Genomic DNA, 288298 nt, shown 5'->3' on the forward strand with positions numbered 1-288298 from the left:
AGAAGGCTCGACATGTTTTGATAATAATATTCATACTTTTGGCACACCTCAAAAATTCTGTATTCAGAAATAGATCTTCTTTGCGCGGCGGCGGCGGCGATTTCTTTTCACAATTGTAGCTTGATGATGATGGTTGATGTTTTTTTTTTGGTATAATATGCAAAGGTCACCAATTCGAGATCGATCTTTTTTTTAAATGAAATTCTGAATTCAGAATTAGATTGAAGAAAAATTTACTTACTTGTTCTCCTTACTTACTTGCTTATTCAATTTTTTTTTACTTTTTTTTATGAATGATGAAAATTCCATTGAGACTTGTTTTGTGCTATAAAAAAATACTTCTAAAGAAACGGAATTCCCTTTTTACTCCGCAAAAAAAGAACCATAACCAACATCAACATAATGTGCTATTATTATGGCATATTGAATAACTCTATCACTCCTCAAAATAAAAACGAATATTCTGCCATCCGCGAAAAATACGACCGCGATAAAATGTGACAGCAAACAACATTGTTTTCTCCATTCTTTCGCTCTCTCCGTGGCGCGATGTTTGTTATGTTTTCGCCACAACATGACGATATGATGTACGACGCGAGGTTCAATTCCCACATGAGTGACTGACTGAAAAACGTGTTTTTTTTCATTCGCTGCTCGGCGGCGACGGTAGTCAACTGAAATTGGAGAGAACGAAACGCAAAGAGAGCGAATATATGAATAGGGTGCAGCCGTCGTCATCAAAAACCAGCCAGCCTGCATAATTTTATTATTTTTCATTTTTTTCCATCCATTGTCCATGGAAAAGTTGTGTCGAGAGCTATGTCGGTATCGGGCGGCGGTCGGTTCTTCGTTAGAATTTTATTTACGCAATGCATACTAATTATATTTTAATCATTTGTTATTCATTATTATTATTATTACTTGTTTGTTGTTGTTGCTGTTCGCTCACGACTTGAAACTGTTACGTACCTATACATGAAAATCTGAATGAAAATTCTCTTTGTTCCGACGTGCGTACTTTTTTTCCATTTTCTACTTGAATGTTCTGTGACGGATGTGGAAATAAAAGTTATGCCTCATTGTTATGGGAAACTAATCGATGACGGTGGTCGATGCTTCGAAAACCTTCCTTTTCTATTTGTGATGAATCATCAAACACAGCGCGCGGTGTCTAGACAAATTTGTCTCTTAATATGATGGCGTCCCTGTCAATCACATTTTTTTTGTCTAACGAACGAATCTAGTTAAAAGCGCGGCGCGCTGGAAATGTCATTAAGTCAAGACAAAAACACTTACAATTCATGTCTAACGAAAATTACGAAGAAAGACAAATAAATTCACGGACAGTATTTAATGAATGAACGAACTAATTAACATTAACGGGTTCGTTCGATGTTTTGTTTACAAATTTTTTAGGTTTGTTCGATGTGCTGATGTTATTAAGTTGGTTATATGCAAAGGTCACCAATTCGTGATCGATCTTAAAGGACTTTTAGAGCCGTTTTTGGTAAATGCTTGGTTTGAATTAATTGAAATAAGTTTGATTTTTGAAATTTTTTAGGTTCGTTCGATGTGCTGATGTGATGAAGTTGTTTATATGCAAAGGTCACCAATTCGTGATCGATCTTAAAGGACTTTTGAAGCCCTTTTTAGTAAATGCTTGGTTTGAATTAATTGAAATAAGTTGATTCAAAGTTCAATATACTTACCTGAATAGTTTTGAGGTCCAAGTTCTTCATGTTAATCCGCCATTGCTTATTGTGAAATCGCCATTTTTACCTATAATAATAAAATAGAGAGAAAAAGTCAATAAGTTTCACGAAGGTACTTACCAATTGGTAGGAAGAGCGATGAATATAATCATTAAGTATGTACGGTACAATAATGACATAATAATTTAATTGAATTAATGGGGCGGAAAGAAAACTGTTAATCAATTTTATGGACTTTTTGATAATAATTGAACATAAAATATTTGGGGCCATGGGCTAATGTTTATGATAAATTTTTCGAATTTGTTAAAATTTGTTTCGAATTAATTTGCAGTAATTAATCCACATCATTCGTGTCAAGGTCGGTGCATTTTTCGATCATCAATCTGTGAAAATTTTTGAACGAAACGTAAACAAAATTTTTTGACGATTTGTTTACCAATTCGTGTTTTTTAGCACAAAATACAACAACAAAAAAACAAGAATTTACTTTTTTTTAGCATTTTGCTTGAATGCTAAAGTAATTAAATGTAAAGTTATTATCTCCTCTTTACATATTTAAAGGTTTGTTCGACACGCGAACGCAAAGTGTCATATAGAGTGCGGTCAATAAAAGAGACTGATTTACGACAAGAACACCAACAATATGTTATTCTGGCATGCAGTTGCTGTATACGAGACGTGATGATGGAAAAATGGTCGTTCAAGTAACCAAAACATTTTTCCAATCCGCACAGTGTTACTTTGATGAGAATTATGTACTTGACAGATTATTTACAGTCAATTTTTTTATTTAGTCTATTTTTTACGATTTTTTAGCGAGTTCATTAAATAAGTAGCGTGTATTTTAGAAATTCGAGAGAGAAAGAGAGAGAAACTGAAAGAGAGTCATCGACATCAACATCTTAACAAGAAATTAAGAAAAATAAAAATTAAACACATATGATCCGGCTATTTATAACATGACGAACTAACAACATCATTCGTGGTAGTTAGAATGCCGCTGCCGCCGCCGCATTTCTATTCTTACGCTCGCTCTCGATACACTCGCTCGTCTAATAAGTAAAGTGTTTGTTTGTTCGTGCTACTCGTGCTGCTTCACTTCGCCAGAAAATTTTTTATTTTATATTTTAATGTTTTTTTACTCTCTTTATTTTTTTTTCTTTTTTGTATGATATTTTAAATGTCTATAAATAAAAAGACAGCAAGAAAGTGGGTACTTTTCATGAAATATGCCGCAAGTTTCGTGGCAATTACGGCGAATGATGAATGAGCGTGGATCGCTGGATAACATTTGTCAAACGAACGAAGCTTTTGTGATTGATCTGATGGAATTTTCGAACGAAGCTTTGTTGAGAAAAATTTCAATTCGAAAGGATTCGTTCGAAAATACCATCAGATCGATCAGGTTAGGTTTGTTCGTTTAAAAAATTTAAAAGAAGCTTCGTTCGATAACTAAAGAAACTTGTATCTGAGCTGCGTTCGTTCGTTTAAATTAATTCAAAAGATCGTTTGAGTTTCGTTCGTTCGGAAAATTTCAAAGATTTTTAAGCGAAGATTTGTTTGAGAAAATTTTAAAATGAAGTTAAGCTTAAAATTCTTCGAAATTTATCAAACGAACGAAACTCATACGATCTTTTTAATTAATTTAAAACGAATGAACGAAGCTCAGATTCAAATTTTAAATTTTCGAACAAAGCTTCTTTCAAAATTTTTTAACGAACGAACCTTATGTGATCGATCTGTAGGCTTTTCGAACGAATCCTTATTTAAATTTTTTTTCAATAAAGCTTCGTTCGAAAATTTCATCAGATCAATTACAAAAGCTTCGTTCGATGAGTTTCTTCAGTTCTCGATCAAAGTTGTTTATGAAATTTTTCAAACGAACGAAACTAAAATTTTTAATATTTTCGAACGAATCTTAAATTATTTTTTTTTCAAAATTATGAAAAATGAGTTTTAATGACATTAATCAAACGAACGAAGCTCATATTTGAGTTTTGGAACATTTTTTGTTAAAAAATAAAAAAAAACTTAAAAATATGCTAAAATCAATTCCAAAAACTTCAACGAACACAGAGAAAATACCAAAAATTGACCAAAGAAATTTTAAAACTCACGTACGAAAAATTTCGTACATACGCGACGAATGAAAAAAAAACAAACAAAAAATAGCTAAAAACATCAAGTCTCGCAATGAGCAAGAAAAAATTTATGGTGCCGCATGGCAATGCAGTGACAAAGAATTTCATATAACCAAAAAGCGAAAGAAGAAAAAAAAATGATAAAATACAACACAACTCAATATTTATAATGAACGTGATATGGCTTGCATTGGCTCATTTTTTGTTATTTATATTATTTCGTGTGCGAGTGTGTTAGAGAGCGAGAAAGAGGAAAATCTAATTATTCAAGGAGCGTCGTCGGTCGGCATCGTCAGAAAAGTGTGCCAATAGTGATCGATAGCGGAGACAAATTTTAGTTTTTTTTTTGGGACAAAAATTAATGAGAAAAAGTCATGTGGGACCTTGATACGCTACTCGGAACGAAAAAATTTTCCTCGTTTATTTGTTTGTTTGATTGACACGGAAAGAGTTGCCATTCATCATGAAAAAAAAAGAATGTGAGGCAAAACATATTTTTATAAATATTCTTTGTAGCCAAAAATAAGTTTTTTTTTCGATGCAGCAGCGCCTCGTCCCACGACAATCGACAGACTGTTGCAACAAAAATGCACTTTGCGTAGGCGGCGCGGACCCAGATGTAATTTGTTCGCCGCGAATTTTTCTCATTTTTTTTGGCAACGTTCGTCGTAATAATTATAGATTGATCAGCAATTTTATTTAATCATCGCACAACGACGCGGCGGCGTAAATTTAGTTGTAAAACATTCAAAACTGTTATTGATTCGGAGCAGCGCGTGAATTAATGATCATGCGAAATCAAATAATTCTCAAACAAAATTACTTGCTGCCTTTTAACAACAACTCAATGACATCAAAAGTAAAAATATGGAGAACAATTTGCATATTTCGGGTACCTCTGTAACGTGAAATTCGTACAACTGGCGACGAGGAATGCACGTCATCATGGCCTTACGAGTGGAATCGCAGTACATGAAATGTCAGTCATTCACAGAACAAAAAATAAAATAAAAAAAAAATCGAGAAATCCTTACTAACACACATTCGGCAGTAAATTTAATAAAAATAAATAACGGTTCGTGTAAATGAGAAAATGGGCGTTTGTGAACAAAAAAAGAGGCAAAAAGAGGTGAATGGGAGTGTGTTAGCGCATTTCGACGAGTCATGAGGCGGATTTAATGGTTTTGCGGACATATTTGACCTTTTTATAAATATTTATTTAGGATCAAATGACAGAATTTCAATAAAAAAAAATATTTTATTGGAATTTTTGTCACAAAAAAAAAATAAATAAAAAATTTTAGTAATTTTTGTTTAAAATGAAATCGATTTTAAATTAATTTTTTTAAATTTAATTTTTAAATTAATTTTTTTTTTATTTAATTTTTAAATTAATTTTTTTTTTAATTTTTTAATAAAATAAATTTCTTTAATAATTTCGATTTAATTTCAAAAACTTTGAAAATAATTTTTAAATATCGAAAATTAAGCAATTAGGTATTTCATAAATTAATTGAAAAAATTAAATAATTTTATTTTATTTATTTTAATTTAATAAAATTTAATTATTTTACCAAATTTTTGTTTGAGGTTTAATAAACTTTATTAAAAATCTTAAGTTATTCTTTTTCTAAAAATTTTTATTTTATTTTTTCTTAATTTTATTAAAAATTTTATTTTACATTTGGCAAATTTTTAACGAATTCGTGAAAAATTGAATTTCTGTGTAAAGTTATTCAAAAATTATTTTTTGGTAAATTTATTAATTTTCATAAAAAAATCTGATCACTTAAAATTATTGATTTAAATAAAAAATTTTATTTAAAATTAAATTTAATTTAAAAAAATTTAATTTAAAAAAAATTGTTAATATTTTTTTTTATTTAAAAACTAAAATTTTTATTTTAATTTTTTTATCCTTTAAAAAATCTTTATAGAACTTTTTAAATGAAATTTCATCTAAAATAAACCGAATTATTTTTTTTTCAAAAATTACAATTTTTTTCATAAATCTTAAATTTTTTCATAAATCTTAAATTTTTTCATAAATTAATTTAATAAATTAAATAATTTTTATTTTTTAACAACTTTTTGTTTGAGGCTTAACAAAATTATTTAAAAATCTAAAATTTTCTTTTCTAAAAATTTTATTAAAAAAAATTTTTTGGCAAATTTTTAACAAATTCTTGTGAAAAATTGATTTCATTTGTTTCAAATGTGAACTGTTTTCAATAAAAAAAAAAATTTAATATTTTTTTTTTAAAATAATATTAAAATATATTAATTTTTAATAAAATTTTACGGTAAAATCCATAAACATGAATTAAAATTTTTAACATTTTTGTGTCAAAAAACTAAAAAAAAAAATTTTTATCTTCTAAAGAAATATAAAAGTCCTTTTTAAAAAAATTTCATCTCAAATGAACCAAAAATTGAATTATTTTTTTAATTTTGGTGACACAAATTACTTTTTCATTGCCTTTATCTTCACACTTTTTTAAAAAAATTCCCTATTTTCACTCATCAATTATCGCAAATCTAATTAAATGTGGTCAAAAAATGTCAGGAATGCGCAAAAATCGTAAAAATACCAAAGACTCGAATTGACCAAGAAAGAACGTCGTTGTTGTTGTTGTTTGTTTGTCGGTTAACCTACATCGCGCGATATCCGTTTACTTAAAATTTGTGAATATGACACACTTTGCCCCATAATGATTTTCTTCGTCGTCGTCGTTGTTGTTGTAGCGCTCGATGTTGGTAATTAGTAATTTTTTTTTGTCATTCGAACGTTCTACATCAGCGCCGCGTGCTTTTGCGATGACGAGCGACACAAAAAGAGACAAAAACAAGTAATAACGCGATGCTTTGAAATGCATAAATTCCGTTTCATTTACAATTTCCTTTCCAGCATTTTCCTTCGCGCGCGCAATATTTGTGCCACGTGAGGATTTATGACACCTCACTGTCTCTCCGCACGTCGCTGCTGACTAAAAATAGCGTTGCATTGCCTCGTTTTCTTCGGTATTTTATGATTATTATTGCTCTTGTCGTCATCCTGCAATTTTATAACTCGGTGAGTCGGTGTGTTGGTCGGTCGACAATCCTTCAAAACGAATAAAAAACAAGTGCTTTTTTTACGTGAAAAAAGTCTCTCTACGGTCGTGTGTCATGTTATGTAAATGCGATGACGATGTCGGAGTCGACTTGTGGAGGATGATGAAGTTTATGAAAAATTTTGTAAAAAAAAAATAGAGTTGAATGGAAAATTTGAGCGGATTTTGATTTTAAAGTTAAAATTTTCATTAATTTTTAAATTATTTTAATTTTTTTAAAATTTTTTTAAATTTTTTTGCATTTAACTTTAAAATTTATTTTTTTTTTTTCCTTTAAAAAATTATTTTTTTTTACTTAAAAAAAAAAAAAAAAAAAAAAAAAAATTCCTATAAAAGCCAAAAATTATTTTAAATAATTTATTTCCTTAATTCAAAAAAAATTATTGATTTTTTTTGTATTTTTCTTGGATTAAAATTTAATAAAAATTAAAAAAAAAATAAAAATTTAACTTCCTGATTTTCTTTCTTATTTTTTATTTCTGAATATTTTTTTAAATATTTTTAAAACTTTTTAAAAATTTTCTTTTAGTTTTTTTTATTTTTTAGTTTATTTTCTCAAATTATTTTTAATTTATAATTTTTTGTAGAATTTTTATAAAATTTCCTTCAGTTTTCTCGAATTTTCTTTGAGTTTTCATATTTTTTTAATTTTTTCTTATTTCTTGAATTTTCTCAAAAATCATCAGATTTTTTTTTTTCAATTTTTCACAAATTTTCTTTATTTTTTTGAACAATAAAAACTACTGACAGACAAAAATTTTCCATTAAAACAAAATTTTTAAAGAAAAAAATAAAAAAAATATAAACAGTAAATTTTCTTTCTACAAACACTTCAAAACTCCTTCCGTTTTGCGTATTTTTCAATATTTTACGACATTTAAAGTCTTTTACTCACCAAAAAATTTTTTTCTTGATGTCGAGAGATATTCCTTCGATCATCATGACGCGAGGCATTTTCGGTTCATTTCAATTTTTGAGCTGCTGCTACACGAATCAAATAAATAATAGTAATAGAAAGCAGCAGTCACACAAAAATACAACAACAACAGCAAACAACAAGAAAAAGAAATGTCGAAAAAAAAAGAAAAAGCAGCAACAAAAAAAATAAATAAATAGTTTCAGTTTCACTTGGCCCACATTTTCTTGGATGAATGTCGGATTTTCTAACTCAAAATTATTATATTATGGTTTATTTGTACATGTATAACACGTAACACCGTTCATTATACGGCAAATTGGTATGTCAGGCCAGAAAACTGAATTTTTTATTGCTTTTTATGTTCCATTTAAAGAATTTTAAAATAAATTTGATTTTTTTGTTGGAGTTTTTTTTTGTTTTTTTTTCTGACGACGACGATGATTGAAAGAGAAAAACAAGACATTTGATCGATTTTTTTGTGTTAATTTAGTGTCAAAACTGGTTTTTGGTGCTAATTCAAGAAAAATTTTCCAAAAATTATCTTGGAGCTCGTCATGTTCTCGATGATAAGAAAAAGATAATGAAGTGACTTATTTGTCAAAAAAAAAAAAAAAAAAAAAAATAGAAAAGAGAAGAAAAATTGATGTACACGTGTAGCTCATTTCAGCACGTCGCGTCGTATAGGGAATGCGTATGTGTGGCGAAAATGTGACAAAAATAGCAAATAAAAACCACATTATGTCTTCTTGTTGAATGTCTTATTGTGTTTTCGGTAATAAAGACTTGTGTTCTTGGAATTGGAGAAAGGCATTAGATGGAGACAGTTAGAAAAGTTTTTTATGAAGATTTTTTTGTTGACTACCAGGCGGCTCCATTTTATGCTTTTGAGTGAAATTTTCTTGGATTTTCTCAATTTTCCAAAGTTTTTCATGAATTTTTACAATTTTATTTAATTTAAAAAGAAATCAGCTTGAAAAGTTTTTAAAATTTTCTTAAATATTTACGTTAAAACGTTTTTACGTTAAAACGTAAACTTTTTTTTGATTTTATAGATTTTTCACATTTTCTAACAAGTTTTCTGAATTGTTCTCAGTTTTTTGGAAATTTTTCACAGATTTTTTTTTTGTTTAAATTAAATTATTAAAAATAATTAATTGGATAATTACCTAATTAAAATTAATTTTTAAGATTTTTTTTATCATTTCTTGAATTTTCTTTTTTTCCATAATTTTTTCTTCAGTTCATTAAATTTTGTAGAATTTTTTTTAAACTTTTTTTTTTACTTTTTAAAAATATTTCCATTAATTTTCTGAATTTTGTTTAATTTTGATAAAAAATTTTATGCAATAATCTTTAAAATTTTTCTTTAGATTTTTAATTAAAAAAAAAATATAAATCAAATTTTAAAAAAATTATTAATTTAAATTTAAAAAAAATAATTAATTTAAATTTAAAAAAAATAATTAAAATTTAAAAAATAATTTCATCTTAAAAAAAAATTATTTAAATTAAAAAAAAAAATATTTAAATTAAAAAAAAAAATATTTATTTTTTTTAAAAATTGTTTTAATTAAAAAAAATTTATTAAATTTAATTTTCGTAATAAAAATTTAATTTAATTTTATTTTAATAGAAAAATAATATATATTTAAATTATTTTTTTTTTATAAAAATTAAAAATAACTCAAGCTCACATTTAAAACAAAAAAAGCCTCCTATCTACTTTTCGCCTCTCTTTTCACGCTTCTCCTATCTCCGAAACATTATCAATGTTATGTTTTAGTAATAACAGCAAGTGATTAAACTTTATTTTATCGTTCATTGTGTTGCTACCTTTTATCCTTGTCGTTTTCTTACTCATTGTTGTCTACCACGAAGACGTCAACCTGAAAAAAAAAATGTAAAAATAAAATGAAGCGACAACATCAAGAGAAACGCTTTTTAAGGATGTGTGAAACCGTTTATTGTAAATTCCTTGCGAGATGTAAATTTTTAACGATTTTTATCGATTTTACGTGAAAAGAAATTTTTCTCACCAACAATTTGCGACTTTATTGTTCTTTCTTGACATAATACATTTTTTTAACCGTAAATTAAGCTTTTAACAATTCTTTTTTTTGTTTCTTTACAGGAATTTATTTTTTCTGCAGTATTCTCGAGGAATGGATTCATACAAAGGATTAAGAAGAAAAAAAATAAATTGTGATAAAAATTAACACAGAAAATTGTAAAAAATGATTCTAAAGTGAACGAAAAGACAAGAAAGCGCCTTTTCTTCTTCTTTTATCATTAATTATCATAATTAGTAATTTTTGTGCAATAGTTGCTCGGCGTAAAAAAAAATGTTGAATAAATAGAAATAAGGATAAAATAGGATAAATTGCTTAATTAGTGGCTTTTAAAATAATTAATAATAAAAAAAATAAAAAAATCTAAAAGAGAGACCAAGAAAGTGTTGAAAATGCCTAGAAATTTGCCTTGCTTGAAAAAATAATTTTTTATAATTTTCGTGCCCAATGCAATAATTTTTTACAACAACAACAACGCAAAATGGATCAATTTAGTGCCCGAAAAATTTAAAACGCAAAAATAATAAAAAAAAAACGCATAAAGTGAAACAACGCAAAAAAAAATCTAATTTTTTCATTAATCATTTGATGGTTTTTCCCTTTTTTCGTTTGGCGACGAGAAATCAACGAAAATGCCGGTTCGTCGAGGACATGTTGCGCCAAGAGCGACACTAATTGAAACGATAATCAGGAAGTTTGATACACACAGTAAGTACTTTGTGCGATTTTATTTATTTTTTTTTCTTTGCGGATTTCTGTTGAAATGAGTTGAAATGGCGAAAAAAAGCATAAAAATAAAAATGGACATGGGCAATAACGGATGTGCGCTTTTTATGTGTGTGTGTGTGTTTGTGTGAATGTATAATGAAATTGGTGATAGGATAATAAATTGAGTGGATCTGCAAACAAAATGTAATTGATATTTTCCGGCGATGAAGGGTGAATCAACAAAAGCTCGGTTAGAGTTGAGTGAATGAAAAAAAAAATGTAGAAATTTGTGTTGAGAGTATTTCAAGGATGTTAAGTTGTTCAGATGAAATAAAAGAAAAATAAATTAAATTCAAATCAATTTAAAATTTAATAAAATTTATTTTGAAGAGAAAAAATGTTTAAACTAATAAATAAAATTAATTATTTAATTAAATGGAATTTTATTATTTTTATAAAATATTTTAGTAAATTTATATTAAAATTTTTCATTATTTAAATTTTTAAGACATTTAAATTATTTTTTTATCTAATTGAATTGATTAATTAATCCAATTATTTATCAAATTTATTTATTTATTTTTCTTTTTTAAAACGTTCCAAATTCAAAATTAAATATTAAAATATTAAAAATATTGACTAAAATATAAAATAATTAATTAAAATAATTAAAGATAAAATTAATTTTTTTAATTGAATTTTTTAGTTAAAATAAATTAAAATATTTATTAAAATAATTTTTTTTTCAATTATTTTATTAATTATTTTTTTAATTTGTTTTCTTAAATTATTTTTTTTAAATTCTTTTAATTGTAAAATATTTTTTTTATTTACAAAATATTTTTTTCACATTCTTAAAATTAATTTTTTTAATTTAATTTTTTAGTTAAAATAAATTAAAATAATAAAATATTTAATTAAAATAGTTTTTTTTCAATTGTTTAATCAATTTATAATTTAATAATTGTAATTTGATATTTTTTAAAATAAATAATTATTTTTAACTAATTTATTATTTTTATTTATTAATTTAATAAATTAATTTATTATTCAATATATTTTTTAAACAAATTAATTTAATAATTAATTTATTATTTTAAACAATTTCCAAAAATGAATCTTTTAAATAAAAATTTAAAATTTTTAATAATATTTTTTCTTTATAATTTTTTTTTCTAATTATTTGTAAACGTTTCAAAAATAGAATTTAATACATATTTTTTAAATTTCTCAATTATTTTTATTTTTTGAAAATTATTTTTTTTTAATTTAAATTAATTTCTCAACTTTTTAATTATTTTTTTAATTTAATTCATTTAAATAAATTATACCTACGCTTGTTTATTAATTTTTGTTTTTTAAATTGATTTAAATAATTCAATAAATTTATTTAATTAATTAATTGCGTAAATTATTTTTATTTATTTTTAATATATTTAATTTTATAAATTATTCAATTAAAAAAAATATTTATTTTATCAAATTTTTAAAAATGTCTTAAAAATAAATTTTACAAGTCATGTTACATGATGTAAAATTATTTTAATCGAATCAACAATTTCACTGCAACTTTTTAAAATAAATCGACTTTTAATTGTCACTTCCACTCCTTTTTTTCTTCTCTAATTGTATCTTTAATGCTTTTCAAGATTATCCAGCTTTTTTTTTCAACAAAAATAAAAAATATTCACTTGACACACGAATTTACAAGAAAAAAAAGGAAATAAAACTCAAATTGTCCTAAATTACAGTAATAAAGGGACAAACACAAGCTCACACATTCACTTTTTTCAACAACACAATTTAGTACACGGAAATTACCAACAATTATTTAATTACTTGATTCTGTCGCAAAATTACTCGCACCAGTTAAAGCCAAGCACTTGAGAGGAAAATATTTTTTAAAATCACGCGATATGTGACGCAAAAATTCTTCCGTTTTTTTTTTCATGAAAATTTATCTTTTTTTGTCGCGTTGAAAATCTCCCAAGAAAACTTTTAAAGCTGCTGCGAATTTAGTTCAAATATGTGACCAGATTGTCTTTTTCATAATTTTTTTTTTTTTGCATTTCTTCTTTAAAGATAAGAAAAAAAACCGGCAACAGACAATTGTCGTTTATCGGCGAAGAGAAAAAACGGAAATTTAGTCCTTCCATAATAAAAATAAAATGAAAACCGCACAAAACGAGTCTCTCGGTACGGCAAAACGGGAAAATTTTATTCACAAATACCTGAACGAAAAAAAAAGCGAATGAAAAAAAAAATCGGTAGTGGAATATATTTTAATGCGACAAAATAATCGATATCTCTGGCACGAAGTAGTTTTTTTTTTCTTCATGCTTTTATCCACAAAAAAGCTCGTGCACGTGGTTCTATGTACTTTTTCGTATATCGCGCGCGCGGCAGTAATGAGACTACGAGCGTGGACAACGATAAATATGATGAAGAACGAACGAAAATAAAAAAAAATCACAGTAGGCAGCAAAAAATGGCCATATGCGACTCATTTAGTCAATTATAAAGTTTATTATTGTTCAAGTGAGCGAGAAAGAGACAAGAGGAAAATTAAGGAGATAATTGTTACGGTAAACGCTTCAAGTGGCGATTTAAAGTATGAAGTGAATTCACCTCAAAAATGCTTTAAAAGAGGAAAAACAAACAAGAAATTTCGCTGGAAATAAATTTTAATCATAATAATTTGCACAAAAATAAAACTTTTCTTCAAAACTACTTTTCTTGCGTCTTTTTTGTTATAAACAGTAATACTTTATTATTATTTTTGATTGCATTTTATTATAAAACATCATAAAACAACGGCAAAAAGGAACAGCGAGAGAAACAAAACAGCCGCGTTTCAATTGCATAATAATAATATTCATTATTATTGCATTCAATTTTATTCAATTTTGCATCTAAGCGAAATTTATTGAATGTTTTTTTTTGTTTTGCAAAATAGCATTTTTTATCGTTCAATTTTTTATTAGTTTAATTTTTTTTCAGAAAGTTTATTTTTTTAATAATAAAATTAAAATAAAAATAATAATTATAAATAATTAAATAATAAAATAATTAATTTAAAATAAAAAGAATTTTTTGTCAGTTTAAAGTTTTTATTAAAATATTTTTTTTTTATTAAAATGAAATTTTTTTAAAAATAATATTATTTTCTGTCAAATTCATAAATTTTTTCAGAAAATTAAAAAAAAAATAAATAATTAATAAAATTATAAATTAATATTTACATTAATTAAAAATTTTAAAAATAACATGGTCTAAATGTAAATAAATAATAAATAATTAATTCCTTAATTTTATAAAAATTAAATATTTATTTAATTTTTAAATTAATATTTTTTTTTTGTAATTAAAAATTAATTTTAAAAATAAAAATATTATTAAATAATTATCAAATAAAAAAATAAGTATTTATTTAAAATAATTTTTTTAAATAAAATTTCAAATTAAAAAAATAAATAAATAAATTTTGTTCATGTATTTTTTAAATAGTCAATGAAATTCGAAGAGAAAAAAATATATGTTATAATTTTTTTCTTGAACATCTGTTTGAAAAATAACTTTTCGATTTTTTTCTAAATAATATTTTTAATTTTTTTTTAATTCTTTAAATTAAATTTCAAAATTTATTTGTGCACATTACTTATCACCCTTCCAACAGCTGGACCGATAATTCAGCCGAAAATTTATTGAATTTTAAATGAATTTACAAGTGAATTTCTGGATAAATTCAAACAAACGACATATTGGACTCCATTCAATAATCGTTTTTTTTTTATTAAATGATTTTTGGCACGGAAATTGATTTTAAAATACATTAAGCGGTCACTTTTTTTTAACAAAGATTTATGATGACCGAGGAACTTTTACTCACTTTTCCGGAGATTTACACAAATTTCGCAACAATAAAAATCTGATTGAAGTCTGAATCGCACGAGAAATTTTTATTAATTTATGAATGAAATGAAAAAAAATATTTCGCAGCAGCAGCGACTAATAAATTTTTTATGTTGTAATTTTATCTCGTTCGTCATATCACATACGATGAGAACAACGACGACGTCGAAAAAAAAGCATTCGGCGCACATTCATACATTATTTTAATAAATACGATTATTTTTCATCAGAACGGAATAATTTTTCATATCCTGTGCATTTATTCCGTTCACTTTCCTCCTCACCTGCAATCGGAGAAGACTGAAATAATGAAATAAAAACAGAGATAAAAGCCGTATTAAAGGCAATAAAATTTTGATTTGTTGACTTTTTCTGGCTATGTCGTCCCAGTTTGTTGCTTCGTCGAACAATGGAAGGAGGATTGATTTTAATATTTTAAAGTTATTGCACAAGCCATATACACTCGGCATGACACACTGATTAAATATGTTTATTTACTTGCCATGAACGATGAACTCGAAACTCAAGCCAAAAATAACAACAATAACAAATGAATGATGATCAAAACACAGAAAACGTGAAAAAGTTTGTAGACCTGAATTTGATACTTTGACTACTCGCTACTCTCTGCTACTCGCACGAGTACGAGGGTGTCATGTCATGAGTCATGACACAATAAAAGCTGTGTTTTTCGGGTAAATGCCATGAGTAAATTGTGACGATTTGCAGAGGGAGTTCAGGTTTTTGGATAGTTTTGAGACGTTGAATGGATTTAAAAGTTCTTTAAAAAGGTCACGTGACTTCAGAGATCATCTGAAGATCTTCTCAAGGTCATTTAAAAATTTTTAAGCTTCGTGAAGCTCTTCTGTTGAGTCACGTGACTTCAAAGAACTATTTAAGAACTTTTGAAACTCATTTTGGTATTCTGAAGTCTTACGAAGTTTCTCTATTGAAGTCACGTGACTTCAGAGATCATCTGAAGAACTTCTCAAGGTCATTTAAAAATTTTTAAGCTTCGTGAAGCTCTTCTGTTGAGCTGACTTCAAACTATTTAAGAACTTTTGAAACTCATTTTGGTATTCTGCAGTCTTACGAAGAATCTTTCTTGGGTCACGTGACTTCAGAGATCATCTGAAGAGCTTCTCAAGGTCATTTAAAAATTTTTAAGCTTCATGAAGCTCTTCTGTTGAGTCACGTGACTTCAAAGAACTATTTAAGAACTTTTGAAACTCATTTTGGTATTCTGAAGTCTTACGAAGTTTCTCAATGGAGTCACGTGACTTTAGAGATCATCTGATGAGCTTCTTAAGGTCATTTAAGAATTTTTTAGCTTCGTGAAGGTCTTCTGTTGAGTCACGTGACTTCAAAGAACTATTTAAGAGCTTTTGAAACTCACTTTGGTATCCTGAAGTCTTACGAAGTATCTTTCTTGGGTCACGTGACTTTAGAAATCATCTGAAGAGCATTTCAAGGTCATTTAAAAATTTTTAAGCTTCATAAAGTTCTTCAAATGAGTCACGTGACTTCTTAGATCCTTTTAAAACTCTTGTAAAACGAAAAACTGGTCACTCTACAAACCCAAACACGAAAAAAATGAAAAACAATTTCGCATGCATCATCAAATAAACAGCAAAAAACTTTCTCAACTACATACCTACACTCCCATTTTATCATATCAGAGGCAAGCTTACATTGAAATCCATTTATTGTCTGTGTAGCTACTTGTATGTGTAGAATTGATGATGATACGTCCTGTGCATTTTCCGTGCACGACATCAAAATATGTTGTTTACTTCGGCAGGATCGTACAAACCCAAAAAAAAATATAAAATTAAATTGAAAATTTTAAAGGTATAAACTGCTTCCTTTCGAGGTTATATTATAATATTATTTTATAGTTTTGTGTTTGAGTAAATATTCGCACACACAAACAAACTTTCTACTCCATTATCTGGCATTCAGCGACGACAACGACGAGGACAACGGAGGCAGGCAACGTGTTCGTTATTGATTGTCGTCGTCATTTATGTCATCATCATTGTTCTCGTCGAATTTAATCTTGGCAAACGTGAAATTATGGATCAAATAACATGAAAAATAAATGACGTAATCTCGTTCCTTTTTCGTGCAATCTTTAAATATAAAGTGCATCTTTTTATGATGAAGACATGAATAAATAAGCAGAAAAATGAGAGAATGATAGCGTAATTTTGTTGTTCATTGTAGGATTTCTTTTATGAGTTTGTCTGTCGTCTCGTTGTTGTTGTTGTAAATGTAAAAAAAGGTTCGTAGATGAAAATTCCTACAAAGTGGCGAACGAGGAAAGTAATGTTGAAGCACCATTATTGCTGAAAAATGATCCGTGGCAACGAACGCGATGGAATTCAATAAAATTAAAAATGACATTAATTTTAATTTGTGTCAGAATGGACGTGAGTGTTTTTTAAACGGTGCATTTTTATGGATTTGAGTGATTTTAGTTGTTTCTTCGTAAATTTTAAACTTTTTGATACTTTGGAGCAAATTTAAAATTTAAATTGCCTAAAATTTGCATTAAAATCGTACAAAAATTCTTTTTATTTAATTTATTTAAAAAAAAAAAAGACAAACCAGTTTTTTTTTAATTTTTTCCCGTTAGAAGATTTTTTTTTCATCAAAAGAATCATCAAAAAATTTCTTTATTCGTAAAAGAGCTATTAGTGAGACAAGATGGCAAAAAAAATATTTCTTTATAAAATTCTTAATTTATTAATTTTATTTTTTCAAGTGACCAAAGGACAAATTCCAACCTATAACTGCTTTGAATTTGATGACGAAACCTGCATTTTAAAAAATGTTCAAAGAAACATCTCTGAAAAAAATTTTCACATTTTATGGAATTCGGAGATAGAAAACGTGAAACATTTTTGGTTCGAAAATTCATCGATTGAAGTACTAACAAACGATATTTGTGAAACTTTTCCTAATTTAGAGACTTTTGGAGTTCATGAGACTGGAATTTCTATTGTAGAAGAAAATTCTTTAGAAAAATGTCAAAATCTTAAAGAAATCTCAATTGATGACAATAATTTGAAAAGCATTCCAATTAAAGTTCTTTCACAAAATAAAAACTTGGAATTTGTTTCTTTCAAAGGAAATAAATTATCAGAAATTGATCAAAATTTGTTCATTGCAAATTCAAAAATTCACACGATAATTTTATCAAATAATAGTTTGACAGATGTCAATTTTCTCAAAGGCATGAAAAATTTGAAGTTCGTATTTTTGGAGAGCAATAATTTGAGTGACGTCAATGTTGAGGAGTTGATTAAAGAAAATAAGGATTTGATGATTTTGGATTTAAATGAAAATAATTTTAGCAGTAAACGTGAAGAAATTATCAAAAAATTGCTGAACGAAACAGGAGTTTTTGTGGATCTTGAGAGTTGGAAAAAAACAAAAGGATATTTATGAAAAATGTTAACTTAAATTTAATTAAGTTTAGTTAATTTTGTACTGAAATTTTGAATAACTTTAAACTTAGAAAAAAATATTAAAGAAAACTTTTAAAAATTATTATTTTTTTTATTTTTCAACTTGAAAAAAAAATCAAAAATAATTTCCTGTAAGATCTGAAAAATAATAAAAAAAAATAAAAATGAAAAAATATTTTATTCTGAAAGGAAAAAAATAATTCATACCAATCAATCTGAAGATTTTTTTTTGTAGAATTAGAAGCAAGTTATTTGAAATTTTAATATTTTTAACCGTTATTGAAATATTTTGCGTTAATTTTAATCTAAAAATTTGCATAAAATTTGACCCAATGCATATTTTAAAAATTTGACCCAATGCATATTTTAAAAATTTGACCCAATGCATATTTTAAAAATTTGACCCAATGCATATTTTAAAAATTTGACCTAATGCATATTTTAAAAATTTGACCCAATGCATATTTTAAAAATTTGACCCAATGCATATTTTAAAAATTTGACCCAATGCATATTTTAAAAATTTGACCCAATGCATATTCTAAAAATTTGACCTAATGCATATTTTAAAAATTTGACCCAATGCATATTTTAAAAATTTGACCCAATGCATATTTTAAAAATTTGACCCAATGCATATTCTAAAAATTTGACCTAATGCATATTTTAAAAATTTGACCCAATGCATATTCTAAAAATTTGACCCAATGCATATTCTAAAAATTTGCATATTTTAAAAATTTGACCCAATGCACATCTTTCTATAAATTTTGTTTCGTGTCCTAACAAAAAAAAAATCAATTTTTCACACATTTCACAAAAAAAAAATCTAAAAAATCCCATCAATTGACTGCCATAAAATCACTCCATCAATTAGTGCTTGAAATTGCCTCAGATCCCAAGAGTTTTTTGCTGACTCGTCAAAACTTTATATTCTCTGTTGACGAAAATTAATTCCTCACATAAAAGTTATGATTATTTTGTCCTCTCCTCTAACCCAGAAACCAATATGAAAATTCCTCTTCCTCTCATTCTCTCTGCTAAAAAACCCATTTTCATACCCGAGTCGACAGCCGTCCATTCTGCTGATTGTACTCCATGTCCTGTTGTTTTGTAGAAATTTAATGTCGTCGTTGATCCCACAGAGAAATAATAATGTTCATTAAAATTTTACGAGTATTGCCACGTTGTTGCGTCGTCGTCGTTGGTTGTCGGTCACACACTGCGAGAACGTTTTTAGGTTAATATTTCGTACAATAACTGCACTTACGGAGTGGCAACAACTAGCAATCAAAATAACGATCGCTTTTTATTTATCAGTGTTTTTTGTGGGAGCAAGACTTCCTAAATAAACATCGGAAAAGTGTAAAGCTCCGAAGATTAAGGGTTCTTTTGTGACGTTGCCAAGGAAATTTTTAATCAATTAAATTTAATTTAATTTTTTATAAAAAAATTGCTAGAGAAATCTCAAAGGACGTTTTTTTCCGTGTTGCTCATTGCGACTCATCACGAGATCCCCATGACAGGCGTTTTAATCAGATAATTGTAACACGTCATTTAGTTTTATTTTATTGCTGATCGCTTAACATTCGTCGCACATAAATCGCCCTCAAGACCCGAGTAAAATTGAATTTTATTTGCGGAACAAAGGTTCGTTCGCTTACTTTGCGCCTTAATTGGAGGATGAACATCCGTTTTTGCAACGGTGCAAAACGTTTGCGGTGAAAGTGATGAAAATGTGAGATAAGGTCAGGAGTGTTTTGCACGGAAATGCGGTACGTTTCGTTTTTAATGAAGTGCGATGATACCTTTTACAAATAGCTGCAGATAATCAAAAATTTTTGAAGATTTTTTTTTTGTTTTTTTTCCTCTGAAAATTGTGAAAAATTATAATTTTTTGATAAAAATTAATTCTAAAATAAAATTTAAAGAAAATATCAACGAAAATAACTTTTTGATTTTTTTTTAGATTTTTGCCCCATTTTAAAAGTCAAAAAATGCAATGGGGCAAAAAAATGTTAAAAATCTCATCAAAAATAACCGAAAATGACTTTTTTTGGTCTCTTTTTATTACTTTTAAAGAAATTTTCATAAAAAAAAATTAATTTTTTATTTTGAGTCATTTTTGTACCGAAAATCATATTTGAACGTTAATTTTCTTCTCTAAAAATATTTTTCATTAAATTACAAAATTTATTTTTCAAATTGTTTTATAATTTACTTTTTTATGAATTTTTTTTTTAATTAAATTTTTAATTTGAAATAATATTAAAAAAAATAACAAAAAAACCGAAAAATTTTAAAAAAATGTTAAAAATTGGTTACTTTATATAAAAAAAAACATGTCAAAAAATTTTTAATTTTTTTATTTGCCTTTTTTATTTTCAGCCTTATATATTAAGAAAAAAAAAAAATAAAAACTTAAAAAATAAAACGAATGTTAAAAATTTGGAATACATTTTATTGAAACTATTATTGTTTTTAAATTAAAAAACTAAAAAATAAATTAAATCAAAAAAAATAAATAAATAAATGAAATTTTTTTTAGACGAAAACAATCTTTTCAAAAAATTTCGAAAATAATTTTTTGATAATTGCTTTACGTTTACTGTCAATCTTATTTCCCAATAGGTACACTACTAAAATATCCTCATTTTGTTCAATCAAGTCCTCAAAATTGACATCACTCAAATAATAAATTGCAGACTTTGAACTAATTTTTTTTCCATCTTATCTCACTGAAGGCTTTTGAACGAATGAAGATTTTTTTCATGATTCTTTTAGTTAAAAAAAAAATTTAATAATGGAAAAAAAATTCAAAAAAAAAAAAAAAACTGGTTTGTCTTTGACTTTTATAAAAATTAATTGACTAAAATGACTTTTTTACGATTTTGATGCATTTTATCACCACACAAAACACTTCGTTACAACCATTCTACATATCCGCAAAATATCCACACAAAAAAAAAAACAATTACTGACAAGCAAACACACGAGAAATATTTTTTATTGAGGTCAAGTGCCTCAGACTTTCATAATCCGCTGCGTTAACGTGCAAAAATTTCACACATATTGTTGAGTGCGAGCAACAATCGACGACTAACTCTTTAACTCTCTCACTAATAAAAGGTGTTAATGTGCTTTCCTTTCATTTTGCTTCACTTCACCTCATCATAGCGAACACACATGTTGGTGAGGCTCAACAACGATAATGACGGGGTATTAGTGAAGTAAGGCAAAGCAATAATAAAATTATCCACGTCGACGTTGAACGAAGAAGATTTTATCGGCATTTGTTTTGAATTATGCTAACTAATGTGTGTGTTCCGCACCGAATTCCAAACTTTTCTTGCAGTTTTCCTTTGTTTTGAGGACGAGTTCTAAGTAAGAAAAAAAAAGTTTTAAAAGTTTTTGTGAAGTTAACAATTTAATCGTATTTGAGAAATTTATAAAACTTTTCGTGGAGTTTTTTTTTATTTTTACAAAATTTTTAAAATCAAAAATAAATAATTTTAAAACAACAAAATAAATAATAAATCAATTAATTTTATAATCATTAAAATAATTATTTTTTTAATTAGTTTGAATTGAAAAAAAACTATTGAAAAAAAATTCAAAAAATTTGTTAAGAAAAATAAAATATTAATTAAGGAAGGATCAAATCAAAATATTTTAATTTTTTTTATTTAATTTAAATAAAAATTTTGAATTAAAAAAAATTAAAATTAAAATAAATAATTGGTACCTAATTCATTATTTTTCAAATTAAAATTTTATTTATAAAATTATTTTTTTAATTCAATAATTATTATTTTTAATAGAATTTTAAATTTATAATGAATAATTTTTTTTTTAAACGTTCATAAATATTTTTTGAAAATAATAAAAAATAATTATATAAAAATTTATTGAAAAATTTTTAATACCTAATTTTGACTTATAAATAAATTAAATTATAAATTTTGTACCTATTATTTTTTTAATATTTTTTTGTACTTTGAATTATTTAAATTTGAATTTTATTTTTTTTTTTAATTTCGTAAATATTAATTTTTCTTGATTTTATATATATTTTTTTTTTATTTTCCGAAATTTTTAATTTTCATAAATTTTCCAAAAATTTAAGTTATTTAAGTTATTTTTTTAAGTTATTTTTAAGATTTTTATTTTTTATTAAAATTACGTGAATTTCCTTCATTTTCCTAATTTCTAAAAAAAATCAATTTTTTCCATTTATTTAAAAAAAAACAAATTTTTCATGAATTTTCCGAGATTTTCATGCAAAATTCAACAAAAAGGACAAATTATCGCATTTTTTCTTGAAAAACTTGTCGAAATGCGTTAAAAATAATGTCAAAGTAACACACATTCATATGTGAAAGTAAACCATTTCCCCTTTTTTTTTTGCTGCTGCTTTTCTGTTTATTATTATATTAACCAACAACAAACAGACACGTGAAACCGCGCGAAGCAAAAAAAAAAAACTGAGACGTAACGTAATATTTATGTTAAACAATCATGCAACACATTGCGGTCGTAAAAATGTTCCGTTGTCGTGTTTCAAAAGACAATTTTCGCGGTTTCCCAAGGATGGATCGCATTCTGTGATTGCATGATCTGCGTCTCTTATTGTTTTTTCTTTATTACAAGTTCTCAAGCAATCATCAATAAATCTCACGCCACGTCGTGTCTTACACGTGTTCGATGATGTCTTAATAATCGGGTTCATTCATCGGGGGGAAGGAAAATATAAACCAAGGAGGAAATCAATATTAATGGCGATGACATGAGAGGAAAATGTCTCCTTTGCTTTTATTGAAATGTCTTTTGAAATGAAAATAAAAATAATAACGAGTGTGTTTCATATTTTTGTGCTCGTTAAAGAAAAAAAAGTTCAATTCGAGCGGAGCAAATGTGAACTTGTGTGCAAGGAATTACACAACCACCAACATCATCATCAAGTTTAAGTACTTTCGGTGAATCATAAAATGTTTTGCAAAAGAAATTTTTTGCGAATACAAAAAAATTAGAAAAAAATATGAAAAAAATGTAGAAGAAAGACGTATTAAATGCACGTCACGACCAGACTGTACTGCAGTAGATGAGACTTTTTTTTATGCAATTAGGAAAATTATTAGAAAAGGTCAAGGCACAAGATTTTCTTTTTTCGTGTATCATTTGAACAAAAAAATTGAGTGTGTCAATATTTTTTTTTATTAATTTTACGAATAGTTTTCAATTATTAAAAAAAAATAATTTAAAATCGAATCAAAGTAAGGTCATTAAATTAATTTTTTATCAGTATTTAATAAAAAAAAATATTTATTTATTAACAGTAGATATTTAAAGTAATAGGTAAAAAATTTTATTATTTAAATATTTTTAAAAAAATAAAAAAAAATTTAAAATAAATTAATTTTATTTAATTTATAAAAAAATATTAATACCGATTTTTTATTAATTTTATTTAATTTTTTTTATTTTAAATTTTTTAAAATATTTTTTTAAATTTTTTTTTATTTATTTATTTTATTAATTATTTTATATTTTTTTAAAAATAAAATCATTTTTTTTAATTTATAAAATTATTTTATTTTTATTTCATTTTTTTTTTTTTCAAATTTATCGAAAATAAATAAATTTAATTTAATTTATAAAAAAATAATAAGAGCCTTTTTTTATTAATTTAATTTAAATTATTTTTATTTTAAATTTTTAAAATATTTGTTTAATTATTTTTTATTTATTTTTTTATTTTTTATTTATTTTATTAATATTTTTTTTAATAATAAAATTATTTTTTTAATTTATTTATTTTCTTTATTAAATTTTTTTAACTCTAAAATTAATTTTGCAGCAAATTTTCATGACAAATTTTTCTTTAAAATAGAAAAAATGTCAACGCCAGGTACTTTTTACTAATGACTTCTTAATAACTTTGATTTTTTTTTGTTCATGATAAAAAAAAAAGTACATCAAGGATCAAGGTGTGAACGTCCTTCCAACGCAACTCTCCTCACATGAAAAATCACAACCAACCGCAACACAGAAAAAAAGATGAAAATCATGTCCTTAAAACATTTTATTAATAGAAACATGACACTAATTGTGATCAATTGACCGTTATTTTGCCGTAAAACGAACTTTCTCGAATGTACAAACAAACAATTTATCGATTACTACAACAAACGTACAACTTTTTTTTTATTCTAGTTGTTGTTGTTATTCTTGTTTGTTCCCGCTGTAAACGCTTTTCAACACACACAAAATATTTAACTTGATTTATTTATTGCTGGCTAAGCTCGGAATATTTTTTTTCCACGGCGATGTTTGAAAAAAAAAATATTCACGTGAGTTTACGAGCTTGGACGATTATGAAAGTAATTTATTTGCTCATGGGCGAGCAGTGAGTGAGTGAATGAATGAACGGTGAACGGATAAAACGATGGAAATGTCAAACGAGGGGAAGACAGGTCTTTTAAACGCGTAATAATGATAAATGATGGCGAGTGACAGAGTCAATTGTGGATAATTGTGACGTTAAATCAAGGAATTGACCTAAAAATTATTTTATTCCTTGATTTTTTAGTCAAACAACATTAAGTTTATTTTTTTGATTTATTTTTTAATTTTCAAAAATTATAATTTTTTTTATGAATGCCTATTTTATTTTTTTTAACATTGAAAAAAATTTAACATTAAAAATTCTTTTATTTTTTTATTTTAATTACATTAAATTAATTAATGAATTTTATTTGATTACATTTCTATTTTTTTTTTTAATTTTTGAATATTTTTTAATTTTATTGACTTTTGTATAGATTTTTTGATAAGAAATCGAATTTTTATTTTTTTTTTTAATTTTTTCATGATATTCTCAAGTTATTTTTTTTTATCAAAATAATAACTTTTGGTCAAAAAATTTTTTTTTTCAATTGAAAATGACATTTTAAAGAAGAAGTTTTTTTTAATCTTTATTACATAAAATTCTGATATAAAAATTCCAAAATAAATTAATTAAAAAAAAAATTTAAAATTCCATAAAAAAAAACGGTCAATTTTGATGAAAAACTTTTTTTTTCTCAAATTTTTATTTTTTCGACTTCTGAAGTTTCTTTGATTTATTTTTTTTTAATTTTTAAGGCTTAAAATTAAAAAAAAAATTAAAAATTTATTTTTTTTTAATTTCTTATTTTAATTAATTAAAAATTTATTTTTATGAATATTTAATTATTTAAATTATTTATTTTATTTAATTATTAATTATTTATTAAAAAAAATATTTATTTTTGAACTTTTAATATTTTTTTTAAACATTTGACTTTTTTTTCACAAATCTTTATTTCCTTCCACACTTTCCTACACAAAAACATTAAAACTTCAACACCCAACTCTACTTTTTGTGAGATTCGACGGTGCTGTGAGTGTCGGAAACGTTCTCAACTTCTGCAGTTCCGCCATCGTTGATAATTCCAGTATATACGAATGTTGTTCTTGTATTTTTCGAATTAACCGCGATCGTTCAATCATGAATTCCATCCTTTCTTGACTCGATTTGTGCTCTACTTCAATAAATTCGACATTTCGCTTGAGTCCTTGTTCAGCAATATCCAAATTGATATCCTGAATCCGCTTATCCAGTTTCTTATTTTCACGTCTTTTGGCGTTAATCGCCTCTTGTACGCCTTTCACAAGCAAAACCACGTGGTTAAGCATTTTTTCCTGCGATGCGATGGTATTTTTGATATCTGCCTCGACTGCGGATTCGTCTAAATTTTGTGTCCATCCGCGTTCTTTGCGTTTCAGCCACATTTGCACCTCTTTCGTGATTTTGCACTTGTCAATTACTTGCACAAAGTCTTTCATGTCACGAACTGTCAAACGGAGAACTTTGTGTTCCCATTCCTTGATGATTATTTTGCGTCGAAACACGGCGGCGTTCATCATGGCGACAAGTTTTTTCTGTCCCGCCTTCTGAATGACCTCGTTCAAGTCGTAAATGTCCTGTTTGTGGATCAAAATGCAATCTTTGAAGTCACTCAACTTTCCGGCGAGACCAATTTCGATCTGTCCGCGTTTCATTATGAGCTGCAACTGTCGATTCATGGCTTCTTTTTGCTTGGCTTCGAGTAAATTCTCGAGTTTTGTCTCCAACGCAGCCAAATAATTCCGTTTGTGGTGCATTTCACGACTGAAAGCGTTCGCCGTGGTATCCGCTTCGGCAAGTTGCAAGCCATAAGCCTTCAGTTTGAACTCACTTTCGATCTTGGCACGTCGCATGCGACACAAAATCTGCCATACGTTGGCGTCGATGCCCGTGGCGCCCGTAAAAGTGTCCATTTGATCGAGCAATCGCATGTAATCGACACATTCGATGGGCAACAGAAGGGCTCCTTGCTCAAAAGTCTTCTTCGAGACGATTCTTTTCGCCAAATCGAGCAAAATTGGCACTGTGGCCCATGCACGGATCTGATATTTGGGTCGCCGACGGAAAATTTTGTACGATGGGTCGACAACTGCAAGCGGGGCGACTTCGGCGAAATTTGCTTTGAATTGTTTGTCCATCTGTTTGTCCTTGTAGTTCAAAGTTTCGTAATTATTTTTGAATTCTGTGATTTTTTCTTGAATTTCTGAGAAAGTATCTCCCAAATATTGCAGTTGATTTCGAATATTTTCGATTTCTTGACGAATCGCCGCTTCTTGACGATCAAAACAGATCCGTTGATAACTAAAATTCAAAATTTTTAAGAGACGAAGCTCCTCGGCATTGATGCACGAGTCAATTTGCAACTTTAAAAGTTGTAATTTTGCGACTTTGTAATTAAAATTTGTAATTCTCTCTTTTAAAAGTATTTTCAAACGAGCTTTTTCCTCGATCAGCATTTCCTTGTATTGATCTCGTTCCACTAAATTTTGTTTGACACGCTTGTGATAGTCTCGCACGGCTTCCAAGTCTTGCTCGTCGTACTCGCGCGAGTCTTTTTCCATCATGCACGCAGGTTTCCACACGGGTTTCTTGATTTCGTCTTCCCAGCGGTGCTCCAAGACGCCATCCATCATGGCAATGAGAGCGCGATCACGGAAATCGTCGGCCATCATTTCTTGGCGCAAGCGTTCCTTCTCGACAGCGAGTGCATCGAGGATTTTTTGTTTGCTCGGGGAGATGTAGGGCATGACACCGACTTCGTCGTCTTCAACCTGTGACAGAAAAATTGAATTTTAATGAATTTTTTGAAATTTTAATGAAATTTTTTCAAATAAAAACCTTAATAATGGTGTCTGGTTGTTCAGATGGAAAGAAAATTGGATCGTCAATTGGTTCGCCGATTTTGAATTCTTCGTTTTTGAGTTCGGCAAGTTGTTTTAGCTCGTTGCGGATGTGTCTTAAGCGACGATTTGTTACAGAAACGGAGTCCATTTCGTCCTCTTTTGTTAATTGGAGATCGTTGAATAGTTTGTTGAAGTAGTTTCGTAGACGAAGGATGTCGTGCTGTGAAAAAAAAATAAAATATTTAAAGAAATTAAGAAAAAAAATATTAAAATAAAATTTAAAAAAAAAATAAATGCATTAAGTTAGTTAATTTAAGTTCAACGTATTTTTAAATATTTTTTTCAGAATTTTTTAAATTAAAAAAAAATTAAATATTTTTTTTTTCATTTTATTGTTGCTTAATTTGAACTCAATTTAATTTTTTTTTTTATAATTTAAATAATTAATTTTTTTTTAAAATATATTTTGGGATTTTTTGGGGATTTTTTTTTTAAATAAATTTATTTTTTTTTATTTTTCTTATTTTAGGTAATTCTATATTTTTTTTATATTTTGAGGTATTGACTTTGATTTTAATTATTTTTATAATTGATATTTTTCCTTCTTAAATATTTTAAAATTAATATTTTTTTTAAATTTAATTTATTTTTTACTTTAGGTAATTTATTTTTTTTTTTAAATAAATTTAATTATTTTTAATTTTTTTAAAAATTTAATTATTTAAAAATTAATTAATTTAATTTTTTAAACTTATTTTTTTTTTAACTTTTAATTTTTTAAAATGTTTAAAAAAAATCATCAATACTTACATTCGCAAAAATCTGCGACAAATGAATTTGCGTCAACGACACAATATTCATTTGCTGATAACGCAATTTCATGGGATTAATGTAATGAAAACTGCGAGTTCCTGTCAGTGAAAGTACCGTTTCCGGGCAATTTTCTTCGTAATTTGCTACTAAATCTGGTTCTCGTGACAAAAGCATCTCAAGTTGACTAAAAAATTTATTTTAAAATATTAAAAAAATTATTTTAATTTTTTTTTTGTGAGTAACTTACTTCGCTGGAATCGGAATCCATGGCAGAAATTCATCTTTGCAACTCGCCATTACTTCCAACTTTCGCCATAACAGAGCATTATCGAACGCCGCGTTCTTTTTCTGCTTATCCACGATGACTAAGGGAAAATTATCAACATTAACTTTCGTAAAAATTCCCCGAATTTGACATCCTTTGATTTCCATCGACTCCCAGAATTGTTTTACGATCGCTTCATTCACTTTTGTTTGGGCTTCAATGAACGCATCCATTGATTCTTCTTCTAATTCGCGATTTTGTGCTGCTTCTTCTGCTTTAATTTTCGTCCATTCATTTGCAATGTTGAAAACGTCAAGTTCAATTCGCTCAGCGACCGGCATTCGTTCGTTGTTGTCAATTAATTCCTTGAGTTTGGTTCGCAACGCGTAAAATTCATCCAAAATTGCGTTTTTTTCGCCACGATTGAGCTCCTCTTCTTTTTCCAAGAAACGAAGTTTACGGATGTCGAGCCAACGTTTATCCGCCAATTCGTTTAAAAGAACAAATCCTTCCGTGGTGTCTTTGGAATGTTGTTTGCGCCATTCTTGGTTCTCTTTTGTGACGGAATCCTCGAATTTGTTGTCTTTTGGTTCTTTGTTGAGCTTGGTGCAGACCATAACCCCGGAATATCCAAGGGTGAGAGCGTATTGACCGAATTTGTCGACACAAGCAAGTTGGATGCCGCCAAAGAAGCGATTGTGAAGTTGAAGAATAAGTTGAGCGTTGTCACTGACCTGTGAAAAAAAAAATGGAAAAATTTAAAAAAATAAAAAAAAAAAATTTTCTTATTTTTTAATAAAAAAAAATAATTAATTTTTTTCTTAATTAATTAATTAAATAAATAAAATAATAATTTAAATAAAAATTGGAAAATATTTAAAAAATTTAAATATTATTATTTTTTGTAAAATTATTTATTTTTTAATTTTTTTGTAATTTTTGCTAAATTATTTTAATTAAATAAAAATTAAATCTTTAATTGAAGCTTCAAAAGTTTAAAAAAATTATTTTTATTAATTTTTTTTATTAAGTATTATTAATTTTTTAATTTTTCTAACATTTTCTGATTTTTAATTTAAAATATTTTTTTTTATTTAAAAAATTTTATTTTATTCATCTAAATTTTTATTTTCAAATATAATATTCAAATTTATTTTAATTAATTAATTATTTATTAAAATTTAATTGAAATTCTTGAAATTCTACGAATTTTGAAAAAATTTAAGATTTTTATAATTTTTTTAACAAAATTTTCTGAAAATCTCGAAAAAAGTTTTAATAAAATATTTTTAAACATCAAAAAAATTATTGTTATTTTTAAAATAAATCGCAAAATTAAAAAAAAAAATCAAAAAATCATTAAGAAAAAAATCAAAACTCACCGCTATTGAATAAACATGCAATTTCCCATCGACACCATAGACAACGGTATGTTGCAAATCTCCCTTTATCGCCATTTGTTTGCACAAAATCCCAATTTTGACAGTTTTCAGCACAATCACATCATTTATGACAATCCTCAGGATATGAATTTCCTTCGACATGTACTCAATTCCGTAAAATTCGTGTTCGGAATCGTAAATTGGCGACACGCTGACGTACTTTTTGGGCAATTTCATCAAATTTTGCGAATAAATTTCCGTTTGATCGTACGACGATGAGATCAGAAGCATTGAATCCGATGCCAGAACCGAAATTTCTGGTTCGAGAATCAAAGTCATGAGAGTTAGCTCGACATTATTGACCAAAAAATTAATTTCCTGCAAAGTTTGGTCTGTCGGAAAATGTTGAACGACGTCGATCATGTGCCCGATTGTCAATTTCAGGATGTAAATATTATTGGCAGCATCTAAAACAGCGAAAAAGGATCCTTCCGAGTGAAATGCGATTTCTTTGATTTTTTCGTGTGATAAAAAATATTTTGTTTCAACAGCGGGTTGAAATACGTCAATAACGTTGATGAGATGCAAAATCCCCGAAGAATCGCCTAAAATTAGGTAACTCAATGTTGGATGTTCCTTAAAACAACCGCCATCTTCCAACGTGACACTTGAAATTTTCTCGCCGGTTCGTAATTTCCACACATGAAGCATCCGACGAGCATTCACAGTCACCACAAAATCCTCCAAAGGCTTCAGGAAGCAACAAAAAATGATTTCTTGCGAATATTCTTTGACACAGACGAAATTTGCCGTTTCTTCGTGCACTTGAATTGTGTAAATCTCGCCTTGAAAAGTCGTTCCAACAATTAAATCCTTCTTGCTGTTGTACGAGAGTCCAATAAATGCTCCGAATTCCTCGTATTTCCACTGTTCGACCCAATTTCCCTTGATTTTTTTGAAATATTTCAAGACGCCATCCGGTCCGGAGACGATAACGCCGCCGCTGTAACTCACAATTGCAGGCGGGAATAATTTTGGAGCTGCTTCGTCCCATTTGAGGGTAATGTTGCATTGGCCTGAAGCGCCGTACACGTGAAAAACGTTTCCGTGTGACGTAATGAGATATAAAGTGCCGTCAATGCCAAAGGTGTAGTTGATGGGCGTTTCGTGGGCAAGTGACTCGATGTTTATGCGACGTTCGATGAGTTTGCAGAGTTTCACGGTGCCATGTAACTCCCACAAGATTAAGTTGCTGCGTAATGGGGATAGTTGACACACTGTTGGGGGAAGGGTTGTTCCGCAACTGAAAGGAAAAAAAATGTTTTAAGAGGAAATTTTAGATTTTTTTATAAAATATTTTTTTTGGACTAAATTAAAAATTTTTTGATTAATATTAAATTTTTTTAAGAGAAAATAAATTTATTTTAATTTTATGAGCGACGATTTTTTTAAATAAAAATATTTTAATTCATTTTTTTTTAACATTTTACAAATTTTTAGTAAAAATTTAGAACAAAATTCTTGTAAGAATTTTTTTTTTTTAATTTTTTCTTTAATTTAATTTTATTTAATTTTTTTTTAAATATTTTTAAAAAATTTTTTCACTAATTTTTTAAAAATATAAATGAAAAGATCTTCTTAATTTTAAGTTCTTTTTTAATTATGAATATTTATTTTATTTTTTTTGCACCTTCTATGATGTCAATTTTAAATTTATTTTATTCTTATAAAATTTTATAATTTTATTTTTTTTTAATTCAAATTTTTAGAAACCTTAAATTTTTCCAATTTTTCTTCTAAATTATAATTTTTTTAAAATAATTTATTTATTTTTAACAATTGATTTCAAATTTTTAATTTATTTTATTTTAATAAAAATTTAAATTTTATTATAATTTTTTTAGATTTTAATTTTAAAAAATTTTCAATAAACAAAAAATTAGATTTTTTAAAAGATTTTTCACTATAATTTTATAAATTTTTATTATTTATTAATTAATTTTTTTTTTTTTTTTTAATTTTTTAAATTAACTTTCAGTAAAATATCAAATTTTTATTTTTTTATTATTTAAAAATTATTTTTACTAAAATCTAGAATATTTTAGGAAATTTTATTAATTTTTACGCAATTTTATTGATCAAAACTTAAAAAAAAAATATAAAAATAAATTTCTTACCCGATAACTTGAACAGTATTCCTCTGATGAGTCTTTTTCTCAACGAGCATTTCCTGCGATCGCCAATACCAAACTTGAATATTGTAATTTGGAGAGTCCTTCAATGCTATTAAATGCTCAGTCTCAGAAAAACAGATCGCTTTGTATAACGCTTCATCCTCTAAAATAAAAATTTCAAATAAAAAATCTCTTAATTTAAAAAAAAAATCCACTTACGCTTCAAAATAGAAATTTTCCCAAACTCTGGATACGAAACGACAAAAATCCTCGGTGTAGGACGCGTTTCCGCAAATGCAAACAGCGGAAAAACTGGATGTCCTGCAACACAAGCGACACCATCTCCGTTCTCTTCGTTGTCAGCCGAATAAATGCTTTCGTGTTTCGTTTCGTAATTCACGAGCAAAATATGTTGATCAGCTCCGAATGCGATGACATCTTCGCCGACAAAATTTATCGAGGATAAGGAGACGAGTTTTATCCAACTAGAAGGAAATTTAAAAGATTTTAATGATTTTTTAGGAAAAAAATTAAAAATACTCACGAAGGCTCCGGTAAAGCTGGTTTTGGCTTGGTTGGAGTCAGAGCTCGTAATTTCTTGATTTTACTTTCCATCTTGAAGTTTTTAAACTAAAAAATGCGTCGCAAAAGTTGTTTGTTACAAATCAACAAGACTCAAGTTCGTTGCTAAGGAGCGTTAACTACGGGTTTGCACTTGTTGAGTTACTTTGATGGAATTTTATTTACATATTTTTGTTTGGTAAAAAAATATAAATATTCAAATTTTGACATTTGACAGCTGTCAAAAAAAATTTTTTTTTTTTTCAAAATATCAATTTTTTAGCAAAAATTTAGTAAAAATATTGATATTTCATTAAAAATTATAAAAATAATTTTAATTGACATTCATTTTGCTTTCAAATTGAAATTTGAGTAAAAATTTTGACATCTGTCAATTTGACAGTTATGAAATTTTTTCTTGAAATGTCAATTTTTAGTTATAAAAGCCCTTTAAACGGGACATTTTAAATGAAATTTTAAAAATTATTAAAAATAAAAATTTAATTGAATAATTTTGACATTTTAAGTGACAGCTGTCAAATTTTTTTAAATCAAAATTACGATTTTTTAAACAATTTTTAAGAAAATTTGTAACTTTTTTATTCAAAATGTAACTTTTAACTATAAAATTATTCAAAAATTCAAAAAAGCCTGTAAAAAAATTAAAATTTAATACCAAATTTATAAAATCTGAATTTTCCCTTAGGGTCGTGTCTATTAGGGATTGCTATAAAAACTCATCTCTACTGTTAGCTGGGAGACATGGCGTCATATTTCTATCTAAATGCAGTAAAAATGAACTTTAAAATCTACTTTTTGTCATAAAAAACATAAAATTTGTTGATTTTCACACAAAAGTTACGAAATTGACCTACTGATCAAAGCAACACCGAGAGTAAAATCGATTTTCGTGACTTTTGTCCTTTTTACGATTTCATTTTATCGTCGAGATGTGTGTTAAATTCATTGAAGCTCGATGCAGCATCTGTTAAAATTGAAGTGTGGGTTAAAGTTTTCATCTGTGTCAACATTTCAAGATGGTTTTGCAGCAATTTTTGTTGTTGTTTCTTGCATTTCCCAACATTGCCCAATGCAATGGCAAGAAGCATTAAACCGAACAAACAAGACTTTTAATTGCAAATAATTGAAGAAATATTGAAAATTTGATATTTTCTTCGTTACTTGGGCATCGTTCTCTCTTGCTGAAACAAAGAAATTTTATCCTTACATGACCTGACATGGCAAATGACAAAACATTGTAGTCGCTCTGTCTGCCACACAAATTACACAACTTTTTGTTTCCACAAAATATTTTCAAGCCAAAAATCATCAATCAAGGATTTTGTCGATGGCCTGTATTTTACAACAAATTTAATTATTTACCTGCATGTCCTGCCCTGCTTTGCATCTCGTGTCCTGCTTCGACATGCCACGCACGTTCATCAATTTTATCTGCGGAAAGATACTCTTTTAATTGATTAATTGTCGGGATATCCATTTTAATTATTATAAATGAATTAAATTTTGATTATCATCCGTTCGTCTGTTATTTTGAGCGGGCAATTGTGGCACATGGACTGTAATAAATGGTCATCAGCACACACACACACGAGTCTCCCTTTTCATTAATATTTTATGCGGTTTTGATGATGCACAAAGTGCTTTTTTATTGATGAAGGACGTTGAAGTTTAAAATTTGGAATGCGAGGAATTTTTTTTTATGTGAACGATGAAAAAGTTTTAAAGAAAAAGTTAATAAAAAATTTATCTTGTTGAAGAATTTTAACAAGGAATTTTAATTTGATGAAGAATTTTGGTTGAAAATTGATTTTTTAAAAATTTGTTTCAGTTCTTCTCATATTTTTTAATTTTTAATTAATTTAAATAATTAATTTAAATTACTTATTTAATTTTAAAATTAATTTTCTTAATTTAACCATTTTTGTCAAATCTTTTTTGATTTAGTTTTGCTCTTGATTTAGTTTTCAAATCAAAGCTATGTCAAAGGAAAAAAATTTTTTCAGTTTCAATTTTTTGGCAGTTTTGAGTTATAAAATGATTAAAAATGATAATTTAGAGCCCTCTGACAAATTTTTATCCATTTGGAGCAAGATTTGACAAAAATTGCTTTGACACAGTTTTTGACACAGTTTTTTTTGCTCTTGATTTAGTTTTCAAATCAAAACTATGTCAAAGAAAAATTTTTTTTTCAGTTTCAATTTTTTGGCAGTTTTGAGTTATAAAATGATTAAAAATGATAAATTAAAGCCCTCTGACAAATTTTTATCCATTTGGAGCAAGATTTGACAAAAATTGCTTTGACACAGTTTTTGACACAGTTTTTTTTTGCTCTTGATTTAGTTTTCAAATCAAAACTATGTCAAAGAAAAAATTTTTTTTTCAGTTTCAATTTTTTTGCAGTTTTGAGTTATAAAATGATTAAAAATGATAAATTAGAGCCCTCTGACAAATTTTTATCTATTTGGAGCAAGATTTGACAAAAATTGCTTTGACACAGTTTTTGACACAGTTTTTTTGCTCTTGATTTAGTTTTCAAATCAAAACTATGTCAAAGAAAATTTTTTTTTCAGTTTCAATTTTTTGGCAGTTTTGAGTTATAAAATGATTAAAAATGATAATTTAGAGCCCTCTGACAAATTTTTATCCATTTGGAGCAAGATTTGACAAAAATGGCTTTGACACAGTTTTTTTGCTCTTGATTTAGTTTTCAAATCAAAACTATGTCAAAGAAAAATTTTTTTTTCAGTTTCAATTTTTTGGCAGTTTTGAGTTATAAAATGATTAAAAATGATAATTTAGAGCCCTCTGACAAATTTTATCCATTTGGAGCAAGATTTGACAAAAATTGCTTTGACACAGTTTTTGACAGTTTTTTTGCTCTTGATTTAGTTTTCAAATCAAAACTATGTCAAAGAAAATTTTTTTTTCAGTTTCAAATTTTTGGCAGTTTTGAGTTGCAAAATGATTAAAAATGATAATTTATATCTATCTGACAAATATTTATACATTTTTAGCATAATTTGTCAAAAATTGCTTTGACAGAGTTTTTGACACAGTTTTTTTGCTCTTGATTTAGTTTTCAAATCAAAACTATGTCAAAGAAAATTTTTTTTTTCAGTTTCAATTTTTTTGCAGTTTTGAGTTATAAAATGATTAAAAATGATAATTTAGAGCCCTCTGACAAATTTTTATCCATTTGGAGCAAGATTTGACAAAAATTGCTTTGACACAGTTTTTGACATAGTTTTTTTTTGCTCTTGATTTAGTTTTCAAATCAAAACTATGTCAAAGAAAATTTTTTTTTCAGTTTCAATTTTTTGGCAGATTTGAGTTATAAAATGATTAAAAATGATAATTTAGAGCCCTCTGACAAATTTTTATCCATTTGGAGCAAGATTTGACAAAAATTGCTTTGACACAGTTTTTGACACAGTTTTTGACATAGTTTTTTTTTGCTCTTGATTTAGTTTTCAAATCAAAACTATGTCAAAGAAAAAATTTTTTTTCAGTTTCAATTTTTTGGCAGATTTGAGTTATAAAATGATTAAAAATGATAATTTAGAGCCCTCTGACAAATTTTTATCCATTTGGAGCAAGATTTGACAAAAATTGCTTTGACACAGTTTTTGACACAGTTTTTTTGCTCTTGATTTAGTTTTCAAATCAAAACTATGTCAAAGAAAAATTTTTTTTTCAGTTTCAATTTTTTGGCAGATTTGAGTTATAAAATGATTAAAAATGATAATTTAGAGCCCTCTGACAAATTTTTATCAATTTGGAGCAAGATTTGACAAAAATTGCTTTGACACAGTTTTTGACACAGTTTTTTTGCTCTTGATTTAGTTTTCAAAACAAAACTATGTCAAAGAAAATTTTTTTTTCAGTTTCAATTTTTTGGCAGTTTTGAGTTATAAAATGATTAAAAATGATAAATTAGAGCCCTCTGACAAATTTTTATCCATTTGGAGCAAGATTTGACAAAAATTGCTTTGACACAGTTTTTGACACAGTTTTTTTGCTCTTGATTTAGTTTTCAAATCAAAACTATGTCAAAGAAAATTTTTTTTTCAGTTTCAATTTTTTGGCAGATTTGAGTTATAAAATGATTAAAAATGATAAATTAGAGCCCTCTGACAAATTTTTATCCATTTGGAGCAAGATTTGACAAAAATTGCTTTGACACAGTTTTTGACACAGTTTTTGACACAGTTTTTTTGCTCTTGATTTAGTTTTCAAATCAAAACTATGTTAAAGAAAAATTTTTTTTCAGTTTCAATTTTTTGGCAGATTTGAGTTATAAAATGATTAAAAATGATAATTTAGAGCCCTCTGACAAATTTTTATCCATTTGGAGCAAGATTTGACAAAAATTGCTTTGATTTTTGACACAGTTTTTTTGCTCTTGAAAAATCAAAACTATGTCAAAAAAAAATTTTTTTTTCAGTTTCAATTTTTTGGCAGTTTTGAGTTAAAAATGATGAAAAATGATAAATTAGAGCCTTCTGATAAATAAATAAATAATTTAAATTAAAATTATATTTATGAGAATTTAAAAAAACACCAAAATCGAAGAGATTAATTATTTTTTTTATAATTTTTTTTTATGAATTTTTAATTAAAAGTTGGACGATTTTCTATCAAAAGCTCTTAAATGACTAAAAAAATCAATATTTCAATAAAAAAAATTATTTTCCAATCAACTTTTACATCAAGATTCAAAAAAAAAACAACAAACTATAATAAGTGAAAATGTACACAAATCCGATACACTTTCCAGATATCCAGCCAAACAAGTGAACAAGCAACGTCAACGACAAAGTTTAATTCTTTTATCCATCACTTCGTTTACTTTTCATCAGAAGGAACGAACACAGCAAAAATTCTGCTGCACTGATCTTAAACAAACAACTTCGTCGTAAAACTTTCATCGTCTTCACTTTGATTATTTTAAAGCATATTTTCTGGTCTTTCGTTCGTTCGTCTTGTCAGAGAAAAGTCAAACAAGCGACGACGACGACGACCAGAGAAAAAGTGACTGAGCGCAGTAATTTGTTTGTTTATCCTTTTAATTTGATTTTTATTAGTCTCTTTTGTTGCTTTTCTCTGCGGGCATGACACGTCAAAGATGCACAAATAAATAAATTCCTCGTCCTTCTCCCACGAGAGAGGAACGAAATCGCATCTAAGCATTTTTGTTATCGCAGAATCTGTCACACTTTTTGGGTTCCGAATGTTTTCATGCAACTATCTAAATATTTGATGAGGCCAGAGATTGCCTTTTGCGATTAATGTTGCTGTGGCAGAGAGAAAAAAATAGTTTAAGAGCACATGGAAATTATGCTGCAGTTAATTTAAAAGGGTCTGGGGAGCGATATTGTTGATTAAGAGCATTTTCTGTGTGTGCGCACGTGGCACGAAGAGAGAAAGAGGATTTAAGTCCCAAAAATTTATAAAGTGTCCAGTTTTAAGTGCTGGTTATTTATTGTTTTAAAGCGTTGCACGAGAAATAAAACGAAACAAGCTGAAAAATATTGAAAATGGAGACGATTGGTTGCCCAAGCAGAAATGTCGCCTGTGTTCGATTGCACAAAATCTCGTCTACCGAGCTAAAAATGCAACTTTTTAATAGAAAATGTCAAATAATTTATTTTTTTTTGCCACACAATTTTCTTAGATGTCTTATTATTATTTTTACAACAATGTCTGGTTGCTGCATTGTTCAGATTCCTGAGGAATGTATCGTCTTCTTCTTGAGTTAACGAAAAAAAAAGAATTTTAGAAGAATGAAGAAGAAGATGTGTTAGAGCAGCTGATGTAAAATACAAAGTAAAAATAAAATAATTAAAGCACATTTTTTTTAAATTTTTGTTCTTATTGCTAAATAAGAAAAAATCTTATTGCTAAAAAATTTTTTGAAAAATTTTTTTTTCAGTTTCACTTAAATTAAAAATGATAAATTTTCTCTGTCCCTCTGACAAATTTTTATTTTAAAGGGTAAGATTTGACAAAAATTGCTTTGACAAAACTTTTTTTTCGACAAGTTTTTTTGCTCTTGATTTAGTTTTCAAATTTTTTTTTTTTCAGTTTCAATTTTTTGGCAGTTTTGAGTTATAAAATGATTAAAAATGATAAATTAAAGCCCTCTGACAAATTTTTATCCATTTGGAGCAAGATTTGACAAAAATTGCTTTGACACAGTTTTTGACACAGTTTTTTTGCTCTTGATTTAGTTTTCAAATCAAATCAAAGAAAAATTTTGTTTCAGTTTCAATTTTTTGGCAGTTTTGAGTTATAAAATGATTAAAAATGATAATTTAGAGCCCTCTGAAAATTTTTATCCATTTGGAGCAAGATTTGACAAAAATTGCTTTGACACAGTTTTTGACACAGTTTTTTTGCTCTTGATTTAGTTTTCAAATCAAAACTATGTCAAAGAAAAATTTTTTTTTTCAGTTTCAATTTTTTGGCAGTTTTGAGTTATAAAATAATTAAAAATGATAAATTAGAGCCTATCTGATAAATAAATAAATAATTTAAATTAAAATTATGTGAATTTAAAAAAAAAACAAAATCGAAGAGATTAATTATTTTTTTTAATAATTTTTTTTATGAACTTTTAATTAAAAGTTTAACGATTTTCCATCAAAAGCTCTTAAATGACTAAAAAAAATCAATATTTCAATAAAAAAAAATATTTTCCAATCAACTTTTACATCAAGATTCAAAAAAAAAAAACAACAAACTATAATAAGTGAAAATGTACACAAATCCGATACACTTTCCAGATATCCAGCCAAACAAGTGAACAAGCAACGTCAACGACAAAGTTTAATTCTTTTATCCATCACTTCGTTTACTTTTCATCAGAAGGAACGAACACAGCAAAAATTCTGCTGCACTGATCTTAAACAAACAACTTCGTCGTAAAACTTTCATCGTCTTCACTTTGATTATTTTAAAGCATATTTTCTGGTCTTTCGTTCGTTCGTCTTGTCTCGAAAATTCAAACAAGCGACGACGACCAGAGAAAAAGTGACTGAGCGCAGTAATTTGTTTGTTTATCCTTTTAATTTGATTTTTATTAGTCTCTTTTGTTGCTTTTCTCTGCGGGCATGACACGTCAAAGATGCACAAATAAATAAATTCCTCGTCCTTCTCCCACGAGAGAGGAACGAAATCGCATCTAAGCATTTTTGTTATCGCAGAATCTGTCACACTTTTTGGGTTCCGAATGTTTTCATGCAACTATCTAAATATTTGATGAGGCCAGAGATTGCCTTTTGCGATTAATGTTGCTGTGGCAGAGAGAAAAAAAATAGTTTAAGAGCACATGGAAATTATGCTGCAGTTAATTTAAAAGGGTCTGGGGAGCGATATTGTTGATTAAGAGCATTTTCTGTGTGTGCGCACGTGGCACGAAGAGAAAGAGGAATTTAAGTCCCAAAAATTTATAAAGTGTCCAGTTTTAAGTGCTGGTTATTTATTGTTTTAAAGCGTTGCACGAGAAATAAAACGAAACAAGCTGAAAAATATTGAAAATGGAGACGATTGGTTGCCCAAGCAGAAATGTTGCCTGTGTTCGATTGCACAAAATCTCGTCTACCGAGCTAAAAATGCAACTTTTTAATAGAAAATGTCAAATAATTTATTTTTTTTTGCCACAAAATTTTCTTAGATGTCTTATTATTATTTTTACAACAATGTCTGGTTGCTGCATTGTTCAGATTCCTGAGGAATGTATCGTCTTCTTCTTAACGAAACGAGTTAACAAAAAAAAATTAGAAGAATGAAGAAGAAGATGTGTTAGAGCAGCTGATGTAAAATACAAAGTAAAAGTAAAATAATTAAAGCACATTTTTTTAAATTTTGTTCTTATTGCTATTTTAATTTTTTTTTTAATTTTATTATTTTTTTAATTTTTTTTTTGTTTTATTAATTTAATTAATTTTTTTTTATTTAATTAATTTTATTAATTTTTTTTTCTGAACCTTTTTAATTTTTTTTTTTTGATAAATTTTAAGAATTTTTCAACTTACATAAGCTTTAAAATTTTTACCATTTTTTCTAAAGGTTAATTTTTTTTTATAATTTATTTTTAAATTTCCTCAAATTTAAATTTAAAGAGATTTAAAAAAAATATTTTTAATTTTTATTTTTTTCGAATTTTCCTAATTTTTTTTGTGTATTAAATTTTTTTTTTAAATATTTTTTTCTTCTACTTTCCTTTCTTTTCAATTTTTTCCATTTTTTTTTTATTTTTAATTTTTTTTCTTAATTTTTCATTAATTTAATTAATTCTAACGTAATTAAATTAATTAATTTTTTTATTTAAAAAGCTTTAAAAAAATAAATATTTTTTTTTAATTTAATTTTTTTTTTTATTTTCCGAATTTTTTTTTTTTTTCTGAAACTCGTTTTAGCTATTTTTTTTTAATTTTTTAATAATTTTTCATTGATAAAGAATTTTTATTTTTAAATTAAACAGACAATTTTTAACAAAAAAAATCGCTTTTCTTAAATTTCTTTTGAATGTCTTAAAACCCCGAAGAAAATGTTCTTTAAACTAACGAAGACACATTTTTGGTCTTTTGTGTCGACAAGACTTTGATGTAATCTTTGTTAAGTTATAGCGCTATAAAAATGTTGAAAAGCCGGATTTATTACAAGGCAACATCATAAATGGAAAATTCTGAAATTTTTTATCTAAATACACAAAATTTAATTTTTTTTTAAAGAGACTTTATTTACATAAACCGCAATATTTTTTTTTGTTGAATTTTTTCATTTGAGTTAATCATGAATTTATTCAAACATGAGTTTTTTTTTTTAAATAACATTTATTTACGTGTTTGCTTCTGTCACGTTCAACGTTTGGATGCATTTCAACTAATTTTTCTATCAATAAATTGAGTCATTTCTGCTCTCGTTCGATAAATAAAATGCGATTCCATCACGTTTTGATGTCCAAATGACGAAATTTTACGATTTTTTTTTCGCATGAAATTCTTTCACACTACTCAAACATTATTTAAATATTTTATCAACGGCACTGTATCAATATGCATTCATTGCAAAACGACAACAAACGACCGACAGACCAAACTACTGCATTGCCTTTTGGTGCACTATCATTCATTTTCTCTGTGTGGCACTTTTAAATGTAGTATCGTCGACTCGTATCGCATCGTGCTTTATTTTCATTTCATAAATTGTTTTGTCTATTTACACACACACACACAGAGGAGCAACAAAAAAAAAGTAGCACGAAAAACTCCCAACCCAAAATAAATGACGAAAAAAATGAAATAAAAAAATTGCATTACGACCACCGAGTAGTTGAGTAGTGTGTGATGGCCACAAAATAAGCATATTATTTTTCGAAAAACTCGAAAATAATGTTGTGTCTTTGTAAATATTTCCTTTTTTTTGCTTTGATGGACGACGACCGACATGGATAAAATTCATGTTCTGCAGTAATCTTTTTGATGATTATATGAATCAATTTTTTTTCCTTTTTAAAAGGTCTCATTGTTCCACACAAAAGGTCGAAAAAAGTTTCATTCATGGTTGAATTCGTGAGAACAATCGTCAATTTCGGTATAAAAGCCCGAAATAAATTGAAATCAAATCAGTTTAAGACCTAAAAATGAACTTTAAAGTAATCTTGACTTTTGCTCTTGTGGCTCTCTTTGCCCTCTTCGGCGCCAGTAACGCTGCAGATGCCGCTGGACCTGATGATATGTGTGTCGGTAAGGACAATGGTCATATCTACAAAAGCACGTGCAACGATTGTGTCTGCAACGGAGGAAAATCCTTCTGTACCATCAAGGATTGCGACGAAAAAGAAACCGTCAAAAAAGAATCAAGTCCATAGAAATGGAAAAAACAAAAATCTTTCGGGTTTTCCGTAAATAAATAAATGCAAAAGTAAATTTTTCTCTTTGTCATGTACTTTTGCTGCCCAATGACCAAGTAATTTTGGGTGTTCAATCATTTCAGAGGTACCTACTGCTTTTAAGAGCTGTGTGTGGTTATCGCGTTTTTAATGAAAAGTGCCATAAAATAAAGGCAAGAAAAAAAAGTTATGAAAACAATCGCGCCCCGTACATAAACTATCAGAATCAGACGTCGTATTAAAGTCAAAAGGTAAATGAATGCGTGATTTAACTATTTTTTTCCTGTTTTACTTTCGATATGTACGCGCTTGTTAATACACAAACCGCCCGTTTGTAGTTGATGTTATTATTGCTGAAGTAGTTTTTTGAATGGGACGAAGAACTTTGCTCATTAATTTTTTCCTTTTTTTTCTGTGTGTAGAGGTATTTATTTACATTTTTGCTGGTTCGAGAATTGGGGGGTTAGGAAAGTTACAGGTTTCTTACATATGATTAAAACTGATATGAGAGAACTTAATTTTTTTTTCTAAAATACATTTTAGCTAAGAAGCAGATGTTGAATTCGAGGGGTTTGTACTGCTAAGTCAAATCCAAAAAATCCATAGAAAATCTAATAAAATCCATCAAAATAAACAAAAACTAATTAAAATCCTAAAAAATCCATCGAAATCCATAAAAATCAAAAAAAATAATCCACTAAATCCAAAAATAAATTATCAATTTATTTATAATCAATTTACGCAGATTTTAACCTTTTGAAACGATTTTTTCAAATTTTATATTAAAATTAAAATTTTTAATTAAAAATTAACATTTATTTATCATTCTAAATCCGACATTTCAGACATAAGTCCGCTGTCATTATTTTCACATGTTTCTTCATTATGAGCTTCAACGATGCCTCTTTCCTGATTTTTTTCTGCATTTTGGAATATGCGAACGTAAATTGGCATACTTGAATGTACCGAAATCCCCATTTGCATTACGAGTAGAACTTAAGGCACGAAATTCCGAACAATAGGGACATTTATATAATGATTCTACTTGGTATTTTTTTATAATAGACATATTACAGGTTATAAAATTAAATTTTTCAGTATATCCATGAGAAAATTAAATTCTTTAAATTTTTGAGCTTCACCTTAATGACGCTTGATTTGTTGAAAAAAAAGAGCTTGATGATGTTATAATTATGTGAACAGTACTTTTATCGACGGCGAGATTGTTAATAGGTTCATGATTAATTGACTTAAATGAAAAGAAAATGAGGTAGATCGACAATAGTCAATAGTCATAATTTTGTTAATTGTTCTGGTTTTTTCAGTACTTTATCAGGTCATCTGTTTCAATTTATATAGCTTTAGTAAAAGTGTTCTTTAATCGTGTGATGATTCTTCTAATAGCTGGTCACTCATTTACCCAAGACTCAAGTTTCGTTATTACCTTCGACAATTGATGATATTTTCCTTCATTATTTGTCGGATTGATTTCTTATTTTAGGGTTTTTATGCAATACTTTCAAAATTATTGATGCTTATCATAATTCTAAGGTTTAGTTAGTCTTAAAAGACTTTGTTTTGATCTCTTTACTATTAGATGGATTTTTTGCAATTATTTCTTCTGAAGGATTTTGACTTCAATAGTTTGAGAAATAAAATAAAAACTATTGATCAGCATTCTGAAAATATTTTTACTTTATAATTTTCATTAAAACTTTATACAAAATAAAAAAAAACTTACCTTCTTTTTTCGATGAAATCCTTTTTCCACATAACTTTCCAACTCCCCCATCTCACCTTTATTGTAGTAAACTCTATAATAAAAAATAATAATAATAATCATATAGCTATCGTCTCTGTTCAGACACAACTAATTTGTTGTGTTTTCATTCTTACCTACTTAGTCCACGAACTACACAAAAATTTTCTTTTTTCGTACCGCGATAATTATTACTCGAACGCATACTTGGCCCATATTTTTTCGTCGTTTTTTTTATAAATAATGCGGATATAATTTTAATGCCTCGCTACGTCTGAAATTATGAAAAATAGTTTTTAAAATAATAATTTTTTATGTAAACAATTTTGCTCGTTCAAGGGTTTGTTGCGTTCGGGTTGAAATAATTGATAAAAAAAAAAGTTTTTTTTTTGTTTAGTTACTTAAAGTATATGAATAACGACATTTCCGTGATTCGAATGATTATTGCCCCTCAAAAAAAATTTTTTTTTTTCGGGCATTGTTAAAATTCCGTATTGTTGTTGCTTTTTATAGTTAATTTTTTTTGGTCGACAATAATAATTTTAATAATAATAATCGTGTTTCATGTGCGGTTGTTACTCACCTTAGCTAAGTGTATGCAAACTTTTACTCCTTTCGACGTGTGTGTTTTTGTGTGAACAAGACAAATATGTGTTGAGTTTCTCGAAAACTAATACGAAAATTGGTAGGAAATGAATGTTGACGCCGCTTCTGGTTGCGATAATTGTTGTTTTTTCCTCGAAAAAAGGGGGAAATTGTTTGAAAAATTTTTTAAGCGTAATCAAATTAATAGTTCTTTGCGACACAATACTTACTTTTATGACCAAATTTGTGATTTTTTGTGATAATCCCTCGTTGACTCGAAAGTAGGTTGAAATTTCTCGCGACTTTTAACATTTTTTTTTTGTTTTATTTTTTCTGACGATAAATCAATGTGCGAGAGACACATAGTAAAATACCATTCACACCATTAATTTTATTTGCTTTTTAATGCAATCTATCACATTCTTGGATTTTTTCTTTATTTCTTTCTGCTTTCGTTCGTAGTATGTCTCTCGAATAAATGTGCAATAATTTAAAATGCAAGAATTTGCATAAATTTATAGCTTTCTAACAATTCGAGACATGAAGAAAAGTTTTCTTCAAGTGCCGGTTTTGTGAAGTGACATGAGTGACTTTTGAGCCAATTTTCCACTCAAAATTCAAATTTATGAGATTTTTTGAGAAATTTCGATCCGTCATTCCATCACGTTTATTAATTTTTCTGTCTATCCATCAAAACAAAAGTTTTGCGAAGAAAACTTCCACATGGATATTTTTCTGCGAAAACTTTTGTCGGATATCAGTTTTTGGCGCCAAGCCAACCATAATTTGATAGACTTTTCTAAATTTCTAATATTTTTTCCGTTTTTCTTTTTGGTTCAAAAAACAGATAAGAGACGAAATTTTGTTCCGAAGACCTGTTTTTTTTTTGCGAAGGTTCTAATAAATTTTACTTAATGATCACACGAAAAAACCCAAAGACGAAAAAAAAAGTAATAAATGAATAAATAATTAAAATTGCACATAACTAATTTTTCTTGGCACCAGATGATGTGTGCAATAAGTACCGACACATACGGATGCGATAGATTAGCGATAGGGCAATAAATAAAGTGACGACGACGGTGATGAATTTGATTATGAGCCGTGAATTAGCGTGATTTTCGATCGTTTTTCGCGTAATGGGCAAGCAGCTTTCCGACGAACGTAAGTTAAAGAAAACAGATAGAGGACAAGGTTGTTGATTGATCTTCGACCTTAGCGATCTTTTTTTATAATTTTAATTATGTAGTTTTAATTTTTCTTGTGCGCCTCGGTTTATAGAGTATAGTCAACAAGAGGGTTTGTGTTGATTTTCTATTAAAATAATAAAAAAAAATTTAATAAAATTATGAGATGCGAAGAAAAACGAGTTTTATGAGTAATGTGATGAAAGAGTGAGTAATGTAGATGGCTCGACAGCATCTTTTGACGCGAATAAATGTCAAGGTTGATTTTTCTTTTATTTTTTCTTGGCTCCTTAATAATGACCGGAAATTTTTCAAAATTTCATTTAAAAGTTATTTGCTTTTAATTTAATTGAAAAAAAAAACTATAAAAATTCAATTTAAATTTTTAAGTATAAAATTTTGTTAAAAAAAATAAACTTATAAAAAAATAAATAAAATTAATTTATTTTAATTAAAAAAATAAATGATAAAATTAGAAAATAAACTTAAAAATATTAATTTAAAATTTTGAAAATTAAAAAATATAAATTATTTATTTTAAAAATTATTTAACATTGATAAATATATTTTTTAATTCATTTAAGAATATTTTTTTAATTAAATTTTATTTATTTTATTTAATTAAAAATAAATAAAAATTAAATTTATTAAATTTAAATAGTTTTCAACAAAAATTATTTTTTTTTATTTTTTAAAATTATTTATTAAAATTTTTAAGTTTATTTGTCTAATTTTTTAATTTCTTTTAATTAAAATGAATTAATTTTATTTATTTTTTTTTATAAATTTATTATTTTTTAACGAAACTTTAGGTATATTTAAAAATTTTAAATTAAATTTTTATAGTTTTTTTTCTTACTGTTTTATTTTTAATTATTTTTATATTATTTTTTTTTTATAATTATTATGTAAACATATGAACTTTTGGATTTAATTTAAATTTTCTTCATTTTGAATTTGAATTATTTTTTTTTTAAATGATTCAATAGAGTTAAAAATTTCGCTTTAAATTTTTGCTCTATTCTAAATATTTTTTCTCGATTTTCTTCAACAATAAATCTACTAACTTGTCAACTTCTTTTTCTTTTTATTTTCAGATCGGAGCTTTGTTGTAGCAAATGCACAATCAGAATCATGTCACATCATCTTTTGTTCAGACGGTTTCTGTAAAATGACTGGGTAAGAATATTTTTTCCTTCATTCCGAACAACTTTAGAATTTTCGGATATTTTTCTGCAGTTTCACTCGTGCAGAAGTGATGCAACGCTCTGCCGTCACAGAATTTTTACATGGCCAAATGACGTCCAGTAGCGTAATTAGTTCAATTAGGGAAGCTTTAACTAGTGGTTTAGAGAAACATTTTGAAGTTTTATACTACAGAAAAAACGGTAAGTGATCAATTTTCAATATTTCTCCATATACATATTTCCCCCTAAAAAATGCGATAAATTGTGAAAAAAAAATGTGTCGACATTGCATCGAATGCACTAAATTGAAATGAATACGAAGACGAGGTTAGAATGTCGTATCATGTTAAATTACACGAAAAAAGCGCAATAATTTGTAATAAAATACGTGACCTATACCACTAAATAACATCCAACATCGTCATTATTGTATTATTATTATGATTATCGTGACACACACATTACATTTATTATTACATTATTATTATTGTGACAACAGTATCACACTAACTTTCGCGCGCGCCCGTATGTCAATAAAGCAGCAAAAAGAAATGAATAATGGAAAAATGAAGCGCGCGCAAATAAATTGAAATTATGGATATTTTATGTGAGTTCTATAGATGTGATTCTAACTATAAATTTTGTAGGTGAATAGATTATCCGGGTGGATTACTTTTAACGGATTTATCCTTTTTATTTTAAAAGCGTTATGTGATCCTTATTGCATTTATTCGATAAACGTCAATGCAAATTTTGCTATATTGAGTAATGATGTCAAAAATGGATTATGCAATTTTAGATCTCGAGTACTCGTTCAAAAAATTCACGAATTTTAGAAATTTTTCGAAAAGATCAAATTTATATTTTTTTAGAAAACAATTTTTATTTTTAAATATTTCCTTGAATTCTTTTAACCACTTAAAAAAATTTAAACTTGTGAAATTTATTAACAATTTCAACAAAGACTCCAAAATTTCAATTTAGAAAGTTTTTCATTTATTTAAAAAAAATTATAAATATTAAACTTAAATTTAAATTTATAAATAAAAAATTTTAAATATTAAAAAATTTCCAAAAATTAAATATTTTGTAAGAAAATTAAAAAAAAAATTCAAAGTAAGAAAATTGAAAAAAATATTTCTTTTAATTTAACGAATTTTTTAAAAATTCTTTTGCTTTTTATATATTTTCTTAACATTTGCTAAAATATTATTTTTATTTATTGATAAAATTGAAAAATTTTCTGCAATTTTTAAGTTTTTGCTTTAATTCAATTACTTTAAGTCTTATAATTTTCGAAAAAAATTTATTAGATCGGTTTTTTTTTGAACATTGATCAAAAAATTTAACGAAATTTCGTCAAAAATTCAAAAATATATTTTAAAAAATTTGAAAACAATTTTTTGTTATATCAAATTTATACAATTCCAGTTAATTTTTGATATTTAATCAATTTCTAAAAGATCTTATTTAGATCAAAATTTAGTCAGTCGATCAGTTGATTTTTCAAGTATTCATTTTTGACATCACTACTTACCCAGCAAACATGTGAGACGATCGAAATTGATAAAAACTCGCCAACTGCTAATTCAATAACAACATTTTGAGTATTCGAATTAGCATTTGGCGAATTTATTTATCAATTTCATTCGTCTCGTGTCCTAATGCGCATCAAATTGTGTGTCAACACTACACAGCGTTCGTATGTCTGTAGAAATCGTACAAAAAATACTGAAGAAGGAAAAATAACAAAGAATCGTCCACGGAAACAGTGAAAAAGTAACAATCGAGCGAAAAACAACAACGCAAAACCGTTCCAGTGGATTTTTTGTGCAATAAAAAAATTGAAAATCTCTCCTGAAAAGCAGAAATTTTGGATTTTCAACGAAATTTCGCAACAAGTTGGAACTCTCATCTCAGCTGACTTTGAAAAACAATCGAACAAAGTACATAAATAGAAATCTCGCATGAGCTAATATCATCTTTTCGCGCATCAATTCAAGGTTTGTCCTTGTGAAAAATTAAAAATCAACGATTGCGCGAATACGTCGCCGTACCGAGCTTGAAATGAACAAAATTCCGGATCCAACGAGAGTTTATCAGCCAACAACAACGATGCTCGATAACGATGACGACGAAAACTCCCTTTGCGAGAGTGAGTCAGATGCTGCAAATGCGGGCGCCACGAGACCCCCATACGAAAGCACGCGATTCGAATCGGGATTTTCGAGTGCGGGTACGTTTCAAGCATCGTCGACACACAGCGAGGACAAGATGCGACGTCGCCTGCAATTTTTCTTCATGAATCCCATCGAAAAGTGGAAGGCACGACGAAAGTTTCCGTACAAGTTTTTTGTGCAGGTAAGTGATTTTTTTGATTGCTTTATTTAAAAAATTCTCTCTCTTTCGAGTGTCAATTAACCCTTCATGGTGTATGCGGGAGGTCCTTTGTCGCTCTGAGGCGCCATGTAAGCTTGAGGAGCAAACATGCAATGAAGAGGACATTGTCCGGGCGATCCGCGTTCTCCGCGAGGACCTGGAGGTCCGGGATCTCCGCGTTGACCGTCTTTTCCGGGAAATCCGACGCCATCTTCGCCACGAGGTCCTGGGCTTCCATCTCTTCCGGGTTTGCCGGGAGTTCCGATGCCATCTTGACCACGATCTCCTTTTTCTCCTTGACGTCCTGGAGGTCCAGGAGGGCCCTTGAAAGATAAAATTTGTAGAAAAGTTGCGATTTTTGAGGGAATTTGAACTTACTTCAGGTCCTTGCATGCCTGGATATCCGTTTTCGCCTCTGAAATTATCAAAAAATGGGAAAAAGTTGATAAAATTATTTTTAAAAAATTCAATTTTTTTTATCTAATTTTTTGAGAAAATTTTTAAAAACGACTTTTTGATATTTTAATCTAAAATGTTATAATTTGTTTAATTTTTGGTACAATTTTGAACTAAAAAAAATTAAAAGATAAGAAAAAATTATTTTTCTATTTTTTTTTTTATGAGAAATTATCAAATATTTTTGAAAATCAAAAAAATAAAAAATTAAATCAGTTTAAAGTCAATATTTTTTACTTTTTCAAATTTTTAGATGAAAATTGGTTAAAATATTTAAATTAAAAAAAAATAATTTTAATTATTTATTAAGTAAAATATTAAGTAGATTTTGAAAAAATTTCTTCTAAAAAATTGAATATTTTCGTTTATCAATTTTTTTAAATTTATGAAGTTTTAAATTAATTTTTATAAAATTTAATATTTTTCACTAAAAATTTCAAAAAGTGAAATTATTTAATTTCTCAATTGATTTTATCGAAAATTTTTAGTTTTTTTTTTCAAATATTCATCTTTTATGAAAATTATCAAAAAATTAATAAAAATGAAATCGAAAATATTTTCATGAATTAAGTCAACAATAATTACAAAAATTAATTAAAAAATCATTACCTTGGTCCTTCTGGTCCTGGCAATCCTTGTTCTCCGCGAGGTCCAGGCTAAAAAAAAATAAAAATTCAAAATTTTCTTCAAATTTTATCATAAAAATCATTTTCTCACTTTTCCCGGAGGACCTGGAGGTCCGCTTCCTCGTTCATATTGCAACGCCAACATCTCATCGCGCACAACTCCGAGACAAATATTGCGAATATCCGCATCTGACATTTCTCCAGGTCTTCCAGGAGGCCCGCGAAATCCTCTTTCTCCCGGAGGTCCTTGAATGCCATTCATTCCGGGTTGTCCTCGTTCTCCTTCAGGTCCTCTTTCTCCTGGTTCGCCAGGATTACCTGGAAGTCCTGGAGCTCCATCTTTTCCATCATTGCCGTCTCTTCCGGGAGGTCCCATTGGTCCGGGATATCCTCGAGGACCTGGCGCTGATTCGACACTTACGTATTCGCGAGCGCCTTCGTGAACAACTTTACCCGGAGGCCCTGGAGGACCAATTGGACTGAAAATTTAAAGAAAAAATTTAGAAATCTTGATGGAAAATGATTTAAATTCATACCCTGGAAGTCCTTGAAGACCTGGAATACCAGGAGCTCCTCTTTCGCCTTTTTGTCCTAAAGATCCTGCCCCGCCAAAGCCCTGAAAATGAACTTAAATGAAAATTTGATCGATTTTGAGGTTAGAAATTCTTACAGGTTCTCCTTTTTCACCCTTTTTGCCATCTAAACCGGGCAATCCAATAACTCCTTGATCGCCTTTTTCTCCTTTCGCTGTGAAACTTGCTCCTGGTTGTCCGGGAACGCCACGTGGTCCCTTTTGAGGTTATGTTTGTGATCAATTTTGAGGTTAGAATCATAAAAATCTCAACTTACGGGTTTTCCGCGTGCTCCTGGAAGTCCTGTTGGTCCAATTAATCCTCGAGGTCCTGCAGGTCCTGGCATTCCCTGAATTTTAAACAAATTTCAATTGAAATTCTAAAAAAATTTCGAAATTTTCTCACATCTGTTCCATTATATCCGGGAGGTCCTCTTGGGCAAACGATATCGCACGTTGGTTGAGGTCCCTGAGCACTCGGCAAATTAGGACTAACTCCCGCAACTTCATACTGAGGCAATTCATCGCACGTTTCCTTCGTTGGTTTCGTTGGATCGCAACTCAAAACCATCCATTGAAGATCGACATGAGGCGATTCTGCGTGCAAAACGTGCTCTTCAGCAAATCTCGCTACAGAAACATATCCACTCGAAGTATCAAAATATCCTCTTGCCTCCAATTCAGCGTCGTACGTTCCATCCAAATATCGCACAGGTTGACAATCGACCCAAAGTGAGGCTTTTTCATGCGTTACGCCGAGCATAACTTTGTGCCAACGTTGATCGAAGAGTTCGCGATGCTCGAATTCAATGACTTGCAAATGCCCGTCGACTTGCGGCAAAGAAACTTCCAACGTCGAATGCGCTGGATTGAGTTTCACGTACATTTGAGACTCTTCGTAGGAGTTACTCAAATGGAAAAGGTACCATGGGTCTTGGGTTTCTTCGTGACTGCGATAAGTGCACTCGAAACTGAATTGATGAGGGATTCCTTGGGGGAAGGCTTCGTAACTGTGACTGTTGAAAGAGAAAATTTCATTGAAATTCTTCAAAAATTAAAATTTTTAAATATTTATTACGAAAATTTATTGAAAAACTACTAATTATGTTCAAAAATTAAAATTTAACTTCCAATTAGAGAAAATTTTTAGAAATGTCAATTCAAAAATTGACAGTTAAAAAATTTGAAAATCGCTTTGTTGCTAATTCAAACAAACTTAAAACTGAAACTCATGAAAAATTTTTAATTTTTGCATAAAATTCGAAAGAAAAACTGAAGCAAAGAAAAATTTTTGAAACGTCAACTTAAAAATTGACAGTTAAAAAATTTGAAATTCGCTTTTCTGCTAATTCAAACTTTCAAAAGAGTTTAAATTTATGAAAAATTAGGCTTTTACACTAAAAATTTTTGAAAAAATGAAATTTTTTAACTTTTGACAGAAAATTTTTTAAATGTCAATTCAAAAATTGACCGTTAAAAAAATTTAAAAATAATTTTTACAAGATTCTGTTGACTTTTGCTCAAAAATATCAATTTTCCTTTAATATTTCTCAAAAAATCTTTTAAAAAATAACTTACATCGTCAAATTACTCTCCCGTCTCAAACTGTAAGCAGTTTGAAGCATATCTGAGCCCTGAACTCGCTCAACAGACTCGTACAAAATTTCCGATTGATCGAGACGAAACTCACGAATCAAGTCAAAAGTATTTAAATCTGCGTCTCCAGGACGCCATTTTCCACAAGGACCGTGCTCGTACTCGTATTCAAGTTGTTCTAAAATTAAATTTTAATTAATATTTTTTTATTAAAAAAAAAATTACTTACGAGCTAACAGCAATCTGTAAGTCATACAGATTAAGACAAAAGTCAAGCAACTGAAAAAAAAATTTTTTAATAAAAATTTAAAAAATTTTTTAAAAATTTAATTTTTACTCACAATTTCGCCATTTTTCGTTAAAATGGATTAAAATTTGAGTTTTAAGTGAATTTTTAATTAAGGGCCCTTTTTCGATTCACTCACTCACTGAATTTTCTCATAAAAATTTTATTATTTTTTTTAAATTTTTCTTTAAAATTCACTGAATTTTTACATCTTCTTTCCTTCAAGAGGAAGAAAAAGTCAAAAAATCACAAAAAACTCTAAATTTTTAATTTTTATCCAATTTTAAGCCTTTTATTTGTATGTCTAATCCAAATGAAACTTCAGCACCGACTGATTTTTAGACAAAATTTAATCTAACTCGTTATATTAGACGAAAAACTTAGTGAAGCAAAAAAAAAAAGTTGATTTAAAAAACAAACAGTCCAAATTTTTTTAAGTTGAGGCGTTTCATAGAAAAATTTTGATCATTTTCGGGTTTATTGTCTCCAGAATTTCTTTACTTAAACGAATTTCGTGAGTAAAATGCAATCACGTGACTTCCAAAATAATTTTTGGAGATGAGTGATTTCAAATTGGGACAAAAATCTGTTAAAGTAATTAAAAATTTTGTCTTTCATTGATTAGGCAAGTTGATGTTTATTGCAAAAGAGTCGTTCTCGCGACATACTTTCCGTTGGAATTTCTGTGGGTTTGACACTCGAAAAAAATTTTCATAATTTTTTTTCCATTTTTTAACATTTTTTCCATTTCAGGTGATCAAAATTATTCTCGTGACGATGCAATTGTGTCTTTTTGCCCATTCGCGTTACAAGCACGTCAACTACACATGGGACAACAAAGTGACTTTTTCGCACATTTTCCTTCGTGGTTGGGATCCGCAGATGGAAGTTGCTGCATATCCGCCCGAAACGGGTCCCCTTTCCGTCTACGTGATTGATGATTTTTACAAAACGATCGATTTTGCGCTCGTTGGTTACTCAAACTTGTCACAAGCTATCGGGCCGTATTCCTATCCGAACGAGAATAATACCGCAGAACCCATTAAAATGTGCATTTATCGGTACAAAGAAGGCACGATTTTTGGATTTAACGAGAGTTATATCTTCAATCCGGAAATTGATGGACTTTGTGTGGAATTGCACTCGAATGTGACGAAAATAGGATCTAAACAGTGGTTTATTGATCACGATATTCAGATTGATTTTTCGGCTTTTGTCAAGGCAACGCTGGATTTTAGCGTGAAAACGATCAATTTTAAGGCGGCAGGACCGATTGCGCCTCCCGATTGCTACAGATTTGACATTCAAATTCTGTTTGACAATTCGGATCACGATGGGCAGGTTATATTGACGCTCGATGCGGAGCCGATACGATTGAATTGTAAAGGTGAGTTGGTAAAGTCTCTGAGATGAGTTTTGGAGTGATTTTAATGGATAAAAATTTAATTTTTTGCTTAGTGATTTTGATGGATAAAAATTTAATTTTTTGCTTGAAACTCAATTTTTTGAGGAATTTTCATTAAAAATAATTTTAAAAGAGCTTTTTTATTCAAAAATTTTAAAATTTTTGTAAATTTTTTACAATTTTTGGTTTAAATATCGCTTTTTATATAAAAAAATTAAATTTTAACAATTTTTTTTTCCAAAATTTAATTTAAATTTAAGTTTTTGAAACTCAAAATTCACTTAATTAAATTTTGGAAAATATTTTTGTTAAAATTTATAAAAAGTTTTATACAAAACGCTTGAATTATCGAAAAATTGTGAAAAATTAAAAGTTTAAAATTTTTGAATAAAAATTATTTCTTACCAAAATTCCTCCAAAATTATTTCTGAAAAAAAAAAAACTTTTTCATAAAAATTTTAATTTTCTATGAAATTCATGGTATTTTTGTGTTAATTTTGATCATTTTCCTTGATTTAAATAAAAAAAAAAATAATTTTTTGAGAAATTATTATTTTTAAACAATTTAGTGCTAATTTTTAACTAAAAAAATTTGAAAACTTAAATTTTTATCTCAAAAATTAAATTCAGGCAAAATTACATATAAAATTAATTAAATATTTTTTAAAATAATTTATAAAAAATTAAATTAAAAAAATAATTTAAATTAATTAATTAATTAACAATTTTATCATAAATTTTTAAATTAATTTTTCAATAAAATAATTTAATAAAAATTATTTAATTAGTTTGATATAAAATTTTGTAAAAGAACGAATTAATTTTTTTTATTCAATTTGATTTTTTTAGATCAAATATTCGATAAAATAAATAAATTTTTTTTCTTTCAAAATTACTCATTTTAGACTCAAAAACCTCAAAATAAGCAAAAATTTTAATAAAAATTTTTCATTTTAGGTGACGTCGAATACTTCCGTCATTCCGTAATCGATGCCGCTCTCCGAAGTATTCTCAACTTTTTCGTCATCATCATCTGCTGTCTCAGTTTTGGCTTGTGCGCGCGTGCCTTATATCGCGCCCAACTCCTCCGCATCGACACGCAATCCTTCTTTGTGAACCATTTCGGGCAAGAGTTGTCTTGGGATGGCAAAATGGAGTTTTTAAACGTTTGGTACATCATGATTTGCGTCAATGACGTCCTTCTGATTTTGGGATCTGCCCTAAAAGAGGAGATTGAACGTTCTCACTTCACATCCAACGAATGGAATAATTGCTCGTTGTTACTCGGAATCGGAAATTTACTCGTTTGGTTTGGCGTCTTGCGATATTTGGGCTTCTTCAAGACCTACAACGTCGTAATTTTGACACTAAAACGTGCCGCGCCCAAAATTAGTCGCTTTTTGTTGTGCGCTTTGTTAATTTATGCCGGATTCACGTTCTGCGGATGGCTAATTTTGGGTCCGTATCACATTAAATTCCGTTCGTTGTCGACCACGAGTGAATGTCTCTTCGCGCTGATCAATGGCGACGACATGTTTGCCACTTTTACCATCATGTCGGACAAATCGACGACTCTTTGGTGGTTTTGTCGCATTTATTTGTACACTTTTATCTCGTTGTACATTTATGTCGTGCTGTCACTCTTCATTTCCGTCATTATGGATGCCTATGACACGATTAAGAAATATTACGCCGAAGGATTCCCGCTGACAGACCTGAAACAGTTTATGGGACGCATGGATGAGGCGGATTTTACTTCGGGCATTTTCCGCTCGGAGGAAAGTGACGAGGATGCGGTGCACCGAACACTCAAGCGGATTTGTTGCTGTTGCATGGATAGACCGGCGACGTCGCAGGGAACGACAGTTGGAGGTTACGAGACGCTCAACCAGAAAGCCAGTGAACGAAGAACGGGCGGAAGTGCGAGAATTGAAGAGTAAAGAAAAAAATATTTTTTTAATGATAGGAACGATCGAAAAAATTGAAGACTGTGTTAAATTTTAATTAATGCGCAAGAAGAAAGAACATATTTAGTGAAGGACAATACGTAACTTTTAGATTAGAGAAAAAAAAAATTAAAGAAAAAAATATTAGATAAGAATTTTAGAATTAGAAATGTACAAATCAGGAAAAAAACAAGCGTTACCAAAATAACATTCACAGAAAAAAATTCCTTTATAAAAAAAATTAAAGCAAAAAATGAGAGATTGGATGATTTTTTTAAAGAAAATTTTAATTTTATGAGAAAAAAGTTGAAAATTTGTCAAAAATTAATGAAAAATTTTAGATTTTTAAAATTTTCTGTAAAAATTTAATTTTTTTCTCATATTTTCGAAATTATTTTATTGATAAAAGAACAAAAATTATCAAAATTTTGTTTTTTAAAGGAAATTTGTTTTTTTATTTCGAAAAAAACTTTTTTTCAAAATGAAATTTGACTTTATGAAAAATTTTATAGTTTTTTTGTGATAAATCAAAATTTTATGGTATCTACATTGAGATTTTATAAAAATTATTAATTTTTATCACATTTTAAGAAAAACTGCATAAAAAATATTTTTTAAATAGAAAAATCACAATTATTTCATCAAATTTAAATCTTACACGAAAATATTAAAAAAAATTGCCCAGAATTTCTAAATTTATATTCAAAAATTGTGCTAAAAATAATTTTTAAATAATTTTGAGATAAATTTTCAACTTTTTTCTCCACATTAACGAACAAATATTCAAAAAATGCCATAAAAAATATTAAATTTCTTCAAAAAATCATCCAGTCTCTCATTTCATCCCAAAAAATGTTCAAAAATCCGCATCCTTATCACGTTTCTCCAACTTTTCATGCCAGATACGCGAATAATCTGAAGCAAAACGCACCAATACTCACCCCGTTTCATCAAATTTTGCACATTTTCAGGTTATTTTTGAAGATATTGATAAAGACTCGTGAACCAAAGGATATTTTTTCTTAAAATAATACAGAAATATTTGTTGCCAAGTGTTATTAAGCCAGATAATTAATAAAAATTGTACACCGCAGACTTGTGAAAATAGAAAAAAATATAAAAAAAATATTTTTTTTTAGTTTTAGATTTAAAAAGAGCAATTAGAGATATTTTTCATATACAATTTATGTTTAAAAAGGAGCTAAATAAAATTAATAATTAATTAATTAAATAAAATAATAATAAATAAAAAAATTAAAAATTTATTAAACATCTTTTAATTAATTTTAAATTGAAAATTTATCAAAAAATATTTTAAATTAATTTTTAATTTTTAAATATAATTTTTTTTTTTTTTATTAATTTTTTTAAAAATAATTTTAAATAATTAATTTTTAATTTTTAATTTAATTATTTTTTAATTTATTATTTATTTGAATTAATTTTTTTAATTAATTTTTAATTAAATTTATATTTAAATATTTTTTTAAAATTAAATTTTTATAATTTTTTTTTTTAATTTAAATTTTTTTAAAATATTTTTTTCATTTATTTTAATTTTTATTTTAATAATTTTTAGATTAATTCAAAAAATTGATAAAAAATTCTATATTAAATTCTCATACATTCATTATTTAGAAAAAAAAAAATTTGAGATAATAATTCAGACGTTGACGTGTTTTAACCAGTATCGAAGTGTAAATACGTACCTGAGATGTTTGCGAACGGAATGTCGCAGTGAAACTTTAAACAAGATTAAATTGGACAACAATAGAGTAGCTCATGACGTTTGGACTTTCAATGGTAAATGATAAGCGGGAGAGTGGAACAGTGTCTCAAAACACAAAAATTAAAACTTTATTCAAAAAAAAAAAATTTTTTTTTTTCACTTTTTGACCAAACTCATCAATTTCGTGACATTTTTCATCAATTCTTGCATTTGCGCGTGCATTTCTTGAACTTTTCCCAAGGCATCGGGAATTTTTCGTCTCAGCAAAAGTTCTCTGTCGTACTGCTCATTGGACAAACATTTATGCCCGCGAAAAATTGCGGGAACGAATGTCCTGCCACGCTCGCGATCAACTCCGATGTAAAAAATAATTTTCTTTTCCGAGAACAAATGAACGATTTTTCGCATGTGACTACATTTGATGTCCGTATCTTCGATATTGACAGCTGTGAGTTGCGGCAAAAAGTCACTCAAGCCTTCGACATCCAAATCCATCAGCGGATTGCTATTCAGCGTGATTTTATACAAACTTTTGGTGTCCCGGAAGGCTTCTGTGGGGATACTAACCAAATTATTGTTCGACAAATAAAGTTCCTTGAGACCAACGAGGCCTTTGAAAAGCTCCACGGGAATTTCATCCAACTCGTTATCGTGCATTTCGATAATTTCCAGCAACGGATTTTGGTTGAAAGTATTTGGAGCGAGTTTTTTGAGGTTATTTCCCGAAAGACGGATCGTGGTGAGACTTTTGCAAGGCACGAGAGCGTTTTCTTCAACTGCTTCGAGCATGAGATGATTCGCGTTAAAACTTTCCATATTCGGGAATTGTTCGCACATTTCGGTGCTCAAATTCCTGCCCGTGTAAGATTTGATGGCGATCGCTAAAACGGAAGATGCATTCGTTTTGTCGCCCTCCAAGATCTCCACGAGGAACGTGTTGTCGCGAATTTCCAAAATTTCGCTTACGGGATAGATCGCCTGCAGTGCCGGCAAAATGTTCAAGAGAATTATGAGAAATATGCGTCGCATATTGTCCGCTTAGGAAGCACGTTTAGTTCGTACAAAAGTAGAAAAAATACTGAAATCATCACGTTCATCAGATATGCTGGTCGCTGGTCAATGAATTCTGTCTTAGCTTTTGTTGTTGTGACTTTTTTTTTTCTCCGTTTGAAGATTGAAGCTTTTGTTCGGATTTACTCTTGAATTTATTTATATTTGTCATTGTTTACATTTTATCGCATTAGGGAGGAATATGAACACATTTTTATTCTAATTTCTGAAGCATTTCAATTTAAAACTGAAAAAAAATTGAAAATCGCCATTTGCTAATTCAATTCAAATAAATTTCCAAATTTGATATAAAATGTTGAAGATTTTTAAGATTTTGAACATTTAAATTGAAAAATTTTAGAAACAATATCATTTTAAAATTTGAAATTAATTTAAAATTCTAAGAATATCAAAAAATTAAAAATTTGTTGAAATTTGAGAATTGCCTTTGGCTAATTCAAATTAAAATATTTGACAATTCTTTTTTTTATAATTTTTTATTTTTTTTAATAAGGAATTTTAATTTGTGAAATTATGAGAAATTATTTTTTCAGTTTCTAAAAATTATAAATTATTTGAAATTCAAAAAAAAAATTCAAAATTTTGAAAATATGCTTTAAAATTATTTAAAAAAAAAGTCGAATTTTCATAAAAATTAAAATAATTTTTTTTCAAATTTTAACTTTTCTGAACTTTTAGAAATAATACTAACATTTTTTTGAATTAAAAAAACTTAAATTTTTTCAAAATATTTGAAAATACTTTCGAGAAGAACATTTAAAATTATGCAATAAAATCTATTAAATTCATTCCTTTTAAAATTTCAGGCGCAAAATTTTTATGCTCGGAAATAATTGCACCAATCCAAGCTGATGACGTCTCACTTTTTATCATCAACTTTGAAGATCTTTCATTTCCTGAAACGCCAGATGACTCGGAGCCAAAATTAACGAGATGTAAGTTCAAAACGCCATCTAGCGGCAAATTTTTCATCAAATCCATTTTTCAGTCGGTAAAGCACGTGCCAGCTTCCGTCAATCGTTTCGTTTCGGCAGCATGAACATCCGCGATCGTGGATTACGCTTAGCGGGCTATCTCACGCCGCCATCGGACATCACGCAAGAAGATGACGATGGTACGCATGCAGCGGCGCTCGCTGCGGGCGCAATCGCAATCGCGGGAGCTGGCGGCGGCGCAAGCAGTAGTCTCAACACCATCGAAACGGGCGGCATCGCAGGCAGCATCAAAGGGACCAATAACAATCAACGATGCGTTGCGGGTGGCGCGCTCAAAGTCGATAAACCACCGTGGGCTCAGTTGTCGGCGCCCGCGCTCACAAGTACACCCGAAAACCTCGAAAAAGACTACAGTAACACGGCGAGCACGTATGTCACGGACGAGATTCGCTTGAATGTGCCAACGGCACCGATAAAGGTAAGTTTTTTGCTTGAGAAAATTCTGTCAACGCCATCTAGCGTGAAAATTTTGAGAACTTTTCATTTTTCGTTTCTAAGAAAAAAACACTACTAAAACAGCAAAGCCAGGATCACACGAGAGAAGAAAGACAACAAACGCCCGAACAACGAGCCGCCAACCAGAAAAAGGCTGCCGAGACATTTGCTCAAACGAAAAGTATGGACTTTGATGGGAAAAGTAAGTAAAGCTTGCAAATGGCGCCATTTTATTTTAATTTTTTGAAAAGTTGATGAATTTGGTTTAGTGCGGTTAATGGTTAAAGGTTTTCTATTTTTTGTAACTTGTTTGAAGTAATTGGAATAGTAACACGAACTTTTTTTGTTGTAAACCTTTTTGCCAACTGTTTTTCAAAATTTCCCTCATTTTTCTTTAATTCAATTTATTTCCGAACAAACCCCTGATCATAATTTTGTTTTCGCAGAATCCTCAATTTCTTGCGTGGAAGATATTATTCTTGAAGAAATTAAGCGTAAACAGAAGCGAAGACGTAAATAAATTAATAAGTTTTTCGTTTTTCTTCCTTTAATAGAAAAATTTAAAATTCTCTTAGAGAAATCTTAGGACTAACAAAAAATTAAAAACAACAAATTTAGAGACTGAAAGTGTTTTAGGCACATTTGCAAGATTTGTCGAGATAAATAATTAAAAGATGTCAAGTAGATTTATAATTTTTAAATATTTGAAAGGACACTTACACATTTTTTCCCAAAAAAAAAAGTAGAATTTCATAGATTAACAGAAGAAAAATAGTTTTTTAGGTTAGAATTTTTTGTTTACATGATTTTACATGAAAATCGCCCTCTACCGGGAATTTCGGTGAACTTCAATCTTTTTAAAAATCCTTAACGTTCGAGCTTCTTAATAACAATTTCTTTAACGTTCATTCCAAAAATTTTTATAAAGCGCCATCTATTGACTGAAAATTCTAAACTGCTGCCATCTCTTGATAAATTTTTAAATTAACAAAATTTCTTATAATTTTTTTTTAGTTCTTGATAAATACCTAAAAAAAAATACCACTAAATTAAATTCAAATCACGAAACTGAAAAACATTGGCAACACAAAATCCGTAAAATTCCACACACTCACACAAAAATATTTTATATAATTTTCCATTTGATTCGATTTTTTTTTTCGTTGTTGTTGTTATTGCTCTGGTTGATGTTTTAAAACAAAAAATAAACATTATTAGTTTTTGATTGGTGTTAATTGGATTGTTGTTGGAGAGTTCGTTCCGTTTCGTAAACATATATAAAAAATTGTTGTTGTTGTTATTTTTATTTATTTTTGCTCGTATCGCTCAAAAAACAAGTAAAATAATAAATAATAAACAAATAATTAAATTAATATGCATCCAAAATTAAACAAAAAATTTTTCTTGTCTATTAAAATTTTTTATTTATTTTTTTTTATTAATTAAAAATTAATATTAAATTAATTAAAAATTAAAAAAAAATAATTAAATTTAAAAAAATTGTTGATGTTCGATGTTGTTCATGTTATTTGTTTCGTATGTACTTTTTTCCTTTCTCTCTCTCTCTTTTTTGTTTATTTTCATGTAAAATCTCTGTAAAACTCGATCCTGTAACGATCACATATAACATCTACGTAAAATTCCCCATTCACCATTAAAAAAAATCACACACAAAAAAAAATATTTTAAATTTGAATGTTTTTATTTTTTGTCCCGATTCAATTCAAAAAAAAATATATATAAAAAAAATTATTGTGTAGTAGATCCCGAAGAGCGTATGTTAATCCATAATAATATCCATACAAATTATGAAAGTACGTGGTCGAAAAATTGTCGAGGCGTTCTTGAGAAGCGAGCACACACCATTGATGATTTTATGAAAGGTAAAGAATTTTTTTATTATTTTATTTAAATTTATTTTTTATTTTTTTTTTTTTTTTGTAAAAAAAAAGAAAATTGTAAAAAAAAATTTTTGTAAATATTTGTGTGATTTTTTGAGAGTTGTTGTGATTTGTTGCGGATTGGTGCTTGATGGTAAGGAATTGCATGGTTTGAATCCAGATTTACCATAATTTGCACTAAAAATAATTTTTCCCAAAAAAAGACATAAAAAATTCAAACAAGAATTTTCTCAAGATTTTCTTCTTACCATTCACCAAAAAAAAAAACAATTCAACAAAACACGACAACATTTTATCACACAAAGGACACATTTTCCATCCAGTAAGTATCGAAATTCAAAATTATTGAAAAAAAAAATCAATGAACGGAGCAAAAAAAGCTCAAACAGGTAGGTGCCATTATTTATTACTGAACTGCTGTTTGCTTGGCGAACAATAGCCACAAAGTGGTTTGACAGCAACGTAAAGAGAGAAAGAGCAGCAAACGACAAATTGATTGCTATGCAAGCGAGATTGCTGTTTGTCGCTCTGTGAGTTGAAAAAGAGAAGAATTTAGCTTTGGAGGTACTGAATTATATTGAAGTTTGATAGAAATTTTTTTTTTTCGAAAAAATTAAAAATTGAGAGAAAAAAAATCTAAAAAATTTAAAAAAAAATAGAAATAAGAAAAAATTTTTAAAATTAATGAAATTTTAATCAAACAAAAATCTACTTTTATTAAATGTGTTGTCTTATTTTTTTTTTCATATAAAATTTCATTTTAAAAATTAAAATAATAATAAAATTGTGAGTTTTGAACTTAATTTAACGAAAATTTTGCTCATTACTTAAATAAATTTAATTAAAATTTTTATTAAATTTCAAAAAATTAAAAAAATGTCATAATTTTAATTTAATTTAGTTTTCAAATCAAAACTATGTCAAAGAAAAAATTTTTTTTTCAGTTTCAATTTTTTGTCAGTTTTGAGTTATAAAATGATTAAAAATGATAAATTAGAGCTCTCTGACAAATTTTTATCCATTTGGAGCAAGATTTGACAAAAATGGCTTTGACACAGTTTTTGACACAGTTTTTTGATTTGGTTTTGCTCTTGATTTAGTTTTCAAATCAAAACTATGTCAAAGAAAAAATTTTTTTTCAGTTTCAATTTTTTGTCAGTTTTGAGTTATAAAATGATTAAAAATGATAAATTAGAGCTCTCTGACAAATTTTTATCCATTTGGAGCAAGATTTGACAAAAATGGCTTTGACACAGTTTTTTGATTTGGTTTTGCTCTGTATAAAAAAAATGAATTTAGTTTAAAGAAATATAATAAATAATCAATTTTATTTTTTACAATTTTAATTTTTTTTAAAATAATAATTTTTTTATTAAAATATTAAATATTAAAAAGAAAAAATAAATTAAAAAAATTTCTTGATGAAAAGTGTGAAAAGTTAACTATAAAAATTTAAATTTAATCTCTCAATAAGAAAATTTCATCTCTTTTCGACTCACAGAGCACTAAACTGCCTCATAGGAAAAAGAGAAACGAATTGAAATGATAGAATTATCATAGAAGCTTGTTGCTTGCATCAACGACTCTTTTCTACCGCAAGCAAAATTCAAACATGCAATTTACATGGCAGTAATTAATTGAACTCTCTCTCTCGCTTTGATTTGTCAATAACTAATTTTGACATAAATTGTCATATATACTTTCCCATGAAAGTTAATGCTCTGCTTGCTGAAACTGATGGCAAATATAATTGGAAGAATAATTATAAATTCAGTCATGAGTCGAAAATTGCCGAGGAAGTGCAATTAAAAAAATTAGATGAAAATTGTCAGGGACGTGCTTGCTTAAAATTTTTTAATTTTTTTTCCTAAAATTTTTTTAGAACCAAAAAAAAATAGAAAATAAAAAAAAACGTAAGTACGCTTCATTCCCTATTAGTGAAAAATCCCTTCACGTCGCTCCCCTTCGACACAAAAAAAACACATTCACTCACATGTTGTGACAAATAATTGCATGTTGCACCGTTTATTGACATCTAATTTATAAAATGAACCTGATCGCTTACGGTGTTAATTATATCGCACCTTCTGCATGTTGTTTGCACCTCTATTTTGCATGACGACTAAAAATCACAAACACACAGGAGTCGCTCGATTTTTTTTTCTTTTTTTTTTAGAGAAATGCGAGTAGATTTTTTTTCGAAAAAAAAATGAACAAAAAAAAAATGTTTATAAAAATCACAAAAATGGGTTAGAAACGTTCTAGACGGTAGTAGAAATCTACCCAATTTTTTTAGAGGAAATTTTGATCAGTAGGATTTTTTTTATGATTTAAAAAAAAAATTAAAAAATTGCGATTTTTTTCTATTTTTTTTCTTGACGTAGGTTCTTCCGCTCATCAAGCACGCAAATACTTCCCAAACGTATCGTCCGAAAGCGATTTGCAGCGATACAAAACAATTACGTTCCGCAAACAGCCAAGTAACGAGACACGCACGAGCTCGACAGTTTCGAACCAGCCATCAGATTCCAATAAGACAAAAGTGAGTAGATTTTATGTTATTTTTTGGTTGATGGGAGTTAATATTTTATTTAAATTGGATATTGGATAAGAAAAAAAATTTTAAATTAAAAAAAAATAATTTTGACAAAAAAAAAGGAAAATTTGTGGAAATTCAAGGAAAAGTCATGGAAAATTCGAAAAATTTTCCTGAATTTTCCAATTTTTTTTAGGTTTTTAATATTTTTACAATAATTTTATTTTTTTTTACTACGAAATGTAAAAAAAAAGTTGAAAAAGTCGTGAAAACTCAAGGAAAATTCGTGGAAATTTAAGAAAAACTCATGGAAATTTTCCTGAATTTCCCAAATTTTTTAGAAGTTTTTAACAATATTTTTTATTTTTTGACAAGCAAACTTAAAAAAGTTGGAAAATTTACGAAAACTCAAGGGAAATTCTCGCGAGTTTTCCGATTTTTCCTTGAGTTTTCCGATTTTTCCTTGAGTTTTCCGACTTTTTCACAAATTTTTCATAATAATTGTTTTTTTTTTATTTTTTATATTTTTTACAACTTTATAAATTCAAATTTTGAACGTTTTTTTGTCAAAATTATTTTTTTTATTTCAATTAAAATTTACAAAAAAAATTTTTGTTTAAATTACGTGACTAACTCACCTCCCTCCAATAAATTTTCGTCATTTCTTTCACATTCTTGGGACATGGTTTCTAACATTTATTCCTTCCACTTTCCTTTCGCATCATTCAAATCATTCCAAAAACCAAAAAAATCCAGGACAATGGATCCGCCAAATTTTTTCAAGGGACCCGACCAACTTCCAACATGGGCGAAAAAGTTGCTCAGGTAAGTACAGTTTTTCATGTTTTTTCCTCTATTTTTTTTATTAAAAATTTAATCATCGACTGAATGAATTATTGAACAAATACGAGTTCAAATCTATTTTGTGCCGAAAACCACTTGAAATTACCTCAATGGAGCTTAAAATAAATCAAAATCCAATTGAAAATAAAATAAATGAATGGAAATTCAAAAACAAAATAAAATATAAAATTAATAGGCGGTCGATAATAATTGTTCGTGATTTGTGTGTCGTATACGTGTGCAAAAATACAAACAAACTTTTGAAACCAATAATTTCCGATCGCAACCACTGTTCGTCGTTACACCGCACATTTCTGTGTATTTGTGTGTGGTTTTTGGGGTTTTCGAATGCAATTTTGTTGAGATTTGCAGCAATTTTTTTTGTCTGGTTCTTGCCAAAAAACGACATTGACCTTCTCGTTCTTCCAAAATCGTCTCAGCAATTTTATGTCTTTATAACTTTTTTGTGTGTCAAATATTTTTCTAACACGTAAAACTTACGAAACAATGCTAATTTATGTATACAAGGAAAAAATACTCTTTAAGTACGCAAATACCGTGATTGCCCTTTCTTGTATGTAGCTGTCTTGTCTTGAGGATTAGAAGGAAAAAGGAAAAATAAATGAAAATTGTTGTCAAATTGAATTATTTGAGCGTATTTTCATAAAATTTTAGTAAATTTTTGACGGAATTTTTAAAATATAAGAAAAAATAAGAAAAACTTAAAGAAAATTCGGGAAATTCAAGGAAAATTTTATGAATTTCCCGAAGATTTTCTTAAAACTAAAGTTCTTTATAATTAAAACTCTTTTAATAAAAAATTAAGCTTATTAAGTTATATTAAAATAGTTTCTTGCTTAATATTTTTTTTTAATTTTCCAAGAATTTTCCAAACTTTTCCGAATTTTCCACAATTTTCAAAATGTTTCGATTTATTTTTAAATTATAAAAACTTCTCTTAAGAAATAATTGAAAAAAAAAATTGAAAAATTGCGAAAATTGTGGAAAACGTCAGAAAAATTGTAAAAATTTTCCAAGAATTTCCCAAGCTTTTCCGAATTTTCCAAAATTTTCATAATAATTTTTCAATTTATTTTTTTTTTCAATTATCAAATTTTTCTTCAAAAAAAAATTGAAAATTGATATAATTGAAAATAAAAAATTACGAAAATTGTGGAAAATTCGGAAAAGCTTGGGAAATTCTTGAAAAATAAAAAAAAACTTTTTGAGCAAGAAATTTTTTAAAAATAAATTAAAAGCTCATTTTCTGAAGAATTTTGAATTTTTCATCATAGAAAACTTTTATTTTAGAAAAATTGAGGGAAATTCAAAAAACTTTTCTCGATTTTCCCGAGTTTTCAATTTTTTTTTTAATTTTTAATCAGACATTCTTAGCAAAAAAATTGAATTTTTTCAACTCATCGAAATGCAGCAGAAAAAAACTTGACTTTAAAAAGAAAATTTCCATCGCAAAAATTTTCCTCAACATATTTTTCAACGTCCATCGTGCCCTTCTGCCACATCCTTTCGCCAAACGCTTCATTCTTTCGACACACACAGACCACAGCTATTATTATTAGCAAGCATTATAATTTCACTCGATTCTCTATTATTCTATTTGCGATATCCAAACCGTTGTTCGTTGTTCACCTGTTCTTGTGTACACGGTTTGTGCATTGAAATAAAAAAAAATATTCACAGGGCCATCATCATCATTTACCAAACAGCAACATTGTTTCGTCGTCGTCGCTATTGTAGCTGGCTAACAAAAATAATTTTCAAACTTTAGTTTTCAGTCGTCGTTCGTTCATTCAAGCGCAAAGCGTGGCAATTCACAAATTTCGTTCTTTCTTTGTGTTATTTTTTATGTAATAACCAACAAAAATATATAATAATAAATAATAATAAACACGAAATAAGTTACAAAGTTAAAAAGCAATCAAAGTAGAACCAAAAAATAACAAAAAAAAAATATTCGAGTGTTGAGTGAGAGACGACTGACTGCCGCGATCTTGACTTACTTTCATCGCGGCGCTACACTAAAGTAATAAACAGCTTTGGATGGATAACAATAAAAATAATGGATGCATATCGCATGTGACTTAACCAAATGTCAGTGCGTGCTAAAATGATTAATAGCTCAATTCCTCCAACTTTGCTGTTTTTCAAGGGCACTCCTTCTTTCTTCCGCCGTTGACCGATTGTGCAAAAAAAGAAAATTCGGGTCAAAAAAAAAATCAATGAAAAAATATTAAATATTATGTCAATAAAAAAAAATTAATGAAAAAAGTGACAAATAAAAAAAAATAAAAATAAATCCAGTGATTGGTCGTTAAATACTTTCAACTATTAAATACCATAAAAAATAAAAAAAATATAATAAAATGAAAAATTTGTGACATTTTTGCTGTAATCGCAATGTAACGTTGAAAAAAAAGGATTTTGTCAATAATATTTTATTTTATCAATAAAAGTTAAAAATAATTTCATTTTTTTGTCTATCGAGAAATTGTGATTGAATTTTTTGCAGTTGATCGAAAGCATTCAAATAAATAAATAAAGAAGTGTATCGGTTAATAATAATCATAACGGTTCGTGCATTGTATGTTCAAGTCATTCATCAAATACTTGAAAAACATGTTTTTATCGAAAGTGAATTTATTCGTTGATTTCAGTTCAAAAGATTAATAAATAATAATGAGATAGAAAAAATTCAAATAAATTTTATAAAAAATTATTTTTGAATTATTTTATTTTTTTTAAATTTAAACAATAAAAATAAGAATTTAAAATTAAAAAAAAAAATAAAATAAATTAAATTAAATTAAATTTAATAAAAATGAATTAAAATTAATTTTTAATTAAAAATAAATAAATAATTAAATTTTTATTTAAAAAAAATTATTTTGGTTTCAACCAAAATAATTTTTTTTTTTACAAAATATATATTTTTAATTTAAAAAATTTAAAACAATTAATTTAAATATTTGAATAAAAACATTATATTAACATTTTTTAATTTAAAAAATAAATTTTAATAAAAAAAAATAAAATTTTTAATTTAAATTTTAAAAAAAAATTATAATTTAATTTATTTATTAAAAAAAAATAAATTTATCATTAATAAATTTATAAAAAAATTAATTATTAATTTATTTAAAAAAATTAAATTTAATTATTTGATGTTAAAAAAAATAATTTTATAAATAAATTTAACTTAATTCGATTTGAAATTGGATAAAAGAAATTATTTAATTTTTCAAATATTTAGATATTTTAAAATTTTTCTTGACAAATTCTTTGTTCGAAAATTTTTTTATTCAAATGACCTTTAAATCATCTTTTGCATCGTCAAGTCAATTAATGATGCTCAATAAAATTAAGTTTAATCGATTGCAAGCGTAAAAAATCGCTTATTGAAGCATTAAATTACTTTGAACTTGAAATCAATGAACAACTTCTCACAAAAAATAAAAAATTTCAATCAAAACTTCAAATTGTAGATAAGAAAAGTTCTGCAAGCCAAACAAAAAAAAGTGAATTGAGAAAATGCTTGCCCAGTAGAGTTGCATTAGATGAAAAACGGCACAAAACGCTCCGTGTTCCGTTTCGTAAAAAGTGTCTTCCTTTCACCATTTTTGATCCCGTTAACATGGCTGCTGTCTAAGCCACTGATGATCCGCAACGCTCGCACCAACAAAATCTCCGACTTGCACAACAAACCGCTGTACCAATTGGCATCCGTTGAGCGGGGCGACTACGAAGCGGAGGAAGCAGCGCCATTGCAGGAAACGTCCTCCTTCATGGTTGGCAGCAGTAGCAACAACAATCGGGAATCGCAACGCGAACAGTTGCCCACGTTGTTGCTGCGCCCAAGTGTGTTACGAAGCTACAACGATGAGGAAAAAAACGCACCGGCACAAGGCAACGTCGTGATACCGATGACAATGAATCTGATGAGCGAACGAACGGAGAACGTGGAACAACAATCGGCGCCCGCAAGTGCAACGAAAAAGAAGAAAAAGTCACCAGTGAGTATTTTTTTTTTGCTGCTTTGATCGATTTTTTACTTTCTTTCTTTACTTGAATGAATTATTGAACGACGAAATGTCTTCTTTTTTTTCGGTATTTTTTCACGTAACCTTGTGCCTCATTTACATAAAAGTCAAGGAATCTTCACTACTGACCTAGAGCACCTTTTCCCTTTTCATCGAATGAACGACGACGTCATAAAAACACTCGCGCCAATAATAGCTCTGTGCCGTATCTTACAGGAAATCGTAGTTTTTATGAGTAATTTGCATGGAAAGTGCTCACAGTGCTCTCAAAATAATCTTTTAAAGAAATTTTACTAAAAAAATTAGCTGGTATCCTTACCGCTAGACAATATGGGAAATTAAACATGAAAAACCTCGCTCCTCACCGTACTTTTGTACAAACACGCGTCTTGGCAGGTGGCAATATGACATTAATCCTCTACCTGACCGTAACCACCTCATTCAAAAAAATGCTTCATAATGATAGAATCATTATCAAGCTCGCTGCACGACTTGTATCAAAAGAAACCAATCTGGTCTGGTAGCAGAGGTCTTATCATGACTTGCTATAAAATTCTCTTTGAACACGTTTTAAATGAAAACTATCTTCTTCTTCGTCTTCTTCACACAATATAATAATTGACCAACTATCAGGAAGAAAACCGAAAAATGTTAGCAACATAATAGAAGAAAAACATAATAATAACAAGAGAACCACAATAAAGCCACTGAAATTAAATAATGGGCCAAGAATAGCAAGCCATAAGCAAATGAAAGTCCATTTATTTGCCATATTTTTACGTTTAGAGTTGAACAATGTATTACATTCCGCTATTGATTTTCTATTCGTGCAGCAAGTCGTTTAGAAATGGATATTTTTTTTCTTTTTGTTTATTTTTTCAATATCTTAAAATTGTGTTTAAAAAAAAGAATGGGAAGAATGGAAAAAAACTAATTTGTAACCGATTTGCTATAAAAGAAAAATTTTTTAAAGGGTTTCTTCCATTGAAATTTTTGTATTGTAAAAAATGAAAAAATTGTTGATTTTTATAGAGATTGATGTTGAGATAAAAATTTAACTTTAAATAAAAAATTATTTTTTTAAGCCTAAAATTCATTTAATTTTTTTTTATTATTTTTTTTTTAATTTTATAAAATTATTTTATTACTTTTTAACATTAAAAATGTTCAAAATTAAAAAATAATTTTTTTTTTGGCTTTAATAATAATAAAAAAAATAAAATTAAAAAAAAAATGAAAGTTTTTAAAACTTATAAATTTTGAGCTTTGTTTTTTTTTAACAAAATTCTTGAAATTGATTAATTAATAATAAATAATTAATAAATTAAAATTTAAATAAAATTAAATGAATTCTTTAAATAAAATTATTTGAAGGTTTTAATTTTAGTTAGAAGTTTTTAAAATTTAAATTAAAATCTCAACATTGATCTCTAAAAAAATTAATATCTATAAAAATTTAAATTATAAAAAAAAGAATTTAAATTTTTGAAATTCATAAAGGTTAAAGAAACTTAATTTTTGTCAAAACTGACATTAGACGGATATAAATTAACAGAATAAAATTTTTATCAACCTTGAACCTGTCATAATTTTGACAGATGACAGTTTGATCGATTTTTGTCAAAATTTTTAATTTTAAAGGTCACAAATTCAAAAATATTTATTTTTTAACATTGAAAAAATGTTTCACATCTTCTTTAAGTTAACTGAAAAATTAAGAAAAAATTTTTATTTAAAATAAAAATACTTGAAAAAATAGTTCGAGAAAAGTAAATAAAATCCATTTATTTTTTCCGCTTCATGATATTTCTATTTATTAACTTTTATTTATTTTACACTTTCCTACAAACGATACAACTATTTTTTTCCGTTTTTTTTTTTATAAAGCAAAAAACCTCGTAAAACTCCCGCCTTCTCGTTATAAATGCTGGTCAAGAACGTTCGCTAATAAAATGGCAATTATGTATTCCACTTTAATAAAACACATTGCGCGGTGCTGTAATAGGAAAATTATGCTGCTACACAGTTTTCAACACTTTTTTGCAAGTAAACAAAAAATTAAAAGAAAGAAAAATTCTCATTATTTAAATGGCTGGAAAATTTGTTGGGCAGAAAAAGTAGCAAGCAAGGGTTTTAATGCTGAAGCGTGGAAGTGTCTTGTCTCCTCCTCGTCGTCTCTCCTTTGCATAAATGAATAACTTAACTTTTTTTTAAGAGACCGAGAAATGGGTTTATGCTGCGTTGTTGTCACATGTCGTATATGTGTCTGACAATTGTACATGACAAGGCAAAGAGTTTCTGGGGAAAAAAGGAAAACATAAAAATTCAATGTCAAAGTCACTTTTTATACTGAAAATTTTAATTTTTTTGCGCATTTTAATTTTTTAAAGGAAAAATGCGCTTTTATGGTCACGTGGTTAAAATAAATCTCGAATAATTCAAAATTTAAAAAAAAATTCAAGTTCATGAATTTAAGAACAAGGCGTCTCCACAGCTTAACCAAACATATATTTGCACTGTACTGCATCCAAGTAAACCACAAACGTGACAACGACGCAAACGACATGACTTTACATCATTTTAATAGTCTAACCAGAAATAAATTTCATGTTTCTCATTGGAAATGCAATTAAAGAGTGTGTAAGTGTCTTATTTATTGTTATTAGGTCATTATTCTGTCCTCTGTTCTGGTCGGATGTCGTCTTGTAACAACACCTGTCGTCGTCTTCTCACAATTTTCGTTGCAAGATGGACCGATAAGGAACGAAAAACAAACATTTTTTGCTCTCTTGTTCGTTCATGCGATGTTCTTCGAGTATCTCTGTGATGTAACATTTCTAGGTGAACTACATAAATAAAAAAAGGTATTACAACAACAAAAAGTATAAAATAAAAGGGAGTGCCGTTTGTGCTATTTTCTCATATTTTTAGTTCTTGTGTTGTGTATTTTCGTTGCTCATTGTTCTACGATATACGGGCACGAAAATACATTCAACTTACCAACTTCAGTTTCATTCAACTTCTTTCTTTTGTGGTACGTGCTTGCGATAACAGACGTCCTCGTTGTAGATGGGGGAGATGAAAATGTAAAAATTTTGAGTGACTTTGTGAGTGCCACAGCTGATTTTTCACATGAACAACTTTTGTATGGCGTGGTTGAGTTATGAACATGGAAGAATAATGTTTGTTTGAAGAGAGGATTTTGTTTGAATTATGTTAAAATGTTGCATCTTTTTTTTTAAATTAAAAAAAAAAACAAAAAATAATAAAATTTAACTAAAAATTAGCTGGTATCCTTACCACTTGACAATATGGGAAAATTAAAATTAATTAAATTTTATTATATTTATATTTTATATTTATATTTATATTTATATTTATATTTATATTTATATTTATATTTATATTTATATTTATATTTATATTTATATTTATATTTATATTTATATTTATATTTATATTTATATTTATATTTATATTTATATTTATATTTATATTTATATTTATATTTATATTTATATTTATATTTATATTTATATTTATATTTATATTTATATTTATATTTATATTTATATTTATATTTATATTTATATTTATATTTATATTTATATTTATATTTATATTTATATTTATATTTATATTTATATTTATATTTATATTTATATTTATATTTATATTTATATTTATATTTATATTTATATTTATATTTATATTTATATTTATATTTATATTTATATTTATATTTATATTTATATTTATATTTATATTTATATTTATATTTATATTTATATTTATATTTATATTTATATTTATATTTATATTTATATTTATATTTATATTTATATTTATATTTATATTTATATTTATATTTATATTTATATTTATATTTATATTTATATTTATATTTATATTTATATTTATATTTATATTTATATTTATATTTATATTTATATTTATATTTATATTTATATTTATATTTATATTTATATTTATATTTATATTTATATTTATATTTATATTTATATTTATATTTATATTTATATTTATATTTATATTTATATTTATATTTATATTTATATTTATATTTATATTTATATTTATATTTATATTTATATTTATATTTATATTTATATTTTTATTAATTTTCATCTTAAAAAATTTACAACATTGTTGCAAAAATAATTTTTCTCTCGAAGCCCAATCCAAGCATTTCCTCCAAGTCTCGATTAACACGAAGCCATTTGATAATAAAATTGAACGCGACACTTGAATGCGATTCTCAGAGAGCAACCAAGTGAGATCCTTATTTTCATACAATGTAATTTCCCCATCAACAAAGTTTTCCGAATAGTAATCGAGTAACATCCGCCAGTATGTTTAGCTCTGTGATTCGGTAAAGACGTGTCTCCTCTCCTTCTCGCAACTTGTTACTCTACAAAAAAAAAAGTTTTCTATTAAAGACAAAAAAAAAAAAATTAAAACAAAGAAAAGCAGAAAAAAAAGTGTTATTAAAAAATTCTTCTTTCGTTCTGAATTTCAAGCAGCCAACCGGTTTGTGTCGTTCGTTATCTGTCTCTTGTCCTTTTTTCCATCGACTGCGTTGCTGTTGTAACCGCCACTAATTGCGCGATTTTTTCCGTTATTCAAATAAAAAGGAAATTTTATCGGCATCGATGACGTCGTTGCACGAAGAAAAAAGCAAATAAAACCGAAATTATAATGATAATAACAGGAAAGAAAAACAAGAACACAACACGCCGTATGATTGACCCATGACATTATTTCTCTTCGGTACTTGTGAAGTAGCACAAACAACGAGAGATACATATAAAAATACTCGTAAAACAATGAGCAAGTCGCGTCGTAATTAAGTACGAATTAAGTGAATGACTCTCGAGTTAAACGCATATTAAATGAACTTACCAACGTAATTGAGGTGAAATGAAATTACAATAATTTTTTTTTCGATTTTTTTCTGCGTTACATAAGCGAAGGACGTAACCTTTTTGTTCCCTCAATTTTTTTTAGGGAAAATTAATGAAAAATAAATAAATATAATTTACGCCAAAAAAAAAACTGACAATCAACGAAGAACGAGCAAAAATCGCTAATAATACAATCACAACGTTGACAACTGACTCAGCAAAAGAAACAAATAATCCATCAAAAAGGAAGATAACAACGAATTTTGTATCGCGGTGATGAGACAAAAAATCCATCAGTGAGGGAAAAACGTGAAAAAAGTTCAATGAAAGAAAGAAAAAATTCTCATAAATAAGAGAAAAGAATGAAATATCAAGATGGTCTCATTTCTTATGCGAAGCTGGTGTAAAAAAGCGAAAAAATAATTTTTAAATAAAGAAGCAACGAAGAAAAAAAAGTAACCACGAAGAAAATCAAATCAAAGAAGTGAATCAAATCACGATTTGTATGAGTGAAGAATTATTATTAAATACAAAAAAAGAAAATTTTTCTATGAAAAAGTGAGAGAGAAAGAAAAAAGAAGTTTTCCAATTTATATACCGCCAGCAAAGTTTATATTAAGATAAAAGAAAAACCGCAAGATTAGTTCTTTGCATTACTTGAAACAAAGAAAAAGGAGTTGTTACCTACCAGTGATAATACAAAAAAGTGAACAGAACAGATTTTCTAGGATTTTGAGTTTGGTTTGGTTTTTAAAAGGAAATGTAGGTAAAACAAAATATTTTTTTTAAATATTTAAAGTTTGGAATTCAAATTAATGCACTTTACGAACGTCTTGTTGCGGAAAAATTTAAAGATGAAGATTTTAAAGCGCCATCTGTTGGATAAAAAAAATTTAAAATGATTTTTTGTTTAATTTTGGTAAAAACTGGAATTCAGTGCACCTTTTGTGTCTTCTGTGAAGTAAAAGTGTCGATGAGTTAGAAATTTTGAGTATTAAAAAATTTTATAAAGCGCCATCTATTGAATAATTTTCATGAATTTGACTTTTTGTATGTAATTTTCTCTGAAGATTTTAAAAGTTTATTGAGAGTAATTAAAAGAAAGTTAATGTTAATTTTTTTGTGAATAAATTTCATTAATTTTTCGTAAAAATTTTATTTAAAAGTGCCATCTGTTGAGTAATTTTTGTAAAAATTTTATATTAAGTAAATCTGAAGATTTTGCTATAAAGCAAAATTTTAAATTAAAAGTCAAACTTTGACTTTAAAAAGCCTTAAAAATAAATATAAAGCGGCATCTATTGTAATTTTTATTCATGTTTCTCTAAATTAAAAAGAAAACTTATTTTTTTTTAGAAAAAAAAATATAATTTTGCCTTCTATTAATTAATTTTCAATTTTTAAGTTAATTTAATAAATTGTTTAATTAAAGCTCCATCTGTCGTCCGTAAAATAAATTTCCCATTACTCATCAAATTACCCAAAACTGCTCCATATTATGTCATTTATCACATAAAATATTCAATAAAACACCGAAAAAACTCATTGTGACACAAACTAAATAAACAACAATATATCGGCATGTAACTGAATAAAATAAACATGACAAAAAACGCAAAAAATATGCCATCACTCTCTTCGTTTTCAACAAAATACGAACCGAAAAAAAAATTCCAAATCAATTCCAACTACAAATCGAACGACAATCAAAATCGATTGGCTCCCAGAAACACAAGGCAAATTGCCGTTTCTCTGTTTTTCTGTCATGATTTCAGTCTGTGCAAACATAGTATTGAATATCGCTCGAAAAAAAAAAATATATATTTATTAATAATGTGTAAAAAGACGCCGCTTCGTGTTTCCTTAGTTCAGACGTACAACCTTTTGTTTGTAGCTCCGATAAAAAAAAAATAATACAAGAAATTGCTCCGAAAATTATTGTTATTATTAATGCTGGCTTCGGTACCAATACAAATCGACTTGATTTCGACGCCATCTATATTATTAGCGTACATGAGGGCGTGATTGTTAACGGTGTGTGAGGAAAAGGGGACAAAATAAGCATAAATGGCACAAATCGATTTTATTTATGATTTTTTTTTTATACCGCATTTATTTTCGTTAGTTTCTTCAACTACTACAGAGATTCCATTATTATTATTATTTTAATGCTTTTCTTTTTTTTTGTATTTTAACATTAATTCTTTCGTCGTTCGTTTGCTTCGAATTTTCGTCTCACAAAATGAGTCATAAAAAAAATCCACGTAGTAAAAAAAATCCATTTGAATATTCATTTTTGGTTAATTTTTTGCGTTTCTGTCTCACTGACGACGACGCGCGAAATCCACAAACTACTCCAGCTTTAATCCATGCGTAATTGTCAAAATATTCAAATGAGTCTGGAATTTATTTCTTTTTTATGTGCGCCCGAAAGTTAATTTTTTTTTTCGGACTTTGTAATTAAGACATCAACACGTCACAACCGATTTTTCGAACAATTTTTTCGGAGGAAATAATTTTATTAAAAAGACATTTCCTGTGGGAGTTTGTCACAGACCGCGTCGCTCTTGAATTCGCATAAAATGAACGGAAAAGAGTAAATTTCATTCATTTCCGATTTTTTTTTTTGTTGATATTTTGCCTTGTTTGGTTATTATTTTTATTGTTTTGGAGCTCAATTTCATTGAAATAATAAAAAAAAGTAAAAAAAAATACGAGATAAAAAGACAGAGAAACTTTTTTTTAGCAGTTCCGAGCCAATTTCAATGATTTATGCGCGATAAAAAGTTAAAACAACACTGAAAAAAATTATGTGCATTAGTGAAAGGTATGTGGCATTCGGGGCGAAATAAAAAAAAAATTAAAAATTTATTTAAAAATAAAAAATTAATTTTTTTTCATTTTTTTTTTAATTCATTAAATAAATTAAAATGATTGCTTATTAAATAAATTAAATTAAAAAATAAATTTTAATTAATTAAAAAAAAATTCTCAAATATAAATCATTCTAAAAATTTAATAAAAAAAATAAAAATGTAAAAAAGCTAAATTTTAGAACATTTTTGTTCAAATTTAGGCTTGAAATAATAAGGCCTAACTTTGTAAGCTTAAACTCGAAAATATTTCTCGTTACTTTTATTTTCTTCAGCATCACTCAAGGAATAATTAACGAAAAAACTAACAAGTTTGGAGAATTCTTAACCGAAGTTAGCTTCATTTTAGTTTTATTAACTCACAAAAATCAAGAAAATCATAAACAAGTTCGTTTTCTCAGTCACACCCCTGATTGGCAGTAAAGAAACATGAAAAATAAAAATAATGAAATGAAAATGAATTCATTACCAAAATAAGCTGCTACACACGAAAAAAGAAACTACAAAACTTATAAAATATTCAATGAAAATTAATCCAGAGAACAACTTAAAATAATATAAAAACTTTACTTTTTTATGTTTGCTGAGTTGGAATAATTGCAATTATTGCAGTTTTTAAATGAAAATGAAATTTTTTTTGCTCTCTGGGACAACAACGCATAAACTTTGGACATGAATCAAATGGCGATTATGTAGTTTTGTAACTTTTTCATGTCAAGGTCCATATAAATGGTAATTTGATCCCTTTTTAAAAATGCTCTTGAAAAAAATCTCTCCGCTCAAGCGGAACCAGAAAACACACATCCTAACAAGGATGCTGAGAAATGAAATAAAAAAAAAATTGTAGAAAAACGAGAGAAATCGAAAACCAAAGTTGTTCGTACTTGATTTATTTATCGCATCATTTCATGCTCTTTGCTTATTTTGGGAATCCTTTTTATGTGTTTTTTTCCATAGAGATAGACAGAGACGCACAAAAACAGACAAATTTAGATTTATTTCGGAGATTTCGTCGTCAACAATGACGAACATCGAGCAAACACAAGTGTTAGTCGATAAGTGTGTTCGTCGTCAGATTTTATCTGAGGTACGGAAATAAATTAAGTGACGTATTTCAGCTTTATTTGTGGATACAAAAAGTATAAAAGGATGTGATAATTTGTACATTTTTCGGGGTTATTGACGTACATCTTCCGTATATATAGGTACATGAAGAAAGTCTTGACAGCTACAAACTATCCATTAAATTAACATTTAATTGGCGGTAATTGATTAAAAAAATCCATTTACGAGCCATTTTCATTATTTTTAGTGAAGGCATTTGAAAATGAATGCAGTGAAAAATAAAAGCGAGAAAAGACAATTATTTCTCATTAGTTTCATATATGAGTAGAGTAGAGTAAAATAGAGAACGGGAATGAAGAACGATAAAAAAAATTTTAAAAGAATTCTCGGATGATGAGAAAAACGTTCATTAAAGCACTTTTTGATTAATTTAATGAAAAAAGGTAGGAATGAAGTTGGCAGATTAAAAAATTATACGGAATTAAAATTGAGTAAGTTTAATGGGAAAGTATTTGTTTAAGGTTTCGTTGGAAACATGCTGAACCTGAAATAAAATTTTATATGCTTGGTTTGGATTAATTGGAATAGATTTAAAATAACTTTAATAAAGTTAATGATCCTTCTATTGTTGGATCTTGAAGGTCTGAAAAGAGAAAAAAATTAAAAAAAAATATTTTTAGCAAATTTTAGTCTTCATAGAATACGGCCTAAATTTAAAATTTCAAACGTTAAAGTCTTACTTGATATTTTTATTTATTTTAAGATATTTTAAGGAGTAAGTTTTGAAAAAACTGAAAAGATTAAGGTTTTAAAATTCTAATAGAATCCTTCTAGTTGGATCTTTCTGAAAAAGAAAAAAATTAAAAAAAAATATTTTTAGCAAATTTTAGTTTTCACAAAATGTGGCCTAAGTTTAAAATTTTAAACGTTGAAGTCTTACCTGATATTTTTATTTATTTTAGGATAACTTTAGGAGTTAGTTTTGAAAAAACTGAGAAGTTTTTAGCTTTTTTAAGCAAAGTTAGCTCCTTTTAGGTTTTAGGCTTCATTTTAATAAAAAAATTAAAATTCAAACTTTTAATTGCCTTTTTTTTAAATTAATTGAAAGTTTAAACTTTTAAACATGAAAATTTTCTTTTAATTTATTTTTACTTACCCAATTTCCACGCAATTAGATAGACATCAAAGCACTTCAAATCGCAATAAAACTCTCGAACATTCGTCGTCGTCCGTAAATGTGTGTCAGCGCTGTGTTTGTCAAGCATGCATAATGCAAAAACATGTTTGATTAACTTAATTGAAAAGTTCAATCACGAAAGGATTTGTGCGCACATAAACTTTTTATTGCCCATTTGTTTGTTTTAGAGTCATTTTTTGCGTGCCACACATATATTTCTCGCCATATCAATAGCTTGACCCATTCATTGATCATAATGAGTCGCCATCACGTTGCACTAACTTGACTACTTGACACTTCCATTAAAAAATAAAAATTTTAATCTACTTTAATCCATCCCAATTTGCCGAATCAAAGCTGCCAAAAAGCCAAAATAAATGAAATGGATGGCAAGTAAATCAGGTCATTTTGGGCTCCATTCCATTGTTTTCGCGCGCGCGGTAACAATATCCGTGACGTGACTTCGATCGCCCAAACACACAAGAAATGAATTTAAATGAGTGATAAATCAAATTTTTTGGCATCCCTTCAAAAGTCATTAGACTTTAATTCCATTTAATTTGGTTTTCTTGCGAGTTGAGTGTATTGCTCGCTCAGTTGACGTCATTCCGGGTATTATTGTCATTCATTATTTGATGGTGCTTTGCATGCAAAAAGGTCATACCTCACTGATTGCTGATGCGAATTTCGTAACTTCGTGATTTTCCGAAATAAGGCAATAAAATAAATAAATAAATAAATGGACAATGGGAAAGTTTTTTTTTTTTCGCGCAAAGGGGGTTGGAAGGCTTAAATCTGCCATAAATACATAAAAAAAAAGATTCAAATCTCGACTCCCCTTTTTTCTTTTCGCAAGGTGTATTATTATTATTATTAGACCTTCTTGCACGATACACGGCGTCGGTCGGTTGGTTTAGTCGTCATCATTCCGAGAGTTGTGTTGTTATTTTTCTTCTATTGTGCCATATATTTTTTTTTTTCTTCTTCTCCTCTCTCTTGTATTTTATTAGTAAAATTATTCCGTATCACCATTTTACGACCATTTAGATTATTATTATGTATTTATTCCCTGGCTTATGGATCGTGGACTACGACGTAAAGTTGGCACGCGCTGCGAACCAAGTAACGCTCGGTGTGTGGCGAAAGAAAAAACGTCTCAGATATAGGTTATGGCAGCTCGTAGATTTAGAAGAAAAAGAAACGTGATTCAATGTGGCGCTGTTCCTTTCGATGAATATGATTTTTTTTTTTCATTGCAGTTTAAGAGGTTTTTGAGCAAGAAAAAAAGCTCTTTGGAAATTTTTTGAGGTCTTTTGACTTTTCATTTCAGTTTAATTATTTTTTTATCTCCAAAAGAATATTTTCATATAAACGTTCGGACTTGTTCAGGGTCCACGATGGTTTAGAAAAAAGGTTGTGCTAATTTATTTGAGCTATTTCAAAAAATTTTATTTATCTACTTAACTTCACTTAATAAGTTCGTTTTCAAATTTTTATTAAACAATTTTTTTCTATCAATTTTTTTTCTGAATATAAGCCTTTGAATTGATTTTTTTTTTCAATATTAATGTTTCTCACAATATAAACCGTAACCTTATAAAATAATAAAAAAAAAATCGATTTTTGATTAATTTTTTATCAGATAAGTAAAGCTTTGCTTTCAATATTTTATACGTTAATCTAGAAAATTTTTTCCTGAATTTTAGTTTTTAAGAAATGAAGTTTTAAAAAAGTGGCCTAACTTTCAAATCATGAACCGAAAATTGATTCTTGTTAGTTTTATTTTTATTAGCATTAAAACAGCTATAAGCTGTGAAAAAACTGATAAGTTTGGAGTTATGTAAGTTCAAGTTAGCTCCGTTTAGATTTTTAGCAAAATTAAAAAAATAAAAAAAAAATCATTAATTTTTAGACTTTTAGAATATCAAAGTTTTGGAAGATTTGACAAAGTCTGTAGCTTATGGTTAAAAAAAATTGCTCAAAAATTTTTGAAAATTTTTCGTGTCGTATAAAAATAAATTTAAATTAATTAATGATTAAATTAATTAAATTAATTTAAATTAAATTAATTAAATAAATTGAAAAAAAAATAAATTTAATTTGAATTTATTTTGAGATAATATTGAATATATATTTAATATAAAAAATCCAAAAAAATTTTTAAATTCTAAAATTAAATTAAAATTAAAAAAAATAATTAAATTAAAATTTAAAAAAAAAATAAATTAAAGTTGAAAATTCATAAAAATATGAAAAAAATGACCGAAAAATTAAAAAAAAATTGAAAAAAATTCCAAAAATAAAAAAGCACTTTCGTTACTCACCTCCATTAATTTTCCCCTCGAAATTGCCTTGTTTGTTATGAGCCTTCTTCGTTTCTTGGCATCGCATCGCTCGCCTTTTGCACAGCGTGTTTTTTTCCTCTTCCTTCCTCTTATTGTCATGTCGTGTCGGGAGTTGCTTTTTATGGTGGTTTGTGAATTTAATCGCCTTAATGGCGGTGTGATGATAAAAAGAAAGCGCAGAAAAAAATGTGAATTCACGGCAATTCCGTGCTTGACCCCGGTAAAAGTCCCGCACCAATTAAGCCGCCATGTGACAAATTTTAATTAAACTTCATAACCATTTTCTCAGAAAAAAAAATAACTTGAACGAACGCAAAATGTATCACATTACATAACTGCCATGTTTTTATGGAAAATTATTTCATTTAATTCACCATTACACGTGTGTGTCTGTGTGTGTGTCACATGACATCGTCAGACCGTTACATGTCGTTTTTTCCCTCGTTGCATTGACAACGAACGTAAAAAACGTGGTCGTGTTGTCAGTAAATAAATTTCCCAACATTTTTTTTCGTTTTCGGGAAAAAAATTTCGTTTGCCAATTTTGCACTTAGCTAATTTTGATGCCGATATTAACACATCAAATTAATGACAGACAGGCGTGCGGTGCATGGATGTGCATTTTATTTATTTACAACTCGCCCGCACGATAAAAACAACGGAAAAACAACAGCCGAGCAATGAACATGTCAGACAATCAATGATGATCGACTGATGCCTTCAATTAATTCAATTTGCAATCTCATTAGTGCCGCGTTTCGGCAGTTTTTGTTGCATGCCGATTTTGTGATGGACAACCAGCATAATGGAGTGGCTGGCGGCAAGAACATGCTTTTAGTTTGACAGTTTTTTTTGTTGTGTCTTTTAATTATTCCGATAAGACGCTTAAAGTTTGCGAACGATGAACAGTTATCGGCAAAAAACACGCAGAACGGAGCAAAAGAGAAGAGAATGCTGTTTAAATAAATTGAAATTGTTTACATAACTCTATCAACGTGGAAAATTGTAATCCGTCGTCTTTTGCCTCGTCTGTGGATGATTTTATGGAACAATTTGATGGAATATTGAGTAAATATAGGAAACGTTGAAAAGACTAACTTTATAAAAGCATTTTGAGAACGTTTATTTTTGTAAAAGCGGAGAAAAGGTGAAACTGATACTTTTTAATTGAGGTTGGAAAATTTTGTCTTTGAAGCTTTTCAAACTTTCATTCATGCAAAGGATAAACTAAGGGATAAACAAAATTCAAAAGGAATCCAGGATTTATTCAGATACATACCTAGAAACATGTCTTTAAATCCCAAATTTCGAAAATTTAACTTAAAGGCAAACTTTTCAATTTTTTTCTAACTAACTTAACTTTTTTCTTTGAATTTAAGGCTTTTAAGTCAATTAAATGCAATAAAAATTATGAAATTTTTATTTTTTTGAACAAATTTCATAATTTGACTTAAAATTCTTAAGTTCGAAAAAAAAATAAGGCCTTTGATTTCTTAAGTTTAAGTAAAAATATCTTAAGTCAAGTTAAAGTTTAATTTACGAACATAAAAAAAATTATTGAAAAGGTACTTATTGACTTATTCTTAAGTTTTATCTTAAGTCAAAAAAAAAAACTTAAGTCAAAAAATTCTTTTACTTTTACCCAAGTTTAATTTCTATGAGTTCTTAAAGCTTAAGTTCAAGTCATTAGAAGGACTCTAACTTAAACTTTAAAGACTCTTAGAACTAAAACTTGGGTAAAAGTAAAAGAATTTTTTGACTTAAAAGATTTTTTTTGACTTAAGATAAAACTTAAGAATAAGTCAATAAGTACCTTTTCAATCATATTTTGAGAAAAATTCACAAACTATATATAATTTAAAAAAAATTAAAAAATTAAGTTTTTTAAAATTTTACTTAAGTCAACTTTAAGTGACCTTTACTTAAGGTTAAGTCAAAATTTGAATAGTCAAAAAAAACTTAAAGTTTTTCCTGAATTGAAAGTCAAAATTAAGTTGACTTTTGACTTAAAAATAAGTCAAAATTAAAAGCTTAATTTTTCCAAAACTTTCAACTTTTTCATGAAAAATTGTTTGAAATTCAAAAAAATTAAGTTTTTTTTTTAAATTTTACTTAAGTCAAAAATTTTAAGTCTTAATAGACTTAAGTCAAAATCAAAAATAAGCTTAATTTTTTTCCAAAAAACAAATTAATTTTAACTTTTACTTAAAGCCAGGGTCGAAAAAACTTTTTTGATTTAAAGTTAAACAATTTGACTTTTGACTAATAAAGTTTTAAGTTTGAAGTCAATTAAAAGACTTAATTTCAGTTGACTTAATTCAAAAATTTTTCTTTTTTTGAAAAATTGTTTTTTTTCCAAAAATTTGAGCAAAAAAATCAATTGAAAAAATAAAGTTTTTAATTTTGACTTAATAGACTTAAAATTTTGTCTTAAGCTCAAAGAATTAAGCTTAATTAGCTTTTACTATTTACTTTGAAGTCAAAAGTCTAACTTAATTTTGACTTTTACTTAAGCAAAACCTTTGAGTTTTTTTTTGACTTAAAGTATTTCCGACTCTGCTTTAAATAATTCATTCCAACTTTCAAAAGAATGAAAATTCCTCGACGCAGCAAATAGTTGAGATTTTCTTTGTTACATCATTGCCTCTTGTAACATCTCCTTGCCTCCGATAAAAAATCCTCCTCACGAACTCCGGATCATGTCTCCTATCCATGACTCGCAATTCAATCGTGCCACGACAAAAAACAATTTCTTTTCCATGTTCATTGCTCGTGAAATGTTGTTCCAGACTGGCAGCAGCAGCAAAGAACACGACAAGGTAAAAAATATTCCGAACATTCATTCATCGTTCCATCATTTCATTATGTGAATCAATAAACAGTTTTCTTTTTCGTATTCAATATTCATTGTCGTCGTCGTTGTCGTTGTCGATACGATGATACGAAACCACAGAAGAAAGAACCAATATTTTATGCATAATCGATTTCTTGCATGTGAAATTATTATCTGTCTAATAGATATCGGTGGCAAACTGTCTCGACTCATGTCAAAAACAGATCGAACTTTTTTTTCTTTTTGTGGGACACAAAAAAAGGGAATTTCTTGCTCCATCATGTGTGGCAACATTAGAGAAACTTTTTGCGAAATGGACCATTGCAAATGCCATCTATCGTGTATATGGGGCCCGAGCTGTTACGTGCGTTGCATATTTAATGGCGTTTATTGAAAAAACACATATTTCCATATAGCTTTCAAATGCCGTATCCGGGCTTACCTCCATTCGTCTATAAGATTAATCGAATCTGTTTCATTTCAATCCTGACTTTAATATTTTTCATGCGAAACGTTTCCATTTTTCCGATTTATTAAAAACAGCTGATACCAGAAAATATTTTCCTCGGATGACGAAACGAAAAATGTTTTGTAACGCGCAATAAAAACAATTGCTGACAAAAACTATCAAGAAAAGATAAATTGAACTGCATTTTCAGTACTTTTTTTCTTTCTTCTACCTAACGTATTTTGGGGTGTAGAAAAAAAAGACGAAGAAACAAGCAGCCAAGAAAGAACACAAGTATCGATAACGTAAAAAAATGCTAAAAGTGTCTTTGCCTCCTCTTTTTTCGTCTTTTGTTTCAATTCGTTAGTTGTGGAGTTAGACGACAACAAATTCACAGACTTTGTGTCTTCGTCTCTTCAATAGACACGGAGTGCTCGGTTCGTTCGAGCAAATATTTTTCTTGTAGTATTTAAAATTTATTTTTATTTGTACAACGGATTTATTTATGTATCCGTCGTCGACTGCCAAGAAAGTCCCGAAGCAAGTTCTTGCATGAAAATGTCACTTAATGAACAAAGAACTTCAAATACAGAGAGAGTAGAAGAGGATAAGAGACTTTAATTGGTATTAAATTGATCGTTTGGACAGTCGAAAAAGTTAGTCGTTTATCGGCTTTTGTCATCGCAACTCATAAGATTTTTCCTTTTGCTTGAAAATTGATTAATTTTATTCATTAAAATTTTTATACTAAAAATTTCGTTCAAAAATCTATCATTGGAGGATTTTTTATTCATAGATAATAACGAAAAATTTGTTAAACGTCAATTTAAAAAAAAATCCAAAAATTTGAGAATCGCTTCTTTGCTAATTCAAACTAAAAAAATGTTAAAAAGTGACGAAAGTCAAAAATTTCTTAATATTTGATAGATTGAACTCAAAAAAATTGTAAATGTCAATTCAAAAAATTACCGTTAAAAAATTTGAAAATCGCTTCTTTGCTAATTCAAACTAAAAAAGTTTAAAAATTAAAAAAAAAACAATAATTTCTTAATTTTTGATGAATTGAATTCAAAAAATTTGTAAATTCCAATCCAAAAATTAATCGTTAAAAATTTGAAAATCGCTTTTTTGCTAATTCAAACTAAAAAAAATTCAAGAAAAATGAATAATCTCTTAATTTTTGTTAAAAAAATTCAAAAAATTTGTAAATGTCAATTCAAAACAATTTGAAAATCGCTTCCTTGCTGATTCAAACTTAAAAAAAATTGAAAAACTTACCTTTTGATCGTAAATTTCATCAATTTTCCGTTCATCGAGCATCATGAAAGGTGTGTCTATGCATGTCCTTGACATGCTAAGAAATAGGTATTGTCCTATTAATGACCATCCGCTACTTAATTCTTCTTATTGACAGAAAAAAATGGCCTAAACCACAAATAACAAGAAAGAAATCCAAACAACAACAAAAAAAAAAAATAATCGATTATCACACAAACCAACAGAAGCGGCTTTGTATGTTGTGTTGTTTATTCAACGCGTGACAACAATTTATTTGAAGAAACGATGATTAGAGCGATTTATGGTCGTAACGTCATCATCGATGTAATTTATGAACGTTTTGCGTTGAAAATCTGTTCGATGTCTCAAGAGGATGTTTTTTTTTGCTGAACCATCATTAAAATAAACACCGCCAAACTTTTCTCATAATTAATAAAAATGTTTGCCTTTTTTATTTTTTGCGAACCAAAAGGGTTCACTAACGATATAATGAGGCTTGTTTTGTTTAAAAACATTAAAGGAACAAGAAGGAGGAGAACAAAAAATTGAATGAAATGACAGAACATGGAAAAAAACAAAGTTCAAACAAATAAAAATAATTCCTTTTTTGACTTTAATTCGAAATGAAAGTTTTTCATAATGTTATACAAAATATCAACAGAATAGAAGCCAAAATATTTTGTAGAGAAGGAGAGCTAAATAAACTTAAAAAGTTGTTCTTTCTTTTTTTTCAGCTGTGGTTATGTTTCTTCGGTTTTAAAGTTGAAAATATGATTTTTTTTTTTTTTTGATTGAGATTTGTTCTCAGAGTTAAAAATTTAAATCTTTTTCAACAAAATCTAACAAACAAGTTTAATTTTGAAATTAATAAAAGCTAACATTTAAAAACCTAGAGCTGAAAACAAAAAACTAAGAGCTAAATGTTAAAAACTGAACTTTATGAATTCAAAATTTAAAACTAAAAAGTGAGAATTAAAATCTAACAAGTTAGAGCTGAAAACTAAAAACTGAAAACTAAAGCTACCAAAAGTAAAATCTAAAAGTTGTGGCCTAAATAACGGAAATTAAAAGCTGAAGCCCAAGTAATGAAAACTTAATGCTTAAAACTAAGAGCTAACAACTAAAAACTAACAGTTCAAACTTTAGAAACTATATCTGACAGGCTAAACGATAAAACCTGAAGATTGAGAACTAGAAACTGAAAACTAAGAATTGAAGAGATACCTGGATGAGTTTTGGGCCTTGCAAGGATTTCAACTGTTCGGCTAACGTTTTCAATTTGTAACTTTTAAATGGGATTCTGTATGTTAAAAAAAGCAAGAGCTGAAAGAACTGAAAGCTCTAAACTAAGATAACTAAAAACTTTGGCCTAAATTACAAAAATCAAAAGCTGAGGCCTAAATAGTAAAAACTAAACCTTTTGAGCTAAAACTGAAAGCTAAAAAACAAAATCTAAAAGCATAAAACTAAAAATTTAGAGCTGAAATCTGAAGACTTAGAGCTAAAAACTAAAAGCTCAAAGCTTAGAATTAAAAACTGAAAACTAAAATATCGAAACTAAGAATTATAAACTAAGACTGAAACTTCAAACTGAAAACTAAGATAATAAAATAGAGAGCTAAAAATTGAAAAGTTAAGCCCATTAAATTTCTTGAAAACTAAATATTGATATCCTTATCAAAAACTTTATTGAAAAGACCTTCAGACGTGCCATTAATCTCCCAATCATAAAACTGAAATGTGTCACGGCGACTTTCTCCGTTATAGTATTTTTTATTGCTCTCTCGTTTTCTTTTTTTTTTCTATTATACTTCTTTTACAAGCGCAATCAACTAAAAAAACAAACTAACAAACTTTTCCTGTTATGTTCCTTGTTCCATTTCTCGCATAAATTGAGTTTTGACACTTTTCTACCACTTGTTTGTTTTTCGTCTTTTCTTTTCCTAAAATTGGGTTAAAAACTTTGTTTAAAAAAATTCAAACCAGTCGCTTCCACGTGGCGATGGCTCCTCAATGGCACGTTTTTAGTAATCGTCGCACGTTGAAAAAACAAAAGAAAAACTGTGCCTCAAGAGCTTTTAATTAATTTAATGAACGGTTAAACTCGAACAAAATAATCGAGCGCCTTTTTCACTTTCACTTTTATTTTGTTTTATTGTTGTTGGCTTGTTTTCGCTTTCGAAAATATAATAATAAAGTCACAACACAAAGGAACAACAGCGTAATTGTCTTGTAGGCAAGCATTTAACGACAAAACACGCTAACAACTTCATAATAATGACAGAGAAAATTTTTTACAATAAACAAGAAATTATTTTGATGTCAATTAAGTTTTTTTTTTGTTCCATCGCGACTTTTAATTGTTCGATTTTCCTAAAGGAAATTTTTTTTTAGTAAAACAAAATGATGACTTGTGAAAAAAGATCGATTTAAAGCAGATTTATTCATGGAAAAATGTAATTCTAGACAAAAAACATTTAAATAACGAACCAAAAAAAAAAATTCTATCGATTTTTCTATAAAAAAAAAAACTTTTTCGCTTTACTACATTACTTTTTGAAGGCGAAACGAGCGACGCCGCGACTGACTGATGATATTTCGACAGACAAATAAACTTTTCTGTCTAATTTTCAATCAATCATCAGGTCGTATCAGGTCAATTCAAGGCTCCCACTGACGGAAATTCATTAAATTAAAATGAAAAAAAAAAAATCTACAAAAAAAATCACTTAAACCACTCAGTTCACTCCCAACTTTTTTTTCTTCATTTTCTTTTTTTTTTATCGTGACATGTAAATTTTTTGCTAAGCTCATTGCGTGTGCTTTCAATATATTTTTTTTTGTGGCGTTCGAACAACCCCTTGAAAGTAATCCTCTGAAAGTGTATCGAAAACTAGTTAAGTTTAGACATTTTCTTTTATTGCTCTTTGTAAATATTTTACGCCGATAAAGTTGTAACACGAAAAATATCTCACGACATCTTAGGTTTTTTTTTGTTGAATGACAAAATTTTCGTGAAAATGAAGAGATAAGAGATGTTTTTTTACGTGAAATATTTTCGTATTTTATATGAGTTTTATTTAATAAAAATTTTGTATTTTTTTTTTTGAAAAGAAATATTTTTTTCAATTAAAAAAAAATACAGAAATTTATAGAAAAAAATTATTTTTTTTAATTAAATAAATAAATTAATTTAAATAAAATAAAATTATAGAAAAAAATTTAATTCAATGAAAAAATAAATTGAATTTTTTTTTAAATATTTAATAAATAAAATTATAGAAAAAAATTTAATTTAATGAAAAAATAAATAAAAAAAATTAATTAAAATTTTTATAGAAATTATTTGAAAATTTTTAAAATAAAAAAAAAACAAAAATTATTTGGAAGTCAAATTAATAAATAAAAATTAATATTATAAATTAATTTAATTTAATTAAATAATTATTTATTTATTTTTGAATTTTTTTTATTAATTAAATTTATTTAATTAAATTTATTTAATAAATAAAAATTATATTATAAATCAAATTAATTAGTTAAACGAATTAAAAAAACTAATTAAATAAATATTTTTATTTTTTTAATTTTTTTCATTTAAAAATTTACTTTAATAATATTTTTTTATTTATTTAATTTAATTAAAAATAAATTTAATTAATAATTAAATTAAATAAATTTTATAAATAAATAAAAAAAAATTTTTATTAAAAAATATTGCAAAATAAAGAAAATTTTAACTTCATTAAAAATTCAAAATAAAAAAAAAAATAAAAAATGCCGACAGACAAAAAAAAACTCCTTTTAAATAAAAAATTATCAAAAAGATCTCTTGGGACAGTTAATGAACCCCTCAGGAAACGAAAAACCATCGTGTATCTCAATATCTCGTCTCTCATCATTTTCGATGAAAATTTACCTTCGAGTCCTTCCCTTATCTAAATATAAATATATAAGAGGGGACTTATTATCACATTAAAATTTAACCAGAAGTCCGTCTGTTTTTTCTCGTTTTGGCATTTCTGGCTTTTCAGCTGAAAATTGTAACATGCGTCGACGATGTAAAGTAGAACAACCTTGCCATTTGTACCAGTTTTGGGTTTTTCTGTGTTTTCTGTGTGACTGACTGACGAGGAGTGATGACGATTATATTTTTGCCAAAATAAAAAAAAAAGAAAAACAGGCAGCACACGCAAATTTTACCGTATTTAATTTTCTCGGGGCTTCTGTGTTTTTGGCATCGGAGGCGTGTACGACGTACGTGAGTTAATCTGAATATTTTAATGTTTTATGTGAGTGTGTGTGTGAGCGACAATGACGAAAAACGACGACGACGACGATAATATTATTATATTATATTTCTGCCTATTATTATATTGTATTAGGCCAAAAATGTTTCGTAGCAGAGACGAGAGTAATAACGAACGAACTGCATGCAATATTAAGTTGTAGATTTAACTCAAAAAGGTTTTTTTTTCGGACATTTTTTGCTAAAATACGAGGCAAAAGCACGCCATCGAGCACGTCTTGTGTCTATTTAAAGCATTTACGAATACTTTCCGGGTTTTCCTTATTTTTGCTAAAATCTCGAATGGGTTACAAAAATTTTCTTCTCATGAAAAATTTAAGATTTCTGCAAATTAAATTTAAAAAAAAAATTCAAATTAAACCCTTGAGCTGTTATCGTTAAAACTTTTCCCAAAACTTCAATTTTCTTCTTTAAGAGAACGAAAAAAAATTAATCGAAAACTTTAAATTACTTTTCACTTTTGGAGTGTGTCTGCAAATTCTTAGTAAATCAGCTGTTAACTACTTTACTTTGCTTCAAGATGATGATGAAGATGAGAAAAAAACAAATTTAACTCAATTTCATGGTTTCATATCTCATCCATCACAGCTACCATCTTTTTTTATAGATACAAATCTTTATCAAGACATCTTCCATTAAAAATCTCGTGAAACAGACAAGAAGCAGTAAAAAAGAATGAAAGAAAGAAAATTTTTACTAGAAATACTCATTTAATATTCCTCCCCTTTGTTATGACATTATTAACCCTAAATTGCTGCTTTAACAGTCAGACGATGACTTTCGGCATTGTGTACTCTCTATTTAGCTCTCGTACTATCGTTTTCGCCATCTATCTATCGTTTTGTTGTAAATGGCATGAGTTATTGCCGAAAAAGTAGATCACGTCTCAATAATATCAAATTTTGGATTTTGCTTCTTTTGGAAGATGTTTTTATAGAGTAGTAGATGATAAATGATGTAACGGGAGATAAAGTTTTTAATATTTTTACGTTTCAATGAAGGAACAGGAAGCAGGTGAAAGATAAAATTGGAAATGAGTTTCTGATAAAGTTTTATCTTTAAGACATTTTTTCTTAAAGTTTTTTATAAGATTTGTTAATTTTTGAATTATTTTTAAAATATGGTTTACTTTTCGGATATTCTTCGAAGAATTTACAAACTTTCGAATCAACTTCGAATAATTTACAAATTTTCGAATTAACTTTAAATAATTTTCAAATTTTCGAATTATCTTCGAATAATTTACAAATTTTCGAATTATGTTCGAATAATTTACAAATTTTCGAATTATGTTCGAATAATTTACAAATTTTCGAATTGACTTCGAATATTTACAAATTTTCGAATTAACTTCGAATAATTTACAAATTTTCGAATTAACTAATTTTACAAATTTTCGAATTAACTTCGAATAATTTACAAATTTTCGAATTAACTTCGAATAATTTACAAATTTTCGAATTAACTTCGAATAATTTACAAATTTTCGAATTAACTTCGAATAATTTACAAATTTTCGAATTGACTTCGAATAATTTACAAATTTTCGAATTAACTTCGAATAATTTACAAATTTTCGAATTGACTTCGAATAATTTACAAATTTTCGAATTAACTTCGAATAATTTACAAATTTTCGAATTAACTTTGAATAATTTACAAATTTTCGAATTAACTTTGAAAAATTTACAAATTTTTGAATTAACTTCGAATAATTCAGAAATTTTCGAATTGATTTAGAATAATTTACAAATTTTCGAATTAACTTCGAAAAATTTAAAAATTTTCGAACTATTAAATTAACTTCGAAAGATTTTCGAAACTTTATTCAAAACGAACAAAATCAAACAATCTGCATTGATTTTCAATAATAATTGAAAACAAAAACACCTCCATTGTACATACCAAACAAAAAAAAATCATAGAACGATAATTTTTCCCCCATTTAAAACCCATTGAAAAAAAACTTTTAACCCAATTTCTATTCCATGCATAAATTTCCTCCTGTTCTTTCTCTGTTCAGTTCATCCTTGTTGCTATTCTCGCTGCTGCTGTTGCTACCCATTAAAGCAGGAAATGAAACATAACACACAAAAAAGGATTATCACTTAAACATCCTCATTTTCAGCACAACACAAAATAACCAACTATATGGTCTTGCTGGCTGTTTAAACATTAACAATTGAAAAGGTGACGATTATTCGAATGAACGCGCTTGTTTGCTAATTTTTTTCTAAAGTCACAGAAAAAACTCTTGCGACAAAAGAAAAAAAAGATTAAAGAGGAATTTCCTGCTCTACAAAAAAAAAAAAGAAAAATAGAAAAACGAAGAAATAGTTCGGGCTGCATGTTGTTTTGTGGTCTCTGGCATTGATAGCACATTTTGTCGATATGTGTGTGTAAAAAAAATACAAAAAAAAAACAAAGAAAAAAAAAATTCTTGCAGAAAAACGTGAATTTATGTATTCAATGCAAATAATTTATTATTATCATTATGCACTTTTTTTTTCTTCTCCTCCAATGTGACTCGTTGCAGGTCCTCGAACGTGCAGTCAAGTTACAATTTCGATCTAGACATTTTTTTTCAAATCTCGATTTTGTGTCATTGAGTCAGTCAAGTTGGTCGATTTCGAAATTGTTTACTATGTTGAGTTGAATTAGAAGGGTAAATAAAATATAAAATGAAAAATAAATAAATGCATGAGTAAAATGACATTAGGAGTGGATTAGCGTGTGTTTAAAAAAATTAAAAAAAAATTATTAAAAAAAATTTATTTAATTTTAATTTTATTTTTGAATTTTTGGATGATTTTCGAAAATTTTATTATTTTTTTACATTATTAATTGAAATAAATCTTCGTCAATTAAATAAAAAAATTTCGAAATTAATTACGAATTTTCGAAATTAATTACGAACTTTCGAAATTATTTACGAATTTTCGAAATTATTTACTAATTTTCGAAAATTTTTAAATATTGAATTAAATAATTTAACTGATAAAATATTTTAAAATCAATTTTCGATTTTAAACTTTTATGAATTAAATTTATAAATTCAATATTTAACAATTTTCGAAAATTCGTAATTAATTTCGAAAATTTTTTATTTTGTTGACGAATATTTTTTTTTTCGAAAATTTAATAACATCTTTCTTCAACCAAAATTAAATTAAAAAAATTAATTAAATTAAATTTGAAATTCGAATTTATATTTTCGAAAAAAAGTACAAATTTTCGAAAATTCGAAATTAAATTCGAATTTGAAGAAAAATTTTTGTTAAAAATACTTAAATGACTTAAAATAATTTTAAATAAAAAATCTTTAAAAATGACAAAATTTTTGAAATTCATCAACCAAATCGAAATTTTCAATCCACACGAACACAAAAATAATGTTCTTGTATTGCAGTGGCAGTCAGCTAGTCACAACATTGACTGCATTATTCAACCATTCTCAACCCATTTATTATTATTATCGTCCTGTTTTCTCTCTACCTCTACAGAGCACACCGGCTACACAGAACTTTTTTTTACTCGATCATTATTTTAATGATGTGTCTAGCTAAGCACATTGTTGGCCTATCGCTGCTATCGACGGTCGACGGCTTTCTCGCTCGATATCACAACGATTTTCTATTGCCTCATTTTTATAATTTTTTTTTTATTTCAGCATTGGAATTGTAAATTTATGTCATTTGTGTCAATGCTGCAATTTCCATTCAAATTTAGATTTAATTTGAAAAATCGAGTCACACAGCAGTCAATGGTCCCTCTCGAAAGGTTTCGCTCTATATTTATTTACTGCCAAGTAAGCACGAGAGAGAAAAACACTCTAGAATTCAATTTTCTTCCGTGTGTTGTTTGTATCCGGATGTAGAGCAGCTACGAGTGACATGTGGTGAAAGCATACGAGGCAAAAAAAAAGAAAGAAAAATCGACAAGTCTCGTGTAAAAATAGAATAAAATAGCGTGGTTAAAGTGAAATTGAATGAAATTTTGTGAATTTTTTAAAGCCTTATTAACATTTGTGTGCAAGGAACCACAAAAGAAAAGCTTCTTATTTTTCCTATCGTGTCTTGTCTCGTTGCTTGGAGAACAAAAGGTGCATTATTTTTTGAGGAAAATATCTAAAGGAAAACTTTTTGTGGCTTTTAAGGCGATTTTCTATACAAAAAAAAATATTTTTTAAAGAAAAATATTATTTTAAAAATTTGAATCAGCAAAAAGGCGATTTACAAATTTTAACTGACATTTTTTTAAACAGAAATTTAAAAATTTTTGATAAAATTGAGATCATCTTAAGAATTTATAAATATTTTTAACAAAATTTCATAAATTTATTAATTTGAATTAGCAGAAAGGCGATTTACAAATTTTCAACTGTGATTTTTTGAAATTAACATTAACAAATTTTTGATAAAATTATTATTATTTTAACACATTATGAATATTTTTTGAATAAAATTTCATAATTGTTCACTTGAATTAGCAGAAAAGCGATTTGCAAATTTTTTAACTGTCATTTTTCATGATTTTTCATGCGCAAAACTCAAGTTTTTATCCAACATTACCTTAAAATTTCTTTAAAAATTTTCAAGTTTTATGAATGAATCGTAGAAAAAATGAAAACTCATAGAAAATTTATGAAAGTAATCAATTTAGAAGTAAAAAATGTTGTGTCATAAACTCTCTCTCCCGCACGTGTTTTCGCTTCATTTCCTTTTATTGCAAAACATGACATGAAAAAAATTTTTTTTTTATTTTTTTAATAAAAATTGTGATTGACGCGTCATTTTCGCTCAACGACAAGACTTCAAAAGTGCATTAATTTGAATTTAATTTTCTTCAGAATCCATAAAAATCTTAAATTTTCTTCCAGATGTCGCCATTTCTAATACAAACTTTTTCAATTCTACGCCTTAATGAGGCAAAACTGAACTAAAAATCGATTTTCGTAAGTTTTGTAAGAAAATCATCTTAATTGTGCAGCCAAATGCCGACTCGAACAAAAGATGCATGAAATGTGCATCTCTCCGGTGTTCAAATTGAGAAATTCTACGAAAAATAATGTCCGACCTTAGTTTGCGCTCGAATTCGTGCATTGAGTTATCGGAAATCCGTAAATTAGACAAGCTCTTGAAGCAATGTGAATCGGTGAGTCAGGAGGACATTTCGTACGAGACGGAGCAGTTTCAGTTGAATGATTATTTGGAGCACAAACGAAAGTACTCGTCGACGGGATTGCTGAGTAAACTAACGAATGGCAAAAAGATGCATCATCGGCTTTATTTGAAGGACATGGATCGTGCTGGGAGCGGAGAAAAAACGGAAATGGGCAGCGGGTGTCCCAATTCTCTAGATATTTTTGCGACAAATGTGGCGCCTGCCGCGAAAGAAAGTGCCATCGATACAGCGCCATCTACGAAGGAGAAGAAAAAAGTTTGCTTGGCTGACAGCAAAGACACGCAAAGTTGCTCAAACCTAAACCCGTCAAAGGCTCAATCCGCGAAGCGACATCAACTTCACAAAGGTAACAATTTTTCGGCAAGTCATGAGGATGACCATCCCTTTGATGTGGCTGCCTTGACGAAACGCATTAACCAAAAACACGACAAAGGCAAGACACGGCGAAAAGTTCACACAGAACCTCCAGGGGGCGCGACAAGCAATCAAATCCCAAACTCATTAATCGCCTTCACGAACGATTCTACAACGACCTCGTCGTCGCATCCCTTTGCCATTAACACCTCCGACAGCTTCAGTCATACCATCAATCCATCATCGACAACCACAACCTCCAAGTATCACAACAAATCCCTGTCTGAGGATCGCGATAGTGACTGGACCTCGCATCGACACACCGACGACGATCTCGAATTCCGCAAAATCACGATTAACGAACTTCCGAGTCAGATCTTCAATGTGAGTAATGTGAAGCTGGCGCCATCTGGATCGAATACGATGCGAAGTTTCGACACAAAATCCGAACGTTCGGAAAAGTCGATGATGTCGGGCGGGAATAGCTGTAAATCGCGTTCGAAATTTTCGCCGACGTTTTTGTCGCGGAAAATGTCGCATGCGGGAAAATTGGCGCAAGAAAGCCATGATGGAACAGCGAGGGAAAGTTTACTGCCCGCAAAGTTGGATATCAAGATACGGGAACCAGTTGAAACAGTAAGTTTAAGTTTTGTTGAACTTTTTTTTCCTTTTTGAATGATTTGCGAAAGATTTGAACTTTTATTTCCCGCAATTAAACACTTGAAGTGTTTCGAGGGGAAAAATTGACGGAAGTGGATTTTTCTTCATCTTTACTTTTTTCTTCTTCTTCGTCTTTTATGTGAGATCAAACGTGCTGTAATTTATTCACTTGCATTTGAAAATTTGCTTTTAAACGTCTTCGTGCATTCAACTGGTTGCGAAAAATGTCACTTGACCTTTGAATGGGCATTTCCATTAAATATTTTGACATTTCTATGACAGTTAAGAAATTCGCGCATTTTCAAAATTAAAATTGAGTCATTTTGATTTAAATTCAATTATAATTTAATTTTTAATGACTTGAAATTAATTAAAAATGATAAAAAAATTAAAGATTGAAATTTCATTAAAATTTGTTGAGCTGTCAAAAGTGACAGGTGTCAAATTTTTGTCAAAAACCCTTTTTAAATAATTTTTTGGTACTAAATAGACAAAATTTTGTTTAAAAAATAAAATAAAGTAGCCTTAAATGACTTAAAATATGGAAATTTATCAAAAATTTCACAACTGTCAAAATGACAGCTGTCATAATTTACGTTCAAATTTCATTATTTGGTCAGTATTGAAGCTCAAAAGTAATAATTTTAAATTAAAGTGATCAAAAACTTCTTCATGTACTCACATACGAAAGATTATCGAAAAATTTGTCAATCTGTCAAAGTGACAGGTGTCAAAATTTTCTTTAAAAACTTAAATTTTGTGGGTTTTGAGGCTGAAGTATCAAAATTTTGTCTAAATATGGTAAGAAAATTTTTAGATGGACTCAGAATTTGGAACTTTTTTAAAAATTATCTAACTGTCAAAATTGACAGATGTCAAAATTTTGTTAAATACTCCATTTAAAAATATTTAATATGAAAAATTTTCCATTTCAGAGCAAAATCTGCTACTTTAGCCGAAAAAATTTGTTTTTTTCATCCAAAATTTGAATTCTTTCATCTGTCAATTTACTTTAATCCATTTACATGCGTCAAAAATAAATTTCCATTGAAGTTCCGTGTAAAATTTTCTGCCTTGTTCCTCTTTTCGTTGCCAATTACTCGTCTCACATCACATTAAAATCAAAGTAAATTTCCAAATCACAACGACCTCGTTGAATATTTTAACATTTCTCATATTTACAACTTCAACTTATTCAAAAGTAACAAAACGTGTGAAAGAAGAAAACCTCGTTGATTAGCATTTTCTCCGACTCGAATTTCTATTTAACACAACGCAAGAAAAAGTATCAGACATTAAATTAAATCCTTAACAAGTAAACACAAAAAAGTCTTTAGAGACTTTGCACCTCATTCACGAACAAGATTTCCGAGAATTTCTCAGATTTCAAAAATTGTTAAGATAAAGTACCAATAAAACTTGTAATTATTTTGTGCATAATTAATGATTCATTTGACATGTTTAAAGGTGTATAAGTTGCTGCTGCTACTGCATGAAAAAGCTTCTTTTTGTGTTCGAAATGTGTGTTTGCTCAGCTTGGTAGGCAGAAAATTAAACAAAATGTACGAAATGAATGTGTAATGATAAAATTTTGTGTGAGTGATTGCCTGGGGTGGCAAAATTGAATGAATAAATGAGGGAAGGAACTCATTTTCTTGTGAGAGAAAAATTGGAGAGAGAGGAGAGGAAAATCAGGATAAGATGAAAAATCGAGAGCAAAATGGTGAAAAATGGATTTTAAAAAATATTCGTTGAATTGAAAGGAAATTCAGAAAATAAAATTTAAAAAAAAATAATTTTAATAATTAAATTAATAAAATAATAAAAAAAAATTAATTTTTTTAAATTAATAAAAATTAAATTAAATAAATAAATTAAATATTAATTAAAATAAATGAAAAAAAAGTTGTTTTTTTGATCAAAATTTATTATCTTAAAAAATTGAATTTAAATTGAAAAAAAAAATTTTAAATTATTTTTAAAATAAATTGACAAAATTAATAATTTAAAAAAATAAGTTTTAAATTAATTAAATTTAAAAAAAATTATTAAATAAAATTATTTTAAAATAATTAAAATTATTATTTAAAAAAATTATTAAAAATTTAAAAAAAAATTAAATTCTAAAATTTTAAATTTAATTTTTGAAAATATTTTTTATTAAATAATTAAATTATTTTTTTTTATTTTAATAAAATTTTATCTTAAATATTAAAAAAATTTTTTTTTCTGAACAAATTCATCTCTCTTATTCATAAACAAAATTTCATCAAAAGAGAGCGAAATTTTCCTTCGTGTTGAATTTCCTCAACTTTCTCACCAAACACTCAAAACTGAGTTCCTCCTTTCTCTCTCAGAAGCAAAAATTCTACCTGCGCCCAAATTCATGTGCCGTTATTAACTAACAAAACGGCATTAAATCCTCTAGAATCAGACTAATGTCTAAATAAAGTCCAAACCGAGTAAGAACCGAGGGACGACGAAAAACGAAGGAAGGAGCACAAAAAAAGTGTGTTGCTAAATCACATGTTTTACGAGTCTCATGAGAAATGTAAAATAAACTGGGTATGAAGTTGTTGTTGTTGTTCGTGCGATGAAAAAACCCCACGTGATGGTAATGTATAGTTGGTAATTGTTCCATGTAAATTAGTTTTAGCCGATTTTTGTGGGTGCGTTCCGAGGCAATCTGTTACAATGCAATTCAGTGTGTGGATTGATTAAAAAGGTGAAATTGATTTTTTCTTTCTTTGGTAATTTTTTTTTCTTTCGTGGTTTTGATGAAAAAAAGGTCTCGTGGGAAGAAGAAAAAATTGTAATAAAGGAAAAGGTGTGAAAATTTTCTTGAAATTGAGAATTTAAGCGTATTTTGAGAAAATAAAATAAAAATTAATAAAAAAAATTAAAATTAATTAAAAATAAATAATTTAAAAATAATTAAAAAAAATAAGTTAAATAAAATAAATAAATTAATTAATATAAAAATTTTCATAATTAATTAAAATATTTATTTTATTTTTGAATAATTTTTAAATATTTTTTTTTTATTAAATTTAAAAAAAATTACAAAAATTTAATTAAGGAAATTAAAAAAATAAAAATTAAATTAATTATTTTGAGTTTTTAATTATTAATAAATTAGTTAAAATTAATTTTTATAAATATTTTTTTTCTGAAAAAAAATTAATTAATTAATTTAATTTAATTTAATTTTAAATTAATTTAATTAATTTAATTTAATTTAAAATAATTAATGTAAATTAATTTTTTAATTTAAATTTTTAATTTAATTAAATCAAAGACAGACTTTTCTCCTCTCAAATTATTTGAAATGCCCTTAAAAAATCAAGATTCGGAATAAAATATTCATAAACACCCTCTCAAAGCAAACATTTACCAAAAGTTCTGTGATCGTCGTCCTGATACCCATTCAATTTCGCACTAATAATGATGTTAAGATTTTATTAGGATCCTTTCGCACGCAAAATTTCCTAGAGTTGGTGAACGTGAATGGGAACCGTAACAGATGAAAGTCTTTTGAATGATCGATAAACTTAACGAAAAGCTTTTATGTTTACTCTACGATACGTGGCTGGCTCCGTATAGAAAAATGTGTTGACGCCGGTTCATTGTTCAAACTAAAACATGTGAATATGAGGAGTAAATTGCTTGCTATCGCTTTAAATTTAAATATTCATGAAAATGGCTTTGTTAGTGTTGAATGTTGATGTTGTGGTGGTAAATTGAATCACATACAAAGGAAAAATGGGGAAGGCAAGAAGGCACAAACGTAGAAAACTATCAAGGACAATTAGGCGCAGACAGTCAGTCGCAATCGTTTTGTTGGATTTGTTTGTTCGTTCCGGTTTGTTGTCGGCAAAGTTGGAGGCAGAAAATTTTCTTTGCTTTTATAAAAAACAAAAATTTATAACCTCGACATAAGAAAATTTCTGGGAAAAATTTTGAAGTACATTTCAAGGCCAAAATATCGAAAAATTGCTTAAAGTTTAAAGTAAAAAAAAACTTTTTGGAGCAAAATAATTAAATTTAAATTTTTAATACGGAATTCGCCTTTACAAAGAAAAAAATCAAAAAATAATTAATAAATAAATTTTAAAAAATAAAAAATAAAAAAAAATAAAAAAAATAAAAAAATAAAATAAATAAAAAAATAAAATAAATAAAAAAAATAAAATAAATAAAAAAATAAAATAAATAAAAAAAATTAAAAAAAAATAAAATAAATAAAAAAAATTAAAAAAATAAAAAAAAATAAATTTTTTTAAATAAAAAAAAAATTAACAAAAAGTTAAAAATAAATTTAAATAAATTTTATTTTTATTTAAATTAAAGGATTAAAGCATAAATTAAAATAAATAAATTTTTAACTATTTTTATAAAAAAAAATTACTGAAAAAATATTTTTTAGTGAAAAAAAAAAATAAAATTAAATTTTTTTCTCATAAAAATTCCAACGTGCGATCCACAAGTCGCCAAATCCCTCATAAAACATACATTTAAACAACTGCCGACATTTTTTTTTCTGCCACACTCCGGAAATCGTAAACTAATAGCCGACAAACTTTTTATTTCATTCATACTCTCAAACTTTTCCCCATAAACTACTTAAATCGAACAAAAAAGCGAAATAAATGAATATTTAATACTTTTTTTTTGTTCGTTACCAAGAACAACCGCTGACCAGACAACAAACCAATGAAAATTTGATGTGAGAAAATTCGTACATAAAAAAATGTGTTAATCACATTTACACGAACTTTTTGCGCCTCACATATTAAAAAAAATAGAAAAAAAAACCAAACAAGGAAGGAAGACGAGCCGAAAAATGACTCAGACTAACACTCGAACGATGATGCCATTTTATGTGAAAGCGACAGTCGTTTTCTTCGTTATTTATTGTTTTTACATCCTGTTTATCGTTGTGCGGAATATGATGCGCTAGTAGAGGAGCTCGCACCACAAAAACAGCACAAAAATGAGAAATTATTGCGAGATAAATCATGTTGGAAGCGATAAGGAAAAATATTGTTGCTCCGAGTCGTGTGTTTGTTTTGTGGCATCCAAAAAAAAAAAACCAAATAAAAAAATGGAAAAATTATGCGGAAACAGATGCAGATAGAGGAAGGTCAAGTCATGTTTTTTTTTTTTAATTTCTCGGAGGAAAGAGAAAGTTAATTTTTTATTTTAGAATTTTTTTTAGAGGAATAAATAAAGTAATTTTGTGAAAATTGAAGAGAATTTTCCGTTTTTTGATATGTAACTTAATAAGCAAAAAACGGACATAAATAACGGAAGAAAATACTTTTAATGAGAGATAAGGATCTTTCGACGACGACGATGAAGACTAATTTTATGATTGCAAGTATTTTTACGAGTCGTTTTCCGTTTAAGACGTAATTTTATAAGCAATTGGCTTAGTTGGCAATTAGTCATTAAGTGATTTATGCAGCATTAAACACATCGTTGAGTAAAGGGTAGGAAAGGAAAATTTTACAAAAGTTTGAAGTTTGTCAACTTTTCGAATTTGTCAAGCTTTCGAATTTGTCAAGTTTTCGAGTTCGACAAGAGTTCAAAATTTTCAAGCTTTCGAAATTAACAACTCGAACTCTTGTCAAGCTTTCGAAATTGTCAAAATTTTGAATTTGTCAAGCTTTTAAATTTGACAAAAGTTCGAATTTGTCAAGAGCTCGACTTTGTCAAAGTCTCGAATTTGACAAACTCAAACTCTTGTTAAGCTTTCGAAATTAACAAACTCGAACTCTTGTCAAGCTTTCGAAATTGTCAAAATTTTGAATTTGTCAAGCTTTTGAATTTAACAAAAGATTGAGTTTGTCAAACTTTCGAATTTGCTAAGCTTTCAAATTTGACAAAAGTTCGAATTTGTCAAGAGCTCGACTTTGTCAAAGTCTCGAATTTGACAAAAGCTCGACTTTGTCAAAGTTTCGAATTTGACAAACTCGAAGTCTTGTCAAGCTTTCGAATTTGACAAGAGCTCGACTTTGTCAAACTTTCGAATTTGACAAGAGCTCGAATTTGTCAAAGTTTCGAATTTGACAAGAACTTGACTTTGTCAAAGTTTTTAATTTGAAAAGACCTCGAGTTTGTCCAACTTTCGAATTTGACAAGAGCTCGACTTTGTCAAAGTTTCGAATTTGACAAGAGTTCGAGTTTTAAAAAAATCTTGACCTACCCCTTTCGCTTCCATACAATCACACACAGAAATTAGTGGCAACAACTGGTTAGTAAATAGTACTCTGCTGTTGATATAATCACTCACACTCGTTCCTGCTTAATGATTTATTTGATCGCAGAATTAAATATCTCGATTTTTTATTCAATTTAACTTTTTTTTTGTTGTGTGATCCATTTTCAATCATCAATAAACAATTTTTTCCATCATTTGAGCTCAGATCACGTTTCAACATGCGGCGCTATGCTCTCAATCAATCATTAATCATGAAAAAATCGCATAAATTGCGAAGTGAAATATTATTTTTCTCATTTTTTTCGTATCCTCCATACATGTGAATAGAGAGAAAATCATAAAACCGGACGATAAAATACCGAAGGATGATTATCGTCGAGGATTATTGCCTATCATGTCCTGTCTTCTTCGCTGTCAGTGTCTTCAAAACTGACCTATATACGAGTTAAGGATTTTTTTGAGTTATATTTCAAAAAATTACCGAGAAATGAACTTAGGTTAGTCCATTTTTGGGTTTTTTTGTGAAGACACGTAAATTTTAACTTAATAAATAAATGAAACGTGTTCGAATGATAAAATGGTTTGGCCTAAGAGATAAAAATTTTGAACTTTTTGATTTTAATTGACTTTGTGGGCATTCAGAAACCTTTTTAATTATCTGCGAAATGAATTAATTCTCACCCTAAGTCGTTTTCATATTGTTTTTCATCGCATTTTCCAAGTCAGAAACGCGAAGGCAGCGAAAAACTTTTTGATCAGAGCAACAATAAACATTTTCCGTGCTGTAAGCCGCAAACAATTGTGTACATTTTCGGACGAAAAGTTGCAGGCAAAAAAGGGAACAAAGATACCGAGGAATGGCAAAACAAAGTAACACAGAAACTTTGTATGTCTCTATATAGCCGACATTAAAATCCGTTTGTATCCTTTTCACGTACACAACACAAAAAACTTGACGAAAGTCTCTGAGTAGTGGTGAAAAACGGAGAAATTCACCACTACGGACACGCATATCCTGCGTCGTAGCGAAAAATCACACAAAACTCGCTCAATTTTGTATTTTTGCCTCAGTAAAATATTGAATTTGTCGCAGTCAAGTGCGAAAAATCCTCTTTTATATATATTATTAGTACATAGACACACACAGACATATTATATATAACATACAGTGAGAGATTCAGAGACAAAAAGTTTAAAAGAAAAATCTGCAAAATTGTTAAATTATGACTAAAAAACCTGCTTAAACACCTTCAAAATTGCATACAATCATTAAATTTTACGCATTAATTGTTACCACTCGTAAATATTTGTTAATAAATGTTTAATATATACATTAAGAAGAAAACGAAGAAAAAAAAGTTGGAAATCTATTTGTGTCTACTAATAATGTATTACATACGTACACCATATAACATATAGAAATCTACTACTATAAGGAGGAAAATATTGCTTTTTTGCAACTTATACATATATAAACATACAACATATATAATATATTATATAAAGATATATTTTGTGATACTACAATCAACATTACTGCGACTACAAAAAAAAGTTAAGAAAAAAAAAGAGGAAAGAATGTAACGGAAAAATTTTTGCGAAGAAAAAAGAAATATCAAAATATTTGTGAAATGTTATAATAAAGAAAAAGATATATATATTAAAAAATAATAATAATAAAATTAAAAAGACTTTTTACATATACATGTGAAATTCTTGTGATTTTGTGTAGCTCCTTTATACATAATAATAATATAATATACATAATAAAAATAAATAAAAAAAAAGTATTCGTCGTTTATAGAAGTGAAGCTTTTTTCATTATTATATCAATATCAAAATAATAATAATAAATAATAATTATTATAAAAATAATTAAAAGTTTTAAGTGAGTTGGATCGATATGATCATTATCATATATTTTGTTAAAAAAAAATATTGAACATACATGTTTTTTAAATTAATAATTATTATAATAATAATGATATCCATTAATTATAAAATTTAAAATATATAAATAATAAAATTATGATTATTAATCAAAAATTAAAAATAAATACATACATATATAAAAATATTAGTTTAATAATTAATTATATATTTTTTTTCATATCATTTATTATTAAAATTAAAAAAATAATAATAATTAATGATAATAATTAAATAAATATTGTTTATTTTGTAATAATAATTAATCATATATAAAAATTTTAATATCATTAATTATTATTATTTTTTTTAATTTTTAATAATTTATGAAAAAAAATATTATTAATTATTAACATATTTTTAATAATGTATTTAAATATTAATCATAATTATTAAAAAATATAATTAATATTTTTTATGTATATTTTTTTAAATTTTTGATTAAAAATCATAATGTTATTATTATATTATTAATTATAAATAATAAACATGTATGTTTAACAAACTTTTACAACGTGGATAATTATAAAATGTGAAAAATAGCGATTTTATCAAAAAAAAAAAAATTTTTTGTTAAACAAATATTAAAAGAAAATGATAGAAAAAAATTGGCAATATATGAAATAAAAATTTTTAACATCTGTTCTAATATTGATTTGTATGTTTTCCATACATGCGAAAAAAAACCTGAACTAATAAAATAAAATATCATGAATGTCACGTACTTTTTATCCGTTTCCAAATTTGAATTCTTATGCGGCATCACATTTGATTGTCAAAAGATTAATTTTTGTTTGAATTAAATTTCCAATTGTTTTTCACTCCTTTGTGTATTTTTAAAAAATAAATGTTCAATATCGAATCAATACGAAAAAGAGAGTGAAATCCTAGTTCAAACAATAAAATTTTAAACAATGCGAAAATAATGTCATCAAAGGAAGCTCTTGAGGGGCTTTTTTTATTGTTCTCGATCAAAATCAATTTTATTCAACTTTATTAATATTTAATATTAAAAGCTGATTATTTTTTTTTATTTCAATTATTTTCAATCTAAAAATATCTTTTTTTTAATAAATTCAATGGAAAAAAAAAATAAAAAAATGAAATTACGAGAACTGCAATTCATTCTTCCAATTTTATTTTCATTAAATTATTTTTATTTGTACAAGCGTCTGAAGAGGTAAATGATAGAAAAAGGAAATGTCACTCAACTTTTGTGCCATCGTCGTGCATTTGAACAAAAAGAAAAAAAATAACGGAATGAAATGAAAGAGGAAACCACTTTAAAATGAGATACAAACCGACCAACGACGCCATTTTAATTGTATAAATTTTCCCATTCAAGAGTCGCATCGTATAATAATAAATGACTGCACAAAAAAAGTTTTGTGTGTAAAATGCCGCCCGAGTACTGAAAAAAAGGATGAATGAGTCTGACGTCTACTTTTACATGATAAAAGCGACACAAAATCGATAAAAGTGATTTTTTTGTGTGTCGAAATCACTTTTTTTTTCTTTGTTGTTTGTTATTTAAAGCTTAAAAATAGATCTTTTGTGCTCATCTTCAGCTGCTTTTGTCGCATTTTAATGAAAAAATGCGAAAATATGATGAAAAATTCGTTTTTTGTGGTTGGTTTCAGATTGAAAAATAATGGAAAATTTCATAAAATATTTCAGAATTAATTAGACTAATTTAAATAAAATAAAAAAATTAAAATAAATTAAATAAAATATTAAAAATATTTAAAAAAAATCCAAAATTAATTAAAAAATTAAATTAAATTAAAAAAAAAAAGTAGAAAACTAAAATTTTGCGAAACCAATAAAAGTTTACAAAAATTTATTTTTTTACTTTAAAAAATATTTAAAATTTATTTTAATTAATTAAATTATGTTAAATTTATTTAATTATGTTAAATTTAAAAAAATATGAAATTTTTCATTTTTAATTAATTAAATTAATTTTTCCAATTAAAAAATGGCAAAAGTTACATTGAAGCACAAAAAAATAATATTTCCGGAATTAAAAACAAAAAAAAAACTAGTAAAAACATAAAAATGCAGTAAAGTTGGTTATTTCATTCCGGAACCCTTTTCTATTCTTTAAAAAAATTCGTCGGATGATAAATAACCAACATTTTTAATGAGAAAATAACAACAAAGGATAAATCTCTCTTGTCCTCTTGGCATTAGATGCATTTTTTATCGTCCGAAGATAAGACGATGCAAAACAAGGCGACAACAAGTCTAGAGAGCAATTTTAATGAATTTATTATTATTCAAGATTTCCCTCTTGTACACATGCTTGATCCCCATAATCGAAAGTAAGCAAACTTGAAAACATGCACAAACATTTTCGTTCAAGTAAATTTTGTGATTAAACAATTTTGCGATGGAATTTCGATGAATTTTTAATTAATTTATATTTTTCCCCGTATATTTCTCGATTACACCAGAAATTGAGAAGGTAATTATTTTACCGAACGCGTGTCAATAATTTGCCACTTATGGAACGTAATTTTGTCACGTGAGGAGACGTCTGGCTTGTGGCAACAAGCGATTGGGCGAGTCAATGGAGCGCGTAATACATAATTACATGACAAGACATCGTGGCACCATCGCTGAAAAAAAAATATTGAAAAAAAAATAAATCAATGAAAATCGACCCGAAACCAGTTCCTTTCGTTTTCGCTCTCACTCACTCTCATGCGGTTAATAGATTGTAATACATAACTTTCCATTACTTTCTAGCTAATAAAATTATTAATAATACGTGTCGCTTCGTGAATCGTGTGTAGAGATATATTAACTGAACTCAACAAGAATGTTCAGCAATAACAACAACAAAAAAGGTCGAGCATTAGATTACTTATTTAAAAAAAAAAGTATATGGCGTGCCGACAGAAATTTTATGATTTTAAAGGCGTTTCTTTTGGGAAGTTTTGATTCCATATAAAGAGGTTGGGTCTGTCTGAAAGGATTTTTTTAATTGATTAATAATTATGTGATTTATAATTCAATGAGAAATTTCACTTTTCTAAAAAAAAATCCGATAGAGGGCGTTATTTTATTTTTAAATAATTGTAGATGGCGCTTTAGAAGTTAAATTTGAATTTTTTTTGAACAAATTTTAAATAAATAATAAAACTTAAGTATCCTACAGACCAAAAATTAATAAAAAAACTAATTTATTTAATTTTTTTTATAAAAACGACGCTAGATGGCGTTGATGAAAATTAGAATTTTTCATAAACTCAATAGAGAAGAAATTTTCAAATATTTTATGCTATTAATTTTTGCCTTTTGTTCCATGCTTTAAAAAATTTGAGAATTTTTATTTTTTTAAAAAATTCCATAAAAAAAAGAAAATATTCAACAGCGCCATCTGTTGACTATTTTTTTTAAAATGTCAAATTTTGTGGATTTTTTTTAACTTTTCAATCGATAAAAAAATACGAATTTAAAAAAAAAGATTTAAGAAAAATTTCAAAAACTTCAATTTCAAATTATAAAGCGCCATCTATGTAAAAAAATTAAAAATGCCATCTAGCGGAGAAAATTTTAATTCTTTAAAAAAATAAAGCTTTTTAATGTTAAAATCACTCGAAAATGCGCTTTTAAAACTCACTTCTGATAATTTTTTGCAATCCAAATTTGCCGTTACTTAGCGTGAGCGTCACACCATGCCTAACAAAGTTTCTGCTTTAATGAAATGAGTGCGCGCCATCGAGCCTCCATCCACTCCGCTCGTTTTGTGTCGCACAAAGCAAAGTCAGGCAATCAACATAATTGCACGAACGATGTTTATGTTTTAAAAGCCGCATCGCCCGCTAAGTATGCAAGGTCTCGTTGTTATTTTGCTGCCTCTTTTTTCATTTTATTGGATAAGCAGAGTTATGAGTGTTCGCCAGAACAGAAATTTATCGGGAGAGATCATGTGTTTTGTGCGGTTTCTCGACACACAAATGCGTCGACATGCTTTTAACATTAAAATTTCTTGTTTTTCTTTTCATTTTAATGAGTTGTTGTTGTTCAGTGGTCGACTTAAAAAAAAATTGTTAAAACACAAATAATTGTCAGTTCAAATGAATTTCTAACGAGTTTTTATCATGCACGTCAATTAAGTGCACTTTTTGTTGTTTTTTACCGACATTTTAATGCTCCCATGAGAACAAAAAAATATGAAAAATGAGATTTCTGTGACAATTTAATACGACGAAGGGGATTAAAATGACACTCGGAATTTGTTATTAACACCCTTTTACTGCACAAAACTATTTTATTCATCAACAGCTTCGAGGAAATGACATTATTTAATGAATTTGTGGGAAATTCTTGTTGAAGCGTTTATAACGAGTTCAGTGAATGTGGAATTTGTCACTTAATGACAAGTATTTCGAAGAAATTTTCCTTGACAGAATGCATTTAAGTTACATTTTATGCAACTTCTTAAAATAATGTTGACAGAGAAAATGACAGATTTTAAATTATTTAGTTGAAACTTATTTTGTAGAATTAAAAAAAAAATAAAAAATTTGGTAAAATGTTAAATTTTTTAATTTTATTACAAATGTCAAAATTTTGACACTGACAGATGTCAAAATAAATTTTGAAATAAAAATTTTAGAAATCGCAGAGACATTTTTTAAGTCTAAAAGTAAAAAGTTTCAAAAAATCAATTAAAAAATGAGAAAATTTTAATTTAAATTAATGAAAAAATAACTTTCAAAATTTGACAGTTGACAGCTGTCAAAATTTTTAATAAATTAATATTTTTCATACTTTAAAAATGCCAAATTATGAACTAAAAACTTAAAAATAAATTTCTGAAAAAAAAAATAAATTGACAGCTGTCAAAACTTTTAAACTGTCAAAAAATTTTAAAAATTAATTTAAAAAAAAATGACAGTTAAAAAGTCGATTTTCAAAAAAAAAAAAATAAATATAAAAAATAAAATAAAATTTAAAAAAATCATTGAAAAAGCAATTCTCAAAAGATTTCCTGACAAAAACTTCAAAGAAATAAATTTTAAAGTGCTTTCTTAAATCATCATCTGCCAACACTTTCTAATGTAACACATGTCTCCTTCCTCAAAATATTTGCTCTTATTTCACAGTAAGAGCTTTCAAGCTAAATCCGATTAGTTATACCAACAAACCCATTCAAAAAAATTTCCATTTGCCAAGCAATTTTCCCCGTATCTGCATCTACAAGAGTCGAAAGTAAATCACGAAATAAATCAAACTCTGCCACATTCAATTCCGCCATTCAAGTTCTCTGCTTACAAACTTAATTGCTCATTGCATTTCTCCATCTAACGCTGAATAATTCAAAAGGCAATCAACATTCCTTCTTCGTCGTCATCACGAACCTTCAAAATTTTCCCGATCGATCTTGTTTCAGAGAAAATAACAAGGCTGACATGACATTTAATTAACTTTATGTTGTTCCCATTTTGACGGCGCAACATGCGGTTAAATTGTGGTTTTTTTTGTCACTTTTTTTAACTTTAATTAATATTTTTTTTTCTCATTTCTGTAAATATTTAATCAAAAAATGCACTTTTATTTGCCACTTGAGCAGGATATTGCATTCAAAATCCGATTTTCGCTTACATAATGCAAAAATTCGCTTGGAAATTGTCCAACAAAAGAAAATTACTTGACGCTAGTTTTACTTCCTGAATAAAATTTCTAAGAAAAAAGGAAGAAAAAACTTATTTTGGCCACAGTTTCCCAATAAAAGTTGAATTTTTGGCTCTCTTTAGCACTTAGGCGCACAATAAATTGCATTAAAAATAATGTCGCCATCATCATCGACTAGCTCAATGGTCAAAATTGATGTAAATGTCCTATAAAATAAATTTCAATATTGATTTTTTCTTGTTTGGGAACAGCGACACGCGAACAAAACGAGTAAATGAAGTGCATTATCTCGAGTAATTATGATCAACATATGTAGATTTAGTAGAGTGACATGTTTAAAATAAATAAATTGGAAAATAATTGGAGGGATGTGAGTGTTATAAAGTTTAATTTGAATTTCCGCGTTAATTTGTTTGGGTTTATGGAAGGTCACGTACTTGATTGATGATTAACAGAAAATTGTGAGATCAAAAATTGATAAAAGTGCCCTCTGTGATTTATTTTCTAATTTCTCAAAGCGTTGTAAAAATAAAAAAGCGCCCTCTAGCGTATATTTTCTTTAAACATGAAGAATTTTTTTTCCTTTGTACTCTATCAAAAAATTTCTAAGAACAAAAATTTTCTTCAAAAGCTTTTCAAAAACATTTAATAGCCTGAAAAGCAACTTAAACATATCAAAAGTCATTTATGAACGCCCTCTGGTGACATTTCCTTTTCTTAATTAAAAATTTGTACCTCTGAAATGAATTAAAATAATATCTTTAAATGGATCCATTTTGGGAACGTAGAACAATAAAACGCCCTCTAGCTTAATTTTTTTTGATGAATGAAAACTCCATGCAAAATATTTTTTTTTAACTATTGAAAGCATAAAACTTTTAATAATGTGGTGAGAACTAAAAGTATTTTTTATGATAAATAATTCCGTATTTTATTTTTGTTTTATGAATTGTTTGACTTCAAAAGCCACAAAGTGCACTTTTTGTTTAATTTAATTTATTTTTGTATCCAGAAAAGTTTCTTCAAAGGCAAAAAATATTTCATGGTTTAAGGAAGTTTTTTAGTAAACAAAAAAAATGTTTGAACGCCCTCTGGTGACAATTTATTCTAAAATGATATATGACTTTAAGCCCTATTTATGAATTTGATGGTATATTTTTTGTAAAAAATCAAATTGATCTTGAATAATTAATTAAAAATAATTTAAAGCGCCATCTAGGAGTTTTTTTACAAACAAAGCGCCATCTACTGAAAATTTCTCAAATTTCAAAAAAAAATAATTTAAAATTAACTATATCGAAGCAAGACCATCATCATTTCCACTTTGTGGTTTTCATCGCTCGTTAGCTAAAATTTATCGTTTTTAAAATCAAATTCAATTCCCATTTAATTGTTCGACAAAAACCAAACCAACATCGCTGCCGGCTATAAAAACGGCAATTTAATCGACAAAATACACAAAAACAAAATAAAAATAAAATGTTGCATGGAAAAAAAATAAAAACACACTAATAATAATTACAGAAAGTGACTCGATAAATAAATAACTGAAAACCATATTTCTTGACTGGATATGTACAAACAAAAGTTGCACAAACACTCGCCGCAAACATAAATATTGAATACATAAAAATCTGAACCAAAACCAATTGCTTGCCGTAGACTATAAATATCGTCAATATTGGCAGAATGTACTCGAAACAATAATAACAGCAACAACAACAAAAATTGACGACGACGACACAAAACGCAAGGAAGAAGCTAAAAAAAATAATTCATTGATTAAATATATTTATTTTGTGTATGGAAGGTACACAAAAGGGGTTGTTGTCGCAGAGACTCAATGATGACGACACTACTGGAGAAAATTTGAAATTGAATTAAATTTTTTTTTTTTTTTTTTGAAATTGAACTCGATAAATTCCATTATTATTGTTATATCGTTTTTTGTTTGTTCAGTTCCTGCTATAAAATTTATTTTATTTATTGTATTCAATTATGCCAACAACTAGAATAATAAGCAAGAACAACGCAAGAAGAAGCCCATGTTGAAAAGAGAACTTAACTACGATCCAACTTTGGATTGAACCATTTTTACGTGACTGACTCTATTTTGATGAAATGCGAATAAAATGCAGTTACGAGATATATTTTTATAAAAAATTCATTTTTTGTAGCCTGTGAATCGAAAATGGGTGATTTTTAACTTATTTTTAAGTAAAATTAAAAAAAACAAAAATTTTTAATTTAACAAAAAAAATTAAAGATGGCGCTTCTTATTATATTTGAAAAAAAAAATATAGAGGGCGCTTTGAAATTTCGAAGAAACAAATTAAAATTAAATTATTTTCCTTTTGTTATTTAAAATAAAAATAAATATTAAAAATTATTAAAGATTTACTGAAAGATTTTAGAGATGAATAAAATCTTTACTTTCACTTTTAAAGCTTAAAATTTTAAAGAAAAAAAAATTGGCAACAGAGGGCGTTCAAAAATTAAAAAAAATTAAAATTAAATTATAAATTACTTTTTAAATTAAATATAAATTATTTAAAATTATTTAATATTTACTAAAAAATTTTAGAGATAAAAAAAATTTACTTAAACTTCAAAGCTTCAATTTTAATCGAAAAAACAAAAAAAATGCCAACAGAGGGCGCTTTAAAAATTTGAATTAATTAAAATTAATTAAAAATTACTTTTTAAAATAAAAATAATTATTTTTAAATAATTTGAGGTTCACTAAAAGATTTTCGAGATGCTTAAAATCTTTAATAAAAACTTTGAAGCTACACATTTTAATTAAAAAGAAAAACTGCCAACAGAGGGCGCTCAAAAATTTGTTTTAAATCTAAAATTAACTGATTTATTTAAATTTCATGTTATAAAAACCCCTCAAGAGACCAAAATTAGTCATAAAAGTGTTGAATTCACCCCTTTTTCAATTCCCCTGGCACCATCGCATCTCGCCTGTGAATGAATTGAATTCCAATTTTCTGTGCCTATTCATGCATCCAAGAAATTTGCTACTTTTTGTATAAAAATGAAGCGAGAAATTTATCCTTAGGGAAATTTCGCACAACAAGCTCCGCTAAATTGGATAAATTTGTAAAATTTGTTTTAAAAAAATGTAAAAAAAAATTGTATAATACGACATAACGAAGCGTGAAAACATTTTAAAGCTGACATGAACAAAAACAGATAAATAAATGATAAAATCGCAACTTTTCACATTTTATTGCCATTCCACAAAAAAAAAATAATATTATTTTTAATGAAAAAATCGAAAAACTAATTTTTGTGCCTCCACAGGGAACGCACTTTAATTTGCCATTCAGCTTCAGGCTACTGTACTGCAAAACAAAATAAAAATCAAAAGTGCAAAAACAAAAAAAAAGTTCGCACACAAAAATAGTGATAAAAAACGGATAAAATGTTAATAAAACTAAGCCAACCAAGTCACAGAGTTGAGTGAAATACGAACCGAAAAAAACATGAGTTTAACATTAAAGTTGACATCCTTTCGTACTTTCGCTACATTCACATTCACGTCACCGACCACGGAAAAGTATTGCAGCGAAAGTGACATCAGATAATCAATTTAACGTTGCGAGTTTAACTGAACTGGACTGAAAAACAGACGAAAATTTAAACGTATCAGTGTGCTATAAATATTTAAAAAAAAATATCTTAGAGTGCTGTCAATTTATTAGCTATAGATGTTGTTCGAGTAAATTTGCTCCCAAATTTTTTTACAAAAAAAAAATTAATCAATGTCTGACGAGTGAGACTGAAAAATTTTACGTAGATGAGAACTCAAAAAACTTGTGAAAAACTTAGATGAGATATCACGAAGACTCGTTCACCATGAGAAAATCCTCGTCCCGATCTTCGTCGCAGCAGGATCAAAGTCAGAGTATCCCATTGATTGTCACGACAAATGAGACAGGCACGAAACCGAGCTCCTCCACAGCGAACAGTCTCGATTCGGCGTTCAAGACAAAGTCTTGTCGGAGTTTCGGGGGCGGAGTTGGAGGGAGTCGGCAGCAGTCCAAATTGAATGCGGATCACAGGAACAAATCGGTGCCGCATAATTTGCAGGTTTGTGAGATCTCTTCAATGAGATTCGTTTTTTTTACTTGAGGAATGTGTTTCAATGTGTTCTTTGAGCTTTAAGGAGTTTTTTGTTAAGTAAAATATGGAGATGAAAAGAGTGAAGGTTCTACTCTTGACCTAATTTCTATCAAAAAAAATTCCATTAGTAAATTTATGCCCTATGGGCGAAAAACGGTTAATCTGATCTTTTAAGGGATTAATCTGATCCCCTTTCGAGTTACTCATCCGCAGACCCAAAAATTTGAATCTTTCAAGAGATCATTTTGATCCCTTTAAGAGGTCAATATGAATCCTTAAGAGATCAATATGAATCCTTAAGAGGTCAATTTGATCCCTTCAAGAGGTCAATTTGATCCCTTCAAGAGGTCAATTTGATACCTCCAGGAGGTCAATTTAATCTCTTAAGGGATCATATTGACCTCTTGAGGGATCAAATTGACCTCTAAGAAGATTCAATTTTTGGGTCTACGAATGACAAATTCGGAAGGGGATTAGGTTCATTCCTTAAGGGATCGGATTAAATCCTTAAGGGAGCATATTGATCCCTTAAGGGTTTCAATAATCCCCTTTAAGGGATCAATTTGACTCCTGAGGGGTCAACCTGATCCCTTAAGGGATCAATCTGACCCGTTTTTCGCCCATAGGGTGTCTTCTTGCTTCATAAAGAACTTTTGTTTATCGCCTTTTTCACTATTAAAAAACCCTTTTTATGAGGCAAGTACTCGGAAAATTGTTTGAAAAACCAATTGACTCACTATACTATTCGAATAGTAGTTTCGTGTTACATGAGAGAACACCTTCGCTCTGCTACGTCTCCTGTTTCCTTAATTTATGAACTTCGCAACCAAAACGTATATAATGCAACTTATCATTAGAGTAAAAAAAAAATTTACCGTAGAAAGTTCATTTTATACCGTAAACTTTTGTATAAAGTGGTTCAATGCTATGCTGTGTTCCAGTTCTTTGTTCCTTCTTCTCTCTCTAATTATTATAAATGTACGTTGCGAATGAGAATGTTAATTAGACATGTTCCTTTATTTTCACGTTCTATTTTCGTTGTTGCGGTATGTATAAAATTTAGATGCAATTGACAGAAACACACCCTGTCTAGTTTGTTTTTTTTTCACAGCAGGAAATAAACTTTAAGCGATTCAAACTTTCTTTTAAAAGTTTTTTAAAATTTCTTTTTATGACAGACGATGTATAAGTATGTAGTTCGTGTTATTCGCACAATCCAAAATGAGATCGTCCAAATATTTATCGACATCATCAGATGAAAATTCAGAGCACACTCGAAGAAAAAAAATTTTTTTTTTCGCTCAAATTACGTGCTTGAGACTCGGTTTCAGGTGCATTTTCATGAAAATTTTTCAATTATTTGTGTCGCTCGGTGTCGCTGTGGGACTCGTTGTTTCCGTACTTTGATGATGTGCATTTTGGGTTCATTTTATGCTACACGGGGAACATATTTTGCACTCGTTACTTTTGTAAAATATTTACATTTTACGCTCTTTCGACTAAAAGTAATTTGTATGAAAATGTGTATGTTGTTTGTCTGGCAGTGAATGCATAAATATTGCATATCGGCGCACATTAACGAAAAGAGCTTAGCAGCCAGCAATGATTCTAATATAGAAAAAAAATAATTGCAAGGGCTTTTCATAATTTTTACGTTGTTTATGCATCATGCGATGTATGACCTGTGGTTTTTTTACATTTAAATGCATTTCAGAGAGATTAAAAAAAATTTTTGAAAAATCTGTCTGTCTGAGAGATTAAATAAAAATTTTTGTAAATAAGTTTCAGGGTATTAAAGTAAACTCTTTGCTTCACGTCAAGTAAATCTGTGTCATTTAGTATGATCTCCAAATTAATATTCGTGAGAAAAATTGAACTGGATGCCTTTCTGGAAGTGTTCTTATCATGAAATTAACTTTCTTGGATATCTTCTTTGTTACTAGATCCGCATGTATTTTGAAGTAAAATTTCTTATCAACTCTTTCAAGTAAGAAAAAGTCACTTTTTGGGTTATTTTGGCTAATAATAAGTTTAAATGCTTGGTTTGGATTAATATGTAACATTTATAACTAAATTTTTATGAAAAGTTTCATAAAAATTAGTCTTCCTGAAAAAAAAAATTATTTTAAAAATTTTATTTAAAAATTTATTTTAAAAATTTATTTAAAAATTTATTTTAAAAATTTATTTAAAAATTTATTTAAAAATTTATTTAAAAATTTAAAAATTTATTTAAAAATTTATTTAAAAATTTATTTTGAAAATTTATTTAAAAATTTATTTAAAAATTTATTTTAAAAATTTATTTTAAAAATTTATTTAAAAATTTATTTTAAAAATTTATTTAAAAAATTTATTTAAAAATTTAATTAAAAAACTTACCTAATCCAATTTTCCAAAAAATGCATTGAAGTCCTTCGTTCCGCCATGCCTTTCCTTTCTCATTTTTATCGCATTTGTACTCCTCGACCGTCAATTAATCCCTTTTCAAGTCATGCAATTGTGTGTGCAGCTGTTTGTAAAAAAAACGATAAAAAACAGGACGTGCAGTTTTTCTCTATGCTATGCGCGGAAGCAATTAAAACACTTTTGCAAAAGTTGGCTTGTAAAAGTGTGTTAAGGTTTTTTCGCTTTAAAAACAAGATTTAAAGTCAATTTAAAGTAAAAATTTTCATGACACAAAATAAAAAATTGAAATTCACGAACCACAAAATAAAATTGTCATATTATTGAAATTCAACGCGTGTTCGATGTCAACGATCCTTCTTTGATATATTTATTCGAACGTCCTTGTCTCATCTTTATTGCTTTTTATTTTATCATAATGCTGATGATGATGATGATCAGATCATGTTACCACAAAAACATGAAGACGGATTAAAGTTTAGCCCAATTTTTATTTTTTTTTCTTCCTTGTATGTTTTTTTATCTTCAATTCTCTTTTTTTGCTTGTTTGTTGTTTGTCTTTTGGTATTCAGGTGTGTGTCAACCGTAATTGCTGCGTCTGCTGTATTTTTGTCAATTATTGTTCTTAGTACCGAACGAACGATAAATAAATTGTTGTCGAGTGATTTGAATACATTAAATTAGGTGAAGAGGAGAAAAAATCGATTTTTGTATTTATTTAGATAACGGAAGGTGGAGTTGTAAATAATTTTTTTTTGCCGGATGTTTATTTGAATTGAGATTTTATGTAGGTTGTATAGATTTTTATTTTTTAATGTCAATTTTAATTACCTGTGATAATGAGCTTATTTGTAAATAAATCCGGATATGCAAAAATTGCCCTTCGATAAATTAATTAATCTAAAAAAAATAATTAAAAATTTAATTTATTTTAAAAATTCTTTTTATTATAAAGTTTAAAAAGTAAATTTGGTAAAAATTTGATTTAATAATAAATTAATTTATTAAAAAAAATAAAATATTAAAAAAAATAATTTTTAAAAATTATAAATGTAGAAAAAATTATTATTAATATTAAAAAAATTAAAAATTTTAATTTAAATTTAAAATTATTATTTATTTAATTTTAAAAGGTTTTAATTAAGCTTTAAAAAATAAATTTGGTAAAATTTATAAAATAAAATTTAATTTAATAAAATAAATTAATTAATTAAAAAACAAAATATTAAAAATAATTTTTAAAAATTACCAATGTAGAAAAAATTATTATTAAAAAAATCAAAATTTAAATTTAAAATTATTATTTATTTAATTTAAAAAAAAATTAAAAAATTAATTAAGGTTTAAAAAATAAATTTGGTAAAATTTATAAAATAAAATTTAATTTAATAAAATAAATTAATTAATTAAAAAAACAAAATATTAAAAATAATTTTTAAAAATTACCAATGTAGAAAAAATTATTATTAAAAAAAATTAAAAACTTAAATTTAAAATAATTATTTATTTAATTTTATAAAAAATAATTTAAAAAACTAAATTTAATTAATTAAAAATAAATAAATAAAAATTAAAAAATATTTTAAAAAATTAAATTTAAAGAAATTTTTTTTTAAATTAAATTAAATTTCTTTACCTGCTTCTCAGCTCTTCAAACAAAAATTTTAACACTAAAACTCAATAAACTAACAAAATTTCTTTAAAACTGGGTTCCTAATTTGATTTGAATAAATTTTGCCACAAAAATCATGTGACTTTCACCAAAAGTGGTTTCTTTGATTAAAACTTTAAATTTTTAAAGAAAACATGTCGCTATCCTTTTTTCAAAAATGAAAGAAAATTCACTTCATGCATCTTTTATCAACGACATCTATCCTGCTTGTCTCTTCCTTGACAACCGCCGCAAGAGAAACGACCAACTATCTTTCCACAACTTTCTTGTGAAAACACGATAAATTATGATAATTAATTGGAAATACAATATTCAGCCGTTCATGGAGAGAATATTTCTCGGAATAATCCAATTCAATACTTCTTTCTACAACTTTTATCTGTAAATGCTCAGATTGAATGGATGTCCTTCAATGTCCTCTCAACTTCATTAAAACTTCTGTTTTATCATCGTCTCTAGTTTTTCTTTTTTTTTTGTTCTCATATTCAATCCTTTCTTCGAAGCCACCGCGCATAAAATAATTTTTTTTATGAGAAAATCGTAAAAAAAAATCATTCATCCGCATTTTGATTAGTTCAGGATCGGATTTAATTCCCGGCAGAAACAAATATTCTTGGGCGCGCAAAACGTGCATCTCATAAAAAAATTTATTCATCATAAAGGCATCAGATTTCGCGACAATCGTCGACACGAAGACTTGTCGTAAAATCGATTTGCCGAAAACATCTTCATTCATTCAATTACTACATTTTTTTTTTTGCGAGACACTCGAATGTGAAGTGACACTTTTACTCACTTATTCATGACAAAAAGTGCTCGTGATGAGCGAAAATTGAATTAAATTGCAAGCTAAACAAAAAACGGAGGAAAATCTTAATATTTTTATTGGATAAGGACCTTTGGTACCTTTTTTTTTGTACGAAATGGCAATAAAATGATCAGATTTCAAAAAAAGTGGAGACGTCTGGCAGTTTGTAAAACAAAACTAATCGAATCTTTGCCAAAAATACCGAAAAAAGGTGAGAGATACCTCTTAAATATTTAAATTAGGTCAACAAATTGAGTAGCAGATGTCAAAATGCTCAATCAAAAAAGACGAAAATTGACGCCAAAAACTTTAAGATAATGCGACCCGGATACCTTGCGAGTAAAAATTTGTTGCTAACTCGTGTGGATTGGGTAGAATGTGCATGAGATCATCAAAAATTAATAAAATATGAGGAATTGTGACGACTAACGACGACGAGTAACAGCACGTCAATAAAATATTCAGTTATGCCGTTATTTTCGTAATCATCCTCGTGAATTAACGAACATTTCCCCCCAATTTTTTTGACATATTTTTTCCGGCAAACAAAGGGGCTGTTTGAAGACTTTTTTTTAAATGATGCGAAAAAAAAATTCGTTGAAACAATTTAAAGGTAACTGATAAAATATTGATCTGTTTTATGCTACAGATGTGAAATTTTCTGTTTGGGAGTAACCTTATACCGCTGCATAGAATGAGGATAAGTCGAAGGACGAGTTTATACGACGACGACGACATATAAATAAACAAACAGACAGACCGAGACGTAATACGTTTTGTGTTTCAGTGTCATTTTCGGTCTTTTATATGTTTATTTGGATGTCGTACAAAATACGTGGCACAACTCGCTTTTTATGACTTATGAGAATAATAAACGAATCGTCGGTTTGAATGAGGTTCGTCAGTGTTTCGGAAAAAATAAAAACGATGAGAATTTTTTTTCTCCGTGACACTTGATGGGGTGACGAATTGGATCGGAGGAATTTTCGGAAGGGAAAAGGGTAGTCTTGAAGAAAATTTTAATGGAGCAATAAAATAATAGAACATGGGTCCTAATATGTATAATGATCAGTTAGATGAATAGATATGATGATGAGGCATCAACACAGACTCCAATGAAGCGATAAAGAGGCTGTTTTTGGTATAAATTAGTTGATAAAAAGTCAATTCAAAGCTTTTTGAAAGGAAATTTTCTTAAACTCAAAATTTTCTCAGGCTAAAAGCTTAATTTTATGAACAAATTTAATGACTTTATGTGAAGTTTTAAGTTCTGTGCCTTTGTAGAGTCCCTTTAAAAGTTTATAAAATTATGTATGTAACTTAAGTATAGTCACAATAAAACATTATTGTATTGTATTAAGTTTTAAATATATGAAGTACTTAAAAAATTCACAAATTATATAAGGAGCTTAATTTTTGTTCACTAACGAGTTCTTCTTTCATTTAAAACTTTAAGTTTACTGTGGAGAATTTTGTTTTACAGAAGGAACGAAACGCCTAAGTTTCAGAGGAACTTAAAAATTTACCTTTTACTTAAAGCAAATTTAATAGAAAAAAAAGATTCTTGTAATCGTTTTTCTGAGTCTAAAATTCTAAGTACTTAAAAAATATTCACAAATTACATAAGAAGCTTAGTTTTTGTTCACTAACGAGTTCTTCTTTCATGCAAAACTTTAAGTCTGTTGTGAAGAATTTTGTTTAACAGAAGGAACGGAACGCCTAACTTTCTTCTACGAACTTAAGAATTTCTACCTTCATACTTACTTGAACTGAAATTCTCAAGTTCGTAGAAAAAAAATCTTAGGCGTCTCGTTCCTTCTGCAACACGAAATACTTCAAAACAGGCCTAAACCTTTTCTTGAAAGCTACTCAATTTTGTCGCTTCTAAACCATTATTTTACTTACTTTACTTTACGCCTTGTTTCTTATCCGAAGATTCGAGACTGTCCTCATGTTGAGCAAAAGCGGTCCACGAATTGTCGCCATCTGGTTCGTCGATTCGCAAGGTCTTTCAGATCCCATAGGTTAGTGATTTCTTCTTCTGAACCATTAAGATTCATTTAAATCTTTTTTTGGAGTATCGTTCTTAGCCAATATAAAATTGGCCCAAAGTTTTTTGCCAATTAATAGTTTTGGCTTTCGTAGTATGACCTCTTTAAATTTTTCAATGGTTTCAAATTACATAAAGTTTCCTATTTTTGGCTTTGAAACTTAAACTTCTGACTCAAAATATTCAAAACTAACTTTTAAATAAAGAAGTTTAAAATTTCTTACCAATTTTTAAGGAACCATTTTTATACATCATCAAGTTTCCAACTAACATCATCTGCAAAAGATGGGTCTTTCAAAATAAGTACTTTCAGATATGTTTTTCTGAAAAGAAAGGCCGAGAAGAAAAATTGAATTCCTGTTAAAAAAAATTAAATTTCAAACTTACCATTTTCTTCTCAGAAGAAAGAAGTTATAAAACAATTGTTTTTGAAGAAAAAGAGATTCCGTAAAAACTTTTAACAATGTTCGCTTCAACGAATTTCAATCAACTTGTATTTTGCTTGTTACGCACTCAATTATCCTGTCTGCAAAACAATAAAGAACCCTCTTATGCAAAAAAAAAAAACAAGGAAGCTCTTTGCAAAATGGCATTTGTAGCAAAGAAGAGACATAAACGTGTCACATGTTCCGCAATCTGTCTGTGATGTAAATATTTTGTGAGACAAGACAAGAAATTAATAATGTTTTTAATTTGTCTTTGCATCTTGAGTGTGCACCAGCTTGAGTGTTTCTGCAAGTACTTAAAGAATTTAAATTAGAAATTTATTGCTTTCTTGTCGAAACATTTTATTACGTCGTTACTTGCCATGAAAGTTTGAGTAGTTTTTTTTTATAATGAAATTTTTCCCATGGAAAAAAAAAGTTCAACCAATTCACAACAAAACTTTTCCGTAAAGTTCGTAAATCCCTTTTGCATGTGGCCAACGATTAAAATTGTCGACGAAAATAACGAATTTAATCCTTCGTTCACGTTGCTCGACTTGTGCTTAGAATTGTAGCTTAAATAAAAACGAAACAATTAATTTTTAACCAGGCGTTTCCATCGCAAGTAAACAAGCAAAAGTTTCTCACCTTTCACACACTTTTACTCTCTCTCCAAAGTTTTGAGTTCCAACATCTTTGCGCGATGTAACAATTAGGCAGTCAACTATATGAAATTTCATCGAGATAATTACGATGATAATTAGCTGAAATTCGAGCGATGCACAAGATTCATTTCACAAGACTTTTACCTAATGGAAAACGTAATTTATGAAAACTTTTTCCATAATGCAAGGAATTTTTAATCATTTTAATGTTTCTTAACTGAAACAACTTTTGCACAAGACATTTTTCCATAGAAATAGTTTTTTTTATCTAATTAAAAAAAAAATGAAACATAAGGAAAACTAACTTTTAAAAGAAGACGCTTAGTTTTAACAAAAAGGCATCTTTCAGCTAAATTAATTAATTGATGAATCTAAAAAGACAAGAAAGTGTCAGGATGTCAAGAAAAAAAACGATTCAATTTTCTTTTATATTCTGCAAGAAGGCAGAGTGCATCTTCGAAATGAATTTTCAATTGTTGCACTTTGAAAACTGACAGATGGAAACATTTCTTCTTGTTTTTCTTGTTTCCGAAAGGAAAATAAAGAGAATGAAAAATGTATTGAAAAGAATTTCCTGAGAAAAAGAAATTCCTTTGATACATATCTCTTGCATTTCTGGTTGGTTTTATTGAAACGCAATATAGTTAGACATTTTTTATGACGGCTGAGTGAAAATTGAGACTGTCTATATTTTTTTTCTCGTGAAAAAGTAACAAAGAAACTTTCCAGTCGAACGAATAATGATGAAACAGAAAAATTTATCAATGAAGAAAATTTTTTTCTGAGAAAAAAATGTTTGTTATTGAGTTTCGAAAGTTTTGATTTTCGTTCATCTATGAAATTAGTTAAAAAGTTTGTTAAGCAACAAGTTGTGATTTAGCTTTTTGAGCTTTTATTAAATTTCTCAAAAGTGTAAAATCTGCTCTTCCTGTATCTAATAACTTCCTATGTTTGTCAATGCAGCTCATGTGTGGTTTCCAAGTAATTTATCAAGGAAATCCCACGCAAACGTTTCAACTAAAAGCATCAAAGGATTGCATGAAATTGTATTAAAACCAATAGAAGTGCTTTCTATTGATGCAATTATTTTGTGAATTTCTTGTTTGAAATCCCTTTAAAGCTTGTTTTGGTTTGTCACGTAATTCAATGGAATAGACAGGTGACAATATTGAGGCAAATATTTTGATTTAGAGTTACTTTACTTTACTTTACGCCTTGTCTCTCATCCGAAGATTCGAAAATGTCCTCATATTGAGCAAAGATGGTTCACGAATTGTCACTAACTGGTTCTTCGATATACTCTTTTTTTTAATAGTTATTTTTTTTTATTAAGCGTTCATTGATTTGGTTCACAAACTTATCGGGATAGTTTTAGCTTTGGGTTTCAGCAATGGCATCATTGTGTCAGCCGTGCCACTTCAGTATATGATTCTCAAGAAGTGGCACAGCTGACACATTTGTTTCAATTTTTCAATTTTCTTCAGTTTTATAGATATTGAGCAAATTTTGAACTCTATTAGATCGTAGCTTTCGAAAAACTGAAAAAAAAATTTGACTAAAACTTGACTTTAAGTTAAGAAGTTATTTGAAAATCAAAAAATTTTTGACTTCAACTTTAGTTTAAGAATAAGTCAATCAGATTTTAAAAAAATTGGTTCAATATGAAAATATTGTAAATCAAGTTTTTTTTTACTTAAGTAAAAACTTTAGCTCCATTAGTTTTGACTTAAAAGTTCTCAGTTTTAAATAGTTTTGAGTCAGTTTCACTCTTTGGCTTATGGGTTTGACAAGATCACTTCAGTATTTGATTTCGAAGAATATCTTCTGCTTTTTAGCTCCATCATAGTTCTGCCGTTCTAAATCTGTCTTTGTATAAAAATCACTCGGGCTTTTGTTAAGGAATTTTTTCTTCATTTCGAGAATAACTCAAACTCAGTGGCAAATTTACAGGTAGGCTAATAAGGCTGAAGCTTTAGGCTTCGAGCATTCTGTAGAACAAAATTCTTTAAAATAGACTCCAAAATTAAGGGAAAAAGCCCGAAGATCCGCAAATGCTCAAACTGTTAAATTTTAGCTTTGATCATCAAGCAAAATTTTCTGAATTCAAAAGTTACTGAAAATGTTTGTTCCTGCCTGGAAAGAAATACTTTACCAAAAGTTCAATCAATCAATTTATAAACCTAAAAACCAAAAGTTAAACTTATAAAAAAAAAGTTCATAAAACTTACCAATATAAACTTTGATTGCTCATTCATTTTTATAACCTAATTTCCGATTTTCATATTGTTATAAAATTTAAAATGTTCCACAGAAGTGAGACAATGCCTCTCAAAAATCATTTCTGTTGAAAAGTGTGCTATGACAACTAATTCTACTTACATGCTAAACCATCAACATGTGTCTTTTACAAATCATCAGAATAGTTTCAATGATTCATTTTAATTAAGAGTGCCATAGAAATGGTCGTGAAACAAGAGGAGCATAATCTCCTCTCCTTTGTGTCTCGTTTATCCGAAACAATTCTAGTATTTTCACAATGAAAATTGGGTTTTAATGGAACACCCACTGATTTAATGTCGGTTACTTGGAGACTTAATGGCATCGAGAACAAGATAATTACTTTCTGATTCTTTCTTTGCACGTGGCTTGTTTTGATTTTTGGTTGTCCATTTCGCGGAAATCAATTTTTCAAATAATTTTCCAAAAATATGTCTTTGATATAATTAGGCCCTTTTTCCTGAAAATTAACAAAAAAAAAATGTAAATTAGTGAAATAATTTCCCCAATCATCATCAGCATCATTTGTCGGTCTTAATTAACAAAATTCCAAAAATACACAAAAAAAATCTGTGAAGAGACCAAACCAAAATTCGTCACTGTTTATCGACTAAATACCTCAAATAAACAATTTTTGTCCTCTCTCGCTCTTTTGCTGCGACTTATGTACTTACTGCTAAGTGATAAAAATGGTTTTGCATCAGCGGCAGTGATACGATACGACAACAGCTTGTATTGACATTTTCTTCTGTCTTTCCTTCTTTCACTGTTTTTCGTCCTAAGGTAAGCGATAGTAATTCAAATATTTGGGCATCGTTGTCCCCGTTGCCAGCTAGCAACATGATTCATCCATCATGCAATCTCTCTGTGGAAATTGTTACTATTTACTCTTGTACCTTGTGCACGGAGCTTTTCTTAACGAAACTTTCCATTTTTGCGAGAGAGAGAAAATCTCAGCGAGAGGCCAATTTGGTGCGCATGCGATTTGCGTCGTCATCCCCGGTGTTCTTTCTTTTCCGTTCAGAGAAGTACGACGACGACGACTGTGGCGCTGTGTGAATGAACTTACAAACGAATAACAACCTAAAAGAAAAACAAAAACAATAAATCCTGGGTGGCAAATGTAGCAAATGTCTTCGAAAAAAAAATTGGAGTTGGCGAATACATTTGCAGCAAATGCAAGATGCAAGCATGTTGTTACCGCATTTGAAGACATAATTTGGTATAATACAAGAATTGATGTTCGTCTGATACAAATTCTAAGCTTAAAATGCTCAAAATATGCTTAGAAAATTTTTACAATGTGCATTGGGGCAAAAATCTAAAATTCGCTATGGGTCAAAATCACAAGTTAAGCAAATGGATGAATTTTTAAATAAATTTTTGTGTGAAATTTCACCTAAATATTGACTGAAACTTTTCAAAATGTTCATTGAGGCGAAAATCTAAAATTTTTTTTTATATTTTTGTTTAAAAATTTAAATAAATGTCGATTGAAACTTTTTCAAATGTTCATTGGGGCAAAAATTTAAAACAAATTGAATCAAAACCAAGTCATAACTTTCAAAATGTTCATTGGGCTAAAATTTGAAATACTTTATGAGCTAAAAGTATTAAAAATTTGCATTAGGGCAAATTTTGAAAATTAGGGTTGAATCGAAAATATTCATGTATACAAAAAGTCACGTGGTTAACATTTTTTAAAAGCTATAAAAAATGTACAAAATTATAAACTTTAAGGAAATTTATTAGGTTAACATTTAAAAATGTGCATTGGGATAAACATTTAAAATAAATATTAAGACAAAAGTTCAAAATATACACTGGATAAAAAATTCATGGTCACGTGGTTAAAATTTTGAAATCCTTTCGTTTTTTGTAAACGACAACTTTCTGTATAAAAATTTTTTTCTATTCTGTACTTACATTCCAATACTGACTCCTTTGCACGAAATGCACTTTAATGTCCCCTGCTTCGATTTTTTTGTGTTCTCTATGTACTTATGACCCGAATCATGAACTGGAATGCAGCTGTTGAACCATTTTCCCTAAAAAAAAGAAAAAAAAAAGTAAAAAAAAATTCAATGAAAAAAAACCTTCCACAGGGACAAGAAAAATGGTCGAGTGTACGTTTGAGTTCCGACTCTAACAAAAATTCCACACAAAAAGTCGAGAATCACGTGACAACACACTCAACCGTCAATCTAAATGGGCTCGTGACGAAAACAGCAATCGAATCGACAGCTAATATCGGAAAAGAGGTAAACACAAAAAAAGTCCTTCTTGACATGAAACGAACGAACGACGACGCCGCTGCCCGGATTTGTTCAATAATTCATTCAAATCATTCAAAAAGGAAAAAAATATAATAATTAACTGTCAATATTTTTCCATTTCTCTTGATTTTTCTCCTTATTTTAACTAACTTCTTCTCTAGTGTAAATAAAAATGGTGTTAGATTTTGCATTTGAAGAGAAACACGTGACTTAATTTGTTTGCTTTTTCGCAGGTATTATCACTTGGTGCCGATGTACTACCCGAATACAAATTACAAAGTCCGCGCATTCATAAATGGACAATTTTACATTATTCGCCTTTCAAAGCAGTCTGGGACTGGATCATATTGATATTGGTCATGTATACAGCAATATTTACACCGTATGTGGCTGCATTTTTATTAAATGAACCAGATTATACTAAGAAAAGTAGATCAAAATATGCAGATGATCCAATTGTGATAATCGATTTAATAGGTAAGTGCGCCCTCTATCTCAAAAAATACTGAACTAAATACATTTGTTTACAAAACAAACAAACATAACCTCAAATTTTTTTGAAAAAATAATATTTTTGTGTGAAAATATTTACTCAAACAACAAATGTTATTTTATTTTCTCTAGTGGACGTTACATTTGTGATAGATATTTTAATAAATTTTCGTACAACATTTGTAAATGGCCAGGACGAAGTAGTTTCTCATCCTGGGCGAATAGCTGTACATTATTTAAGTGGATGGTTTTTAATAGATTTAGTTGCGGCAATACCGTTCGATTTATTATTAGTGGGAAGTAATACAGACGAGGTATTTGTATGTTCATGTTTTTGTGTTAAACCTTCGAAACAAGGATAAACTATTTACTAAACAACAAAAGTCTATTTTTTATTGTGACATGACGCAATGATAATAGAGCCTTCTGCTGCAATTTGCATTTGTTTTTCCTGTAATAATAGACTGTTGGTTTTCGAGCTTTTAGAAAATTATTGCGTCATGTAGTTTATGCTTTCTCTCTCTCTCTCTAATTTTTTTTTCTCTGTCTATTTGTAAAAAATTATTTTTTTAACATTTCCAAAAATTTTATGTTGTTATAATTTTCGATGTTAGTATCCTATATCTCAAAGTAAATGATTCGTCGTAACGTTTGTAGTCTAAATGTTGTAACTTTTTCTTTAATTAATTTAAAATAATTATTTAAACATGAAAAAATATTGGCGCGCCCTATCGGAAATTTTTTGAACTAAAACGAAATTTGTATTTATTTTTTTTTTAAATTTAAACTTTAAAGGTAATTTTAGATTCAAATTTAGATAAAAAAAAAAAAAGCTCGTTATTACTGAATGAGAGAGCTTTTGAATAGAATATTAGAAAAAAAAATAGAAATCTGATCAGATCTACTCAATGTCTTCTTCCTTTGTTATTCTAGGTACGGATAAACACATTTGAGGCCGATGTAAATTCTCTTTAAAATTTAATCAATAATTTCTATTTATTTATTAGCATTCCTGAAAAAAAAACAATTTTCTCAAGTATTTAATATTAGAAAATTGTAGTTAGATTAGATTTTAGTTATTTTCTCCTTTTTCTCGGAATTTTTAATTATAAAAGGCTCCCCCTGGCGGATATTTTTAGAAAAAAATATAAATTTTCCCCCCAAATAGAATTTTGGTCGTTCAAATGCGTCGCTTACAACTATTTTTTCCTATTTCATGTTTCTCTATGTTTTTGATTTTATTTTCAAATGTTTTTTTATAAACGAAGAAAGTAGTATGGAATATTTGAAACAAACATTTTTTTTTATTTTTTGCAATTGCAGCTCAACTTGGACAAAGATGAGGTACATATATTACTTTTTCACAAAGAAACAAAGGAGAAACATTTTTCCTAGTTTTTTATAAATTATTAATTAATCCATCTTGGGGCTCTACATTTTTTTTAGAGATTTTAGATGTTCAATATTTATTAACTTTTCATTCTTTTTCACAATAACGTCGATGTAATTAATACAAATTTAATGTTTAGTTAGATTTTTTTAGATATTTAGAGATCATTTATCTGCGCGCCCCCTAGCGGAAAAGAACTTTACAAAAAACTGAACTAATTCGATATTTTTACTTTTTTTTTCTTCAACATGACAATCCCCAACGTACGTTACGCTAGACAACAACCCTCATTGGATTGCTTAAAACAGCACGCCTTCTTCGTTTGGTGCGAGTCGCCCGTAAAATTGACCGCTATTCCGAATACGGTGCCGCTGTTTTAGTTCTATTAATGGCTACGTTTGCCCTAATAGCGCATTGGCTAGCGTGTATCTGGTAAGAAAATTGACAAAACAATTGGTTTTGGTTCAAAATGCAAAATTTTTAGACCAACACAAAAAAAATTACAATTGACTTGACTTTACAGGTATGCGATTGGTAATGCGGAGCACTTAATTTTAAAGAATAAAGTGGGGTGGCTAGACCATTTGGCTGCCGAAATGGAAGAACCATATACCTTCGTGAACAATACCGTGCTAAATGGACCGTCGATAAAGGTATTTATAGGACCGGATAATGAGAGTGATGCAAAATTTCGTTTTTTTCTTTAATTTTTTCTTCGTAGAATTTTTTTTTTTTTTGAAAATAGACCTCACACGTTTTTTGAAAATTATTTGTATCAAATTCAAAATCGATTAAAATTAAATATTATTCGTCACTTATCTCAAAAAAATCATTTTTAAGAGATTTTTTTGAAAAAGGACGAATAATATTCGAATAAAATCAAAAATTATTCGTCGTTTATTTCAAAAAAATTTTTTTTTGAAAAACGACGAATAATATTTGATTCTAAAAAATTCCAAAAATACGTGAGAGGTCTATTTAGAGTTTTTTCTTTAAAAAGTGACATCTAGAGATGAGCCCCTTTTTAAAGCAAAGTTTTTCCCACCGCCAGAGGTCGCTGTTTTGACTGTTTTTGTAGGAAAAGCTTTGTTTAAAAAGATTTTTTCTTATTTTTAATTAATTTTTTTAATAGTTGCACGAATTTTTGGATTTCTTCAACTTTTTTCCGTTAGTCTGTTCGAAGCTCATCTTGCTGATTTTGCATCATTCCCATTCGCCGCTGCTGTACTTTATTTTTATTAGACGTGTCCATTTACGATAAAACTAAAACTTGTCTCTCTCTCTCTCTTTTCCGCATAAATTTGTTTTTCCTGAATTTAGTCACGCTACGTAACAGCTCTTTATTTTACATTCACGTCGTTGACTTCGGTGGGCTTTGGCAATGTGGCGCCAACGACGGATGCTGAAAAGATTTTTACGATTTGTGTCATGTTGGTGGGATGTAAGTCAAAATTTCTTTACTTTTTCGATTTTTTTTTATGATCTTGTTTGTTGTTTGTTGTTGTTGTTGTTCTTTTGGCGATTAGAGAGCCAATTTGAAGGTTTTTTTTTCTTCGCGAAGGGTTTTAACACTTTTTCTTATGACTTTAGCTCTCATGTACGCCAGTATCTTCGGTAATGTATCGGCGATCATTCAACGACTGTATTCCGGTACGACGCGATATCACACGCAAATGCTCCGTGTGAGGGAATTCATTAGATTTCATCAAGTAAGTGACGTTGCCCGAAAAACCCCCGTAGAAATTTTGTACTAAAAATCGCTTTTTAGATTCCGAATCCGCTGCGGCAACGTCTCGAGGAATATTTCCAGCATGCCTGGACCTACACGAACGGCATCGACATGAATTCAGTATTAAAGGGATTTCCAGAGTGCTTGCAGGCGGACATCTGTTTACATCTTAACCGTAATTTATTGTCTAATTGTGCTGCATTCGATGGTGCGAGTCCGGGTTGTCTGAGGTTCGTATGATTTTTTTTCCTTGTAAACATGTCTCTAATGTGCTTTCAAATACAAAACAGGGCACTGTCGTTAAAATTTAAGACAACTCATGCACCACCTGGCGACACGCTCGTGCACAAGGGCGACGTATTAACACATCTTTATTTTATCGCACGTGGCTCCATTGAAATTGTTCGTGATGATGTTGTGATGGCAATTTTAGGTAAGATTTTTTTTTTCGATGAAATTCGAAAGTTTTTTTATTTAATTAAATTTTTGCAGGCAAAGATGACATTTTTGGCGAAAATCCATGCGTCCATTCGACGCTCGGCAAATCAAATAGCAATGTGCGAGCGTTAACCTATTGTGATCTACATAAAATACATCGAGACGACTTGCTAGACGTACTTGATTTATTTCCAGAGTTTTATGAAAGTTTTGTTAATGGGCTTGAAATCACCTACAATATGCGTGATGTAAGTATTTTTGGTTAAAAAATTAACATACAAAAACATTTTCGTACTAAAAATGAGTTTTTAGAAAATTTTCTGTACTAAAAATTAATTTACAGAAGAATTTCTGTACTAAAAATGAATTTTTAGAAGAATTTCTGTACTAAAAATGAATTTTCAGAAGAAATTCTGTACTAAATATGAATTTTCAGAAGAATTTCTGTACTAAAAATGAATTTTCAGAAGAATTTTGCACTAAAAATCAATTTTTAGAAGAACTTCTGTACTAAAAATGAATTTCAGAAGAATTTCTGTACTAAAAATCAATTTTTAGAAGAATTTCTGTACTAAAAATGAATTTTTAGAAGAATTTCTGTACTAAAAATGAATTTTCAGAAGAATTTCTGTACTAAAAATGAATTTTCAGAAGAATTTCTGTACTAAAAATGAATTTTCAGAAGAACTTCTGTACTAAAAATGAATTTTCAGAAGAATTTCTGTACTAAAAATGAATTTTTAGAAAAACTTCTGTACTAAAAATGAATTTTTAGAAAATTTTCTGTACTAAAAATGAATTTTTAGAAGAATTTTTGTACTAAAAATTAACAAAAATTCATTTTGAGAAAATTTTCTGTACTAAAAATTAATTTTCATAAAACTTTCTGTACTAAAATTGAATTTTTAGAAGAACTTCTGTACTAAAAATGAATTTTCAGAAAAATTTCTGTACTAAAAATGAATTTTTAGAAGAACTTCTGTATTAAAAATAAATTTTCAGAAGAATTTTTGTACTAAAAACAATTTTTAGAAGAACTTCTGTACTAAAAATGAATTTTCAGAAGAACTTATGTACTAAAAATTAATTTTCATAAAATTTTCTGTACTAAAAATGAATTTTTAGAAGAATTTTTGTACTAAAATTTAACAAAAATTCATTTTGAAAAAATTTTCTGTACTAAAAATGAATTTTTACAAGAATTTCTGTACTAAAAATGAACAAAAATTAATTTTAAGAAAGTTTTGCGTACTAAAATTCAACAAAAATCAAATTTATAAATATTTTTCATCAAATTTCAAACAAAAACTTTCTTCAAAAGAAATCTCAATTTCATCATCAAAGTCCCCAAGTTAAATCACCCAACAAATCTCGTTCATCGTCTTCTTTTCACAAAAGTCACTTGATACCATTAATATTGCTTACGGCACCCTTAATTGACATGTTTTGACAGCTCTTACGACGAGCTTTACTCGCATGAATGTAAAACTAATAATAACGTAATTAATACAACTTTATTTCGTTTTTTTTCGCAAAGGAGGAGCAAGCTGGCGTAGAATTAAGACATAGATATATGCGAAGTTACTCAAAGGAGAAAGACATCGATAGTGATACGAGGTCATTTGATCGTAAAATGTAAGTTTTATGGCAATTTCGATACATCTTTTACATGTTTTTGTGTTTGAACTCACTACTTTTTCACACACAAGAGTTTTCTTCTTTATTTTTATGTCTTTTGTAACACACACAAAAATTCACTCAAACAAAAAAAAATATTTCTAACTAAGAATCGAAATTTATATGTGACTAATTCGAAAAATTGTAAAAAATATTTGGTGTCTGTCCTTCTATGTTGTTTTCTTTTTCTTTCTGTACAGAAAAAAAATTAACTCAAAATTAAAATAAATTTCGATTTTTTTTTCTTTTTTTCTTCCCCGAACAACATTCGACCAACAAAACACAATTTCAAAAAAAAAAAAAAAAAACATTACAAAACATTTCAAAAAACAGTCAAGACGCTGCAAAATCCCTTCTTAACAATTACAGTTGCAGCTTAAATCGATCGAAACCGCCACCAACGAAATGTGATAATGCGCTGCCGAACGACAAATGTTCCATCGGGCAAATTAGTGAGACGCTAGACTTTGGTGACGATCGAAAATTCTCGATATCAGGTAAGTTTTTTGTCCTAAAATAGGAAAAAAAAATTTTTGAAAAATATTTTTTAACTTCTGGAGTTGAGTGAGTTATCATCCTAAAGTAATTAATTAATGAACTGTAGAATTTTATTTTTTGAACTGTAGATAACTACAACTTCAGGATTTTTACCATTTTATTAGAGTTTATTGCATTTTCCTTCTTCTATAACACTTTTCACTGAAAAATATACAAAATTGGCAAATTATCTCCCGTTTTTTGAATTTTTTATGAAAAACAAAAATTTTATGATTTCCCAATCAAAATATTTGAAAAAGGTGTCTTTGGCACAATTTGCTGTAAATAACTGCTGAAAATTGAAAAATGAGGTTTAGTGAGAATTAATTTTTGGTTTAACTGTCACTTTTTGAATTGACATTTTCTTGACAGTTATAAAATTTTCTTCAATTTTTGATTTTTTTTAAATTTTTAAAACAAAAATTTAAAAGATTTTGATAGAAAATGAAAATTTGGATAACCACGTGACCTATTTTCGAAAAAATTTCTTACTCAATGTTGAATTCAAAGGGATTTGTTTGAAAAATTAATTAATTAAGTCTTCAAAATATGTCACGTGGTTTTTCAAAAATTTTTCAAGAGATTTATTAAAGTTTCCAACATTATTTTTGAAAAATAACCACGTGGGTAGATTTAACTAAATTTTTTCTTTAAATCTTATTTTTTTTAAATTTTTTAACAGAAATCATAAAGATTTCAGTTTAAAAATCAAAATTAAATTTGAAAAAACCACGTGACCAATTTTTGAAGAATCACGTGATTATTTGTGAAAACTTCGAGATTTCTTTTGAAGACTTTTGATTTTATTCATTGAAAATTATTAAAATATTTTTCAAAATAAATTTCTTAAATTTTCACAAATATTTTATTCGTTTTTTAAAAAATAGGTCACGTGGTTAAATTTAACAAAATATTTTTCTTGTAAAAATTTCAACTAAAAAAGCAATTTTTGTTAATTTTTTCATTAAAAAAAAATTTTTAAATAATTTTTTAAAAAAATCTCACTAAACCTCAATAAAAAAATGTATCAAGAAACGAATTTTCCAATATCGACGATGCTTACCATCCATCATTTGTACAATTAATTTGCTTCACTTTTCATTGTCCATTACTCGATAACTTAAAGAAAGGAACAATTTTAACCTGATTTCTGTATAAAATAATTAAATTGTATCAAATGACCATCATACAGGAATGATATCACACGTTAAACGCAGTATACCAGATTTACGATCATTCAAACATCAACCACTTGAAAATCAATGTGGTAAGACATCTTTTCGTTTTTTTTTTCGTATGATTTTTTTCATATTTTTTGTCACCTACTTTTAAAAAATTTTCTTTTTCTGAAAAAAAATACTTCTTTGTCGTTTTTTGCATGAGTTTCTCCCCAAATCGATCATTTTTTTGGCATGAAAATTTTTTTCGAATACTCACTTCATCGAAAATTTTGAAAAAACTTGCACAAAATGTGGTTTGTAAAATAAAATTTTGTTTTTTGCTCGTTGTTGTATGTGAATGTCAGAAAAAAATTGATTTTTGTGGATTTTTGTTAATTTTTTTTTTTTTGTCGCGTTCACAGATAGTCCCAAAAGTACCCACAAACATTCGCCGAGCGAACCGAATTTCCAAGCGCCTCCGCCGCCGCCGCTTTCGTCATCGTTGCTGCCACAAAAGGAAACCATTACGTTAAGTGCCGACGGGAAAAAGTCCTGCAAGTGCGCGGGAACGTCACAAGGAGCGGCAGCGACAGCAACGAGTATTCTCACGGGCGTGAGTAGTACGGGAGCAAAGTCGAAGCTGCATGCGAAGGGAGATGAGGGAGCAACGGGAGGCGATACTGTTACGTGTCGACATTGTTCTGGTGCCGTAGATATTAGGTAAGATTTTTAAAATTTTTATGATTTTTTTTTTGTTTTTTTTCATGAAGTTTTTGGATTTTTTTTTACAAATTTCTCTTATTTTTTTTTTTTAATTTAATTTGAATTGTTTTTTAAATTTATTTTAAATTTTTCTTAAAATTTTTTTCAATTTATAAACAAATTTTTTTTCCTTGTAAAAATCGCGAAATTTCCTACTTTTCTGTTAATTTTTTAAATTTATAATTAAAATTTCTTTTAAAAAATAATTATTTTTTTTAATAACACTAACTACTTTTAATTTATTGAATTTGAAATTAATTTAAATTATTATTAATTAATTAAAATTAAATAATTTTTGAAATTTGATTTTAAATTATATTTGACTTATTTTTTTTTTATTTTATTTAAATTTAATTTAATTTTAATTTCATTTTTATTTTTAATATTTTTTTAAAATTAAAATTAAATTAATTTTAAATTTTGTTTAACTTAATTTTATTTATTATTTTTAAACATTTATTTTTTTTTTATATTTTTAATTTTATTTAAATTTTTTTTTATTAAATTAAATTTTATTTAAATTTTTATTTTTTTTTAATTAAATTAAAAATTAAGAAAAATTAAATTATCAAAATGTTTTTAAATTTAATTTTTATGTCATTTATAAAATTATTTAATTTTTTATCGTGGTCAAAGTTTGAAGTTCATGAAGGAACATTTTTTTTTTAAACGAAATTTAATTAATTCGCGTAAACTTGACGCGTGGGAGTCAGTGTACATGCAAAACTCACCGCACCCACTTATGAACCGCGAACCGCAACCAATTCTATCTTATCTTTTTGGTCTAACTGACCTACTGATAAGATAGCTCTCTCTTTCTTCAGTCTTTCGATACTCGCACCTGAAGATGGACGTGAAAAGAATTTAAAAACGAAGTTTTAAATTTTTTAAGAATTTCTTTAAATATTTTATGAATTTTTCTTTTTTTAAATATTTTTTCGTGTTTGCCTTAGAATTTTCGATTTTTTTTTAATTTACGATTTTTTAAAATTTTAATTAATTTTTTTCAGAATTTCTCTAAATTTTCTTCAAAATGCTTATCGAAAAATCTAAAAAAAAAATTTTAATTTTTTTAAACATTTTTTTAGTTCATTCACAACGCAGTTAAGTCACTTGACCAATCGATTAGATCACCTAGAGCACAATCTGCGGAAAGATATGCGCACGATCCTGGATATTCTGCATCAGCAGCAGCAACAACAGTTGCTCCATTTCCAGCCGGGCACAAAAGTGACGCCGCTCCAGCCCGTCAGCAGTAGTAGTGTGACGACGCAACAAACGCAGCAACAACAAACGCTCCAGCCCCCAGTCAAATCATCATATCAACCGTCCGACAGTGAAATGTCCTTCGAGATGGCAGCTGCAGCAGGAACGAGCCGAAACGTGCATCGATCCGCATCGCAACCCGAAACGGCAAACGAGAAGGGCTTGCTGCGTGCCAGCAAATTCACCTCGTTCAACCAAACGCTCGACGATAGCGCCGCCGCTGCTTCGGGTGCTGCTGCTTCTGCTGCCGCCGCCGCCACGGAAAGCTGGAACATTTGCGCCCCAATTGCAAAACTCGAGTCTTTGGATGAAATCGACCAAGTATGATTATTATTAGTAGCCTTAGTATTATTTACGGAAAAAACTGTTCATCGACTGTCTAGTGTGTTCAAATATTTTGCTTAAAAGAAATATTAGAGTTAAGATGAAAGCCGCCAGAAACGCGTAAAAACTAGGAGACAGACAAAAAACGCACGAAAAATACAATAATTTTAACGTTTATCTTTAAAGACAATTTTTTCTGATTTTTTAAATTTTCAATCCGTATGAAAAACCTTGTTTCAGGACAGAAAGCATTCCAAAAGAGTCCAAAATTGTTAACGTAGTTCGATTAGTAGTGTTGAGAAGGAGTGAAGAACGTTTTAATTTTATTTTTAAATTTATTTGTGTGTTAATTATTAATTAATTAAATAATTATTATTAAAAAATAAATTAGAAAAATCACTGCAGTTGCTATAAAATAGCGCCAAGAACTAAAAAGGCATCAATTATCAGAATTATTATTATTCTAGAGTTAAAAAAAAATAATACTGCGATCAAGAAAGACATTAAAAAATAATATTAAAAAAATAAAATAAATTTCATAGGAGAACAATAACATCAGTGAAAAAAAAATTTCACCTAAAAAAATAAATAAAAATTAAAAAAAAAAACAGAAAAATAGGCTTAGATGTAAAAAAAATTGTTATGAAAAATTTTATATTTTTTAAAAAATAATTAAATTAAAAAAAATAATAATTAGGGATTAAAGTTGAATTAAATAAAAAAAATTATAATTACAATTATTAATTAATTAATTAAAAAAAAAACAAAAGAAACCCGAAGAGAAAAAGCGTCAGAAAGAGCAATAAGTGTAAACAAGCGATAAAAGCCTTATTTTCTCATTAATTTCCACCAAAATAATTAAATTAAAATAAAAATTAATTTCACCTTTTTCAATTTTTCACATCTACTGTAAAAAATCTAGACTTAAAACGTGTTTCCGTCTATCAGAATTGCTTAAAAAAATTAAAAAAAAATAACGAACAATAAAAAAGCCAATACATGAATTTAGAAAAAAAAGAACAAAAGAGCTGCCCTGCCATCGCTCTTCATTATTGCTGTACTCATATTTAAAAAAAAACATACATGTGTAAAAAAGTTTTATTACTAACGTCCGCTTCATTATTATTAACAAGAAAAAAAAATAAATAAACTAAAGGAAACTATAAGCTTTGTACAAAAATAAATTTATAAAGATAAAAGTTTGGGGAAACTTGTAGAGAAAATTTCTTTTGAATTTTTGTTTTTTTTTTCGGTTTTGTATGATGACGAGTTTTTGTAAGAATTTACATTTTTCCTAAAATTTTTTTTTTTTTTTTTTTAATAAATTTCATAAATTTATTTTTTTAATAATTATTATAATTAATTATTCATGAATTATTATAAAAAAAATACAAATATTATTTTATATGAAAATTTTTAAATTTTTTTTATATTTTAACCTCGATTTTAGCTAAAATTAATTTGTTCGTTAAATTAAATTTTTTAAATAAAAAAAATAAAATTTTCAATAATTTTTTTTTGGAAAAATTAAAAAAATTAAAAAGAACATTTAGAAAATTTAGAAAATTAAAAAAATTAAAAAAAAAAAATCAGAAAAATATTTAAAAAATTTTAATATTATTGTTTAAAAAAATTAAATATTTAAAATTATTTATTTTTTTAAATTTATTAAAAAAATTATTAAAAATAAAAAAAAAATGAAAATTCTTACAAAAATTCATCCTTTCGAAAAAAAACTGTAAAAAAATAATTTTTAACGAAAAAAACCTGAACCAAAAAAAACACACACAAAGAGTTTCACATTTTAACAACAAGCTTTTTCTAAGACATTTTCGCGATTTTCTATATCCGTCGGTCGTAACTTTTGGGTAGAAACAGGAAAAAAGTCACTTTTTTAATAGAAAAAAATTAGATAGTTCGATCGTACCTAAATTTAAAAAAAAAAATTATTTTAATTCATGTTTGAGCGATTTTTTTCTAGTTCACGAAGAATAGATTTCTGATAGATCATCATCATGGGAGCATGCAGTGTTTAGCTTTTAATCCCTGTCCATTCTCAAAAAAAAAAATTATAAAAAAAAAATCAGCTATAATTAATCCCCTTCGCTTCGGCGACGCTGTTATTGTTAAAAAAAAAACATACGAATTATTGTTATATAAATTATCTCCTTAATGTTGACCAATTTTTCTACATATCGCTATAATTAAATTATAAACGTTTAATTACAACAACAACAACAAATAATTATAACCACAAAACACAAAAACACACACACGAAAAAAAATTCCTAATAAAAAAATTAATTTTTAAAAATTAATTGACGCACTAATTTTTAAGAAAAACCTTTTAATGCTTATGATGGTTTAGCTTCACCACAAAAAAAAAGTTAAAATAAAATTAAATCGCAATAAAAATTAAGCAGAAACTGCTCAAAAAAAATTATTATCAATTAATTAAAATTATTAATTAATTATTGTTCGAGAAAAAATCCTTGTTAAGCTTAGTTTTATAAATAAAAAAAAAATTTCCTCTCGTTATAAATTCATATCAAATCCCCTGTCCTATTAAGCCACTGCATAAGAAAAAAATCGCATAAAAAAGACACACAAATAAAATTTGTAAATACTCAAAAAAAAAAAGATGCCGATTGCCTAAAATAATAAAAAAAAAGAAAAAAAAATTGAAGAACACAGACACACAATATCAATCTACATAAACATAAAAAAAAACAAAAAAAAATATTAAATTGCAACTCAAACATAAAAATAAAGTAAAAAAAATATTATTATTAATAAATTTACAAGCAAAAAGAAATGAAGAAAAAAAAATGTGAAAAATTAGCTAAAATTGAATAAAAATGATAATTTAAAAAATTATTATAATAATAATATTAAAACAAAAATGTGAAAAATTAGCTAAAATTGAATAAAAATGATAATTTAAAAAATTATTATAATAATAATATTAAAACATTATTAAAATAATAAAAATTTAAAGAAAAAAAAGATTTTTCTTTTATTTTAGAAGACCCGTGAATCCTTGAATTTTTCTCCGTTGTCTTAAAAGAGATACAACCTTCGAGTGATTTTTTCTTGAGTGATCGAAAATTGCAAGAAGAAGAAGAAAATTGCGTTTGATTGAACTGTCATCTCTAATTTATCATTTTTAATCATTTTTTAACTCAAAACTGCAAAAAAATTGAAACTGAAAAAAAAATTTTTCTTTGACATAGTTTTGATTTGAAAACTAAATCAAGAGCAAAAAAACTGTGTCAAAAACTGTGTCAAAGCAATTTTTGTCAAATCTTGCTCCAAATGGATAAAAACTTGTCAAAGGGCTCTAATTTATCATTTTTAATCATTTTTTAACTCAAAACTGCAAAAAATTGAAACTGAAAAAAAAATTTTTCTTTGACATAGTTTTGATTTGAAAACTAAATCAAGAGCAAAACTATATCAAGAACTGTGTCAAAGCAATTTTTGTCAAATCTTGCTCCAAATGGATAAAAACTTGTCAAAGGGCTCTAATTTATCATTTTTAATCATTTTACAACTCAAAACTGCCAAAAAATTGAAACTGAAAAAAAAAATTTTCTTTGACATAGTTTTGATTTGAAAACTAAATCAAGAACAAAAAAACTGTGTCAAAAACTGTGTCAAAGCCATTTTTGTCAAATCTTGCTCCAAATGGATAAAAATTTATTAGGGGGCTCTAATTTATCATTTTTAATCATTTTACAACTCAAAACTGCCAAAAAATTGAAACTGAAAAAAAAATTTTTCTTTGACATAGTTTTGATTTGAAAACTAAATCAAGAGCAAAAAAACTGTGTCAAAAACTGTGTCAAAGCAATTTTTGTCAAATCTTGCTCCGAATGGATAAAAATTTGTCAGAGGGCTCTAATTTACCATTTTTAATCATTTTATAACTCAAAACTGCCTCAAAAATTATTTAAGGAATTTTCAAAAATATATTTTTGGGACAAAAAATTAAAAAAAAAAAATTGGAGCAGCCTATTACTAAAAAAATAAATTTTTATCAATATTTTTAAAATTTTATTTTTTTAAATTTTTCAACAATTTTTTTTAACAAATCAAATTTTTAGATCTTTACAGTCCATGATCAGCTCTAATCTTCGTGGCAGCTTTCTCCGCAATCATCATCGTTGCTGCTGCGGTATGTCCCGAAATCGAATATCTAATAACAGATCCATCGGCAACTCGCAAATTCGAGAATCCCTTGACCTTGAGATCTTGCGTAACTACTGTCGTTGGATCGCCCGTTGCTGGTCCCATGCGACACGTGCCAACCATGTGATACATCGACGTAGCCAAATATTTGAACGCGCATTTCCAGTACTCATCAGAATCGGGCACCTCAGCATTGCATTCGGCAATATTGAGATGATACAATTGCGGCGCGAACTTTTTCATGGCATTCGAGTTGAAAATACTTTGAGCATGTCGAATGCAACCCAAAAGAATTTCCGCGTCATTCGGATGTGACAACATATTTGGATGGATTTTGGGTGCACTGAAGGGATTGTTGTCACGAATTGTCATGTATCCAACGGATTCGGGATGCAGAACCATGCAAGCGGTCGACATCGTGTCATTCGTCATGGAATTCAAGAGACCAAAGATTTCCGAGAAGTAAGGATCGGAGATTCGGTGATTTTTTCGTTGATAAAGACCGCCATCCGTGGCATATGAAGCGGCAGTGAACATCATTTCGTAATCGGGAACGCCCGTGGGTTGCTCCGAGTTATGTACACGACCAAATCCAACGAGTTCGATGCCATTGGGCATGGAATTTGCAGTGCCTCCGGAGATAAGCCAACCCAAAGTGTTGAGAACGGACCCGATAAAGTCGATATCTTTGCCCGTGGTGTTCGTGGTATAAGTTGGGGCGAGAATACTAACGTGATCGCTCATGTATTGACCGACAGGCAAGTCAGCAACGAGGGGAATTGAGTGTGTGGCGAGTGTCGCAGCAGGTCCAATACCGCTCAACATCAAAATTTGGGGGGAATTTATGACGCCGGCACAGACGATGACTTCTTTCACCGCTGGGGCACGATACAAAATGCCTCCTTTTTGGAAAAGAACCTCCGTAGCTCTCATTGTGGCGACATTTGTGACAATTTTCGTGACATGCGACTCATAAGTGATATTAAAGTTCGAACGAGAAGCCGCTCTTTCGGTAATATATTCAATTCCGGCATTTTCGCGCTTTCCTCTGTCCGTGGTTGCCTGCAAATGCGAAATGGCATGTCCCAAATTGACGTTCAAGGCATTGTAATCTACATGTGTCATGCCAAGGGATTGGGCTCCAGCAAGAAAAGCTGTTCCCAGCTCCGTGCGGAAACGTGGAAATTCAGTCATCATGGGACCCGAAGTACCATGAGCTGATCCAGTAATCACTCCGCCGCTTCCTCCGGCAGAACTGTATTGCTCGTGTTTCTTGAAATTGTCCAAAATTGAGGTATAGGTCCAGTCAGTCAAGCCATCAGCAACATATTTATCGAAATCAGCCTTCAAACCGCGCACGTGCATCATGGCGTTAATTTGTGTCGAGCCGCCGAGACCTTTTCCGCGGGGATATGCACATTTTTGGTCTTGCATAGCGAGACAGGTATTTGGCTCAACTTCATTTGTGTATGGGAACAAGTAGGTATTGTCGTCTTGGAGCATCACAGAAGCCAATGGGATGTCGGATAGGGCTTTTTTGGTGCTGACGCCAGCTTCGATTAAGAGAACTTTTTGCGATGTTACCTCGGATAAACTGAAAAAAAAAAGAAAATTTATTAAAAATTAAAAAATTTTTTTAAAAGAAGTAAAAATTTACCGAGAAGCGATGATGCTTCCAGCAGCTCCTGCTCCGACAACGACAAAGTCCCATGATGCACCGGTTGGATGGAGATAATTTGTTGGAGTTTGAGCATTGATGCCTAAAAATATAAAATAAAAAAATGTTAAATATTAAACTTTTTTAAATTTAAAATAATAATAAATAAATAATTTAAAAAAATTAAATAAATAAGTGAAAAATAATTTTTAATTTAAATAAATAATTTTTAAATAAATTTTAATAAAATTAAGAAATTTAAAAAAAATTAATTTAATTATTTTTATAATTCAATTTTATAAAAAAAAATCCAAAATCAACTTCAGAATCATAATATTCTAAATTTTTTTGAAAAAAAAATTTAAGGTAATTTATATTTAAAAACAAAAAAAAAATACAGTCGAAAAACAAAAATCTATTTTTTTATTTCAATTGAACAAAAATATTTCAAATATATTCTAAAATATTTTTTTAAATTTTTATGTGATTTGAAGTCAGAAATTTTCATAAATAATTTTTATTTATTTATTTTATAGAGAAATAAAAAATTTCTCTTGAAATAAATATTTAAAAAATTAAAAAAAATTATTTAAAAAAAATATTTATTAATTAAGCTTTAAATTAATTAAAATTTAAAAATAAATTTTAATAAAATTTTAAATTAATTATATTAAAATATTTAAATATAAAAAATATTTTAATATAATTTTTATTAAAAAAAAACTTACCAACAACCAACAGCGCTAATAAGCCACAAAATTTCATTTTATTTTATTTTTTTTTATCACTTTTCACTTTTTAATATTTTTTCACTTAATTCACTTCAATTCAGTTTTACTGTAAAGTTTAGAGGCTTGGCCCCAACTGATATCTCACATCTAAAATCTTCTATTTTATATCATTATTTTTGATGTTTTTAGCCTTTTAGACAAACACAAAAAAGCTGTGTAATTGCTAATATTTTTTTTTATCTTTATTGCCATTTTTAGACGTTGCTAAGACGGAAAAGCTCTCGAATACCAGCTAATACCCGCTGTTTAAACATGTCAAAAAATGTCAAATAAATTTTTTTGATAAAAGTAAAAAATATTTAATTTTCAAACAGCTGAATAAAGAAATGAAAATAGAAGAAAAAAAAATAACATGAAGCATTATTTCCTACATCGTAATTTTTTTTTTTTTTTTTGATGAATTTTTTTATCATATCAAGGTTTTTAATGCATGTTTTGACTGTCAAATTATGATAATTGTATGTTTTAAGTTCATTGACCTGAACTGAGATAAAATAAAAAAAAATTATTTTTAATTTTTATATAAAATTTTTAAAATAAATGTTAATTTTTAAAATTAGAATTTAAAAAAAATAAATATTTTTTGAATTTTTTTTCAAATTTAAGATTTTCAAACATTTTTTTAAGATTAAACTTACAAAATTTTTCACGAAATAAATAATAAAAAAAATTCATTACAAAAAAATTGAAATTAAAAAATTAAAATCTTTAAGTGGTCACAATTTTAAGATGAAAAATTGTAAAAAAATTAATTTTGTGACTTTTTAAGAATAAAATTTTTGAAATTTTGATAAAAAAAAATTTTTTAATAAAAAAAAAATTAAAAAAAAATATATATTTAAATTTTACAATAAAAAAATTATTTATTAAAGTAAAATTTTGATTACAAAATAAATTATTTTTAGAAATTTTTTAAAATTTTCCATAAAATTTTGACCTTGTCGAACAAACCCAAGTATAAACTTTTTGACTTTCAGGAAAAACCAATATTTTTCACTCGAAAATAATCTAAAAACGTTTCGACAATTGTGTAAACACGCCTAAAATGAAATCAAATAAAAAACATTCTAAAACACTTTTTTTCACTAAAAAATTCTTTAATATTTTATTTTTTTTTGCTGACAATTTTTTTGTGATAATTATAATTATTCATTAATATTATTACATTTTAATTTCATATATTTTAGTTAAATTATGCATTAAATCAATCTCTTTAATTTCTAGTCCTTCACGCAAAGTTTTTAAGCCCCTTTTTCTCTGTTTATTTAGTTTTTTTTCCTGTTGAGAGACAAAAATGAAAGAAAAAAGAATCCTGTCCTACGAAAAAGTTGAAAAGCTGTACATATGTCTTGATAATGTGAAGTTTTAAAGCAATTTTGATAGAAAGAGGGCTTCTTGTTGAAGATATAGTACGATAGAAGTGTTAAAGTTAAGAGTTGTGGTCTTCCGCAATGAATCATCGTTCTTCCAAGATGCAAGTTTCTTGCGGATAAAGTTTGAGCTCCTTCAGGCTTTTCGTGACATCCATTCCGGTGAGCTAAAAAAAATTAATTTTAGAGTTTTTAAGGGAAAAAATTAAATTTGATGTAATTACTTCACGCTTTGGAAAAGTGCAAATAAGTTTGTATTCGTCAACTGGAAATCCTTTGGAGGTAACGTAATTCAAAAGTGTCTGAAAACAAAAATTAAATAAATTAATTATATTAATTTAAGAAATTATTTATTTTATTGAAAATTTAAACAAGTTAAAATTAATTTATTAATCAAAAAAAAAAAAAATAAATAAATAAATTAATTCTCTAAAACATTCGAAAAAAAATATTTTTTCTTAAATAAAATTTAAAATAATATTTTAAAACTTTTTCATTTTAAAATTAATTTAATTAAATTTAAATTAAAATAGATAATTTAAAAAAAAAAATTTTTAAAGCTCAAATTCTTTTAAAAAAAAATTAATAAAAAAATTTTAAAAAATTTTTAATTAATTTCTTTTAAAGAAATTAATAATTTTTCTTAAAGAATTAATTTCAATTTTTAAATTATTAATTTAAATAAATAAAATTAAATTTATTTAAAAAATTTAAAACTCACCTGTAACGTATCTGTCGCCAAGAAGCGCCTCTCAATCATGCCATCTGTCGTGCGGATGCGAATTTTCGTGATTTCCGGTCCGGAAAGTTGTTCAGGCTCTGGCGGCAATGCACGTTCCGCTTCTTGTCGCACCGACTCCTTTCTGGCAAGTATTTCTGCGCGTTCAGATTCGAGGCGCGAACGTTCCGTCGCCATCATAAGTTCTTTTTGCTTGCGTGCCTCTTCCTTGGCACGATCTGCTGAGAGGGATTCTTGATATGCTTCGTCTTGTTCCATCTTGACGCGTTCCCGTTCAAGGCGTTCGTCCTCTTCGCGAATTTCGATGCGCATTTGTTCGGCATAACTTTCACGTGCTTCGATTAGGGAGCTGTAGAGGTCGTCGAGACCAATGTTTCCTATGGAAAAGTAGAAAAAATTGTATTAAAAATGTTTTTTGGGAGATTTTTCGAAATTTTTGTAATTTTTCTTAAATTTTAATCGAATTATTGAATTTCTTTCGTGGTTTTCTTTGAATTTCTTAAGAATTTTTTACAATTTCAGAAAATTTTCTTAAAATTTATATGAGATTTTCTCGAGTTTCCGTGATTTTTCATAAATTTTTCCGAATTTTTTAATTTATTTTCGATTTTTTTTTTGTTTTCTTCATATTTTTCCGAATTTTTTTTTCGAATTTGTTTAAAATTTTTAAAATTATTTTTAATTTTTTTTTAAATTTTTCTAAATTTGTTATTTTTTTCGAAAGTTTTATGATTTTTTAGCATTATTCTTTTAATTTTTTAGAAACTCTTCAAAATTGTTTAAAAATTTACCAAAAAATTCAAAAGTTTTTTTCAATATTTCGAAACTCACTAAATTTTGATGATTTTTTCTGTACCTCTGATGAACATTTTGAATAACTTTTGAAAAATTTTTTCAAATTTGTTTAAAATTTCCAAAAATTTCTTCGATTTTTCATTTTTTAAACTCTAATGAAAATTTTTTAAAAATTTTACAAAATTTTCTTCAAAAGATTTTAAAATTTTCCATAATTTCTGGATTATTTCGATGATTTTTAAGAAAATTTCTCGATTTTTTAGATTTTTAATTACTTTTTGAGGTAAAAAACGAATCTTACCATGTATCACAGAGAAAATTTCGCACTGGCTTCTGTTTTTCGCAACTAACAATATCGTTGGCATATGTTCTGTGGGAATGCTACGGACCGTACTTGCCGCCGCCTGGTTTACACAAATCGAAATCGATGTGAGGAATAAGTTTTTGTTATGTTCATTTGTCAAATCCCATCCGTACACGACAAAATTATCGAGGAACATCGTAACGATGGATTCGTGTCCCAAAAGTTGCCCGCAAAAGACATTCGTAAGTACGCTTCCGTCGTGATGTAAGTAAATTGCGAGTAATTTGCGCTAAAAAAATTTTTTAATGAAATTTTAGTTAAAAAAAAATGAATTTCTCAAGTCTTACCTCTCTCGCAGATTTTTGACAGGCCTCTTTAACAGCTTCCTCGAGACTTCCTTGGAAGAAAACTGGATGCTGGATCCCGTAACGCTCCTCATAGTTCTGTATAAATTCCATACAGCCCACAGTTTCATCGTCAACTTTATCAGGAATCAAATTTTTCAAGCGATTCCGACTACTTGTCACTGTATCCGTGAAAATGTCGTCGTCAAAGCCCTCGGCATCCTCAAATTCCTCACTTTCCGAGTCAATTTCCACGACATTTCCGCCCGTGGTGTTGTGAGAGCTTCCGGATTCGTTTCTCACGTCACGCGTCGACTCGAGTGTAAAGTTATGTTCGATGCCGATGCCCGTGTCAGCGAGTATCATTGAGTTTGAGACACCATTTGGCCAGCCAATCCACTTTTGGTGACGCACTTGGATATCTGTGACGGTATAAACGTCTGTTTTGACCGCCAAAATTGTTTGGTTCCCGTGAAATTTGAGTTGTTTAAGCTCGCCCGTGGCTTTAATTGTGATGTTGAGCGTGTAGATTTGGTTTTCGGGACGTGTTCCGTTGTTCAAGCCATTACTAAAATACGAAAAATTAAAAAAATTAACATTTTTCAACATTTAAACACAAAAAACTCTTACCTCATATCACTTAAAAACCCTTCGCCAGACAAATCTGTCAAAATAACATCAGTTTGCTTCTCCAAATGAAGTGTTTTTAACACGGTATTCGATTTTTGGGCATTGCGTTGCACGTTATCTGCCCATCCCTTCAACGCTTGACGGCAAACTTGAACTCCGGTTGCGGTTTGCACTTCATTTTTGAGATCTGCGATCGTGCGAGTGTTGGAAATGGGAATTTTATAGACTCTCCCGTTGAAGTGAACGTTAAAAGTGATTTCCTGCGTTTCCTGATCCTCCAAATTTTTCGTCTCGCCGTTGCCGAAGGACGTTGAAGTGCCTCGCGAGGTAGATGGACCTATAAATTTTCAAAAAAAATTAGTGAAAAATTGTTAAAAAATTCGAAAAAAGGGACAAAAACGACAAAAAGCGGATGTGATGGGAACAAAAAAGCGAAAAATAACGAAAAACATTCTAAACTAGGATTGAGAGTACCTCCAGCTGCCAGAGACTCAAAGAGCGTTCCTACTGAAGACGCATTGTTGCTTGCTGACGCTGGACTAAAATCGAAGAAATTTCCGTACTCGTAATTCGTCGAATACGGTTCAAATGCGAAATCTTCGCAAAATCCAAAAAAATTAATTTTTCACACAAAAAATTGAAAAATTTTTTTTTTTACCTGCACCAAATGCACTAAAAGCGGATGCTGCATTGTTAAACAACGTCGCTGGATTTGTCGGGTGTCTGTAGGGCGAGGATGGAGCTGTGATCAAAACGTCGCCCGCTCCGGAATTTCCGCTCTGTTCGAGATCCATGGGTATCGGTGCGGGCATCTGAGGCGGCGGAGGAACATCTTGTGAGCCCAATACGTTATTAACAGCCGTCTAAAAAAAAATTTTTTTTAAAAATGATTTCAAAATTTCTCGAAAAAATGACTCACCAATAAATCCCAATCATTTTCCTCCAAGTGATAAATGGCCACAGCGACGTCGTCGATAGCTGTGATGCTCTGAAAAAGAAAAACCAACAAAAAAAATTACAAACTCTGTCAAGACAAGCACGCTTTGTACGCGGAAAAAAAAAGAAAATCTCTTGTGACGACACGGAAACAAAGGAAATTACGACTCATGAAATTCCAAACAAGCGAAAGAAAGAAGAAAAAAAGTACGAGACCACGCGCAAGAAACGCGCTGCAACTCACTTACCTGAAAATTCGCCAAAATCTCTTCGCGATTTTCCGACATTTTCACGTCAAGTTTTTGTCGCCGTAAACTTTCTCGAATCGATGCAAATTTGCGATTTTGTCTGTCGTTCTGCAAGATTCTGGATCCAACAAATTAATTTCGATTGAAATGACATTTCGAGTTTCGGAATTCGCGAGGCTCGTGACGACTTTCAGATGAAATCCATAGTGACGCGAGTGACGAAAATGAGACGTACAGCGTATAAATCGTGCAGTCTGTGTAAAAAAACTGCCATTTTGAACATGAACAGATGTTTTGTTTAAATGAAAATTTTTTTTTTTTGAAATTTTTTTCATTTTTCATCAATTTCCTCTTTAATTATTGTAATATTTTTGTTCCGAAACCTTCTAATAGTTAAACTTAAAATATTAAAAAAAATCAACAGAGATTTTTGAAGCCAAACTTGAGATATTTCGTTACAAAGTTTGTATGGATCTCGAATTTCAATTTCAGAAATTAAAATTCTCAATTTCATGAAGTTCATTAACTTTTCAAATTCAAACACTTTTTTAAAAAAAATGAGATCTCAAATTGTAATTTTAAAAAAAATCACAAACCTTAAATAAAAGAAAGTCCTAAATCAAGTCGCTGTAAAATTAATGAAGACAAGAACAAAAAAAAATAAAAAAGCATGAAAATGAATACTAGTTTTAGTGAAAATTTAACTTTTTTAATTTTATTCTTGAATTTCGCTAATATTTTTAAAAAGTTTTATTTTTACAAACTTCAATAGTTTCTAAAACATTTTATTGATTTTTGGAATGTTTTTTTTTTTGAATTTATCATTTTTAATAATTTTATAACTCAAAACTGCCAAAAAAATTGAAACTGAAAAAAAAAATTTTCTTTGACATAGTTTTGATTTGAAAACTAAATCAAGAGCAAAACTGTGTCAAAAACTATGTCAAAAACTGTGTCACAGCAATTTTTGTCAAATCTTGCTCCAAATGGATAAAAATTTGTCAGAGGGCTCTAATTTATCATTTTTAATCATTTTACAACTCAAAACTGCCAAAAAATTGAAACTGAAAAAAAATTTTTTCTTTGACATAGTTTTGATTTGAAAACTAAATCAAGAGCAAAACTGTGTCAAAAACTATGTCAAAAACTGTGTCAAAGCTATTTTTGTCAAATCTGTAAATTAGAGCCCTCTGACAAATTTTTATCCATTTGGAACATTTTGGAATTTTTGCCAAATGGATAAAAATTTGTCAGAGGGCTCTAATTTATCATTTTTAATCATTTTACAACTCAAAACTGCCAAAAAATTGAAACTGAAAAAAAAAATTTTCTTTGACATAGTTTTGATTTGAAAACTAAATCAAGAGCAAAACTGTGTCAAAAACTATGTCAAAGCTATTTTTGTCAAATCTTGCTCCAAATGGATAAAAATTTGTCAGAGGGCTCTAATTTATCATTTTTAATCATTTTACAACTCAAAACTGCCAAAAAATTGAAACTGAAAAAAAAAATTTTCTTTGACATAGTTTTGATTTGAAAACTAAATCAAGAGCAAAACTGTGTCAAAAACTATGTCAAAGCTATTTTTGTCAAATCTTGCTCCAAATGGATAAACATTTGTCAGAGGGCTCTAATTTATCATTTTTAATCATTTTACAACTCAAAACTGCCAAAAAATTGAAACTGAAAAAAAAATTTTTCTTTGACATAGTTTTGATTTGAAAACTAAATCAAGAGCAAAACTGTGTCAAAAACTATGTCAAAAACTGTGTCAAAGCTATTTTTGTCAAATCTTGCTCCAAATGGATAAAAATTTGTCAGAGGGCTCTAATTTATCATTTTTAATCATTTTACAACTCAAAACTGCAAAAAAATTGAAACTGAAAAAAAAAAATTCTTTGACATAGTTATGATTTGAAAACTAAATCAAGAGCAAAAAAACTGTGTCAAAAACTGTGTCAAAGCAATTTTTGTCAAATCTTGCTTCAAATGGATAAAAATTTGTCAGAGGGCTCTAATTTATCATTTTTAATTATTTTATAACTCAAAACTGCAAAAAAATTGAAACTGAAAAAAAAAAATTCTTTGACATAGTTATGATTTGAAAACTAAATCAAGAGCAAAAAAACTGTGTCAAAAACTGTGTCAAAGCAATTTTTGTCAAATCTTGCTTCAAATGGATAAAAATTTGTCAGAGGGCTCTAATTTATCATTTTTAATTATTTTACAACTCAAAACTGCCAAAATATTGAAACTGAAAAAAATTTTTTTCTTTGACATAGTTTTGATTTGAAAACTAAATCAAGAGCAAAACTAAATCAAAAACTGTGTCAAAGCCATTTTTGTCAAATCTTGCTCCAAATGGATAAAAATTTTGTCAGAGGGCTCTAATTTATCATTTTTAATCATTTTATAACTCAAAACTGCAAAAAAATTGAAACTGAAAAAAAAAAATTCTTTGACATAGTTATGATTTGAAAACTAAATCAAGAGCAAAAAAACTGTGTCAAAAACTGTGTCAAAGCAATTTTTGTCAAATCTTGCTTCAAATGGATAAAAATTTGTCAGAGGGCTCTAATTTATCATTTTTAATTATTTTATAACTCAAAACTGCAAAAAATTGAAACTGAAAAAAAAAAATTTCTTTGACATAGTTTTGTTTTAAAAACTAAATCAAGAGCAAAAAAACTGTGTCAAAAACTGTGTCAAAGCAATTTTTGTCAAATCTTGCTTCAAATGGATAAAAATTTGTCAGAGGGCTCTAATTTATCATTTTTAATTATTTTATAACTCAAAACTGCAAAAAAATTGAAACTGAAAAAAAAAAAATTCTTTGACATAGTTATGATTTGAAAACTAAATCAAGAGCAAAAAAACTGTGTCAAAAACTGTGTCAAAGCAATTTTTGTCAAATCTTGCTTCAAATGGATAAAAATTTGTCAGAGGGCTCTAATTTATCATTTTTAATTATTTTATAACTCAAAACTGCAAAAAAATTGAAACTGAAAAAAAAAAAATTCTTTGACATAGTTATGATTTGAAAACTAAATCAAGAGCAAAAAAACTGTGTCAAAAACTGTGTCAAAGCAATTTTTGTCAAATCTTGCTTCAAATGGATAAAAATTTGTCAGAGGGCTCTAATTTATCATTTTTAATTATTTTATAACTCAAAACTGCAAAAAAATTGAAACTGAAAAAAAAAAAATTCTTTGACATAGTTATGATTTGAAAACTAAATCAAGAGCAAAAAAACTGTGTCAAAAACTGTGTCAAAGCAATTTTTGTCAAATCTTGCTTCAAATGGATAAAAATTTGTCAGAGGGCTCTAATTTATCATTTTTAATCATTTTATAACTCAAAACTGCAAAAAAATTGAAACTGAAAAAAATTTTTTTCTTTGACATAGTTTTGTTTTGAAAACTAAATCAAGAGCAAAAAAACTATGTCAAAAACTGTGTCAAAGCAATTTTTGTCAAATCTTGCTCTAAATGGATAAATATTTGTCAGAGGGCTCTAATTTATCATTTTTAATCATTTTATAACTCAAAACTGCAAAAAAATTGAAACTGAAAAAACTTTTTTCCTTTGACATAGTTTTGATTTTAAAGGTTTTTCGTTTTTCAGCCATAACTTCCCAAAGGATTACAGTAGATTCAAAAGTAAGGGCTTGTTGGAAAGGTCTTGGCAAGAGCTACAAATCATGGAAGAAAATTTTTTGACTTTTCTCGGAAAATGTCGGAAAATTTTTGAAAAATAGTTTTCACGGTAAGGGGTAAGGGGGGATACTCGGAGTGTCCAGTGGTGTCCATATACTCAAAAGAAAGGTCTTTTTACGTACTATAAGATGGCATATTTAGATTTTCAAAATTTGGAGGTCCCTCGAACAATTTTTTCCAAATTTCTATGATTTTTAGGCCATTTTTCACCAAAAATTGAGTTTTCCGGCTATATCTTAGAAAATATTCGTTTGAGAGCATATGTTTCATAGAGAAAAGTAATGTACACGAGACAACTAACATTTTAGGAGAAAAAAAAAATTTCAAAATTTTCCCCCCCAAAAATTTTCGAAAAATTTTTGAAATTTTTTTTTCACCCATATGATTTGTCGTCTCGTGTACATTACTTTTCTCCACAAAACATAAAAAATTGTTCGAGCAATTTTTGTCAAATCTTGCTTAAATGGATAAAAATATTGTCAGAGGGCCTAATTTATAAAAAATTTTCATGTCTTTTAGGCTCAAGGATTTTTAGGCCATTTTTCACCAAAAATTGTTTTCCGGCTATGGAAAATATTCGTTTGAAATTTTTTTAGGAGAAAAAAAAAATTTCAAAATTTTCCCCCCCAAAAATTTTCGAAAAATTTTTGAAATTTTTTTTTCAATTTATCATTTTTAATCATTTTATAACTCAAAAACTGTAAAAATGGCCTAAAAATTGTTCGAGGGACCTCCAAATTTTGAAAATCTAAATATGCAGTCTTATAGTACGTAAAAAGATCTTTCTTTTGAGTATCCGAGTATCGTCAAAAAATTTTCTTCCATGATTTGTAGCTCTTGCCAAGACCTTTCCAACAAGCCCTTACTTTTGAATCTACTGTAATCCTTTGGGAAGTTATGGCTGAAAAACGAAAAACCTTTATTTCCCCCCCACGCCCGATAGGGGGGGAAATCTGAAAATCCAAAAACGCAAAAGTTCTTATTTTTTATAGGTCTTTCATCCCCCAATGTTTCATTGAAATCGGAAGACATGATTTCTGGACTCGGTCGTTTCAATATGGAATTCGTCACATAGTTTTGATTTGAAAACTAAATCAAGAGCAAAAAAACTGTGTCAAAAACTGTGTCAAAGCAATTTTTGTCAAATCTTGCTCCAAATGGATAAAAATTTGTCAGAGGGCTCCAATTTATCATTTTTAATCATTTTATAACTCAAAACTGCCAAAAAATTGAAACTGAAAAAAATTTTTTCCTTTGACATAGTTTTGATTTGAAAACTAAATCAAGAGCAAAAAAACTGTGTCAAAAACTGTGTCAAAGCAATTTTTGTCAAATCTTGCTTCAAATGGATAAAAATTTGTCAGAGGGCTCTAATTTATCATTTTTAATCATTTTATAACTCAAAACTGCAAAAAAATTGAAACTGAAAAAATTTTTTTCCTTTGACATAGTTTTGATTTGAAAACTAAATCAAGAGCAAAAAAACTGTGTCAAAAACTGTGTCAAAGCAATTTTTGTCAAATCTTGCTTCAAATTAAAAATTTGTCAGAGGGCTCTAATTTATCATTTTTAATCATTTTATAACTCAAAACTGCAAAAAAATTGAAACTGAAAAAATTTTTTTCCTTTGACATAGTTTTGATTTGAAAACTAAATCAAGAAGCTTCAAATGGATAAAAATTTGTCAGAGGGCTCTAATTTATCATTTTTAATTATTTTACAACTCAAAACTGCCAAAATATTGAAACTGAAAAAAAAATTTTTCTTTGACATAGTTTTGATTTGAAAACCAAATCAAGAGCAAAACTAAATCAAAAACTGTGTCAAAAACAATGTCAAAGCTATTTTTGTCAAATCTTGCTCCAAATGGATAAAAATTTGTCAGAGGGCTCTAATTTATCATTTTTAATCATTTTATAACTCAAAACTGCAAAAAAATTGAAACTGAAAAAATTTTTTTCCTTTGACATAGTTTTGATTTGAAAACTAAATCAAGAGCAAAAAAACTGTGTCAAAAACTGTGTCAAAGCAATTTTTGTCAAATCTTGCTTCAAATGGATAAAAATTTGTCAGAGGGCTCTAATTTATCATTTTTAATCATTTTATAACTGAAAACTGCAAAAAAATTGAAACTGAAAAAATTTTTTTCCTACAAAAAAGAAAAAGAAAACTACATCAAGAGCAAAACTAAACCAAAAACTGTGTCAAAGCAATTTTTGTCAAATCTTGCTCCAAATGGATAAAAATTTGTCACAGGGCTCTAATTTATCATTTTTAATCATTTTATAACTCAAAACTGTACATTGTACATATTGTAATTTGTATTAAATTTGGAGACTCAAAAAAAATTAAACTGTATCTATGAATAAAATCATTTTAATTTATTTATCTTTTTAAACTTCTATGGTAAGGGTAGACCAACTTTCAAATAACTAAAATTATTAGAATTCATAAATAACTAGAATTCATTCAAAAGTTCATATAACTTTTTCACGGATATTTTGCAATAAGATTTTGAATAGCTTTAGAGAATCCCGTTAGAGACAAGTGAAAGTATGTTACGCCTGTATTGCAACCTGTTAAAGTAGTTCCATGATTCAATCCATAGACTCTTTCGTATTTCTTATCAAACAATCCCCCACCTATCACGGTATCATCACAATATGTGTTCTTCGTTTCAGTGGTGCAAATTGTATCGGTATATCCTTTAGCTTTTGCCGGATCTGTAATAGCAACGCATTTGTCGCTGGATCTAACTTTTGTTGCGTACTGTACGAGACCCAAGTTCTCTGTTGTCTTTTGGTAGCCAACGATTTGCATAGACATTCCTTCTGTTGCTTTGGTCGGTGCAATTGAACATTTTTTATATGTTCCATCTCTAAGTAATGGATCCACTGCTTGGTTTAGTTTAAGCAAAGCCATATCGTTCTGTACAAGAGTCGATGCGTCTTTTGAACCGCCAATATATTTCTCGTTCACGATTATTTTATCCACTTGTACGGTTTTTGAGCTGCTAATAATTTGACCATTTATTTCGCAGGCTGTTACGGTAGCAGAACTCGCCACTTTTGCTCCATTGGTTACACATTGAGCTGCAGTAACGACGTGTCGCGGACCAACCACTGCAAAATTTATTTTTCTTTACAACAGCTGAGACGAATTTTCAGACAGAAAAAATCTTACTGACTCCGGTGCATTCTTTTGTAGATTTTACCAAAACAACGCATGCTACTTTGATAGTTGAAGTAGCAGAAGTAATAGGTGTTCCGTAAGGAGGACCTTGAGCTCGTACCAACGCGGGAATAATCCAAAAAATGGCAAGGAATAACTTCATTCTGATCCGTCGCTGAATGATTTACTGTCGCGACAAATTTGTGTCAGCTGCTTTATATACGGTTTTAGTGTCATGTAACTTGAAATGTTTGAGCATTTTTGAGCGTTCGAGACGTTTTGCGAGGTATAACATTTTTTTACAAGTTTTTTTTTCACATAAACGTGATTAATACAACAAATACACATTTTTAAAATTCTTTTTTTTTATGAATAAAATTAAGGATGTTACATATCAACTTTAACTTTAAAAAAAATCAAATTTTCGAAAAAAAAAGAATTTCGAATTTTTTTGTCGAATTTCGAAAGAAAAAAGTTCAAAAGAATTTTTTTTCAAAATATCCAAATTTATGCAGGGTCACAAAAAAGTATTTGACTTTTTTTTACTAAAAAATTTTAATTACTTACTTTTATTATATTTATATTACTAAGGCGAATAAATTTAATATTTTCATTTTTTGTCCCATGAGGATTTTTACGAGGGGGGGGGGAAATAAAAAAATAAATATTTTTGAATTTTTTATTTTTAATTTTTAACGTTTTTAGACGTTAAACGATGATTCTAAACATTTATATAATTCTAGATAATATAATTTTAAAATTTAAACTTAAAAGTAAAGAAAAATCAAACAAAATCTCCACAAAATAAAATTTTTTGAAAAAAGTAAATTTGGTCACGTGACTTTCAAAAATTTTTTTTCAATATTTCAAAAGAAAATTTCTTAATTAAGCGAATTTCTTTGGTTTTTTGTATAATTTTTCCATAACCATTACTTTTTAATGATTTTTTAATATAAAAATTCCAAAAAGTGTCAAAAATATTTGTATTTTATATTTAATTTTTATTTTTCCCTCTGAATTTTTTCGACAAAATCGGAGGGGGGGGTGACGAAAAATGGATATATTAAATTTATTCGCCTAATATTGAATCTTTCTTCTTTAAAAATATTGTCAAAAAAAATTTTTTACTTAAATACATTGAGATCAATTTTAAATTATCGAAACTCAATGTACAACAATTAAAAAATTGATAATGATCAAAAATTGTTTAAATTTTGTTATTTTGAGTGAAAAAGTATTTCAAACCAACAAATTTTTTTTATCTTCCTTATTCTGAAAAAAAAAAATTTCGGAAAAAAAGTTCAAAATAAATTTGGAGCAGACTAAAAGCAAAAGATTGATTTTCGACGAATCAGTCTCAAAAAAAATTCAAATAAAACGTTCAGTTTTTTTAAGTTCAGTAGTTCAAAGTTTATCATTTAACAATAATATTGAAATTTGCATTTTTAAAAGGTTTTTTAATTTTTTTTTTTTGTTTGTTTTTTATTTATTTGGACAAATTTATCATTAATATTTATAATTGAATATGAATTTTTCTTTAAAAAATACTTTTTATGAAGTTTTTTTTAACTTTTTAGGTTCTAACTAATTCAAAGATACCAAAATGGCGTATTAATTTTGATGAAATTGCCATATCGAACGACGTGCATTCAAGGTTATTATTTCGTCTGAAGGGCTACCCACGAGGCGAGTCCGGGCAACGACAGTGCATAATATGTGACGCCTGCATTGCAGACAATATAAGTCGTGCCAATATTAATTCCGTAGACAACAGTTCTTTTGGTATCAAACATTCCGCCGCCTATTACGGAATCTGCACAAAATGTGTTTTTTGTATCACTTGTACACAATGTATCAACATATCCATCTCTTTTCTGAGGATCTGTAAGAGATTTGCACACGGCATTGGTTCTTATTTTTGTTGAGTATTCTACGAGACCCAAAGTCTTTGCTGCCGCATTTACAATTTGATTGCCAATTATCAACACTGAGGTGCCTTCTGCTACTTTGGTCGGTGAAATTTTGCATTGTTTAAATGTTCCATCTGTAAATAATGGGTCCACTTCTACGTTCAACTTAAGACAGGCAATATCGTATTTAATACGTTTCGAAATGTCCTTAGCACCTCCTTGGTACTTGAAATGCACGGTTATTTTGTCAACTTTTACGGTTTTTGAATTAGAAGTGATTTGTCCATTTGCATCGACGGATGTTACAGTGGCAGATGCTGCTACTTTGGCACCTTCTGTTACACATTGAGCTGGAGTTACGACGTGTCGAGGACTAATCACTGTGAATTTTTTTCTGTTTTTATATAAAAACTTCAAATTTTTTAGATACAGAAAACTTACTGACTCCGCTGCATTCTTTTGTAGATCTAACTAACTTGACTAACTTCATTTTTATCCGTATTTGAATGTTTAACTGTCGCGATAAATTTATTTCATCTGCTTCATAACTTTAAATGTTTGGGCATTTTTGTGCGTTTGAGCCGTTTTACGATGCATAATATTTCGTTACATTTTTTTTTTTCTTTACATAAACGTGATTAATAGAAGAAACTTGCATTTTTTACCTTTTTTAATGAATGAATAGAATTCAGGATGTTACACACATTAATTCGACTTTTTTGTTCGAAAATTAAAACAAATTTTATTAAGTTCGAATTTCGAAATATAGTCGTTCAAATAGATTGCAAAGAAAAGTTTTAATTTTGAATGAAAAATTAAATCAATGAATATAAATAAAAATTTAGCTTAACTTGTTGACAAAAAAAACTTTTGTTGGTTCTAGTTTAATTGTAGCATAAAATTCTGTTCAAAGCTTAATTTTTTTATCCTAAAAAAACAAAAACATTTGGACAAAAGAAAATAACAAAACAGATATTTTTTAAAAATTTATTTAATTTTATTTGGACAGTTTCATTAATTACACATGATTTTTGTTATAGAAAAAAATATTTTTTAAAAGTATTTTTGTTAACGAAACTCTCAAAATATGCCTTATTTCATTTTAGATAACTTTAAGTCAAACTTTTTCCAGATTGCAAATCCCATTGTCTCGAACAAACTACTCACGAAACAGTGTTTTTCATGAAGGGATAAATTTCTTCAACATCATTTCAGAACTAAAACGCATCAACAGCAACAAAACGCAAATACAGACAATGGGACACTGATCTGAGGAATGAATTTGATTTTAATTTGAATTTGAGTATGAATTTAAGTTAATTTTAAAATTTTATGACCTCTATTATAAAACTAAAATAAGTATTAATTTCATCGATAACAGTAATAGCTGAAGGGTTAATTTTACTACACTCAGAAAAATTTAATGGTAATCTACCATGATTAAATGGCCCAGCATTAAAAACCGCCTTTCTAAGTGTTTATTCATAGTAGCCCAGCTATTATCAATGCTGAGGGACCATTCACTATCAGCTGCCCAACATACTAGTAGTGCTAGTCCAACATAGATTAAGGGCTGGAGCAACTACTAATCATGGTACACCAGCTACATGCATACAATGCTGATCTACCATTAGTAAGGGGTAAGCCAACTCTTATTAATGGTACATCAGCATTAATAGTAGCTGACACAAGCACATTTAATGGAAAATAGCCATTACTGAAAAAATTGACGAGGCAGTTGGGGAGGTCCTTATTTTGAAGAAAAAAAATTTTGAAGAGATATTTTGAAGAAGTTCATGTTCTGAGCTCAAATTATAGTTCAAAAATTGATTTTTTCAATGTCCGAATATTTTCTTACTGAATTTCAAAAAATTTGCATTAGCATTAACTAACAACATTTCAAGTAATGGTAAATCTCCACTACGCATTCTGGGTGTAAGAGAAAAAATGAATAAATAAAATTTTTAAGGATAAGCTTTTATTTGCCTGTCAATCCACGCAGCGAATCCCGGCAAATTCAGTCCAAAATATGTGGTGCCTGAATTACAGAGAATATAAGTCGTTCCAAGATTAATTCCATAAACAACGCTTTTTTGGGTATCAAACATTCCGCCGCCTATTACGGAATCCGGACAATATAGGTTTTTTGTTTCACTAGTGCATAATGTATCGCAATATCCATTTTTTTTTCCAGGATCTGTAATAGATTTGCAAATGTTGCTAGTTCTTATTTTTGTTGAGTACTCTACGAGACCCAAAGTCTTTGCTGCCGCATTTACAATTTGATTGCCAATTATCAACACTGAGGTGCCGTCTTCCGCTTTGGTCGGTGAAATTTTACATTTTTTGAATGTTCCATCTGTAAATAATGGATTCACTTCTGTGTTCAACTTTAGGAAGGCAATATCGTTTTTAATTTTTATCGAAGCTTCCTTAGCACCTCCTGCATAACTATCATGCACGACTATTTTGTCTACTTTTACGGTTTTTGAATTAGAAGTGATTTGTCCATTAGCATCGACGGATGTTACAGTGGCAGATGCTGCTACTTTGGCACCTTGGCTTACACATTGAGCTGCAGTTACGACGTGTCGAGGACCAACCACTGTCAAATTACTTAAATTTTTTACAAAAACTTCAAATTTTCAGATACAGAAAACTTACTGACTCCGCTGCATTCTTTTGTAGATTTAACTAGAACGAGGCATCCTAACTTCGCAACTTCAGTACTATCAGTAATAGGTGTTCCATAAGGAGGATCTTGAGCTTGAGCAACTATAGCAGGAATAATCCAAAAAATTATTAGGAATAACTTCATTTTGATCCGTCTCTGAAGTTTTACTGTCGCGATAAATGTATTTCATCTGCTTTATATACGATTTTAGCGACATGTAACTTCAAATGTTTGAGCATTTTTGTGCGTTCGAGACGTTTTTTGATATGTATGTTTTGTTTTAATTTTTTTTTTTTTTGGTAAAAACGTGATTGATAGAACAAGCATTCATTGTAGCTTATTTTTTTTATGAATGAATAGAATGATGTTATGAACTTTCGTGCATTTTAATCATATTGTTCTTGAATGAAATTGTCTTGAATTTCGAAAAATGCAATATTAACCTTTTCGCTGACGACACGCTTATATGAGTTGTAGCAAACGATGTGAATAAAATTTATTCAAAAAATGCTAAATGTCTCGAAATCGAAAGCGCTTATCATGGGGAGCGACCAATATGCAAGTGACAACATCACAATAGTAAATCAAGTAAAGTATTTGGGCATAATTATCGACGAAAAATTGAACTTTAAGAGCACTACAAGTCTAGTTTTAAAGATAATAGCGAAAGAGCATCATTTGGACCTCATTTGGACTATTGCAGTTAAATTCTTTTGGGCAACCCCACAGAAATAAATGAGCTACAATGTGGACAAAATCGTGCGCTTAGAATCATCACAAACTCTCCATTTCTTACTACTTCTCGTGTTATCAATGCAACGTACTGAGTGTCAAACAACGAGTAAATTTAGTATTTACAATGTGTTACTGACTATTTACAAAATAAGGAATGGCTTGTTACTACAATATGAATTTTTAAGTTGGGCAAATATGGCGAGAAAAATCCAAAAAGTCGCGGTAAAAATTTTTCTTCTTCTTCGGTTTTTTTATAATTTTTTGTTTTTATTCTATTTTATTTTAAAATAGAATTTATATCAAATTTCTTCACAACTATCGTCTGTGACTTCGTTTTTGTTCTCGACCCGATTCCGAACTTGAACTCATTGAAGAACTTGATCTCCGTTTAGACTTTTTTGACTTCTTTTTCTTGTGTTTTTCGCCTCTTGTGTCTTCTTTCCTTCGTTTTTCCTCTCTTGATCGACTTCTCCGTCTTTTTTCTTCACGTGAGCGGCTTCTTCGTCTCTTTTCATCACGTGAACGACTTCGAGAACGTCTTTTTACACGTTTTTCCTCTACCGAACGACTTCTCGAGTGGTTTCTTCTGCGCTTATCATCTCGCGAACGACTAACTGATCGTTTTCGGTCTCTGCGATCGTCTCGCGAACGACTTCTGCGTTCACGACGCTCACGAAAACTTCGATCTCTTTGATTTCTGTCTTCATAATTACGATTTCTGTAATCGTTTCTTCGATTGTCACGTCTTTCTGGGCTTTTTCTGTACCGATTTCGTTCACGTGAGCGACTTCTGTCTCTTTTTTCGAAGGATTTTTGATTTTTTGGTCCTTTTTTCGGCTCGTCTTCCTTTATTGTCCAGCGTCCTTTGCCTTTCCATTGAATTTTTGACACACTTTGGGAGAAATCCACGTGAATTCGACGATCGTCGATAAGAACATTGTCCATTTTGAAATATGCTTCTTCGCAGCTTTTCTTGTCTTCGAATTCTATGAAGGCATATTGAAGGGAATCGCCTGTTACGCGATCTCTGATGACTTCAGCATTCACAATTTTGCCGAAACGCGAAAAAATGATCGTTAAATCGTCGTCTGTGGTAACAGGGTTCAATTTGCAGACAAAAAGGACATTTTCGGGCGGTGCCATATCCGCATCCGGCAAATCTCCGACAATTTCGAGGATTGTAGCGCGTGCTTTTGCCTCCTTTTCAGCAATCATCTCATTAATTTCTTGTTCCGTTTTGCCTTCGGTGTCGTCAATCTCTTCATCGGCTGCAATTCGTCCTCCCGCTAGTCTCGCAGGTGTTGGCGAAGGGCTTCTCGATGGCTCTCGAAAGCCTCGGGGATCGTTAAAGGGATCATCGAGTACGACGGTGTGCGTTATGCGGATATCTTTGTACGGGCGCCCATTAGAATCGCAAATAGCTTCATTTAGTTTCGCCAAAACTTCATGTCCTTCCGTTACTTCGCCGATAACGCAGTGAATGCCGTCGAGCGAGAGCAAATCTGCGCCCAGAGTGAAGAAAAATTGCGATCCGATGAGTCCTTCGCCGGCACCAACCATTGAAAGTAAGCCAGGTTCGGTGTGACGAATCTTTGGCACCGTTTCAGCTTCGAAATATCTTTTGTGAACGCCTTCGAGGACGCCAAAAATGGATTCTCCGCCATCTCCTTTGCCTGTTGGGTCGCCTGTTTGTGCTATAAACTGCTCTTGAATCGTGTGGAATAAATTGTAGTTGTAGTATTTCAAGCGGCAGAGCTTTAAGAAGTTCAAACAGGCCCGTGGGCGCTCTTTCAGGAACAAATCGACGGTAATATCACCGATTGTTGTCTCAATTACCACCGACATTGCTTTTTACGTTAATTTTTAACTAAAATCACTCAAAAATGCTTGAAAACTTGAGCTCAGAACATTTTCCCGGAACAATTTAAACGTAAACAAACGTTAAACGTCAAAACTGACATTTGAAAATGTTGTTTGTTTTTAAGACTGCTGCACTGCAATTCCATATTTTAGACTGTTTTCGATAATTTATGACTGAAAAATGGATGAACTTTGCATCCGACATAAGCTGGAAACGCTATTGAAGGTTTATGACATCTTCAAGTGGATCGTCGATGCCTATGTTTTGGTAAAAAATCATTAATTTCGTGAAAAATTTCATTAAAACTTACCTTTTTTGTAGGATTTTTTGGTTTGTGATTACTGGAATTGCCTTCCTTCGTCATTCAAAGCCTTAGAAGATGTCTCGTTGTACGAGGATTTAGTTTCAACCCTCCTTTCCCCCGTGAAAATTGATAGAAAATGCATTTTACCACTCTCGCTGCTGGCTGTGAAGAAGCTCGACGAAGCCTTTTGTCTTTCCAGAGCTCCGTGTGACCCAAAATCCTCCTCTGATGACAAAAAATGCTTGAATGAAAAGATAAAAACGGAGTTGGAGAAGAGAATTAAGCCGAAAAAGTTGCATGAAATACAAAAAATGGTTAAAATCTGTGATGAAAGCTTACCTGTGAGAACAATTATTGACTTTGGCTCCGGCTTAGGACATTTATCGCGACATTTGCAGTACAAATTGGGAATTGACATGACTTGCATAGAGCAAAATTGCGCTTTAACAGCTGAAGCACGCAAAATTGACGAGAATCTTGAACGAAAATTCCGGAAAAATGTTCAAAAAGATCCGCCAGCGAGAATTTTTCACATGGAAAAGTGCTTAAAAAACGAAAATGACTTTCAAGATGTTCTCATGACAATCAAAAATAATTTTAATCCTTTGCCAAAACTTGAATTAGGTCTTATTGGGCTTCATCCGTGTGGAGATCTTGCCGTTTTGCTGTTAAAATCCTTCTTGCAATCGAAAGAAGTGAAATTTTTGAACATTGTTGGTTGTTGCTACATGAAACTCACAACAGAAGCAACATATCTCATGGAAGGCAGAGCACCCAAAAGCTACTTCAGTTATCCTTTGAGCCAATTTTTAACAAATTTAGGCAGAAATCGATACAACTTGAGTTATGAAGCCCTTGAATCAGCAACTCACGCCAAGGAAAAGTACCTCAACGATATCAAAAAACCACAAAAAACTGAATTTTTTAAAATAAATTCATATCGAGCGACAATTGAAACGCTCATTGTGAAATATTTCCCCGAAAAACGTCATTCTGGGTTGAAAAACGTGCGCTATGAAGAAAATTTAACGTTTAAAGAGTATTGCAAGAAGGCTTTAAGTGGCTCAGATATTAAAATTCCTCAAGAAGACGTTGAATCAGAAGAAATTTCGAAATATTTGAAGGAATGGAAGAGAGTTGTAATTTTCTATCTCTTGCGACTTGTCCTTTCACCGTTCATTGAAAGCATTTTGTTGTACGATAGAATGCTTTTTTTAATGGAAAATGGATGCAAATGCGAATTGAGGCCTGTTTTTGATCCCCTAATATCGCCACGATGTCATGTAATGAGTGCAATAAAAAATTTTTGACCTGACTGATGAAAGCAACGAATTTATCAACGACTTTCATGTGAATTTTGTTGAGAAATAAAATTTAAAAAATGTTGAAAATTTAAAAAATTTTTAAACATCAAATTTTGTAAATTTTTTATAACACAGAATTAATTTTTTTTAAATTCGAGCGAATTTTTCGACACATTAAGTTTTATTTTTCGAAATTCAGGCTTTAAATAATATTTTTCGAAAATTTGAATTCGAATTTTTTGTTTTTCGAAGTTATTAAACATCTTTGAAAATGTAATTTTTTGAAATATAATTTTTTTGTTTTGAAAACTTTAATTTTCGAAATTCACTGCGAGAAATTTTCTTTCGAAATTTACTTTTCTTGTAATTTTAGAAGCTCAAATTCAAATTTAATTAAAGTTTAAAGAAAATTGGAAAAAAATTTTGAAGTTCGACTTTCGTTTAAATTTTTTCGAAAATTTAAGATTTGATAATTTTTATCCGCAAATTTTCGAAGTTAAACCTCAGTAAAAACTTTGAATTTGTAAAATTCTTTTTTTTTTTCTTCAAAATAATTTTTTTATAATTCTCTCAAATTCAAATAAAATTAAAAGTTTAAAGAAAATATTCGAAAATTTGTAATTTTTTCGAACTAAATTTTCGAAGTTCGAATTTCGTTAAAAAATTTTCGAAAATTTGAGATTTGATCATTTGAAAACAAATTTTAATTTAAAAAAAATTTTTATATTCAAAGGTTTGAGAAATTTTCTTTCGAAGATTAGTTTTTTTCTTTAAAATACTTTTTTTTATAGTTTTAAGTAGAAGCGCAAATTTAAATAAAATAAAATTAAATTAAATAAAAATAAAATTTAAAATAAAGAGAAATTTCGAAAATTTGTAGTTTTTTCGAACTAAATTTTCGAAGTTCGAAATTAGTAAATTTTTTTTTTTTTTGAAAATTTTAGATTGTTTTTTTACTCTTTCTTTGAACTTAGATATTTTTCAAAATATAACAATTAAATTAAATTTTCGAAAATCTTACTTGTGTTCGAAAATTTTATTTTATTTTCGAAAATAATTTTATACGAAAATTAAAAAAAAACTTTCAAAAAATTTCTTTCTAATTAAATTTATTCATCTAGTTTTGCTTTTAAATTTTTTTTCACTTTGCATCTTGTTCCATTTTCTCCTGCGCCTCGAGAGCCAATTTCCTCTTTGCCTTGCCCACGAGCACGGCATTCTTAAACAATTTACAGTACAATTCAATGGCAGCTGGCGAGTCATCATTTCCCGGCACCGGATACGTGATCAAATTCGGATTGCAATTCGTATCCACAATTCCTATCGTCGGAATATTCATCTTTGCCGAGTCCCGAACTGCCGTGTGTTGCGCCAGCACATCGTTCAACGTGTTAAAAAAGACACACAAATCCGGCAATCGCGTCACCGCCTTAAACTGCACATCAGAATTCGTAAAGGCTCCGCCGCGCCAATATCTGGTATGAGCATATTCGCCGCACTCGAGAGCCATTTTCTCAACCATGTGTCCCGTTTGCGGGTTTCTATTGAAAAAGACAATTATACCGCCACGAAAAGCAATGTGCGCCGTAATATTCAGCGCTTCACGTAAATGTCTCGCTGTTTGATCCAAATCGAAAATCAAGTGACCCAAACGTGATCCGAAGAGATATGGGCGCATCCGATCGTCGAGCGAACCTTCTTTGTGCCCGTAATGAACGCGAGCATTGAACAAGTCGCGCACCGTGAATGTGTTGTAAACGTTAAAATAGTCGGGAACTTGCAACGAGGGATCTTCATCTTCGTCAACAATTACTTTGGGCAGCTGTGTTGGTTGGGGTTTCGCTTCTGAGAGAGTTGACTGACTTCGAATTGTCATGAAGGAACGAATTCCCGAACGAAATGCTAAAAAAAATGAATTTTTTCGGTAAGGCTTTGATAGAAAAATTATAAAAAATGATAAAAACTTACAAAATCTGGAAAGAAACATCATGAAAAATGGGCAACTCTTCTTATTTCGACCTTAAAATTAATTTTTCGTGAAAAAGCAAAACCTCAAAAATGTAGAAGAAAATTATAAACACACTTCTTTGACAGTTCTTTGTCCATTTTCAGCTGTCAAAATCGGGGTTTCGTATTTTCGGTACAAAAATCTTCCGGTTTTAATTAATTTTTAATTTTTCTTTAATATTTTTTAATGAAAAAATTAATTTTTTAAAGTTTTTCTTTGAAAAAATTCAAGAAAAATTCAGAAATTTTAATTAAAATTAAAAATTCTTTTAAAAAAATTTATTTTTTTTATCAAAAATTAAGAAAAATTAATTTCAAACCGTTCATTTTTGAAATCGGCATCATTCCGTACCCCAACTTCCTTTGGTGTGACGTGTTGGATAGCGAATCAGTGTTGTGTTGTCATAAAAATTCCTCGTCTTTGCGTATTTTAAGTGGCAGACAAGGCAAAAAATCACCGAATTTCGGCCCCATTTTGACGGAAATCCACGCAGCAAGTGACCCCAAAACCGCAACAAAATGAATATTTTCCGATTAGCTGGCGACTTGTCGCATTTACTCGCCGTAATTATTCTCCTACTGAAAATATGGAAGACTCGATCGTGTGCAGGTAAACCGGCGGCTCAATTTTTGCCATTTTCTCGTGAAAAAAGCTAAAAAAATTTCCGCATTTTAGGCATCTCCGGAAAGTCCCAAATCTTGTTTGCCATTACATATATTGCGCGGTACCTGGATCTCGTTACGACCTTTGTGAGTTTGTACAACACGGTGATGAAGATGATTTTCATTTCTGCATCGTTGGCGACTTTGTACTTGATGTACGTCAAATTCCGGGCAACTTATGACTCGAATCACGACTCGTTCCGCATCGAATTTCTCCTGATTCCGTGTGCGTTGCTCGCGCTTGTCATCAATCACGAGTTTACGGTGCTAGAAGTGAGTAAAAAAAAATTTTTTTCTTAAAAAAAATTTAAAAAATTAATTTTTCATATCTTTAGGTGATGTGGACTTTCTCAATTTATTTGGAATCGGTTGCTATTCTTCCACAACTCTTCATGGTTAGCAAGACGGGCGAAGCGGAAAGTATTACAAGTCATTATTTGTTCGCTCTTGGCTCCTACAGAGCTCTTTACATCCTCAACTGGGTAAAAAAATTAAATTTTTCTCAAAAAATCATCAAAATTAACCCGAAAACTCCTTTTAGATCTACCGTTATGCCGTTGAGGGACACCATGACTTTATCGCCATTGTCGCTGGCATCGTTCAAACCATCTTGTATTGTGACTTTTTCTATTTGTACATTACAAAAGGTACGAATTTGTTTAATTTCCGTGAATTTTTTTAATAAAAATTTTATTTTTCAGTCTTGAAAGGCAAAAAACTGCAATTGCCCGCTTAAACACGGATCTGAAGCTACCAAACAACACACAAAAAATTAAAAAATGCGGCCTCCCGATAGTTTTTCAGAACCCGTACTTTCAATTTTCTCGATCAAAGAGTATTTTTTTCACTTATTTCACTTCAATTCCAAATAAAATAGCATAAAAAACGATACAAAGGTTACTAATGTGCATTTTTTGTGTTTACACATACATTATTTAAATTAAAAAAAAAAAATTAAAATTACATAAGAGAAGAGACAACAATAGAAGAGGAACGACAAACAATCATCATCATTGAGACCATATAAATTTATATAACTTTCTTATCAATACAATTTTTTTTTTATTTCTGTGTTTGAAGAAAAAAAAATCGTAGATTCAATATTTTAATTTGCGATAAAAAAAAAATTAAGAGATCTCAAGGTGTTTCAGCTTCAGACCTTGGCCTCCGAAAAAATTCTTTCTGAAACTATTCCAAAGTTATATTCTATTTTATTCTAAATTTATTATTTTTTTCTAATCAAAATTTTTATATTTTTCGCTATTTTTACTATCAAAAATTAAAATTAATTAAAATAATTTTTGAAATGTATTTAAATAAAAAATAATTATTAAAAAATTTTTTGAAAAATTTCATCTTATAAAATGAAACAAAAAAAAAGTAATTAAATAATAATAAACTGTAATTTAGAAATAAATTAAAAAAGCATAAATAAAGATAAAATATCAAAAAAATTGATGAGTTTTTTTTATTATTTTTTTTTAATTTAAAATTTTTCATAAATAATTTAGCTAATGTTCGCTGAAATTTGATTAAAATTTAATTTTTAAAAATTTAATTGAATTTATTTTTATTTTAAATTTTTTGTTGAATTTATATGTGATTATTTTATGATTATAAAAATTTTTATGTAGGTATGTCTTAATTTTTTGACATCTAAAAAAAATATTTTTATAACTTTTTCAATTAAATTTTTTATTCTTTAAAATTATTTTTTTTTTCATAAAAAAAGTTTATTTATTTTGCAAAAAAAAAAATTTAATCAATTGAAAATTATTTTTTTTTTTATAAAAAAAATTATTTTTCTTAAAAAATGTTTAAAAATAATTAAATATTTTTTTTTACTTTTCAAACAATGAAACTTTTAATTTTTTTTTATGAAGAATATTAAAAGACAACTTTTTGTATTTTTTTATTTAAATTTTTTTTTTAATAAATTTAATTTTTAATTTATTTTTTTTAATAAATAAAAAAAAATTATTTAAAAAATATTAAATTTAATTAACATTTAAAAAAATAAAATTTATAAAAATATTAAAATTTATAAAAAAAAAATAAAATTTATTAAAAAAAATATTTTGCCGATAGCAGTCAAAACTTTAATTAAAAAAAAATTAAAAATTTTCATATTCTTGAAAATATGCAAAAAAAAAAAAATTTTAATCAATTGAAAATTTAAGTTGAAGTTAAATTTTTGTAAATTTTCTTACCTTTTTACATGTTTAATGTTTAAAAAAAATTAAAATCAAAAATTTTTCCAACATTTCAATATAAATAATTTATTAGTACAAAAAAAATTTCCAACAATTTCATGGAATGTTTTTAACTTTTTTTCAACAAAAACCCACCAAATCTCTTAAAAACCTATTTTTTTTTGTCGAAGGTAACGATTGAAGACTTTTCAACAACAACTTTTTACGCTTGATAAGTACTCGCAGAGACATTTCCGCCTTGCCCGGTCCAATTGGTATGCACAAATTTGCCCTCCTTGCCCAACAATTCGTACGTATGAGCTCCAAAGTAATCTCGCTGCGCTTGCAACAAATTCGCCGGCAATCTTGCTGCACGATATCCATCATAAAATGCCAAAGCACACGACATCGCAGGCACTGGAATGCCCCACAAAACGGCATGCGAAACAACTTGCCGCCAGGATTCCTGATTTTTCGTCACTGCCTGCTTGAAAAAGTCATCGAGCAACAAATTCGACAAATTCGGGTTACGCACAAAGGCGTCTTTGATGTTTCCGAGAAAAACGGACCGAATGATGCATCCGCCGCGCCACATGAGAGCAATTCCGCCGTAATTCAAGCTCCATTTGTTCTCTTTGGCAGCTTCGCGCATCAACATGAAGCCCTGAGCGTAAGAGACAATTTTGGCGCAATAGAGAGCGTTTTTGATGTGATTCAGGAATTCGGCTTTGTTGGCGACAGTTGCGGCGCGAGAAGGTCCCGAGAGTTTTCCGCTGGCCAAAACACGTTCGTCTTTCAAGGCGGAGAGACAACGACTGAAAACCGCTTCGCCAATTAGAGTAACGGGAACGCCGTAATGCAAGGCGGAGATTGCAGTCCATTTTCCGGTTCCTTTTTGTCCGGCAGTGTCACGAATGCGTTCGAGAAGGTAACCTTCGCCGTCTTTGTACTTTAAGATGTCTTTTGTGATTTCGATGAGGAACGAGTCGAGTTCGCCTTTGTTCCATTCTTCGAACGTTTTGGACATTTCGTCTTGGGACATTCCCATTGCCTGAAAATATTTTGAAATAAAAATTGATTTTTTGACAAAAACTGCTAAAAACAAAATTCTACATTAAAAAAATTTTTGAAAAAAAAAATTAAATTATTTATTCAAATGAATTTTTAAATTAATTAATTTAAAATAAATTTGGTAATAAATGGAAATTAAAAGAAAAGAAAATAAATTGAAATGAAATAAAAATTTTTAAAAATTAAAAATAAATAAAAATAATTTAAAAAAATTCTTTTTAATAAAATAAAAATTTTTAAAAGTTTAAAAAAATTAAAAATAATTTTAAAAAATAAATTCTTTTAAATAAAATGCAAATTTTAAAAAATTAAATATAATTAAAAAAATAATTCTTTGAAAAAAAAAAATTTTTAAAAATTAGGTAGGTATTTAAAAAATTAAAAAATAGGTAATTTGAATGACAAATAAAAAAATTAAGTAAAATATTTAAATATAAATGCATGAATTTCAAAAATTATTTTCAAAAATTTTCAAAAAATATTTAATCAATTTTTTTTCTTTCAAACTTTAATTTGATTTAATTTAAAAATTTATTTCTTTTTTTTTATTTTGAATTTTTCAAAAAAGATTTTCTTAATTTTATGTAGCTTTTTAGAAAAATCATTTAGAAAAACTTAATAATTTTTTTAAATTTAATTAATTTTTTTTATTAAATAATTTTTTTATTATTTTTTTAATTAATTATCTTTTAACCAAAATTAATTTTTAAATTTAATTTTTATCATTATTTTTTTTTTTTTAATTATTTTATTTTTTTTTTTATTTTAAAAATCCATTATTTTTACTAATTTAATAATTTTTTTTTTTAATTTAATTAATTTTTTTTATTATTTTAGTATTTTTTAAAAATTATTTTATCTTTGAACCAATTTTTAAATTTAATTTTTTTTATTATTTTTTTTACATTTTTTTTTTAATTATTTTAATTTTTTTTTACTTCAAAATTCATTCTTTTTATAAATTTTATATTTTTGTACTTCAAATTTCAGTAAAAAAAACTCACCTGCATCAAATGATACGCCTCACAAATCAACTGCATATCTCCGTACTCAATTCCATTGTGAACCATTTTCACAAAATGTCCCGCGCCTCCTTCGCCAACCCATTCACAGCACGGTTCATTCCCACTTTTGGCGCAAATCGATTGGAAAATGTCTTTAATCAAGGGCCACGCTTCCTTATGACCTCCTGGCATCAACGAGGGACCATAACGAGCGCCTTCTTCGCCTCCGCTCACGCCACTTCCGACGAAATAAATTCCCTTTTTCGCCAATTCCGCGCAACGACGATCCGTATCCTGATATTCGGAGTTGCCGCCGTCGATGATGACGTCGCCCGGCGCAAGAAGCGGCACAAGTTGCGCGATAAAGTCATCAACGGCACTTCCAGCTACCGGAAATTAAACGAAAAAAAAAATGTTAATAACGTGAATTAGTGCAATGTCACGTCATGTTAACGCATTGCATTCATATCTTATCTTACGGGAGACCTTGATTTCTTTCTCTCGCTACGTAGCATTGTGAAGTGAAATCATTAAAAGTAACTCGCCCGACGTCTGTTAAGTAATTTATTGCGTCACGAATGATTTTTTTTGTTCCAAAGGCTCGATTTCTATCGATAGAGACGTGAATCAACACGTGACGTGACGTATTTATGCGCAAAAAGTGCTTTGTTGTGATTTTTTTGTCGTAATTTGTTCCTTGAAGTCCAAAATTCATTCAAGTTTCGAACGAATTTCACAAAAAAAAAATTTTTTTTTGCACCAAATCTCGCCAAAAACGTAAAAAAAAATCACAATCACTAAATTTTGTTCTAAATTATTATCAATTCCTACGTGAAATCGAGCACCGTGCGTGAATAAATTGCGCTGCTGACCTTTACTTGACAATGATTTCGATTCTCAATGCACACAATCGCACGACTTATTAATATTTTTTTTAGTAAATTACCTTTCACTAACATCATGACCTTTCGAGGCACCTTTAATTTATCCACCATGTCTTTCAATGAAGTCGCTCCGATGATATTTGTGCCTTTCGCTTCGTTCGCCAAGAAATTGTGGACCTACAAAAATTTCACTTTTTATTTTTTTTATTAATTTTTTTGATGTTTTTTTTTACCTTATCCACAGTGCGGTTATAAGCGCAAACCTTGAAGCCCTTGGAATCCATGTTAAGAATCAAGTTTTGACCCATGACGGCCAAACCAATCAAGGCGATATCGGCTTTGCTGTGATTTAAGAAATTTTTAGCGGAAGTTTTAGGGATTTAGAAAGGAAAATACTTACTCGGACATTGTTGCAAGAGTAAATTTGTGCGGTGCGATTAAATGTTTTGACTTAACAATGCAAGTGTTCGCGAATAACTGGAGTAGTTTTGACATTGTAGACGTAAATTCATCGTATGATCAACAATCATTTTTTTTGTCGCATTTAAAAATTTATTTTTGAAAAATGCGTTTTTAGCAGTTTTGATGTCTGTCCAATATTGTTAATTAATTTTTTTTTTTTTTTGAAAATTTGTATAATTTTTTAAAATATTGTTCAAAAAGTCGAAAATTATTAAAATTTTCAATTCAGAAAAAAATTAAAAAATTTTTAAAAAATCATGAGAAATTTGAAATAAAAATAAAAAAAATCCAAAGAGCAAATTTATTCCAAATAAATTATTTAAATTCAAAAAAATCAAAAAATAAATTAATTAATTTATAAGCATGAAAATTTTGAAAAAAAATTATTTTAAAATGCTACAAAAATGTTAAAATTCTTACAAATTTTAAAATTATTTTGAAATAATAACTAAAAAATATTTTTTTTTTAAATTAATTATAATGCGCTAAAATCAATTCACGACAACTTTTTATATTTTTTTTTATCAATGTATGAATGTTTGCATGTATTGGAAGTAAATAAATCGTAAAAATAGGAGAAACAAGTAGTAGATGGTAGTGAGAGATATTGAGAGTGAATTAGTAGAAAGAGAGTCGGATTAATAATATTGCAAAAAAATATTTATTTTGAGAGCAAATATTAAAGTTTCTGTTGTTTTATGTTCAAAAATTGCTAAAAAAAAATAAAAATATTTTCATTACAAAATTTTACAAATTTTTTTATAAAAAAATATTTTCGACCTAAACGTGACATTAATTTTATCAATTAATTAATTTAAAAATGTAAAATAATTTTGATTTTTTTATCATAAGTTTATCAAAAAATATTAACTAAATTAAATTATTTTTAATAAATTTACTTAAATCAATCCATTTATTTAATTTTAATTTTATTTAAATTAGGTATATATCGTTTGATAAAACATTTTGAGAGATTCTAAAAAAAAATTGAAAAATATCAAATATTTAAAATTTTTAAGAAACTGTGAGATTTGTAAAAAATTTATTAAAAATCACAAATAAAAATAATAAAAAAAATAAAAATTTAAAGATTAAAATTTAATTTAATTTATTAAAAAATTTATATTGAATAAAACAAATTAAAAATAAATAAATAAATAATAAAATAAATTAATTAAATAATTTTTTTAAATAAATAAATAAATAATATTAATAAGTTTTTATATTTTAAATAAATAATTTAATTTTAATTAAATTTAATTTTATTTTATTTTAATTTTTGAATTAATAAATATTTTTTTAAATCAATTAATATTAAAATTTAAATGACAAACATTATAATTTAAAATTAATTAATTATAATTAAAATTTTAAAGATTAATAAAATTTAAAAATTCATAAAAACAAAAAAAAAATCTCTTTATTGTTTTTTTTTTTTTTGAAAAAAATCAACCTACCTCATAATATTCACAAGAAAAATTCTGAATTCTTCAAAAATAATTTTTAAAATAACAAAAAAAAATAAATTTTAGTTTTTTTTTCCATTCTGTTTATTCTTAAAATTTAATGCCACGTTACTTAATTAGGAGAAATTCTTCCAGGAAATTCATACAATTTTTTTTAATAAGAACCAACAAGTTTCTGTTCTTAAAATTTTACGTTCTAAAACAAGAAGAACAGCCAAAAAAAAAATTATTTAAAATTATAACGAACATCGAACATTTTCTTTCTTTTTTCTTTTCACCAAAAAAATCAAAGAAAAACAACAGAAGGGATTAAGAATTTTTGTTTTAACGTAAATTTGTAAGTTTTAAGCGCGCGCACGTTCCATTCTACAAGAGATGAGAGTACTTTGATCCAACGAGTTGAGTGTGGTAATTGTTGAAGGTGTTCATGGAGTTGAAGTGACTCATGTGGCTCAAGGTGCGCGTCAATCTCCGGGTTTCGCGTGAGTGCACCGACTGGTACGAGTGTTGCAACTTCTCGCTCTCGATTTTGTCGTACCTGTGGTTGCCGTACATGAGAAGGATCGGGTTTAAACATTTTTCAGAGACAGATTTTGTTAAAAAGTATGCCAATTTTTAACAAAAAAAATTAAAATAAAAACATTCAAGATTCTTGAATTGTGGAAAAACGGGACAAAACGGAAGCCAATTTTGTTAATTTTGAGCGGAATTTAATTTTTTTTTTTGTGTTTTTTTGTCTTAATGATATAATCTCAAGAGGTTCTGGACAAATGATGAACTATGCCTGTAAATGATATGAAAGAAGAAGGGAAATTTTCTTGACTCTTCTTGAAGAAAGTCTTTCGGTGTAAAGCAATTTTTGGTTATTTACAACAACTACAGGCAAAAAAAAGTTATTTTGATAGAAAAAGTGTGAATTTTGAGAGAAGTCTACCAAAAAAGTGAAGATTTGAAGAAAATTTTGTGCAAAAACGCGGAAATTGTGCAAAAATGGTGAAGGATACTCACTTGCGATTTGTTCGAATCACACGTTCAGCCCAATATTGAGGACGAGGAATATCACGAGAAATACCCTTTTGTCTTTTATCCAAATAGTCGAGGACGTCATCGTAGTAGTTGTACCGATAATCATCCAAATAGCGGTATTGTGAGATTCTTGGGCTAAAAAAATTAATAAAAAATATGAAAATTAAAGTAAGTTTTTTAAAAGTTTTTTTTTTGATGAAATTCCAATTTTTCAATTTTTTTTTAAATTAGTTAATTTTAATTATTTTTTAAATTATTATTTAATTATTTTTTTTATTTTTATTTTAAATTATTTTTTAATTATTAAATTATTATAAAATAATTTAAATTTATTTTAAATAATTTTTTTAATTATTATTTAATTAATTTTTTATTTTAAATCATTTTAAATTAAATTAAAATTTTAATATTTTTTTTTAAATTTAATTTTTTTTTATTTATTTTTAATTTTTTTTTTTTAATTTTTTTAATTTATTTTTTTTTTTAATTTAATTAATTTAAAAGAATTAATAAAAATTAGTTTAAAATTAATTAGAACTTCAGAAATTCACAAAAATTAATTTAAATTTAATTTTTTTTAAATAAAAAATTTTAAATTTTAAGAAAAATTTAATTATGAAAATTATTTTGGTTAAAAAAATTATTTTTATTCAATTTTTTAATAAAATTAATTTTTAAAATTTTTTAGCATAAAATATTAAATTATTTTTAATAAAAAAAATTTTTTTTGTTTTTTATTTCAGGTCAAAATATTTCAAATAATTGTTGAAAAATTTAAAAAAAATTAATAATTTATTAAAATGAGACCAAATTTGTCTAAAAAATGAAAAAATTGCCTCAAAAAAGCGACTCACCGAACCCAATGTTTGAAGATTTTGTTGTCGGTAGCTTTCCATTCGCCGGGTTTCGTGACACCTCCTTCCTCGGAGTGTGAAGGTGCAGCGGCTTCAGCAACGGGTGTTTCAACGGGAGCGTCTTCGGCCATTTTTATTTGTTTTTCTGTTGATTTATTGAGCTGTTTGTCCTATTTAGAAACTCTTTCGAGATGAGTCAACCTGTAAGAAAAAAAAAAGAAATTCTGATTAATATTCTCGACCTTGAGAAATTTTTAAACGTGCCGAAAAATCAAATTTTTTTCTTTTTTTTTAATTTTTTGACAGAAACCACATCGCATCGCACTCACAAAATATCTCAACTAATAAAAGTGTCAGAGTAAATCACCAGACATTTTGTTACTTTGTTGAAGGAGGATAGTTTCGACGACGACGACGACAATGATAAAACAATTAAGAAACCGCTGCCAAAAAGACATTTTCGCTCAAAATTTAAGGAACAAAAGATTTTTTTTCAAAGTTTTTTGCAATTTATCCGCCTTGAACTTGGATTATCGTGCGTTGAAAGTTTTTTCGTGTCGCGCGGGAGGACTTGACAGACACGTCGCTGCTGTTTTGCGGCGCATTGACGTCACATTCCGAGGGATTTCTTTCTATTTTTACGCCTAAGAAACATTTTTGACCTTTAAAAACGCGCAAAAATTAAAATTTTCTTAGAAAAATTCACTCGCAAGACGAATTTTCTCGCGTAAAAATAGATTTTCCAGGTCACCCACTCCAAAAAACAACATTTCATTTCGAGCCACATGTCTTTGCCGTGCCGTAGCATAACCACAATTAATAATAATTAGGTAGAGAAGAATTTCATCGGTGGGTCATTTATCACGAGCAGGGATGTTACTCACGAAATTTGACGAGAAAAACAAGTCAGTCGAGTGACTTTTTTCGTTTCTCGAATTATTGCCTTAATAAATTAATTTTATGGCTAATTTTTGTCGTTTTATATTAATTTGCAGACTCATTGAACAAACATCGCAGCGCAGTGTAGGTGACATAAATGACACGGGATTTGCTTGTTAAAAAAAGTCGAAAAGTCTGTGTGTCGATGATGGTCAAGCAATAAATTTTAAAAGTTGAGCTCTTAAGGTAATTAAAGATTTATTTGAAGAATTTTCGAGCAGGGGGTATAAATTTATTTTTTTTGAGAAAAAAATTTTTTTTAAACCGCAAATGGAATTTAAAAATAATTTTTATTGATTAAAAATTTTTAAAATTAAAATAATTAAAAAATTATTTAATTTAATAAAAAAAAATATTAAAAAATTTATAAAATATAATTTATTTAAATTTTTTTTTATTTTATTTATTTTTAAAAAAAATATTGAATTAATTTATTATTCTAATTATTTAATTAAAAATAATTTCATTAATTATCATTATTTTTTATTTTTAAAAAAATTAATTTAATTTAATTAATTTTTGAAATTAAAAAAATCTAAAAATTTGAATTTTCATCACTAAATTTTTTAGTTATGAATTTTATTAAATAAAATTATTTTAAAATTTTTTTTTTGTGCAAAATTTACCCTCAAAAGTATAAAATGAACCCGATCAATGTTTAAACCCTGCTTGAAAATTAATTTAATTTTTTTATTTTAATTTTTAGTTATTTATAATTTTTAGTTAATTTTTTTTGCAAAAATAACTTATTTTTTTCACTTTTAAATATAAATATTTTCAATTAAATTTTAATTTTATTAATTTATTTTTTAAAACAAAAATTAACAAATACTTAATTTTGAAAATTTAAAATTAATTAATTAATTTAAATTGAAAAAATAAAAATAATTAAATTAAATTAAATTTTAGACATTAAAAAAAATTAATAAATTTGAAATTAATTTATTTTTATTAATTATTTTTTAAATTTCGAAATTTTGAGATTATTTCTATTTAATTTTTTAATTAATTAAAATAAAATTAATTTAATTAAAAATTATTTTTAGACATTAAAAAAAAAATCAAAAAATTTTCGAACAGGGGCTAATTATTGATCCTTCTCATCATTTTTGATCTTTCAGTCAATTACAAACCAATTATTTTCATAAAAATCCTCAAATTTCAAACAAAAAATTTGTGCCCATCAAAAATCAAGTCCATCGTCACCTTTCTCATGTTTCATCGCCATTAAAGAGTTTTCACATCACACGAAAAAAAAAAATCACAGCTAAGCTACTAATAATTTTTCACAAATTTTCATAGCAACGCACGATTTATTTATTACGGCACAGACATTAAATAAATAAAAAATGTGTGTCTTTTATTTTTCTCGTCTCCTCGTCTAATTATTTTGATGCGACTTGTTGCTTGATTTCATTAATAATAATAACTCGTCCGTTTGTGTATATACGACTGTGTTGCATTCGAAGAATTTTAATGTTTAACATTAATTCTTCAAAAAGACGAAAAGAGAATATGATCAGAGGACACTTGTTCTGTCAAATCGCTTTTGCACTCTCAAGTTATTAATTTGAACATAATAATTATGCGAATTATTTTTTGATTTAAATTTTTCGTTCGCTGCATTTTTTATGATGATGACTTGACATGCATTTTACATGCCGCAGAATTAAAAATTTATTAAATTTTGATGATAATTATTCTGTCAAAAATTTTTCGTTTAATAAATTCACTTTTATTTTATTTTTTTTTGTGTTTTTAATTATTGACACGCGCGTTCAAAAATTAATTGACTGGAAATTTTTTTTTAAATTATTTTTTAAATAATTAATTAATTATTATTTTTTCACCTACTTATTAGTCGAATAATTTTTTTCTCAAAAGAATTTTAAGAACGACTTGTTGATCCTGAGACCTGAATTAAGAGACTGAAGCTAGATGAAAATTTTTAAATAGAAAAATCATTATTGGCTTCTGACACGCTTTTCGTACATTCACATAAAATGTCTCTATCACACTCGCAGATGGGGGAGCGCGACTCGTGCGGCGTTTCGTGCCAAGCCGTTTTCTCCAAGCGGAATTTCGAAAAAAGTGAGAAGAAAATTTTTGCGCCACTGAAAAATGTTTGTCGAGATTTTTTTTTCTGAATTCGCTTGCCACCAATATAATTAAACAAATTTAAATAAATAAACATAGAGTTAATGGTCAAATTTTGTACCGCGCTGTCGCATGATGAAGAAGAGGTGAGATAGCTTAAACTAATGAAAAGAGAAGTGTAGACAGAAATGTGTTTTTTTCTTCGTTTGTCTGTGTGTTGATTTGAAAATTTTCCTCAATAAAATATTTTTTTTTTTTGAAAAAAAAATTAATTTTTAATAAAATGTCTGTCTGTTTTACATAAAAAATTGAATTTCGAAATAAAATTTTTTTAGAGGTGTACGAAATTGTGAAATATTCATATTTGACATCTCTAAGAATATTCAGATCTTTATTAGAGATGTCAAATATGAAAATTTCTCAATTTCGTACTCCTCAACGATCACTTTTAAAAATTTTTTTTGAAGTCACATAGAAATTTTTAGTTTATCTTTCGACTAAAAATTATGAAATTATTTCTGAACTCTATAGAAAAATGGAATTTTAATTTTCATATTTTTTTTTTTTAAATTTAAAAATTTTTTTTTTTAAATTATTGATTGAAAATTAATTTTAAATTAATTAATTAAAAAAATATTTTTTTTTCTTGAATTGAAAACTGAATTCAATTTGCTTTGAGGTGAAAGAAATTGAGAAATTTTTATTAAAAATTAAAATTTAACTTTTTTTTTATAGAGTTCAGAAATTATTTTATTATCAAATAAATAAATAAATTTTAGGCGAAAGCTGAAACAAATGTCTATCTCGCTTCAAAAATTTATTCAAAAAGATCGTTGAGGAGTACGAAATTGAAAAAAATCATATTTGACATCTCTAATCGAATTTTAGATCTTCATTAGGGATGTCAAATATGAGTTTTTATCAATTTCTTACTTCTCATAAAAAATGGCGACTAAAAAATCAAATTTTTTGTTTAAAAATCTTTCAAATTTAATTAAAAAACCGCTCAAGTAATTTCTATTAATACAAAAAATCCAATGAAATTTGTGGTAAAAGAGACAATTTTCGCTTTTGATTAGTCTAGCTCAAAAAAATATCTTCATAGAACTAACAAATCTTGTTCTCATCTGTTTTTTCGACCACTCTAATGCACAACTAACTGTCCGTTACCTTAACATGACAACCCGTACAAAAAAAAGTATAATAATAATCTAAATACATGACATCAACTGAAGCGCTTAATATTCAAATTTTCTATTGTCTTTTGAAAAATTTTCCTCTACGTCGTCTTTCTTATTATGATTTTTTCTTATGTTTTCATTCTTTTTTATTTTGAAACACCGAGAGAAAAATCTAAAACAAAATTTATTTTTAACACAACTTTTTTTTTCTTGCACACTTTCGTGCGTTACGAGAAAATACGTTGCGAAAATCGTGGGAAGTGATAACACATATTTTCATTTCTCTAACTTTTTTTCAAAAAAATCATATTTTACGTTCATTAGGAGAGAAGCACGCGTTACGCCGCTAAAAATTAACGGAGGAAAACCGATCAAAGTCAAGGTTCAAAATTTTAATTTTATGTACTAAAAATAACGGTTTTGTCATTTTTTGTTATTTATTTCGTGTAAATAGATTAAAAAGTGATAAATCTCCTCGAAGGAAGAAGATTTATTACTCACTGAGGTCTTAAAGGAGAAGCAACCCCTAATTTTATGCAATAAAACATTACACGAAAAAAAATTGAGCACGATCCAAATTTACGCGGCAAAATTTTTTGAAGGTTAGAATTTATTTTATGGATGTTTTCTCCAGTTCGCGTGTTATTTTTATAATTTTTTTTCTGCGTGCTCATAAATCACAATGGACTGTCTCATTTTGAGACGACGCTAATGATGTTTACGAGCGTTATCACGACGAAAAGTGCAAAAACGCGGCGATTAGATCATCAATCGAGAACAAACCAATGCAGTCCAAGGCATTTTCAAAGTCAATTTTCTATGCAAAAAAAGAAAAATGTCGCACATTAACATGAAAAATGTTTCTATTTTTTCGGTGTTTCGTGTTTTTTCGGGCTAATGATGTAGAAGAGACGACAGCAACGAAGAAAAAAGTAGCAAAACAAAAGGAAAGAAACGAATAAATTGGCACAAGTGTTTGAACGTAAAACTACAAAGAGAACAAAAAACAATAGATTTTCATTTTTTTTGTCGTTCGTTGATGTTTTTTTTTTGTTTAATTCAAACATTTTTCGAATAACTTGCGAAAATGTTTTAAACACTTGACATTTTTTGTACTAAAATAATTTTTTTTAGTACTTATTCCGTACTTTCTGGAACATCCGTAGAGGGCGCTGCTTCAACAACTTCATTAGAAGCCTCAATTGGCGCCAATTCTTCCACAGCAGCTTCGATAGCTTTTGTTTCGAGGTCTGGATTTGAGAATTCATAAACATTTCCTCCGACAATTTTTCCTTCGGGACGTTCTTCGTGGATAATTTTGTCATCTTTTAACATGAAATCGATCAGGTGATCCAATCTGCAGATCAAAAACTAATTTCGAGTTGTTATTTAAATGAAATGAAGACAAATCTTACTCTAAAATGATTCTTGCTTCACTACATCCAAAGCAATGAAATACTCGTTGGACAACATTGTTAAAGTAATATTGATGCTTGTCAGGTAGATGAGTGATATCTGCCTTAATTAGGGATAAAAATTTCACTTTTGGGATGAATTGGAAAGCGTATTCTTCCATTTTAAAATTTTTATGTGATTCGGTTGAAAGAAATTGATGAACTGATTGATTTAATTCGATTTTTTCTTAATTTTTATTGGTTTTGATAGAAAGTTGGGGTGAAAAAGCGATTTTCTATAGGGTGTCGAGTACTAAAAAAATTTGTACTAAAATTTTTTTGAAAATAATTTTAACTGTAAATTAACAATTTTAACGCAAAATGAAAAAATATTATTTGGAAACAAAATTGTCAAAAAAAAAAATTAAAAATATTTCGTTAAAATTTAACTATTTTCATAAATTTAAAAATTTTTAGTACATTTTTTGACATTTTGTACCAAATTACTATTTTAGAAGTTTCGACGTCTGTCTGTGATATAATTTAAGTTCAATATTTAACAATTTTTATTATTCCTTATTTTTTATTTAAATTATTCCTCAAATACCTTAAAATTGCCTGAAATCTTTTGAATTTTTTTTTTGAAAAGCGATTTGAAAAGGCGTCAAGTACTAAAAAAATTTCTGTACTAAAAAAATTTTTTTTTAAAATAAAACTTAAAATTAATTTTTTTTTTCTAAAACTTTTAGAAAGAATAAATGTTTATCAAAAAATTTTTATAATTTATTTTTATTTCCAAATTAAAAAAAAAAATTTAGAAAATTTTCATATTTTATCGTTTTTAGTACATTTTAGAACATTTTGTACTAAAAATGCTATTTCAAGCGTTTTAATGTCTGTCCGTTGCATTTTTCTTCATTTTCTTTCATTTCCTCATAATTTCTCATCAAAAAAGCGAAACTTTTCCGAAAAAAATCCCCCTTCCAAAATGGGGCTCATTGCCCCCCATGGAAACGTTCGTATTTCCGTCTCTGATCGATGCACTGGAAGAGTGTCGCCACTATTGGAACAATTGGAAATGCGACAAATTTTCCATTTTAGTGGCGACTTTCCAAGCCGGTGAAACCAGCTGATCCATTGTTGTCAAACAAATTTCCCGTTGGTCCCGCTGATAAAAATTCCCGTGAAAAACCCAAAATTTACCCGGAAGGCGAAAAAATCCCGCGAGCGCTTGAATGAAAAAGTGCTAAAAGCGACAAAAATCGCCGAACCCATCAACTGTCACCCAACATTTGAAAGGAAATAAGACAAAAGTCGTCGCTCATGCACAATCTCTATTGACAGTTGTTGTGTACACGCGCCCTGTGTGACATATACGTACGACGCTTTGGAATCCATTTTAAAGCAAAAAAGAAATTTTCAACAGAGACTTTTGTTGTTTGCGTGAACAAAAAAAGATTTTTTAACGTAGAGTTTTAGGAGATAGTCGACTCGAAATGCGTGTATTTTGACCGGAAAGTGACGCGTTATCGGATAGTCGGTAGCAAAAAAGTAAATTTCGTGCGTAAAACGAGAAATTTAGTGGATAAATTTTTGACAAGGTACAACCAAATTCGGAATTTTTGCGTTTTTTCACGAAATTTCATCATTTTTTGTCGAATTTTGTTCAAAAATTTCGAAATTTTGTCGTTTTTGAGGATTTTTGATAGGAAAATTTACTCAGCAAGTGTTAGAATCGAAAATAACTCGAATATTTTTGTTCCGCAGATAAATGAAAAATAATGGAAGAACTGAACAGCGGCCAATATCAACTAGTAAACATCGACAATGACGACCTGAAGCGCATTTATCCGATGCAAAACGCCATCGAGTATGTCGTGAACGACGGCACCGTCCAATATGGGCAACAGCAAGTGATTCAAGTGCAATCGCCGGATCACGTAAACGGTCCCGTCGCCCATCAGCAAATCCAGCAAGTGCAGCTGTACCAAACGCAGGACTCGCAACCGCAATTTGTGCAAATTAGTCAGGAAGACGGCTCCATTGTGTACCATCAAGTCTCCGGGATGCAACAACAAGTGCAGCAAGAAGAAACTGTCGCCGAGCCGCAACTCTTTTTGGAGCTTCAAACGCCACGCGAGCAACAAGCTGCCGCTTACAAGCCCCAAATTCACTTGCAGCAACAGCAAACGCCGCAACCCATCATCATCAATCAAGCGCCGAGCCAAATGCCGAATCAACAAGTAATTCTGCAATCGCCGCAGCAAATCGTCAATTTAGTGCATCAACCAGCAAATACGCCGCAAGGGCATTATTACGTGGCAACGGCACCCGCAGCTCCGCAACAACAGCAATATTACATTCCGCAGCAAACGCAACAGCAAAATCAACAGCAGCAGCAATCGCAGCAGCAACAGCAACAGCCGCAGGAACAACAACAAGTGCAAACGAGGATTGTTTATCAGCAGGCACCCACGCAGAATTTCCAAATTCAGCAGCCGCAGCAACGGATTTTTGTGCAGCAAAGACAACCAACGCAAATTTCCGGACAAATATTGCAAGCGAGTCCGCAGCAACAGCAAGTTAGACCGCAAATTGTGCAACAAACGCAGCAAGTGACGCCATCTGGATTGAGAATTGTGCCCCGACAAATTCAGAGATTGCCGGTAAGTGATTTTTATCGCAAAAAGATTTTTTTTAAAAAAGTCAAAATTAGTTTTCTAAAAATAAAAGTGAAAAATATTTTTTTTAAAAAAAAAAAAAAAAAAATCAGAAATTTAAAAAAAAATAAAATTTTAAATTTTTTTTTACATAAAAGCGAAATAAACGCTCAGAAGTTCATAAAAAAAAAAATTATAAAATAAAAAAAAAAATAAGTTTTTCAAAAAAGCATAGAAATTATAAAATTAAATATAAATTTGACTAAAAAAAAATTAATTTTTAAAAAATAAAAAAATATTAATTTTCATAATAATTTCAGAAAGAAATTTATATTATTAATTTAATTGGTTTTAATTAATTAATAGATATTTTTATTTAAATATTTTTTTTTTAATTTTTTATTTAAATAATTAATTAATAATTTAATTTTAATTTATTTTAATTTATTTATAAATTTATAAGTTCTTCAAAATTTAAATTTATTTTTTATTTTTTTTGAAATTAAATTTATTACGCATTTAATTTCAGAATTTCTAAGAATCATTTTAAAATAAATAAAATATTTTAAAATATTTAAAATGAATAAATTAAAAATTTTCATATAAAAAAAAAAAATAAATAAAATTGCATAAAAATTATTTAAATTAAATTATTTTAATTATTAAATTTATTTATTAAATTATTTAATTAAAAAAAATTGAAAAAATGTTCAAACATTTATAATTTAAAAAAAAATCAGAATTCCAAAATTTTTAAAGAAGTTCATGAATTTGATATATTTTTAGAAAAAAAGGTTTTTAGAAAAAAATTCATTAAAAATTTTTATATACGAAAAAATCTCTTAAATTGAAAAAAATTTTCAAACATTCCAAGTTTTTTTCGAATTTGAAAAAATTTCAAAATGGGGGCAAAAAATTTTTGTAAACTTTTTCTTACAAAATGACAGTTTTTAACAATTTTTGAATTTAACATTTTTTTATTTTTTTATTTGCATTGAGATTTGATAAAAAATTAATCTCAGAGTATTTCAAAAAAATTTAAATCCAAAAAAATCATAAAAATAACTTATTTTTAATTTTTTGAAAAAAAATTTTAGAAAGGAAAATTCATGTTACCATACGATTTTTAATACAAAAATTCATTTAAAAATTTAAAAAAAAAAATTATTTTTGAAAATTTTTATTTTTTTTATTATTAAAATTTTGAAATTGGGCATGGGACAAAAAGTTCAAAAAAAAATTGGAGCGGCCTTAAATATTATTTTAGAAATTCATTATTAAAATTTTGAAATTTTAAAATTAAATAAAATTATTTAATTAAATTAATTAATAAAAAAACCAATGAAAATAAATGCCTTGTAAAAGCCTTTAAAAAATTAAAAAAATTTGACTTGAAAAAGTTTAAATTAATTTTTAATTTTTTTTTTAATTTTCGAATTAAACTTTATGTTTACTCAAAAATTTAAATTTCTGAAGATTTTAAAAAATTTCTTTGAAATTCTTAAAATTTTAAATAATTTAAAACTAAAAAAAAATTCACTCAAAATTTTACCTTTTTCAATTTTTTTTTTTCAAATTTCAGACTCAAACCCAGCAAATCCAACAACAACCGCAATTGCTTCAACGCGTTCAAGCCCCTCGTGTTCCTCGTCAACCGCGCGCCCAAACGCCTCGTCAACCACGTGTCAATCGCAATCCCGGGCTCCAACAAGCCACGCCGCAAGGCATCCAACAGCAACGCCCCATCGTTTATCGCATGACGACGCCGCAGCAACGTGCCAATTCGCCGCAATTGCAACAACGTCCCGGCGCTGTACTCCAACGCGTCGGCACAAATGTTCAAATTAAGGGTCTCCAACCGGGCCAACGTTTAGTCTTTCAAGGTCAAAGTCCCCAAGGACAGATCAAATTACTGCAAATCCCGCAACAACAAACGCAGGTTCAAGTTCAGCAGCAACAAATTCCGCAGCAGCAGCAGCAACAGCAGCAAACGAATCAAATTCAAACATTGAAACCGGGCGACGACATGGATGACATCGAAAGTAGCATCACGGCGGTAATTGTGAAGAAACAAGGCCCCGAAGAAGATGACGCCCGAACGACGGGCATTAAACGAACATCACAGGAAATGTTGTCGCATGGCGGAAAAAAGTCAATTACGGGCCCAAAAACGACAATTCGACCAGCTTCGAGTATCTCAAGTCGTTCCAGCGACGATTCTGCGGATCGAGAAAGCGCCAAAATGCTCGTGATTCTCAAAAGTGGCGAACAACGTCTCATTACTTTCACTTTGCCACGCGAAACGTGCACCGTTCAAGAGCTTTTGGAGCAAGTTAATGTCCCCTTCGACACAGATTCGAATATTCGATGCATTTCGAACCCCGGATCTGACATTGATTACGTCGTTACAGTCGGAATTTCGACCGAAGACTCGAACGAGATGATTGCTTCAGCGGAAAATAGTTTGAAAACGCCTCGAGCTCAACCAATAGGCACAAATAACGCATCGACACCTCAGCAAGGCATCAATAAAACGCCGCTGCAACAAAGCCAACAACAAAAACTCGGTCAAAAAACTCCCGATCAGGCGAAAAACAACGGACCCGATCCGAAATACATCAAAGGCTACTACGCCATTTGCAATAATTGCGGTGCTTGTTCCTTGGATCACTCGAAATGCACGCGTTGCAAACGAATTTTCAAAGATGACATCAAAGTTATTCCGATTCCGACGAGCAATACGCCGGGACAGCAGAAAAGTGTGTTAAACACGCCGGATAATGTCGTGAAACGTCCCATGGGAGCATCGTCGCTCACAAAAGTCGCAATTAAGACGCACATTACGCCAGTGACGCGCGGAGGAGCACGCGGCGGAGCAAATAGCGTGCGTGGCAGAGGTAGAGCAGCAAGACCAAAAGTCGAGGAACCCGTGATTTTGACACTGAGTAGCGATGACGAGGATAATAGTAACCCAAGTAGCAATAGTAACGGAAATAATTTGCAACGAAATGGATCGATAAGTGGGCAGAGTGAAAAGCCGCCAACGACGCCGCTGAAATGTGAGCCGCCATCAATTTCGGATAATGCAATTCCGCCGGGTGAGTTTAACGAAAAGTTTTTTTTTGTTTTTGAAAATGGGCTAAATTTTTTGGATGTACTGAAAAAAAAATTTGCATAAACCAATTTTACATTTTTGCTTGATTTGGTTTTTTTTTTCAAAACTGTGTCAAAGCCATTTTTGTCAAATCTTGCTCCAAATGAATGAAAATTTGTCAGAGGGCTCTAATTTATCATTTTTAATCATTTTATAACTCAAAACTGCCAAAAAATTTAAACTGAAAAAAAATTTTTTCTTTGACATAGTTTTGTTTTAAAAACTAAATCAAGAGCAAAAAAACTGTGTCAAAGCAATTTTTGACAAATCTTGCTCCAAATGGATAAAAATTTGTCAGAGGGCTCTAATTTATCATTTTTAATCATTTTATAACTCAAAACTGCAAAAAAATTGAAACTGAAAAAAATTTTTTCCTTTGACATAGTTTTGATTTGAAAACTAAATCAAGTGCAAAAAAACTGTGTCAAAAACTGTGTCAAAGCAATTTTTGACAAATCTTGCTCCAAATGGATAAAAATTTGTCAGAGGGCTCTAATTTATCATTTTTAATCATTTTATAACTAAAAACTGCAAAAAAATTGAAACTGAAAAAAATTTTTTCCTTTGACATAGTTTTGATTTGAAAACTAAATCAAGTGCAAAAAAACTGTGAAACTGAAAAAAATTTTTTCATTTGACATGGTTTTGATTTGAAAACTGTGTCAAAGCAATTTTTGACAAATCTTGCTCCAAATGGATAAAAATTTGTCAGAGGGCTCTAATTTATCATTTTTAATCATTTTATAACTAAAAACTGCAAAAAAATTGAAACTGAAAAAAATTTTTTCCTTTGACATAGTTTTGATTTGAAAACTAAATCAAGTGCAAAAAAACTGTGTCAAAAACTGTGTCAAAAACTGTGTCAAAGCAATTTTTGACAAATCTTGCTCCAAATGGATAAAAATTTGTCAGAGGGCTCTAATTTATCATTTTTAATCATTTTATAACTCAAAACTGCAAAAAAATTGAAACTGAAAAAAATTTTTTCCTTTGACATAGTTTTGTTTTGAAAACTAAATCAAGAAAAAAACTGTGTCAAAAACTATGTCAAAAACTGTGTCAAAGCAATTTTTGACAAATCTTGCTCCAAATGGATAAAAATTTGTCAGAGGGCTCTAATTTATCATTTTTAATCATTTTATAACTCAAAACTGCAAAAAAATTGAAACTGAAAAAAAATTTTTCCTTTGACATAGTTTTGATTTGAAAACTAAATCAAGTGCAAAAAAACTGTGTCAAAAACTGTGTCAAAGCAATTTTTGACAAATCTTGCTCCAAATGGATAAAAATTTGTCAGAGGGCTCTAATTTATCATTTTTAATCATTTTATAACTCAAAACTGCAAAAAAATTGAAACTGAAAAAATTTTTTTCCTTTGACATAGTTTTGATTTGAAAACTAAATCAAGAGCAAAAAAACTGTGTCAAAAACTGTGTCAAAGCAATTTTTGTCAAATCTTGCTCCAAATGGATAAAAATTTGTCAGAAGGCTCTAATTTATCATTTTTAATCATTTTATAACTCAAAACTACTAAAAAACTGAAACTAATTTTTTTTCTTTATTTGAAATTTTCAGTTCTCTTTCTGCTTAAAATTGAAATTGAACAAAAATTAATTTTCTAATTTAATCATTTTATAACTCAAAACTGCTAAAAAACTGAAACTAATTTTTTTTCTTAAAATTGAACAAAAATTACTAAAAATTTTTTTGGATAGTACGCATAAGGTTTCTTCTTATTTGGTTTGACAAAAATGTATTTTTGGTTGATCAAAATAAATTTTTCGTTTATGCAAAAAATTTCGCCCATTTTAAACCCAACCCTGAATCTGTCAAAAAAAGTTGAATTAGCAAAAAAGATCAACATTGCGAAACTTTTAATTAAATATCCGACATTAAATTGATTTTTACCCGGATTTAAAGAAAAAACCTTGAAAATCTCTCTTAACAGAAATGTATTACAAAGGTTCATGATGCAAAAATTCAATTTTCCGCTAAAATCTTTTGAATCAATTCAACTAATTTTTTTATCTTTTTAGATTTCTGTCGTCACGACGTGAGTGGCGGCCAGAGACCCGTCGAATTCACGTGCCGCAACATCCGCATCGGCACCCACAAATACGATCCGTCGGAGAAAGTTGTCTTTAGCAGTCGCGGATGTCGTCTCGTTGCTCCCAGTGTGAAACGCCCGCAAGAACTTGTCATCCTGAACATCCAACTGTCGGAAGTTGTCAAGTTACTGTATTGCTTCGATAAGCGATTAAGCGTGATTTTCATCTATACGCTTCCCTCGTGCGGTTCCTACGTTCGCGAAAGCTTGGAAATGACGCTGAACGAAGACGGTCCGTATTTCAATCCAGTGTCGATGGTGAATTCGAAGAAGAAAATCGTTCTTTTAATGGACAAAACGTCGCCGGAAGAGAAAGAAAAGCTGAAAGCGATTTTCCAAGAGAACAAAATCGAAGAGATCACGTACACAGATGCCAACGAATTGCTGATCCGCAGTCACAAAGACCCGAATTCGACACCAAATGTCACCTCGACGACCAATGTGACGTCAAATAAGAGCGAAAATTTGCTTTTGTACCCGAAAGAGGGCAAGGGACGCATTCCGATCAACACCAATGACTATGCCTGTCTCGCAGTCGATCAGTATTTGAACGATGTCATTATCGATTTCTACATAAAGTATCTCATGCATGAACGTTTGACGGCAGATCAGCGTGCTCGCACCCACGTTTTCAGCTGTTTCTTCTACAAGCGCCTCACGACAATGGATAAAGCTCGTCGCGCTGCCTCGGACAAAGATTTGAAACTCACCGCAGCTCAAAAGCGATATCAGCGTGTCAGCAAATGGAACAAAGATGTCGATTTGTTCAAGAAAGATTTCATCATAATTCCCATTAATGAGCAATCTCACTGGTTTTTGGCGATAATTTGTTTCCCGCGACTCCAGGGGCCTGTGACGGCAGACGGGGAACGTCCCGTAAAGACACCGCTCGTGAAACGTGTGAAAAAGAAGAATGCAGAAGCAGCAGCTGCCGCACAACAAAACTCGCAGAACCAACAACAGCAGCAAAACCAACAACCGCAAACGAAGAAAGTCATGCTGACAATCGGAAATACGACGATCACGGCGATGAAAAAGGGAATTAAGAACGAGTCGATTGAAGTGCCTGGGGACGAGAGTGAACGCGATGAGGCGGAAGGCGACGAAAGTGAACTCAATTCGGAAGATAGTGGCGAAGAAGATACCGCAGATCCGGAATTGCAGCCGATTAAACAGTAACTTTCCTTAAAATTCTCTCAGAAATCTGATTTTTAATTAATTTTTGTAATTTTTTTGTAGACCTTGCATCTTGATATTTGATTCGTTGTGCGGAACATCACGTAGTCGAGTCGTTGCAACTCTCCGTGATTACCTGACATGCGAATATCGCGCGAAAAATGCAAATGCTAACCCGCCAATTGTGTTCACGAAGGATAATTTGCCGGGACATTGTCTGAAAGTTCCTCAACAAAACAATTTCACGGATTGTGGGCTGTATTTGCTGCAATATGTAGAAGAATTTTATGCGGTAAGTTTTGTTTTTTTTTAAATTCAAAATTTTCGTTTGAAATTTGATTTAAAAAATAATTAAAATTTTTTCCCAAAATTATCTTAAAAATTCATTTGAAAATTAAGACATTTTATGTCAAAAAAAAAAAAAAATAAATAAATTATGTTGCTTTCCAAAAATTTAAATTTCTATAAAAAATATTATTAAAAATTAAAAATAAAATAAAAAAAAAAATTAAAAATAAAAATAAGAATCTTTAAAAAAAAATTAAAAATAAATTAAAAAAAAAAATAAAAAAATAAAAATAAAATAAAAAAATAAATTAAAACTAAAATAAAAAAATAAGTTAAAAAAAAATAAAATAAAAAAATCTTAAAAAATAATTAACAATAACTTTTGAAATTAAAAAGAATAAATAAAATTATTTCCTAAAATTCTAAAAAAAAAAATTAAAAAAAAAATTATTTTTTTTCTGATTTATTTTAATAATTTTAGAATAATAAAATAATTTTTAAAATTATTTTTTATTAATTTTCTTGAAAATATTATTAAATATAAAAATTTTTTAATAATTTTTTTAGAATCCCATCAAAGATTGGCGCCTCCCGATCAAAGGACTCCAAAATTGGTTCGACGCATTGACAGTGACCAAAAAACGTGAAGATATCTCAAAGCTGCTGGAAGAATTGATTCAAAAACATGAGCCACAAAACCTGCCATTGCCGATTTTAGAATTTCCGACCAAAGATGGTACGATTTTTATCCTAAAAAAATTTTTTTAATTAAAATTCATTAAAAATTATTTTTTTTATGATAGGTGTCCTTATTGAAATGGATGAAACGGCGGAATTCGAAGAAGCTGAAACAGATCCGGGTGAAGGGGAAACCGGCGACGAAGACGGAGGTAAATTTTTACATTTAATTTCACACAAAAAGGTCAACTTTGAGCTAAAAATGCGAAATTTTGATCAAAAACTGAAGATTTTTATAAAATTTTTACTAATTTTTATTTAAATTTATTTTTTAGGCCAACCAAAGCGACGAAAAACAAACGAAATGACGACATAATATTTTCCGTACTGAAGTTGTACAAAGCAAAATCACTCATAAACTCATCGGAGATGCAAACAAAATAATAATTTATCATCGACATTCACCTTACTTAGATAGAAGGACCATTGGTACCAATTTTTTTATTATAGCAAACTCACACACACACACATATACCATACGGGACTTTGTGATTACTTGTAAAGTTAGTTTTCTTAATTATAATTAATTATTATTAAAAGAGAAACAAATTGTTGAAATTCTTGTTCATATGAAACTTTTTGAAAGAAAAATTAAATTTTCAATACAAAAGTGTAAAATTTTTTTGAAAAATTCTCTTTTATTTCTTTGAATAAAAAACATCAATTGCGTTCAACCGATTCAGCATTTGATTTGCTAACCGATTAACCGATTGAAATGGAAGAATGTAACGGTTTTTTATTTGAAATTTGAATTTTTCCAAGATTTCCAGGGACTTCCAGGCGATTGGCGACATGGAAGTCAGGGATGTTGACTGCAGTGGGCGCAAGGGGCAAGATTGTCAATTTTTAAGGGAATTTGTAATTTTGTGATTTTTATCCGAATTTGACGTTTTTGGACATTTTTGATTTTTTTGGAAAAATTTTATATGAGAATTTCTTTGAAAGATATTAAATTGAATGGATTTCAAAACGTTTTCTCAAAAATTGATTGAAAAAGGAATTTTGACATTTGTCAAAAAATGACAGCTGTCAAAAATTTTGATAAAAATTTCATTTTTCAGTAAATTTTTGAACAATATTTGACGTTTAAAGTCTAAAAAGAGATAAAAATTGAATTTTAATTAAATTTTGACATTTGACAGCTGTCAAAATTTTAGTTGAAATTTTGATTTCTTGAGCCTCAAAATTTATTTTTAGTTAAATTTAAGAAAAATATAACACAAAAGTAACTTTGAACTTAGAAAATTTGAATTTTTATCAAAAATTTTGACATCTGTCATTTTCTTAACTGTCAAAATATTTCAAGAATTTGTTAAAATAAATTAAATAAATAAATAAAAATCTTAAAAATTATCAAAAAATCTCAAAATTAAATATTTTTATTAAATTTTAAATTAAAATTAATATTTTTGATAAAATATTTTTTTTTTAAATTTAATTTAAATTAATTAAAATTTATTATTAAAAAATTTATCTCAAAAAAATAAACAAAAAATTAAATAAAAATAATTTTCCAGTATTCCACGAAAAAAATTCACCCTTCACGAAAAAAAAACAAATATTAAGACGCATTTAAATCCATACATCAAAAATAAAAAAACAAACAACAGCCTCTTACATAGCAAATCAACCAACACGTACGAACCCCAAATGCACGTAACGCGCGATTTTCCTCCTTCTGTTTAACTTTTTTTTTTTGCCATACACAGCGCACCGTTTTAATCAAAAAGCATGTCGTCGCTGGCATTTCGTCAGTTCAAATTCAACATTCACCTCGCGCGCACTTCACGATGCTGTAATTAAATTAAATAAAAAAAAAATTATTTATAAAAAAAAATATTTTTGATCAAAGATCGAACTTCTCTGAACTGAACAATAAAACAAAAATAAATTTGACCCACTTAATTGCCGACTGATTAGTTTTTATAAATAAAAAAGTTACAAAAAAAGTTTAAACAAGTGTGACAGAAATTGCAACATAATTAAATAATATTTATTAGACTGAACTATTATTAAAAAAATTTTATAATAAATTAAAATTGAACAAAAAAAAAGTTGCATTAATTTTTCGATCAACAAAAAAAAATCCTTTAACAGTTTCGAAAGTAAACAAAAACAAAAAACAATCGAAAGAGCTAAAAATAAAATTAAATTGTGAGACAAAAATAGAAAAAGTGTTGGTAAACAGATAATTCAGATCGCCAAACGTGTCAGAAAACTTGCCGCTATTTTCCGAAGATTGCTCGTCACACGTGTGTTCTGGCGGGCAAATTGCAACGACGCAAATAATTGCCGCTTCTGTGTCCTACCCAAGGGTCAATTAATTAATTAAAAAAAACAAGAAAACAACAAATTACCACTTAAAATGGACATATCTCACCGAGGAGCCGATTACGAAGGTAAATTTCACGATTTTCAATTAAAATTTACAATCATGTGATTTTTCTGCGAATTCTCGCGATGAAAATTTCAAATTTGTATGCAAATGCTTGACATGACATAAGAATCTCGTAAGAACCAATAAACGTTGCGTAAGGGCGATAAACTGATCATCTTTGTATTAATTTCTGACACGTAAGTGATAGTTATGCATTTTAATTGGGCAGTTATTTGCGATTAATTGTACAGTTAGAAAGATTGCTGTCGAGAAATTCTTTCAATTTTCGTGAGAAGAATTTCCTTTCACGTCATTACGGTGCATTGTTTCACTTTTGTTTTTTGTTTGAACAAGTGTTTTAGAAAAAAAAATGCCGGGCGTCTCCATTTATTTAACAAAAAAAAAATTTCATAGAGAGAACAGGGTTGGAAAAAATATTAAGAAAATGTTTATGCTTTTGCTCTCAAATAAGAAAAAATCAACTAATTTGAAAAAAAATTTTTGGAATTTTAACCGAATTTCAAGAAAAAATTTCATTTGTTTAAAAATTTTCCGAAAATTTTGTAATTTAAGTCACTTAATTCAGCTTAAGTCAAACTTAAGTGAGTTTTACTTAGGCTTAAATCATATTTTTAACAGTTTTAACTTAATGAGTTTTGCAACCCTGTTATTTTGCTTGAGAATAAGTCGAAATTGAGTTGACTTTTGAATTCAAAAATCAAAAATAAAATATTACTTTTTCTTAAGTCAAAGTTTTAAGTCAATTAAGTCAAAATTTAAAACTTAATTTTTCAAAAAAAAAAATTTTTTTTTTCATAAGAAATCGTAAATGAAATTTCATTCTTGCCTTCGAAATTAATTTTTTGCGAAGAAAAATATTTTTCATGAAAAATTTTATTTTTATTTTGACTTAAGATGTTCGACTTAAGAAAAAGTTAATTAGCTTAGATTTTATTTTTGACTTTTGAGCTAAAAATCAACTTAATTTTGATTTATTCTTTTAACATGAGAACAGGGTTGCAAAACTTACTAAGTTAAAATTATTAAAAATATGACTTAAGCTTGATAAACTTAAAGTTAAGTCACTTAAGTTTGACTAAAATCTTAATTTTTAAAAATTTTCAAAAAAATGATTTTTTTACGAAATTTGGTCGAACATAAGGAAAAATATTTCAATTTTAATTCAAGCTTTTTTCTCTTGACTTAAAATTAAGTTTGACTTAAGCTAAATTAATTGACTTAAGTTACTAAATTTTTAGAAAATTACAAAAAAAAAATTATGTATTTTTCTGAAATTCGTTTGAAATCCAAAAAACATTTGAAATTCAACTTATTCTTAAGTTTTTTAAGTCAAAAAAATTTTTCTTAAAAATTTAAGTTTCGTAAGCTTAAGTTAAAATCATAAGTTTTTACAACCCTGTTCAAAAAAGCAAAAGCTTTAATTTTTTTTAAATTAAAATATTTTCAACCCTGATTCATAGACTGCAATAAAAGAAAGTAAACATGATGTAGGTATGATCTCTAAATTACGTAAATTATGACTAAATTGATACTTTTTACGAATGTTATATAATTCCGTTCATGATCATGACTGACGTTAACTGAACGGAAAATAACCGCAGTGCATCATGAAAGAGCTAAAGGGCGTTAATGACCGATCAATCCATCAATCAATTTAACTAAGTCGACTTTGAAAAAGGTCGAAAACTACCAAAATTTACATATCGGTACATAAGAGAAAGGTACATATTGCGTTATGGAGTGAGACAATAGAAATGTTTTACGTTCCGCAATACAAAGAAAGTTTTTTTTTGTTACTTTTAGTTGCATCATGACCATATCTCACTTTGTTCCGAAGAAAGTATTTACGTAGTTTGAAATAAAATTTTTGCATTAAAATCTGATTTTGAACGGAAAATAATCAGATCTAATGCAAAAATAATTAAATTCACGATTTTTTTCTCTACAATATCACTCATGCGGAAACGGAACTAGTGTTTTGCAATGAACTCTGATTTGCAGACAAACAAAATTTAAAACCTGTTCCAGTTTTGTAGAACTTTCTTTAAATAGCAAAAATTATTTTTATTTATCAGTTTAATGATCGAGGTATTGACATGTTGCATGTGTCACGCGATCAACACGTGTGTTACCGAACCGAATGTTCTTACTATTGAGTAAACATTATTTAATCGCGATTAAGTCGACATTGTCGCAAAAAAAAATTTTTTTTTTCGGATTTATTTTAATTTTTTCCGGCAACAAAAAACCCCGCGGCACATAATTCACAAGAAACCAATAAAAAATATGCGTTTATAGCGACTTAATGACACTGGATTTCATTGATTGGATCAAAATTGGTGTGAATGGTGTGTGAAAATGAATAATTTTTTTATTAAATATTGACATTTATACGGCACTTGTGTGGTTATAGATTTATTTATGAGTTTTTTTCTGCAATATTATGGCGAATTTAATGTCGGAAGTGATTCGCAAGGGAACCAGGTAAATAAGGAAATTTTTGAAAATGATGAAATTGAACTTTTCAGTCAAGAATTTTTCGATTTAAAATAAAAAAATTACAATTTGAAATATTGCCCTAATGCACATTCTTAAATTTTACCCAATGTACAATCTAAAATTTTTCCTCAAAGAACAATTTAAAATATTGCCCTAATGCACATTCTAAAATTTTACCCAATGTACAATTTAAAATTTTGCCTCAAAGCACAATTTGAAATATTGCCCTAATGCACATTCTAAAATTTTACCCAATGTACAATTTAAAATTTTGCCCCAAAGCACAATTTGAAATATTGCCCTAATGCACATTCTAAAATGTTACCCAATGTACAATTTAAAATTTTGCCTCAAATCACAATTTGAAATATTTTCCTAATGCACATTCTAAAATTTTACCCAATGTACAATTTAAAATTTTTCCCCAAAGCACAATTTGAAATATTTCCCTAATGCACATTCTAAAATTTTACCCAATGTACAACTTAAAAATTTTTCCTCAAAGCACAATTTGAAATATTTCCCTAATGCACATTCTAAAATTTTACCCAATGTACAATTTAAAATTTTTCCTCAAAGCACAATTTGAAATATTTCCCTAATGCACATTCTAAAATTTTACCCAATGTACAATTTAAAATGTTTCCCCAATGCACATTTTTAAATTTCTCTCCCCAATGCACATTTTGTGTCAATAAAAAAACAAAAATCTGAAAAATGTAAAAATCACGAACTTACATTTGACACCAAGGCTGTTTGAAACACAAAACGCAACCACCAAAAGATCAATCAACTCGTGCCTGTTGCTCACTTAACAAAAAATCATGATTTGTGTCACCTGAAACGTGCTACTTATTAAATATTTTTATTTTTTTTGTCTTCTCTGTTTCATACGAAAACAAAAAAAAAACAAAAACATTTTTGCTTGCATGCCCACTCGCGCAAGTCTGCCCATGTGTATCGCTGATTTTTATGATTTTTGCAATAAATTTAAAAAAAAATCATCAATTATTTCAAGTTCATTGCCAATTTTATCGATTTTTCTGATTTTTTGAACCGCCGCCCCATAGCAACACGTGTTTCGCATAGAACTTTCCGACAAAGAATCCGACAAAATTTGCATGATCTGTTTAATATTTTGGCAATAAAATCTATTCTCCCACAATTTTTTTTTTTGCATATTGTACGAAAAACCGGCATGCGGCATCATTTCATTCATAAAACGGATAATTTTAAATTCGCGTGTGAGTGCGCGCTCATGATATTTGCATGACAAAACACGATTTCACCCAAAATCCGGCAGCTGGACAAGAGACTCGGAAAAGTGAATGTTTTGCGCAAAAAAAAAGTAATTAGAGTTCGCTATGACCTAATCGCCCTTTTGACTTTGTAAATCACTGTCAAGCATCAATTCCCACTTGTAAATCAGCTTGGTTATCTAATAATGTGCGGCAATTTTAAACGATAACAACAATTGCATCTGCAACGATTTACAAGAAATTAAATAAAATTTATTGTTTTTTTCGCGTAATTAGTATGGGAGTAGAAAAAAAGATGATATTAAAGAGATAAATTGTGTCGTGTCATACAAGTTATTTACCTGACTTGGAGTTGCTTTATTAGCAAAATTATCGTAGAAAGTAATCTGTAATTAAATCAGAGAACGTGCTAATGAATTATAATGATGATGTGTTGATTTATTTGGAATAATTCTATAGAATTTTCTCGGAAAGGTGATTTATCGAGTTTTTATTTTTAGATTTTTTATAATTTTTTTAAATAATTTTGTTTAATTTTATAAAAATTTTAGACAAAGATATTTAAAAATTCATTTAAAAAAATATTTTAAATTTTTTATTTAAAAAAAAATTTAAAAAAAAAAATTTTTTCTCAATTTTTTAATTTTTAATTTTTATGAAATTTAATTAATTATTCAATTTAATAATTTTAAATTTAATATTTTAAATATATTAAAAAATTAAATATTTGTCAAAATATTTTTTTTAATTATTTCTCAAATTTTAAAATTTAAAAAATAATTGGGAATAAATTAAATAAAAATAAAATAAATAAAAGTTAAAAACTCATGAAAAAAAAAATAAAATTTTTAAAATGATTAAAAATAAATATTAAATATATTTGTTTAATTATTTGGAAAAAAAATTTCTAAAAATTAATGAAATTATTTTTTTTTTAATTTTATTTAAAAGGTCTTTACTTAAAAAAAATAAAAAATAATTTTTAAAATTATTGTTTCTAAAATTAAAGAAAAAAAAAATAAATAAAATAAAAATATTAGAATTTTTTGAGAATTTTTTTCTAAATTTTTCTCAAATTTTAAAATTTTTTTGAAGTTTCAAAAATTAATTTTAAAAAAATTATTTAAAAAAATTGAAAAATTTTTACTTACCTACCTATAATTTGTTGAAAGAAAAACTTTCGATCGAAAAACTCTCACATGTCATATTAAAAACAAACAAACAATCATTAGATGACAAGACAATCGTCACACTTGACTCCCCTTAATATCTTCTTCTGTGTGAAATTTCCCAACTTTGTAATTAATTTTATACAATTTTTTCTGTATTTTTTTCTTTTTAGTGCCAAAAGCAACAGTTGATGGCGAATCCCATGGAGTAATCGTTTTAGTAGCTATCGGTGCTGGAGCGATTTTAGCTTCGATCATTCTCATTATTTTAGTTACCGTCATTGAAAGATCTAAAAAGTAAGAAAATTATTTTTTTTAAATTTAATTTTTAAATTAATTGTTTAAAAAAAAAATTATTAAAAATTTTTATTTCATTTTTTTTAAATTAATTTAAAATTAAATTAAATTTTATTTTTTATTTGAAATAGAAAACAACCAAAAATCATCCCTCGAAGCATCTCTCCGATAAAATTTGACGAGCCATCTACAAGTTCTTCCACAGACCAAGGATTCAATCAGAGCATTAGCACCATCAGCGATCGCGTTTCCATGGCATCCGACAAAAGTTACTGCTCTGGCGTCGTCGTAATTGAAGGTCAAAAATGTTGCTGTCAAAAAATACCGAAAGCTCTCTCCCAGATTAGCGTTTCAAGTGGCATCAGTACTTCATCGGAGATTACGAATAATTTTCCACGAACAAAAGAAGAAATGGAATTGCATGAAATTGTGACAAGATTTTAAATTATTTGGATTTTTTGTATGTTTTTTGAATGAATTTGCATGAAAAATTAAATTAAGAATTAATTATTTAATAAAATTTATATTTCTATGAGAAAACATCTTGTAATATTCATTGCATACTTTTACTCCTTTCCATCAACGGTCGATTTGAATTTCCATCCGACGTATTGGAAAATGGAAATGTGCGACACTAACTGGATAAAAGCGATGTGCGACATGGAATTTCCATTAGAAAACTGTACGAAATGGAAGGATGTTGGAAGTCGAGAGATGTCAAAAAATTTTCGCGCCTTGCAAAATGGAAAGGTTCAGTGCCGTTTAACGATGGGAGTTCAGGGCAAAAAATTTTATTGGAAGTTTTTGATTTTTTTTTTACATTTTTTTAGTTGAATTTATGAAGGTAAGTCATCTTCAGTGTCATTAGAACCAAAATTTGTGTAAGAAGATTTCCATTTGCCAAAGATTCTTTCATCAAAGCCATCAGAACATGGACCATTAACGTCTCTTATTACTTGATTTTAACAAAAATTAAAAAAAAATATATAATTAAAATTGAATTAAAAATAAAATAAAATTAATTTGGAGTTAAATTAATTCAATATTTAAATAATTCAATATTTTTATTAATTAAAAAAATTTTAAAAAAATAAATATGAATCAAAATTAATTTATTAATTTTGATAAAAAATAAAAAAAAAATATTTATACATTTAATTAAAATAAATTTAATAAATTTAAAATAAAAAAAAAAATTATTTAATAAATTTTTTAAAACTTCAAAAAATTTTTTAATTTTTTTTTTTAAAGAAAACTTACAGAAACATCCAAATGTAGAAGTTATGAAGACCAAAAGTAACAAAAAAATCAAAAATTTCATTTTAATTAATTTTTGATCAGTTGTCAAGTAAAAAATTGAAAAATTACTAAATTTGTTACCAACTTGTGAACTTCTTTTATATCAGTTAAAGGAATTTTCTAACATTTTTTTAAAAGAAATTTCTTTAATTCTTGTCATAAAATAAAATTTTTACGACTTTTGAGGTATTTTTTCACATTTTTCATTAATGACTCAATTTTTTTTAGTAAAATATTTATCTTGTTACTGCAAAAAAATTAACTTCTTAAAAAAACTGAGCGGCATGCAAAGGATAATCAGTGACGTACGTGTGTAACAGGTTTCAATTTCCATTCGCATTGGAAAGGCGACAATTTTTCCACGAAATGGAAGTGGCGACACAGCATAATGGAAAAATATTGGAAGTCAACTGGAATGCAGGGACGGGAAAAATAAGGCGATTTTTGGGCAATTAAGTTTTTTTTCATTTTTTTTTTATTTTTTATTTATTTTTTCATAATTTTTGTAGAAATCAAGCTATTTGAAGAATTTTTTCTGTTCAAAGATCGATGTTGGAATTTCCTTCAAAATTTCTTGCTGTCCCGTTACGACCTTCAGAATCGATATCGCCAACAGGAATCGGTATACATCCATAAGAAGTTGAAGTAAGCGCCATCAGGATGATGAAAAAATAATAAATATAAAATTGCATTTTAATTTTTTTTAGAAGAAATTGAAAGTTAATAATGTACTAAAGAATTTTTTGCCTTGTACGAGACTTTTATAGCAATTTTTTCTGAATTTTTTGAATTTTAAACAGAATTTTTTTATTTTATGGACATTTTTCTTGAAGAATTTCAAGTTTATTGCTTTAAATTTGTATAAAAAGCTTGAAATTTTTACTGAAAAGTCAGTTTTAGTCAGAATTTCATTTAAAAATCACTAAAATTAATTTAAAAATGATCTCAAAAATCATAATTTTAACAGCAGCAGTTATTTTATTGGCATCTACAGCTAATTGTGCTCCACAGGAATACGATTCTGGATACGACTATTCCGGAGATTTTTGTCCTAATAAATGTTCGGTTATTGAAACAATCGCTACGGAAAATTGGAACAGCGATCTATGCAAGATAATTCGTGAATGGACTCCATTGAGACATTGTTGGGAGCTTTGGGATTATTGTTTTTTTGAAGGGCCATCAAAGACAAAAAATTGATAAAAAAAATTAAATTACCACAAAAATTATCAAGTCCTTGACGATGAAAAAATAAATAACCCGTTAAAAAATCACTTTTTACCCTTTTTTGACGCTGCAAACACCAACGGCCTCACGCAAAAGCACTTTTCTTGCGTACAAAAGGCGATACTGCCCGGAATTTGTCGATTTGCTTTGCAGCGATTGGCACATGCGAAGGTAGGTCCCCAAAATCCGCCGCCGGAAATGCATTGATGGGCGAGGGGAATTTGAGCCACTAAAATTTTTTAATTTATTTTTGATTGAATTTTTAGGAATTTTCACTAAATTACCCGTGACACTTATAAAAAATGCAAAAAGTGATAAAAATACCAAAATTGGCACTGAAAAATTCATTTTTTACTAAATTTTTAAAAAATTTTTTAAATAAAAATAATTTATATAGAACACTTTAGATTCGAAGAATATTAACGACTAAATGAGCTCTTGCTGATAAAAATTTTTGGCGAATTAATTAAAATATTCTTTCGTGACGAATTCTGTGATGAGTGACTTTTTGAATTAGCATTTGATGTGTTTAATATTTTTTAATTTTATTTTATTTTTTTTTCTAATATTCTCGATATTTAAATAATTTGTTAATAAAATATCAATATAAAATTTAAAAATTAAATTTTTACAAATTTTATTAAAAAATTAATTTAATAAAAAATTTAAAAAAATATTTAAAAAAATAAATTAATAAAATTTAAAAATAAAATAAAATAAAAATATTTAAAAAATATTATTAAATATTTATTAATATTGAAAAAAAAATTATTAAAAAAATATTTATGAAAAATTAAAAATATCAAATGTAAAAAAATTATAAAAAAAAATATTTAAAAATTAAATAATTTTTTTTTATAAATATTTTTAAGAACTCATTATTCCTATTTTTTGAAAAAATAAAAAAAAATTAGAACTCTTTTTTTGCATAAAACTCCAAAATCCGAACGAACACAAAAAATTCTGTGAAATTTCCGCATTTTAATTTTTTAATTATACCTTGCATACAAAAATCGTCACATCTGAAAGTTCTTTATGCGTAGAGTGAATCAATTAAGCACTCAAAAAGTTCATAAAGTTAATTTCGGGGTTTGTTCAACGACAAGGTCATGATCATGCAAATTTGTAACAGACAGCCTTGACCTCTCTTCAAATATTTTTTTTTAAATTTGAGATTATTTCGCTTCATTTTTACTGACTTTTAACAAGATTACATCAGAATTGTATTTAGATGAGATAATAATTTTCGTGAAATTTCTCTTCTTATTAAATAATCAATTTGATGTAATTTTATTTATTTACATGGGGCAATCGACCTTATTTGTTGTAATTTTCCGTTATTTAGAAATTTAAATTTTATTCTGAGGAAGAAATTTTACATTTTTTGTCGGAGAAAAGGTTAAAGAAAGGATGAATCTCGTAAAAAATGATGCGAAATTTTTGTTTATTTACAAAAAATTACACAAACAAGTGAGAATTGAGCGAAATGATGAGAGGTTAACAACATAATAGCGTTCGACAATTGCGTTTTATTAACTAATCGAGTGTTTGTGGAGTCGGTTTGTTTGTCAATAGAGACTTTTTTGTTGTTTTGAGCTCTTGTGAAGAGAGTTTTTTAATTTTTTTAGTTGCTTTTGGTATTGAAGGGAATGAAATTTGATCGAAAATTCATTGAAAACGTAAATTTTGCCACTTGGATGCTTTTTGGCGCCAATTTTTGAGATTCTGAAATAAAAATTTTCTTCTATAAACTTCTCAAAAATGCAATTTCGTCTTTTTAAAGTCATTTCTCGTCACTTTTCGACTATTTTCATCATCAAACTAGCCAAAAATTATTTTAAAAGCATCAATTTTGTCTTTTTAGATGATTTTTTCATCAATTTTTGGTCCGAAATCTTCTTCTATGATTACATTTTGGCTTTCATAAACACTTTTTTAAATATTGGATCATGAATTCAGACTTAAAAACCCTAAAAATTTATTATTTTTTATTTTTGAGAAATTTTTGCCAATATTTTTGGAGTCTTGGTGAATGAAATATATCAAAAGTCTTTTAAAACATAAAATTTTTTATGTTTAAGAATTTTCTTTTAATTTTTTATGACGTTATTTCATAAAATTTCAATAAAAATCCTTCCAAGAGCAAATTTTTGATCCAAAAATAAAAAAATTCCTTGAAAACCTACCTTAAAAAATCAAAATTGTGACAATTTCCGGACATTTCTGGAAAATTCCCCTTGCTTGACCTCACTTTTACCCTAATTCAAGTCCAGATTCATCCGCTTTTGTGACAACAACCACGCGAGACATTGTACTTGTAATTTTTTTCGTTATCAGAAATCATTTCGTCATCATCTTCGGGTTTTTTTTGTTGATGTCTCTTCCTATAAATTGCAATGATTTCGCGTTGTTTCTCTTCATTATTTATTGAAACTCGAACTACTTAGCCAGATTCCGCCTTTAAATCAACCAATTTGTACTTAAATCGCCTAAAAAAGGATCAAACTTAAAAAAATCAAAATGAATTTACAAAATTTATTGAAAATTTTCGTAATTTGCGTCATTTTACTCACTCACACAACAGGTAAGGCTCGAATCTGATGAAAATTTTACCGAAAAATGACAAATTTTACTCGTAGAAGCGCAAATTCCAAATGCTCACGTTTGTATCTACACGGGAAACACCTGGAGTCCGACCTATGAGTGTCTCGAGCGATGCATGAAAAATCCGAAAAGGAAACACAGCTTGGGCGTTTGTTCCTTTGAGAAATGTTTCTGCAAGAAACCGCTCGCTTTGGGAACAAAATCTAAAAAAAAACATAAAAAATTATTGAAAAATATTGAATTAGCAATAAAAAGTACTTAAATCGAGATTTTGAAATTATTTCCTTCTTCCCATAGAAACTACTGGAAAAAACCGAACAATCAATCTCGTTGTTTGTTTACTCACAACGACACAAAAAAATATTCGCAATTGTGAGTCAGAAATATCCAGAACGCTAATCTTCGTAGACTTTTTATGAACCTTCAAACGCTATTAAGGCCAGCATACGTGACGACTACGACAACATTTTATTTAATAAAGTCATCCTCTCTTCATTTTTTTCGCCTTAATTTAATTTTTTTATTCTATTAACTTCCATCATTTGTTGCTTCGAGAGTATAAATTCGCGAGAACGGCATTCCAGGTTATCAGTGATAAAAGAGACGTGAGACTTGAAACTTGAAAATAATTTTGGAAAAGTTGAAAAACGTGCTTTTTCTGAAATAAAATTGAAAAAAAGTTAAGAAAAAAATAATTTGAAGGAAAAATAAATTAAATTTTAAACAAAATGAAGCTAAAAATCATTGCCATTTGCACAATTTTGCTTATTATTGCCTCTTGTCTGACAGATTATGCCGGTAAGTTTGCTCTCTTTTTTTTTATGAAATTCTCTAAAATAAAAATAAAATTAAATGTCGAATTAATTTAAAAAAATTTAGAATAAAAATATGAAAAAAGATTAAATTTTGATTTTAAATTATTTTAAATAGTTATAAATTTTTGCTTTTTTTATAGAATTAATTATTTGGAAATATTTTAAAATTTATTAAAATAATTTTGTTAAATATTTTTTCTTTTTCTCAAAAATAAAAAAATAATAATAAAAATAATAAATAATAATTTTAAAAATATTAAATAAAATATTAATTAATTTTTTTTTTAAATATTTTTTTTTAATTTAATAAAATCATAAAGAAATTAAACTTTTTTAAATTAGTGAAAATATATTTAAAAATTATTTTTAATTTTTTCTCTAATAAAAAAAATAATTTTTTAAATAAAATTAAAAAAAAAATTAAAATTTAATATTAAAATTATTAAATTAATTTTTTAAAAATAATTTTTTATTTTTTTCAAACAGATGCTCAAGTGCCCAATGCTCACCTTTGCGATTACACTTCCACGGGATGGAGTCCCACGATCGATTGTCTCGAACGTTGCATGAAGAATCCCAAAAAACGCAACAGCTTGGCATTCTGCTCGCTGGAAAAATGTTTCTGCAAAAAACCGCTTGCGATTGGGCCAAAATTCCGTTAAGAAATTTGATCAAAGTTGGCATTGATGCTCCCGAACCACTTAGTATTATTATGACAAGTCCTAAAATATTTATTTAATTTGAATTATTAGCAAATTTTTGTACAAAATTATTTTTAAGTGTAAAATAAAGAAAAATCTTAATTTATAAAAAAAAAATATGGTAAGAAATGTTTTTTTTTATTTGCGAAAATGTTAAGGGTTTCATCGCATATAATTTTTTTTTTGAAGAAAAAAAAATAAAAGGCTGAATTTAGACTTTTTTCTTAAAAAAATTCAGTGAATTAGTTAAATTTGAAGAATTAATTTATTATTTATTTTTTTTTATTTTTTGAATATTTAATTTTTTGAATATTTAAAATTTTGAATTTTTAATAATTTTTTATTTTATTTATTATTTTAATTATTAGAAAAGTTACATTTTAGTGAATATTTTCAATTTTAAATTATCAGAATGAATTTTTTATCTAAAAATTTTCTAAAAAATTAAAAAATTTACCATAAAATTTTATCATAAAAATTTACCGAGATTTTGTTTCAAAAAAAAAATTAATTTAATTTTAAAAAATATTTTTTTTATTAGAGAAAAAATTAAAAATAATTTTTACAAATATTTTAACTAATTAAAAAAAAAATGATTTAATTAAAATTCTTTTAAAAAAATAAAAAATATTTTTAAAAAAATATTTTAATATTTTTAAAATTATTATTTTTTATTTTATTATTTATTTTAGAAATTGATTTTTTTTACATTTTTTAAACGTAAAATCCTTCAAATAACGGCAACTTTTCACAAAAATCGTTTCATTTCTACCTTACCTCTGCTTGTACGTTCCGATTCCATTCATTAATTTTTTTTGTCAGAATTTCATTCAGTTCGACTCCGTACACGGAAGGGAACGAACATCTGTTTTTCTTCAACATATCTCGCCGTCATCGTCACAAAAATAAACAAATAACTGCAACGTCTACAAAAAATATAAAAAAAAGAATTTCTTTAGAAATTTTCGAGTGACGCTTCGCAAATCGACACAAAATGGGTCCATCAAGAACTGAGGTTGGTAAAGTGTTGACGTTGCTGGAATTTTGTTGAGTAATAAGACAATAAAAAAAGGGAAAGTGAACTGGTTTCTCATAATTTCTCAATGAATTCCGTGCCGCTAGAGCGTTTTTGTGAAAGAAAAGTCCTTGAAAATGACATTTTTTCGCTTTTTACGTGAAATTTCGCAATCTAACTCGATTTTTTTGTCATTTTTTTGAAAAATTTTTCAATTATTTAAAAAGTTGCTTCTTTCAAGGTTAATTTTTACACACATTTCCTCATTCATTATGTGTGAATATCGGTCAATACGGGAGAAAACCGGTATCGGAATAAATATTTTGTTCATAAAATCTAATTTTTTTCTTTAAATTTTTTTTTCAGAGCGAAATTTCCTTGTACGATCCAAATATTTTGCTAAAGCTCGACTTTCACAAGTCCCCGGCGAAGTTCAATCCCTTCATTTCTGCAGCAGCTCCCGGCGAAGATTGGCTCAAAGTGCGCCCGTTGCAAGATGGCGACTACAACCGTGGCTTTTTACAGCTCTTATCGCAACTCACATCAGTCGGCGATATCTCGCTGCCACAATTTCTAAGTAAGTTTTTGTCTTATCAGTGATGAATCAATAAATTTCGAATGTTTTTTTTTTGTAGATAGATTCGCTCAGATGCGCGCCAGCGGTGATTATTTTGTGACCGTTATCGAAGATACGCGGAAAAATAAAATTATTGGCAGTGCGACGCTCGTTTTGGAGAAGAAATTTATCAGAAATTGCGCCATCGTGAGTATTTTTTTGAATTATTTTGAAAATTTTGATCAAAAAAAAAAAAAATTATTAAAAAAATAATTATTATTATTTATAAAAATAAAAAATAATTTTAAAAAAAAAAAAAAAAAATAAATTAAATTAATTTAAAAATTAATTAAAATAAATTAAAAAAATAATTTCTAATTAATTTCAATTTGATTAATTAATTATTTTTCTCATGAAATTTATTTTTTCAAAAATTCCATTAATTTTTTAATAGAATTTAATTAAAAATTTAATATTTTATTTATTTTTTTTTAATAAAAATTTATAAAATGATGGATGAAAAATTTGAATTAAAATAAATTTATTTTTTTTTCAATTTTTTAAATAATTTTTATTTTATTAATTATTTTAAAAATTTAATATTTTTTTAATAAAAAATTTATTAAATAATTATTATTTTTTACAGCGAGGTCAATTAGAAGACGTTGTCGTTGACGATACTTACCGTGGAAAGCAACTCGGAAAATTGTAAGTTCTTTGAAAAAAAAACTTCAAAAATTTTTTTTTAAAATAATTTTTCAAAAATTTTTTTTTTTTCAGAATCGTCGTCACTGTCTCCCTCCTCGCTGACTACTTGGGTGCCTACAAGATGACTCTCAACTGCAAAGACAAATTAATTCCCTTCTATCGCTCCATCGGATATGTTGACGAAAAAGGCAACGCCAATTGCATGAATATCCGTTTCGATGCCAATATTGGCAAAAATAACACATCTGGCGAATGTACGGAACAATTATGACAATTAGCCGCCAGTACTACCCAAAAATCCAAATTGTAAACTTTTGACAAGGAAAAAAAGTTTACATCACCAAATAGCCAATAAGGAATTTTTTTCTCAAGCACAAAAAAAAATGTTTGAGCACTTTTTTTAATTTTTTGAGTTCTAAAATCATCATCAAGTGAAAAAAAAATATTTTTGACGAAAAAAAAAATATTTTTGACTAAATTAATTTTTTTTATAAAAAAAAATCGAGTGAAAAAATGAAAGATTGGCTATTTAAAGAGTTGGATGGGTAATACTGGTACTGATTGCTGGCTGAATCTGAATGAAATTCGACAGGAAATTGGAAACTGAGAAATAGACAAAATCGGAAAATGTACTTCGAATCGTTAGAATGTAAGACGTGTGTGAATTAACAAGCAAAAAAAATTATTTAGTACAAAAAATTTTCTACTAATGCGCTGGATGGTGATGGGACTCTTTCTTTCTGTATATCGACTTGCCAAGAAATTTTTCGTTTTTTCAAAATTATTTTTTGAATTAATAAAAAACATTGTACTTAAAATGTGAGTTTTTCATTGAATTTTACGAAAAAATTTAAATTTTATGGAAATTTATTAATTTTTAGGTCGTTGAAATTATTAAAAGGCTTCAAAATTTCATCCGAAAATTTATTTTAAAAATTTAATGGGAGAAAATTATATGATTTGAAGTATTTGTTGCGAAAAAATTTTAAATATGAGATAAAAATTGAAATTTTCAGAAAAATTTGTAAATGTCAATTCAAAAAATGACCGTTAGACCTTTAAAAAATTTGTTTTTATTCAAAAGGTTCAAACTTTTACTGAAATTGTTAAAAAAAAAATTAAAAATTAAAATTTTGTTAGACATTTTTTTAAATAAAAACTCACAAATGTCAATTCAAAAAATGACCGTTAAATTAAAAAAAAAAAAATATTTTTCGCTAAAAAATTAAAATTAAATTAAAATTGATATTTTTTGTTGAAAACTCTCAAATGCAGTAAAAAAAATTTAAAGCTAAAAATCGTTAAATATTTAAAAATTCATTTTCAGCTGATTCAAAAAAATTAATTATTTTAAAAATAATTATTTAAATTTAATTTTTAAGAAAAATTAAATTAATCAAAAAAATAAATTAAACTAAAAAAATTAAATTAGTTTAAAAAAATTAAATTAATTTAAAAAAAAATTAAATTAAATTAAATTTTCAAATTAAATTTAAATTAAATTAAATTAAAAATTTAAATTAAATTAAATTAAAAATTTAAATTAAAATTAAAAATTTAAATTAAAATTAAAAAATTATTAATTAAAAATTTAAATTAAATTTTTAAAAAATATCAAAATCATGAATATTTCGAAGTTTTTTGCAACATAATTTTTGTTTCTCATCACTCATGTTAAAAAAAAAAAAAAAGTCAAATAATTTCCATAAATTTATTTTTTTTTCTTCCTATGACCTGAACAAACTTTTACACTTCCAACGTAAATTTAATTGGTTGCGGTTTCTCTTTCGTTGGCGTATCAACAATCCTCATCGGCGGCGGTCTCTTGATTTTCCTTCCATGTCTTCCCGTTTTCCTCTGCCACAATCCCGATCTCGGTCGATTACCCAACTCACGATTTCTCTGTGGCGATCCAATATGCTCCTTATTATGTTCGACATTCGAAACGCGTCCCACGGTGCCCATGCATTCCTGTTTCAAGGCCAGCTCCCGCTTCGAAGGCAACAAAATCACGACATAATCATCGAATTTCCTTACAATTTTCGCTGCCGTTCCTGCTGCGGTGCAATAATTAAATGGAAACCCTGGGAACTTTTCCACGCAATGAACTAACGTTCCAATGGGCAACGCTCCAAGCGGATAAGCGTCTCCCTCATTCGCCCTTACGGGGTTTCGCGGAATAAATTTCGATGTTTTAATGAGATCGCCCGGTTTCATGTTTTCCGTCGCTAAAATGTACTTCATTTCGTCGCCGCAAACAACCAAAGCGACTTTTGAGGTGCGACATCCGTCGAAAAGCACGTCAACGACTCGTTCGACTTTTGGAGGACCTTCCGCGGGACCATCACGATGGAATTTCACCCAATGATATTTGTGTTTGATGCCTCCGCCGATACCTTTGGCAACCACACGACCTGTGACGGGATCACGTCCTGCGAGATTTGTCGTTTTTAGGGGTTCGACAGTGTATTCCGCGGGAAAATGAACGATTCTACAAGAAATTTCATGAAAAAATGATTAAAAATGCGAAAAAATGTCACCTTCTGAAAGCTTGTCCTTTGCCAGGCTGCGGTTTTTCCACAAATTTGCACTTGAATCGCGTTTGTTGCGAATTGACGACCGAAGTTATCCTCGAGGGGTTCACCAAAGTCCTCGTCAACGACAAATTCGTGAATAATCGTTGCAATGTCGCCATGATTTAAGCGAAAAATGTGAAAATTTTGCTTTTTCTTAAGAAATTTTCACATTTGACAACAACGTGTGACATTCAGAATTAGCAAAAAACGAATTTTATCACTTTCGTTCGTCTCAAAAATTGTTTATCAACAAGCCGGTGTCGATTTTCCGAGAAATTTTCCCTTTTCTGTACGGAAAAATGACTACAGCGAAGGAAAAATTGGTTGTTCTGTCAGGAACTGACACCGAAAGGATCAAAGAAGCCGAGAAACGATTAAAAAAAGTCGAAGCTGAGGCAGATAAAGGTCAAACATCGTCAGTGATAGAGTCTCCAAGTCAAGTAAGTTAAATTTTTCTAACAAAAAAAATTTTTTCTCATTAATTTTTCGTAGATTCCTTCGTTTAAGATCACAAATGTCAAAACTTTGACCAGCGATGCCCTTCCAACGAGTGATCATCCCCGTAAAGTGCGTTACAAAACCCTTCCGAATGGGCAACGTATCAAAATTGTGCCAAAAAGTCGAAAAGCTGTCACTAATCGACCAATTAGGGAGCCTCCTCCTCGTCCTTCGATGCGTGGCGGTATCGCAAGTCGTGGCAGAGTGCCGCCAAATCGAACAATTAACGCTCCGATTAACGTTCCCGCATCTCGTGCATCGCTAGGAGGCGCAATTCCCCCAAATCGACCTCCTTTGTCATCAGTTAGAGTTCCTCCGTCTCGCACTTCCTTGGGAAATGTTCGCACATTGCAAGCCGTAAACGCGCCATCGCGTCAAAATCCGCAATTACGAAGCGTTCCCGGGGTTTTGCCACTAAAAATTGCTCAAAAACCCACTGTTCAGCCCACGCCGAGCACAAATCCGATCGTTATGAAGCCAATTCAGATCCCAACTCCGCCGCAAAGAGCTTCGCCAACGCCCGAACCGCCAATTTCAACGACAATTAGCACGACAAAAATCGTGATGAAAGAAAAAATTGACGCAACGCCCCCTCCTGTGACGACAGAAGCTCCTTCGACATCCTCAAGTTCGGGCGAACGAAATAAGAGAAAGTCGCAACACGTCACAAAACCCATCGAAGACATGGAATTCGAAGAATCCGTCGTCGTTGAAGGGAATTTAAACACAGATTTGATGTCGTATGTCGCTTGTTTGCGAGTTGCTCTCAACAATTTGTTGGAAGAAGTGGATTTGAAGCCGTTGAATTTCCCGGGCGGCATTGGAAAAGTTAAAATTTCAGAACAAGTTGAGAAATTATTGAAACCTCAAACGGAAAAGGAAGAAAATGAGAAGAAAATTGCGGAAAAGTCCGATAAAAATGAAGAAAAAACTGTGAAAGAATAAAAAAAATTGGGAATTGTTAAGATTTCATATGATTTTTTACCTCATAAGTATTTTTATTTGTAATTTTGTTAAAATTTATGTTTTTAATCGTAATAAATTGACAAGCTTGTGCGCTAATTTTATTAAATTTTGAGGTTATTTTCTTTTATTCTCGTTTAAAATTGTAAAATTCTTTCTTCAGTAATTTTGCAGCTTTAAAAGTTTTTTGAAACTGCTTCTTAAATTTATTTAAAAATGAAGTTAATCTTAATTTGGAGCTAAAATTAAGAATTTTGAGCAATTTTTGGTAACACACGATCGATGGCGTGATTATTTTGTGAGGTTATTGTTTTGATTGGAACTGTCATTTGTCAATTCAAAAAAATGACATAACGAAAAAAAATTAACCGTCTGTTTTAAAATTTGAAATTTGTATTTACTAAAAATAATTCTTAACTAAAGATTTTAACTAAATTTGACTTGTTTTGAAAACTTTATTTTGTTTTCAAAACTGTGTCAAAGCCATTTTGTCAAATCTTGCTCCAAATGGATAAAAATTTGTCAGAAGGCTCTAATTTATCATTTTTAATCATTTTATAACTCAAAACTGCTAAAAAATTGAAACTGAAAAATTTTTTTTTCTTTGACACAGTTTTGATTTGAAAACTAAATCAAGAGCAAAAAAACTGTGTCAAAAACTGTGTCAAAGCAATTTTTGTCAAATTTTGCTCCAAACGGATAAAAATTTGTCAGAGGGCTCTAATTTATCATTTTTAATCATTTTATAACTCAAAACTGCTAAAAAATTGAAACTGAAAAAATTTTTTTTCTTTGACACAGTTTTGATTTGAAAACTAAATCAAGAGCAAAAAAACTGTGTCAAAAACTGTGTCAAAGCAATTTTTGTCAAATTTTGCTCCAAACGGATAAAAATTTGTCAGAGGGCTCTAATTTATCATTTTTAATCATTTTATAACTCAAAACTGCTAAAAAATTGAAACTGAAAAAAAAATTTTTCTTTGACATAGTTTTGATTTGAAAACTAAATCAAGAGCAAAAAAACTGTGTCAAAAACTGTGTCAAAGCAATTTTTGTCAAATTTTGCTCCAAATGGATAAAAATTTGTCAGAGGGCTCTAATTTATCATTTTTAATCATTTTATAACTCAAAACTGCCAAAAAATTGAAACTGAAAAAAATTTTTTTCTTTGACATAGTTTTGATTTGAAAACTAAATCAAGAGCAAAAAAACTGTGTCAAAAACTGTGTCAAAGCAATTTTTGTCAAATTTTGCTCCAAACGGATAAAAATTTGTCAGAGGGCTCTAATTTATCATTTTTAATCATTTTATAACTCAAAACTGCAAAGAAATTGAAACTGAAAAATTTTTTTTTCTTTGACATAGTTTTGATTTGAAAACTAAATCAAGAGCAAAAAAACTGTGTCAAAAACTGTGTCAAAGCAATTTTTGTCAAATTTTGCTCCAAACGGATAAAAATTTGTCAGAGGGCTCTAATGTATCATTTTTAATCATTTTATAACTCAAAACTGCCAAAAAATTGAAACTGAAAAAAATTTTTTTCTTTGACATAGTTTTGATTTGAAAACTAAATCAAGAGCAAAAAAACTGTGTCAAAAACTGTGTCAAAGCAATTTTTGTCAAATCTTGCTCCAAATGGATAAAAATTTGTCAGAGGGCTCTAATTTATCATTTTTAATCATTTTATAACTCAAAACTGCCAAAAAATTGAAACTGAAAAAAAAAATTTTCTTTGACATAGTTTTGATTTGAAAACTAAATCAAGAGCAAAAAAACTGTGTCAAAAACTGTGTCAAAGCAATTTTTGTCAAATCTTGCTCCAAATGGATAAAAATTTGTCAGAGGGCTCTAATTTATCATTTTTAATCATTTTATAACTCAAAACTGCCAAAAAATTGAAACTGAAAAAAAAAATTTTTTTCTTTGACATAGTTTTGATTTGAAAACTAAATCAAGAGCAAAAAAACTGTGTCAAAAACTGTGTCAAAGCAATTTTTGTCAAATCTTGCTCCAAATGGATAAAAATTTGTCAGAGGGCTCTAATTTATCATTTTTAATCATTTTATAACTCAAAACTGCCAAAAAATTGAAACTGAAAAAAAAAATTTTCTTTGACATAGTTTTGTATTAAAAACTAAATCAAGAGCAAAAAAACTGTGTCAAAAACTGTGTCAAGAACTGTGTCAAAGCAATTTTTGTCAAATCTTGCTCCAAATGGATAAAAATTTGTCAGAGGGCTCTAATTTATCATTTTTAATCATTTTATAACTCAAAACTGCCAAAAAATTGAAACTGAAAAAAAAAATTTTCTTTGACATAGTTTTGTTTTAAAAACTAAATCAAGAGCAAAAAAACTGTGTCAAGAACTGTGTCAAAGCCATTATTGTCAAATCTTGCTCCAAATGGATAAAAATTTGTCAAAGAACTCTAATTTATCATTTTTAATCATTTTATAACTCAAAACTGCCAAAAAATTGAAACTGAAAAAAAAAAATTTTCTTTGACATAGTTTTGTTTTAAAAACTAAATCAAGAGCAAAAAAACTGTGTCAAAAACTGTGTCAAAGCCATTTTTTCAAATCTTGCTCCAAATGGATAAAAATTTGTCAGAGGGCTCTAATTTATCATTTTTAATCATTTTATAACTCAAAACTGCAAAGAAATTGAAACTGAAAATTTTTTTTTCTTTGACATAGTTTTGATTTGAAAATTAAATCAAGAGCAAATTTCTCAAAAAAAAAAAACTCAAACTTTTTTTGCCAACATCTTCAATTTATTTGAAATCTAATCCAAATTTTTATTAGATTCACTTTCAAATCTTTCTTTTCTTTAAGCAGGGACTGTGAAACGTGGATTAATTGCGCGCTCATAACGATCTGAATCCTCAATTGTTTCGTCTTGTTTTGGCATGAGAGCAGCAACTGGATTAAATTGCTGAATTTGATTTGGAATTTGCGAAGCGATGTTATTGAATTGTGACCACCAATTCATAAACTGATCAATTCCGGGAATTGGAAGAGGATTTGCCGTAGTTGGAGCTGCTGTTGTTGGAGCAGCTGTGGTTGGAGCTTCAGTTGGTTTTTCTGTTGTTTCGTCAGTTTCATCACCGAAAACGGCTCCGACGAACAAAATAACTGAAAGAACGATGAAAATTTTCATTTTTTTTTTTTGAAGTTACTGAAAAAGGTTCAAAAGTTGAATGATATTTGACTTACCGAAAAATTCCCTTTTTATACGAAAAATTTTAAAAATTTGCATTTAAATTTATTAGTCTGACACTTGAACGATAAAAAAAAATTTGGTCGGTCATAAAATGATAAATTTATGGAAACATTGTTCGCGAGGGAAAGACAAGAAAAGGTCATGCGAGTTCAAAGAAAAACTTGCAATAAATGTCGCGTTGCGCTAATTGCATGCTTAATTACCTTCACTCAAGCGCATCTCACAACTGACCTTATTAATTATCGCGATCGGTTCTAATCAAGCTGAGATTTCAAGCAGGAAAGGAGATGCAATAAAATGCAATCAAAAATCAGTCTTTCGCGCAGAAATGAAGGCCGCAGTTGCATTTTTTCTCGTTCTGGTTTACTTTTTTAGCTTTTCAGGTAAATTCAAATAATTTTTCTTAATTTTTTTTAAATATTTTTTTCGCAGTTTCTCAAGTCCCTCAGGAGCATTTGTGTGAAGAAGCTGGAAAAACGTGGGTTCCGATGACAGCTTGTGCCAATCGTTGCAAGAAAAATCCCATCAATATTAATAGTTTGGCTTTTTGTACATTTGAAAAGTGTTTTTGTTGGAAGAAATTTCTCGTGCCAGGCATAAATGATCCAAACAAGAAGAAAAGAAATCATGGCACGAAATGGAAAAAGGAGAATTTTACATTGTTGCTTACGGGAATACTTTTTTCGTATGGATTTGCTCGTATTTCGATCGAAATGTGTTAAAAAATTCATAAAGTTGTACTAAAAGTTGTTCTAAAAATTAAAATTTGAGTCGAAGCTTGTTCTAAAAGACAAAATTTGTACTAAAAGTTGTTCTAAAAATTAAAATTTGAGTCGAAGCTTGTTCTAAAAGACAAAATTTGTACTAAAAGTTGTTCTAAAAATTAAAATTTGAGTCGAAGCTTGTTCTAAAAAACAAAATTTGTACTAAAAGTTGTTCTAAAAGTCAAAATTTGAGTCGAAGCTTGTTCTAAAAGACAAAATTTGTACTAAAAGTTGTTCTAAAAATTAAAATTTGAGTCGAAGCTTGTTCTAAAAGACAAAATTTGTACTAAAAGTTGTTCTAAAAATTAAAATTTGTGCTAAAAGTTTTTCTAAAAATTAAAATTTGAGTCGAAGCTTGTTTTAAAAGACAAAATTTGTACTGAAAATTAAAAAATTTGAGTCAAAGCTTGTTCTAAAAGACAAAATTTGTACTAAAAGTTGTTCTAAAAATTGAAATTTGAGTCGAAGCTTGTTCTAAAAAACAAAATTTGTACTAAAAGTTGTTCTAAAAATTAAAATTTTAGTCAAAACTTGTTTTAAAAGACGAAATGTGTACTAAAAGTTGTTCTAAAAGTTAAAATTTGAGTCGAAGCTTGTTTTAAAAGACAAAATTTGTACTAAAAATTAAAAAATTTGAGTCGAAGCTTGTTCTAAAAGACAAAATTTGTACTAAAAGTTGTTCTAAAAATTAAAATTTGAGTCGAAGCTTGTTCTAAAAAACAAAATTTGTACTAAAAATTAAAAAATTTGAGTCAAAGCTTGTTCCAAAAGACAAAATTTGTACTAAAAGTTGTTCTAAAAATTAAAATTTGAGTCGAAGCTTGTTCTAAAAGACAAAATTTGTACTAAAAGTTGTTCTAAAAGACAAAATTTGTACTAAAAGTTGTTCTAAAAGTTAAATTTTTTTTTCTAAATTTGTTTTAAGACTCAAAATCTAAATTATTTTCGTTAAAAAATTTTATTTTATTCATAAAAAAATTATTAAAATATTAAAAAGCTCATAAAGTTATGACTCGATTAATGGTAAGTCTGTTCGCATGAACAGTTTGACGACTTTTCACATTTTCACGAAACTCCACAAGTTGCTCCAATCGACTGTAACTATCGGATTCCTTAACGTATTCCGTTCCATTGAGTTGCAACCAATGAAATTGTCGATTTCTGCTCGAACGAAACTTGAATTCTACGTTGACATCATGAATGCTCGGTTTTTGCTTGGGAAACTTCTCCCGCAAACACGTATCCATCAACAATCTTTTTCGCAAAATTCTTCCTTCTCCGATTTGCGTGACGTTATTCAAAACGTTGCAACTTCCAAAAATCGTGTCTTCAGGCGAAATGAAGACATAATCAAATTCCTTGTCAGCAATTCGTTTCTCATTGATGAATTTCCAGTCAAATTGAATCACGGAAGCGAAAGTTTTCTTGTATTTCGCAGACAAGTCGCTATCATCGGGATCTGTGGAAATTTCGTGCACCAAACCACTTGAATGAAACAAAATCCTGAAAGGCAGATGAATTCCCTCGATGACGACGGGGAAATTTTTGTTGCGATGATAGGCGTCTTCGTGATCGTAACTCGTTTCCGTGAAAAAGGCAAAAATCGAGTTAATGTTGTCCGGATCTTGACGCAAGTGAACTGTCGAACGGAAATTTATGCGGCGCGAAACGACGTCAGTGAAATTCGAGATGCGATAGTAGTCGAAGTGATAAGAGTAGACGCTGTCCCAGTTGTCGGGAATTGCCATGGGAACTCTATTTTCGCGTGGATTGTAATCTGGCTCTTGTGTGTAAAAATCGAACGGAAATCCGTTGATGAGGGTGACGATCGCAAGGAGACCTAAAAAAATATTTTTTTTTTAAATTAAGAGAAAAAAATGGGAAAAATAAGAAAAAAATTACCAAAGATCGTTCTCAACATTTTAAAGGCGATCGTTGTTTTTTCCACTTTTAATTGATGACACTGCTCGTAATGAACTAACAAACAACTAACGACGAACGGGAGTAGAGGCGATTTTAATTTTTGAATATATGAATTAAAACGAGAATCTAATGAGAACTTTCAATGAGAAGAAATTTTTATGGAGGATTCTGAAGGATTTTCATGAAAATGTAAGCTTTAATTTTTTTTTTAGAATTTTTAATTAATTATTCTAAAAAAAATTCAAAGAGTTTATGAGATTTCAGAAATTTTTCGTTTCAAAGTGTTTCAATAGAAAATTTAAGAAATTATCACGCAATTTTTTTATCAGCTTTGGTTTAAAATACAAGATCTACTTACTTTTTTATAAGAAAAAATAATTTTAAAAAATTTTTACAGTTAAAAATTTGACAGCTGTCAAAATTTTTGAAAAAATCTCAATTTTTAATTTTTTCAAGCTGTCAACTTGTAATTTTGATACAAAAGTTAATTAAAAATAATTAATTTTATTTTTTTTACTGTCAAAAATTTTAAATTAAATTAAATTAAAGTTTTCAAAATTTTTAAATGTCAAATTTAAAAAAAAATAATTTTGAAGAGAAAATATTTTTAGTTATTTAACATAAAAAAAAAATTGTTAAATTACATTAAGGTAACTGTTAAAAATTATTTTTTGTCGCAAAAATATTTTAACTGTCAAAATATTCAAACTGACAGAACACAAAATTTTCATTAAGGTTTTTTGAAAATTAATAAAATTCTTTTAAAATTGATAAAAAAATAAAATTCTTTTAAAATTGATAAAAAATGTTAGAAAATTATTTTTAATATTATTTTTTTTTTAGAAAGAAAAATATTTATTTTAAAAAAGAATTTTTATAAAGAAAAATTTTCAACTGTCAGAATGATAGTTTGACACTACAGTTGAGCTTTTAGTCTAGTTTTTTTGTGAATTTATTAAAAAAAATTTTTTTACTAAAATATGAGCTCAAAATTGATCAAAAATTTCAAAAAATTTTAAATTTCTTCAAAATATTTTTTTTTTATTTTTTTTTTTTGAATTAGATTTGAAGTTTTTGCATAAAAATTATTTAAATTTAATTTTTTTTTTAATTAATTTTTTTTTCATAATTTATTTTTTCTTTAAATTTGATCGAAATTGAAAAGAAATTATAGAATGTTAAAATTGCAAAAAATCAACAAAAAATTCAAAAAAAAAAAAAAAAATCAACCTCACATCGCAGCGAATCCTTTCAACCATCCATAAATCATCTTTCACTGATAACATTTATTTGTTATTTCTTCCGTTTCTCTCTGTATGCAGCATTAACTTGATGCCGACAACGACGACAAACGACGCATTTCATCACACTTCTAATTAACACAATGCTCGAACATTGGGAGACATTCAATTAAAATGTGATTAAATCCGCCTTCGCAAGTTTTTAATTTTGTTTTCTGTCTCTTTACAGCAAAAGAAAGATCGTCGCGTGACTGAATCATCAAATTTTCGTAAACAAAAATTATCTTTTTCTTTTTTTGGATTACATAAAAAAAACTTCAAAAGGTTAAAAGTTCAAATTATTTTTTTTGTCATTATCTCGAACGTGAAAAAAATAAAAAAAATTTCAACTCAAATTCCATTTTTTAGCCAACGAATCGAGCACGCCGTTCTCGCGCAGTTCAAAGATGACAGAATCAAAAGTATCCCGATCCCGCGAGCCTTTCGGAAAGACAACTCCAAATTGACGAGGCCAAAAAGTGTCGCCGACAAGAAGCAATTCCGGATATTTGTGTTTTTTCAGGACGTGGTAAGCAACTGCTTCGCCAATGAACGCGTATTTGCCCTCACTTTCCATGACGCGATCGACGCCTGCCATCACTGTGGGCACCAAAACGTCGGGATTTGCAGCGAAATAAGCCGCCATTCGTTCAAAAGTCTCATTTCGACTCTTTTTGATGAATTCGTAGGTCGAACCGTGGTTAACGACGCCATATTTGACTTCCGATTGATTCACGAGTTCGTCCAAATTGTTGAAAGGCAATGCTTGACGAGTTACTTGATGATAAAGGATACCGATGCCGGTTACGAGAAAAGGTGAGGTAAAGTCAGTGGCTTGACGACGTTTCACGGTTTCCGTTAAATCAGCAACAATCATGTCAGCATTGCCGCTTGTGAGAACGCCCATCATTCCGGTCCATTTGTGCGTTTTTGGGTTCAAACTGCCGTAAAGATTGTCGTCGGCGAAGACAAATTCGTACGTGAAATGAAGATGTTTCACGAGTTCATCGAGGAAATCGACTACGAAGCCTTTGTAGCCTGAAGGATGATCGGTACTGAAGAAAAAAATTTTTTTATTAAATTAATTTTTAATTTTTAATTAATTAAATAATAATTTAATTAATTAAAAATTAAATTAAATAATTTAATTTTAATTAATTAAAATTTAAAATAATTAATTAAATTTTTAAAAAATTAATTTAAAATTAATTTATATTAAATATTTAATTTTTAAATTAATTTAAAAATTTTGAATTAATTAAAAAAAAATACAAATTTTATTTTTTAATTAAATTTTTAATTTAAATTTTATTTAAAGTAATTTAGTTAATTTTTTTTTTAATTATTTATATTTAAATTAATTACTTTAATTTTTTCAAATTATTAATTAATTAATTTAATTACAATTTAATTTAATTTAAATTCAATTTAAATAAATTTTTATTATTCTATTTTTTTTTGATATTGAAATTATGAAATTACCTATTTCATATTTCTTTTTTAATTTAAAATTTAATTTTAATTGATTTTCATTTTCAATTGAGTTATTTTAATTATTCTTAAATTAAATTTTAATTAATTTTTAAATTAAATTTTTATTTATTTATTTTTTATAAATTTATTTATTTTTTTTTAAATAAAAACTTTGAACTTACTCTTCTTCTAGAAAGGCACTTATCAAATGAGACGCAACTTTGTAATGTTTTTTGGCATGTGAAGTCTCAAAAACAGCAAAAAACGCAAGAGACAAGATCAAAATTGACCTTAGACGTCCCATTTTGCAAAGAAAAGATGCTAAATGTGAGAAATTAAAAAAATAACTGAAAATATTTGCAAAAATCCGTTTCTTTTTATACAAGCCGGTATCAAAAAAATCCGAAAGTTTGTTGATAAGGACCCGATTTCGCTTCGGGATGAACTTCAAACCAAACAAAAAAAATTATTTACATTTTTTTTAACCAGATTTTTCCCGATTTTTTTTTGTCAAATCAACAACAATCAAAAAAAGTCACGTGACCAAAATTGTTTCTAATCGCGAAGGGTCTTGATTGGAACGTCAAACAATGAAAGGCATGAATGAAATATTAATCAACAAATATTGCATGGACGTGCTAATTATTCTCGAAATAAAAATAAAGTACAAATAATAAACAAAATGATTTATATGCGAATATTGTCGACAGTTTCGAGACAATCAGTCGTAACTCAGCTGTGAGAGAGATCATTCGAACGAGACAAAAATCTTCTTGAAAAATGAGATTTTTTTATATTTTTGCGATTTTGATTGTTTTTTGCGTCTTTTTGGTGCAAAAGTCAATTGCTGGTAATGGTGAGTTTTTTTTTTAAATTTAATTTTTTTAAATTTTGAAAAAAATTATTTAAAAAATTAATTTTTTAGAAAAAGATGACGAATCGTTCGTTTGCAAGAGGAAAATTACGAAATTGTTTGCTTTTGGACCAACAGATTCTTGTATAAAACGCTGCCAAGGATACAGTCAAGGATCGCTAATGACTGCTTTGGATGCCAAATGTAACGGAGAAACGTGTTTCTGTCAGGCGATGGGATGAGATTTTGCTGAAATTGACAAATAAAATTATTAAAATATTTTTTTAAGGTTTAAATTTTTTAAAAAAATTTTAATTTTTAAAAATTCATCAAATTTAATAAAATTCATTATTCATTAAAAAATAATTAATTGTTGAAAAAAATTTAAATAATTAAAAATTTAAAAAAATTTATTAAATTAAATTTTAAAAAATAATTTTAAATTTTTCTTGAAAAAATTGTGTGACTTAATGAATTAATTATTTTTTTTTTTTTAATTTTTTTTTTTTAATTTTTATTTTTTTTTTTTTTTTTTTTTTTAATTTTTTTTTTTATTTTATTTTTTTTTTTTTTTTTTTAGAATTCAATATTTTTTAATGATTTTAGCTTTTTAAATTAATTTAATTTTTTTTAAAATAAAATTTTTTTAAACATTTAATTCTTAATTAATAAATAATATTAAATTAAATTTTATTTTAATTTATTTATTAATTTAATTTTAATTTAATTAAAATTAAATTTAAAAAAATATTTTTTAAAAGAGTTTTTGCCAAATTTTTACATGTTAATTTTTTTTACAATTTTTAAAAAATTTTTAATATAAAAAAATTATTATAATTTTTTTTTTGTTTACTTTTTCGTCATTTTTTGCCTTGAAACGCACAAAAAATCACAAATCTCACGTTCACTGATAAGAAAACGCACAAAAATTACCTGCCGTCTCCATCTTTCGCAGAACTTCATGCAAATTCGCGGCGATAAATTATCGTCTGACTCAAGTCTGCATCACTTCGCTTCACGAAAAGTGATTTAGCTTTGAACTAATTAACATTTCGACTGCATTTATCACTCTCTCGACGCATTACATAGTTTCAATTTCATTAATAAAGATGAGTTTTTTTGCACGGTGAGAGCTATTCGCGACAGTTTCGGTCAGTTGGATGCACTTACGTCGCCCGAACACTTGCCAATTTGTCATGAATCGATCGATCGTGATGCTTTTTGTCGTCATTTTCCTCTTCGTTGGATTTTCAGGTGAGAATTTTTTTTTTCTGAAAAATTATTTTTTTTTAAATTTCTGAAAAAAAATCTCAGATGCTCAAGTTCCTCCCGCGCATTTGTGTGACGACGCAGGAAAATTGTGGGTTCCCAAGGCCGAATGTGCTGACAGATGTAAACGGAATCCGATGATGATTGGCAGCTTGGCGTTCTGTACCTTCGAAAAGTGCTTTTGCATGAGGCGATTTGCTTTGCCAAACCCGAACCAAGGATAAAAAATAAAAAAATTTGCGAAAAATTAAATTTTTGCTTCTGTACTCGAGAATGTGGCTTCTTATCACTGAACTGCGATCTTAAAACCGTGAATGAGATCAAAAATGAGAGAAACTTTTAAAATTCTCTTAATTAAAAAAAAGAGAATTCATGAAGCGAAACGTTTGAAAAACGAAGCAAATCAGTTGCAGACATTTTTTATCGTTTTACAACCGAAAAATTTGCCTATCAATCCCTTTTTATTGCTTTTTTTGTAAAAAAAAATCATTTAAAAGCAAGTTTCAGTCCAAAAATTAACAGAAAGCCACAAAATTCAGCCAAAAAATGAACTTTAAAACATTTTTCATCATTTTCGCAGTTGCTGCCTTCACTTTGTTCGTTGGCGCTGAAGCAAAAAATGAAGAAGAATTTCGTCCCATGAATCCCGCTAATCGTCAACCGCCTCCAGATTACGTTCCAGAGTCAGGAAATCCCGAAATTGAAGTTTATCACATGAAAGAAACCCATCACGGAGATATTATTTATTGAAATTTCGTGAAAATTTTAAATTTCATGTAAAAGTAATAAATAAATTTTATTCGTTGATCATGAATTTAGTTTTTCGTGACTTTTTTAATGTTTTAAAATGGGAAAAAGTTGTATAAAAGAACAGTTTAACGTTGAAAATTTAGTTCAGTTTAAAGCTAGACTTTTAAAAAAAATTAAAATGACTGTGAAAGACTTGGTTCTCACCGCTTTTGCCATGATGGCAGTTTTGGGCCTCCAAATGGTCTCTGCTGATGACAAATTTGTAGATGACGCCGCTGATTTGTTTGATAAATTGGCTGGATGAGCAACCTATCGAAGAAAATTGATGAAAAACGGTTTTTAAAGGGTGTTCTAATGTTTTCATTGAAGAAATGAAATAAATAAAAGTTTAAACAAAAATTTTTTTATTTTTTTTATGAAATTTGAAAATATTAACAAAAATTGAAATATTTCTCTTTTAAAAAAAAATTATTTAAAAGTTTAATCTTAAGAAAAAATTCAAGAACGTTATATTTTTTTAAATTTTCATTTTTTTTCCTTTCTACATCGATTTTTCATAATTTTTCAAAAAAATATATAACGAGAAACGTGTTTATGTCAGGCGATGGGATGAAAGTTTGCTGAAATTGACAAATAAATTTATTTAAAAAAAATATTTTGTTTCAGTTTACAATTTTTTTAAATTTTAAAATAATCATTAAATTAATTAAAATTCATTAATTGTTTAAAAATACTATTTTAAAAAAAATTATTTTCCTGATTTTTTTTAGTATTTATTGATTAAATTGTGTGACTTAATGAATTATTAATTTAATTTTAAAAATTAATTGTTTTTTCGATTTTTTTTTGAAAATTTATTTAAATTAGATTCAAAAATAAATAATTTTTTTGAACTAAGAATTTAATATTTTTTAATAACTTTAATTTTTTAAATTAATAATTTTTTTTATTTAACTTTAATTATTTTGTAAAAAAATTAAAAACATATTTTAAAAAGAATTTTTACAAATTAATATTTTTAAGAATTATTTTTAACATAATTAAATTATTGTTACTTTTTGTTTATTTTTCGACAAGATGTAGACATCGATGTAGAAAGCCATCTATATTTAACAATTTTTCAAAAAAAAAAAAATTATAAAAGAAAACTCTCTGACCAAAGTCTTTGATTTTTTTTAAATTAAATCAAACTATATTATTTATCAGGGTCGAAAAAACTTTTTAGTAAAAAATCGAAACAATTTGACTTTTAAATTAAGTTAAATAAAACTAAGTCAAAAAATTTTTCAATATTTTTACCATTTTTTTTCAAAATGAGTTTTTTCCCAAAATTTGATCAAAAATCTTTCATAAATTCAAAAATATAATTGAATTTTGACTTATTAAGAAAAATACCTTTTAAGTCAAAAAATGTTTTTTTGAAATTGTTTTGAATTTGAACATCCAAAAGTACCAAAAATTGAAAGCCTTTTGCGTAACTTGAAAGAATTTTAAAAAATCTTATATTTGATTTTTGGTTCAAAATTTAAAAAAAATATTATTTTTTATTTTAAAAATAACAATTTTCGTTAAATTCTTAAAAAAGTAAAGAAATTATTTTTTTAAACTTTTATTTATTTATTTCTTCAAGAACAAAAAACTTTAAAAGTTACAAAAATGTTCTTTTCTTCCTGTTTTGCCATTTAAAGGACTCCGTCTCCAAAAATGGCTTTGACAAGCTGATCTACAACACCTACATCTACACCATCTACAGGTTTAGCTTCGGCTTGATAAACCATTTCAAGACCCAAAAATGCCAAGATGGCAAAAACTACAAAAAGATCTTTAAACGCCATTTTTAAAAGTTTTTTTTAGTTTAGTTTTCAATAACAAACTGAATTAAATTTTCTAAAATTGAGAGTCTTTTTATACTAAAAATGTACCTTTAATCTACATTTCCAAAGCAATAAAATAAAAATCATGCCTCACGATTAGAATTTTATCAAAAAGCACGTATTGCACGAAATTCATGATTTTTTTTCTTTTTTTGATAAAAAATTTCATATAAATTCCGAAGTTTCTCATGCAAAAAATCAGTTTTTTCTTAAAAAATCAACAAAATGTTCAATAAACAATTCATTTTCTTTGCTCTTGTCATTTTAGCAGTTTTGACTTTCGAAACTGTATCCGCCGCCGCAGCTGCCAAGATAACCAAAAGAGATGCACACGATTTGTTTGGCACCCATTATAGGATCTGTCCTCGGTTTGGATGCTGTCAATAAAACCCAGCTGAGTGCCGTTTCTGGAGATAACTTAAAAAACTGAAAAAAAAAATCAATTTTGAAAATGTTCAAAATTTAAAGGAAAATAAAAATCATTAACGGTAAAAAAATTTTTTGCAACATCGTTGCTCTTTTAATTTGGCGGAAACTTCAAATGGCGCCATCTACATTTATCACTTTCATTCGTCTCATCTGCTGATTTGTTTTGTTCCATTTCCGCGAAAATTCCCGCGAAAACGGAACATGCAAATTTTTCGTTCCACATTCGTTCGCGTATCTGCCATGCCTGCCGTAGTATTTATCACTTTTCGCTACGTTCCATGTGTCATCTGTCAAATAAGGAAAAAAATGGTTGATTTTTGTGTAAATTCTCTGTGTAAAAAAAAAACAGTGGGTGATAATAAACAAAATTTTCTATTAATTTAAGGCAGAGAAATCCAATTGGAAAAATTGCACACAAAACGCTACACACAAAATCACAAAAATTTAACGTAGCACCTGCAAAAATTGACGCAAAGCAAAAAAAAAACGATGCAGAGACAGTATTTTTATTCTGTAAAGAAAATCGAATGTTTTTGTAACAAACACAAAATTTTTTGTATAAAATTGTAAAAAAGTACCCAGATCACGTCTTTAAAGATCGTGCGAACTGTCAACGTTCAAAGCTACGAGAAAAAAATTACAAAAAAAATTATTAAGAGCTTTAAAATTCTAATCGTCTCATAGAAAAGTAGGATAGATTTTTCGTATTAAAAAAATTCAAAGGAAAATTCGCTTTGAAAAAATTTTCTTGTATGTAAAAAGTGAAGTGCTTGAAATTGCTGTGTTTATCTCAAACAAAAAAAGAAAAAAATTAACAAAAATATATATTTACCTTTAAAAATCTCTATTAAATGTTATAAAAAATCACTCTCTTGTTGTCCTTTTTACTAAAATAATAAATTAATATTAGCTCTAAAGTACCTTTTAAACTTTCGTAAACAACAATTCTAGTCAAAAAAGTGATAAAATGTGCAAAATTTCATTGAAAAACATCGGAAAGTGAACCCCTCGACCTCCAATACGACAAAAATGTAAGTATTTTTTACACATTTGTAATTTTTTTTTCTTATCTTCGAACAATTTTCTTATCAGAATTGAATTTGAGTATATGTGTATCTGATAAGAACGCTGTTGTTATTATTATCGATTGGTTGTAAATAAATGACCTCAATCCGTGGCGTAGTAAGTACTTTTCTCGTCGTGTGTGGGGGGGTGACGAAAAGCGATGTCATCGATACTGATTTTTTTTTTGTAATTTTTGCTTGGTTTAGATTAATTGGAACAGATTTGAATCTGAAGCCTCAAGAATTTTAGTTTTTGGCCCATTTTGAATTTTTGGATCCTGAAGCAAATTTTTTTCTGAAATTTAAAAATTTGAATTTCATTTTTTGAATGAGCCTCAGGAATTTTTTTTGGATCCTGATGAGCAAATTAAGGCCTGAAAATTAAAATTTTGTTAAAATTTTTTGCTTGGTTTGGATTAATTGGAACAGATTTGAATCTGAAGCCTCAAGAATTTTAGTTTTTGGGCCCATTTTGTACAATTTTGGATCCTGATGAGCAAATTAAGACCTGAAAATTAAAAATTTGTTAAAATTTTTTGCTTGGTTTGGATTAATTGGAACAGATTTGAATCTGAAGCCTCAGGAATTTCAGTTTTTGGGCCCATTTTGAGCCAATTTTGGATCCTGATGAGCAAATTAAGGTCTGAAAATTAAAAATTTGTTAAATTTTTACTTAGTAAATAATTCTAAAAAATATTTTTACCCCAAAAGGTGCTAAAGGTCTTCTTAATCCGTCACTGCATGTCATGCCATGTGATGTTTCCTAAAAAAATAAAAGAAAAGCTATAAATGACTTATTTTCACTTTTTGACGCTATTATTTCCAGCAATTACCCTCATATTGTGGTGTCTCCATCCCCCCTGTTTGTCAGATTTCTTCTTTTCTTTCACCTCAACAATTGCTCAAGTCAATTGTTCAATTATTGTTATTGCCTAAAATCGATCTTTTACCCCTTTTTTGTATTTTTATCCATCCATTCTGTGTATCTACGAGTTAACATTTTGACAGTAACAGACAACAAACTCTCTTCTTCTTCATGATTATTATGTAAAATAACACGGCGGCATAGCACCGAAAAATTACTCAATAATACTTGAGAAGTTTTCCGTGCGAGTATGAGTTGAATGTCAGTCAAGTTAGTACGTCACACCGAAAAAAAACTGGCATGTTTCCTTTTTTTGTCTGTTTTAATGCCCTATTTTTGGATATATACGTACCTACTGTAGAAACACGAAATGACTAACAGATGAAACTAAAAATTAGGAAAAATGTTTGCTTTTCTTCGTTTTTTTTTTTCGTCTTCGTCATCCTTGTCCTGCCTTGTCTATCATCCATCATTACATTACCGACGAACGAAGAACAAAACGCCGATTTGTATCCAAAAAGTATCCTTGTGATAAGCGTTTTGTGTCTGTTAAAGTAATAAAATGGATATGGCAAAAAGTTTTTGGTACGCGCGAGGCAACATCGACGGGCTGTGTGACGGTACGAGGGAGAAGAGAATGATGGCACGCAAAGCAAGGTGAAATAAGCGTTGGTAATCCTTTGAATTATTGGATTTTGTGTTTTTTTTTTGCTCTACTGAGGATTTCTCGTGTCTCGTTGTTGATATTAGGACGATGTTGGTCGTCTGTTACGACATTAGTGGATGTTTTAGTGGGAAAAAAATTGTGCGATTTTGTGAAAAAAATTTCCAATATTTTAATTTTTTTTGCTTTGAATAAAATTAATTAAAAAAAATTTTTTTCAAATAATTTTCCTATTAAAAAAAAATATTTAAAAAATAATTATTAAAATTAATTAAAATAATTCTTACGAAAAAATAATTTTTAAAATTTAATTTAGAAATATTTGAAAAAAAAAATTTATAAAAATTTTATTTTTATCTTTGTTAATTAATTTTGTTTAAATTTAATTTATTATTTATTTATTTTTTTCTATGATTTTATTACTCAATTTTATTTTTATTTCATTTATTTAATTAATTTAAATTCAATAATTTAATTTTATTATTTTAAATAATAAAGAATTTTTATATTTTTTTAAAATTTAATAAATAATAATATAATTTATTATTTTTTTTATTTCATTATTAATTTAAATTAATTTAATTTTTTTTTATTTTTTCTTTTAATTTAATTTAAATTAATTATTTAATTTTTAATCAATTTTTATCAATATTAAATTTTTTGTATAAAAATATTTACATTTGAAGAAACTTATTTTTCAGAATTTTAGTAAAATATTTTAGAATTTATTTTAGAATACTAAATAGAAAATTTAGTATTTTTTTATAAAATTAAAATTAATTTTAAAAAATTAATACAAAATATTTTCTTTAAAAATAATCCTTAAATATATTTTTTTTAAATTTCTCATTAATTAAATTTTATAATTTAATTTATAATTTATTTTATAATTTATTAAATTTTAATTAATTAAATTTTTTTAAATTAAATTAATTTAGTTTTAATTTTTTTTTATTAATTAAATTATAATATAAATTTTAATTAAAAATAAAAAAAATTTCGATTTTTTCACAAAATCGCAATAAAAACATGTGAATAATGTTTCGCTAAGCCGATCGGAATGTTACCCCGAAAAACATTTTTGACCCAACCTAACTCGTAAAATAACGGGCGTCAAGACCTTTCGACACACGCAAATGTTGTAAAAAAATATATAAATACAAAAAAAGGACAATGGAAGAAAAGAAGAAAACGGAAAGCAATTATTCAGCGATTTCTTTTGTTAGTTAGTTCGATCATTTTCACGTGTTCTGGCGCGTTGTGAGAAAAATTCAGGCACAGAGAGACTAAAAAGTGAATCAGTTTTCAATATCTATAGGTAGCTGAAAAAATATGCACTTGAATGTTTTTGTTTGTTCGTTATAATCATGAACAAAAGCCACCCTCATTTATATTCATTCGCATTTGCTTTTGCATTTTGCTAAGCAGGCAGCAACAAACTCGTACAGAAACTTCGAGCAGAGGAGGAAAAATTCAAAGCCAGTGTAGGTCAAGGTAAAAATATATATAAATACACTCACTCACACACGAGGCTAGCAGAGCGCGGGTGACGACGGCGTGTGTGCTTGTTTATTTATGTATAAATATAGGACACTTTTCATGCACATGGAAAAAAATCATTCAAGTGCATCGAAATACACGGGACTGAAATAAATTTCAATCTATTTTACACGAAGGGATTTTCTTACGTGGAAACGTGTGAAATATCTGGATAAAAAAGGGCATTAAAGAGCTTAAAAGCTACATTTAAAGGTCTTTTGAGGAGCTTAAAGTCTTAAAAATTTTGTCAAATATCTCTTCATATTCAATACAGAAGTAGAAAGAGACCAACCGAGCGACTTGAATAACAAATATTTGCTTAGCTTTTACCTCCACACTCCGTCATCGTTTGTTCATTCGTTATGTACACACGCTCTAATGCCAAATATAAACACCGAAATGTGAATGAATGTGGTGGCAGGTTCCGTCTCCATCGTGAAAACGAAAAGAGGGAAGGAGAAAATGATAATCGATTACACTTTATTAGATTAGAACGGATCTATTTAGATAATAATAAAGCTCAATAAAAAAAAGAGGAACACGAGCTACAAAGAAAGACGACGAAGAAAGAAAAATGAAAGTCACGTGACCTTGGTAATTGTTTATTTACCGTTAAAATTAATTTCAAATACCTCGTTGACAGCTTCTATGGCTTCTATTTGCCTCACTATAATAATATTCCATTATCAGTAGAGGAAACTTTTTTTTTACGATAATCCTTTTTAATTACCGCCACGTCTTTTACCGCGCTACAGTTACTATTGTGCCGCATCGCGCGACAGTCGCTCATTCGCAACATGATGAATGACGGTTTCGTCGCCGTAGATCGAGAGAGAAAAGTGAAAGAAAATATACAAAAAAATTCAGAAATTTCTCGTATCAAATTTTGTACAAACAAGTCACGTCGAACGAAGAACATGAAGAAATTCATTTAGTTTAGGCATATTTATGAGAAAAGTGCTCTTTCTCCGTTTTTCAATGGTGGTTAGTGATACTAGTATAGTGAACGTAAGTAGACGAGGAAGAGAGATTTGTGAAATATAAAAAAAAGAAGTGAAAAATGATGACTTTGTATTCGGGTTACGGATCGATTGTGAAACACGCGTAAAAGTGAGATAGAAGTTTTTTTTAAATACAAAGTTTAAGAGTGTGAAGTTGGAGACGGTGCAGTTATTAAAAGAATCTCCAAAATGACTTTGAGCTTATATGATTCTTATAAATCTTAAAAATATTGAAAAGTGATAAAAATAAAATTATAAAAAAATTAGAGAAGCTCATATCTAAATATTCTAAAATCAAATTGATGAAAAGTTGAAATGCGAAATTACCAAGCTCATAAATCTGCTGAACTGTTCAACGATATCTACGTGTTGGCATAGTAACAGTTCTCGTACTAAATACATTACAATTCGTTATCACTTTATTCGAGAAGCAATTCAAAATGGATTTCTACATGGATTTCAACAATGGATTTTGTTTTAACAAAAAGAATTGAGCAAAGTGAAGCACATAAAAATGATGCAACTTCTGGGAATCAACACTACGAATCAATATGGTATGGGAAGATTTTGCATTATATCGTTCTAATGTTATTTCTGGATGTAATCGTATCGACCAAGAGATCAAACATTCTATGAAGGCCCTAGTTGACTATATCACAATTATAGCTGATCCCTTTTGGATAGAACAAAACAAACGGAAAAAGAAAAGCTTTCAGTGATTCAAAGAAATATACGGATACGAAAGTGAGATAGAGTTCGAAAGAATTTCAAACTTGTCAGTAAATACTGAACTTACTTACGGAATATCCTCAAAATAGCTTTCGAAAAATATCATATCTCTTTAATTTGATTAGATGATACATCAATTTCTACTTTTACCAATTTTAAGTTGAATATCATTTTCTATATATTCATAAAAAATTTTACAAGTCTTGAAGCTGAATGAAGTTTTTTTGAAGGATGATAAAAAAAAAGCTTGGAATACATGGGAAATAGTTATGTTAACTATTGACAATTTAGCTTACGGAAAATGTTTTAAAATTGCTAAAAATTCCTCCAATTTACTTTCGAATAATTTTTCTTCGATGAGAATTATGAACTCAAAGAATATAAAATAATTTTTGTCAAATCCCTCTTCCTTTAGATTTTTTGTCAAAATTGATTCAATTCATTCCAAAAACTTTCATAGGTGCAAACTTCACATTGCTCATTACCAAACATTTCTAACCCTTCATTTGTTCGCGTACAAAATCTCCTCTCAGATACTTTCTAATTCGCATACTCCTAGTATTTCACGATGATGTCCAAAAAATCCCTCCGCTATAAATAATTTTGACAAATGTGTGGACGCAGCACTATTTTAAAAAATTTATTTCATGCATGCTTGTCTTGTTATCCCAAAAAATTAATTGTACAAAGACTGAAGTAATGAAAATTTTTTATTGTCTTTCGAGTAAATAGTGCAAAGGGAAAACTAAAGGACGCGTTCACATTATTTATTTATTAAACCACCGAAATTTTTTTCTGTGCGATAGTTTTGTGTTACACGAGATTACTTTCGGAGGGCACGCGATAATTTATTCATGCATCCTTTTTTATATTAATATTCTAAAGTGTTTTATGGGTGACGTCCAGTTAAAGCGAAGAGGAGGTATATAAAAAGAAGCAATTTTTTAATATAAACGAGTGTCTCTCTCGTTTCGTATTTAATTTAGTTGAGTTGAGTTCATTGGACAAGCATCTGTTACTTTGATCCTTGATCTAATTTATCAACGTTTTCTTCGTCAATAACGTCTTCTTGCCTTTTCTCCGGATTTTCTTTGAATAAATTTGTGTTGTTGTTTTTTTGTTTACGTTTTCCTGTTTGACTTGACATTAAAAATACCCAAGAGTCAACGTCGTTCGTTCGTACGTTTTATCATCAAAAACAACGTAATAATATTCATGATGATGAACTGAGCCAAATTTTGAAAGTACACGATGACAGGCAACAACAACAACGACGTCTATGTGCAAAAAGGAAGACGAAAGATAAAGATGTTTCACTCTCAACACACATCGCCTCTAATACTTTTAAATATTCATGAAAGTGGTTTTGATATGATACTTGTATGATTTTATTGGTGAGACGAGTGGATGTGATGTCATATTTGCCGTTTTTCTTTCGTTCTTTGTATCGTGAGGAGGAATTATGCAATTCTGTGGGGACACTTCAATTTTTATCGTGGCATCGTCACTCGATATCCCCATACAAACTTTTCCTCGCTTTTGCTTTTTAATGTCTTTGTCCGTCATCAACGAGGCAATATCTTTGATTCATCTGCTTATGGAAATGGTAAAAAATCTTAGACACGTTTGCTACTTAAATTCTTTCATTTTGTTGGAAGACCACATATGGCACGAAATTTCGCCTTTTTTGAACGTTTGAAAGATAAAATAGAGTGATTGGCCCATATTTATGTAAATTTTTATCTCCTTCCAAGTTAATTCTTTCCAAAAATCCTTCTTGGAATCAAGAAAGACAAAGATAAGAAAATTTTCTTTTAAATTTTGAATTGAGACTTGAGCGCATTTTTTACTTTAGGAAAAATTTTTAAAATTTTTTTCCAAATAATTTTTTAAAAAATCTTTACAAAAATTAAAAAAATATTTTTCAAAAAAATATTTTTTAAAATAATTTTTAAAAAATATTAAAAAATTAAATATTTTTTAAAAAAATTAATTTTTAATTTTTTTTAAAAAAATTAATTTTTCATTAATTAAATTTAAAAAATTTTAATTTTAAATTAAATTTTTTTTAAAAAATTAATGAAAATTTTTTTTTTTTTTTTTTTTAGATTTTCTTTAATTTATTTCGTGTTAATTTTCAAAAATATTTAATTTAAAAATTAATTTAAAAAAAAAATTAAAATTATTTTAAAATTAATATTTTTTAAAAAATTAATGAAAAATTAAAAAAATTTTGCACAGACAGATTTTTAACGAAATTTTAATTTTTTTCTCCAAAATGCCATAAAAGGGACATCAAATTAGCATGAGATTTTAATCAAGGTCTTGTCACGTATTTCCTTTCCTTTCGACAGAAGACACGAAAAATGGTATTTAAAAACAAAAATCAATGCAAAAAGATTGAAATTTTCGCCAAAACACGTTCGAGCGTCGTGCTGTCGAGAAATTGTCTGTACGTAAAAAATAAAAAAAAATTAAGAAACAACACAGGAAAACTATAATTAGGCAAATTTTTAAATTAAATATCGAGTAAAGTGCATGCTAATGTTTTAAGACGTTGTTGTTGTTGCTGTTGGTTATATGGAGAAAATAAAACAATAGAACAGAAAAAAATTTGGGAACACACGAATTAAAAAAAAGTTTTTAATTATTTTTGTCGAGTTGAAGGAAAAAGAGAAGGAGGAGTTTTTTTTCGTATTTCGTGAAAGGTCACAAAAAGTCAAAAGAAGAAGAGAAAAACGGCGGAAATCAAAAATGCTTTCAGAACAACTTTTTTTTCCAAAACGACAATAAATAATTAGGAATGCACAAATAAATGTCTTGAATGTGTCTTACGTGACGAAGGTACCTCACCACTATAACAAGACACAAAACACAACATGCAATTAAAAAAGTTTATTTTTTGGTCGGATACATGCTTCCACTAATTAAAAATTTGTTCATTTTTGACGTTTTTGTACTTTGAGTAAGAGTCCTCCTTTGGCACTGAGTCCCACAGAGTAGTTATCGAACTCAACTTCCTTCTTATCGGTTGTTTCCCATTCATACTTGCTAATTAACTTGACAATTGCTGCCTTGACGAACAAGAATCCCATCCTCACTGCGATACATTTCCTTGGTCCATCACCAAACGGGAGATAGGCATCTTTATTGCAAATACTTTCCTCGTAACTTCCTTTAACGAAACGATCGGGAATGAATTTAAAAGGTTCCGGATAGTGCTTTGGATCGTATTGCAATCCCATTGCTGGAATAAAGATCGATGTCCCTTTCTTAATGGTCAACTTCGAATTTGGAATCTTATAGTTTTTGGTACACTCCCGTAAAAGTATTGGAAGTCCCGGATACTTCCTGAGAGTTTCTCTCACACAAGCATCAAGGAAGGTCATTTCATTGACAGAATCGTAACTAATGACGCCATCAAACTTCTGTAGAACTTCATCGATTTCATTACGAACTCTTGTTTGAAGATCCTTGTTCAGAGCAAGTTCATAGAGACAAGTTGCAGTTGTGAATGGACTTGTATCTGCTCCTGCAACGTAAAAGATGAGACAATTGGCGGTGATTTCGTTTAAGGTAAAGAAGTCTCCTTCATCGATCATGAGTTGCATAAAGTCATTCCGACGATAATTGTGCTCCTTGCGATATTTCATGGTAGTTGAAACTACATCCAAGAAGAACTCTCGAACATGAGTCGGGAGTAAAGGAATCCTCAGGATATCTACTAACTTTGGAGAGACAAATTGCAAAGCATTTTTCAAGTCAGTCCATTTGTTGGGACCTAGAAGCTCTTTGTACATTCGTTCGAAGGGATGATCAGGATCTGCGAGAATATCAATGTTCAAACCGAACACTACAGATCCTATGATGTTCAGAACATAACGATAGGTCATCTCTTTCGTTTCAAACAGCTCATTATTAGCTGCTACCTTTTCCACGTACCCATCAAGCTTATCAACTTCCGATAAGATAGTTGGAAACATAGCCTTCAACTTTCCAGAAGAAAATAACGGATTGAATTTCTTTCGTAAGTTTTTCCAATCCTCGCCTTTGAGAGAGAACAATTGTGATAGAAGAGGTTCACGATCTTTGTTGTTATAAACACTTCGATCATGGAAGTAGTCAAAGTCGGTAATCATGATCTTACGAACAAGCTCCAAATCTCTCACCAGAAGACCGGGATTAGTATAGGCATACATGCCAACAAATGGTTCATCAGTTTGATTGTAGAGATCCCAAACTGCTGTTCCCATTGAACGTTCTTTTCTGGCATGAGCTCCCATATTTCCATAAGGGATTTCAATATTTTTCAAATACGGAAATCCATGTCGCTGCCAATACGAAAAATGTCTTTGAACGTAGACATAAACTGCAATAACAGCCGTTAGTAGAAGAGTCAGAAAAGTGATCATTTCTAAGCGAGACGTAAATAAGAACTGAAATGACTGACAACTATAAAATAAAAATTATCTCTCGTTTCGATTAAACGTTAATCTGTATACAACTACTTGTACAGAACTAATTAGTAATCTTATAAATTTTTCTGTTATCAGGTGTTGCATGTGCTTGATAAATGACTCAACAGATTCAACTTTATTAATAGTTGACCGACCTTGAGATTGTTTATTTTTTTTTTCAATTCCGCGATACGCAAAAAAAGAGCTTTAATGTGTGAAGTAGTAAAAAGCTCCATTTTTATTGCAAATTGAAAAGAAAAAAAAAATAAATAAATAGACAAATAAATTTCTCAAGCCCCAAATCTAAAATCCATTAAGTTTCAATAAAAAGTGATTTAGTGTCCGCCTATCGTTTAACTTACGAAATAGTAGTTGTAGTTGTTGGCGAAGCAATTTTCTCCAAGTGAAAAAATGGGAAAAAAGAAATAAATAAATAAAAATAAAACAATAGAAGGAAAATGAATTACCTTGATCATCTATTTGTTTATATTTTTATTTAATAGTTTTTCTTTTCTTTCTTTCCTGAAATAGAAGAAGAAGTGTAACGCATTTTTCTGAATTGAAAATTTGTCTTTGGGGAATTTTATGTTTGTCTGTCTGTCTGTCCGTCATGCTTTAAAAGGTAAAAACTTCATATTTAAAGAAAATCACAAATTTTAAAAAAAATTAATTGAAAACTTACATTTTAATAAATGAAAGTTTTCGACCTTTCATGGGTCTTATTGAGAAAAAATCATTTTTTTCGAATTTAAATGCATAAAAAGGGGTTCAGGTATTCTGTTGACTAATTTTTTTCACGATAGCCCAAATTCAATAATCTACCGCTAGTTTCTTGCAATTTTTATGCTCTTTCAGAAAAATATACCCTGAAGTCTCTAGCCTTTAAGACAACAGAGAAAAATTCTTATTAAAAAAAAATATATTTCCTTCGAATTTAAATGCATAAAAAGGGGTTCAGGTATTCTGTTGACTAAATTTTTTCACGATAGCCCAAATTCAATAATCTACCGCTAGTTTCTTGCAATTTTTATGCTCTTTCAGAAAAATATACCCTGAAGGCTCCAACTTTTAAGACAACGAAGAAAAATTCAAAGTTTGATAAATCTTATTGAGAAAAAAATATTTCCTATAAAATTATTTTCAAATAAAAAATGCGCTCAAGTAAACCCCATCTAACACAATTCCTTAAATGCATTTCTTGTTCAAACAATCCACAAATCAATGCATTGTGATAGACTGTGAATGATAAGTATTTGATTACCTCACCTCACCATACAAAGTACGAAACAAGTAGGCGTCGTTCGTGTCATTTTATCGCTGATGTAATGTCGATGTTGTTTGCTGATGAAAAAAATGTAAACAATACACACAATATCTCTGTAATAATAAAAAAATCCAAACAAAAAAGTAAATGAGTTTGTAATAAATTGTTTACTTACCTTTGTTCCTGTCTCCATCATTACAGTTTTTAACGACTTTTTGTGATGCACTTAAACTTAAACCTGAGCCAAAAAGTCAAAACTTTTTTTTTGTAAACTGCAATAAATTCCCAAAATGAGTTACGAGACGTAAATAAATCCTCATAAAAGGTCCATTCAGTCAAGCATTAAATGCAAGGCGCACATAAAAATGATAATCAAGAGTCATTAACGAGTCTATTTTGTTGTCAAACTGAGTGTCTTGCCAATTATTTTGGATAGCCAATGGACATCGGAAGTTTTCTTACAGCTATGATTCGAACGTTGATGAATTTTATCTCGAAAGGGCTTAAAAAGATTTTCAATTTAAGCCCTTTGGAGTAAAATTCATCAATTTTCGAATCATAGAGTTTTATGTGGCGACTTTGAAATCAATAGAGAGATGAGTGATCACTCAAATACGAGAAAAAAACTGTTTTCTTATTCGAAACACGTTTTTCTCGTATTTGTTCAAAAATAGAAAAAAAGGCAACATTGATTAGACAATTGAGAGAAAATTACTTTTCTTTTCTATTCGAAAAAAATTCGTTTTGTTTTAGCGACAAAACAATAGAAAACAACTGGCTAGCAGACATAATTTCAGTAATTTGACTCGGCACACAAATAATAATAAAATAAAAGAAAAGGAGGCAACAAAAAGTAGTTTAACCCTTTAATCCAGTCCACGTATGGGAAAAAATGTGTAGTTGGCAATAAAATTTCACCGTTCATGAAGTAAAATTCCAGTAACATTTTAAGAGATTATCTATTATTCCGAGAGTACAGTAGTCGTTACTTGACATCAAAATAAATAAATAGTCCTCGCCTCGCTTAAATTCATATGAAATTTGTTATTATTATCATTATTATTGTCAATGCACGTCGTTTTCTGTACATGGGTACGTAAAACTTCCCATTTAACGAATCGGTTTGTGTTCATACAACTAAGTCCCAATGCATATTTTAAACTTTGAAAGTATTATTCACACGATATTTGCCCCAGTTGACATTTTAAAAATGTGACCCAATGCAAATTTTAAACTTTTACCCAATGAACATTCAAGATTTTAGACCCAAGGCTTATTTAAAAATTTTTACCCAATGCACATTCAAGATTTTTAGCCCAAAGCAAATTATAAAAAAACTGACCCAATGCAAATTTTAAAACTTTTACCCAATGAACATTCAAGATTTTAGACCCAAGGCTCATTTAAAAATTTTGACCCAATGAACATTTTAAAATTTTTGACCCAATGCACATTTTAAAAATTTTGACCCAATGCACATTTCAAAGTTTTTACTCAATGCTCATTTAAAAATTTTGACCCAATGCACATTTTAAAATTTTTTACTCAATGCGCATTTAAAATTTTCGCCCTAATGCACATTTTCAGTATCTAACCCTTCTCACATTTACTAAAAACTTAGTTTTTGTTAAAAAGCGATTTTTTAAAGCAATTTTGTTAAATGGGAAGTTGTACGTATCTGTAGGCAAGTGTACGTGGAAGGCCTCTCTTTTCGAATCCAATTTTGAATTGAACTTAAATATGTTTCATGCCACTGTATCCTCGGTCCTCGTGTCGTCTAACTAGTCCATGACTGGATATTTATTGGCAATAGTCCAGTTATTATTGTTTCTCTCGTGCATCGTACAGCGTACGACGATTTGTTTCAAAAAAGGGACAATATTCTCGTATTCGGTCAATTTGTAAAATATATTATGAAGGTAATAAAATTTTATGTCTAATTTATAAATATCTGCCATGTGGAATGCACTCCACAGAGATTTTTGGCTCCTTTCACCGAACAACGAAACATTTCATGTGTCTCTCTCTTTGGCGCTTCGGCGACTCTTTTAACGACAACAAATCAACATATTTGATAATAATAATTAAATACGAATAAATCGTCGACCATTAATGGCTCGATGTGCAAAAAATATTTTGTTGTAGATTTTCCTCCGTTTTTCAAACTTAATCCGGGATTTGACCCGAAAAAGTATGTTTTGTGCGTTTTAGTCGACGACGACGACGTAAAATAATTGGAAAACTATTTATTTTATTGTAGAGATTTCAAATTGCATCCATTTCGTAATAAATATTGTCTGGTAGAGCAAGCACACATAGAATATTGGAATATTTTAATGCGAGACAGTTGAACATGAATTTTAGTGTGCGACGTTGTAATTTGTTGTTAGACGCACGTGAGTGAAGGAATGTTCTACTTTAAATTTTATGGAGAGAAATTTTCGTTTAATTATTTTTGAATTTTACTAAAAATTACAGAAAAGTAAAAAAAAATATTTTTCGTTAACCAAAAGCATTCGATTTATGAAATTTATTATTTATTTATTAAATAATAAATTTACATTTTTTTTTGATTTAAATTAATTTTTTTTTATTTTTTTTTATTAATTAATTTAATATTTACCTAATATAAATTTTAATTTTAATTAATTTTTTAATTTAATTTGATTTTATTTAATTTAATTAAAATTTAAATTAATTAATTAATCTTAAATTAATTTTATTTTTAAATCTTTGAAAAAAAAAAAAATAAAAAAAAAAAAAATTATTTTGCTAAAATTTAAAATTTAATCTAAAATAAATTTAGTTGTCAAAAATTTCATTAGTTAAAACTTTTAAATTAATTAGGATTTTTTTTATTATTTTTTATTAACGTTTTGAAATTTTTAAAATTTGATTAGTCCTTATTAGGCTAGAAAATATATAATTAAAAATTAAATTAAAATTCTTAATTTTTTTTAAATCTATTTCAATATAGAAAATAATTTTTTGATAATAAAAAAACAAAAATTTAAAAAACTATTAAATATTGAAATAAATTAAGAATTAAAATAAAAATTTAAAAAGTTTTTTAAAATGTTCAAATTTTTAACTAATTTTTGGATTAATTATTTTTATTAAATATTAATTATAAATAAATTAAATTAAATAAAAATCAAATAAAAAATTAAAAAAAACAAATAAATAAAAAATTAGTTTAAAAAATAAATATTTAATAAAAATTAATTAAAAAATAAATAAAAATTTGATAAAAAAAATTAATTTAAATAAAAATTTAAAAAAATGAATAATAAACAAATATTAAAGAAATTAAAAATTTATTATTTTTAAAAAATATTAATGACAAGAATATATTAAGAAAGTTAAAAAAATAATAAAATTCTCAAAAATGTCAAAATAATTCCTTAACAAATAAAGTTTCCTTTACAAAAAAATTTCCACGAAGCTTTCAACCCCAAAAAAGTAATTTATTCAATTGAACAAAAAACGAACAAATTTTAACACAAAAACCTCAATAACCGAACAAAAAATAATTACCGTCACATGTGTTGCGAACGTCGTCGCCCGTTCAATGAAAACGAAGGAAAAAGCAACTAGTGAACTAAATCGATTCGATAGGAAAGTGAGAAGTTGATTACATGACCACATCACGCACAAAAACTTTATCGAAAACTTTTGCCTTTTATCCTTGATTTTCCTACGCTCGACACTGACACACGAAAAATATCGTAAAACGACATGTAATTGACTCCATTCGGTGCATGAATAGCTTATTATTGACTTTTATGGGCTTACAATTAAGTGTCGAGTTCATTGATTTTTATTTAATTACCTGACGTTTTCTCTCTTTTTTCGAAATTTATTAATTTTTTTTTTCGATTTTTTCAGGTCTTTGCTGTAGATACGCCACGAGACGAGAGCCGAGCACATGAAACAACATCAACGCGTCATGGCTAAGGCTAACAACATCAAACTAAAAGAAACGGAGGCAATAGTTGTGGGTCCCGAAACCTCAACGGGGCAGCAGCAACAAACGATTCGCATCCAAAACCAATCGATTGTCACGACAGCTGCCGGTCCGGGAGGCACGCAAAGCAATTTTATTCTTGTGCGTGCGGCGCGTTCAGATTCCGGTCAACTAATCTTGCAAAATGGGCACGAGCTGTTGACACTTTTGAACGAAAGTGCGGCGGCGGCAGCAGCTGCTGCGGCAAACGGAGGCGATGACACGAGCAACAAGCCGATTGTCATCCAGCAACGTGGCAAAAGTCGCACCACGACGACGACGAATAACGGCTCAACCCTTAACGAAAGTACAAATTCAATTGCTGTGCATCAACATCCCGCTGCGTTGCGTGACGCCGGTGGCTCGCAAACGATTTTGCTCCAGTCCTCGGGCACGGGCGGCATGAAAAAACTCACGAGCGCCGATGGCTCAAGCATAATTTTGCAGCAAACGCGACTTGCAAACGCCAAAGGAAGTGCCGCCGACGCGAATTCCGGACCCATTTTACTGCAAACACTCAAGAGGTTGGATAAGACGCCGTCCATTCTGGTAATTCGTAATGCGGGAGGCGCCGCAACGCAAGCAGGAACGTCGAAAATGGTCTCGGCGCAAGTTAAAACGGTGCCGCGACTCACTTCGCAGCAGGAAACTGTCACGGTTATCACGGCAGCGAGCGAGCGTGATCGCAGTACCGAACGTGTCAGTAACAGCAAACAAACGAATATTCCGCTGGGGAGCGGTAAGTAACAATTCACTTTTATTTGATTTTTATCTTTTTTTCGTCGACGTCTTATCACACGGAAAACTTCCCCTTTTGACCAAAAATGCAATAAAAAGCTAAAAGATAAAAATAACAATTAATGTTGGATTTACGCAAATGACCATCAAGTCACCTGTCTTTGTTTCGTCAAAGCCACTCAAGTTTTATTTCCGTCCTCGTGATAATCTTCTTCCTTCAAAAAAAAAAAAAAAAAAAAAAAAAAAAAAAAAAAGTGGCCAATAAGATAAATTCCGGAGTATACGATTATGTTTATTGTCACTAATAAACTGCTCATTTTTCTCTTTTTTTTCTTCATGAAGAAGGACAAAAAAAATTGTCGAGATTTTCCTTTGACAATATTTTTGCTAATTTAATGAAAATCAAGTATCATCAAGACATTTCTTTCGTTAAATATTTCTCATCATTTATTCAAGACGAAATGAAAAAGAAAGAAACTATTGAGAAATGTCTTTTTTAATTCATTTTTATGAATAACAAATTTGAATTTTTACTCGTCATTTCGTCTTTTATCAAAAAAAAAAAAAAAATAAAAAAAAAAATTTTTAAAAAATGAAAAATTAAAAAATTAAAGATTAAGAAATTTTTAAGGAAAATTTATTTTTTTTTTCCGAAATTTTCCGAAAATTACGAAACTCAAATAATTTTTTCTGAATTTTCGTAACATTTGTTAAAGATTTAGATAGTTTTTAAAGATAAAATTTGTGGAAAATTTCTAAAAATTCATGAAAAAATTCGGAAAAATTCATGGAAATTCATAGAAAATTTTCATAAAATTGGAAAAGCATATGAAAATTTTAAAAAGAAAAAATTTTGATAAAAAAAAAAAAATTGAAAATCTGAGAAAAATTATGAAAATTTTTAAATTTTTGGAAAATTTTTTTTTTTTTTAAAATTTTAAATTTTTCAATAGAAAAAAAATATTGGAAATTTTCAAAAATTTCGTGGAAAACTAAGAAAAATCTCAGAAAATTAAGAGCACTTATGGAAAACTTTTCTTAATTCATCAAAAATTTTATAAATTTTATGAAACTGAAAAATTTATTTTTAATTAATTTTTTCAGTTTTAATTTTGAAACTGAAATTTTGGCAAACCTCGGAAAATTTATAAAAAAAATCAAAAAAATGAGGAAAACTTATGGAAAAACTTTTCAATTTTCCAGATTGAGAAAAATTATGAAAAATTAAAAAAAAATTGAAAAATTCAGGGTCAATTGGAAAACATTTTAAAAATTTAATGGAAATCATAAAAAAACATTTTATTGAAAAATTTTAACAAGATTATGAGAAAAGAAAAATTGTTGGAAAATTTTATAAATTCTCAGATCAAAATTAAAATAAAAATGTTTGGGCAATTTGTGAAAAATTAATAAAATTATTGTAAAAATTGTGGAAAAATTATAAAATTCAGGATAATCGACCCAATCCAGTTAAAAATTCTTTTAAAAAATTTTTATTTTTTTTTTTTAAATTTTTAATCATAAAATTTTGTTTAAAAAAATAAAAATAAATAAATTTCTTATTATTTAAAATACGCTTAAACTCTAAAATTCCACGTAACTTTTATTTTTTTGTATCATCTTTACCATCCACTCAACATTTACTTGTTCAAAAGCATCAAAAGACGACTAATTTTAATATTTTTCTTTTATAAATTTTTTTCTTGTCCATTTATTTGATTAACTGAAGAAAACAGAAAGAGACAAAATTAAACAAGACGAATTAAGCGGATGCTCCTTTTTAATTTCTTCAAGTACTTAACTGTACAAAAAGTACAAAAAAATGATAATTAAGTTAACAAATAATAGTTTGTTAAAAGGTCCTCAAGACGAAATTTGTTTCATTGAAAAATCCAACAAAAGGGCAAAAAAATGACATTTCGGCTAAATAGAAATTTCGCTCCCTCGTACCTAATTTGCACAAAAACAAAATACAAAAACGGGTACCAAGCAGTTTTAGTCACTACAGGAAACAAGACAAATTAGTTTCGTTTCGTTTCTATTTTTTTTTTTTTGTAACAATTTAGTTGTAACTTTACTTAATTTTTTGCACAAATTGTTTGCAAAAAAATGACAGAAAACTTTTAAAAACTTTTTTTGTGCGAGTCCCAAATTTGAAACAATTTGAAAATAACAGAAAAAAGGAGGAAATGTTGCAAGGAACTGTCAGAGAAAATTAGATGAATCACGATTTCTAACTTTTGCCAAGGACTCTTGTCACAAAGAAAAAATTGTAGAAGCGAAGTTGTAATTAAAAAAAAAATATTATTATTTACAAAAAAGGTAATTGTGCAAAAAATTATGGAAAAAGTGACACGAAAGGTGCACCCAAAGTTTTTTTTTGTTTGTGTTTATTTATTTATTTATTGTGAAAATTATCCATTTTGTGTACGGGGCACGTAAAGCTCAAAGTGACTGACGATAATGTGTCATGAAACACGCTATCATCATTACTGAGGCCAATTATTGTTAATAACTTACTTTGAAAAGGGATTTGAGGAGTGCAATTTTGTAAAAAAAAAGTTGAATTTGTGCGTTAATTAAAAAAGTCACGTGGTTAAAATTTTTCAAATGTGAACTGGGGTGAAATATTCAAATGTGCATTGGGTTAAAATTTAAAAATATTTATTCAGAAGAAAATTTTTCACATTGAATTAAGTCAAAAATACAAATTTTAAAAGGAAAAATATTAAAATGTGCATTGGGTCAAATTTTTTTTCAAATATGAACTGGGGCAAAAAGTTAGAATGTGTATTTAGTTAAAATACAACTTTTTAAAGGAAAAATATTAAAATGTGCATTGGGTCAAAATTTTTAAATTTGCTTTGGGTAAAAATTTGAAAATTCAAATTTCATGAAATAATTAAAATATTATTTGAGACAAAATTATAAGAAATTTAATGAGCAGACATTCTAAAATGTGCATTGGGTCAAATATATTGAATGTGCTTTGGGTCAAAATTACAAAATGTGCATTGGGCAAAAATTTTAGAATATACACTGGGATTAAAAATTAGATCATGTAATCGAAAAATAATTAAAATTGGGATTAGATAGACATTTTAAAATGTGTACTGGGTCAAATAATCACGTTATGAAAAAAATTCTTAAGTATTTTTTGCTTATTTAATTCAAATTTAAATACTCAACTGACATGAAAAATATCAGATTTTCATCATTTTCTAATAAAAAATATTTTTCATCATCAAAATTTGATTTTAGAAATTAAATTTCTTCGTTATTAATTATTTTTCGTCAATTTTTAAAAAAATTTTGCCTTTATAGCCTCTAAAAATTTGATTTTCATTCAAATTTTAGTAAAAAATTTCCTTTAGAACTAAAAATTATAATTTTTTTCGAGTATTTCTGTTCATTTCCCGACCAAATCTCTCTCCTCTGCCACACAAAAGTCGACTGCTCAACATGTAAACACAACCGCGTGGCAAATTTTCCGTTCGCCAAAGAACTTTCCTCCCCTTATCACTCACAAAACCAAAGTTTTTCCGCAAAACCTACCGTTTGTCTCCGTCTTTCATCGCTATATCCGCCTCTTTCTGCGCAACTGTCGCTCATTCCCGCTGCACGAGTGACTGAAACGACACGAGGATATCCCGTTGTTTGCTTGTTTCTGCCCAAATTTCCGTGCGCCAATCGTGTCGTCTCGTTCTCTCGCCTCGTAGCAATTTTGCGTTTTTCGTGTTTGAACTTGTGAAAAAGAAGGAAATGCATTTTCCGACACACACACAGCGGCACGACATCAACGTGGAATGCATGTTATGTCATGCAAAAAGTGCTTCTCGAGTCGAGTATTTAGTGCTTGATTTTGTGCCAACTGCCTTCAGTATTGCTTCTTCCTCCGATCGTGAAGGAAGTTCTTTGTGCAATTTTTGTTCTCGATGTAATTTCTGTCTCTTCTCTGTGTCTACTCTGGCCCTTCTTCATAAAAAAAAATAAATTAAAAATTGTCAAAAATTAGTCGGTGTCGTATTTTTAACTCGATGTTCAACTCAATGTTGTAGACGAAAAAAAAAATAAATTTATGTGACACACGGTAACTTGGTGTCTTCTTGTGGCGAACCCGTTTTCTCAAAAAATTCAGAAAATTGATGTTTAAAGGAAGAAAAAGTAATTAAATGTCGTCAAAAATGATTTTTGGACAAAAAAGATTTTGTTTGACAATTTTGAGTGTTTAAATGTGAAAATTTGGAGACAAACTTAAAAAAAATGAAGCAAAATTAAAAATCAGTGTCTAGAAGTTAATTGATGTTAAACTTAGAAAGAACAAGAAACGAAACAACGAAAAATTAAACGAACAAAAAAAAACTAAAATTAAGTTAAAAACTGTGAATATTTTTTATTTTTCGTTAATTTTGAACAAAAAAACATTTTTTTAAAGAAAAGTGTTAAGAAAACTGAGAGAAAATTCTCAAAAGTTGTTCAATGAGCTCGAAATTGTGTTAAGATCATTTCTTTTTAATTAAAAAACTGTAGAAAATATTATTTGAAGGTGAAATTTTAAATATTTTTAATTGTTTAAAGAAAAAAAAAAAATTAAAGTCTGAAGTGATATCGACGGGATTTTTTTTAATTTATTAATTTTTTATAAAAAATCTTTATTTAATTATTTCTTTCAAGAAAATTCTTATTTTCGCTGTTTGAAAGAAAATAATAATAAATATTCTAATTTTTTTTATATTTTTTTCTATTTTTTTTAATTTTTTTTATTTAATTGTTTCTTTCAAGGAATTGCTTTTTTCGCTGTTTAAATAAAATTTATCATTAAAATTTTATTTCAAATTTTTTTTTTAAATATTTTTAATTAAAAACTATATTTAAAAATATTAACATTTTAATTTAATTTTTTTATTTATTTAATTTTAGGTATTTATTTTTTTTTTAAATTTAATTTTATGAAGAAAATTTAATATTTTTTTTATTTAAATAAATTAATTTAATAAATTTAAAAAGTTTAATAAAAATTTTGAATTGAATAATTTTTTTTTTATAAAATTCAAATTAAAAAAAATATTTTTTTAATAAAATAATTTTTAAATTAATTTTAAAACTAACCTTATTTAAAATTATTAAATTTATATTTTTCGAAGAAGATTTCTATATTTTTTTTTATAAATAACAAATTTGTTAAAATGCAGCAAAAAAAAATTTTTATTCAATATTTATTTATTTTTTTTCTCATTTAATTAATAAAATAAATTTTCGCAACAAAAAAATGAAAAATAAAAAAAATAAATAATTTTTTCTTCAACAAAAAAAAAACTACTCCCGAAAAAAAAATCTATGTCAACACAAACATCGATAATTTGCATCATTTAAATATTTTTTCATAACAAACATCAACAACAGGACAACAGGCGATCATTATTAGTTTGCTTTTGTTGTTCGTTTATCTGACACACAAACACACACACACGTGACACGCAGCGAGACACCCAAATTGAAATACACACAAACACATCAATTTCCTATCACACAACCGGAAAAAAAGAGAGCGGACACACAAACATCAAATTAATTTATTTAGTATTAATAGAATTTTATTTAAAATTCCATTATCGACATATTATTATATAAATTCGGAAAAATAAACTATATCGACTGCGTTGTGTTCTGCTAAAAAAAAAGCAAAAAAATACAAAATAAAATAAAAATTTTGTGTATTTGGTTCGATTTGTTGCATATTATTATTTGTTTGTTATTTTGTATTGATGCACACGTGACGCGTGATGTGCTTCCGTCTCTAGTCTGTTCTGTGTGTGTGTGTGCTTATGATGAAATAAATTGCCATTGTTGATTTACACAAAAATAAATTTGGTAGAAAAATTTAACAAAATAAAAGTTTTTTTTTATTTTTGCCTCGAAAGGGAAGTGAAGTTGGATTTTTTTTAAAATTGAAATAAAACTATTTTTGAGGGTTTTTTTAACACAAATATTAATTAAAATAAATTAAAATAAAAATAATTAATAAAAAAATTATCTTGAAATTATGAAATATTTTTTCTTAGAAAAAGCGCCTCTAACGGAAAATTTTTCAATTAAAGAAATTTTTTTTATAAATTATTTCTTTAGAAGTTAATTTTTTTATTAAAAAAATTCTTAAAAATCATAAAAATTTTTTATTATTTATTTTTTTGTTAAATAATTTAATTTTTTTTAAATATATCCTTCAAAAAATTAAATTAAAAGATCGATTATAAAGCGCCTCTACCGGATTTTTTTTATCAAAAAGAATTTTTTTAGATTTATTCCTTCTGTAAAAAAGTTAAAATTTCGATTAAAAAATTACTAAAAAATCATCAATTTTTAAATTTTTAATAAAATCTACTGAAATTGATCCTAAAAACATCTTTCGAAAAATTAAAACTAAAAAATTGATCAAAAAGTGCCTCTTGCGGAAAATATTTGAAATTCATAAAATCAAATTCTAACCTCAAATTTTTTATAACAAGCAAAAATTCTTTTTTTTTTGGAAAAAAATTTAAATTAAAAATCTAAAATTTTTTCAATAAAATTGTATTCCAAAATCACCAACCTTTTCAACTAAAAAAGATAAAAAAAATTTTAAAAACATTGATTTGTGTGACAAATTCTCTCTTTCTCTTTTGTCCACTTATGCATCTAAAGCTCAATCCAACATTCCATTTTTTCATCATGTCATACGGGCTCCAATTATTTAGTTTTTAGACTACTTTTCAACAAAAAAAATGTACAAATAGATTAATTGCTCGATGAAATGGGGCGGAAAATTTCAATGAATTTCATTCAAATAAACGAAAAAAAAAATTCTTTAAAGTCCAACCGCCTCAAATTGACTTAAATCGCAGCAATTTGCCCTACAAAACAACAAATATTCACTTGCAAAATTTAAATGACTCGAATTCTAAACAAACAAGCGGAAACGACACTGATTAGAATCAAATTAAAAGCATCAATAAATTAATTGTGTATCACCTAAAACGGCTCCTATCTCGTCGTTGCCTAAAATATTCGTTCATATTTTGGCTTTAACAGAGGCTTTAACGTTCGTACTGACAACCCGAGCTACCGAGGAAGAGATAGGGAACCCACATATTTTAGTAGAACATTCAAAACAACAATCAAATATGAATAAAGATATCGCTTTTTGTGTCTGTGTCTCTGTGTGTGGAAAGTGTTATTTAAACATTGAAAATTTTCCTGCCAATTACATGGAGAGAGAGAGAGACATGAATGAATTTCTCATCGTACCCCCGAACAACGAACAACGACAAATATGTGTTAAAATGCAATCGAAGCGCACGAACGAGAGGCAATTCCCAATTATATTTCAGTGATATCATTAAATGCATATTATTATTATTGTTGTCATTGTCGTTCGTTTTATTGTTAAAATTTGTTGGTGTTTTGTTACTTTTGGAGTTCTTGTGTCGTTCGCTTGGAAAATATAATAAATTTATACGGAAATTGTGACTTGACACATTTTACATTCCGGGATGAATAATAAGTATTTAAATAATAATATAAGGAAACATCTGAAGAGGAATCTTAATAAATTTGAAGGAATTTCTTTGGCATCGGATTGGGAATTAAAGTTTTCAGGTCAAATTTTGGATTTGAAGAAAATTAAGATTTAAATAAGAGTTTAAAGATTTTTTTTCTAATTTTTTGCTTGGTTTGAATTAATTGAAATAATAATTTTCAAATTTTTTAACGGATTTTTTTGAATTGACAGATGTCAAATTTTTTTTTGATATCAATTTAAATAATTTAAAAAATAATAATTATTTATTTAATAATAATTATTATTTTTCAATAAAGATTTTAAAAGATTTATTTTTCTAATAAAAAATAATTATTTTAATAATAATTAATAATTTTATTATTTAATTAAAAATTATTAATAATTATTTTTTAATAATAAAATGAATAAATTAATTTTTTTTTGAAAATATTAAATTTATTATTTTTAAAAAATAATTTTTAAAAAAAAATATTTTATTTAAAAAAAAAATTAAAAGAATAAATTATTTTTTAAATATTTTTAATAATTTTTTAATAACATAATAATTTATTTTTTAAATAAATATTTAATAAAAGTTATTAATAAAAAATTAAAAAATTTTATACTTAAATTAATTTTTAATTTTTTTTTAAATAAAACTAAAATAATTAATAAAATATTTTGAGCTTTAAAATTAAAACAAAATTATAAAATAAAATAATTTAATGATTAATAAACATTTAATTTTTTTAAATAAATTCAAATTAAAATTTTAATTTTATTTATTTTTAATATTTATTTAAAAAAAAAAAAAATAAAAAATAAAATAAAATAAATAAATTCATATAAAAAATTATAAAATTAAATTAATAAATTAATTAATTAAATTAAATTAAAATAATTTTTTAAAATTTAAAATTTAAAAAAATTATGAAATATTTTTAAAAATTGCACCTGCCTACAAATAGACAAAAAATAAACAACACACGACCAGATAATTGTCAAATAATTGAAAATTGTCAAAACATTTCATGTACAATCATTTTAGTTAATTATCATCATTTGTCCTCTTCATTCTATATGTATACCTACTGCGTTAGTATATGTGTAAAATTTGAACAAAAATAGTGTGAAATTCAATTTCAATTTTAATAATTTTAATCAAATAAATTATCAAAATATTTATTATTATATTTGTCTCTCATATTAATGTTTTTTTTCTGTATTGTTTTCGCGAACATTATACGAACAACGCATCAATATCATCATTTATTATATATAATTTATTAATATTGTTGTTTATGTTTTTCTGTTATTATTAGATGACCCTCTTCTTCCTTCTTTCCAACAGCAGCATGCCACACCTGACCGTACAAATGCGGCGACCTCCAATGTTTCATTTGGCATATCAGGTCGATTTGTGTGTTTGTGTTGTCTGTATGTGAGAGATAAAAATACATAATTTAAATTTATTTATTTTCAGAGTTCAATTTTTGTTTGTTGTCAATTTATTATTATTATGTATGTTTTTCTGATATTATTAATATTGTTTGTTTATTATTTGTAAAGAGAGACAGATTTTTTTGTAGTACAAATTGCGTTTATGAAGAAGAGAATTTATGCTTAATTTTATAAAAATTTTAAAAAAGATTTTTTTTCATAAAAAGTCGATTTAAGGAGTCTTTTTGATTTTTTACAAGAAAAATTTGATCTGAAGACGCCTCTGGCGGACAAAAATTGAACTAAAATAATTTTTTTTTCTTATTAAAATATATTAAGAAATAATTTTTTTAAGTTCAAAAGTTAAAAGTCTGATCTGAAAAACTTAAATTTAATTAAAATTTTGATTTTATCTGATTTTTGGTATTTGATAAAATGATCTCTACTGCTAAAACTTTAAAACCGCCTCTAGCGGTGAGAATTTGAACCAAAATAAAATTTCTTAATTAAAATTAATTTTTTGAAGTTAATATAAAATTTAAATTAAAAGTTTTATTCAAAGAAATTGAAATTTAGATTTAATATAATTTTTGGCATTTAAAAAAATGATCTCTACTTAAATTTTAATTAGAGGACGCCTCTAACGGCGAGAATTTGAACTAAAATTATTTTTTTTATAAAAGGATATTTTTGAAAAATTAATTTCAATTTTAAATTGAAAGTTTAATTCAAAAAAATTAAAATTTAATTGAAATTTTATTTTTATAATTCATAAAAAGTCTTCGATGCTGAAATTTTGTTCAAAAAAGCCCTCTTGCGGCAAAAACTTGAACTATCAAAATAACTAAAATAATTTTAAAGCCAAATTTAATTTTTTTAAAAATTATTTAAAAAGACGCCAAATGACTCAAGATACAAAAAACTTTCCAAAACAAAAATATTATCTTATCTTATTCTCTTACGTCTTTTCCCAAAAAAATTATTTGTACTTTTCATTTCGCCTTTTAAACAACGACCTTAAGCCCCTTCTCTAAGCCGCCAATATTTACCAAAAAAAAAACTTTTACGATATTTAATGAACTTGCGTGGCATTTTATTACAGAAACGACGTCGCGCAAAGACAATTAAAATCTCAAACCAAATCTTCCGTAAATAAATCCGAGAGATAAGGTGCGATGACTAATATTATTATTATTAAATATTATTGTTAACGATGCTGAGAGCTTTTAGTTTTTAACAAAACGTCGAGCACGAAAGTTCTTAAAAGTAGGACATAAAGTCGCGTGTTCAGCTAACTAACAATCACAGTAATTGTGCTTCGTTTAGTTTCAAGTGTAAAAAAAAGAACAAACGCAACTTTAATTAAAAAAATACTTTTTAAATGACTTTTTTTGTGAAAAAGGAGCAAAAAACGAAATTAATGAAAAGTACAGTAATCAGTAAATGAATGAAATATTGTTATTATCGCCGTCGTTTAATGTTCTCAGTATTTACAAAGGATTTTTTTTTTCGTCGTAGAAGGGGTGAAAAAGTGCAAATACATGAAAAAATACAGTAAATAAATCAGGGAACAAAAGAAAAGAGGAGATTAAAAAATTATGAAAAATAATACGAAATGTGAAAATGATATTTATAATTTTTCTCGTGTCTCCTGAAAAAAAAATTTTTTTTTTCATATTAAAAAAAATGGAAAAATTACGAATAAATTTTATTAAAACTGGAGAATAGCAAAAAAATAATAATTAAGATAAACGAGTGCTAATTAAAGTAGACAAATTTTTTCATATTTTTTAGTTTTTTTTATTTTTTGAAAAAAACTCAACTACTTCCCCCAACAAGGTCTCACATTTATGGCAATAAACTGCCCATTAATTTATTCGAATATCGTGCCACGAAACACGTACGACCACACATGATGACAAAAAACAAATAATAAGTAATAAATAAAAAATTTTTCCCTACACGAGACTAAATTACTGGCAACTGCTACACATTAACAAGCACACACACACACACACACAGATTTTGTGAGTCAAGTGAATTAAAATCAACACACAATAATTATTATCCTCCGAAGCAGGCAAGCCAGTGCATAGCTATTGACTGACGCTGAATATTGTTAACACATCATTATTATCATTAAAACTATACAATGTTGTGTTTTTTTTTGCCAATGGCATTACATACATATTGTGTGTGTTCGAGGGGGTAATATATGGATCACAAAAATGAAATATAAAAATCAACAAACAATATATTTAATTATTTGATAAAAATCAATTTTAATAATAATCGGACATTATAACGTGTTGTGCGAGGCTCGTTATTTATAGAGATTAATGTTCGATTCAACAATGAACTTTTTTGTGTTGATTTTTTGTTCTGATATAAAAATTTTTCGAAGAATTGTGAAAAATTTAATTTTGAGGTTATGAGATCAGTTGAGATCGTGAAGCGCCTCTAGCGGAAAATTTTTGAACCTCAAAAATTTTTTTTTATTATTTTAATTGAAGAGACCTCTAAGTTTAAGGTTAGGATTTTTTTCAAAAAGAGCCTCTTGCGGCAAAAATATGAATTATAAATTTATTCAAAGATTTTTCTTGTAGCCTTTTGATCAAAAGCGACATCTGCTGGATAAATAATTCTCAAAATTATTCAATTTAATTTTTTAATTCAAAATTTAATTATTTTTGGATTTTTTTTTTAATTTGAGATGTAAAATTGACAAAAGTATTAATTTTTATTTTTTTTTAAATTAATTTAAAATTTAAAGAGCCCTCTAGCGGTAAAATTTTATTTTAAAAACCTCTTCAAAAATAATATTCAAATTTTTTTCAATGGTCAGAATTTCTTATAAAAGTATATCTTGAGTCAAAATTTTCGAAAATATGAATTTTTATGTTTTTACAAGAATTTGAAATTTAAAAAGTCCTCTAGCGGTAAAATTTTAATTAAAAAAATCTTTAAAAATTTTTTTTTTTATTTTAAAAAATATTAAAAGTTCAAGACGAATTTTTAATAAAATATTTAATTAAAATTAAATTAATTTTTTTTAATTAAATTTTTTAATTATTTTTGTTATTTAAATTTTTTTTGTGAAAAATTTAAAATTGTCAAAAATATAAATTTTTATTTTTTAAATTAATTTAAAATTTAAAGAGCCCTCTAGCGGTAAAATTTTAATTTAAAAAAATTAATTTTAATTTAAAAACATATTAAAAATTTAAGACAAATTTTTAATAAAATATTTAATTAAAATTAAAATTAAATTATTTTTTTTTTTTTAATTAATTTTTTAATTTATATTTTTTTTTAGAATTTCTTGTAAAAGCGCCTCTGGAGGCAAAATTTTGAACATTGAAAAAATGAAAGCTATTTTATTAAATTTTGTAATAATTTCAACGATCGATAAATCACTTCAGACTAATTTTACAACCACAAATAGTTGGTACATCTGTCATAAATTACGTGGTGACCTGTTTCGCTCATTTTCAAAGGCAATTAATAACTTATTGAACAACATTTGAGAATTTTCCTCTCTTTAATTTAGTGTTAAAAATGAACAATTAAAAACTTAAAAACCCAAAAATAAAATTTAAACTTTAAAAATTCAAAAAATGGCAAATTATCGCCATCAACTCACCGCAGCGCATCAACAAGCGCGAAGCTCGTATTACGCTCAAGGTGTTCCGCCTGCTTCGCAAACTCCGATGCCGCCGCATAACTTAATGTACCAACAGCAGCAGCAGCAACAACAACAAGTTCAGACGCAACAACAGCAAAATTCTTACATGAATGCCGGACATCATCATCTCCAGAACCCATATGCTCATATGACAATGGGACCGGGGCAAACGGCACATCACATGCTAACGCGTCATTACATGAGTCAACATCATCAACACGCCTCTGCCGCGAGTTTAATCAACAGACATCACCATGCAATTAACATGAGCACGGCAAATGTTCCGTTAAATGCAAGTAAGTTCCCTTCCTGCGAAAAAAAAATTCTGAAAAAAACGGATTGATGGTCATTAAAATGGAAGAAAAAAAAGATAATAATCCAATTGAAAATTTTTTAACGAGACCTGCAGTTGATTAAAAGTTTCAATTGTTGCTCAATATTTTTTTTTCGTACTTTTTTCGCTACTTCAACTGGACATCGATACAAAAACAAAAATAATCAAAGCAATATCTGCATAATTTGATTATTTCTTGTTAATAAATCTCTTTCGGAGAGAAATTTCGTTCTGTGGAAAGGTCACGTGCGTGATTTACGTTCCTTCGTGTCTCTATTTTCCGTTTTCCGGTATTGGATTTTTCTTGAAATTAAACTTTAAACTTGTTAACGATTTGACACACACTTGAAACCATCAATTTCGGGCCATAACCACATAATCAAGATCATTTTGTGAAGTGTGAAGTCAACTATAACGCCTCGACCATAACACTTGTCGTTTAAACTTTTTTTTCCTCACTTCTTGTTCAATGGGAAACCACGAAAGAAAGAATTTTCTCTCAGTTTTCATTACATTGCCACATGACTTGGATGTGCAAAAGGAAAAACAGGAACATGACATTTATTGGTCACATATGTCTCCTTTAGGTACTTTTCTTTAAAGGCAGGGATGGGGAAAGAAATTTTTTGAAGAATAAGGAATTTATTTTGAAGTCGAGATAGTTAAAAATTATTTTCGAGATCTAAATTTAATTAAATAGAAGAAAAAAATTAACAAAAGTCGAAATATTTTGCAAAGAAAAAAATTTAACAAATTTTTAAAAAATTTCGTCTTAGATCTGCTTCCTTTTGGAAAAAACCTCTTTAAAAAAAACGATTCGAAATCGATTTTTTGTTAGTTAAACGAGAATTTCGAAATTTTGCTTCGAGATCGAAATTTTTAAAAATGTTTTTAATTATTTTTTTTTGTAAAATATTTCGACTTTTGACATTTTTTTCTTCTATTTAATTAAATTTCGATCTCGAAAAAAAATTTTTTACAAAAAAACTTTTCTTTTTTTATTCAAAACGGTTTAATTTCGAGATCGAAATTTTTTTAGAAAAAAATTTTAAAAATTTTACTGCGATTTTGATTTTTTTGAACAAATATTCGTTCAAAATTGATTTTGATGTATCTTAAATGAATTTGAAATAAAAAGAATAAAGATTTAAAAAATTTTTTTTGAAAAAAATTTTGTCTCAGATCTGCTTCCTTAAAATTTTTTGAATAAATTTCTTCTCAGATCTGCTTCTTTTTAGAGAAAAACTCTTTTAAAAAAAACTCGCTTCGAGATCGATTTTTTTTTAGTTAAACGAGAATTTCGAAATTTTGCTTCGAGATCGAAATTTTTAAAAAATTTGTTAATTTATTTTCTTTGCAAAATATTTCGACTTTTGATAATTTTTTTCTTCTATTTAATTAAATTTCGATCTCGAAAAAAAGTTTTGAATTTTTTTCAAAACGATTTAATTTCGAGATCGAAATTTTTAAAGAAAAGAAAATTTTTCAAAATTTTACTGCGATTTCGATTTTTTTGAACAAATATTTGTTCAAAATTGATTTGTTTTGTATCTTAAAAGGATTTAAAATTAAAAAAATAAAGATTGAAAAAATTTTTTTTCGAGATCGGAATTCGTTTAAGAAGGTTACTTCTCTGTTAATCTCTCACACCGTTTTTTTCTAAAAAAACAGACAAAAATGAAACCACAAGAAAGAAAAAAAAATCAAAAAGGAGAGAGAGAGTGAGCGAACTTTTGCTGGCACACAAAAGGAACTGTCCAAATTCTTCGTCCAGATTAAATATTCAAAGGCAAAAAAGTTGTTCTTTGCCTAAAAAAAAAATCGAATAGACGACAACGTCTCTCGACTCATCTCTGCTTAAACGGAGGAAATGTGAGTGAATTGCAACATTGATTTTTATTTTATTGAAAAAAAAGGGAATGTCTTTCCCAATTGAGAGACTCACTCAACTTTTTCCAGGCAAGCAAATTTTAATGTCTGTCCTCGACTTTTATTAGCATCAAGAAGCACACACACACGAAGAGACATATCAAGTACTTGTAAAGTATTTTTATGAATGAATTTCTTTATATTTTTAATATAAAATGTAACAACTCCCGGAGAAAATTTGCAAAGTAATGCAATTTACGAATGAGTTATTTCTTGTACGAGGCACGTACGACTCGAGGAAAAGTCATAAATGCATGTGACAAATGTTTGCTCGGATTTTGGCGTGAGCGAGAATGAAGTCGAGGGCAATCTTAGACGCAAAAAACACAATTTTTAATAGAATAATAAGGCACATTTTTGTCGGTACCATCTTGTGGTTGCAAATAATAATTGTACGAACATGATGTGAAATACTTTCCATTTTTCGTGTAAATTTTTTCATAAAACTCGGGGAGACAATTTTTTCTTGTTTGGAGTTGTAACGAGGATGGGGTTGAATGTTGTTTTACGTTGTCACTTGCAAAAGTAAATCAGATTGTGTAAATATTTTTATGGAATTTTAAGCATTTTTGACATGAGGATTGTCACGAGAGTGAGTTGCGAATATATTAAGAAATTTTTTTTTTAAATTAAAATTAAAATTAAAAAAATTTAGAAAATTAAAAAAAAAATATTTTAAAATTTTAGCTTACAGTTGCTAAAAAAATAATATAAAAAAATTAACTTAACGAGACTTTTTGACGAAAAAAGTCTGTTTCAATTTTTTTCGTTAAGATTTAAAATTTTTATTTTTTTTATAAAGTTGAATGCTTAGTTTGGATTACCGTAATGTAGATAATTCTTATGGAAAAAATAATCCGTTCTATTAACGAAAATAGGTTTTAAAATTCGTTCTATTAACATTTTTACGTAAAACAATTAAATTTTTAACGAAATTTTTATTTTTGTTTATATTTTTAACAAAAATTTTGATAATTTAAATGATTTTTATTAATTAATTTATTGATTTTATGACAAATATTTAAAAATTTATTTAAAATATTGCTAAAAAATCCTAAAATTAATGGAAAAATATTGTTCTATTAACTTCAAAATTGATGTTTAATGCTTGGTTTGGATTAATTGAAATTAATTTTTACCTCATGAGAAGTTTTCGTAAATAAAATTTGAAAATGTAAAAAATACAATTTTCGAAAGTAACAAAAACCTTCCAATTTATCAATTTCATGAACTTTACAACTTGCAAAATCGTTCATGCCATAAATAAATCGTCCCGAATCAAAAATAAATACTCAAAAAAACAAAAATTAACGAGGAACAACTTTTTTAATGATTCCAATAAAACATAAACTATTTCCCATTTTCATTTCTCTGGGCATAACAAACGTTAAATCCAGTAAATTTCCTCGTTGTTGTTTTGAATAATTTATTACTTGAAATATTTTATTCGATTTTTCAATTTTTTCAAAGACAGAGGATCAAAAAAGTTTCACTTCACGTACGACCACGAACTTTTTCCATGTAAATTTTAAAAATATATTCCGTCTGTCTGTCTATGTTTACAAATCCAATTGTTTTTTCCATGACCCCTGAACGAACGAAAGCACGCGGCAAAAAAGACACATGAAAAGAAAGTATTTACAGGCAAAAATGAATGTTTGGCCTCTTAAACCAAATAATAATAATAAACACAAATAACACAACTTTTTTTTCCTCTCTCGTCTTATTTCTTCGGCTCGACAACATTTGGAGTCATAAGTCATCGCTGAAATAAAAGTTCTTTTCGTCGAGTAATTCACTTTTTTCGTGTATTTGTATTTGCCACTCTGTTTAAAATTTGCTACAATATTTTTTTGCTTTTTTTTCTTGTTCTTTTTTGGGGAAGGCCCCCATTATTTATTCCATGCAAGTGTTTATATTTTATGATTATGGGGAATCTGAGGCAGTAAATTGGTGGCTTCACTCTCTGTGACTCGACTCTCTTTCTCTGTGAGTGCCTAAATTTATTTACTTTTTTCATTTGTCGTGTTATTTTTAGGCTTGCATATGTGCGAAATTCAGCAGTAGTGAGGAATACGTTTCCTTTACGTGAGGTGTCTTTCTCGTGAAAGGGCTTTAAATTTCGAGCTAGTCACCTTTTGCAATACGTGCGAAACTCAATTATTGTTATTATTTACCCCGTGCACGTCATGCACTCACCCATCGATGTGGATGACGTCGAGACTGTACGACGGAAAAGGCACACGTTCGCAATATTTGTTGCCGAAAGCCTCGAATATGTATTTTTGTTACAATATTTGCCCGGTATTTGCTTAGAGTTGCAATAAAAATGTACGTAAGAGACAGACAAGAAGGATTTTCTTGCCCCAAAATTGTTACATTTTTTGGCAATGCATCAGGGGTGTAGTTCGGTGGCTCAAGGGCTACTTTTGGAATCTATTTTCTTCTTTTCCACGTGCTTATCGATTTCGAACCTCCATTTTCGTTTAACAATAATTTCACTTAATTAACTAAACAAATTTATTTTCACACTTAACATCCAATTTTCTTTGTTCTTCGTCGTCTTGTTCGCTGAAAAATATTTTTTTTAAATTACATGTTTAAAAAACCCAAAAACTTACCTACGTCACTGCTTCCTCAAATTGTACGCGTCGATGCATTTATTATTGTTTCACATATTTCTTCCTCCTATAAATATATTTTTAACACTTTTTCCTCTTCGTTCTCCTCGTACAAGACTTTTGGATAATTGAATTTCTCGTAAACCGACAACGACGACGACCATGGAATGTCTTCAGGAAATGTTCCGTATGTGTGTGTGTGAACTTCGAAGGAGCATGCGAACGAAGCATGGAATGTTTGTAGAAATAATAAATAAAATGATAAATGTGCAGTTTTTTGGCACCAAAAATTATATTTATTAATTTTTTTCGACAACTCACCCTTTTTTTTCGTGTTCCTCAAGTCGACTTGAATGCATGAAAGGATTTTCCACTAAATGTCAAAAAAATCCACAGAGATCTATCAAAAGCAGTCCAAAAAAATCCTGAAAATAGACAAAAAAAAATGTTATTTTTAGTGTAAAAATTATGAAGATTTTCTCCTCTGGACTGTGAAATTAGTTTTGTTTTTGTTTTCATTTATTATTATTACTAGAAATTTTAGTCGCGCGAACAACACAAACGAACCATCATCTCATATACGAGACAACATTTTGTCGCCCGTCGTGTTTTCACTAATCGTGGCATACGAAAGGGACACAGGAAGTAATTTTAAAAATATATAAATTGCATAATCTCTTTCGTTGTTTTGCTTTTGCCAGGTTTTTTTTTTTGTATTTTGTTTTCGAGTGACTTGACAAATGCATTTTAATTAGAGAGACAGAACGGATTCCAGACGACGTGTTTGTTACTTACTCTTGTAGATTTAGTTTTTTTTTGTAGAGCAAGGGTGAGAGCATTTTGACCTGAAGTCAGGAAGAAAGAACATTTTTCATTTTTTTCCCTTGTCGTTGATAGTTGTTGAGAAATAAACGAAACACCTGCGAAAGAAAAAATGAGCGACATTGAAAGTCGATTAATCTTGTGAAAGGTGTTTTGCTTCATTTTGTCTTCGTAACTGAAAGATTTTCACAGTTTATGAATTGAATATTTGTAAAATTTGACTTGATAATTCAATTTTTTTAGATTTTCGAAAATCTAACAATATTTAGTAATTTTTCGAAAATTTGAATTTCGAAGTTATAAAGTTCGAATTTTTCATAAATGGATTTCAAAAAATTAAAGAATTAAGAAAAGTTAAAGTAAATTTTTAAATTTAACTCTTGATTATCGAATTTTTCGAAAATAAAGTTTTCAAATTTTCGAACATTTATAAAAAGTTCGAAAGCTTGATTTTCGAAAAATTAAAGAGTCGGTAAAAACGATTAAATTTAATGTTTTAAATCTGTTTCAACTATGTAATCGATTTATACCAAAATTCGAACTTTTTAACTTCGAAAGTCAAATTTTCGAAAAATTATTCGAACTTTTTAACTTCGAAAGTCAAATTTTCGAAAAATTATTCGAACTTTTTAACTTCGAAAGTCAAATTTTCAAAAAATTATTCGAACTTTTTAACTTCGAAAGTCAAATTTTCGAAAAATTATTCGAACTTTTTAACTTCGAAAGTCAAATTTTCGAAAATATAAAAAAATCAAATGATATTTTCGAAAATTTCGAAAATTTGTTTTCATAATTTTTAAATTTTCTCTAACAATTAATCCAAATAAAATCTAACGAGAAAAATCAAATTCCAATAAATACTCACCTCTACACGCACATTTGAAAATTTATGACCTTTCCTCACAAAAGACCCTTTTCATTGCATTTTGTTTGGACTCTGCTCGCATGATTCATTGCACCTTTTACATTGCTTTTAGTCACTCCAGTCCAGCCATCGAGCGACAAAGCAACAACGCACGGAAGATAACTCTCACGAAAGGCATGCTTTTCACACATGTTGCCCTCTGTAGTGAAAAGGGAACAAAAGTTCAAATAAATTATCCATCGCTTTCATTAGTTGCCAAAAAATAAAAACCTCTTACGGGTCACAGTAGCAACAAGGGCGAGGCGACGAGGAGTGAGGATGTGATGATTATGATGTTAACCTCTTGTTGTTTGTTGTCGTCCCATAATTTAAATAATGTCATAATTTTGTAATATAACGTGTTGTTACCCTTCTTGTAGTTGTTTTGTCTTGTATCCAGTGTGTGTTTGTGATAATTTAGAGGAACGGACTCTTTCTCTCGCTGCGATGTATTTAGTCAGGCAGGAAAAGCGACGACAACGACGACGACCGAAACGTGGAAAATAATGTAAATTATTGTTTATTTATTCACTCTTAACGACAATAATGGCAGTGTAGTGCTTAGTGTATTGTTGTTGTTGTACTTGTCCCTTGGCATTATTTTATATTGTTCCGCTTTTTGTAACAATTTTATCCATATTTTGGCCCGTGTTAATTCTCCCGATAAGAATTTGTGTGAAAATTCCTTAAATCTCTCCGAAAAAAAAAATTACTTAACTCCAAAATGTGCGAAAAATGTCACAACATCATTAATTCTCGCAGTTCAGTCAAACAAACAGAAAATCATGACAACTGCATAATCGTTTATTTTTCTTCCTGTTTTTTTGCACGATTTACACTCGCACACTAATCCATCCACACAAGATAAATGCGATTTTATGATCTCTTTGGCATTTTTTCACACATTCACTTATCACCATCACACGCAGCAACGGCAACGGCAGCAGCAGCAAACACAACAAATGACATTTAGCAGCAAATAAAATTCTGCTGCATTAGAGAGGCATCATCATCATCATTTCTCGTCCCGTACGCACAAATGGAGAAGCAATAATAGAGAGACAATCAAAATTATTATACAAAAGCGAAGAGTCAATAAAGTATGGTCAAATAGATTAGTGCCCGAGTGTGTATTGACTCCGCCACGACACACATAATAATAAAAAGAGTGCACTAATTTTTGTGTGTCTCTGTGTGTGATTCTATCCGTTCAAATGATATCTAATCTAATATATTTTTTTCGAGAACCGGATATATCTCGCTGTGTGAAAATATTTATTGGGTGTTTAGTTTGAGCTTTGGGAAAAATATGCAATATTTTAGATGTCTGTCTTATTTTCGAAAATAAACTTGTGAATTTACAAATTTTCGAACTTCGAAAATTTTTCTTTCGAAATCGATCTATAAAAAAATTCGAAGTTCGAATTTTCGAATATTTGTTAATTTAAAATTTTATTTTTTCGAAAACTGCATTTCTTTCTAAAACTGCAACTAAACAATCCAACAAAAATATTAAAGTTTATATCTTACAACTCTTTTTATTAAAATTTAAAATTTTAATTAAAATTTTGATTTTCGAAATTTTCAAATTTTAGAAAAACTTTCGAATATTTAAATTGTTTGACAGTCAGGTTTTCGAAAATCTGAAGTTTTATATTAAAATTTTTATGATCAAAATTTTTTAAAAAATTTCGAAGTTTTTATTTAAATTTAATAAATTCAATAGAAATTTTAATAAAAATTTAGAATATCGAAAAATTCGAAAATCATAACTTTCGAATAAAGAATTTATGAATTTTCGAAAAAATTAGTTTTTATAAAAAAAATCTTATAAACATATGAAAAAAATGCGCTTTGCTATTAATTTTCACTGACCTTCAACTATTTTTCCAAAAAAGCATTTTTATCGCCATAAAATATATATCAAGTGTGTATTTGGCATTTTTCTATTCATTTGTTTTGTCATTGAGGATAGAAATTTATATATAAAAATAAAATATAATATTAGATAATAAAATATTGTGATTTGTCAGATTTTTTTGTGCTTTTATTCTAATATTTTTTTTTTCTATCTAACATCAGGAAAAAAAGCTGAACTGACATTGCTAAATTTATGACTTTAAATTTTTTTAAAGTATTTTCAAATTATTAAGATTAAAATTTTTATCATAATATTTACTTTACTTTACAAAATTAATACTTTGATATTTTTTAGCAACAACAAAATGCGTGTTTTAAAGATATTAACATCCGAAAATAGCACAAAATATTCACCTTCATACGGCCTCTTTTTTAAAAAAATATTTTTTTTTGCTTTCAATGCAAGTTTTGCAATTTGGAAAAGAGGCCCGCCCGACAAACGGTAGGTAAAAGTAAAGGTATTTGAACACAAAAGGATATAAATTTTTTGAAAAGAATGTTATTTAAAGGCATATGTGCTGATTTTTTTGTGCTGTTTTTGTCTTTTGTTATTTCGCTTCGCTTTGAAATTAGTGAACAAGGGAGAGACAGCACTTTCACATATTTCTGGATAGTTTTTTTTTCCAAATAGAAGAAACAAAAAAAAATAATAAGCAGCTTTTTGTCTGTGTAAATAAAGTTAGCCTTGTTCGGAGCAAAGTCGAACAATGTTTGGCTATTTTTGCATCTTGCATGAGCCAAAATGTTGCAAAAACACTTAAAACTAGATCAAAGACAGTTAAAGCAGTTGTTAAAAGGCCAATAAAACTACAAGACACGACAATTTCCTTAGTAAAACTTTGATTTTATGCCCACTTTGGGATTTCTTCGTGTGTGTTCGAAAATGAAACGAGGCCAACGACACACTATAAAAAAAAGTTTTTAGCAACAAAGTGTACCAAGAATCGTAAAAAGTACTACACGAAGACAATTTAAAAGAGATTTCAATGTCCTTTCTCTCTTTTTTAGTAAGCAAAGAACTGCCAAAACACGTACGACATCGTCGTCCTCACAAAACCTGATTAAATATTTACAAATCCTCGGTTTATTTTATTTATTCTCGAGTCGATATAAAAATACAAAAAAAAAAATCGGAAGTTTTTATGTTTCAAATTTCGAAAATGTGATTTGACATGGGATTACACATAAAAAGGAAGAAACACACAACAATTGGTGACTCGCTTTCGCAAAAAACATTACGGCACGGAGTCAATATTGTTGATAATTTACACGACTTTGGGGACAAGTTTAGCAAATTGACGATTTATTTAAAAGACATGCGATTTGTGTGTGTGCGTGGAAAAGGGCACGATGATGTTGTAATGAGAGGATTATATCACTCACTCACACATGTTTTATTATTATTATTGGAATTATTGATGTTGGGGACATGCGATTGATATTATGATTACATGATGGGGAATTTCAACACTCGACGATGATGACACTCGGCATGAGACGAGTTGATTTGTGACCAATGAATATTTGATTTTCATTTCGAAAAAGGGAATTTTTAAAAATCTTTGCCATCAGTTTCGTTTTGAACTGACCTTTTCGGAAAAAACAGTTGAAAAATCGCCAAAAAGAATTTTCTATCATTAACGGAAACGAAAAACAATAATTCGCACCTTCGCAGGTATTTTTGGCACCGTTTACCATTCATTACCACAAAACATTTAAAAACCTGTAATTTGTATAATTTTTTTTCTGTTTAAAAAATATTTATTCAAATTATTTGAATTTTTAAAAAAATATTTTTTCCACTTCAGGTGTTTCTGTTCTGTAATTGTTGAGTTGGATCGTGTCCGAATTATTTAAATGTAAGAAAAATTTGGCGAGTATATGTCAGTAGAGGAATAACGAGAGCGCATTTTGTTCCTTATTCGAATGTCAACTAATTTTTTTAAAGAAAATTTGAATAAAAGTCATGTTTGAAAAATTGCTTTATAATATAAAAAAAGTAGAATAAAAAATAGTTTATGAAGATTCAAACTACGAAAATCTGAATTTCTCGTCAATGATTTAAGGGAAGTCGGTTTCATGAGATTGTTTTCCGTTTTTAGGAAGGCCGAAGATATTCTTTGACTTCGTATTCATTGTTTGTTTGGTAGATTTCTTTGGTAGTAATATTTGTTGGATTCGTTTCTAGTAAGTTGGTCGTAAAAATTTTTATATCTTGTGTTGGTCTTCATAAGCTTCCATAAATATTTTAATTAATATAGGAACGAAATATAATTTTATAGCAATTCATATGCTGTTTAATATGCAAAAATTTGTATACTGGATCCATTTTTTTGAGATTTAGCAACTTTTTATAATAATTCATCCAAATCTTTAGATTACTTCTTCATGCCATCATAGTTAGATTCCATCCATTGAGAATAATAATTTATACAGGGCATCCATAAGAACCTACAAGATACCACAAAGGAATGTCATCTGATGTCTCTTTTGAACTGAGTCTGTCATTCGATTAATGTATACTTTTCTAAAATTATAAGTTTTTTTCCAATTTTTTTATTGGTTTCTAATCTTTGGTTTTAATTTGCATCTCAGTCCTCAGAAATCCTAAAATTAAAAAAAAATAATTTTAAATATGTAACAGACAGACCCTTAATTTCTGTCAAAATACAACTCAACTTACCAAAAATGTCCTTCAACTTAAATTTATAAATAAAAAGGGAAATAGGACCATGGACAATGTGTTACTTTGTATTCCTTCGAACAATTTTCCTCGAAAAAGAAAAAAATAAATAAATACGGAAAGAAAATAAAAAAAAATGTAGAAGGACACGACGACTATTATATTTTTTTTTTCAGGTGTGATTGTTAGACAAATTGCAATTATTTATTGCATACTCCAAAGAATAATTTCATGTACAAAATATGCAGAAGTAATAAACAGAGAGAAAAAATAAAAACAAAATAAGCAACAGTGAAGTGAAGTGATTGTTAACAACAACAAACAACGAAAAATTAGGGAAATAATGTTTAAAAAAATATAAAAAAGAAAGAAAAGTAATTTTGACATGCAATCTATTTACTTTAATCCACTTTTTTTTTGTATTTTTTTCTTTTACGTGGAAAAAAAGAAAGAATTTCTTTTCGTACCCAATTTTTGTACTAAATAAATACTTGAGGAATATTCAAAAGGGTAATACCGACCTGTCGTTTTCTGTTCATTTACAGCTTTTTTTAAACTTTTTTTTTATGAAAAATAAATTATTACATTATTATTGCCCTTTATGTAACTGTGGAAGTTGTTTAGGTTGTCAGTGAGAAAATAAATCATGAAAAAATGTTTTTTCCGTGTGATAAGAAAAATAAACTAATTTTTTAAACTTTTTTTCGGGGGTGAATTAATCGATTTTAATAACAAAATTTTTTCTTACCTGATTTTTTTTAGATGGCGAACCAATTAAGCTACCTGACAACTTGGAAAGTCTCCCGAGAGCCGATCATTTTCCAACGCAGCGACATCGATGGAACACAAACGAGGTAAGTTTTCAGCGACATTCTGCATTACAAGCGTTGGCCAAAGGAATTTCCTTTAACATAGGGGGGGAAATGGCACACATTGAGCAATTTCCTCTTGAACTCGGCGCAAAATTTTACATTCCAAAAAGTGTTAATTGATAATTAAATAACATGTAAAAATGTTTCCTCTCTTTTCCGCCGGAATTCGTTGATAAGTGCATGTTGGTCGAAACGAGCAAAACAACACATTGGCAGCCAAAAAAGTTTTGCGAACAAGCCGCTCTATTATTAGAGAGTATGTTTGTTTTTTGTATCGGCCAAGGGAAAAGTCATAATTTTATGCATCGAACGAACGAACAAACGAACGAACGACTGGCAAAAAGGAAACCTCTCGAAAAGTACATTATTGAATAAAATAAGTGGTTAAAGGTAGATCGCATGTTCCAAACACATTTTAAACTTTTTTTTTCGTTACAACCACTTTTTTTTTATCAGCAAAACTTTTCTTGCGAGAGAGTAATGACGTGACAGACGTCGTCGTTCGTTTGTCGACTGGATTTCAATGTCGAATCTTGAAAGAACTTTGGCTGGCCTGATTTTGACACATATCGACCAACATATTTGTCACTCGAACTCACACACCTAAAAGAAGAATGGCACAGAATGAATTATTTGAGGGAAATTACCGTTATTTGTTTTCCATTTCCTGTTTCCGGAAATACATACTGTCGATGTTTCGCGATGTTTTCAGTTTTCTATTAGAGCGAAATTTGTCTAGTCAATCCGTTTGTGATAAAAAAAGGAAAGGGGGAAATTCTATTCATGAAAAGCAAAGGAATTTTTGTTCCATTGTGTTTTTCTGTTATTGTTGAGGCAATAAAAAAGTCGCCTAATTTACATTTTTCCCATCATATTTCATGATATGAGATTTTTTTGTTTGTCTTTTTTTTATTGAAATGTTTATTTAATTTAAATTTTTTTGTGAAATTCACTCAGTTTTTCTTTTCAATGGTAAATAATGACCTTTAAAAAATTGACTCTATGTATTATATACTTTAAATATTATTAGTTTTCATTATAAAATGGTATTTAAATTTTTCGCGCCAATTTTTAAAATATCTGGCTTTTGGCGCCTTTTTTGATAAGTTTTTCTCCATTTTAAAAAAAACATTTAAAAATAGAAATTTTGATAAAAAAAAATCATTTAAAAATTGTCTAAATTTCATTAATTATTACAATTTTAAATATTTTTGTGAAAAGTTTTCGATTTCATTCAATGGAAACGTCAAATTTTAGAAAAATTATCCTTTGATCAGTTTTGGCGCCATTTTTATGATTTTTTTAGAACGTCAAATATTCTTAAGAATTCAAATTTTTTAAAACTTCTATCAAGTTTTATCTTTTGAAACAGTCAAATTTTCGTTTACTTTTTAATTTTCTGTTTTTGGCGCCTTTTGGATCAATCTTTGACAGAATTTGTAAATTTTCTCCATTTTGAAAAAAAAATAATGTAGACATTTTGTAATAAATTTAACATTTTTTATCGTCTAAATTTCATATTTTTTTTAATTTTAGATATTTAACTCATATATTTTTGATTTTCGTCAAATTTTAGAAAAAATTTCATGTTGATCACTTTTGGCGCCATTTTTATATAGAAACGTCAAACTTTAGAAAAACTTCAATTTTGATCATTTTTGGCGGCATTTTCATGATTTAAAAAAAATATAGTATTATCAAATATTCTTAAAATTTTTAAAATTTTAAAAATATTTGATAAAATATAATTTTTAAAATATTTGTATTACAAAATAATATTTTTCAAATTTTGGCGCCATTTTTTAAATATTTTCTAAATTCATTTTTTTAATAATTTAAACGTAAATTTTTAATTTTTTTTTTCTAAAAAATAAAAAAACACCTCGCTTTAAAAATTTTACAATCCCCAACAAAAAATTTTTAAATCACAAAAACTAGAAAATAAAACACTTGTTTCCCAAAAAAACAAACTTTTTCGCCCATTTCATTATCATTATTATGATTATTTTTAACAATATTAACTTTGTTGTACTTTCCGAAAAAAAAAAATCCGACAACTCTGCTATCATCTACCTCTTGCGCGTAATTGTATGTAAAATAAAAACAATTTATGAAAAAAAAATTCATATAATAAAAAACGGAATTTTTGCACCCTTTTGTCTGCTTTTGTGTCCATAATAATCCACGTCGAGTGTGGAACGGCAGCGGAAACAATAGAGAAGTGCACTAAAAACAAATTTTGCATTATTTCTAGTTTAGTTTATTTTATTTATTCTACAAACTTTTTTTTTTTGGCCAAACAAGGTGTAAAATTGTTTGTTGGAATTTTATTTTTTTCACCGCTTTTTCGCCCGACACCCGAAATATTCTAACGTGAAAGTGTTTGGGAAGTAACGATGCGTTAAAAATTGGTTCCTGTATTTAAATTACTGGAAAATTTGTGTTTTTGTGGAATTTTTCGCTTTTCGCTTAAACAAGTGAAAAAAAGTCTCGAGTTTCCGAGCAAAAAAAAATGAAATAATTTATTTCCCATAATAAAATCTGTGCCATTTAATTTCCTCTACGAACCTTCGACGTTCTTCAAGGCGAGTGGTGGCAACAGCAACAAAAACAATCATAAACATAAATCACGTTTGTGTACAAAACAAACGAACGAACCCTTGTCTTGTCATGTTTTTTTTTATTTCTTGAAAATATTTTAATGATCATAATTTTTATTTTCAAAAATAAATTATTTAGTTGTAAAAAAAATGACATTAATTTGAGACACACTCGAAAAAAAGGGATTCGTTTCACACTCGAGAGAGAGAGAAAAATCGGCCCAACAAGGGAAACGACACCGCGTGGGACATCTGATATGGATCTCGCCCGAGAGAAATCTTCAATTGTTGCCAAGAAATGTATTCATGAGCGACGTGACGTTCTACGAATTCAATTTTCTTCAAGTTTTTGTGTCAAGTGTGTGTTTTTTTTTGTTCATTGTTCACATTTTTTTTATGTGATAAGGAAATTCAAATTTTTACACAAGACTTCACTCGTATGCCACACGCATATGATGGTAATTTTTACAATTTTTTGTGAGATTTTGGAAAAAAAATTGTCTCTTCATGCATTTCTTGGAACCAAAGTCACATGTTTCTTCCCGGACTGTGAAAAAGAAAAATAATAATAAATAACATTTTATTTCATTTTCTTCCTCCTCGTACTGAATAAATGTAAGCACATGTGCGAAAGGAGGCAAATATGAGACTCGTGTGTGTCATCTACGTAATAAAAAGAGGGAAAAAAGTAATAATAAAGTGAAATAAAGGCACATAAATGAAATTATAAGGCAGGTCTTTACACTCTCTTGTTGGGAGATTATTATTTCTTTGGTCGAAGTGTCCTTGATTTTTAGTTTTTATATTTTAAATAAATTATTTTTATTAAAAATTTATAAAAAAAAATTAAAATAATTAATTTTAAGAGAAAATATTAATTTTTAAATAATTTTATTTTATTTAAAAAATTTAAAATAAATAAAAATAATTAGGTAAAATTAATTTTTTATTTAATTAAAAATATTTGAATTCAAAAATATTTTGATTTCAAATTTTAATTTTTTATTACTTTTAAATAATTATTTTTTTTAAAGGAAAATATTAAAAATCAATTAATAAAATTTATTATAAATTTTTAATAATTATTTTTTTTGAAGAAAATATTTATTTCATTTTTTTTAAATAAATTTTTAATAATTTTTATTATTAATTGATTAACTTTCATAATTAACATTTTTTTTAACAAATTAAAAATAAATATTTAAATGAAATTAAAAATATTTAATTTTTTTAAGAATTTTTTTTTATTCATTTGTTTTATTTTTATTTTAAATAAAAAATTATATTAAAATTATATAAAAAAAAACAATTTGAATTAATTTTATTTAAAAATTTTAAATGAATTTTATTAATAGTTTTTCATAAATTTTGTTTTTTTTTTAAATTTTTTATTAAAAAAAAAAAAAAATAAAAATTAAACTAAATTATTTTTTTCAATTTTTCTTTTCAGGAAATTGCTGCAATTCTCATCAGCTTTGACAAACATTCCGAATGGCAATCAAAAGAAGTCAAAACTCGGTAAGTTTTCTCAAATCCACTTTTTCTTTAAAATAACTTAGTTAATATTCTCATAAACTAAATTGTAATCTCAGCATGTGAGACAATTTCTTACTTAACATATTTTAATTAACACACAACTATATCCACATGTGAGTCGAAAAGAGTAAAAGGGTCTCAGTGAAAAAAGGAAGAAAAGTAAAATATGTAAAAAAGTGGCTTTAGAACGGAAGAGGGAACAAAAATGAACCTAATTATGTGATAAATGAGGCACATTTATAGGAATTAATGGTGCTTTCATAAATTTATACTTAAATTCCATGAGAGGGCGGTTTTCATGGGGAATTATTTTTTTATAAAAAGAAAATTTAAGTTTTTCATGGGTTTTGACCTTTTTGTAAGTTGAAAAGTTTTTTTTTATAAAAAAAATATTTTTCTTTTAGTTCAGTTAGCAAATTTTTGTTTAATTTTTAAAATTTTAATTTATTTTTATTAAAAATTATTAAAAAAAAAACTAAATAAAATTTTTAAAAATTAAATAAATAAAAAAAATAATAAAATTAAATTAAATAAAATTTTAATAATTAAAGAAAAATTAACTTGGTTTGAATTAATTAAAAAAATTAAATTAAATTTAAAAAAAAATTATTAAAATTAAAAACATGAAAAATTAAATAAAAATTTGCTTAGTTTGGGTTCATTAAAAAAAATTAAATTAAATTTTAAAAAATAAATTAAATTAAAAATATAATTAAATTTTAAGCTAAATATTTTTTTTATAAATATTTGAAAAAACTCTTTATTTTTTGTTAATTTTTATAAATTCAAAATATTTTCTTTAAATTTGTTCAACTTTTCTTTCAACAAAAAATTTTTCATACGAAATTTTTCCCATAAGTTTGTTACAAATTTTCCATTTCCATCAAAAAACAAACAAAAACTGAAAATAAAACACTTACCAAAAAAAAAGAAATCCATTAAAACTACTTTAATTGCCTAATTTCAGCTTGTTTCGCTAAAACTTTTCTAATTGTCTCCCATCCTGATTCCCCATTAAAACAATTCCAACTACACTTTAAGTGTTGTAAGTGAATGCATTTTAATGTGAATTTGTCACCCATGCCCAAACAACACGAAGGAACAAACAAGTCTGGAAGACAAAAACACAGATTTATTTAATGGCAAAATGTTTAGAAAATTATTCTTTCGTTTTTTTTCAAGAACATTCGGGGATGCTAAGAAATTTAATAAGAATTTTCCTCATTTATTAGGCGAAAAATTTTATTTGCATTTAAAGAAACACAAATTACCGAAATAAAAATAAAAATAAATGTAAGTCATAAAAAATTGCATTTTCGCATATGTGATATGAAAGTTCATAAAAAAACTGATCTTCCGTAAAAAATGAAGTTAAAACATTCAAATTTGATGGATGTTGTGCATAAAAAAGTCACATATCGCGATATCGTGTGAGGAATGACTTTCTCACAGCAGGACATTTTTTTAAGTGCCAAGTTTGTGTTTTTTACGAGTTTTTCTCCATTTCGCAACCTTGTGAACTAAAAGAAAAAATATCAAATTTTAATAAATAATTTTTTTTCTTCATTTTCAGACCAAAAAGCGGCTCAATGTTGTTGTATTCGCGCAAAAAGGTCCGTTATCGACGCGATGGCTACTGCTGGAAGAAACGCAAGGACGGCAAAACGACGCGCGAGGATCACATGAAGTTAAAAGTACAAGGAACGGAGGTGAGTTTTTGTGGTTTTTGGCACGTGCAAGAGAGAAAAATGTGATGAGCGAAAAAAAATCATAAAAAAGTCACCGGAATGGGAGAAGAAAAAGATAAATTGAATGAAAAAGAACATAAGTTATTGCGATATGTGAGAAAGGTTGTAGGGTGACGCTCAATTTTGACAATTTTTTTAAGGAGTTGCAAGGAAAACTTGGTCTCCCCACGAAATTGTCGACGATAAAAGTCATGTAACACACATGCAAATAAATTTTATTTAAATGAAAACACACAACGCGCCCCTTTTAAGCTGAAGAGGGTGTTCTTAATCCTTTCTCGTATATATTTTTTTTTGTTGCGAAACAACTCTTTTAATTTCCGTCTGTTTTTCTCAATTTTTTGTCTTTATTCCGTCATGATGATGATAAATTTGATGTGAACCACAATCATTTTTTATTCTTTTTCGTAGTTTTTCATGAACAGAGACGGGTTTTAATTTTTTTTAGACTATTCTGCCCTTTTAAATTATTTTTCTTAAATTTAAGATTTTTTTAAAATTTTATTCGAATTTACAAAAAATTAATTATATTAAATTAAAATTAATTAATAAATTAATTAAATTTAAAGTAAATTAAATAAAATAAAAAAAAAATAAATTAAATTAAATTTTAATTTTTAAATTAATTTTTCACAATTATTACAATTTTATTATTAAATGGTAAAAAATAATTTAAAAATCAAAATTTAAAAAAAATTAAAATTAATTCTTTAAATAAGAATAGTTATAAAAATTTAATTATTTAAATAATTGAAAAATAAATAAATTTAATTATTTAAAAAAATTAAAAAAAAAATAAAAAAAAATATCTAAAAAAAAAAAAATATTTTTATATAATTTTAATTATAATTCTAATATTTTATTATTTTTGAATTTTATTAATTAAATTTTGTGATTTTTTTTCTCAATTTTTAAAATTTATTAAAAAATTTCTAGAATCAATTTAAAATGCGATACCTAAAAGTTTAAAATTGGTTCAGTTTGAATGCTTGGTTTGAATTAATTGAAATAATTAATTTTGAATTTTTCTTGAAATTTTACTCTAACTAAAATCTGCCCAGATATTAAATAATTGCCTCTTCAGCTTCAAAATAAATTCCGTCACTGCCTAAAATAAAAGAGAAAAAAAACTTTTTGAATTAAATAAAAAAAAAATCTTCACTCGTGATCTCGGTTGTCATCTCCTCTCATATCATCAAAGGGGTGAAACTTATCGTCAATTCTTTATTCCATGAAATGTGTTAATTTTCAAATGAAATGAAATGAAATTCAAGACACACAAAAGCGACATGGAAATAAATGTCGCTCATTTTTTACGTCGAATGTCACAAAGTCACGGAAGAAAAAACGAAAAGAAAAGAAAAAAAAACGAGAGATCAAAGATACGAAGAAATAGATAAAAAAGTGCTAATCTCATGCAAATCACTTACATAACTCTGAGGAAAATCTCTGTGGACAGCAATTTTTTCCTTCTTCGTGTCTTCGCATGTAGTTTTGTTATTTTTTTTACAACGAAAAATGAATGAATGACTTGATCAGATAAAATGCTAATCATTCAGTGGAAGTAGTAAAGTCTCAATGGATTTTTTTTTCTTCTGCTTTTATCGAGAAATTGACGTCGACCGACGCACGATTTGAAAAAAAGTCAATTTTTTAACATGATTTTTTTTTGTGTTCGGGAGGAAGAGTTAAATATATTTTTTATGTTAATGGTTCATATATTCGAGTTTTTAGGAAAAAAAAAACTAAAAAGTCATTGTATCCATTATTGGTATAATTTAGAGAAATGTATGAAAAAAATTGAAAGTTTTGTTATTTTAATAGAATGTGAGTTAAAGTAGAATTTTTGTTAAATTTTAAAGGAAAATAAGATAAATTAATTTTTGTTTAATATTTAAAGCTTAAGAAAATTTTAAAAATATTTTTTTACACAATTTTAACGTGACAAGTCAATTTTTTATTAAAAAAAATTAAATAAAAGTAAAAAAAAAATAATTTTTTTCCTGAAAATTCAGAAATTGGTTAAAATTTTAAATTAAGAAAATTGATTTTTAATTTTAATTAATTAATTTTTGATAAATTTAAATAAATTAATTATTATCAAAATAAATGTTAAATAAAATTTTTATTTTTAAAGATTTTTTTTTGTCATTTTTAAATTTTTTGCATTTAAAAATGTTTAAAAAATTAATTTTTTAAAAATCAAATTTTACAGATGTCGAAACAAAAAAAATTATATAATTAAAAAAAATATATTTTTTTCAAAATTTTAATTTTTTTTCATTTGAATGAAAAAAATTTGCCAAAAAATTTCGTTTTTTTAATATTTCATAATTTTTACTTTCAAAAATTTCTTAATCTCAAAATTGAAAAAAAAATCTAGATATTTTTCATTTTTTATGGTTTTAAATAAAAAAATATTTTTTTAAAAAATAAAAAAATAATAAAATTTTGTCAAGTATTAGAAAAATGAGTCAAAAATTAATTTTTCTAACATTTTTAAGTAAAAATTTCATAAAATTCAATTTTTTAATTTAAATTTCAATAAATGAACCTATCTCAACTCAAAAAAGTTGCATAACTCACCCGTCAATCGTCTCCTGTGAACTGGCTCTTATCCAAACAACGATCATTGACTTTGAAACTTTCCACATTTTAATTTTTCGAATCAATCAATAACTCTTTTTTTCTCTTTTTAGTGCATCTACGGCTGTTACGTACATTCAGCTATCCTTCCAACCTTTCATCGAAGGTGCTATTGGCTGTTACAGGTAAGTTCCCTCGAGAATTTCCAATTTTTTTTTGTCATCTGGTTCATTCCTTTATTAATCATTCAAGTCACCCGAATTTTTTTCCTTCCTTCTTCTATCGAGCTCGACGCTATGCTACGAAACGCTATCTGAACATGTATCGCTCTCCGTACATGCAGCGGAATGTTGTCTCTCTTTTTCTCACGTTTTTCTTTTTCTAACAAGCGCAATTTTTATCAAGTGGGAAAGAGGCGCAAGAAAAAGGGAGACGACACGATTTTTTCGTGTTTTGGCACGTTTCTTGCAAAAAAAAAAATTCAAGGAAGAAGGAAAAAATCGGTAGAAGAGCTTTGAACGAAAATTTATGAAGCAATCTGAATTTATTGAGATAATTTAATTTAAATGTTATGCGTTTCGTTTGCAGAATCCAGACATCGTCTTAGTGCATTATCTTAATGTCCCGTATCCGGATGATAATAAAATGGCCGTTATAACGCCTAATCTCGCGCTGTGGGGCGACAAGAAGGAATGGACCAAGGAGGAATTGGTTAGTCAGCTGAAGCCAATGTGTAAGTTGCGATAATTTTTCTTTTTTCAAAAAAACACGCCAAAACATTGCTCAAAGTCTTTCCAGTCTTCAGCGAAGACGATGCCGACACCAGCAACGACATTGAAATTTCCACGGCAGAAACTGTCGAAGCGATTGTCAGTCAATTAATGGAGAAACAACGAATGGCACGTCAAGCGGCGCTCGTGAAGCAGCTGGAATGCGGATGTCCCGATTCGACGTGTGCCGATGGCAAGAGTTGTTCGCATCCGATGCGGAGAATTACGTCAAGGACGCCCGAAAATAAGAGACAGGAGAATAATAATCAAGTTTCAAGTACAACGCCAAATATTTTGGTTGGATCGAGGGTGAGTTCGGAAATTTAATTCAGAGTTTCTTATAAAAATATCAAATTTTTGATTAAAATTAGTATTTTTTGATCAAAATTTGGTGTTTAAAAAATATTTTAACAATTTTTGTCAATCTTAGTTTTATTTTAAAAATTATAAAAAAAAGTTTCATTTCTCAAAATTTTGAATTAGCATAAAGCGATTTTCAAATTTCTTATTTTTTTTAAAGTAAAAAAAAATTTAAAGTCAAAATTTTTGTAAATTTTTTAAAAGCTTAAAAAAATAACATTTTTTTAAAAATTTTTTAGTAAAATTTGCCACGAAAGAATAAATTTTTAATTCTTTTATACATATTAAAGATTTTTATGTAAAAATCAAAAAATTAGACTACAATTTAGTTTGAATTAGCAAGAAAGCGATTTTCAAATTTTATGTTTTTTAAGCTTTTTGAAAATTTTTAAATATTTATAAATTACTAAATTTTTTGAAATTATTAATTTTTGTACATTTAATTAAAATTTTATCTAATTTTTAAAAAAATTTGAAAGTATAAAAAAATTTGAAGTCATCTTTGCTTTCAAAATTTTAATGAAAATTATTTAAAATTAACATTTTTAAATTTTTTTAGCAAAATTTGTCACAAAAGAATAATTTTTTGATATTTTTTTAAAATGTTTGAAATTTTTGGGCCAAAATAAGCAAATAATACTTCATTTAAGGTTGAATTAGCAAAAAAGCGATTTTCAAATTTTTAACGGACAAATTTTAAATTGACATTTTTAAATTAAAATTTGGGTTTTCAACATTTTTAAAATATTTTTTACAAAACTTTCAAATAAAACTTGAAAATTTTGCAAAATATTTGCTAAAAATAAGATAAATTGAAATTTTAAGATTTTTTTTTTCATTAGAATTGAAAATTTTAGCTAATTTCTCATAAAATCCCTTCACAGCTCTACCCAAAATGGATCGAACGTCGTCAACGGGAGCAAATGCTCGAAAACGCCCGTCTCCAAAAGTACGACACGAACTCTCTGCATTTCCAAATCGTTCCAACTACATCACAAAATCACCCTTCGATGATGCGTCAAACGTACCAACATTCCCAGCAGCAGCAACAGCACATCCCTCCCCCACTTTCGATGCAGCAACAGCAACAAATTCACGCTACGACGAAATTATCACATCCTCAGCAGCAGCAACAACAACCGACGAATAACACTCGGAACGGCCTGCAAATCGTTAATCGGTCAACAAATCAAAATGCCAGCAATAACAATAACAACAACACTGACGTTAATTTGAATGGAGGTGTTGAGGAAAACACTCATCATGTGACACATACGAACACGAGCAGCATGGAAGATGACACAAGTACAACGACGACAACCACGACAACTGCATTCAATAATCGAATTACCGTCGTACAGCATCAACAGCAGCAGCAGCAGCAATTAAATGGAAATAATAATTCATCAAATGGTCCGAGTAATAATGGGAATGCACCACCGCTCGTCTTGAATTTGTCTCAGGTAATAAATTTTTAGCTTCTGATTGGATTTTAATTGAATTAAATTTCGTCTTAATTGAATTTCAGCTTCAGACATCGCCCGGTAGCTTGCTCATACTGAACAACCAACAATCGACTTATGTGTGCCAGCCAACATCTTCTCCCTCGAATCCATCCGAGACGACGTCACAAGACGACAAAAGCACAATTGTCGAGTTTACTGTTCCAAAAGAGGAAACAATGATGGATTCCAACGAAAAATATGCCGATCAGTATGAAACGAGCATGAGTTACAGCTCGACAGCTCACAATAGTCCCATGAAAAGTCATCCGACACTGAAAGAAGGACATGAAGTACCCTATTTCACTGAAACTTTGGATTTATCGCAAGAAGACATCCAAAAAACCCTTTCGGCGAACATGCCAACTAATGGCGCTGATGTCCACGAAGACACAAACGAGATAAATCCAATGGATTTCATTGAAAGTTGCGAAACTCAAGGTCACGAAGATGACGTTTTCGTGAATTTAGATGCTTTTGATATGTTAGTTGAGTTTCCTGAACTTCATGAATTCCATGGAAACGCAAATAACGCAAATAATGAGGTTATGCATGAGAACAAATATCATCACACTGCGGGAAATGTGCCTGGCGAACAAACCTCTACAATTACGGATTACAGCCCTGAATGGGCATACCCCGAAGGAGGTGTCAAAGTTCTCGTTACAGGTCCATGGGATGTTAATACAGCATATACGGTGCTTTTTGATAACTTTCCTGTACCAACAACTTTGGTTCAAAGCGGCGTCTTGCGTTGTTATTGCCCTGCCCATGAGGTTGGCGTCGCTACGATGCAAGTTAGTAGTCAAGGATTTGTGATCTCAAACTCGGTAAATTTCGAGTACAAGTCTCCGCCAAAGACAGAAGTGAAAGTTGAAGCTGGCTCAAGTGAGGTTATGTACAAATTTAGCTTGTTAAATCGCTTGGAAACGATCGATGAGAAGCTTCAAATCAAATTGGAGCCAAATGATGGATCTTCCGACGAAGCCACGTTATTTAAACAACCAAATTTCGAAGAACGACTTGTTTCGTATTGTCAAAAGCTTACGCAGCGCACGTGGCGATCAGCTACTCCGACGCCGTGGGGTGTTTCGCACAAAGGAATGACTTTGTTACATTTGGCAGCGGCATTGGGATATTCGCGTTTGGTTTGTACGATGCTTACATGGCGATCGGATAACTCTTCAATGATCCTCGAGGCAGAAACTGACGCCTTGAGTCAAGATGAAGACGGATACACACCCCTGATGTGGGCCTGTTCGAAAGGTCATCTCGAAGTTGCCACCATTTTGTATCGATACAATCACAATGCACTAAATGTCAAAAATAACCAAGGCATGAGTCCGATAGATGTCGCTAAAGCAAATAACCATCAAAATATCGTCAATGAATTGGAGAAACTTGAACAGGAAAGACTCAAACCTGCAGAAATAAAAGAAAAGGACGCGGAACAACCGATCTTTAATCCATCATCATCATATCAAGATCCAACGACGCGATTGTCGCCGCAATCGGAAAACGCGGGAAAAGATCTCAGCAAGTCACCGATTTCGGATAACAGAAGTCATGATGGCGTCTTTTTACGCCCGGGAGCTGTTCTTGCATCGCAAAGCCCGCCAGGAGCGAGATTGTCAAAGAGATCTTCAATTGACAGCGGAATTAACATGGATATTCGTACTCCATTGACACGAAGCGGAAAAGGCATCAAAGATAGTCATCGTCGATATTATCTGTGAGTTTTTTTTTTGTTTTTTACATTTTAGGATGATTTTTTGATTTTTATTTCAAAATTTAGTATGGATCGCAGTATGTCACTTCCGATCTCATCAAATTCTCCGCAATCCATGTCAAGTTTCGACATTGGCGACAGCTATACTGAGTCGCCGTTGAATATGACAGCGTCAAATAGTGGTTCACTTCTGTCGCCATTGCGAAAAATGGATTTCGCATTATGTAAGTTTTAGGTTATGTTTATTTTATGATCTTCTTTCTTTAAATTTTATTCATTTTCACGCTTTTATCTCTATTTTTATTACGAAAATTAAGTTTTATAAAAATTTTTGAAAGATTTCCGCCATTTTTAATTTTAAAAAATGTAAAATAATCGGAAATCTTTCAAAAAAATTAATTTAAAATAACTTTTTATCTCTATTTTAATATATTTAAACAATTTTTAATCAAATATTCGCTTGATAAGCATAAAATTTCTAAGTAGCTTCGTTCGACAAGTTATGTTTTGATAAATCATCATTTTCAAATTTCCGAACTCACCCCTGCCAAAAAAAAATGATGATCTATCAAAAACATAACCTCTCTTTCTCTAAACACTTTTTTATGAAAAAATATCACCAATAAACTTCAATTTCAAGGCGAAACAGCCGCTGATTCAAGTCCAATTGCTGAACATGAAGATTCTCAAGACGATGACGACGAAACAAACAGTCAACAAAATACTGAAATTGGGAATACTCGAGTTGGTCAGTTAATTTATCATTTATGATTTTTCTTTATTTTTTTATTATTTTTAATTTTTGATGTCATTTTGGTGTTGACCCTTTTTCCGAAACCAAAAAAAAAAATTGATGGGCTCAATGTGTGTGAATTTCGATGTAATTTTTTTTAGGTTATATTTTTCAGTTCAAAATTTTTATTTTTGGATTTTGGTTTTTGAAAGTATTTTAAGAAAAAAAAAACAGCGATTGGTCAGCTAATAAATGTTTCTCTGTGCTAAATGTTCCCTCTCATGATCCCCTGTAAATATTTCTGGATTAATCGTTTTCGTATCCTTCAAAAAATGGAGTGTTTCCAAATGTACAAAAACTTTTTTTCTTACACTTAGAACACGTAGATGCATGAAAAGTAGTTTTTATTCGCTTTTGCATGATCTATTTTCCGATTATTCCTTGCTTGAATTGCTTTGAGAGATTTGTGAAGGTTTAATGTTTTCTAAAAAAATCTTCATGAGTCTCGTTTTATGCGAAATTTTTAAAAATTTAACTTTTTCTAATGATTTTTTGAACATTTTTAGGGGAGTCGGATGCTAAAGTTCTCACGTTAGCAGAACAAATTATCGCAGCGATGCCAGAAAGGATCAAGGTAAGTGCAGATTTCTCAAATTTTCAAAAAATTTTGAGAAAATAAATGGACCACGTGGTTTAAAAAATTTTGAAATGTGCACTGGGATGAAAATTTTGAATGAATTGGGCCAAAAGTTTAAAAATTTGTTGATGAAAAGAAGCCTTAAATATGCAATGGGACAAGGCTCAGAATTAGCATTGGGTCGAAAATTCTAAATTTTCCCTTTGCAGACATTTGAAAATGTGCACTGGGACGAAATTTCAAAATTTAGTTGGATCGAAAATTTTAAATTTTTAAATAAAAAGAATTGTAAAATATGCATTAGGATGAAGCTTAGAATGTAAATTAAGTCAAAAATTTAGAATTTTCTCTCTGCAGACATTTTAAAATATGCACTGGGTTTAACCACGTGGTTAAAATTTGAAAAATTCGCCAATTTTAATTTTTTTTTCAATTTCAGAACGAATCTGAGGAAGTAATGTCTCTCGGAAGTCCCTTACCCGACAGTTTATCAACAGATGCATCCACAATCGGCATGTTAGGTGATTCGTTCATTGAGCCTCTCTTAGACAGTCAGTTCGATCAGGAGTTTAACTTTGAATTCAGCGATCACAATTATCGGTAAAAATCAAAATTTTCAATTTTTTTAAAAAATTTGTTCAAAAAAAATTTTTTTCTATAGTTACCATGACGTTGGCACCCCCTGCTCAAGTCTCAGTCCCGCAAGTTCGGGCCCCCTTCAAAGTCCCGCAAGTTATTCCGTGCCGCCAGATCCTCCAATGTGCTCGCCAAGTCCTCCGCCAACCACGCAGGACTTTACGGAATTCCTTCAAGCCTCAAATTCGACGCCAAAACCCTTCGAAGCTGATTTTTCGAATCTCACACTCACGGATAAGGAACAACGCGAATTGTATGAAGCTGCAAAATGCATCCAGAAGGCATATCGTTCGTACAAGGGACGAAAAAAGTTGGAAGAACAAGACAAGGAACGTTCCGCTGCGGTTGTGATCCAAAATTATTACCGGCGATACAAACAATACGCTTACTATCGACAAATGACACACGCCGCACTCGTCATTCAGAACGGATATCGAAGTTATTGCGAAAATAAGCGATTTAAAAAGTCCCTGCATCAGTCACATGCTTCAACTTCGGGACAGGAACAACCGCCATCGACTTTGGGGTATTATAGGAACTATCGAAGCGACTCGCAGCATTCCAGTAGCAACTCGAAGGAGCAAAGCCCATCAGGACCGTTGAAGTAAAATCACTGAAATTAAATTTTTAATGAAAAATTATTAAAATTTTAATATTTTTTTAATAGACGAACGTATTCTCAACGCACCCAAAATCAAGCAGCTCGAAAAATTCAACAATTTATGCGACAAACTAAAAATAAGTAAGCAAAAAAAAATTTTTTTTTTAATTTTTAACTAAAAACAACCAAAAATGTCTTTTTTTACTAACAATTATCCCAATTTTCCCCTTAATTTGCTCTCATTTTAAAAAACTCATCAGTTTATGGGATGAGCATATTGCGAAATTGGTAAGATACAGCCTGAAATAACCCAAAAACTTAATTTTTTAATTAAAAAAAATATTTTTAAATAAAAAATATTAATAAATTTTCGATTTTTTTTAGACTGCAGAGAGAACGAGCCGAAAAAGAGAGGCTTGTGCACCAACGTCGAGTGGAGTACCTCCAAAACTCGCAGTCAGTCGCTCAACCAGATCCAGCTCAGCTGCTGTCATCGGGGCAAACGCATCAACCTCAGCATTAACGACACGTTCCAAGATGCAACCATGACTTTGACGACAGGCTTCGGCACCAAGTACTTAAAGTACATTCAAATTAAAAAAAAACACTCAAGTTGTTGTGCAAAAAAAAAATATTAAATTATCGACGTGTGAAAAAAAAATGTTCATAAAAAAATATCAGTATTCTCTTTAATTATATTAAAATTAAATTAAAATTAATTAATTAATTCATCCTGAAAAGTAATCAAAATAATGCAAAAAAAAAAAAAATAAATATTTAATCTTGCTCTATTAATTATTAAAAATATTAAAAAATTAATAATAAATAATTAAAAAAGCGTAAAAAATTCATATATTTAAAAAAAATATATAATTAAAAAAGAGAAATAAAAATGAAGAAAAAAATATTTATTTTTCCAAAAATATATAAAAAAAAATTTAATAAAAAAATAATTATTAAAATAATTAAAAATAAATATTTAATAATTCAAAAAAATTAAGGGCTTGAAAAAATTTCAAAGTAGAACAAAAAAAAAATTTTTTTAAATATTATTTCTTTATTTTTCCATCCGACATATTTATTTCTATAGGATAGGAAAAACTTTCAAATATACATAAATCATCGTCTTAATTATTAAAAACTATTTAATATTAGAAAACACAAGAGAAAAAGTACAAGAAATACTTTTAGTGAATAAGTCAAAAAAAAAAAATAGTACTTAAAAAAAAACTTTTTCCAATTTATTTTCTCAATTTGAATGTTAAAAAAAAATTAAAATAGGAAATTTAATCAATTTTATCTCTTATAACATTAATATTTATAAATAAAAAAAATTAGCATAGGATTTAAAATTAAAACTTTGACTATTTATACGCTTGACTTGAAAAGCAAAAAAAAATGCATGCAAGTTTAAAAAATAAATTAAAAAAAAACTCTTTTCACATGGTTGTAAAATTCGTGGAAATCTATAAGACGTGCGTAATTGTTGTTGAAAAAAAAATCGATTCTTGTACAGAATTTAACTGATAATCAATTTCTAAACTAAACTCTAAATTTAAATTAAAAATTAATATTTAATCAAGTTCGCTTTAAAAATTAAAAAAAAAATAAAAATAAATTTTTTCCTCTTTCAACCTTCTTATATTATAAATGAAAAAAAAATTAATAATAAACGTAAATTTAATAAAATTATCATTCATGAGAATTAATGACTTAAATACTTGACTTAATAAAAAAAATGCATAAAAAATTTATTAACTACTTCTAAGTCAATAATCGTTAAATTTTTCGATTACAAAAAAAATATTTCATAAAAAAAAATAAATTAAAAAAAAAGTAGGTTGGTTTTTATAGAAAATCAACTGAAAACTTGTTATGAAACTTGAAATGCACACTTTCTTCGTACTACTAACTTGTTGATAGATTTCTAAGGCACACGTGGACGAGGTCCATTTTTTTTATTTTAATTTTTTTTGTAGATTTTTAATAAAAAAGCTTTTTGTGAAGCACGAGGCAAATTTTTTATAATTTTTTTTAAATTAAAATTTATTTTTTTAAAAAATATTTTTTTTTTTAAATTCCAAAAATAAATTTTTAGGAAGTATTTTTTAACAGACAATCAATTTTCACCAAAAATTCTTCCCTTTTATGACTTTTCAAGATAAAATTTCTTTAACAAGTAAATTTTACTGCCTCTAAATTTTTGTGCTTCCCTTTTTCTATAACTTAAATTTTTACAATTCTCATCTCTTCTTGAGTAGACTTACCTTAAAAATAAACTGAAACTTATGGAAAACTAATAAAAAAATACATTTCTTTCTTTTTGTACATAGAATCAATCAAAGAGATACCTGAATTCTATAAGAAACTTAATGAGTAAAAAAAAACTTTAGATAATAGAATTGCAATCGGTGATAAATATAAAAAATATTTTTTCTTATAAAAATTTTTCTGAATAAAATATAAATAAAATTTTTCAAAATATTTTTATCAAATTATTTAAAAATTAATAAGAAATAATTAATAATCATTGAAAATAATAATAAAAAAAATAAATAATTAAGTCTGTAGATAAAAAAAAAACTTTCTCGCTTAGGTTTTTTGTAGAAAAAAATGTAGTAACAGTAGCTGAATATTTCAAAAGTGCACTCAATCCAACTATTTTTTTTATTTTTCAATTTTTTAAAAATAAAACTATTTTTACTGTTAACTTTTTGATTCCCTTTTTAAGACTGAATAACTTTTTATAAACATTTCTTCCTATTTTTGATTTTTTAATAATTTTTTTTAAATAAATATTTTTTTTAAAAAATAATTTTGTAAAAAAAAATTAAAACTGCACCCGTTTCTCCATTTTTTAATTAATTAATTAAAAATTAATTATTACAATCGCTCACTTTTTGTGAATAAAACCTTTATCTACCTTAATAATGAAAAATTTAAAGTTTAACAAAAATCCTTAAAACAACAAAAAATATAGTTAGTTAAGAGTAACTTTTAAGCAAGTAAAAAAAAAATAAATTAAAAAAAAAAAACAAAAAAAGCTGAGAATCGTCTACGTCCATATTTATTAAACTTTTTAAAACTTTTTTACTAGAATAGGAAATTATTTAAATAAAATTATATTAAAGTAACGAAAAATTATAAATAAAAATTTATTAATAAAAAAATTCATGAAGAAGAGAAAATAAATAATTAATATAGTAAAAAATAGGATAAAATTATAAAAAAACGCACTTTTTTGAAAAAAATTAATTTTTGTAAATTTACCCTAAAAATATTTCTATGAAGGATGAGTTTCCTTTTAAAAAAATAAAATCCAAGCAGGTTAAATAATTAAAAAAAATAAAATTACCTCAGAGCATGCAAGAAAAATTTTCCCTTTAAAAAAAAATTAAAAAATCAACAGGAAATAGAAAAATATATAAGCTTTTAGTCGATATCTCTCGTGTTTTTAGTTAGAAAAAAGTTCTAAACTTTACAATGAAAACGCATATAAGTACAATCAAGTTTCATATTTAAACATTTAAAAAAAAAGTATTTCCTCACAAATCTAAATAAAACTAAAATTTTGACAAGGAATCATCATCTACCATAAAAAAAATATTTAAAAAAATGGAATGGAACAATCAATATTTTTTTCTGTTAAAAAGTTGCTTCAATGCACCAGTTTATAGACTTTGCTCACAAAAAAGGAATTTTCCTCCTGTTGTTAATTAAAGAAAAAAAAACACTAAAATTTCAAGAGTGATAAATAAAATTCTTAACTATTAAAAAAAATACTTTCATTCGAAAAAATTCTTCTTTCAAGACAATTTAAAAAAAAATTTAGTGTGTAGCGAGTCAAAAAAAATATTTGTGATGGCTCTCTTCTTTCCATATAATCAAATTTTTCGAAATACATGAAAGTTGGTAGTGATAGAAAAGAAAAAAAAATGAACAAAAAAATTTATTCAATTTAATTCTCTTGTCTTATGAAAAAAATGCAATGCAGTCCCTTGAAATAATAAAAAAAAAAATTAATAAAAAATTTTGGTAACGAAAAATTTTAAACGACGAAAAAATTCTCTCCAACTTTGAAACATATCATTTCTTATCAAAAATCGTCGTTGGGAAAGGCATTGAACTGCATTGCCTCCATTTATTGATTAAAAAAAAATATTAAAATAAAATTGTTCATTAATTAATATTATATAAATTAATTATTAATTATTTTTTTAATTATTAAAAAAAAAGTTATCTTGTTGTAAAAAATTATTTAATTAATTATTTACTATTAAAATTAATTAAATAAAAAATTAATGTGATTTATTTTATAATAATATTATTAAAATATTAAAGTTAAATATTATTAAAAAAATAATTAATTAATATTTTTTGATTATTTTTAAATATTAAATAGATATTCAATCATTACATTTTATTAAAATTAATTAATTAAAAATTAAATAATTAAAAAAAAAAACGAAAAAAATTTAAATATATATTTCGATCACTTATTAAAAATTATTAAATAAAAAAAAAATAATTTTAAATTATACTTAATTAATTAATTAATTCTATATTAAAAAAAAATAAAAATAAATACAAAGAAAAAAAACGTG

At 27.8% G+C, this 288298-nt stretch overlaps 22 protein-coding genes across 36 annotated transcripts; 9 read left to right on the forward strand and 13 right to left on the reverse strand.

Moving 5' to 3' along the window:
• The first annotated feature begins 10340 nt into the window (after positions 1-10340).
• Positions 10341-138140, forward strand: LOC134831312 (potassium voltage-gated channel subfamily H member 2). Its single transcript, XM_063845018.1, has 23 exons — positions 10341-10665; positions 47060-47141; positions 47202-47350; positions 60021-60149; positions 60203-60627; positions 60708-60846; positions 64930-65087; positions 65838-65906; positions 128178-128421; positions 128569-128750; positions 129760-129780; positions 130104-130258; positions 130350-130479; positions 131147-131267; positions 131417-131535; positions 131595-131785; positions 131846-131988; positions 132048-132241; positions 133531-133628; positions 134040-134167; positions 135400-135474; positions 135790-136087; positions 137218-138140. Exons 1-23 carry the CDS (start codon positions 10590-10592, stop codon positions 137720-137722), a joined length of 3831 nt encoding a protein of 1276 aa, XP_063701088.1. The 5' UTR covers positions 10341-10589; the 3' UTR covers positions 137723-138140.
• On the reverse strand, positions 25431-32569 carry LOC134832409 (cilia- and flagella-associated protein 43). Its single transcript, XM_063846423.1, has 8 exons — positions 32499-32569; positions 32200-32439; positions 31958-32146; positions 29781-31083; positions 28381-29132; positions 28131-28317; positions 27316-27540; positions 25431-27248 (listed from the first exon to the last, which is right to left on the reverse strand). The coding sequence occupies exons 1-8, from the start codon at positions 32567-32569 to the stop codon at positions 25431-25433; spliced, it is 4785 nt and encodes a 1594-aa protein (XP_063702493.1).
• On the forward strand, positions 48852-57625 carry LOC134831310 (mucolipin-3-like). Of its 4 annotated transcripts, none has more exons than XR_010161991.1 (4): positions 48852-49510; positions 53817-54450; positions 55426-56515; positions 57317-57340. XR_010161991.1 is itself a non-coding variant. In XM_063845014.1 (4 exons), the coding sequence occupies exons 1-4, from the start codon at positions 49217-49219 to the stop codon at positions 57331-57333; spliced, it is 1995 nt and encodes a 664-aa protein (XP_063701084.1). In that variant the 5' UTR covers positions 48852-49216; the 3' UTR covers positions 57334-57625. The 4 variants fall into 4 exon arrangements, 3 of the variants coding, with proteins under 3 accessions (XP_063701084.1, XP_063701083.1, XP_063701086.1); XM_063845014.1 differs by having other exon boundaries at positions 55426-56404; positions 57246-57625; XM_063845013.1 differs by having other exon boundaries at positions 55426-56404; positions 57317-57625.
• Positions 49567-53129, reverse strand: LOC134832416 (collagen alpha-1(IX) chain-like). The gene is made up of 11 exons (XM_063846430.1): positions 53119-53129; positions 53007-53056; positions 52760-52955; positions 51588-52197; positions 51460-51531; positions 51281-51400; positions 51147-51226; positions 50702-51089; positions 50594-50640; positions 49907-49943; positions 49567-49851 (listed from the first exon to the last, which is right to left on the reverse strand). The coding sequence occupies exons 1-11, from the start codon at positions 53127-53129 to the stop codon at positions 49567-49569; spliced, it is 1896 nt and encodes a 631-aa protein (XP_063702500.1).
• A 3689-nt stretch (positions 138141-141829) lies between the features above and the next one.
• On the reverse strand, positions 141830-144332 carry LOC134828982 (4-pyridoxate dehydrogenase-like). The gene is made up of 3 exons (XM_063841974.1): positions 144296-144332; positions 143568-143670; positions 141830-143504 (listed from the first exon to the last, which is right to left on the reverse strand). Exons 1-3 carry the CDS (start codon positions 144330-144332, stop codon positions 141830-141832), a joined length of 1815 nt encoding a protein of 604 aa, XP_063698044.1.
• A 1147-nt stretch (positions 144333-145479) lies between these two features.
• On the reverse strand, positions 145480-149865 carry LOC134828606 (FAS-associated factor 1). Of its 2 annotated transcripts, XM_063841587.1 has the most exons (10): positions 149725-149865; positions 149460-149528; positions 149199-149403; positions 149015-149137; positions 148541-148877; positions 147914-148478; positions 147564-147855; positions 146450-146844; positions 145953-146030; positions 145480-145895 (listed from the first exon to the last, which is right to left on the reverse strand). In XM_063841587.1, the coding sequence occupies exons 1-10, from the start codon at positions 149761-149763 to the stop codon at positions 145815-145817; spliced, it is 2184 nt and encodes a 727-aa protein (XP_063697657.1). In that variant the 5' UTR covers positions 149764-149865; the 3' UTR covers positions 145480-145814. The 2 variants fall into 2 exon arrangements, with proteins under 2 accessions (XP_063697657.1, XP_063697658.1); XM_063841588.1 differs by lacking the exon at positions 149015-149137.
• A 10620-nt stretch (positions 149866-160485) lies between these two features.
• On the reverse strand, positions 160486-161385 carry LOC134828983 (uncharacterized). Its single transcript, XM_063841976.1, has 3 exons — positions 161364-161385; positions 161186-161296; positions 160486-161126 (listed from the first exon to the last, which is right to left on the reverse strand). Exons 1-3 carry the CDS (start codon positions 161383-161385, stop codon positions 160486-160488), a joined length of 774 nt encoding a protein of 257 aa, XP_063698046.1.
• Positions 161386-162181: 796 nt separating this feature from the next.
• On the reverse strand, positions 162182-163844 carry LOC134831924 (peptidyl-prolyl cis-trans isomerase sig-7). Its single transcript, XM_063845764.1, has one exon. It carries the CDS (start codon positions 163773-163775, stop codon positions 162246-162248), a length of 1530 nt encoding a protein of 509 aa, XP_063701834.1. The 5' UTR covers positions 163776-163844; the 3' UTR covers positions 162182-162245.
• Positions 163845-163932: 88 nt separating this feature from the next.
• On the forward strand, positions 163933-165455 carry LOC134831927 (methyltransferase-like protein 25B). Its single transcript, XM_063845766.1, has 2 exons — positions 163933-164058; positions 164113-165455. Exons 1-2 carry the CDS (start codon positions 163972-163974, stop codon positions 165403-165405), a joined length of 1380 nt encoding a protein of 459 aa, XP_063701836.1. The 5' UTR covers positions 163933-163971; the 3' UTR covers positions 165406-165455.
• A 1026-nt stretch (positions 165456-166481) lies between these two features.
• Positions 166482-167504, reverse strand: LOC134831928 (small ribosomal subunit protein uS2m). The gene is made up of 2 exons (XM_063845767.1): positions 167368-167504; positions 166482-167301 (listed from the first exon to the last, which is right to left on the reverse strand). The coding sequence occupies exons 1-2, from the start codon at positions 167387-167389 to the stop codon at positions 166541-166543; spliced, it is 783 nt and encodes a 260-aa protein (XP_063701837.1). The 5' UTR covers positions 167390-167504; the 3' UTR covers positions 166482-166540.
• Positions 167505-167766: 262 nt separating this feature from the next.
• On the forward strand, positions 167767-169223 carry LOC134831929 (ER lumen protein-retaining receptor). Its single transcript, XM_063845768.1, has 5 exons — positions 167767-168016; positions 168083-168342; positions 168405-168551; positions 168611-168716; positions 168771-169223. The coding sequence occupies exons 1-5, from the start codon at positions 167926-167928 to the stop codon at positions 168803-168805; spliced, it is 639 nt and encodes a 212-aa protein (XP_063701838.1). The 5' UTR covers positions 167767-167925; the 3' UTR covers positions 168806-169223.
• Positions 169224-170327: 1104 nt separating this feature from the next.
• On the reverse strand, positions 170328-173714 carry LOC134831925 (6-phosphogluconate dehydrogenase, decarboxylating). Its single transcript, XM_063845765.1, has 5 exons — positions 173621-173714; positions 173454-173562; positions 173283-173397; positions 172337-172722; positions 170328-171312 (listed from the first exon to the last, which is right to left on the reverse strand). The coding sequence occupies exons 1-5, from the start codon at positions 173626-173628 to the stop codon at positions 170485-170487; spliced, it is 1446 nt and encodes a 481-aa protein (XP_063701835.1). The 5' UTR covers positions 173629-173714; the 3' UTR covers positions 170328-170484.
• A 1503-nt stretch (positions 173715-175217) lies between these two features.
• LOC134831315 (flightin-like) lies at positions 175218-179978 on the reverse strand. Of its 3 annotated transcripts, XM_063845023.1 has the most exons (5): positions 179960-179978; positions 179822-179882; positions 177029-177229; positions 176157-176309; positions 175695-175932 (listed from the first exon to the last, which is right to left on the reverse strand). In XM_063845023.1, exons 3-5 carry the CDS (start codon positions 177157-177159, stop codon positions 175887-175889), a joined length of 330 nt encoding a protein of 109 aa, XP_063701093.1. In that variant the 5' UTR covers positions 177160-177229; positions 179822-179882; positions 179960-179978; the 3' UTR covers positions 175695-175886. The 3 variants fall into 3 exon arrangements, with proteins under 3 accessions (XP_063701091.1, XP_063701092.1, XP_063701093.1); XM_063845021.1 differs by lacking the exons at positions 175695-175932; positions 179960-179978 and adding an exon at positions 175218-175686; XM_063845022.1 differs by lacking the exons at positions 175695-175932; positions 179960-179978 and adding an exon at positions 175218-175686 and having other exon boundaries at positions 179818-179835.
• A 4079-nt stretch (positions 179979-184057) lies between these two features.
• On the forward strand, positions 184058-193436 carry LOC134831309 (uncharacterized). Its single transcript, XM_063845012.1, has 8 exons — positions 184058-184240; positions 184407-185305; positions 186882-188397; positions 190490-191735; positions 191800-192028; positions 192592-192760; positions 192828-192914; positions 193038-193436. The coding sequence occupies exons 2-8, from the start codon at positions 184421-184423 to the stop codon at positions 193076-193078; spliced, it is 4173 nt and encodes a 1390-aa protein (XP_063701082.1). The 5' UTR covers positions 184058-184240; positions 184407-184420; the 3' UTR covers positions 193079-193436.
• Positions 193437-194514: 1078 nt separating this feature from the next.
• On the forward strand, positions 194515-200910 carry LOC134831311 (uncharacterized). The gene is made up of 3 exons (XM_063845017.1): positions 194515-195161; positions 200261-200384; positions 200516-200910. Exons 1-3 carry the CDS (start codon positions 195128-195130, stop codon positions 200826-200828), a joined length of 471 nt encoding a protein of 156 aa, XP_063701087.1. The 5' UTR covers positions 194515-195127; the 3' UTR covers positions 200829-200910.
• A 6969-nt stretch (positions 200911-207879) lies between these two features.
• LOC134829683 (probable glucosamine 6-phosphate N-acetyltransferase) lies at positions 207880-210123 on the forward strand. 2 transcript variants are annotated; one of them, XM_063842897.1, is made up of 6 exons: positions 207880-208045; positions 208412-208622; positions 208681-208808; positions 209248-209309; positions 209382-209563; positions 209902-210123. In XM_063842897.1, coding segments are annotated over exons 1-6 (606 nt in total). In that variant the 5' UTR covers positions 207880-208024; the 3' UTR covers positions 209904-210123. The 2 variants fall into 2 exon arrangements, with proteins under 2 accessions (XP_063698967.1, XP_063698966.1); XM_063842896.1 differs by having other exon boundaries at positions 209382-210123.
• An 871-nt stretch (positions 210124-210994) lies between these two features.
• LOC134830098 (large ribosomal subunit protein uL2m) lies at positions 210995-212066 on the reverse strand. Its single transcript, XM_063843467.1, has 2 exons — positions 211850-212066; positions 210995-211800 (listed from the first exon to the last, which is right to left on the reverse strand). The coding sequence occupies exons 1-2, from the start codon at positions 212002-212004 to the stop codon at positions 211056-211058; spliced, it is 900 nt and encodes a 299-aa protein (XP_063699537.1). The 5' UTR covers positions 212005-212066; the 3' UTR covers positions 210995-211055.
• An 86-nt stretch (positions 212067-212152) lies between these two features.
• On the forward strand, positions 212153-213434 carry LOC134831672 (putative uncharacterized protein DDB_G0290521). The gene is made up of 2 exons (XM_063845470.1): positions 212153-212325; positions 212378-213434. The coding sequence occupies exons 1-2, from the start codon at positions 212185-212187 to the stop codon at positions 213326-213328; spliced, it is 1092 nt and encodes a 363-aa protein (XP_063701540.1). The 5' UTR covers positions 212153-212184; the 3' UTR covers positions 213329-213434.
• Positions 213435-218329: 4895 nt separating this feature from the next.
• Positions 218330-219318, reverse strand: LOC134828984 (uncharacterized). Its single transcript, XM_063841977.1, has 2 exons — positions 219234-219318; positions 218330-219171 (listed from the first exon to the last, which is right to left on the reverse strand). Exons 1-2 carry the CDS (start codon positions 219250-219252, stop codon positions 218330-218332), a joined length of 861 nt encoding a protein of 286 aa, XP_063698047.1. The 5' UTR covers positions 219253-219318.
• A 1502-nt stretch (positions 219319-220820) lies between these two features.
• LOC134831390 (glutamate receptor 3-like) lies at positions 220821-222336 on the reverse strand. The gene is made up of 2 exons (XM_063845110.1): positions 222190-222336; positions 220821-221589 (listed from the first exon to the last, which is right to left on the reverse strand). The coding sequence occupies exons 1-2, from the start codon at positions 222309-222311 to the stop codon at positions 220881-220883; spliced, it is 831 nt and encodes a 276-aa protein (XP_063701180.1). The 5' UTR covers positions 222312-222336; the 3' UTR covers positions 220821-220880.
• A 5694-nt stretch (positions 222337-228030) lies between these two features.
• Positions 228031-284505, forward strand: LOC134829718 (calmodulin-binding transcription activator 2). Of its 8 annotated transcripts, none has more exons than XM_063842942.1 (18): positions 228031-228217; positions 242667-243510; positions 268147-268238; positions 272307-272374; positions 273966-274101; positions 276840-276911; positions 277315-277459; positions 277516-277805; positions 278741-279319; positions 279385-281090; positions 281154-281311; positions 281728-281835; positions 282387-282454; positions 282897-283057; positions 283119-283697; positions 283761-283835; positions 283955-283982; positions 284079-284505. In XM_063842942.1, the coding sequence occupies exons 2-18, from the start codon at positions 242694-242696 to the stop codon at positions 284241-284243; spliced, it is 5247 nt and encodes a 1748-aa protein (XP_063699012.1). In that variant the 5' UTR covers positions 228031-228217; positions 242667-242693; the 3' UTR covers positions 284244-284505. The 8 variants fall into 8 exon arrangements, with proteins under 8 accessions (XP_063699012.1, XP_063699011.1, XP_063699013.1 ...); XM_063842941.1 differs by having other exon boundaries at positions 228031-228213; positions 242654-243510; XM_063842943.1 differs by having other exon boundaries at positions 228031-228213; positions 242654-243510; positions 277525-277805.
• On the reverse strand, positions 235925-237485 carry LOC134831812 (probable cytochrome P450 6d4). The gene has a single exon (XM_063845634.1). It carries the CDS (start codon positions 237454-237456, stop codon positions 235984-235986), a length of 1473 nt encoding a protein of 490 aa, XP_063701704.1. The 5' UTR covers positions 237457-237485; the 3' UTR covers positions 235925-235983.
• Positions 284506-288298: the final 3793 nt, after the last annotated feature.

This window comes from Culicoides brevitarsis, chromosome 2 (assembly GCF_036172545.1).
Source record: "Culicoides brevitarsis isolate CSIRO-B50_1 chromosome 2, AGI_CSIRO_Cbre_v1, whole genome shotgun sequence".
NCBI classification, from domain to species: Eukaryota; Metazoa; Arthropoda; class Insecta; order Diptera; family Ceratopogonidae; genus Culicoides; species Culicoides brevitarsis.

Coding starts and splice junctions, on each gene's coding strand:
- LOC134829718 (XM_063842942.1), top strand. CDS start 242,694: ATGAAACAACATCAACGCGTCATGGCTAAGGCTAACAACATCAAACTA. Junction 274,102..276,839: donor TAAAAGTACAAGGAACGGAG/GTGAGTTTTTGT, acceptor TTCTCTTTTTAG/TGCATCTACGGCTGTTACGT. Junction 282,455..282,896: donor CGATGCCAGAAAGGATCAAG/GTAAGTGCAGAT, acceptor TTTCAATTTCAG/AACGAATCTGAGGAAGTAAT.
- LOC134831312 (XM_063845018.1), top strand. CDS start 10,590: ATGCCGGTTCGTCGAGGACATGTTGCGCCAAGAGCGACACTAATTGAA. Junction 129,781..130,103: donor TCAACTTGGACAAAGATGAG/GTACATATATTA, acceptor ACGTTACGCTAG/ACAACAACCCTCATTGGATT. Junction 131,268..131,416: donor TTGTGTCATGTTGGTGGGAT/GTAAGTCAAAAT, acceptor TTATGACTTTAG/CTCTCATGTACGCCAGTATC.
- LOC134831310 (XM_063845013.1), top strand. CDS start 49,217: ATGAACAAAATTCCGGATCCAACGAGAGTTTATCAGCCAACAACAACG. Junction 49,511..53,816: donor CGTACAAGTTTTTTGTGCAG/GTAAGTGATTTT, acceptor TTTCCATTTCAG/GTGATCAAAATTATTCTCGT. Junction 54,451..55,425: donor GATACGATTGAATTGTAAAG/GTGAGTTGGTAA, acceptor TTTTCATTTTAG/GTGACGTCGAATACTTCCGT.
- LOC134831812 (XM_063845634.1), bottom strand. CDS start 237,456: ATGATCACTTTTCTGACTCTTCTACTAACGGCTGTTATTGCAGTTTAT.
- LOC134828606 (XM_063841587.1), bottom strand. CDS start 149,763: ATGTCGGAAAATCGCGAAGAGATTTTGGCGAATTTTCAG. Junction 149,138..149,198: donor TTTTAGTGCATTTGGTGCAG/GTAAAAAAAAAA, acceptor GATTTTGCGAAG/ATTTCGCATTTGAACCGTAT. Junction 146,031..146,449: donor TGGCGACAGATACGTTACAG/GTGAGTTTTAAA, acceptor TTTTGTTTTCAG/ACACTTTTGAATTACGTTAC.
- LOC134830098 (XM_063843467.1), bottom strand. CDS start 212,004: ATGGCGACATTGCAACGATTATTCACGAATTTGTCGTTGACGAGGACT. Junction 211,801..211,849: donor AAAGGACAAGCTTTCAGAAG/GTGACATTTTTT, acceptor AATTTCTTGTAG/AATCGTTCATTTTCCCGCGG.
- LOC134832416 (XM_063846430.1), bottom strand. Junction 51,401..51,459: donor CAGGAGCACGCGGAAAACCC/GTAAGTTGAGAT, acceptor TAACCTCAAAAG/GGACCACGTGGCGTTCCCGG. Junction 49,852..49,906: donor CAGGCATGCAAGGACCTGAA/GTAAGTTCAAAT, acceptor TTATCTTTCAAG/GGCCCTCCTGGACCTCCAGG.
- LOC134831309 (XM_063845012.1), top strand. CDS start 184,421: ATGGAAGAACTGAACAGCGGCCAATATCAACTAGTAAACATCGACAAT. Junction 192,029..192,591: donor ATGTAGAAGAATTTTATGCG/GTAAGTTTTGTT, acceptor TAATTTTTTTAG/AATCCCATCAAAGATTGGCG. Junction 192,761..192,827: donor AGAATTTCCGACCAAAGATG/GTACGATTTTTA, acceptor TTTTTATGATAG/GTGTCCTTATTGAAATGGAT.
- LOC134831924 (XM_063845764.1), bottom strand. CDS start 163,775: ATGTCGGTGGTAATTGAGACAACAATCGGTGATATTACCGTCGATTTG.
- LOC134828982 (XM_063841974.1), bottom strand. CDS start 144,332: ATGAAATTTTGTGGCTTATTAGCGCTGTTGGTTGTTG. Junction 143,671..144,295: donor ATTAGCGCTGTTGGTTGTTG/GTAAGTTTTTTT, acceptor TTATATTTTTAG/GCATCAATGCTCAAACTCCA. Junction 143,505..143,567: donor GGAAGCATCATCGCTTCTCG/GTAAATTTTTAC, acceptor TTTTTTTTTCAG/TTTATCCGAGGTAACATCGC.
- LOC134831927 (XM_063845766.1), top strand. CDS start 163,972: ATGGATGAACTTTGCATCCGACATAAGCTGGAAACGCTATTGAAGGTT. Junction 164,059..164,112: donor TCGTCGATGCCTATGTTTTG/GTAAAAAATCAT, acceptor CCTTTTTTGTAG/GATTTTTTGGTTTGTGATTA.
- LOC134831311 (XM_063845017.1), top strand. CDS start 195,128: ATGGACATATCTCACCGAGGAGCCGATTACGAAG. Junction 195,162..200,260: donor CCGAGGAGCCGATTACGAAG/GTAAATTTCACG, acceptor TTTTCTTTTTAG/TGCCAAAAGCAACAGTTGAT. Junction 200,385..200,515: donor GTCATTGAAAGATCTAAAAA/GTAAGAAAATTA, acceptor TATTTGAAATAG/AAAACAACCAAAAATCATCC.
- LOC134831925 (XM_063845765.1), bottom strand. Junction 172,723..173,282: donor GGTCATGATGTTAGTGAAAG/GTAATTTACTAA, acceptor AATTTCCGGTAG/CTGGAAGTGCCGTTGATGAC. Junction 171,313..172,336: donor AGGCGTATCATTTGATGCAG/GTGAGTTTTTTT, acceptor AAATATTTTCAG/GCAATGGGAATGTCCCAAGA.
- LOC134828983 (XM_063841976.1), bottom strand. CDS start 161,385: ATGAAATACATTTATCGCGACA. Junction 161,297..161,363: donor GAAATACATTTATCGCGACA/GTAAAACTTCAG, acceptor TTCCTGCTATAG/TTGCTCAAGCTCAAGATCCT. Junction 161,127..161,185: donor AAAAGAATGCAGCGGAGTCA/GTAAGTTTTCTG, acceptor GTAATTTGACAG/TGGTTGGTCCTCGACACGTC.
- LOC134832409 (XM_063846423.1), bottom strand. CDS start 32,569: ATGGAAAGTAAAATCAAGAAATTACGAGCTCTGACTCCAACCAAGCCA. Junction 32,147..32,199: donor TTTGTCGTTTCGTATCCAGA/GTTTGGGAAAAT, acceptor TTTTAAATTAAG/AGATTTTTTATTTGAAATTT. Junction 31,084..31,957: donor AATACTGTTCAAGTTATCGG/GTAAGAAATTTA, acceptor TTTTCCTTTCAG/TTGCGGAACAACCCTTCCCC.
- LOC134829683 (XM_063842896.1), top strand. CDS start 208,025: ATGGGTCCATCAAGAACTGAG. Junction 208,046..208,411: donor TGGGTCCATCAAGAACTGAG/GTTGGTAAAGTG, acceptor TTTTTTTTTCAG/AGCGAAATTTCCTTGTACGA. Junction 208,809..209,247: donor TTATCAGAAATTGCGCCATC/GTGAGTATTTTT, acceptor TATTTTTTACAG/CGAGGTCAATTAGAAGACGT.
- LOC134831928 (XM_063845767.1), bottom strand. CDS start 167,389: ATGATGTTTCTTTCCAGATTTT. Junction 167,302..167,367: donor GATGTTTCTTTCCAGATTTT/GTAAGTTTTTAT, acceptor CATTTTTTTTAG/CATTTCGTTCGGGAATTCGT.
- LOC134831929 (XM_063845768.1), top strand. CDS start 167,926: ATGAATATTTTCCGATTAGCTGGCGACTTGTCGCATTTACTCGCCGTA. Junction 168,017..168,082: donor GAAGACTCGATCGTGTGCAG/GTAAACCGGCGG, acceptor TCCGCATTTTAG/GCATCTCCGGAAAGTCCCAA. Junction 168,717..168,770: donor CTATTTGTACATTACAAAAG/GTACGAATTTGT, acceptor TTTATTTTTCAG/TCTTGAAAGGCAAAAAACTG.
- LOC134831315 (XM_063845021.1), bottom strand. CDS start 177,159: ATGGCCGAAGACGCTCCCGTTGAAACACCCGTTGCTGAAGCCGCTGCA. Junction 176,310..177,028: donor ATCTTCAAACATTGGGTTCG/GTGAGTCGCTTT, acceptor TAATTTTTTTAG/CCCAAGAATCTCACAATACC. Junction 175,687..176,156: donor GTGATTCGAACAAATCGCAA/GTGAGTATCCTT, acceptor CGGCAACCACAG/GTACGACAAAATCGAGAGCG.
- LOC134831672 (XM_063845470.1), top strand. CDS start 212,185: ATGACTACAGCGAAGGAAAAATTGGTTGTTCTGTCAGGAACTGACACC. Junction 212,326..212,377: donor TGATAGAGTCTCCAAGTCAA/GTAAGTTAAATT, acceptor AATTTTTCGTAG/ATTCCTTCGTTTAAGATCAC.
- LOC134831390 (XM_063845110.1), bottom strand. CDS start 222,311: ATGGGACGTCTAAGGTCAATTTTGATCTTGTCTCTTGCGTTTTTTGCT. Junction 221,590..222,189: donor AGTGCCTTTCTAGAAGAAGA/GTAAGTTCAAAG, acceptor TTTTTTCTTCAG/TACCGATCATCCTTCAGGCT.